This window comes from Scyliorhinus canicula, chromosome 17 (genome assembly GCF_902713615.1).
Source record: "Scyliorhinus canicula chromosome 17, sScyCan1.1, whole genome shotgun sequence".
In the NCBI taxonomy this organism is placed as follows: Eukaryota; Metazoa; Chordata; class Chondrichthyes; order Carcharhiniformes; family Scyliorhinidae; genus Scyliorhinus; species Scyliorhinus canicula.
The window spans coordinates 50,268,930-50,475,640 of NC_052162.1; the positions used below are offsets into that span (position 1 = coordinate 50,268,930).

The 206,711-nt window shown below is 45.4% G+C and overlaps 3 protein-coding genes across 9 annotated transcripts in view; all 3 read right to left on the bottom strand.

Moving 5' to 3' along the window:
* Nucleotides 1-733: 733 nt before the first annotated feature.
* Nucleotides 734-191,892, bottom strand: taf1 (TAF1 RNA polymerase II, TATA box binding protein (TBP)-associated factor). Of its 5 annotated transcripts, none has more exons than XM_038776262.1 (43): nt 190,951-191,892; nt 181,402-181,595; nt 176,289-176,387; nt 175,720-175,859; nt 171,087-171,204; nt 168,836-168,952; nt 167,842-167,958; nt 158,684-159,012; nt 157,516-157,731; nt 155,260-155,496; nt 152,714-152,945; nt 152,280-152,402; nt 149,194-149,361; nt 138,479-138,606; nt 135,554-135,661; nt 124,292-124,465; nt 122,459-122,632; nt 122,120-122,224; nt 118,939-119,139; nt 118,707-118,848; nt 118,299-118,429; nt 113,936-114,016; nt 108,696-108,845; nt 103,998-104,117; nt 103,585-103,760; nt 94,697-94,938; nt 90,532-90,745; nt 73,812-73,977; nt 73,105-73,316; nt 66,015-66,123; nt 65,071-65,169; nt 62,620-62,797; nt 56,394-56,461; nt 55,396-55,518; nt 55,198-55,290; nt 54,993-55,077; nt 34,560-34,627; nt 30,280-30,396; nt 18,288-18,422; nt 17,457-17,588; nt 17,194-17,344; nt 10,917-11,094; nt 734-3,147 (listed from the first exon to the last, which is right to left on the bottom strand). In XM_038776262.1, exons 4-43 carry the CDS (start codon nt 175,831-175,833, stop codon nt 2,925-2,927), a joined length of 6,054 nt encoding a protein of 2,017 aa, XP_038632190.1. In that variant the 5' UTR covers nt 175,834-175,859; nt 176,289-176,387; nt 181,402-181,595; nt 190,951-191,892; the 3' UTR covers nt 734-2,924. The 5 variants fall into 5 exon arrangements, with proteins under 5 accessions (XP_038632190.1, XP_038632191.1, XP_038632193.1 ...); XM_038776263.1 differs by lacking the exon at nt 190,951-191,892 and adding an exon at nt 190,750-190,935; XM_038776265.1 differs by lacking the exon at nt 176,289-176,387.
* Nucleotides 171,807-173,004, bottom strand: LOC119952472 (OTU domain-containing protein 5-like). Its single transcript, XM_038776268.1, is given in 1 exon segment — nt 171,807-173,004. A coding segment is annotated over 1 exon segment (945 nt). The 5' UTR covers nt 172,896-173,004; the 3' UTR covers nt 171,807-171,950.
* Nucleotides 191,893-198,066: 6,174 nt separating the features above from the next.
* LOC119951721 (rho-related GTP-binding protein RhoG-like) overlaps nt 198,067-206,711 on the bottom strand; it is a 9,332-nt gene continuing 687 nt past the window's right edge. For all 3 annotated transcript variants that reach the window (XM_038775013.1, XM_038775012.1, XM_038775014.1), the window contains exon 2: nt 198,067-200,962. In XM_038775013.1, coding sequence (XP_038630941.1) covers nt 200,356-200,931 — 576 coding nt within the window. In that variant the 5' untranslated portion in view covers nt 200,932-200,962 and the 3' untranslated portion in view covers nt 198,067-200,355. The remainder of the gene's footprint in view (nt 200,963-206,711) is intronic.

Genomic DNA, 206,711 nt, shown 5'->3' on the forward strand with positions numbered 1-206,711 from the left:
AGGGTACGTTCATAACGTGGCCAAATACGTTGCATATCAACTTTTAAATACTTCCAATAGCAGGTGATAAGAGTAAAAGTGTTTCCTGGTCAGCCATACTGCAGAAGGCAACAGCAAACCACTTGCAGTATTTTGCCAAGCATGGACCAAACCAGTGGAAGTACATGCATTCCATTGCCCTCTTAGGGCATGGTACTGGAAGGAGATGATGTAGATTCCAGAGCACAATGGAAACCAGCAGAAGTAGATAAGAGCAATGCAACAATTGGGCAGCACGGTAGCATGGTGGTTAGCATCAATGCTTCACAGCTCCAGGGTCCCCGGTTCGATTCCCGGCTGGGTCACTGTCTGTGCGGAGTCTGCATGTCCTCCCCGTGTGTGCGTGGGTTTCCTCCGGGTGCTCCGGTTTCCTCCCACAGTCCAAAGATGTGCGGGTTAGGTGGATTGGCCAGGCTAAATTGCCCGTAGTGTCCTAATAAAAGTAAGGTTAAGGGGGGGGTTGTTGGGTTACTGGTATAGGGTGGATACGTGGGCTTGAGTAGGGTGATCATTGCTCGGCGCAACATTGAGGGCTGAAGGGCCTGTTCTGTGCTGTACTGTTCTAATTCTAACATTTCCACATATTAGCAAAATAATAGTCTGTGGACAAGAACAGGTATGAAAATGGCTAAGAGAATATGATCTTTGCAGAAAGTAACAGCGACAGTGTAAGTCACTACAAGCACCAGAAATCTGTGGTAAAACAGACTTTATTTACAAAAGTGCAACTGTGTTTCAATCCTTGCTTCAGAATTGAAGTGGTCCCAATAAAAGTGACAAATAGCATCCCCCAAATTACTGTGACCATAGTGCAATTTCCCTTAACTTCTTTGCAGTTTTTGACCCAATCCTCCAATACCTCTCCTTTGTTCTCTAACCTCACTTGGTTCCACTCTATCAGTTTGCAGTCAAGCCTTCTTCAGTTTTTCCAAAATTGTGCTACCTATATTCTATCTCACACCAAGTCCCAGGTTACCGGCCACTTCTGTCCTTGGTGAACAGCATCACCCTAAATCCCAAACTCTCCATTCTTTTGACTTGACTTCTTGTGCAGGCATCCAAAAGCTGTTTTTGCAGTCAACTCTTTTATCACCTTTGTACACTATTCCTTTATTATCCTACTGGGAAGTCTCATATCGCCGTAAAACTCTTAATTTGTCCTGAATAGAAATAACCATCTTATGTTTTATTCAGCCACAAATCTTATCCTCACTAACTTTAATAGGTTCTTCATCTCATGTATTGGATTTCCTTATCTTATTCGGTCTCTGTTTCCTTTTCTAACAATGCCCATCTTTTAAGTCTTATGATTCGGGTTTTGCTCTTTGCCATTTTATTAAAATTTAAGATTCAATTAGATATTTATTAACTGAAGAATCCCAAAATCCGTGAGGAACAGCTTCAAAAGTAGAAAAATCTACTTGATATAAAACATATTTTAGGCATCAAGTATGTCACTTGCTTCTGCAAAGCAGAAATAAAAACTAAAAGCAATGAACACTGAACAGGTAGTATCTTTACCTGAGATTTACAACAATTTTCACAAAATATAGGTTTTCCAGCAATTTAGGTGTAAAATTTTGGTTTTCAAAACCCTGACATTTTAAACAAAACAGTATTTCAAACAGTAGCTTTAGTCATTTAGAACTGACATAAGATGTTACAAAATTGCAACATACACATCACAAAATACAACAGTCAAATTTTTGTCTGATCATAATCGTCAAAACACTATTCATGATTTTGTTTTGCCAAATTATCCCCTACAACCCAATGTCACTGATCAATTATATAATTTTATGGGTACCAACAATATTTAACCAGGATTTAACCAAGTGGCAGTTCTTGTTACCCACAAACCATTGGGGTGTAATCATGATACAGAAACAGAAATCAAATTATGGACATATTTTTACAAGAAAGATTTAAGACAAATAACAAAGTTCAAAACTCAAATAGGAGTTATCTTTCCAAGACTAGTACAAATAGTAGCCAAAATATTTTGTTGTTTATGATGGTATGTTTCCAGAGTGTGTACTCATTTCTTGAAATTACTTATGGTCTTAAATATATTTTTCTTTCGTCTTCCAACACGATATTTTGAATCTGGGACCGGCCTTTTGTTTCCTCATCCTGCTTTCATTTTCATTCACTTCCCACTTTCTTGTTGTTCATATCCTTAAATTAATATAAATTGGGCAGACAACAATCCATCCTTCCCATTAATAAATGTGAATATAAATTCATCCACTGGTTCATCACTCAGAAATCAGCAAAATTTTCTTCAGTCGTCAAGTCTTTCCGCAAGATGTTGCGACAATTAAATTTAAAAATTAGATGATCAATTATAAAACATAAGCTGCAATTATGCAGAAAGCAACAGATAATGAATCAAAAAGGAGCAGGATCACCATTTGGTGTCCATGTCTCATCAAAAATAAACATTTCCAGGAAAAGTAACAGGATTAATATTTGTTTTTGTACCTGTTATGGCCAGCTTTGAAAAACTGTGATATTAAAGTCTATAATCTACCGCTGCTGATAGTGAGCACTCTTCATGACTACCTTATGAACAAAAAAGTACAAATTCTCAAACTCCTTTTACACACAATCTTTGTCCAGCTTCCAGGCACAGTCTTATATACAAAATCTAAAGTATTTGAACATGAAGCACAGTTTGTTACTGGGCTTGGCATTTGCTCTCAATATTTGTACAGGATTATCCATCTACACAACCATAAAAGTGTAAATGGATATAGCAAATATAAATGAAATCTACCACCAACTCTGTGATTATCTACACTAGTGTTGGTTCCTCTCTGTCTTTCTCCCACAGCAGATTGTTTATGGTCATCTATGTATCCAATGTCTGTATTGTAATGTGTTCACGTTTCTATATCTGAGTCTATATCACTGTCCCCTTCAATGGAGTGGAATTCCTCGCTGTCTTCCTCATCTTCACTCAGTTGAACCTCATTAAGAACACTTGGTCCAAGCCTCTGCTCCTCATCTTCTTCTTCCTCTGACAGCTCATAGTCACATCCTCCACTGCTGAAGGTTGTATCACGTGTATTTGATTTGAGCCCAGTTTCTTCATAGCTCTCATAGCTGAGGGAAAAAGGTTGCATTACTATTTAGTAAACTTATGATTTAATTGAGCCGTGAAACAACCAGAGTAACACTGGATCCAATTAAACTATATAATACTTACACTAATATAGCACCTTTCAAGGCGAAACATGAGTGCTTTATAAAAAGCATTTGTTTCGAAGTGCCTTGAAGTGCTGTAATCTATTACATATCACAATCGAGTCAAGAGGCATAGTCACTGCATCTCCTACTGTGCCTTCTGACATACCCCAAAAGTCCCATCAAAAAACAGTACAGCACAGGAACAGTCCCTTCAGTCCTCCAAGCCTGTACCGGTCATGATACCACCCTTAGCCAAAACCCTAAAGAAAAAAGAACAATACAGCATAGGAAGGCCCTCCAAGTCTGTACAGGTCATGATACCACCCTTGGCCAAAGCCCTAAAGAACAATGCAGCACAAGGTCCTGTTCAATCGCTAAAAGTTACCCCTCAGCAACTTCATTTGAAAGTAAATTAGCTTCGACATGGCTACAATAACATAAACGTTTACTTTTTCACCACCATGGTGGACTTCAGGCATGTTGTTTTACCAGCTGATTTCATACCTAACAAGTTATGTTGAAACCGATGATAGCTCATGGAATTGACACCAGGTCTAAAATAAATTATATTTCTTTATTATGATGGCTACTTTTGTATTTTGTTTAACATAGGAACATATTCAGCCCTCTGAACTTGGCCCGCCATTCAATAGGTCTGGAATTGTCTCAGCTCCACTTTGCCATCTGCCTCCCATAACCCTTGCCGCCATCGTCTATCAAAAATCTGTCTCACTCTGTCTTGAATAAATCAATTAACCTGCTTTCAAGTGTTTTTTTTTATTCTTTCCTAGGATGTGGGCAGCATTTGTCCCAAATTGCACTTGAACGGAGTGGCTTGCTACGCCATTTCAGCGAGCATTTAAGAGTCAACCACATTGCTGTGGGTCTGGAGTCACATGTAGGCCAACGAATTTCCATCCCTAAGAAGGGCATTTGTGAACCAGATGGGTTTTTATGACAATTGATTACAGTTTTCTTAGACTTTTAATTCCTTTTTATTATTCCTTTAAAGTTTTTTATTGAATTCAAATTCTATTATCTACCATAGTGGGATTTGAACCTTGTTTCCCAGACCATTATCCTGGGTCTCTGGATTACTAGTTCAGCAACAATATCACTATGCCACCACCTCCCACGTATGTACTTATATCTGCAGTACCATACTGAAAAATAAAAGTATATTTTAATTGATGTCATTACTCCAATCCTTTTCAACTACAATGTTTTCATATATGTTAGATACAATTTTAAAATTTTTTTATAAATCAGAGTATCCAATTCATTTTTTCCAAGGGGCAATTTAGGATGGCCAATCCACCTACACTGCACATAGAATCATAGAATTTACAGTGCAGAAGGAGGCCCTTTGGCCCATCGAGTCTGCACCGACCCCTGGAAAGAGCACCCCACTTAAGCCTATCCCATCCCCGTAACCCAGTAACCCCACCTAACCTTCTTTGGACACCACGGACAATTTATCATGGCCAATCCACCTAAACTGCACATCTTTGGACTGTGGGGGGAAACGGAGCACCCGGAGGAAACCCACACAGACACTGGGAGAACGTACAGACTCCTCAGAGACAGTGACCCAAGCCGGGAATGGAACCAGGGACCCTGGAGCTTTGAAGCAACTGTGCTAACCACTGTGCTACCATGCTGCCCCATCTTTGGGTTGTGGGGGCGAACCCAAGCAACACGGGGAGAATGTGCAAACTCCACACGGACAGTGACCCAGAGCCGGGGTCGAACCTGGAACCTCGGCACCATGAGGCAGCAGTGCTGTCCAATGCATCACCGTGCTGCCCTTATGTTAGATATCATATGTGGAAAGTGCAACTGGTGTTTTATTGAAGACTTTTATGGGATCTTTGACAATGGCAAATGCATTGAACCTTCCTCGGTGCCAATTTGTCAAAAAGGAGTTTTCAGTGTGAAGGATATCACATGCTCATCTGGCCTTCTGTCCCACAGATCAGCAGCAAAACACTGCCAGTTATTGTTAGCATTGCCTTTCCCCCTCAAACCTTGGTTGCATTTTCATATCTTTTTAAGTTTTAACATTGAATCATTTAGATATCCAAGTGATGCTTTTTTGTTATAATAATAATCTTTATTATTATCACAAGTAGGCTTACAATTAACACTGCAATGATGTTAGGGCAGCATGGTGGCTCAGTGGATAGCACTGCTGCCTGAGGTGCCAAGGTCCCAGATTCGATCCCGGCTCTGGGTCACTGTCCGTGTGGAGTTTGCACATTCTCCCAAAGTCTGCGTGGGTTTCGCCCCCACAATACGAAAGATGTGCAGGGTAGGTGGATTGGCCACGTTAAATTGCTGCTTAATTGGAAAAAATGAATTATGTACTCTAAATTTATAATTTTAAAAAACCACTGCAATGAAGTTACTATGAAAATCCCCTAGTCGCCACACTCCGGGCCCTGTCCGTGTACACAGAGGGAGAATTCAGAATGTCCAATTTATCGAACAAGCACATCTTTCGGGACTTGTGGGAGAAAACCAGAGCGCCCGGACGAAACCCACGCAGGCACGGGGAGAATGTGCAGACCTCGCACAGACAGTGAATCGAACCTGTGACCCTGGCACTGTGAAGTAATAATGCTAACCACTGTGCTACCATGACTGTTGTACATGATTTGTACATGAGATATGAGCTTTGTTGACAATGCTAGCATTTAGTGCCCATTCCTAATTGTTGTCGAGAAGGTAATGGTGAGCCACCTTCTTGAACCACTTCAGTACATGCAGTGTAGGTACACCAGTACTATAACAAAGCAAATTCCAGGATATTGACCCAGTGACAATGAAGGAAGAACAATCTAGTTCTAAGTCAGGATAGTGTGGGGTTTGGAGGGGAACGTTGATATTACCATGCGTCTTGCTTTCCTTGTTCTGTTGGGTAGTAGAGTTTGGAAGGTGCTGTCAAAGGATCTTTAACAAGTTTCTGCAGTTTATATGGTACATTGGAAACGATGCTGCCACTATGAGTCAGTGAGGGAGGGGCTGAAAGTTTAATGTGGTGAATAGTGCGGCAATCAAACAGCTGTGCTTTCACCTAAATGGTGTCAAGCTTCTTGAGTGCTGATGGAGCCGCACCCATCCAGCTGAGTGGAGAATATTCCATCACACTCCTGATTTGAGCCTTGTAGATCAGTGTTTTTCAAACTTTTTTTCCGGGGACCCACTTTTACCAACCAGCCAAACTTTGGGGCCCAACCTGGCCGACCTTCACGACCCACGCCGGCCGACCTTTGCAGCCCACGCCGACCGACCTGTGCGACCCACCGTTTTCTCTTACCTTGTTTGTTACTGACAAAAATGGAGGAAATGGTTTTGGGTCCTTTTGGCCCCCCGAACTTGAAAAAAAAAGGCTGCGACCATATTAATAAAATGTGGCCGCACTGTGCATGCGTGCCCTATCATCGGTGTACATGCGCATAGTTTTGTGCATGCGCACCGATGATCGGACACGCATGCGCAGTGCAGCTAAATTTATTTTATCTGTTCCTGGCCATTTTGATGGCCGCTCGCAGTTGGCATTATTAAAAGCCGACTGTTGCGCGCGGATTTGCGCGATCGGGAGCGCCGTCACGTACGGCTCCGCAACCCTCCCGACACCAGCCCGCGGGTCACGCCGCCGAATTTGGCAATGCCTGTTGTAAATAATGAATAGGCTTTAGGGAAATCAGGAGTCAAGTTAATCGCTGTAGAATTACTAGCATCTGACCTGGAATTGTAGCCCCAGTACTTTTGTGGCTGGTCCAGTTAAGAATGTTAATAGTGGAGGATTCAGCGATGGTTATGTAATTGAATGTCATGGGGAGATAATTAGATTCTGGCTTGTTGGAGATAGCCATTTCCTGGCATTTGTGTGATCCAAATGTTACTTGACACTTTATCAGCCCAAGCTTGAATATTATCCAGTTCTTGATGCTTACAGACACCGACTCCTTCAGTATCTGGGGAGCACTGAATGATACTGATCACTGGGAAACGTCAGCGCATAATCCTCACTTCTGATCTTAGATTGGAGGGAAGATCATTGAAGAAGCAGCCGAAAATAATTGGGCCTTGGACACCACCCAAGTGAAATAGAATTACTTTGTCACAGATTTGCTATTGCTTTTAGGTAATGATATGTAGCTGCTATTTAATGGTAAAGATTAATTATTTTACCTAAGCCTAACCAAAAAGGTAAAAAGAACAAACAATACAGTACCTTTCATGACTTAGGTGCCCCACAGAACTTTACAACCAGTGAATTATTTTTTTGAAGTATTGTCGCTATTGTAATGCAGGAAACACAGCAGCAAATCTCTACACAAGGTACCACAAACAGCAATGTGACACAGCTATATTATCCAAAGTCCGGCTGTCGAAAAACGGACATTTTTCCCTTGCGAGATTGGGACACTCCCAGGACAAAGTAGGAAATAAAGTGTGGAAATCAAGACATTCTTGGGCTTATCCAGATGATAGAATCAGCGAGATTTGTGCACACAGAGGATCTGCAGCACTTTTAAGATCTGCTCCCCGGCCTTCCCTATTCTCCGGTCACAAAGCTACCTGCCCAATTGCAGGATAGAGCTGGGGATTTTCTCCAAAATGGTCTGTAATCCCAGGGAACTCGAGGTTAGAGACAGAACTAAGTTACATGCCTTGTGTACCGATTTTCTATGTTTGTAAATAGCTCTATTGTAAAGTGAGGCAAATCCACTAATTCCTTCCAACCAAACTGGGATCAGTTTATTGCCACCAACTCCCAGTGAACGGATCATATTGGCGGAGGATAAGATTACTTCCGGGAATGATGCTTCATGAATTCTAGATCAGGTCTCAGTCCTGCACTCCTTCAGATAGCTATCTGACAACAGAAAACTTGGGCAGGATTTCCCATGCTGTGTTTCGCACAATGCCGGTGTCAGGATCTTCTGGTACCATCACTAAAAAGGGGGTTTCATTTCTATGAGATGCCCCCCCCCCCTCACTTCCAAACTAATGGTGGATAATTCAAAACCTTGGAGAATCTGAAATCCAGCACAGTCTCATTCCAAAGGTTGCCAGATTTTAGATATCGGACCTATAATGACCAGAATTTATTTTAAGAGGTATCGGTCATGGTAATAAATAAAATATAATTATTCAGGTGTTGAGCACCCGCAGTCAAACATCTTCAATAATCATCAGTTAAACTTATGATTTGGACCCTGCAAGTAAGTGATGCCTCAAAAAAGACATAAATATCTGTTTCCAGCCTATATGTTTCTCATCCTGACACTGAAAACTGTTGATTAGACTAGCAAAGTGCATTGTAAAATAGCTTGATTAGCCCCTGAGCATCGTTAATTTACAGGTCAACAGTCTTAACTAAATGAAGATGATAAAAGGGTCACTTAATATCAAAAACTTTGCAAGCATTGTAACCACTTCCACCTGCCTGCCTCTTTCAGCCTTTTCCCATGGAGGCCTCTTAGCAAGGAAGCTCAATCACCCGATCGTGATACCCATTCATTGTAGCCAACCCTGAGAAATCAAACTACACTATTTCCCAGTAACCAACCAACCTATTCGCCACCCCGTATGACCTCCACTCTTCTAGCCCATCAAGGCTGGATCATATGAATATATAAAATATATAATAATCTTTATTGTCACAAGTAGGCTTACATTAAGACTGCAATGATGTTACTGCTCTTCTGCATATTTTTGCTGGCAAAATAAGTCACCCTGTTCTTTGGCGAGTAGGATTTCTACCATTACAAACACCTTCCAACTTGTAGAACCTCTGCCCCCAACTACAAATTACACGACTGAGCAATATAACTCCTCCACCACAAACAAAGTATAATTTTGACTCTAGATTTCCCCCATTGCGCATATCATGGTGGCCCCTGTAAACCCCACTGACCAGGACTTTAGTCCTAATGTCCCAGTAAGAGAATCATCTTTATCCATGTCGCTTTGCTTCCACTCCCCACACCACTTCCACTGAGCAGCATCTTGACTTCTGTGGTACTGCAACCAAACAGCATCTTCAGCAGCAATTTCACTGATACCCCCCATCACCCCTTCTCTGCACAGTACTTCAGCATGAACCCTCCACCATTAATTAGAGCCCCTAATTGAGCAACATTTTGCCTTCCCAATCCACAAGTAGCATTTTTGTCTTTGTCTAACACTAGTGATGAGCAGAGGAGATTGAAACTTTCCTATTTTATTCCTTCCCATTGAGATGATGAAGGCAGTCAAATGTAAATTAGTTCATTAACAATGGGGAGATCTGCCAACATACATTTATCTACAGAAAACCTTGAAGTCTGATAGATGTTCATTAAATTGTCAATAGTGAGGGCAACACGCTGGCGCAGTGGTTAGCACTGCTGTCTCATGGCACCGAGGCTCCAGGTTTAATCCTGGCTCTGGGTCACTTTCCTGGTGGAGTTTGCACATTCTCCCCGTGTTTGCATGGGTTTCGCCCCCACGATCCAAAGATGTGTAGGCTAGGTGGATTGGCCACATTAAATTGCCCCTTAATTGGAAAAAATGAATTGGGTATTCTAAATTTATTTTTAAAAATAAATAAATAAATTGTCAATAGTTTAACAGAAGAAAAAGACAGTCAAATCCAGGTGGTTTTAACCTGGCCTGGTCAGAAATTTACAGGCACCTTCCAATTTGCAAACTTTCTTCAAGAAACAGCTTGAATGAGTAATAATTACCTCAGAAAAAGTCAAGTTATACAAGATCAGTAAGCCATTACTCTATACGTGAATCTAGTTAAATCATAATACCTTCACATGGTTTGGGAGCTGTCCCAACCAAACCTGAATAATCAGATTGGTCATATGTTTACCGGCAGTTTGCAATGTTATGGAAAGCAACAGAAAAAAGATCTCACAATCATCCCTGATGAATGAACACACAAATTTAGAGGAGTAGGCCCCTCGAGCCTGCTCTGCCATTCAATAAGATCATGACTGACATGCTTGTAATTTCAACCCCAAGTTCCTGCTCACCCCCTTTTAATCAGGAACTATCTAGATCTGCCTTTAAAATATTGAAAGATTCTGCTTCCACTGCCTTTTATGGAAAAGACTTGCAAAATCCTATGATCCTCAGAAAAAGAACTGTCTCCTCATCATTGTATTAAAGGAGCGACCCCATATTTTTTAAGGGATTTGTGGAAAAAAGACAATGAACAAGTCAAATGTTAAAATAGATAACTTACCTTTGAGTAAACAAGAGAATGGAACAACTTATGTCCAATAAAGTTGATGCAAGAAGCATTAAGTGCCTAATGGTACTATCAAGATTGCCTGCACCTTTTTTGTATATCTTTTTTTTTTTAAATTTAGATTACCCAATTATTTTTTCCAATTAAGGGGCAATTTAGCGTGGCCAATCCACCTACTCTGCACATCTTTGGGTTGTGGGGGCGAAACCCACGCAGACACGGGGAGAATGTGCAAACTCCACACGGACAGTGACCCAGAGCCGGGATCGAACCTGGGACCTCAGCGCCGTGAGGCGGTTGTGCTAACCACTAGGCCACCGTGCTGCCCTCTTTTTTGTATATCTAATAAAACTTGAAGTTTGGGTCCTGCTGGTTTGAAGCAAAATGCGATTTAGAGAAATGATAACCCACTCTGTTCAAATAATTTTACCTTACATTACTGTCCTCCATGATCTGAGAGGTCTCACCACCATCTCCCTCATAGGACATCATGCTCTCCTCATTCTCCATTCCCATGCGTGTATTCTCAGGTGTCAGATGAGGTTTTTTTGGTCGGATGGCAGTTGTTTCAACATCAGAGTCACTGCCACTCTCACTGAGCTGAATAGCTTTTTGAAACAAAGAAGAGTTTGAATTAACAGGCAATGTTAGTGGTCAGTCAACCAACAGTTAGTCACAATATTGTGTCTGTATAATAGAGTCAAGCCCTTGGTACCAGGAAGCAATTTTCCTGCACAATGGTGGAAATACCCATTTCAGTTTCTTTCACATAAGGCAGTTGATAAGTTTCAGATTTTGAAAGAGAAGTGGTGGGTAAAGAATTCCTTTTTAATGTTGAGACCCTAGTCAGTTATTAACTGAGAGCCGACTCCAAATAAAAAGATGACCCTGCTGTAGCTGATCTGGAATACCACATTAAAAACATGCCAAAAGCCCATGAGCCTGTCAGCATTATGGTGCAGCATCTCCTCGGGAGTATCCAGTGCCAAAGAAAACACACATTATATTGCTATTGCCCTTCACAACAACATACATGTGCGAGGATTTTCCCTTTTCATAAAGTTGAAGACAGCACAAATGATCTGGCTGAACTTTGCACCTTATATGCACATTTCCCTCTCTTCCTGTAAACCTGACTGGAGTGAGATTGGGAGGACCAAGTGGTTCGCATTAAAGGTAATAAAGGCAGTGTATGTTGTGAAGGTTGGTCGGCGTGGGCCGCGAACGTCAGTTAGCACAGTTCACGAAAGTTGGCCAGAGTGGGTCACGAAGATTGGCCCGTTGGCAAAAGTGTGTCCCAGGAAAAGAAGGATACACTGGGATAGAGGAACATAGGAATCTCAGAGTACAAATAAACCAATCACGGTTGTGCCACAGGTTAGCAAGGCCATAAAAAAGGTAAACCATACACTAGGCTTTGCTTCTAAAGAGTTAGAATTGAAAAGTAGGGAAGTTTTACTAAATCTAAACCAGTGTTTTTTAAACCTTTTTTCCCGGGACACTTTTTTCAAATGTAAAGTACCCGATTATGTTTTTCCAATTAAGAAGCAATTTAGCGTGGCCAATCCACCTTGCCTGCACATCTTTTGGGTTGTGGGGATGAGACGCACGCAAACAGGGGGAGAATGTGCAAACTTCACAGGGACAGTGACCTGGGGCCGGGATTAAATACGGGTTGTCAGCGCCGTGAGGCAGCAGTGCTAACCACTGCACCTTTGTGCCGCCGTCCCGGGCCCCATTTTTGCCAGCCAGCCGACCTTTGCGACCCACGTCGGCTTCGCAACAGATACAGGCCGACGTTCACAAGCGACGGCACATTCGCTTATCATTAATGCGAAAGGGGAGGCTGCTTTGTCCTCACAATCTCACTCCAATCAGCTTCACAGGAGGAGAGAGGGAGAAATGCACATATCAGGTGCAGACTTCAGCCAGTTTCTTTGTGCCGCCTCAATCTTTATGCAAATGGAAAATCCAACCGAGCAGATGTGGGAAATTTCTTCTTTATAGGCTGTGAGCCAGAAGCCCTGGAACTCTGTTCAGAGCTAACACTAGCACTGTTCTGTCCTGCCTTGTACTCTCCTGAGCAGTGTCTCCAGCAGATTCTGTTGTGAGTTCCTGTCCAATTGATACACTGCCTATTTGAGTCTCTTGCTGTGTCTTCATTTTAAGAAAATGATCCACCTTCGCAGTCCTCTTCCCAGCAACTAGAAAATGGAAGCAGCTCAGCTCCGTTATTTGGCTCCAAAAGTACGTACATGGAGAGTGCTTGATGTCAAGATTATGTGCAGGGTGCGTGACCTGTTTTCTGCTGCCATTTTGTGTCAGAATATGCAAATAATTTAATTTATTTTCATGTAAAAGGCAGCCGTGGCTGCCATTCTCAATTTAAAATCTGGTTGCGGCAGTTGGGTACTTCTCCCATGATCTGGACCACCATAGGAACAGCGTGACTGATTACTATGCAACCCTCCTGACACCTGCCCGCTGCCTGGTTTAAATTTCAAACAATGACAGTAAGTGTCAGTTACCATCAATTGGTGCATTTTCCATGGCAATACCTCAACCAATCAGAGCCCACTTGCCAACCAACCAGCACTCTTTTCCCAGACAGAATAAATTATTCTTGTAAAGTTCCTGATGAAGACGAAAAGCTTCGACATGTCTCTTTTTGCAGCGACCATCATATTAATAGCTTTGACAAAGGGTCATCTGGACTCAAAACATTAGCTCTTTTCTCTCCCTACAGATGCTGCCAGACCCCCTGAGATTTTCAAGCATTTTCTCTTTGGTTATATTAACAGCAGACTCTGTTATGCATAATATGCAAATTATTTTTCCAGTTTATAGAAATGAAACAATTGTTCCAGTTTAGTGCTGAGCAGCTGTGTTTCAATCTTATCTTTTACTTCAATCCATTCCTGTGTCATGTGTTTTTGTGATCAACATCTTAGTTTCAATTAATGATTTGCACTGAGTTAACTGATCTCAGACTCGACATGATAATTGCTTTCAATATCCTTGAGGTACAACAAAGAAAATTAGCCAGTTTTCATGTTCCAAGTCATTTTCCAGTGACTTCTGCTGCAAAGAGCATACATGTAGATAACAGGTGAGCATTGGATTTTTTTTTGTGATGTCACTAGAGGGTAGCTACCTTGCCGGCGTTTAGGCCACTTAAATGATATACTGGAAATGGGTGTCAACATCAGTGCTTAAAATAGAACATAAGAACTAGGAGCAGGTGTAGGCAATTCAGCCCCTCGAGCCGGCTCCGCCACTCAATACGATCAAGGGTGAGTTCCTCTTGGCCTCAAATCCACTTTCCTGTCCATTCCCCATAACCTTTCACCCCATTACTAATTAAAAAGCTGTCTATCACCTCCTTAAATTTACTCAATGTCCCGGCATCCACCAGACTCTGGGGTAGTGAATTCCACAGATGCACGACTCTGAGAAAAGTAATTTCTTCTCACCTCGGTTTTAAATCTGCTACCCCTTATCTAAAAATTATGGCCCCTCGTTCTAGATTGCCCCTCAAGAGGAAACATCCGCCTACGTCTACTTTGTCAATACCTTTCCTTTTATGATCTTATATACCTCAATTAGATCTCCTCCTATTCTTCTAAATTCGAGAGAGTAGGCCTAAACTGCTCAATCTATCTTCATAATACAAACCTTTCATCTCTGGAATCAATCTCATGAACCTTTCTAAACCACCTCTCATGAAACTACATCCCTCCTCAAATAAGGGGACCAAAACTGTACACAGTGCTCCAGATAAAGTCTCACCAATGCCTTGTACAATTGCAGAAACTTTTATACCCTTCCTTCAGCTATAAAGGTAAAAATTCAATTTGTTTTCCTTATTACCCTCTGTACCTGCATACTAGTTTTCTGAGATCCATGCACGAGGACATCCATATCCCTCTGCAACAAAGCACTGAAATTTCTCTCTATTTAGATAATAAGTTGCCTTTCCATTATTCTGACCAAAATGGATAACCTCACACTTATCCGCGTTAAACTCCATCTGCCAACTTTTGGTCCACTCACCTAACCTATTCATATCCATTTGTAAATTTCTTATTTCCTCAATGCAACTTACTATCACACCTATTTTAGTGTCATCTGCAAATTTGGCTATAGAACCATCTATCCCTGCATCCAAATTATTAATATAGATTGTAAATAGTTGGGGCCGCGAGGACCGAACCCTGTGGCACTCAACTAGTTACATATTGACAAGCAGAAAAAGATCTATTTTTCCCGACTGTCTGCCTTCTGTCGGTTAGCCAGTCCCCTCTATCCAAGCTACCCCTAACCCCTTGTGATCTTACCTTGTGTATTAACCTTTTGTGCAGCACCTTATTAAATGCCTTCTGGAAGTCCAGATCTACTACATCTACAGCTACAATCCACTTGGCTTGGTGCATCTTCAAAGAACTCTAGCAAATTAATCAAACACTATTTGCCCTTCATAAAACTATCCTGATTCCGATGGAATGCAATTTGACTTTCTAAATGCCCTGTTATTACTTCCTTAACAATGGATTCTGACAATTTCCCAATGACAGATGTTAAATTAAGTAGTCTATAGTTTACTACTTTCTGCATCCCGTTTTGAGTAAGGACATCACATTTTCATTTTTCCAATCCACTGGAACGTTTCTCGCATCCAGAGAATGGATCCACTATCTTTGCTGCCACTTCCTTTCAGACCCTACGATGTAGACTATCAGGCCCTGGGAACTTGCCTGCCTTTAATCCCAGTAATTTGTTTCGTACTTTTTCCCTATTGACGATGATTGTTCTAAGTTCCTCACTTTTTATTACCTCTGCATTATCTGTTACTACTGGGATGGTACGAGTGTTCTCCACCATGAAAACTGAGGTAAATTATTGATTTAGAGTTTCCGCCATTCCCATGTTCCCCACTATTAACTCCCCACTTTCATCCGCCAAGGAACCAACATTCACTTTAGTTCCTCTTTTATATACTTATAGAAGCTGATTATGTTAGTATGAGGACAAATTTGGCCCCAGTGAACTGTGCAGGAGGAGTAAAAGGTTCGACAGCTTTTGCTACCTTTTTCAATATTTTGCATTATTTTTCTTTCATAATTTATCTTTGCTCTTTTTATTTCTTTTTTAGTAACCCTTTGTTGATCTTTAAAAGTTTCCCAATTTGTCACTGGTCTTTGCAATATGACATGCCTTTGTTTTTGTCTTTATGTTATCTTTAACTTCCTTGCATAGCCATGGATGTTTTTCCCCTCTCTTACAATCTTTCTTCCTCTTTGCAATATATTTTGTTATGAGGAATTGAATATTTCCTTAAACAACTGCCACTGCTCAACTGTCGTACCTTTTACTCTTCCTGCACAGTTCACTGGGGCCAAATTTGTCTTCATACTAACATAATCACCTTTAACTCCTGAACGCGAGTATGAAACTCCAGTTTCTCACCCTCAAACTGAACTTGAAATTCTATCGTGTCATGATCACTCTTCCCTGGATGATCCTTAACTATGAGGTAATTAATTAATCCCTCTTAAGTGCACAGATCAAATCCAGAATAGCCAACTCCCTGGTTGGTTCCACAACATATTGCTCCAAGAAACAATTGTTAATACATTCAATGAACTCTCCCTTGAGGCTACCCTTGCCAATTTGATTAATCTAGTCTATGCACACATTAAAATCACCCATGATTATCGTCATACCTTTCTTACAAGCCTCTAATAATTCCTGGTTTATACTGTGCCCCACTGCAGAACTACTGTTTGGGGATTTATAGATTACTCTGACCATGGACTTCTTTCCTTTGCTATTTCTTATTTCTACCCAGACTAATTCCACGTGTTGATCGTCACTGCCAATATAATTTCTCACTACAGCACTGATATCTTCCTTTACCAGTAAAGCCACACCACCTCCTTTCTGTCTATCTTCTAAAATGCTGAGTACCCTTGGATATTCAACTCCCAGACTTGGTCTCCTTGTAACCATGCCTCAGTAATCACCACCAAATCATACCCCTTTGTCTCTATTCACGCCGTTAGCTCATTAATTTTGTTCCTAATGCTTTGTGCATTGAAATATAAGGTTTAAAGTTTCTTCTATTACCAAATTTCTATACTCTTGTCCGATTCCTTATACAGCCATAATATGACAAGGGGACAGCTGTAAGAAATGTAAGTGTATTTCTTGTAATGTATTTGGTCGTCTTTGATTCGTGTCATACCTCATTAACTGACCTCTTGACAGAATAGGGCTCAAACTACATTTAAAGGAATAGTCAACATTTATTTAAACATGAACACTGGACCTACTTAATGATAGTAACCACTATTTGATATTTCAGAACATGTACAGAAATAGCCTTCAGCCATCATGTTTAAGGTTGCTGGATCTCCTAAACTCATATGCCTCCCCATCTTCAAACGCCTCCTGAAAACCTACATTTTTGATCGTGCAATTGGTATCCTACTCAATGCTCTCTAATCTCTTTCACATCTTTCTTTTTTATATACACAGAAAAGGGATTCTATATACAATACATTTCTATACTGTTGTTAGAATTCCACTCAGGGGACTTTGTTGATTCCATTTAACTATGTTGCAAACTTATTTTCATACATCTTCTTGCTTTTAAAACTCATCAAATTCACAATACAATCTGGAATAGCAACAAGAATTCTCCTTACACGAAAATGGATTATCCCCTTCTTCCTCTTCACTGTGTTCCTCATCCTCCCCATCTGACATTAGCAAGTCTTCATACAAGATGCTCGCCTGACGCTGCGGTATATTTATCTCATCCTCATCTTCCATTTCACACTCTCCCTCAGTTGCTTCCTGTCAAAAGATAATATTGCAAAATATTTGATGGTGTGTTTCACAAATGAAAACAGAACAGAAATGCATGAAAATGTCAAATGAAACATTCAAGGTTGCAATGAATTATTACATGCAGAGCAAGGTAAAAGTCACTTGCTGGGGCAGGTGTCTTCGGTTTACCATCATCATCTTCCTCAAAACCCTCCACATCCACATCAGATTCCTCCTCACCTGTCCTGATACGCCCCTCACGGCAATGGCCCTAAGAAATAAATATACCGCATGAGAATTTGAAAGTAATGCAATCCTAAAAGAGGGACACACATTCTTTCAAAGGAATATCAAAGCCAGCGAAGTCCTGGAATCAATCTCTGGTCTACATTGATTCAGCTGACCTCGGCTGTAGTAACAAGGGGAGCATCACATTTGACGTCAGTCAATGGATTGAGGAGAGAACATAAAAAAAAGTCCTCTTCTGATTGCTATTCAGTGACCACTGCAAGACAGTATACATGTACAAATCTATGGTGAGGACAGGATTGTGCGTATGGTCAAATAGCCTACTAATATTCCATGACTATGTTTAAAATTGAATACCGAATTGCACAAAAGTTTGGGATCAGTTTCGGCATCCAATAGGTAAATGTTATTGTTGAACTTCTAATGGTTCAATTTCATACAAACATATGTTGTGATCAATGTAACTGTGCACCAGAATGTGTCAGTAGTTTCAAAGAAGGGAGGGAAACAGAAATCACACCAGTTTAAGAGGGGCTGTCCATTGGTACCTCCATTGTCACATATAGGAAATGAAGACTAATAAAACATAAATTAGCTGTACGCAACTTTTTACAATGTTGGTTTAAGGAGTAGAAATGGGACTTTCAGAACCCCGAACAGATACATGAAAAAAAGACCTGTCAGCTGAACCATTTGTTAGATTCTCTGTCTTTCTTCTCACCTGCATCAACCTGTGGTGCATTTTCTCTGGTGTTGTTGTTGGGGTGGCACTGGCAGACATACTGCCTTCCTCATGAAACAAAGAAAGTTCCTGAGACATAATAAGTGACATATTTCCATCTTCGAATTCTGGTGGCTGAAACATCCACAAAAATAGAAGAGGTAATTGTTTTTTAAATTTCTAAAAGCATTTGATTTTCCTTTATCAAGTCTGTGTGTAATTGTAAAAACGTATATCATCCTAAGTAAATTGCTGAATTTTCTCCAATAGCCATGTGATCTGATAAGCACACAAGGTATATCAACTCTCAGAGTATGTCAGCAGATATACCACAATAGATTACATTTATGCAAGGTAAACAAACATACAAGTGATGAACCGCCCTGTGCTCAAGACATAAGAGGATTTGGGAGTGATCGTGGGATCTGCAGGCGAAAATCAGGAAGAGCAAGTGATTCTTCCTCAGGTTTAAATTTTCCACATTCAAATGAAGGGTTCTAGTTTCATTGCCATGGAATACACTGCAGAAATTTCCCTCAAGTAATCAGATGTGCTCCAGCACCCCCTTTAGAATTGTACTCTCTATTTTATAATCTCTCTCCATGTTCTTCTTTCCAAAATCACTTCACATTTCTCTACATTAAATTTCATCTGCCAATTGTCAACCCATTCCACCAATCTGTCTATATCCTTTTGAAGTTCTAGACCAGTGATTTTCAAAGTGGAGGTCGCAACGCGCAGATGGGTCGCCAAAAGGCCACCAAAATGATCCCCAAATGTCGCCTGACCATGTTTACTGTTTTCTCTCGGAGTAAATTCTCACTGCATTACAGTGCATAATCGAGTGAGGCTGGTGTAGAAGCCAGTGTCATGGACTTCCTTGTCTCGCTGGGCCAGACTGTAGTTGGGCAGCTTGCAGTCAGAGAACTGGAAAATTCTCTTTGGGTGACATATCTTGCTACTGTGTTCAGCGCAGGATCTGTATTATTTCTTCAGTTCAGTGTGGTATTATTTCTGGAGTTCAGTGTGTCTGCACGGTAGCACAATGGGCAGCACAGTAGCACAGTGGTTAGCATTGTTGCTTCACAGCACCAGGGTCCCAGGTTCGATTCCCAGCTTGGGTCACTGGCTGTTTGGAGTCTGCACGTTCTCCGCGTGTCTGTGTGGTTTTCCTCCGGGTGCTCAGGTTGTTCCCACAAGTCCCGAAAGACGTGCTTGTTATGTGAATTAGACATTCTGAATTCTTCCTCAATGTACCAGAACAGGCGTCGGAGTGTTGGGGCTAGGGGATTTTCACAGTAACTTTGTTGCAGTGTTAATGTGAGCCTAACAATAATAAAGATTATTATATAGATTATTATTTTATCATTCTCTCGGTTAAGCTGGACATACAGCCTCCTCCAACCTTACAAACCCCTATATCCACGCCTTCCATTTCCAAATTGTCTCTCCACACCGGGGCTCTTGTCCTTCAAGGACCCTTCTTTTTTTCATGGAGTCCCCCGCCGCTATCCACCCCCTCTTCCCAGATACTCGTCCCCAAGTATCCGTCTCTGCTATGTGGCTGCGTGGACTCCATCAGCTGAATTGGTTCCTCTACAGCAAGGACCTTTGCATCTATCTTTTTTTTTTATAAATTTAGATTAGCCAATTATTTTTTCCAATTAAGGGGCAATTTAGCGCGGCCAATCCACCTACTCTGCACATTTTTGGGTTGTGGGGGCGAAACCCACGCAGACACGGGGAGAACGTGCAAACTCCACACGGACAGTGACCCAGAGCCGGGATCGAACCTGGGACCTCAGCGCCGTGAGGCGGTTATGCTAACCACTAGGCCACCGTGCTGCCCTCCTTTGCATCTATCTTTATCGGGGCTTGTATTGTTCGCCAACGATGGCATTAGCTGGCGACTAAACTACACTCATGTATACAGGAGCCGGTAAAATGTTACAGGTGTGTGGAATGGAATGTGTCTGCACGTTTTGTATATTGGTCAGCTGAACTGTGCCCAGCATAGTTTTTTTTTAAGAATGCTTTCAGTTTGTTAAATAATTACCTGGGAAACGGTACTGACAGGCGTCCAGTGACATTCTGTCTGACCGTGTTTTTAGTTCAACCGTTCATTTTTTACAATTAAGGGGCAATTTAGCATGGCCAATCCATCTAACCAGCACATCGTTCGGGTTGTGGGGGTGAAACCCACGCAAACACGGGGAGAATGTGCAAACTCCACATGGACAGTGACCCAGAGCCGGGATCGAACCTGGGACCTCGGCGCCGTGAGGCAAGAGGGCTAACCCACCTGTTTCTGAAGTTGAAGTTTTGAATTTAATTTCCTATCCGAGGTCGTGTTAGGTTTTGAACGTGTGAACACGACATTGTTAAAACTGTGCAATATTGAGTCTGTTAATCTTTCCAGCGCTACATGCAATTTTCCAAATGCTAACAATGTGTGTGAAGAAATAAAATAACCAAATAATCCTAAATTACACCCTTTAGCAAGGTGTCAGGGTGGAGCTGTCATTGAAGGTGAAACACCAGCTCAATTTTAAAAATGACATTCAATAATACAGAAGTGGCAACAATGAGTGTGACTTTTTAAAAGTAACTATGGAGAATCTTTTGTGAATGTGGCGTGGGTCGCAACAGTTGGTCATTCTGTAAACGTGGGTCACTCGAAAAAAAGTATGAAAAATATTGTTCTCGACTATCCTCATCCAAGTTCTCGATGTTTGTTTCCTCAACAAACATCCATTAACTATTGTTCTCAGACTGGATTCAATGGCAATCATCTTCTAATCTCCAGTAATATGAAGTTTATTGTTAATTCTTTACAATGGGTCAATAATTCCAATGTACGTCAGCTTCATAATCAGATTTTGAGTCAATTTGGCAGTTGAAATATGCAACATGTGAATTGCATGGAGTAACAGTTTGCAACAGTAAACACATTTGGGACTGCAACATTCAACACCATCGAATTCAGTTGAAATGTCCTTATTTGTTACCTTTTCAAAAAGGTTTGATTCTCTACCAAGCCACATTTCAGATATGTAAAGTGCTTGATCTTTGTCATGATATGCAAACATGCAGCTAATGAACACATAGAATAGGACACGACCAATGAGCAGTCAGGACACTCAGGGGTGGTATCTCACTATAAAAGGGATGAGGCACTCACACCCCGCCTCTTTCCACAGACCAACATCTACAGAGTGAGACAGGGTGTATCCTCAGCATCACACCCCAGCACGTGGCTCAGAGCAAGGCTGGTTCAGTTCGACTGAGTTACTACATTTAGATTATCAGAGAGTCGAACTCATTGAGAACTGTGCTCATAGGTCAATAAAACACATTGAACTCACTTCAAAGTCTGGAGCATCTTTTACTCAAAACTGCATCGAGTGGCAGCTTGTGTTATTCCAAATTACAAAACACAACAATCTTCAAAATCATATCTATGTTTTGCCCATTTAAAGTTACGACAACGCCTCATGCCAGGAAACCGGTGTTGAATGTTGAACATATGTCTGTTTCTCGCTGGCATTGCAAACATAGTAGGGGATAGTACTTTAATTTTAAATGCAGTTCAATAGCATTTATAGGGTCATAACATCCAATTAGCATTGGAAAGTGATGGCATTTACCTCCTCTTGAAAACTTTGTTGAACCCTTTTTTAAAAAATGTACTTTATTCCAAACGTGTAAAACAGCAACAAATAACAAACACTCCACAAAATCACAGTCCACAGTTTGTACAATTTCTCTCTTTTTATCCCCTTCCACAACAAACTATTCCTCAAACAGCTTCATGAACAACCCTCACCACATCTCGAAGCCCTTCGCTGACCCCCTCAACTCAAACTTAATCTTCTCCAACCAGAGAAAGTCCTAGCCAGGCCGCCATCCCACGGGTGTATCCGACCTCCAATTCAACAACTTTCCCAGCCAATTAGAGAGGCGAAGGCCACAACATTGGCCCCCATCCCCTCCAGAAGCCCTGGCACTTCCAATACCCCAGAAACTGTCACCATTAGATAGCGTCCCAAACTCTCCAAGTATCTCTCCAACTTCTCGCAACCCCAGAACATGTGCGCATGATTTGGTGGCCTCCGTTCACACTTCACGCACTCATCGGCCACTCCCTGGAAGAACCCACTCATCCTCGCCCAAGACATATGTACCCTATGCACCACTTTGAACTGAATCAAGCTCATCCTCGCACAGAAGGAGGTTGAGTTCACCCTCCGCATTGTCACGCGCCACAATCGCCAGTTTATTCCCCCCACCCCCGAACTCTTCTGCCCATTTGTTCTTGATCCTTACCATTTGCTTCCCCTTGCTCCCCCAATCACCCTCTATCTCTCCAATCCTATCCTCCCCCAACTCATTCGGGTGCAGCAGTTGCTCCACTAATGTGTACTCCAGCAACCTGGGAAAAGCCCTCCAATCTTTTTGCGCAACGCCCCGCACCTGCATATATCAAAACTCACTACTCTTCGGTAACTCAAACCTCTCCCGCAACTCAAGACCCTCAAACCTCCCTTCCAAGTACAAGTCCTTAACACTCGCCTGTCCCACCTCCTTCCACTTCCCATACATCCCATCTATCTCACCTGGCTTGAACCTGTTGTTCCCGCACAATGGCGTGAACACCGACATCCCCTCCAACTTAAAATGTCTCCTCAACTGATTCCACACCCTGACTGTAGACCGCATCACTGGGCTCCGTAATAGCTACGGAGCCGTCAACCTAGTCCTCAGAATGGATCCCTTACAGGACTCCTCCTCCATCTTGACCCATGGCGTCCCCACCATCGCCTCACGTTCTCCACATTCGCTGTCCAATAATAGTGCAGAATGTTTGGTAGTGCCAACCCACCTTCAGAACATAGAACAGTACAGCACAGTACAGGCCCTTTGGCCCACGATGTTGTGCCGATTATCTATCCTAATCTAAGATCAACCTAACCTGCACCCCTTCAATTTACTGCTGTCCATGTGCCTGTCTAAGAGTGGCTTAAATGTCCCTAATGACTCTGACTCTACCACCTCTGCTGGCAGTGCATTCCACGCACAAACCACTCTCTTTGTAAAGAACCTACCTCTGACATCTCCCCTGTACCTTCCTCCAATCACCTTTAAATTATGTCCCTTCGTGACAGCCATTTCCACCCTGGGGAAAAATCTCTGGTTCTCCACTCTATCCATGCCTCTCATCACCTTGTACACCTCTATCAAGTCACCTCTCTGCCTTCTTCGTTCCAGTGAGAAAAGCCCTAGCTCCCTCAACCTTTCTTCATAAGACATGCCCTCCAGTCCAGGCAGCATCCTGGTAAATCTCCTCTGTACCCTCTCCAAAGCATCCACATCTTCCTATAATGAGGCGACCAGAAATAGACACAATATTCCAAGTGTGGTCTAACTAGAGTTTTATAAAGCTGCAGCAAAACCTTGCGGCTCTTTAAACTCAATCCCCCTGTTAATGAAAGCCAACACACCATACGCCTTCTTAACAACCCTATCAACCTGGGTGGCAACTTTGAGGGATCTATGTAAGTGGACCCCAAGATTCGTCTGTTCCTCCACACTTCCAAGAATCCTGCCTTTAACCCTGTATTCAGCATTCAAATTCGACCTTCCAAAATGAATCACTTCATATTTATCAAGGTTGAACTTCATCTGCCACTTCTCAGCCCAGCTCTGCATCCTGTCAATGTCCTGTTGTGACCTGCAACAACCCTTCAACACTATCTACAACTCCACCAACCTTCGTGTCATCGTCAAACTTACTAACTCACCTTTCCACTTCCTCATCCAAGTCATTTATAAAAACCACAAAGAGCAGAGGTCCCAGAACAGATCCTTGCAGGACACCACTGGTCACCGACCTCCAGGCGGAATACTTTCCATCCACTACCACTCGCTGTCTTCTTTCGGCCAGCCAATTCTGTATCCAGACAGCCAAATTTCCCTGTATCCCATGCCCCCTAACTTTCTGAATGAGCCTACCATGGGGAACCTTCTCAAATGCCTTACTGAAATCCATATACACCATATACACCATATCCACTGCCCGACCTTCATCAATGTGTCTCGTCACATCCTCAAAGAAGTCAATGAGGCATTTGAGGGGGAACGGCCACGAGGGATCCCTGCACTGTCTGCCCGTTTGTTTTCTTTCCCCTGACTGTAACCCAGCTACTCTTGTCCTGTACTTTGGGTGTGGCTACCTCCCTGCAACTCTTCTCTATTACCCCCTCTGCCTCCCGGATGATCTGAAGTTTATCCAGCAGTGCAGTCTTTCCCTGTGCAGTCTAAAACTTTGTGATCTTATCACATTTGTGCATACACTTGCCACTGGGGATACATACAAAAGCACACCCACACCACAAACGTCAGGCCAAACCCAAACCTACCCAAAATTTAAAACAAGTACCACCACTCCAACCGATCGAAGGCCTTCTCCGCATCCATAAAAATTATAACCTCCGGCACCTGTGCCCCTGACTGAGTCGTAACCACATTTAACAGCCTCCTGATTTTGCTAGAGAGAGCTAAGGGTCCTTTACAAAACCCGTTTGATCCTCAAGAGACCACTCCTGGCACACATCCTTCCCTTCCATTCCACCAACAATTTAGCCAGTACTTTCAAATCCGTATTCAACAACGAAATGGGCCTGTACAACCTACACTCCATCAAATCTTTCTCTTTCTTCGTGATTAGTGTAATCGCCGCCTGTGTCAGCAGCTCTGACAACTCCCCCTTCGCCAACATCCCCAATAAATGTGGTGCGAACTCTACCAAAAAAGCCTACGAAAACTCCACCGGGAGGCCGTCTGGTCCCGGGGCCTCCCTGACTGCATTACTCTGATACCATCAATCACCTCCCTGAGCCTCAGTCGTTTCCTCCAACGGCTGTCTCTTCTCTTCCTCCAACATTGGGAACACCAACCAGTTCAAAAAATGACTCATATTCCCTTCCTCGCCACCCAGCCCGCCCCCATACAGCTTTGCATAATATCCCCTGAACACCTCATTTACCCCCTGCCTCTGACACCACCCCCCCTTCTCCGTCCGCACCCATAGAATTTCCCTAAACGTCACCTGCCTCCACAGCTGGTGGGCCAGCAAATGTCTCGCCTTCTCGCCGTACTTGTACCGTGCCCCCTTGTCCTCCATAACTGCCGCACATCCTTTCCCATCGTCAACCTATCAAACAGCCCCTGCAACCTCTTCCTCTCTGCCAACAACTCCTTAGTGGAAGCCCCCAAGTATCTCCTGTCCACCTCAACTATCTCATCCAGCAACAGTCCATGCGCCTCCCTTCTCCTATCCCTGTGCGCCTTGAATGAGATAATGTCCTGTCGAACTCCGCCTTCAACCCCTCCCGAAACGTGGCAGCTCACGTCCATCCGTTCTGATTAATATCCACATAATCCCAAATCGCGAGCCTCACCTTTTCACAAAACCCCTTACCTGCCAAAAGACCCAAATCTAGCCTCCAGCTCAGCCTCTGTACTTGCCTTGAGCTAAGCCTCACCTCCAGCTAATGCGGCGCATGATCCAAAATCACAATTCCCACATAAACCGCTCCCCCCCCCACCTCCACGGATCAACCATCCCATACGTTCCATAAACCGTCCCAACTCCTTCACCATCCTCGAACTTCCCATTAACTTGGGGCTTGACCTGTCCACCTTCGGCTCCATCACACAATAAAAATCTCCACCCACAATCAGTTGGTACATATCCAAGTACGGAATCGCTCCCACTAACCCCTTTACGAACCCTGCATCGTCCCAATTGGATGCATTTATGTTTTTTTTCTTTTTTTAAAATAAATTTAGAGTACCCAATTATTACTTTCCAATTAAGGCGCAATTTAGTATGGACAATCCACCTACCTTGTACATCTTTGGGTTGTGGGGGTGAAACCCACGCAGACATTGGGAGAATGTGCAAACTCCACACGGACAGTGATCCAGGGCCAGGATTCGAACGCCTCAGCGCCATGGGCAGCAATGCTAACCACTGTGCCGCCCCCGGGCGCAGATATGTTGACTAGCACCACTGGCGTCCCCTCCAGCACACCACTCATTCTTACATATCTTCCCCCCGGATCCCACACATTGCAGGCACTCACAAACCCCGTCCTTTTGTTCAACAAAATGGCCACTCCCCGCGGTTTGATTCAAACACCAATTGAAATACTTGTCCCACCCATCCCTTCCACAACCTAACATGATCCTTCACCCGGAGGTGCGACTCTTGTTGAAAAATGACCTTCACTTTCAAACTCCTCAGGTGTGCCAAAAACCCGGGACCTCTGAACCGGGTCATTTAATCGATGTCACAATTCTTACCAGAGGCTTACGCTTCCATTCCCCTCTACCATCTGCCATCATCCCCCAACAGTTCCACCTCACTCAATACTATAAGACCATAAGACATAGGAGTGGAAGTAAGGCCATTCGGCCCATCGAGTCCACTCCGCCATTCAATCATGGCTGATGGGCATTTCAACTCCACCTACCAGCATTCTCCCCGTAGCCCTTAATTCCTCGCGACATCAAGAATTTATCTATCTCTGCCTTGAAGCCATTTAGCGTCCCGGCCTCCACTGCACTCCGCGGCAATGAATTCCACAGGCCCACCACTCTCTGGCTGAAGAAATGTCTCCGCATTTCTGTTCTGAATTTACCCCCTCTAATTCTAAGGCTGTGCCCACGGGTCCTCGTCTCCTCGCCTAACGGAAACAGTTTCTTTGCGTCCACCCTTTCTAAGCCATGTATTATCTTGTAAGTTTCTATTAGATCTCCCCTTAACCTTCTAAACTCCAATGAATACAATCCCAGGATCCTCAGCCGTTCATCATATGTTAGACCCGCCATTCCAGGGATCATCCGTGTGAATCTCCGCTGGACACGCTCCAGTGCCAGTATGTCCTTCCTGAGATGTGGGGTCCAAAACTGGACACAGTACTCCAAATGGGGCCTAACCAGAGCCTTATAAAGGCTCAGTAGCACATCGCTGCTTTTATATTCCAACCCTCTTGAGATAAATGACAACATTGCATTCGCTTTCTTAATCACAGATTCAACCTGCATGTTTACCTTTAGGGAATCCTCGACTAGCACTCCCAGATCCCTTTGTACTTTGGCATTATGAATTTTCTCACCGTTTAGAAAGTAGTCTATGCTTGGATTCTTTTTTCCAAAGTGCAAGACCTCACATTTTCTCACGTTGAATTGCATCAGCCATTTCCTGCACCACTCTCCCAAACTGTCTAGATCCTTCTGCAGCCTCCCCACTTCCTCAGCACTACCTGGCTGACCACCTAACTTCGTATCATCGGCAAACTTCGCTAGAATGCCCCCAGTCCCTTCATCCAGATCATTAATATATATGGTGAACAGCTGCGGCCCCAACACTGAACCCTGTGGGACACCGCTGGTCACCGGCTGCCATTCCGAAAAAGAACCTTTTATCCCAACTCTCTGCCTTCTGTCAGACAGCCAATCCTCAACCCATGCCAGTAGCTCACCTCGAACACCATGGGCCCTCACCTTACTCAGCAGCCTCCTGTGTGGCACCTTATCAAAGGCCTTTTGGAAATCCAGATAGACCACATCCACTGGGTTTCCCTGGTCTAACCTACTTGTCACCTCCTCAAAGAATTCTAACAGGTTCGTCAGGCACGACCTCCCCTTACTAAATCCATGTTGACTTGTTCTAATCCGACCCTGCTCTTCCAAGAATTTAGAAATCTCATCCTTAACGATCGATTCTAGAATTTTACCAACAACCGAGGTTAGACTAATTGGCCTATAATTTTCCATCTTTTGTCTTGATCCTTTCTTGAACAAGGGGGTTACAACAGCGATCTTCCAATCGTCCGGGACTTTCCCTGACTCCAGTGATTTTTGAAAGATCTCAACCAACGCTTCCGCTATTTCTTCAGCCACCTCTCTCAGAACTCTAGGGTGTAGCCCATCGGGGCCAGGAGATTTGTCAATTTTAAGACCTTTTAGCTTTTTTCGCACCATCTCTTTTGTAATGGCAACCATACTCAACTCAGCCCCCTGACCCTCTATAATTTTTGGGATATTACTCATGTCTTCCACTGTGAAGACAGACGCAAAGTACTTATTAAGTTCTCCAGCCATTTCCTCGTCTCCCATCACTAGCCTTCCGGAATCAGTTTGAATTGGCCCAATGTCTACTTTGGCCTGTCGTTTGTTTCTTATGTATTGAAAGAAACTTTTACTATCATTTCTTATATTACTGGCTAGCCTGCCTTCATATTTGATCCTCTCCTTCCTTATTTGTCTCTTTGTTAACTTCTGTTTGTTTTTGTAGCCTTCCCAATCTTCTGATTTCCCAGTGCTTTTGGCCACTTTATAGGATCTCTCTTTTTCTTTGATACATTTCCTGACCTCCTTTGTCAGCCATGGCTGTCTAATCCCTCCCCGGATAATCTTTCTTTTCTTGGGGATGAACCTCTGTACAGTGTCCTCAATTATGCATACAAACTCCTGCCATTTTTGCTCTACTGTCTTCCCCACTAGGGTCTGCTTCCAGTCGATTTTCGCCAGTTCCTCTCTCATGCCCTCGTAATTACCTTTATTTAACTGTAACACCATTACATCCGATTTTGCCTTCTCTCTTTCAAACTGCAGACTGAACTCAACCATATTATGATCGCTGCTTCCTAAGTGTTCCCTTACTTTAAGATCTTTTATAAAGTCTGGTTCATTACATAGCACTAGGTCCAGAATAGCCTGCTCCCTTGTGGGCTCCATGACAAGCTGTTCCAAAAAGCCATCTTGTAAGCATTCCATGAATTCCTTTTCTTTGGATCCACTGGCTACGTTATTTACCCAATCCACCTGCATATTGAAGTCCCCCATGATCACCGTGACCTTGCCTTTCTGACATGCCTTTTCTATTTCCCGGTACATGTTGCGCCCCTGGTCCTGACCACTGTTAGGAGGTCTGTACATAACTCCCATTATGGTTTTTTTGCCTTTGTGGTTCCTCAATTCTACCCACACAGACTCCACATCATCCGACCCTATGTCGTTTAGTGCCATAGATTTAATTTTGTTCTTAACTAACAAGGCAACCCCACCCCCTCGGCCCACCTCCCTGTCTTTTCGATAGGTTGTATATCCTTGGATGTTTAACTGCCAGTCCTGAACCCCCTGCAGCCATGTCTCTGTGATGCCTACCACATCATAATACTGCCCTGAACCAGGCCCATCCAAGATGGCCTCCTCTCCGCCCATGACCACGCTCAGTCTCCAACTCTGCCATGTCGCAAACTCCTTTTTCCCCTTCTATCCATCCCTCCATCCCCCACCCCAAAAAAAATCTGGCCACCTCTCGCGGCCTCCTCCACCACCTCACCTCCATTCACCAGCATTACTTGCGGGCGTAGCAACACCCACTCTATGATGAATGCCTTTTATTTTGGCAAACAGCTGAACAGCACAGCAAAAAAAGAGGACGGGCACAGTCAACTCTGTTCAACAGTTTATCCTGCCTATTTTTTCATTAAGAATAATCAGTTCCATTTGATGAAAGGGAAAAGGTGAAACATGAACTCTGTTCTCCCTGCACAAATGCAACCTAACCTAAAGATTTCCAACATTTTCACAGTTTTATCCCAGTTTAGTACTGATTAAAGTACTGTGGTACTTTAAAAATTATAAGAATCTCAATGAAGGAATCCACAGTTTCATGCTTGATGTGATAATGATTTCACTGAAATTCATAATTACAAAATGAGATAAACTGACAAGTGTAAGGCCCTAGAGGAACACTGAAGAATCAGAATATTCACAATTTTTGCTTTGCAGTGAAGACGACAATAATAAAACTAAAATAATGTAGAGAAACATTTTGACCGATGAGATGACTATAGAAAGGGTAAGAATTAGTCTTGGAAAGCGAGTACATGCAAGACTAACTTGCTATAGAACCAACCTGAGGAGTATGAGGCCCTGGAGTCAGGGGATCAAGACTGTCAAACTCTGCAGCATCAAGAGCAGCCTCCTTGGCAGATGCAATATCTTTTTCCAGTTGAGTCAAATGCTCATCATACTATTTCAAAAAAAAAGGGAAAATCAAATCAAATTTTTTTAAATATCAAAAACAAGCTGGACGAACTTAACACTAGACCTACCTCTCAGTTGGAAGTAAGGGACTGCTGTGTGCTCTGTTACACAGAAACATGGCTCACTACTCCTGCCTCACCGGACTGTGCCATACAATCTGACGGCTTCTCAATACACCGGATGGACTGCACGCCGTCATCAAGCAAAGAGTGGAGGGGTTTGCCTCATCAATTCCTTGTGGTGCTCGGATGTGGTGACCCTGGCGCCCTACTCTTCCCCAGACTTGGAATACCTGACCGTGAAGTGCTGCCCGTACTACCTTCCACGTGAGTTCACTACAGCCATTATCACATCAGTCTACATCCCACCCCAGGGAAGGCAGCGCTAGACGAATTGTACACAGTTATCAATAACAATGAAACAGAACGCCTTGTTCATCATGGCTGGAGACTTCAACAAGGCCAACCTCAAGAGTGTACTGCCAAAATTTTACCAACACATCTCCTGTCCCACCAGGGGCAACAACACTCTCGACCACTCCTACACAAAAATCAGTGCAGTGCTGGTCCGAGGCAACAAGGAGCTCCTACGCGACTGCTTGGAGTCAATAAACTGGTCCATATTTAAGAACTCAGCGACCAACCTAAACGAGTATGCCACTTTCGTCATTTTATCAGCAAATGTGTAGATGACTGCGTGCCAAAGAAAGTCGTACGTACATTCCCAACTGGAAACCATGGCTTAATCAGGAGATTGACTCCTGACTGAAGGCCAGGTCTGAGGGGTTCAAGTCAGGCGACCCTGACCTATACAGGAAATCAAGGTACGACCTCAGGGATGCCAAGAGACAATATCAGACCAAGCTAGAGTCACAGACTAGCATTACTGACTCTCGTTGGTTGTGGCAAGGCTTAAACAACATAACGGGTTACAAAGCAAAGCCGAGCAGAATCTCTTGCAGCAGCGCACTCTTCCCCAATGAACTCAATGCATTCTATGCTTGATTTGAGCAGAAAACCATCAAACCGCAGTCAACTGCCCCAGCAGCCCAGGACACACCCATACCCACCGTCACAGTTTCCGAAGTCAGAACGGGCTTCTTGAAAGTGAACCCTAGGAAGGCAATGGCTCCAGACGGGGTCGCTGGCCATGCACTTAGATCCTACGCGGACTAGCTGGCAGATGTGTTCGCGGACATCTTCAACCTCTCCCTACTCTGTTCCGAGGTCCCCACCTGCTTTAAGGAGACCACCATCATACCAGTGCCAAAGGTGAACCAGGCAACGTACCTCAATGACTATCGTTTGGTGGCCTTGACATCGATCGTAATGAAGTGCTTCGAGAGGTTGGTCATGAGACACATCAAATTCATACTCCCAGAATGCCTAGATCCACTGCAATTAGCATACTGCCCCAACAGGTCCACAGCAGACGCCATCTCCCTGGCCCTACACGTATCCCTGGGGCATCTCAACAACAAGGACTCCTACATCAGACACTATAATCCCAGCCAAGCTCATATCAAAGCTCCAAAACCTAGGAGTTGGCTCCTCACTCTGCAACTGGAGCCTTGACTTCTTGACCCACAGACCACAATCAGTAAGAATAAGCAACAACACCTCCTCCACGATAGTCCTCAATACCGGGGCCCCGCAAGGCTGCATAATTAGCCCCCTACTATGTGCCCTATACACACACGACTGCGAGGCAAAATTTGGCTCCAACTCCATCTGCAAGTTTGCTGATGACACGACTGTAGTGGATCGGATCTCGAACAACGATGAGTCAGAATACATGAGCAAGATAACCTGGTGGAGTGGTGTAACAACACAATCTCTCCCTCAATGTCAGTAAAACTATTGAGCTGGTAATTGATTTCAGGAAGCAAAGTATTGTGCACACCCATGTGTGCATCAACAGAGCCGAGGTGGAGATGGTTGACAGCTTCAAATGCCAAGGTGTGTACATCACCAAGAATCTGTCCTGGTCCACCCACGTCGACGCTGCGACCAAGAAAGCACCACAGCACCTATACTTCCTCAGGAAACTAAGGAAATTCTGCATGTCCACATTGACTCTGACCAATTTTTTAAAAATATAAATTTAGAGTACCCAATTAATTTTTTCCAGTTAAGGGGCAATTTAGCGTGGCCAATCCACCTAGCCTGCACATCTTTGGGTTGTGGGGGCGAAACCCACACAAACACGGGGAGAATGTGCAAACTCCACACAGACAGTGGCCCAGAGCCGGGATTGAACCTGGGACATCGGCGCCGTGAGGCTGCAGGGCTAACCCACTGCGCCACCGTGCTGCCCTGACTCTGACCAACTTTTACAGGTGCACCATAGACAGCAACCTATCTGGCTGCATCATAGCTTGGTATGGCAACTGCTGGGCCCAAGGCCGGAAGAAACTACAAAGATATATGAACACCGTCCAGTCCATTACACAAACGTGTCCCCCATCCATTGACTCTGTCTACACCTGCCACTGCCTTGGGAAAGCGGTCAGCATAATCAAAGATCCCTCCCACCCAGCTTATTCACTCTTCCATCAGGCACCAACAGATTCAAAAACACTTCTTCCCTGCTGTTACCAGACTCCTAAACAACCATCTTACGGACTGACCTGATCTCTTCACACATCTTCTCTACCATGTAGTACTACACTACTGTAGCTTCACCCAATGCCTGTGTCTATGTATTTACATTGTGTATTTTATGTTTGCCCTATTATGTATTTTCTTTTCATGTATGGAATGATCTGTCTGAGCTGCAAGCAGAACAATACTTTTCACTGTACCCTGGTACACGTGACAAACAAATCTAACATCCAACTAATAGAGTACCGAATCATTTTGTTTCCAATTAAGGGGAAACTTAGCCTGGTCAATCCGCCTACATTGCACATCTTTTGGGTTGTGGGGGTGACACCCACGCAGACACGGGAGGGGGGATGTGCAAACTCCACACGGACAGTGACCTGGGGCTGGGATCAAACCCGGGCCCTCAGCGATGAGGCAACAGTGCTAACCACTGCGCCAACATGTCGCCTAAAATCAAATCAACTTACGAAGAATTTATATTTAGCAACAGCAAACACTCCACTTTGCTCAAGAAGACTGGATTCATACATGTAGTTACGCCCATAGTCTTAATCTAAAACATTATTTTAAAATTAGTACTATTTGAGAGTAAAATACTTCATGACTAGCTGCACACATGCATGACAGTCTGCAGGGAAACACTACATCATCACATCACCAGGAAAGAGTTCCCAAGAATTGTCTGAAGCTGAGAGCTCCAATTGCACAGCAGGATTGGAAATTTGAGTGTTGGATAAACTTTGCATGGTCTTCCATGGTGCTTTAGTGAACAGAAAGTATATTTATTTCACATATTTCATATCATACTGTAAATTTAAATAACTTTAACTTTTGAAATTATATAACCCATGAAATCTGAATCAGTTGAGGTTGAATATTTCTGAACACTAAAATAAAAATGAAGACTTAAATATCAACAGACTAAGATTAGGAGATATCAACATGTAGACTTCACATTTGAACCAAAACTTTATCTCTGACCTCGGTCCGATCTATATAGCTGGATCGGCTAGATTTATTTAACATATCAGGATTAATCATAAAAATTTATTTTAAGTATCCAGCCTCTTGCACTCATGGAGAACCTATTTAATGAACAATTTACCTCAGCAAATTCCTTAGTACCTGGTGCAGTACCAACATTACAGGCCAGGAAAATTGATTTGTGTAGATATTCAGTGCAAAAAAAAAACTGTCTCAGTTAATATGCCCCTTACTGTTGAATAGTCTGACATTAATTGCCGCAACTCAAATATCAGGAATTTCATTCTGGATGAAGTACAAAGGGCAGTAAAAACCAACAGAGTTGTTCTCTGGCTGCTAATAGTGCACTTATGGAAAAATAGAAAAGGAAAGAACGGTCCAGGGCACAATGAGAATCACAGAGAAGGAGGAAAACAGAGTCAACAAACAAGATTTGGATTTCTAATAAAATCCAGCAGAGGACTAACCTGACATATTTTACAATTGTATGTATATAATAAAACAAGGACACACGAACACAAGCTTGGACTTAATACAAAGCCCACAAAAATATTTTTACCTCAGCCAGAGTTTGGTGACAGACATTCACGATCTCCTGACCAGTTTTTGTGTACAGACTATCTGTACCTGCAAGTGAAAGAAACAAAGACATGTCAACAATAGGATCTCAAATAAACAAACACATTCCATTATCTCCTGGAAGCCCAAGAGGAACTAAATTCGTACTTTGCTTCTGGCTTCACAAAGGAAGATATGAATAATGTACCAGAAGTTCAGAGACACACACATTTTAGTGAGGGCCTGAAGGAAATCAGTAGAGAAATGGTTTTGGGGGAATTATTGGGATTGAAGGCGGATAAATCTCCATGACCTGATAATCTTCATCCAAGAGTCCTTAAGGAAGTGGCCCTAGAAATAGTAGTTCCATTGGTGCTGATTTTCAAAAGTTCTTTGGATTCTGGAATGGTTCCTCCAGATTAGAGGGTAGTTAATATATGCCTGTTATTCAAAAAGGGAGGTAGAGTTAAAACAGGGAACTATAGACCACTTAGCCTAACATCAGTAGTAGGGGAGTTTCTCAAGTCCATTAGCAAGCATTTCATAGCATAGCATTTGGAAAGCAGTGGTATAATCAGAAAAAGTCAACATGGATTTGCAAAAGGGAAATCATGCTGGACAAAACTACTGGAATTCTTTGAAGATATAACTAGTAGAGCTGACGAGGGAGAACCGATGGATATGGTTTATTTAGACTTTCAGAAGGCTTTCGGCAAGGTCTCAAACAGCAGATTGCTATGTAAAGTTAAAGATCATGGGATTGCCGATAGTGTCTTGAGATGGATAGAAAGCTGGTTAGCAGACAGGAAGCAAAGGCTTTGAATAAATGGGTCTTTTGGCAGGCAGTGACTAGTAGAGTACCACAGGGATCTGTGCTCGGGCCACAACTGTTCACATTATATATTAATGATTTGGACGAGGGAACTAAATGTATTGGGCAGGATTCTCCGACCCCCTGCTGGGTCGGAGAATCGCCGAGGGTCGGCATGAATCCCACCCCCACCGTCCTCCGACCCCCCCCCAGAGTCGGCGAGACGTGAATCGCGTCGCCTGCCTCGGAGAATGGTGGGGATTGACGCGATGCTATGGACCCCGGGGCCGGGGGGGGGGGGGGGGGGGGGGGGGGGAGTGCCGGGGAGGGGGAGAGCGCGAGTGGCCGAGAGGGCGAGTTCCCGGGGGGGGGGGGGGGGGGGGTGAGGATGAGGGAGGTCATCCGCCTGGCCAGGTGTCAGCTTCCAACAGTCGCGCCCATGCAGCCCATGGTGGCTGGGGGGGGGGGTATGGGCAATGATGACGTCGCTTCCACACCCCCTGCAGGCCATTATGTTTGCTGATCATCCAGCGATGTTGGCCTCCATGGCGGCTGCCGCACTTCTACATGTTGCCTTGGGGGAGGAGGAGGAGGAGGAACGTGCCAGGGAGGATGCGCAGGCTGCCATAGAGGAGCATGTCGCAGAGTGGCAGGTGGCAGCTGGCCTAGCTGGATGGCCGCCCGCCCGACAGGATGAGGAGGAGGAGGTGGTTGCGCCATGGCGACGGCGAAGCCCAATTAGGCCCCGTGTGTACCGGCCCCGTTCGTCGTACCAGGACCTCACGGACCGGGAATGCAGGAGACGACTCCGGATGAGCCGGGAAACCGTGGCACACATCTGCCACCTGATGGCACACCTGGCACCGCTTGGCACTGGGGGAGGACACCCTCTCCCCATGTCCGTCAAGGTTACGGTGGCCCTGAAGATTTATGCCACGGGGTCATTCCAGGCGCCGAGTGGGGACCTGTCCGGCATCTTGCAGGCATCGGTGCACCGGTGTATCCGGGCAGTGACCGGGCCCTATATGCCATTGCAGACCACTACATCCGGTTCCCTATGGACCGGGCCAGCCAGGAATCCCGGGCAGCGGGTTTCGCTGCCGTGGCCAGTTTCCCCATGGCCCAGGGCGCGATTGATGGGATGCACGTCGCCATGTGGCCACCTGCAGATAACAGGGTCATGTTCACCAATAGGAGGGGGACCTATTCCATGAACATTCAGGTGGTCTGCGAACACCGCATGATGATCCTAAACGTCTGCGCCCGGTACACAGGAAGTGTACATGACTCATACATATTCTTCAGGGCACCTTCGAGGGACGCCAACCCTGGCTGAGTGGCTGGTTGCTGGGCAACAGGGGTTACCCATTATGGTCGTGGCTGATGACGCCTATACGGAGGCCACAGACTGAAGCGGAGAACAGCTACAACGATGCCCATGCAGCGACCAGCGGTGTGACAGAGAGGTGCTTTGGCCTGCTAAAAATGCGTCAGGTGCCTGGACTACTCTGGAGAGCCCTCCAGTACCCGCCAGATAGGGTCGGCCGCATCATTGTGGTGTGCTGCGTTCTGCACAACATAGCCCAGCAGAGGGGCGATGTGCCGCAGGCAAAGGAGGGGGGAGTGGAGGAGCAGCAGGACGAGGCGCAGTCCTCCTCAGATGAGGAGCTTGGGAGCAATGGTCAGGACAGACGGGCTGGACATGGGTGGGAGGCTGGCCACCGTTACCGGCTGGGCCAGCGGTCACGGGACAGGCTGATAGCCTCCTGGTTTGCTGACTGGGAGGGGCGTGAGATTCGCCGAGTATGGGCACAGACCGCACACCATGGCACCAGTCGACCACCCTCACCCCCCCCACCCACCACCAATACCTTCACCCCCCCATCCACCCACCACCAACACCCTCACCCCCCCACCCACCACCAACACCCTCACACCCCCACCCACCCCAACACCCTCCCCCCACCCCACCCACCCACCACCAACACCCTCACCCCCCACCACCCACCCACCACCAACCACCCCCACCCCACCCACATGCACACCACCCCTCCATTGCACATCCACCTGCGGCACAACGGACTGGGCTCACACTGTCGCCGGTGGAAGCGTGTCTATTGCAGACTATGGAGGATGATGACAACCCGCTCTGCGATGAGCTCCTGGCTCTACAATGTTGGACAATGTCTGACCCATGGCCACGGTACCACCCTCCACCTAGACCATCCCTGCATGCGGCCGTGACACCGCAGCGCACGGTCCCGTCCTCTGCCCAGGGGGATGGCGAGGACAACCCGGGGGGAGGCACACTCACCTGGGGCCGACGTAATACCACCCCTCACACACACTGGCACTCACCTCATACCACACCCCCACACGCTTCGGACAGAGCACAATGACAGATTAGTAGGTGTGAAAGTAATTTTAATGACAAACAGTCCATACACGTGCCCTAGCCCCATAACCCGTCTGTGCCCTGCACCCGTGCCAACTTACTCAGTGTCTAATTGTTTGGCCTTATGGGTCCTTTGACTAGGTCTAGGTGGTTCCCCAGACGGGACAGCAGAACTGGAGGTGGACTCCTATGATTCCTGCCCTGTGACTCGGGATCCCTTTGCTGTTTCCTGGAGCGGCCCGACCTAGATGGGCCAGGCTGCGGCTCGGGCAACTGGGATGGCGGGCTGCCAGCCTGTCCTGCCAGTTGGCCACCAGATGTACCTGGGACGGGCCCCAGCACCTCCTCCCTCGGGGTGCCCGATGGCCCCCGGGCCTCTACGTGGGTCGGGGGTGCGAACGGACCGGCCACCCAATGCCCCCCTGCCACCTGGCGCCACCAGTCTGGAGGCCTTCCCTGGTATCGACAAGGGTCTGCAGCTTTGCAGCCATGGAGCTCGGAGTTGGCCATCCCTGTCTGTGTCTGGGCGACGCCGGATAGCCCATGGGCAATGGTGCCGATGCCCTCAGCGATGGCCTGCAGAGACTGGGCCATTGCTTGCAGACTGGGCCATGGTCTACTGAGACAGGGCTACGGCGTTGAGCGCCTCTGCCATCTGCCGGTGGCTCTGGCTCATGGCTTCCTGTGAGGGGGCAACCATGTCCTGGGCCACAGACGCCGCCTGCACGGAAAGACCCAGGCCTTGCATATTGCTCCCCATGTCTGACACCGTCGCACCCATTGCCTCCACCGCGGACGCCACCCATGCAGTTTTGGCCTGGGTGGCATGCATGACCGGCACCACTCCCAGCTCCTGGACGCGGGTGCACTCCTCCACCTGCGTCTGCAGCCGTCACAAGCCGGGCGTCACCCCCTTCGATCGTCCCTGGTTCGGTGAATGCATCATGTCTATGGGTGGGTGTGGTAACTCCAGGAACCCGGGACCCGTCTGGGCAGCAGATGTTTGCTTGTGCCAGGATGCCCTCCGACCTCCTGACCCCTCTGCTGCTCCTACCTCCACCTGCTGTACTGGTACGGCTGTGTTGTGCGCACCAGTGAGTGTACCAAAAACCTCATCACTGAAGTGCCCAACCGAGGTGAGTGTCTCTGCAATGGTGGAGGGTGTTGGAGATAGCAGTGGCGTTGTATCGTGAGCATCATCCGACCCAGAATCCATGGTCCCCTGGGGTGGAAGTTCGTGTCCACCCGTCCGCTGTATGTCACTGTTCTGTCTTTCGGTGTCATGTATGCTGGTGTCCCAGGTAGGGTTGTCCTGGGTGGTGGTGTCCTGGGTGGTGGTGTCCTGGGTAGTGGTGTCTTGGGTAGTGGTGTCCTGGGTAGTGGTGTCCTGGGTAGTGGTGGCCTGGGTAGTGGTGGCCTGGGTAGTGGTGGCCTGGGTAGTGGTGGCCTGGGTAGTGGTGGCCTGGGTAGGGCTGTCCTGGGTAGGGCTGTCCTGGGTAGGGCTGTCCTGGGTAGGGCTGTCCTGGGTAGGGCTGTCCTGGGTAGGGCTGTCCTGGGTAGGGCTGTCCTGGGTAGTGGTGTCCTGGCTCGGCTGCGACGGGAGCCTGTGGCTGCCTCCCTCATCGCTGGGTGTCACATGCCTGCATCGCAGCACTCGCATGAGACGGGGGCGTCGTCTCAGTGTTGCTCCGGGCCTGTCCCTGTCTCGTGGCCGCACTGGGGCGTCGTGTGGGCATTGCATGCCGGAGGGGCTGGGCCAGTCCCTGTCTCGTGTCCGCCCTGGGGCGTCCTGCGGGCGTCGCATGCCGAAGGGGCCGGGCCTGTCCCTGTCTCATGGCCGGCCCGGTCCTGCAATACACAATACAGCATATATGGTTGGACACGCAGGCGGTGATGGGGGGGAAATGGGGGAGGGTGGATATGGGGATGGGAGATATGGGGGAGGGGGCATATGGTTTAGCTCACCAGGCTAAATCGCTGGCTTTTCAAGCAGACCAAGCAGGCCAGCAGCACGGTTCGTTTCCCGTACCAGCCTCCCCGGACAGGCGCCGGAATGTGGCGACTAGGGGCTTTTCACAGTAACTTCATTGAAGCCTACTCGTGACAATAAGCATTTTGGGGGGGTATTGGGGGAGGGGGGATATGGGGGAGGGGGGATATGGGGGAGGGGGGATATGGGGAGGGGGGATATGGGGGAGGGGGGATATGGGGGTATGGGGACGGGCTGAGGGGGGTCTCACTTGGTGGTGCGCCCCCGACCTCTGCAGCGGCAACTTCCCGGTCCTCAAGTCCGACTGGCAGTTCCAGTGCCCTCTCCTCATAAACAGTGAGCGGTCTCTCATCAGCTGGGCCCCCTCCGGTTCTCTCATGCTCCCTGTTGTTGTGCGCACGCTTCTCCTGTGGGGTGGCGGGCGGGTGGGTGGCAGGGATAAAGGGCAACAGTGTTAGGCAGAGATATACATGCAGGCCAGGATTGTGCGTATATTGGCATAGGTACGCAGCACATTAGGGTTAGGGTTGATTGCACCTGGGAGTGTGCTGCACATCGGGGGAGGGTACTCACCCTGGCTGCCCTGACGAGGTCATTCACTTTCTTGTGGCATTGTGCGCCTGTCCTTGGTGTTCCAGCCACAGCGCTGACAGCCTCTGCCACCTCCCTCCACAGGCGCCGGCTGAGGCGTGGGGCAACCCTGCGGCCGTGTCCGGTTGCGCCATTTGGGGGGCCGGCGCCAGAGTGATCCGCACCGTTTTTGGCGCCGGATCCCGGCCATCGCGCCGATTATCGGAGAATCCCGCCCATTATCTCCAAATTTGCAGAAGATACAAGTTGGTTGGGAGTATGAGCTGTGAGGAGGATGCCGATGCTTCAGCGGGATTTGGGCAGGCTTAGTGAGTTGTTATATGCATGGCAGATGCAGCATATTGTGGATGACATGTGAGGTTATCCACTTTGGTCGTAAAAATAGGAAGGCAGATTATTATTTGAATGGGTGTAAATTGACAGAGGTGGATAAGCAGCGAGCCCTTAGTGTTCGCGTGCATCAGTCGCTGAATGTAAGCGCACAGGTACAGCAGACAGTAAATAAGGCAAATGGTATGTTGGCTTTCACAGCGAGAGGATTTGAGTATAGGAATAGGGATGTTTTATTGCAATTGTATAGAGCATTGGTGAGGCCACACCTGGAGTATTATGTGCAGTTCTGGTGTCCTTATCTGAGGAAGGATGTTCTTGCAATGGAGGGAGTGCAGCGAAGGTTTACCAGGCTGATTCCTGGGATGGCGGGATTGTTATATGAGAGCAGCCAAGCAGGTTAGGATTATAATAATTGGGGTTTAGAAGAGTGAGAAGGGATCTCATAGAAACTTATAAAATTCTGACAGGACTAGACAGGGTAGCTTCAGAAAGAATGTTCCCAATGGTGGGGGAGTCCAGAACTAGGGGTCATAGTCTGAGGATAAGAGGTAACCCTTTTAGGACTGAGGTGAGGAGAAATTTATTCACCCGGACAGTGGTGAATCTGCAGTATTCACGACCACAGAAAGTAGTTGAGGCCGAAACATTGTGTAATTTCAAGAAGGAATTAGCTCTTGGGGTAAAAGGGATCAGGGTATTGAACTTGATGATCATAGTGAATGGCAGGAATGCTCAAAGGGCTGAATGGCCTACTTCTCCTTCCATTTTCTATGATCTCTCTTCATTAAATGAAGAAAATCATTAGGGCATTGGCTCTTTGAAAGTCTGACTCCAATGGTGGAGTCATGTGACTAGGTAATAACCTCTGTCTGACATAATATTAGAGAGAAATCTAAGTATTTTTGAAGGTGGTAGAGATTTTGAGTTTTTAAAAATTGATTTTATGGGCTGTGGGTGTCGCTGGCTCGGTCAGCATTTATTGCCCACCCCTAACTGTCCTTCAGAAGGCAATGGTGAGCTGCTTTCTTGAACCACTGCAGTTCCAGTTGATATAAAAGCTTTGGGTATGATCCCAGCACTGTTCTGAATTCCATATTGTATTACATTTTCGTGACTATGATGTGGAGATGCCGGCGTTGGACTGGGGTGAGCACAGTAAGAAGTCTTACAACACCAGGTTAAAGTCCAACAGGTTTTTTCAAATCACTAGCTTTCGGAGCACTGCTCCTTCCTCACCAGGTTGGACTTTAACCTGGTGTTGTAAGACTTCTTACGATTTTCGTGACTCTCTGTGAACAATGAATGCAATATTAAATTTGATGAGATGGGTGGGAGAACTAGCGATGAATAATAAATCTTTTTGTATAATTCCATCATTCATTAAACCAAAAATGGTATGGAAGGTTGAATGCACAAGGTCCATAAAATATAAGAGCATGGTTAGGCCATTCGGCCCAAAGGGTCTGCTCCACCATTCAATCATGGCAGATATATTTCTTATTCCCTTTCTCCTGCCTTCTCTCCATAACCCCTCATCCCCTTATTAATCAAGACCTGCCTTGAAGACACTCAGTGACTTGGCCTCCACAGCAATCTGAGGCAATAAGTTCCACTGGCTGGAAAAATTCTTCCTCATCTGTTTTAAAGAATTGGCCCTTCAGTCTGAGACAGTGCCCTTGGGTTCTAATTTCTCCGACTAGTGGAAACATCCTCTCCACGAGTCTAGGTCATAGAAAGGCTTGACCAAGTAGGACATATACATAGAACATACAGTGCAGAAGGAGGCCATTTGGCCCATCGAGTCTGCACCGACCCATTTAAGCCCTCACTCCCACCATATCCCTGTAACCCAATAACCCCTCCTAACCTTTTTTGGTCACTAAGGGCAATTTATCATGGCCAATCCACCTAATCGGCACGTCTTTGGACTATGGGAGGAAACTGGAGCACCCGGAGGAATCTCACGTGCACACGGGGAGAATGTACAGATTCCGCACAGATAGTGAGCCAGCAGTGAATCGAACCTGCGACCCTGGCGCTGTGAAGCCACAGTGCTAATTACTTGTGCAAACCTTTTTCACTAAAGGACAATGGTCACTAAAGGCACTAAAGCGAGCACTTTTCCAGGAGACTCATCCGGAGTGAGACTCATACAGAGTGGGAGATTGAAACTTGGTAATTTGGTGCAGTGAGGTAAATCAGCAAAGGTAAGTGGAAAATCTAATTCTGCTGTTTTTCAGTTAAAAGTGCAGTGTGGAGCTTAGTGTCTGATTGGTTGAAGCTGTCGGAGTGAGACTCATACAGAGTGGGAGATTGAAACTTGGTAATTTGTGGCAGTGAGGTAAATCAGCAAAGGTAAGTGAAAATCTAATTCTGCTGTTTTTCAGTTAAAAGTGCAGTGTGGAGCTTAGTGTCTGATTGGTTGAAGCTGCCCCCACCCTAATTGCTGAGAGGCAGTTATCTGTCAATCACCTGAGGGCCTGTTAGGGGCACATTGTATTATCTTTGAAGTTAAGGTATTTTTGAGTCATCGGTTAGCTGAGGTCTGTATAAAAGACAGACAGACAGCGCACACAGTAAGCTAGCACTTTTCCAGAAGACACATCCGGAGTGAGACTCATCCAGAGTGGGGGATTGAAACTTGGTAATTTGGTGCAGTGAGGTAATTTAGTGCAGAGTGTGAGGAGGTGCTTTTTAACCCTGGTAAGTGACTGGTAAGTAGTCTCTCTTTTTCTTTTCATTGTCTAATTTATTTATTTTTATTTTGAAATTCTAGTTGTTTATGTTTACCAAGGGTTTAAGACATGGCAGGAGATCCCAGACCCATGTCATGCTCCTCGTGTGCGATGTGGGAGCTCAGGGACACGTCCACTGTCCCTGACTCCTTCACGTGCAAGAAGTGTGTACAGTTGCAGCTCTTGTTAGACCGCTTGACGGCTCTGGAGCTGCGGATGGACTCACTTTGGAGCATCCGCGATGCTGAGGAGGTCGTGGATAGCACGTTTAGCGAGTTGGTCACACCGCAGGTGAAGGTTACTGAGGGAGATAGAAAATGGGTGACCAAAAGAAAGAGCAAGAGTAGGAAGGCAGTGCAGGTGTCCCCTGCGGTCATCTCCCTGCAAAACAGATATACCGCTTTGGATACTGTTGAGGAAGATGGCTCACCAGGGGAAGGCAGCAGCAGCCAGGTTCATGGCACCATGGCTGGCTCTGCTGCACAGCAGGGCAGGAAGAAAAATGGCAGGGTTATAGTGATAGGGGACTCGATCGTAAGGGGAATAGACAGGCGGTTCTGTGGACGCAATCGAGACTCCAGGATGGTATATTGCCTCCCTGGTGCAAGGGTCAAAGATGTCTCGGAGCGGCTGCAGGACATTCTGGGGGGGGGGGGGGGGGGGGTGAACAGCCAGCTGTCGTGGTGCACATAGGCACCAACGATATAGGTAAAAAACGGGATGAGGTCCTACAAGCAGAATTCAGGGAGTTAGGAGTTAAACTAAAAAGTAGGACCTCAAAGGTAGTAATCTCAGGATTGCTACCAGTGCCACGAGCTAGTCAAAGTAGGAATGTCAGGATAGATAGGATGAATGCGTGGCTCGAGAGATGGTGCAAGAGGGAGGGATTCAAATTCCTGGGGCATTGGGACCGGTTCTGGGGGAGGTGGGACCAGTACAAACCGGACGGTCTGCACTTGGGCAGGACTGGAACCGATGTCCTGGGGGGGGTGTTTTCTAGAGCTGTTGGGGAGGGTTTAAACTAATGTGGCAGGGGGATGGGAACCAATGCTGGAAGTTGGAAGGTAGTAAAACAGGGACAGAAACAAAAGGAAGTAAGGGGAAAAGTGCAAGGCAGAGAAGACATAGTCAGAAATCCATAAGGGCGACAGTACAAGGTACAGTGACTGAGGGGAGCACAGTGAATAGGCCCAGTAATAACAAAAGGAATAAAACTGGAGATGTTAAGATTCAAAACAGAGGTAAAAAAACCAACATAAGTGTACTTTACCTGAATGCTTGTAGTATTCGGAATAAAGTAAATGAGTTGGTGGCACAAATCATCGTAAATGACTATGATTTAGTGGCCATTACTGAAACATGGTTAAAGGATGGTCACGACTGGGAGTTAAATATCCGAGGGTATCAAACTATTCGGAAGGACAGAGTGGATGGTAAGGGAGGTGGTGTTGCTCTGTTATTTAAGGATGACATCCGGGCAATAGTAAGGGATGACATCGGTGCTATGGAGGATAAGGTTGAATCCATTTGGGTGGAAATCAGGAATAGTAAGGCGAAAAAGTCACTGATAGGAGTAGTCTATCGGCCACCAAATAGTAACGAGATGGTGGGGCAGGCAATAAACAAAGAAATAACTGATGCATGTAGAAATGGTACAGCAGTTATCATGGGGGATTTTAATCTACATGTCGATTGGTTTAACCAGGTCGGTCAAGGCAACCGTGAGGAGGAGTTTATAGAATGTATCCGCGATAGTTTCCTAGAACAGTATGTAATGGAACCTACGAGGGAACAAGCGGTCCTAGATCTTGTCCTGTGTAATGAGACAGGATTGATTCATGATCTCATAGTTAGGGATCCTCTCGGAAGGAGCGATCACAATATGGTGGAATTTAAAATACAGATGGAGGGTGAGAAAGTAAAATCAAATACTAGTGTTTTGTGTTTAAACAAAGGAGATTACAAGGGGATGAGAGAAGAACTAGCTAAGGTAGACTGGGAGCTAAGACTTTATGGTGGAACAGTTGAGGAACAGTGGAGAACCTTCCAAGCGATTTTTCACAGTGCTCAGCAAAGGTTTATACCAACAAAAAGGAAGGACGGAAGAAAGAGGGAAAATCGACCGTGGATCTAAGGAAATAAGGGAGAGTATCAAATTGAAGGAAAAAGCATATAAAGTGGCAAAGATTGCTGGGAGATTAGAGGACTGGGAAATCTTTAGGGGGCAACAGAAAGCTACTAAAAAAGCTATGAAGAAGAGTAAGATAGAGTATGAGAGTAAACTTGCTCAGAATATAAAAACAGACAGTAAAAGTTTTTACAAATATATAAGACAAAAAAGAGTGGCTAAGGTAAATATTGGTCCTTTAGATGATGAGAAGGGAGTTTTAATAATGGGAAATGAGGAAATGGCTGAGGAACTGAACAGGTTTTTTGGGTCGGTCTTCACAGTGGAAGACACAAATAACATGCCAGCGACTGATAGAAATGAGGCTATGACAGGTGAGGACCTCGAGAGGATTGTTATCACTAAGGAGGGAGTAATGGGCAAGCTAATGGGGCTAAAGGTAGACAAGTCTCCTGGCCCTGATGGAATGCATCCCAGAGTGCTAAAAGAGATGGCTAGGGAAATTGCAGATGCACTAGTGATAATTTACCGAAATTCACTAGACTCTGGGGTGGTCCCGGTGGATTGGAAATTAGCAAACGTGACGCCACTGTTTAAAAAAGGAGGTAGGCAGAAAGCAGGAAATTATAGGCCAGTGAGTTTAACTTCGGTAATAGGGAAGATGTTCTCTGGTTGGCAATCAGTAGCTAGTGGTGTCCCTCAGGGATCCGTGTTGGGCCCACAATTGTTCACAATTTACATTGATGATTTGGAGTTGGGGACCAAGGGCAATGTGTCCAAGTTTGCAGATGACACTAAGATGAGTGGTAAAGCGAAAAGTGCAGAGGATACTGGAAGTCTGCAGAGGGATTTGGATAGGTTAAGTGAATGGGCTCGGGCTCATACTCGGGCTCATGGGGTGATACTGTGCTCACCCCAGTCCAACGCCGGCATCTCCACATCATGACAAATGTGAGGTTATCCATTTTGGTAGGAATAACAGCAAACGGGATTATTATTTAAACGATAAAATATTAAAGCATGCCGCTGTTCAGAGAGACTTGGGTGTGCTAGTGCATGAGTCACAGAAGGTTGGTTTACAAGTGCAACAGGTGATTAAGAAGGCAAATGGAATTTTGTCCTTCATTGCTAGAGGGATGGAGTTTAAGACTAGGGAGGTTATGTTGCAATTGTATAAGGTGTTAGTGCGGCCACACCTGGAGTATTGTGTTCAGTTTTGGTCTCCTTACTTGAGAAAGGACGTACTGGCGCTGGAGGGTGTGCAGAGGAGATTCACTAGGTTAATCCCAGAGCTGAAGGGGTTGGATTATGAGGAGAGGTTGAGTAGACTGGGACTGTACTCGTTGGAATTTAGAAGGATGAGGGGGGATCTTATAGAAACATTTAAAATTATGAAGGGAATAGATAGGATAGATGCGGGCAGGTTGTTTCCACTGGCGGGTGACAGCAGAACTAGGGGACATAGCCTCAAAATAAGGGGAAGTAGATTTAGGACTGAGTTTAGGAGGAACTTCTTCACCCAAAGGGTTGTGAATCTATGGAATTCCTTGCCCAGTGAAGCAGTTGAGGCTCCTTCATTACATGTTTTTAAGGTAAAGATAGATAGTTTTTTGAAGAATAAAGGGATTAAGGGTTATGGTGTTCGGGCCGGAAAGTGGAGCTGAGTCCACAAAAGATCAGCCATGATCTCATTGAATGGCGGAGCAGGCTCGAGGGGCCAGATGGCCTACTCCTGCTCCTAGTTCTTATGTTCTTATGAACCAGATGGGTTTTGTGACCATCCACTAAGTATCATGGTCATGATTACTGATATGAACCATTTATTGCCAGATTTATTTAATTAATTTAATTAACGTTCCTCAATCGTTGTGATGCTATTTGAATTCATGGGTCTTCTGCTCTCTCCAGTGGCAAACTTCGAGGTGGGAAGGGCACATAATTCGGTGGGATGATGGCATACCTGTATCCCACTCCCATCCTGCCTCCACCAGAATTAAATTCTGGGACTGAAAGCCCACAGTTGACCTTTCTGCCCCTTTTCCAATTAATGACCACTTAAAGGCCTCATCACGCTTCCATTGGTATCAACTAAGTTGCATGTGAGCCCGTCACCATGCAGCGTACACAGCAGCAAAAACCATGCAGTCAGCTTATCACCTCTAGGGGTGCTTCTCGATCAAAGGCACTCAGTGCCTAATCGAGGAACCGGACGTACAAACATGAAATAGAATAAGTAGGTAATTCAGCCCCTCAAGCCTGTTCTGCCATTCAATACTGATCTGTCTGTGTTTTGAGTTCCACATTCTCATCTACCCCCTGATAACATCTGATTCCAATGCCTAAAAAGAACCTGTCGACCTCTACCTTAAAAATATTCAATTCCGCTGCTTCTACCGTCGTCTGAGGCAGAGTTCCAAAGTCACACAACCCTCAAAGAAATACATTTTCCTCATCTCTGTCCTATAAGAGCGACCCCTAATTTTAAAACAGTAACCCCACCCCACACCTTTCAACGTCCAGCTTGCCAAGATCATTCAGGATCTTATATGAATCAATCAAGTCACTACTCAATCTTTCCAACTCCAGGGGGAACAAGCGCAGTCTGTCCAACCTTTCCTCATGAGACAACCCGCTCATTCCAAATATCAATCTAGTCAACCTCCTATGAACTGCCTCCAACGCTTTTACACCTTTCCTTAAATAAGGAGAAAACTGCACATAGTAGTCAAGATGTGGCCTCACCAATGCTCTAAATAACTAAAGCATAACAGCTTTATTTTTATGTTCAATTCCCCTTGTAACAAAGGATAGCATTCCATTAGCCTTCTGGATTACCTCCCTCCTAACTTTTTGTGACTCATGCACGAGAACACCTAGATCCCTCTACATCTCGAAAATCTGCATTTGTTCTCCATTTAAGTAATACTCTGCCTTTTTCTTTTCTCTGCCAAAGTGTACCACACTTCGGGACATCCTTTCCTGCAGCGTACGAGGTAGACAACGTTGGCCGAGTCGCACGAGTATGTACCGCATTCCTGATGGGTGGTGTTCTCACGTGTTATGGTGGCACCAATGTCGATGATTTGGCACGTCTTGCCGAGATTGCCATGGCAGGGTTGTGCGGTGTCATGGTTGCTGTTCTGAAGGCTGGGTAGTTTGCTGCAAACAATGGTTTGTTTGAGGTTGCGCGGTTGTTTGAAGGCAAATATTGGGGGTGACCGTGGCAAGATATTCAGCTTCATCGATGACGTGTTGAAGGCTGCAAAGAAGATGTCATAGTTTCTACACTCCAGGGAAGTACTGGACGATGAAGGGTACTCTTTCGGTTGTGTCCCGTGTTTGTCTTCTGAGGAGGTCGGTGCATCATCTTCTTGGACTTTAAGCTGGTGTTGTAAGACTTCTTACTGTGCTCACCCCAGTCCAACGCCGACATCTCCACATCTTTTAAGACCCTAGGATGAAGTCCACCTGGACCTGCAAACCTGTCAGCCTGCAGCTAAATCAATTTGCTCAATATCATTTCCCTCATGGTTGCAATTTCATCAATTTTCTCTTTCCTTGATTTACAGCTAGTACTGGAATGGGTTTTTGCATCTTCTACAGTGAAGACAGAAGCAAAATATTGTTAATTTCTTCTGCCATTTCCTTATTATCTACAATTAACTCCTCATTCTCACTCTCTAGAGAACACTCAGTTATTCTGTTCTTTTCTACATACTGTTGAAACTTTTGCGATCCATTTTTACATTTCTAGCTACCATCACGACAACAGGAAGGTAGTGTTGTGCCTGTGAGATCCACTCCCCTGCACCCCTCTTCCCACCCGACCTTACTTACCTGCGGCCTTCGCCACTCCACAATCCTGGTGCCCATCATTCTAAAGCAGTTCGAGCCTCTCCAATGGCACTGTTCAGCACAACAATTGGCAGCCTCAGATTGGCTGGCAGTCCTTAGTAGGTGAAACATCCAACCAGTTGATCTTTATTCCAGGGCAAGGCCACTGCCTGATTGACGTGATTTGGCAGCCTTTCCCGAAAGAGGCGGTGCAAGACTCACATCGGCTCTCCAACCAACAGACATGACCTCCAATGCATCAACAAGATTCCACCCCATGTCTCTGGATCATTAGTGTCTGCCTCTGCATTACTAATCCAGTGATTTAACTATTATGCTATTATATCCCAAAAAATATGACCATTGGCTCTCAAGCATTTATCCACTTCCAGATTACAGAGCAGTTTTAATGCAATGTTAATTCTTTGTGCATTGACTCTTCCTTTCTGGTTGTTCCTGCTCTGGCTAAATCATTCTGTGGCACAGAAATTCTCAATGACTTTCAAATTACAATTTCCTGCAGCATTTAGGTTAGTTTTTATGTTGAGTCAAGTGTTGTGCCAGGACCTCTAGGTGCTGGGGATAACATCAAACTAAACCAGTTAGAATCTCTGGGCTGGAATTTGAGGAAACATAATAAGAACAGCTCCAAAGACTTAGCAAATCTGGCATGCTTGTACTGGGTTTGCCATCAGCTGCAAGACTACCAAGCCAGGAGTCAGTGGTTGCAACCACATTAAATGCATATTTCCCGAATATCTTGAGCAAGTAGCTGATCGTAACAATCTACTGTTATTTTACCGCCCCCATTATTTCTGCAATCCGCTCTCTTTAATTTTTATCCTCGTTCTCAATAGTTATGAAATTCTCTTTTAACGATATCACCACCTGCCTGGTCTATACATGCAAAACAAACCTCATCTAGATATTCTTGTCAACGGTGTGCTAAAGCTTTTCACCTTCCTTAAAACCTTCAATTGCATTACTTAGCAGGTTCGCAACCAACTTTTTTCATGAGGTGATGGAAGTCAATCCCACACAAGGACAGCAAAAAAAGCATCCTGTTAAACTCTAGTCTGATTAAGCTTGACTGCTTTGGATTACTCACTACTTAACATCAGTATCATTCTGTCCTTTCATCATCTTTAAAGTCTGAATTAAGTTGCTTCTCAATCTTCATTTATCCAGTGGAAGCAAATTAAGTTTCTAAAGCATCCTTTTAATTTGAATTTTTAACTCAACTTCCTCATCACTCTTCTCCACATCCTCTTCAACGTATTTCATACCTTTTTGAAGGCAATTGAGATTGGCAGCTGTTCAAATATGGCATCACCATTCAGATACATGGTGCGAATTTTGATTTGTATCTGTCAACCTTCTCTCAATGGCAGAAATTTTGCTGTGAGAACGAAATTGTGCATTCAGACAACATTCACAATCAGGACTGTAGTAAATGTAGTAATGAGGGAGTGCTGTACTCTTGAAGGCGCGTCTTTGGATGAAACGTTGAAGCAATGTCCTATGTGCCTTCTCAGGTGGATATAAAAGAGCCCATGCTCATTATCTTGTAGGACCTTGCAATTACAATATAGGAGCTACATTTCCCTAAGTTACCAACAGTGACTACAATTCAAAAGTGCTTAAATGGCGTTGGGATATCCCAAAATTATGACAGGTACTTTCCATTCATGGAAATGTTATGCATTTCATCACATATACATAGTCTTTATATTTCCCTTATCTTACTGCACATGAAGTACAGCTTTTATTTTTTGGCAGGTATATTTAGATGCTTTCTATCTCTTTTATCTTGGACAAAAGGTTTTCAACAAATTTTATAACATTACTAGTAGCACCCATTTCCAGATCATGCATGACTAGATTAAACAAAGAGAACTTGCGACAAATTAATACAAGAAACAAAAAATGATAGACCAGGAGCTAGGAGAGGGGGAGTTGCCTTTTTGATTAGGGACAACATCACAGCAGTACAGAAAGAGGATATATCCAAGAGTTCACCCACTGAGTCTCTATGGGTCGAACCAAAAAATAAGAAGGGCGAGATCACTTCGATAGGACTGTATTATAGGCCCCCAAATAGTCAGTGGGAAATCGAGAAGCAAATATGTAAGGAGATTATAGATAGCCACCAGGAAAATGGGTTTTAATAGTAGGGGACTTTAACTTTCCCAACATTAACCGGGACAGCCATTGCACTAGGAGTTTAGATGGAGAGAAATTTGTCGAGTGTGTTCAGGAAGATTTCCTCATTCAATATGTGGATGGCCTATGTGGAGAGGGGGCAAAACTTGACCTCTTCTTGGAGAATAAGGAAGGGCAGGTGACAGACATATTAGTGAGGGATCACTTCGGGACCAGTGACCATAATTCCATTAGTTTTACGATAGCTATGGAGAATGAGTGTTCTGGCCCAAAAATTAAAATTCTAAATTGGGGCAAGGCCAATTTCGATGGTATTAGGTGGGAACTTTCAAAAGTTGATTGGGGGAGCCTGTTTACAGGCAAGGGGACAGCTAGTAAGTAGGAGTCTTTCAAAAGTGTGTTAAAGTGTTCAGGGTAGGCACATTCCTCTTAAGAGTGATGGGTAAGGCTGGTAGAAGTAGGGAACCCTGGACGACTTGGGGATATTGAGGCCATGGTCAAAAGGAAGGAGGAGGCATATGACATGCATTGGCAGCTGGGATCAAGTGGATCCATTGAATAGTATAGGGCTTATCGGAGTAGAGTTAAGAGAGAAATCAGGAGGGCAAAAATGGGGACATGAGATTGTCTTGGCAGACAAGGCAAAGGAAAATCCAAAGAGCGTTTACAGATATATAAAGGGCAAAAAGAGTGACTAAGGGGAGGATAAACAAGGTCATCTATGTGAGGATCCACAAGGGATGGGAGAGATCCTAAATTAATATTTCTTGGCAGTATTTGCTGTTGAGCAAGGCACAAATGTTAGGGAAATTGGGGAAATAAAAAGTGATGGCTTGAGGAATGTACATATTACAGAGAAGGAGGCGCTGGAGGTACGAAAGTGCATCAAGATAGATAGATCCCCGGGACCTGATGAAATGTATCCCAGGACGTTGTGGGAGGCTAGGGAGGAAATTGTCGGCCCCTTTGCTGACATATTTAACTCATCAACAGCCTCAGGAGAGGTGCCTGAAGATTGGAGGATGCCCTTGATTAAGAAGGGCATTAAGATAAGCCCCAGAACTACCAACCGTTTAGTCGTACTTCTGCAGTGGGTAAGTTGTTAGAAGGTTTTCTGAGGAACAGGATCTACAGGCACTTAGACAGGTAAGGGCTAATTAGGGAAAGTCAGCATGGCTTTGTAAGGGAAAGTCATGTCTCACAAATTTGATTGAGTTTTTTGAAGGGGTATCTAAGAAGGTAGATGAGGGTAGTGCTGCGATGTTGTCTACATGGACTTCAGCAAGGCCTTTGACAAGGTACTGCATGGTAGGTTGTTGTAAAAGGTTAAATCTCATGGAATCCAAGGCAAGGTAGCTAATTGGATACAAAATTGGCTTGGCCACCGAAGCCAAAGGTGGTTGTGGAGACCTGTGACCAGCGGTGTGCCTCAGGGATCAGTGCTGGGTCCACTGTCATTTGTGATAGATATATATAATATATAAATGATTTGGATGAGAATGTACGAGGCATAGTTAGTAAGTTTGCAGATTACACTAAGATTGGTGGCATAGTGGATAGTGAAGAAGGTTATATAAGATTGCAACAGGATCTTGACAAATTGGGACAGTGGGCCGATGAATGGCAGATGGAGTTTAATTTGGATAATCAGGGCAGACCTATTCAGTTAATGGTAGGGAATTGGGGAGAGTTACAGAACAAAGAGATCTAGGAATACAGTTTTATCGCTCCTTGAAGGTAGAGTCGCAGGTGGACAGGGTGGTAAGAAGGCATTCAGGGTGCTCGGTTTTATTGGTCAGAATATTGAATACAGGAGTTGGGATGTCTTGTTGAAGTTGTACAAGACATTGGTAAGACCACACATGGAATACTGTGTTCAGTTCTGGTCACCCTATATAGGAAGGATATTGTTAAACTACAAAGAGTGCAGAAGAGATTTACGAGGATGCTACCAGGACTTGATGGTCTGAGTTATAAGGAGAGGCTGGAGAGGCTGGGACCTTTTCCCTGGAGCATAGGAGGCTTAGGGGTGATCTTATAGAGGTTTATAAAATAATGAGGTGCATCGATAAGGTAGATAGTCAACATCTTTTCACAAAGGTACAGGAGTCTAGAACTAGAGGGCAAAGGTTTAAGGTGAGAGGAGAGAGATACAAAAGAGACCAGAGGGAAAATTTCTTCACACAGAGGGTGGTGAGCATCTGGAAAGGGCTGCCAGAGGCAGTGGTAGAGGCGAGTACAATTTTGTCCTTTGAAAAGCAGTTAGTTACATGGGCATGGTGGGTATAGAGGGATATGGGTCAAATGCAGGCAAGTGGGACTAGCTTAGTGATAGAAACTGGGCAGCATGGACCAGCTGGGCCATGTGCCAGTTTCCATGCTGTAAACATCTCTGACTCTTTAATTCTATTGATCTGTTACTGGAATATTTTAGCTTAGATTACTATAATATTTTACCTTGATTTAGTTGTGCTACTTAAATATACGAGCCTCTCAAATCAAGGTGATCTTTTGTGTGAGTACAAAATTCTCCTTTTTGCTGATAAACCGGAAGAAGGCTCCCTCTGCAGTGAGCTGGCTACAGTGGACTGGCCTTCCTTTCTGAAGTGGTTTGGTTTTAATCCATCTATGGATCCCAAATAATAATAATAGTCTTTATTATTGTCACAAGTAGGCTTACATTAACACTGCAATGAAGCCACTGTGAAAATCTCCGAGTCGCCACACCCCAGTGCCTGCTCGGGTACACCGAGGGAGAATTCAGAACGCCCAAATTACGTAACAGCACGACTTTTGGGACCTGTGGGAGGAAACCGAAGCACCCGGAGGAAACCCACAGGGAGAACATGCAGACTCCGCACAGGCAGTGACCCAAGCCAGGAATCGAATCTTGGACCCTGGCACTGTGAAGCAACAGTATGGGAGAAAGGCTTTGAGAGCATTTGGTGCAAACTATCCAAAAGGTTTGAGAAAAATTCCACTGTATCGTCTCTTTCTCCATTTCATGCCCACTTTCACCACGTTTCGTACATGCCAACAATGCCAACATTTTTCCTGGTTGGTGCACTTTTAATTTCTTTGTTAGAACAGAACTTCTTTGTTGAAGTTTATGATTGAACTCTTTTTTATTGTAACTCACATTTGTTTTAAACTCCTGTTTATATTTCTCCCCTGAACAGCAGAAACCACATTCCTTTCGATTCAGCACAGCCTGTAGCTTATTCTCTCTCTCTCTCTCCTCTTCCTCCCCCCCAATCTCTCTCACCTCTTCCCCCCCCCCTCTCTCCTCTCCTTCCCCTTCCCCCCCCCCCCCCCCCCCCCCCCCCCCCCCCAAGGCCAACCACATTCACTTATACAGGTGAGTACAAGGACTGTTCATTAAATTAAAAAAATATTGAGACATAATTACAAATGCAGTGATCGAACTGGTAAGAAGGCATGTTATGGGTTTTACCATTATACTTGATACTGTTGGAGAGAATAAGTTCCACATCCTGCAGGAATACCTCACGATTATGGTACTTGTGCTTGGAAATATTCTGCAACACCAGAAACATTCAGAGATTTTAATAACTACATCACAGAATTGACAAGTGAGTACACAATTTCCATGCAACCACTCAGAAGCTTCCAAAATGTTATTAAGTTAATTTTCATACCTTTCGCACTGTTTCAAGGTCCATGGGATTTGTGATCACTTTGTAATAATCAGGAACAAACTTCTTGTTAACAGGATGATGGAAGGGCCAGGACTGACAGGAAGGAGGAAAAGTGTTAACAATACAGATCCTTACAGGGCTCTCAATTTAATTTGCATCAGTCCTTTGGAAGAGACGGACACATCGAGTCCAACTTACATCTGGCACAGCCATCATCTTTTGAGTAACGATATTATCCAGTATGAAGGAGAAGGCAACTTGATCGTCATCGTCCAGGAGAGGATTAATGGCTTTCTCCAGGCGGACCAGTTTATCTTCTTTCTAATAAAAGCAAATAAAATCTTGAAAATAATCAGCAAAAATTAATCCATTGAGGTTATCACTTTACAAATCCTCCAAAAAAAAATCTTAAGCTATAAAGATGGCATTGTGAATTTTCCCCATTGACAGAGTCTACATGTTAGTTGAGAGGAAAATAGAGAAGGTCAGGGAACAGGATTAGTGAATGCTCAGTGAGTGACAGGTGCCAGTCTCGGAAACCAGCACAAAAACCTAGATTGACAGTGCAGTATTGAGCGAGTGCTATCTGAGGTTCTATCATTCGAATGGGAAGTTTGGTCAAGGGCCAGCTTGCTTCTTCAGATAGATATAAAAATCATCACGGCATTGTTTCAAAGAGTAGTAGAGTTTCTCCAAATATTCAGGTCAGTATTTATCCCTGAACCAAGATGTGAACAACAGATAATATGGAAATAACTGATTGTTGTTTGTGAGACCCTGCTGAGCACAAATTGATAATCATGTTCTCACATTACAACAATGACTGCACTTCACAGGGTCTTTCAGGGAATGAATGACGGAGTATTTCCTTCACTCAGTGCCGGGTCGGTTCAATCTCACCCATTGCAAAGGGCACAATTTTTACGTCTTCCATGTGTGCACAAAATGTCTCATGAACAGTACATCAAAAATGTGTTAAAGTTTCAATTGCACTATAATAGCCGTAAACATGCCCTTCAGAAAATGAACTTAACAAGGAACAACCTTTTATTTTGTAAACATTTAATTCAAATTTTACTGTATATTCTTAGAATTATTTTCGGATTTTTAAGCACAGTAATGTAAAAAAAGCAGAGATTATAGGTTGCAATGGGAAGCACACAGCAAGCTGATACAGAATGAGTCTTACTATTCACCTCTTTGAACTTCATGTCACAGAGTTCCACCATACTTTGGGCAATTTGGGTCAGAGGATGCTTCGTACCTGGAGAGAGGCAAATAGGTACTCAGTGCAGCCACTCACATTTTACTTCTGTGACCATGCACCTACCTGCATACAACCTATCATTCTACTCACCTCACACAAATCATCACTTATCCATCCAAATATATGCACAATTACCACTTCATAACTGCCAGCTTCCAAATTATTCCACACCCACTTATTCAACCACATGGAGTTCCAGCTCACTCACAGTATGTTGCTGTACAGAAACAGGCCATTTGCACTATCATGTCTGCATCCATTTTTTTCTCCACACAAGATAGGTTTTTAAAAATTAATTTACTGGAGATAGACGTCACTGGCTAGGCCAGCATTTATTGCCCATCCCTACAGAAGGTAGTGGTGAGCTGCCTTCTTGAACCATTGGAGTCCCTGAGCTGTAGGTACACACACAGTGCTGTTAAGGAGGGAGTTCCATGATTTTGACGCAGCAACAATGAAGGAACGCCAAATATTTTTCCAAGTCAGGATGATGAGTGACTCGGAGGGGAACCTTCAGGAGGTGGTGTTCTATGATTCTGCTGCCCTCGTTCTTCTAGATCAGTGTTCTTCAAAGTCGGGGGCGCGACCCACAAGTGGGTCGTGGGCGGGTGTCGGGAGGGTCGCGGAGCTGTTGTCCGCGGCACTCCCGATTGCGCAAATCCCCGCGCAGCAGCCGGGTTTTCAGAACGGCGGCTGCAAGCGGCCGCGAACATGTTAAAAAAGAAAATTTGCCCCCATTGCGCATGTGCATACGATGATGGGCACACATGCGCAGTGCGGCCGCTATTTTTTTTTAAACGGTTGCAGCTTTTTGTTTTACAAGTTCTGTAGTGGTTTTTATTCATTTATTTTATTTATTTAATTTTTTTTTTCCATTTATTTTATTCATTTATTTTTACAATTTTGGGGGGGGGGAAAGGGCTTTTCACAGTAACTTCACTGAAGCCTACTCGTGACAATAAGCAATTTTCATTTTCATTATTAATTTTTTTCATTTATTTTATTCATTTTTTTTACAAGTTCGAGGGTTTTTTATTAATTTTTTTCATTTATTTTACACATTTTTTTTTACAAGTTCGGGGGGGGTCTATTTGATAAAATTTTACAGGAAAAATATTCAGAACTTTAGACAGGTGGAGGCGCCATACTTTCTGACACCAGAATGCTTCACCTTCATCCAACAGGTTCCATTGGAGGAGCGTGTACGAGGGCCAAAGGGACCCAAAACCATTTCCTCCATTTTTGTCAGCAGCAAACAAGGTAAGAGAAAATAGTGGGTCGCGCAGGTCGGCCGGGTTGGGTCGCGAAGGTTGGCCGGTTGGTAAAAATGTTTCCCCGGAAAAAAAGTTTGAAGAACACTGTCCTAGATGGTGGTAGGTAGTGAGTTTGGACGGTGCTGCCAAGGGAGCTTTGGTGCATCTTGTAGACGGTGCACACTGCTGCCACTGCTCATTAGTGGTGGAGGGGATTAATGTTTATGGAAGAGGTGCCAAGCAAGCAAGCTGCTTTGTCCTGGATTATGTCATGTTTCTTGAGTGTTGTTGGAGCTGCACTCATCCAGGCAAGGGGAGAGTATTCCATTTCAAGCCTGACTTGTGCCTTGTAGATGGTGGACAGGCTTTAGGGGTTGATTTACAGGTGCAGAATTCCTAGCCTCTGATCTTCCCGTCTAGCCGCAGTATTTGTGTGGCTAGCCCAGTTCAAGTTTTAGTCAATGATAACCTCCAGGATATTGATAGTGGGGCATTCAGTGATGGTAATGCCACTGAATGTCGTACGGCGACAGTTAAATTCTCTCTTATTGGAGATGATCAATGCCTGCCACTTGTGTGGCATGAATGCTACTTGCCACCTGTAAGCCCAAGTCAGGGTATTGTCCAGGTCTTGCATTTGGACATGGACTGCTTTAGTATTTGAGGAGTTGCGAATGGTGCTAAACATTATGCAATCATCAATAAACACCCCCACCTCTGACCTTATGATCAAAGGAAGTTCATTGATGAAGCAACTGAAGATAGTCAGGCCTAGGACCTGTGAGTAGTTGCACTCCCCTGAGGAACTCCTGCAGTAATGTCCTGGAGCAGAAATGACTGAGCTGCAACCACCACAACCATCTTCTTTTATGCCAGGTATAACTCCAATCAGCAGAGTTTTCTCCCTGATTCCCATTGACTCAAGATTTGCTAGGGCTCCTAAAGCCAGACCCAGTCAAATATATCTTGATGTCAAGAGCAGCCACTCTCACCTCAATGCTGGAATTCAGTTATTTTGCCCACATTTGACCAAAGGCTCTAATGAGGTCAGGAGCTGAGTGCCCCTGACTGAATCCAAGCTGAGCATCTGTGAGCAAGTTATTTTTTAAGTGTCACTTTGTAGCACTGTTGATGACCCCTTCCATCACTTTACTGATGATCAAGAGTCAACTGATGGGGCAGTAATTGACCGGTTGGATCTGTACAGGACATGCCTGGGCAATTTTCCACATTGCTGGGTAGATGCCAATGTTAAATGAAATGAAATGAAAAATGAAAAGAAAATCGCTTGTCATGAGTAGGCTTCAATGAAGTTACTGTGAAAAGCCCCTAGTCGCCACATTCCGGCGCCTGTCCGGGGAGGCTGATACGGGAATCGAACCGTGCTGCTGGCCTGCTTGAAAAGCCAGTGATTTAGCCCAGTGAGCTAAATCAGCCCCTATGTTGTAGCTGAACTGCTTGCCCAGGGGCGAGGAAAGCTCTGGAGCATAAGTCTTCAGTACTATTTCTGGAACAATGTCAGGGCCCATAGCCTTTCCAGTACCTACAGCAATTTCTTGATATCATAGAATCCATAGATCCATGGGTTCTATATCATGTGGAGTCAATTGAATTGGCTGAATATCTGAAACACTAGGTACCTTCGGAGGAAGCCGAGATGGATCATCTACTCTGCACTTCTGGCTGAATACTGCAGCCTAATCTTTTGCACTGATGTACTGGGCTCCTCCATCATTGAGGATTGGATGCTTATGAGGCCTCCTCGCCATTCACAATTGGAGATGGCAAGACTGCAGAGCTCAGATCTGATCCATTGGTTGTGGACTTACTGCTACTTCTATTGGCACGCAAGTCATCCTGTGTTGTAGCTTCACCAGGTTGACACCTCATTTTTAGGTATGTTTGGTATTGCTCCTGGCATGCCCTCCAGCACTCTTCACTGAACCAGGATTGATCTCTTGGCTTGGTGGTAATGGCAGAGTGAGGGATATACCGTGCCATGAGGTTACAGATTGTGGTCGAGTCCAATTCTGCTGCTGCTGATGGCCTACAGTACCTCTTGGATGCCCAGTCTGGAGTTGCTAGACCTGTTCAAAATCTCTCCCATTTAGTGATAGTGCCACACAACACAGTGGAGGGTATCCTGAATATGAAGGTGGGACTTTGTCTCCACAAGGACTGTGCAGTGGTCACTCCTACTGTCATGGACAGGTCGGTTGATGAAGATGAGGTCAATTATGTTTTTCCCTCTTGTTGGTCCTGTCACCACCTGCTGCAGACCCAGTCTCGCATCTACATCCTTTAGGATCCAGCCAGCTTGGTCAGTAGTGGTGCAAGAGTGCCGATGGGCATTGAAGTCCCCCACTCAGAGTACATTCGGTGTCCTTGTCATCCCCAGTTCTTTCTCCTAGTGTTCAACACAGTGCATGGCAATCAGCAGGATTTTCCTGCAAATGTTTGACCTGGTGCTAGAGTCAATGTTGAGGACTCCCAAGGCAACTCCCTCCCAGCTGTACACCATTGTACTGCCACATTTGCTGGGTCTGTCCTGCTGGTGGGATAGGACATGCCCAGGAATGGTGATTGTGGCATCTGGGACATTATCTGGAAGGTGCGATTCCATGATTATGACTGTTACATGACTTTTCTAGACAGCTCTCCCAATTTTGACAAAAGCCCCCAGATGTTAGTAAGGAGAACTTTGCAGGGTCAACAGACCTGGGTTTGCTGTTGTTGTTTCTGGGACAATGCTGGGTGGTCTGCCGGTTTCATTTTGTTGTCATTGTAATGGTTGGCTCGGACATTTCAGAGGGCACTTAACAGTCAGAATCACAAAATCACAGAAAATTCAGTGCAGAAGAGGCCCTTCAGCCCATCGAGTCTGCACCAACACATGAAAAGCACCTGACCTACCTACCTAATCCCAATTGCCAGCACTTGGTCCATAGCCTTGAATGTTATGACGTGCCAAGTGTTCATCCGATACTTTTTAAAGGTTGCGAGGCTATCTGCCTCTAGCACCCTCTTGGCAAAAAGTTATTCTTCACACTCCCCCAAATCTCCTGCCCCTCATCCTGAACGTGTGCCCTCTCGTGACTGATCTTTCAACGAAGGGGAACAGCTGTTCCCTGTGCATCCTGTCCATGCTCCTCATAATCTTGTACAGCTCAATCAGGTAGTTCCTCAGTCTTCTCTGCTCCAGCAAAAACAACCCAATCCTATCCAACTTCCCTTCATAACTTAAATGTCCCAACCTAGCAACATCTTGGTGAATCCCCTCTGCACCCCTCCAGTTCAATCACATCCTTCATATAATATGGCAACCAGAAATGCACTCAGCACTCCAGCTGTGGCCTCACCAGAGTTCGATACAACTCCAACATGACCCCCCCTGCTTTTGTAATCTATGCCTCGACTGATAAAGGCACGTGCCCCATATGTCCTTTTCACCACCTTATTAACCCGCCCTTCCACCTTCAGAGATCTATGGACAAACATGCCAAGGTCCCTTTGTTCCTCGGAACTTCCCAGTGTCATGCCATTCATTGAATACTTCCTTGTCAAATTTGATCTGCCACTTATCTGCCCATTTTGACCATCCCGTCCATATCTTCCTGTAACCCAAGACACTCAACCTCACTGTTAACCACCTGGCCAATCTTTGCGTTATCCGCAAACTTTCTGATCCTAACATAGTCATTTATGTTGTTTATATAAATGACGAATAATAGGGGACCGAGTACAGATCCCTGTAGTACACTACTAGACACTGGCTTCCAGTCACTAAAGCAGCCACCTGTCATCATACCTCTGTCTCCTACAACTAAATCAATTTTGAATCCACCTTATCAAATTGCTCTGTATCCCCTGTGCCTTTGCTTCTTTATAAGTCTCTCCTATGGGACCTTGTCAAAGGTTTTGCTGAAATCCATGTAAACTACATTGCGGTGCATATGGAGTCACATGTAGGCCAGACCAGAAAATAATTGAACATTTCCTTCCCTGAAGGGCATTAGTGAACCAGATGGGCTCTGGTGACAATCAATAATGGTTTCATTCAACTTTAATTCCAGACTTTTGTCTAATTCAAATTCCACCATCCCCACCCTAGGTCTCTGGATTATTAGTCCACTGACAATACCACCACCTCCCAGTAGCTCCTGTTACATTCTGCTTCACACGTCTCATTTCATTTAAACTTCCTCTTTTTTTGATCAACTGTCTAATTCCCTTTCAGAATACGTTATGGGCACTATTTCAGCAATTCCATATTCCAAATACCTTGCTCAAGAGGTATGTGCCATCACATTGCTGTCGCAATCAGTGGAAACAATCATTTTTAAACCTATATAATTTTTAAGATTTGGCATCTGATTTCCCTAAACATTTCATTCTAATGAACAACGCCTTAAATTCACAACCCTTTCCCAATAACATATTCCTTAACACATGCAACATCCTGGAAATCTAATTGCACTTTTTTTCCATAGCTTTTCAATCCTCCGAAAGAGAGTTGCTTGAAAATGTGCAAATTATTCCAACAGTGGCCTAATGTCTTGCACAAATTCAAGATTACTTCATTTTTCCTTTCTATAACTTTAGACACAAAACAAAGAATTCCTTTTGCCTTTTTATGGTTTTATCTATTTGTATTGATACCTTTAATGACTTGTGCATCTGCATGCCATTTTCCACTCCTCTATTCTACTTATGCTATCCTTCAAGGTTATTTTCCTTTTCTCATCCTTACCTCAAATCTTTCAACATTGACTTGGTTCGGTTATCCGATTTACTCAACACTTTATTTAAGAAATATAACCATAATACATTATGACTCAGAGCTCCTTCATAAACTGAAAAATAAATATAAATGATTTTGTAGCAATAACCTGAAACTCTTACCATTGTACGTGGCACAGTTTTTTACAATAAGTTCCACTTGCTCTCGGAATTCTTCACGTGAATGGCACATCCGTTTGCGCACATTCTCTCTCAAGGTCTGCAAGTCCATTGGTTTCATGATAATTTTATAATAATCCTTCACAACCTTTGCGTTAACTGGAGTGTGGAATGGATAAGTCTGTGGAGAGCAAGACAACTTACTACAGGTCAAATGAAATGGAAACGCCCCTCTTGTTGAACCAACATATTATCCTCTCACATGCTTACTTTCAAGTTTAGTGTAAAAATAGAACTGAATGATATTATAGAGCATGTTAGCATGAATAGTGCAAAGGGATACCTTTCCAGCACATTCCCCAAATGAATATAATCCCAACAGGTATCAAAATATTTAATTTTCTAAACAAAAGTATCCCAAGCCCTTTTGATATCCCAAGAGTACTGAAGAACCCGAAAGATCATTCTTATTATGTTAAACAGGTGATCCACAAAAAAATGATTGTTTTTGTGCAATAGATACACACAGACAAAAACAGTTAAAACATTGACATTTAGTTGATGTATACATTTATAAAATTAAAAACGTATCTTATTCAACATGTACTTAGGTGTTAATTTTTATAATTAACAATGGGAGAAGTGATGCTTCTTCTTTTGCGCACAAACTTGTTTAATACTAGGTGTTGCTGAAGACCTGAATTCTGATATCATACAAACTCAGACGTAAAAGTGGCACAAACACTCGCACCTCTCTTGCATGCACACAGCTTTCCGCCTCTCTCTCACTTGCATGTAGACTGTCGCCTCTCTCTCTCACACACACGTAGACTCACGCGCCTCTCGTTCACACGTAGACTACCGCCTCTCTCCCACTCACATACATAGACGTCCACCTTTCTCTCACACGTAGGCGCCCACCTCTCTCTCACACACGTAGACTCCCACCTCTCTCACACGTAGACGCCCACCTTTCTTGCACACGTAGACTCCTGCCTTTCTCTCTCTCACACACATGGCCACCCGGCTCCCGCCTCTCTCTCTCTCACACTAGACGCCCACCTTTCTCTCACATGTAGACATCCACCTCGCTCTCTCACATGTAGACGCCCGCGCCACTCCCACTCAGACGTAGACTCCCGCCTCTATCTCTGTCACACGTAGACTCCCACCTCTCTCTCTAACTCACTCGTAGACTCCGACCTCTCTCTCACTCACTCGCAGACTCCCGCCTCTCTCTCACTCACTCGTAGACTCCCACCTCTCTCTCACTCACTCGTAGACTCCCGCCTCTCTCTCTCACTCGTAGACTCCCGCCTCTCACTCACTCGTAGACTCGTACCTCTCACTCATTCGCAGACTCCTACCTCTCTTTCTCTCACTCACACGGACTCTCCCTCCTCTCTCTCAATCACACAGGGGGACTCCCGCCTCCCTCTCTCTCTCACTCAAGGAGGCTTCCTCCTCTCTTACATAGAGACACCACCCCTCTCTCTAATAGGGTCTCCCTCCTCTCTCGCTCACAGGGAGACCCCCGCCTCTCTTTTTCCTTTTGTTGCATCTCCATCTCTTTTTGTTGCATTTCCATTTATTTTTATTTTTGCTGCATCTCTAATTAATTAGTGGCTGGATTTTAGCTAATTCTACTGATGGTTTCAACGACCCAGGCTGTGATTCTGGCATCTCTTTCAAATTTAAGTGTTGAGTAATCACTTCAGTTTCTCAACATTCCTAGTTTCAGCTGATACCGCTATTTTTAATTCACCTGCCAATTCAACTAACTTGTCTTTTCGAAGCCCTTTTTAAATAAAAAGATATATCTTCCACCTGAAAAAAAACCTTAGCAGCTTCCAGAGCCACCCTGCTACAAACCTGGTGTCTCTTTTTAAGTAATACTGTAACCCAAACAAAGAGTCATCCAGACTTGAAACGTTAGCTCCCTTTTCTCTCCACGGATGCTGTCAGACCTGTTGAGATTGTCCAGTATTTGCTGTTTTTGTTTCAGAAGCCAGCATCCGCAGTAATTTGTTTTCATCTTTGTCCAACCCGAGGTTGACTTTTCAGTGCATTGGCTGCTGACAGACTGACTACTGTGACAACAAACTGAAAAACCGTCTTTGATTGGACAAGCTGGAAATACAGCTTTTCTCAAATTTAAAACCACCAGACCCCGGATGAGTTCCATTTTGAGAAATGCTGTTCTAAACCATTTGTCTGAAGTGAGTGTCCACTGATACCAATTTATGGGCAGTTTAGTGTTATGAGCCCATGATAACTGGATTGAGATTCCCAAAACTTCTTTTTAATTACCCATACAGCCAGGAAAGATTATAATCCCATCACTGTTGGCCAAGTTTTAATGCAGGTCCAAGAGGTGAAAATTCAGTTTTTAAATTGTTGCCATTCCTCCTCCTGAGCTTCAAATAAAATAAAATAAAATCTGTGAACTCTCACATTTACTAGGTCTCGCATGTCATTGATGATTCCTTCCAAAATGGATGATAGGGTGACCATCGGGTCTGTCCGTCGCCTATGAATAGACTTGTGAGGTCTCTATTAAGGGGGAAAGAAAACAGAAGTGAACAGCTTTGCAGCATCAAGAGCTCTGATTACCAGAATAATCTTATTCATCTCTTATTCGACACAATTATCTGATCTTGACTCCAGTCTGTCAAAACAGCTTCCCAAAAATCTGATATAATGAATGTGCGGGAACTTCCTCAAACTGATCTTGCATGCTTCAAAATCTTTATCTTATTGCCAAAATCACCTATTCCCATCTCGGCAAAATTGCCTGCCTCAGTCTAGGTCTTATTACCACCGCCACACTTTTACCAGCTCTGGATTCAAAACTTTCCAACCATCACTGATGTCCTCTGCAGAAAGTAATCTCCAAACTCATTACTGCTTGACCTCCATTCTCTATGAGGTCTCTTGCTCCTTTGTCATTAACTATTTTAAAGATGCGACACAATTGCAATTTTATGTTCTAAACGATAACACGTTAACTCTGTGTACCAAGCCTCTTTCTGGGTACATTCACATTTAGTAATCTAGCGTTTCCTGCACTTCTTTTAAGATTTCTACAAATAAAGTGTGAGGAATAGCAGGATATTGCTGAAATTATACTGTAGAGTTTCTTGAACTGAAATTATACCAGTAAAACTGTTCTAAGTCTGTTGCAAGCCTTTAGTAAATTGTTCTACAGTTGGCTCAGAAATCAATAACCAGTACTTCAGGAAATAGTACATATAAAAATAATTCACATTTCTACCATCCTTCAGTCCTGAACTAATTTTCAGCTTGAAACTTTTACTGTTTCTCTCTCCACAGGTGCTTCCAGACCTTCTGAATATTTTCAGCACTTTGTTTTTATTTTAAATAAAAAGAGAGCTTACATTTAGGTAATCACAATGCACCGTTGTTCCCACTCGTCTACGGCGTTTCGGAGGAAGCTGCTGTTTGGGGAATTTGAGGACCAAGGATTTCCTGCGCACTTCATCTGCACTGAAATATCAAATGTTAGAATATTTAGAATAAGTGAATTTAAAAGTTAGGGAAAAGCTACAGATAGCGAGAGGATGCTTCAGAAACTCAGATGCACAAGTCAGAAGTGGCAATGCACAATGGCACTGTGAAAATGATAGATTCATGGATATTTAACAATGAATCCCCGGCGGCATCTATAAACGGCTTCCAGCCTTGGCAAACCCATCCACTGATGCTCTCAAGGCAAACTTCATTTTTTCCAGCCTAAGGAACTCCACCAGGTCGCTCACCCACACTCCCGGCTTCAGTGAGCCCGAATTCCTCCACTCCAACAAAATCCGTCTTTAGGCTACCAGGGAGGCAAAGGTCAAAACGTCGGCCTCTCTCGTCCCCTGGACTCCCAGGTCTTCTGACACACCAAATATTGCCACTTCTGGACTCGGGGCCACCTTCACCTTGAGCACTTCAGACATTACGTCTGCGTACCCCTGCCTGAACTTCTTCAGCTTCCAACATGTCCAAAACATGTGAACATGGTTCGCAGGCTCCCCATGCACCGTCCACACCTATCCTCCACCCCCTCAATGAACCTGCTCATCCTGGCGACCGTCTTATGTGCCTTATGTACTATCTTGAAATGAATAAGGCTAAGCCTGGCACATGAGGAAGATGCTTTTACCCTCTTCATAGCCTCCGCCCAAAACCCACCCCCCATTTTCCCCCCCCAACAACTCCTTCCACTTCTAACTTCTCCTACCCAGGCTCCATCCCATTCCATTAATTCCTTGTAAATCTCAGATACCTTACCCTCACCCATTCCTGCTTTCGATACCACCTTGTCCTGTAGCCCCAGGAGTGATAGGTCAGGAAAGGACGGCACCTGCTTCCTCACATAACCTGCCCACCGCACAAAAAGTCCCCAAACCGAGCGGTTTCGAGGCTGCCAGCCTCGAAATTCCACGTCCAAGCCCCCGCGGTGCACACCTATAATTCCCGCAGCTTGGTGCCCACACCAGGCACCCTCCAACCTCCGATGCTGCCCCCACTGCCCCCCCACCCTCAGAGCCGCCACCGCCACAGGGCTCGTGGAGTGCTTGGCAGGCGAGAACGGTGCTGTCCCTAAGCTTGAGCCCTTACACTAGGTTGCCTCCATCCGCTCATACCACCGCCGACCACTCCCCCACCACCCACTTCCTTACCATGGCGATATTCGCTGCCAGTAATAGTTTATTACATTTCGCAAATCCAGCCCGTCCCGTGTCCTCCCTGCAACAGCACCTTGTTTATGCATGGAGATTTCCCCGCCCACACAAAACCCGAAATCAGAGCATTAAGTTTCCTGAAGAAAGACTTTGGAATGAAGATTGGGAGGTTCTGGAAAACAAGTAAGAGCCTCGGGAGTACCGTCATTTTCACTGTCTGCACCCGCCCATCCAGTGACAACCGGAGCACGTCCCAACTCTTAGAGTCCCTCCCTCATATGTTCCATCAATCGCACCAAATTCAATTTATGTAGTTTTACCCATCCCCATGTCACCTGGATGCCCAAATACCTAAAGCTCGCCCCCACCAGTTTAAGTGGCAGCTCGCCCAACTTCCTCACCTGCCCCCTTGCCTGGATCGGGAAGACCTCACGCATCCCCATGTTTAACTTATATCCGGAAACCCAGCCAAATTCTCTAAAATATTCTTGATTCCCCCAATACCGCCCAGTGAATCCGCTATGTAAAGCAGCAGATCGTCCGCATATAGCGAGACCATGTGCTCCACACCCCACCCTGCACTAACCCTGCAATAGGCAATGCCCACATCAGGCACCAGGCATTGCCAGTGGCTCTATCGCCAAGGCAAAAAACAATGGGGAGAGTTGGCATCCCTGCCCTGTCCCACGGTGTAGTTCAAAATATCCCAAATGCACCCGATTCATTCTTGCACTCGCTACCGGTGTCCGATATGGCAACCGGACCCAGTCCACAAACCCCTGTCCGAACCCGAACCGCCCCAGCACTTCCCACAGATACTCCCATTCCACTGGCTCAAATGCCTTCTACTCACCCATCGCGACCGCCACCTCTCTGTCCTGTCCTTTCGGGCACATCATCATCACGTTTAATAACTGCCTAATATTAGTCGATGATGCCTCCCCTTTACAAACCCCACCTGATCCTCCCCAATCACCCCCGGCACACGGTCCTCAATCCGCGAGGCCAAGATCTTTGCCAGCAGTTTGGCATCGATATCGGGCGGTAGGACCCACACTGCTCCGATCCTTATCCTTCTTCAAAATCTTTGTTTCTTTTTTAAAAATAAATTTAGAGTACCCAATAATTTTTTTTTCCAATAAGGGGCAATTTAGCATGGCGAATCCACCTCCCTGGCACATCTTTTTGGGTTGTGGGGGTGAAACCCACACAGACATGGGGAGAATGTGCAAACTCCACACGGACAATGACCCAGGGCCGGGAATCGAACCCAGGTCCACAGCGCCACAGTGTCAGTGCTAACCACTGCGCCACACGCCACCCTCTCCTTCAAAATGAAGGATATCGAAGCCTATTATAATGTCAGGGGAAGTTCCCTCTTATCCCTCGCCTCATTGTATGTGCTTACCAGCAGGGGCCCCAGATCCCCAGAAAGCTTTTCCTAAATTTCCACCGGGAACCCATTCGGGCCCGGGGCCTTCCCTGCTTGCATTGCATCCATACCCTCCATTATCTCCATCAATCCAATGGGGCCCCCCTTCTACCTTGGGGAACTCCAACCCATCTTAGAATTGCCACATTCCCTCACCTGGCCGGAGGCTCCGATTCATAGAGCCTCTTATAAAATTCTTCACAAACCCTATTCACCCCCACCGGGTCCAGGTCCAGACCACCCCCCAACCCGGTCTACCTGCAAGCCCATCCAGCTTGGCATGTGGTCCGAGACCACAATCGGCGAGTATCCCAGTCGACCAACCCCGCCAGCAGGGTCTTATCCCCCACAAAGTAATTGATCTGCGAATACACCCTGTGCACATGGGAGAAGTACGCAAATTCCTTTGCCCTTGGCTTTCCAAACCTCCACTGGTCTGTCCAACCCCCTACCTCCCAACGTGCTCCTTGAACCCCTTCAACCCCTTCAACTCCTTCGCCACCGCCGATAATCTCCCCGACCATGGACTCGACCTGTCCACCCCCCCCCCCCCTCCCCCCAATGCTGCTGCATGCTCAATCCTCTTCTTCACATTATCACTTTTGTTCCTCTCATTTCTAGCTTTACTATTTCTATCTCCCCAACCATGCACCCACAATTTCATAGCATCTACTGCCACCCCCCACCCCATCTCCACTTCCACATGCATTTTAGCACTTTGTCACAACCAATTTATATTTTAGTGGCTTTATATATTCTGCTCTAGCACTATACATAAACTGTCAACTCCACGATATGCGTGCTCTCTTATCCACAGACTATAGCACATTATTCAGCTGCAGCACTATGCCAGAAAGGAGCTCTTTTTCCAAAGGTCTACTGGCAATTTCCGATCCGTCGTAACATTAAAAAAATTCCTCCATTTTTAATTTTCTGTCCCCTCTCACACAAGTTCAATTGCTGGCTGCATTGTTTGATTACAAAATAGCTTCAATGAGGGAGGCCATTTGACCCATCATATTTCATTCATCCAGAATTTAAAAAAGCAATATTCTCCCCGATTCATATAAAATGAGTTGAAGCATTTGGCCCTGTTACCTTAACTGGCAGACCTTCCATGTGGTGGTCACCTTTGCATTAAGATGTAGTTCCTGACATGTGTCCTGAATTTTCCTTGCACTAGTTTTAAACTAATCATAAAGTCCCTACTGTGCAGGAGGCCATTCTGCCCATCAAGTCTGCAACGCCCCTTCTAAATACCATCCAATCCCTGCCCTATTTCTTCAACTCCACCCTAAGAGGCCATTTATCATGGCCAATCCACCTAACAAGCACATCTTTGGACTCAACCTTTGGTCCAGCCAATAAGTATAAACTTATCTAAATTCTTTCACAGGATTCGGACATTATTCACTAGGCCAGCAGCTGTTGCCCATCTCTACAAGCCCTTGAGAAGATGGTGGCAAGCCAACATCTTGAACTGCTGCAGTCTATGTGGTGTAGGTATACACAATGTTATTACGATATGTCGCTGTCTGTTGTCTCCTTTCAAGGCTAACGTACACTATTCTCTCCTTATAACTCAATTCTTTGACATCAGGGATCTCGCTAGACTCTCCTTACCACTCGCTTTCCATGACTTGAATGTTCTCATTACACCTTAACAACCAAAAATGAATCGGGGTATGGTTGGACTTGGGAACTTTATAGTTCCAGCAGAGCATCGTTTGATATTCAACTACTCTTGTTTATTGAGCAACTTGACATGTTAATTTCTGAGTCCACTGTCAGAGTTTATATTTCTGTTGCACTTTCAGCTATTCATATCAATAATTGTAACATACATTTTTTCTTCTAAGGCCATCGTTTTAGGCCAAGGAGTGGCAAATGTAAAACAGAATGTGGAGGAATTACTTCACCCAGGGGGCTGTGAATCTGTGGAATTCTCTACCCTAGAGTGCAGATACCAGAACACTAAACAAATTTGAGGAGGTAAGATAGATTTTTAATTAGTAGCAGAATGAAGGGTTAGGGGAGCAGGCAGGAAGGTGGAGATGAGGTCACAGTGAGATCAGCCATGATTGTATTATGGCACGGTGACACAGTGGTTAGCACTGCTGCCTCAGCGTCAGAGACCTGGGCTCAATTCCAGCCTCGGGTGACTGTCTGCGTGGAGTTTGCACATTCTCCCCATGTCTGCATGGGTTTCCTTTCAGTGCTCTGGTTTCCTCCCAAAATCTAAAGATGTGGTGATAGGTGGATTGGCCATGTTAATTGCCCCTCAGTGTCAAAAGGTTAGGAGTTACTGAGATATGGGAATAGGGTGGGTATGTGGTCTAGTTAGGGTGCTTTTTCTAAGGGCTGGTGCAGACTCAATAGGCTGAATGACCTCCTTCTGCATTGAGGAGATTCTATGAAATGGCTGAGCAGGCTCGAGGGGCTGTATTGCCGACAACTGTTCATAGTTATTATGTTCTTGGGGCAGCACGGTGGCATAGTCGTTAGTGCTGCTGCTTCACTGCACCGAGATCCCATGTCCGATCCCGGCTCTGGGTCACTGTCTATGTGGAATTGGCACAGTTTGCATCGGTTTCACCCCTACAAACCAAAGATGTGCAGAGTAGGTGGATTGGCCACACTAAATTGGCCCTTAATGGAAAACATGAATTGGGTACTCTAATTTTTTTTTAAAAATAGTTATTATGTTCTTATGTTACGATATTTTGCATTGGCCTATGCTGAATTTGTTTGTCTCTTATTGGCGCTGTCTGTCTCAAAGGTGCCCCCACCCCACCCCTTCTCTCCAGTTTCACAATTTTTATTAGAGCACACAAAGTTTCTGTATCTAATCATCAATGTAGGTTCGGAATAGGTGGAAATCCAGCACTCAGCATTTTCTCTGCCTCACCTCACATTAACATAAATTACCTAAAAAGTCAGCTCCACTTTCTTATCTTTGGCAATTCTTTACTTGCACCTAAATTTTACTTACAATTCCTATGTTTTCAGCTTTTAAAATTCTTTCATGGGACTTGAGCATCACTGGCAAAAACAGTATTTGTTGTCATCCTTAACTGCCTTGGAGAAGGCGGTGAAACAGTTTCTTGAACCTTTGCAGTCCAAGTGGTGTAGTTACAGTCCTGTTAGGAAGGTTGTTCATGGATTTTGAAGGAATAGCGACAATGTTCCAATGCAGGATGGTGTGTGGCTTGGAAGAGAATTTGCAGATGGCGATGTCCCATGTATCTACTACCCTTGCCCTTCTAGGTGGTAGAGGTTTTGGGTTTGGAGTGCTGTCGAAGGAGGCTTGGCAAGCAGCTGTAGTGCATCTTGTCGAAGGTATATTATGCTGCCACTGTGCATCAGAGGTGGAGGGAATTAATGTTTCAGGTGGTGGATAGAGTGTTAATTGAGCAAATTTTGTCCTGGATAGTGTCAAACTTCTGGAATGTTGTTAGAGCAATAGAATTGGCTGCATATTCTTCAGCCTTGCTTTAAGCACTGATGTGCTGGGCTCCCCCATCATGGACAATGGAAATATTTATTTGTCCACCACCAATCACAACTGGTTGTAGCAGAACTGTAGGGCTTGATCTGATCTACTGGCTGTAGGATCGCTAGGATAATAACTGGCTGCTTCCGATATTTATCATTTTTGTAGCCCTATGTTCAGCAATAGCCTTATCTGAGGAATTATAACAGGTTTTTTTTGGGAAAATCTAAGTGTGCCAGACAGAGACAGGGTCAGACCGAGACAGTCAGACAGTCTGACGGACAGAGGCAGTCAGTCGGGCAGAACAGTAAAGAATTATCCAGAAGCCACAGTGTCCTCTTTGAAGCTGCTCGCTCAAAAAAATCAACTTCTATAAGCATTTTCTCCTGCAATACTTCATAATATCAACAACTTGTATTTCTATAGCGCTTTGAAAATAGCCAAATGGTGCCCGCCAGCCTCAGAAACCTGATCATCGTGTAATTTTTGCACGCCCAACCAAGTAATGCAGGCTGTCAGCAATACTGCCACTTTCTATTTCCTGAAGATCACCTCAGAATATCATAGGCTGTTATATCAAACCTTTACAATGTAGTACTCACAATACTCATCTGAAAATTTGGACTGGCCTGATCATTTGTATAGTTTAAACAAAAGGCACACACAATAGACACAGATTATTTGTGACAATGTGCCTACAAAATAACTAAAAACATTCAATTTCCTACTTCCATGTTCACAACACCGTTGATCAGATTTTGCTCCAATTTTTCAATATAGCTCCCCATTGTTCTTATTACTAACTCCTTGGAAAGGTTAACTGTGCAGAATCCCTTTTTTGCCTGCATGACTAACCACAATTTCTTACTTACCTCTCAATCAGCTGTTTGCCCAACACAATTTTGGTTCCTTCCACTTTGATAAGTTCTTCGTTGTCATTGGGTATAACAGTCTTTTCAAGTTCCTCTTCCTGTTCCTCTGTCATCGCAACTGGGTTACTTGGTGGAGCATTTGTTTGGTAATACAGAGGACAAAACTTATTGGTTCTCATGTGGCCAATGGCACCACAAGCACCACATTTTAGCTGTAGGTAGAGAAAAGAAAGGAGGCTTTGAGTTCTTCCCAGAAGTTACAGTTTCAAGACACTCTTTTTTTAACTCCACTGACTAGCTAAAGACAAACCACCCAGTACAGATTAACAATAAATCCCAAAAATCCTGAATAAGTGGGACTACGCCATGATATCATTATTCCATCCTTTCACATTGCTAGCCCCCCCCCCCCCCCCCCCAAAACCTTCCCCCCTACACACATTGCTCAGACGATTTTTGGGGCCCCTTCTACTTGGATGTAAAGGTAATTTTCTCACTGAAAGTAAACAAGTCTAGCAGTTGCAATAAAACTTTGAATAGCTTTCATCTGAAGTTAGTCTGATAAACTAGATCATCAATTAATAACTCCGGTCGCATGGCAAAAAAACTTAAACAAGAGACAAGGGTACAATAAATAAATAAATAATTGTAATTTGAGTTTTGAAGTTACAAATGAAACTGAATAAATCAATGCTTGCTCAGATTACCTTCAGGTCTGGCCTTTCTTTGACCTTTTTGGGTTTTTTCTCTGGTGGTCCTTTCAATTTCTCCTTTTCCTGATTCCGTTTGAGTCGCCGAAGTTGCTCCTGAATTCTTCGTCGTTCTCGTCGCATTTCCTCACGATGTTGCTCATCAAATAGAGCAAATTTGCGACTATGAAAGACAGACACAGAATGTAAGGGCGAGGTATAAGAACAATCCCCCCCCCCCCCCAGCTTCCAGCTTATTTTGGTCTTTACCAACACCGACTCGATCATCATTTGATGGTTATTCATTCTTCAATCAAATAATGAATGTGATTATACATCTTTGAAAACTTCACCCAATTTTGAATTTCCCAAGCAAGACAGGTAACTGTCTATTCCTTATACCGTGCATTTATCTGTACTAAATTTTGTCTGCCACAGATTTACTGAGATTTTGCTAAAGTCCTTTTGTCAGTCAAATACTTCTACCATTGGCATTTTGTTCATGTCAAGAACAACTTGCATTTATATGAGGGTAAACTGGCAAGAAACATAAACATAGACTAAAAGACAAAGATTAGGAAAAGTAAATGTGGGTCCATTATAAGCAGAGTCAGAAAAATTTATGATAAGAAAATGGCAGATAAACTAAAAAAGATATTGTGTCTGTCTGCAGGATATTAATGTTAGTAAAATAAAAAGAGAAATGAATGAACTAATGTAGATAAACCTCATGGACCAAATCTACATCCCAGAGTGTTGGAAGAAGTGGCTGCGAAGATAGTAGATGCATTGGTGATCACTGTTCAAAATTTTATAGGCTCTGGAATGGTTCCTGCAGATTGCACGGTTCCACTATTATTCCTCTATTTAAGAAAGGAGAGGGAACAGGAAGCAGTTAGCCTAACATCAGTCATAGGGAAGATGCTGGGATTTATAATAAAGGGTGTGATAACAGGATACTATGGAAATAAAGGTAGGGTTCAGCAGAGTTGACATGAATTTATGAAAGGGAAATTATGTTCAACAAATCTGGAGTTTTTCTAGAAGAGATTAGGGGGAACGTATATTTAGATTTTCAGAAACATTAGATAAGGTCCCACACAAATGATCAGTAAACAAAATCTGAGCACATGGGATTGGGGGCGGGAATATGCTGGCATGGATTGAGAACTAGCTAATAGAAAGGAAACAGAGTAGGAATAAATAGGCAATGTTCAGGGTAGCGGGCTTTGACTTGTATACCACAAGGATCAGAGCTTAGGCCCCAGCTATTCACAATCTATGCCAATGTATGTGGGGTTTAATGTATTATTTCCAAGTTTGCATATGACACAAAACTTGGTGGAAGTGCAAGTTGAGAAGACTATGCATAGACATTTCAAGAGTATTTGGAGAGGTGGCACAAAATTGGCAGATGGAATACAATGTGGAGAAATGCGAGGTTATCCACTTTGGCAGAATAAACAAAAATAGAGTATTTCTTAAATGGCGAGAGGCTGGCAAGTGTTGAACTTCAAAAGGGCATTAGGTGTCCTTGTTCATGAGTCATTGAAACTTCCAGCAATTAGCTTTAGTATGTCCAGTCAAACATGCAGGTACAATAAGCAATTACGGAGGCAAATGGTAGGGTGACCTTTATTACAAGAAGATTTGAGTATAGGAATAAAGATGTCTTTTTTGAAAATTTAGAGTACCCAATTCTTTTCATTCCAATTAAGGGGCAATTTAGCGTGACCAATTCACCTACCCTGCACATCTTTTTAAGTTGTGGGGGTGAGGCCAACACAGACATGGGAGGAATGTGCAAACTCCACACGGACAATGACCTGGGGCCGGGACTGAACCCGGGTCCTTGGCGCCATGGGTCAGCAGTGCTAAACAGTGCGCCGCCGTGCTGCCCCAGGAGTAAAGATGTCTAACTGCAATTATACAGAACCTAGGTGAGACTATAGCTGGAATAGTGCAAGCAGTTTTAGTCTCCTTACCTAATGAAAGATAGACTTGCCATGGAGTAAGTGCAACAAACTAATTGTTCATATGACAAGTTCTTCATTCCCAGGATCTATCTTCTTAACCTCCTCTGGACCCTCTCCAAGGCCACCACATTCTTCTTTCAATATGGGGCCCAAAACCACTCACAATATCCCGAATGGGGTCTGAACAGAGCCGTATACAGCCACAGAAGTATATCCCTGCTCTTGTATTCTAGCCCTCTCGATATGAATGCTAACACTGCATTTGTCTTCCTAATTAACTGCCAATTGAACCTGTATGTTAAGCTAAAGAGAATCGTGAACAAGGACTTTGTGCTTCTGATTTCCCAAGCCTTTTCCTATTTAGAAAATAGTCTATGCCTCCATTCTTCCTATCAAAATGCATAATCTCACACTTTTTTTACATTGTATTCCACCTGCCACTTCTTTGCCCACTCTCCTAGCTTGTCCAAGTCCTTCTGTAGCCTCTCTGCTTCTTCAACGCTACCCGTCCCTCTACATCTATTTGTATCATCTGCAAACTTAGCAACATTGCCCTCAGTTCCTTCTTCCACATCGTTAATGTATATCATGAATAGTTGTGATCCCAACTATTGTGGAACACCACTGGTGTTCATCACTGGCTGCCATCCTGAAGAAGACCCCTTTATCCCCAATCTCTACGTTCTGCCAGTCAGCCAAACCTCTTTCTACTCCAGCACCTTGCACCTAACACCATGGGCAGCCTTTTATCAGCCTCCTGTACGGCATCTTGTGAAAGGCCTTCTGAAATCCAAATAGATCACGTGCACTCAGGCTGGAAGGTAAAAGAGGTGGGGGAGATGCAATACGGGTTAGAGAAGATATTACAGCTATACATAGTACAGAGGAAGGACACCTTGGAAGAATCGAGTAATGAGGCACTGTAAGGAGAACTCCGAAAGAAGGGAGCAGTCACTATGATGGGGTGTACCTCAAGCCTCCCAACAGCCCACGGGAAGTTGAAGAACAGATACGTAAGCAGATTCTGGATAGATGTAGAAATAATAGGGTTGTTGTTGTGGGAGACTTTAATTTTCCTCATATTGACCCCTTAGGTCTAGGGGTCTGGATGGTGAGGAATTTGTTAAGTGTGTCCAAGAATAGGACCTGTGAGAGTGGGAGGCGGTATTTGCACTATGTTAATATTTTCTTTGTTATGCACATGGTTGATTTTGTTGCTGTTACAATGCCAAAGAAATACCTCAATAAAATGTTTATTAAAAATAGTGTGTCCAAGAAGGTTTTTTGGAACAATATGTGGATAGCCCGACTAAGAGGGGGGGCTATATTGGACCTCGTACTAGGGAACAAACCCGGCCAGGTCATCAAAGTTGCAGTGGGAGAACATGTGGCGAACAGTGACGACAATTCCATAAGCTTTTGGATACTTATGGAATAGGAAAGTGTTGTCCTAGGGTTAAGGTGCTAAATTGGGGAAAGCTAACTACAACCAGATTAGGCAGGATTTGGAAGCTGTTGTTTGGGAGAGACAGTTTGAGGGTAAATCCCAATTTGGCATGCAGGTGTCTTTCAAGGAGCAGTTGATGGGAGTGCAGGACAGGCATGTGCCAGTAAAAAGGAAGGAGAGGAAAGGCAAGATTCAGGAACCATGGATGACCAGGGAAATTGAGAATCTTGTCAAAAAGAAAAAAGATGCATTTGTAAGGTACAGGCAACTTAAAACAGATGAAGCACTTGAGGAATACAAGAAAAGTAGAAAAGAGCTCAAGCAGGGAGTTACGGAGGCAAAAATGGATCACGAAATGTCCTTGTCAGACAGGAATATGGAGAATCCAAGACATTTTATATGTATATTAGGAACAAGAGCGTCGCTAGAGAAAGAGTTGGTCCACTTAAGACAAAGGAGGGAAACTATGTGTAGAACCAGAGGAAGTAGGTGAGGTCGTTAATGAGTATTTTGCATCGGTATTCACAAAAGAGGGGGAAATGTTGATTAATGGTGTCTCAGAGGGATGTGTAAACACTTTAGAACAGAGGGAGGAAGTGTTGGGTCTATTAAGGTAGACAAATCCCCAGAGCCAGATGTCATCTATCCCAGATTACTGAGGGAGACAAGAAATGAAATCGCTGGGCCTCTGACAGAAATCTTTGTGTCCCCAATGGCCACAGGTGAGATCCTAGAGGATTGGAGGATAGCCAATGTTGTACCATTATTTAAGAAGTGTTGCAAGGATAATCCGGGTAATTATAGGCCAGTGAGCTTGACGTCAGTGATAGTGAAATTGTTGGAAAAGATTCTCAAGAGATAGGATCAATGCACATTTGGAAGTGAATGGTCTTATTAACGACAGACAGCATGGTTTTGTACAAGGGAGACCATGTCTCACAAATTTAATTTAATTTTTTTTAGGCGGTGACAAAAATGATTGTCAAGGGAACGGCTGTGGATGTTGTCTACATGGACTTTAGTAAAGCATTTGATAAGGTCCCTTATGGCAGGCTAGTGCAAAAGATTAAATCACATGGGGTCAGGGTGAATTAGTGGGGTGAATTCAGAACTGGCTTGGCCATAGAAGACAGAGGGTAGCATTGGAAGGGTGTTTTTCCGAATGGAGGTCTATAACTAGTGGTGTTCTGCAGGGATCTGCTCTGAGGTCTCTGCTCTTTCTAATATATATAAATGACTTGGAAGAAAAAGTTGCGGGTCTGATTAGCAAGTTTGTGTATGATTCTAAGATTGCAGGAGTTGCGGATAGTGATGAAGATTGTCAGAGAATATAACAGGATATAGATAGGTTGCAAAATTGGGCAGAGAAATGGCAGATGGAATTTAACCTGGACAAATGCGAGGTGATGCATTTTGGTAGATCCAATTCAGCTGGGAGCTATAAAATAAATCAGAGCATCGAGACACAGAGAGATCTGTGCAAGTCCACAGATCCTTAAAAGTGGCAGCACAGGTGGAAATAGTGGTAAAGAAAGCATATGGCATGCTTGCCTTCATAGGACGGGATGTAGAATATAAAAACTCGAAAATTATTTTAGTTACATAGAATATTGGTTAGGCCACATTTGGAATACTGTATCCAAATCTGGTCACCGCACTACCAGAAGGATGTGGAGGCTTTGGAGTGCGTACAGGAAAGGTTTACCAGGATGTTGCCTAATATGGAGGGTGTTTGCTATGAGGACAGATTGAATAAACTAGGATTGTTCTCCCTAGAGAGACAGTGGCTGAGAGGCAACCTGATAGAAGTTCAGAAAATTTTTTTTTTTTTTTTAAATAATTTTTATTGAAAGAGTTTTTCCATACAAACATTTACCCCTACTAATTTTTAAATTATTTACAACACAATCCCTCTAGGCAAATATCCCTCCCTCGCCCGCCCTCTCGCGCGCACCAGTCCTCTTCCCCCCACCCCCCCCCCAAGCACCAACTTAACCAACAAGGCAGCCTACAGTTTCAGACATGAGCAGCGAGCAGACTTGCCCGCGTTACAGTCGTGCATGTCCCCCCACGACCCTTGCTGCCCCCCCCTCCCCCCCCCCCCCCCCCCCCCCCCCCCTGGGCTGCCGCTGCCACGACCCCGAACGTCTATCTCTGATCTAAAAAGTCAAGGAAAGGTTGCCACCGCCTGGAGAATCCCTGTACCGACCCTCTCAGGGCAAATTTGATCCTTTCTAGCTGAATATAGCTAGCCATATCATTAATCCAAGTTTCAACGCTTGGAGGCCTCGCGTCCTTCCATTGAATTAATATCCTTCGTCGAGCCACTAGGGACGCAAAGGCCAGTATTCCGGCCTCCCTAGCCTCCTGTACCCCCGGTTCTACCCCGACCCCAAAGATCGCAAGCCCCCATCCTGGTTTGACCCTGGACCCCACCACCTTCGACACCGTCCTTGCCACCCCCTTCCAGAACCCTTCCAGCACCGGACATGCCCAGAACATGTGCACATGGTTCGCTGGGCTTCCCAGACATCTGACACACCTGTCCTCACCCCCAAAGAACCGGCTCATCCTTGTCCCCGTCATGTGAGCTCTATGCAGCACCTTAAATTGAATGAGGCTCAGCCTCGCACACGAGGAGGAAGAATTGACCTTCTCCAGTGCATCCGCCCACGTCCCGTCTTCTATCTGCTCTCCCAGCTCACCTTCCCACTTGGCTTTCAGCTCCTCCCCTGATGCTTCTTCCGCCTCCTGCATTATCTTGTAGATGTCTGATATCTTCCCCCCTCCGACCCAGACCCCCGAGAGCACCCTATCACTCGCCCCCTTACTGGGGAGCAGGGGGAACCCCTCCACCTGCCGCCTAGCAAATGCCTTCACTTGTAAATATCTGAACATGTTTCCCGGGGGGAGCTCAAACTTCTCCTCCAGCCCTCCCAGGCTCGCAAACCTCCCCTCTATAAACAGGTCCTTCAGCTGCCGTATGCCCACCCTGTACCAGCTCTGAAATCCCCCGTCGATGTTCCCCGGGATGAATCTATGGTTCCCTCTTATTGGCGCCGCCAACAGACCTCCCATTTCCCCCCTGTGTCGCCTCCACTGTCCCCATATCTTGAGGGTGGCCGCCACCACCGGGCTCGTGGTGTACCTCGTGGGGGGGAGCGGCCATGGTGCCGTTACTAGGGCCCCCAGGCTTGTGTTGCCACAGGACGCCCTCTCCATTCGTTTCCAAGCTGCCCCCTCCCCTTCCATCATCCACTTGCGCACCATTGACACATTTGCCGCCCAGTAATACCCCGAGAGATTGGGTAGTGCCAGCCCTCCACTGTCCCTACTCCGCTCCAAAAAGACCCTCCTCACCCTTGGGGTGCCGTGCGCCCACACGTAGCTCATGATGCTACTCGTCACCTTTTTGAAGAAGGCCCTAGGGAGGAAGATGGGCAAGCACTGAAATAAAAACAAGAACCTTGGGAGGACCGTCATTTTGATTGACTGCACCCTCCCCGCCAGCGACAACGGTACCATGTCCCACCTCTTAAATTCCTCCTCCATCTGTTCCACCAGCCTGGAAAAGTTCAACTTGTGGAGGGTCCCCCAGTTCCTTGCCACCTGCACCCCTAAGTACCTAAAGCTCTTTCCTGCTCGCTTGAAGGGGAGTCTCCCAATACCCTCTCCCTGGTCCCCCGGGTGTATCACAAAAACCTCGCTTTTGCCCAAATTTAGTTTGTACCCCGAAAAGTCCCCAAACTCTGCTAATAGTTCCATTATCTCCGGCATTCCCCCTTCTGGGTCTGCCACGTACAGCAGTAGATCATCCGCATACAGCGATACTCGATGTTCCTCCCCTCCCCTAGTCAGTCCTCTCCACCCCCCTGAACCCCTCAGTGCCATCGCCAACGGTTCAATCGCCAGTGCGAAAAGTAGGGGGGATAGGGGACATCCCTGCCTGGTCCCTCGGTGGAGCCCGAAATACTCCGACCTCCTCCCGTTTGTCACTACACTCGCCGTCGGGGCCGAGTAGAGCAACTTCACCCACTTAATAAACCCTTCCCCAAACCCAAACCGTTCCAACGTCTCCCACAGGTACTCCCACTCCACCCTATCGAATGCCTTCTCCGCGTCCAGCGCTACCACTATCTCAGCCTCCCCCTCCACTGCCGGCATCATAATTACATTCAGCAATCTCCGCACGTTCGTGTTGAGCTGCCGCCCCTTCACGAACCCCGTCTGGTCCTCATGGATTACCCCTGGCACACAATCCTCTATTCTAGCTGCCAGGATCTTTGCCAGCAACTTGGCATCCACGTTCAGAAGCGAGATAGGCCTGTAGGACCCGCACTGCACGGGGTCTTTATCCCGCTTCAATATCAGGGAGATCAGAGCCTGCGACATTGTCGGGGGCAAAACCCCCCCCTCTCGCGCCTCATTAAAGGCTCGTACCAGTACCGGTCCCACCAAGTCCACATTTTTCTTGTAGAATTCCACCGGGAACCCATCTGGCCCCGGCGCCTTCCCCGCTTGCATCTGACCTATTCCCTTGACTAGCTCCTCTAGCCCTATTGGCGCCCCCAGCCCTTCTACCAGCCCCTCCTGGACCCTTGGGAACCTCAATTTGTTTAGGAAGTCCTCCATTCCCCCTCTCCTCGTCGGCGGCTCAGACCGATACAACTCCTTGTAAAAATCCCTGAAGACCCCATTCACTTCTTGCCCCTTCTGCACTACCTTCCCGCCCCTCTCCTTCACTCCCCCAATCTCCCTAGCCGCATCTCGTTTGCGAAGCTGGTGTGCCAGCATCCTGCTCGCCTTTTCCCCATACTCATAGACCGCGCCCTGTGCCCTTCTCCACTGCGTCTCTGCCTTCCTGGTGGTCAGCAGGTCGAACTTGACCTGCAGGCTGCGCCGTTCTCCCAGCAGCCCCTCCTCTGGTGCCTCCGCATATCTCCTATCCACTTCCAATAGCTCCCCCACCAGCCTCTCCCTCTCCTGCCTCTCCTTTCTTTCTCTGTGTGCCCTTATGGAGATCAGCTCTCCCCTGATCACTGCCTTCAGGGCCTCCCAGACCATCCCCACCTGCACCTCACCCGTGTCATTCAAGTCCAGATAGCTCTCAATGCTCTTCCGGACCCTTTTACACACCTCGTCGTCCGCTAACAGCCCCACATCCAGCCGCCACAGCGGGCGCTGGTCCCGCGCCTCCCCCATTTCCACATCCACCCAATGTGGTGCATGATCAGAGATCGCAATGGCCGAGTACTCAGCTTCCCGTACCCTCGGGATCAGCCCCCTGCTCAACACGAAGAAATCGATTCTGGAGTACACTCTATGGACGTGGGAGAAAAAGGAATACTCCCTCGCCCTCGGCCTACCAAACCTCCATGGGTCTACTCCTCCCATCTGCTCCATGTACCCCCTCAGCACTTCTGCCGCTGCCGGCCTCCTATTGGTCCTTGAGCTCGATCTGTCTAGCCCGGGGTCCAGCACTGTGTTAAAGTCCCCCCCCATGATCAAGCCCCCTGCCTCCAGTCCCGGAATGAGGCCCAATAGGCGCCTCATAAAACCCGCGTCATCCCAGTTCGGGGCATATACGTTGACCATCACCACTTTCTCCCCCTGCAGCTTACCCTTCACCATCACATACCTACCCTCCTTATCCGCCACCACCTCCTCCGCCACGAACGACACCCTCTTTCCCACCAGAATCACCACCCCCCGGTTCTTTGCGTCCAATCCAGAGTGGAACACCTGTCCCACCCACCCCCTTCTCAGGCGAACCTGGTCCACTACCTTCAAATGGGTCTCCTGTAACATTGCTACATCAGCCTTCAGTCCCTTCAGGTGTGAGAATACCCTTGATCTCTTGACCGGCCCATTCAGCCCCCTCACGTTCCAAGTGATCAGCCGGGTCGCGGGACGACCCGCCCCCTTCCCCTGCCGATTAGCCATGTCCTGTTCCCTGCCCGCCCCGGGTCGACCCTCCCCTCCCCTTCTGACCCGCTCCCCATGGCGATGGCCCCCTCCCCCCACCTCTCCAGTCCTCCACTTCCCGTTTCTGGTCTTTCCAGCAGCAACCCCCCCCCCCCCCCCCCCCCCCCCCCGGCAGCATCCCGGTAAATCTCCTCTGAACCCTCTCCAAAGCATCCACATCTGCCTATAATGAGGCGACCAGAAATGGACACAATATTCCAAGTGTGGTCTAACTAGAGTTTTATAAAGCTGCAGCAAAACCTTGCGGCTCTTTAAACTCAATCCCCCTGTTAATGAAAGCCAACACACCATACGCCTTCTTAACAACCCTATCAACCTGGGTGGCAACTTTGAGGGATCTATGTACGTGGACCCCCCTCCTCCCTCCCTCTCCCTCCCCCCCCTCCCTCCCTCCCCCCCCCCCTTCCCCCCCTCCTCCCCCCCCTCCCTCCCCCCCCCCTCCTCCCCCCCCCCCCCTCCCCCCCTCCCTCCCCCCTCCCCCTCCCCCCCCCTTCCCCCCCTCCCCCCCTCCCTCCCCCCTCCCCCTCCCCCCCCTTCCCCCCCTCCTCCTCCCCCCCTTCCCCCCTCCTCCTCCCCCCCTCCCTCCCCCTCCCCCCCTCCTCCCTCCCCCCCCCTTCCCCCCCCCCCTCCTCCCTCCCCCCCCCCTTCCCCCCCCCCCTCCTCCCTCCCCCCCCTTCCTCCCCCCCTCCTCCCCCCCCCCTTCCCCCCCCCCCTCCCCCCCCTTCCCCCTCTCCCCCCCTCCTCTCCCCCCCTCCCCCCCCCCTCCCCCCCCCCTCCTCTCCCTCCCCCCCAGGCTAGGACCCCTCCTAGCCGCGATGTACCCTCCATCGTACTCCCGTAAGTCAGCTGGTTTACGCTGACCCGGCTGCTCCTGCCACACTCCGACTCCCCCGGCTCGGGGGGGGGGGGCCTCCCCCCCCTTGCCACTCCTCCCTGGCCCCGCTCCAACGCGGGAAAGGTCGCCATTGCTAGCCACGCCCCGCACTCCTCCCCTCCCCCCTCCTCTGCCCCGCGCGCGGGAAAACAGAGGAAAGCCCGCGCTTTCGCCCTGCCACACCCCACCCCGCCATCTTCAGTTCCACCACCGTCCCCGTCCATGCCTGTAAAGAACCCCCCCTAGGAGCCCATATCCCCGATCTGCTCTCCCCCCCGTCCCGTCTCCCCAACTTAACATTATAAATAACAGATAGATAACAAATAACAATGTACTTAACAGTCGCCCTCTACCAAACAGTATAAATAACCATAAATAACCATGAATAACCACAATAACAATAACTAAGGGAAGTTGGCAAAGGGGGGAAAAAACATCAGAAGAAAAACCCAAAGCAAGAGTTCAAGATCCAAACAAGGAAAGAAGAAAAAAAAAGGAAACCGTTCCAATAAGAGTTACCCAGTACCGACCCAGCCGAAAAAAAAACTGCTTGTTCAGCTGAAAGTACCCGAGCGGCTACGGCCGCCAAGTATCCCCTGGGTCTAATTCGAGTCCAGTTTCTCTTCCTGTACAAAGGCCCACGCCTCCTCTGGGGACTCAAAATAGTGGTGTTGGTTTCTGTAGGTGACCCACAAGCGCGCTGGCTGCAGCATTCCGAACCTGATCCGTTTTGCATGTAGCACCGCCTTCGTCCGGTTGTACCGGGCCCGCCGCTTAGCCACCTCCGCACTCCAGTCCTGGTAGACCCTCACCGTCGAATTCTCCCACTTGCTGCTCCTTTCCCTCTTGGCCCACTCCAGCACTCTCTCACGATCGCTGAGTCGCTGGAACCGCACCAGCACCACCCTCGGGGGCTCATTTACTCTTGGCTTCCTAGCCATGACCCTGTAGGCCTCTTCCAGCTCCAGGGGCGAAGGGATGGCCCCTGCCCCCATCAGGGAGCTCAGCATTTCTGCTACGTATCCCGGGAGGTCTGACCCCTCCAGGCCTTCTGCCAGGCCCAAGATCCTCAGGTTCTTCCGCCTCATTCGGGTATCCAGCTCCTCAAAACGGCTCTGCCATTTCAGGTGGAGTGCCTCGTGCACCTCTACCTTTCCCACGAGGACCGTGGCCTCCTCCTCCCTCACAGTCATCTCCTGCTGCAGCTCCCGAATCGACGCCTCTTGGGTCGCCTGGGCTCCCATCAGCCTGGTGGTCGTCGCATTCATTGACTCCAAGAGCTCCATTTTCAGCTCCGTAAAGAAGCGCAGGAGAGCGGCCTGCTGCTCCTCCGCCCATTTCCTCCATTCCTCGGGTGCGCCACCGGCCGCCATTTTGGTCTTCTTCCCCCGCTTTTTTTGGGGAGCTGCTGTTGCTTTCTTTACCACCCCACTCCGGGTACCGACCATAAAGTTGGTCTGGTTCTCCTCAGGGAGCCTTCCCCCACCGGGGTTTGTCCTTACAGCGCCGTTGGGGCCCTCCAATCGGCCCGAAAACACCTTTGTAGCAGGAGCCGCCAAACGTGCGACTTAGCTGGTCATAGCCGCAACCGGAAGTGAGTTCAGAAAATTATTAAGGTATAGATAGGGTGAACAATTTGTTGTAAAATATTTTTATTCTCCATTTTTCTTCAGAATTTACACCCCACCAAAAAGCAGTAAACGGTAACAAAAACCAAGTCAATCCCCTTATCAACAACAACGATCCCATCCTCCCACCACCCCAAGCAACGGCCCACCTGACAATATAAGCATCAAATAAAACAAAACCTCCCACGGTGGGAAAAACAAAGGAAAAAAGAAAAAGGAATCAGGAATCGCCTATGGTCACCATTGACCTATAGAGTCCACCCCTCCCCCTTAACATTCAATGCCATCCAATCCCCGAAAGAGCACCGTAAATGACACTCATGAATTGTAAACACCCCCCTCCCCGACTCCTCCCTTCCATTTCCTCATATAAAACTTCTCCCACCAACCTCTGTTCCTTCCCCCCAACTTTCCACCCCGCTAGACTCATTGGAGCATGTTCTGCCTGGTTCCGATGGCCGCAGCCCCGTCCCCCATCTCACTCCCGTTCACTGGCCGGCTTAAACCGGCCAGCGAGGAGGCCCCTGGCCGGGTCTCTTTCCCCCTTGCCTGGTCCCAGGAAAACCAAGAAATCCCCTTCAGCACACAAACCCCGCATACACACCCAAGCCCCAAAGCCCCATCATTGCAAATGAAAGCCCCATCTCTTCCCTTGTCCAAATATATACGTTGGCTCATTTAGCACATACACCAGCATGCAGTGAAAAAATACAGTTACACGAGGCTACATCGGTACATGACCATTTCTCAATTCTGCCACAATCAGATAGGGTGAACAGTTGGAGGCTTTTTCCCAGGGCAAAAATGACAATTACCAGGAGGCACAAGTTCAAGGTGAGGAAGGAAAGGTTCAGCGGAGATGTGCGGGGAAAGTTTTTTTTTTTTTACACAGAGGTGGTGGCGGCCTGGAATGCACTGCCAAGTGAGGTGGTTGAAATAAATACATTAGCGACCTTTAAGACTTATCTGGATAGGCACATGAACAGAAGGATGCAGGCAGTTGGTCTAGATATGACACGTGATCAGCGCAGCCATGGAGGGCTGAAGGGCCTATTCCTGTGCTGTATTGTTCTTTGTTCTTTATCTCATTCATGTGAAAAATGAAATGAAATGAAAATTGCTTATTGTCACGAGGAGGCCTCAATGAAGTTACTTTGAAAAGCCCCTAGTCACCACATTCCGGTGCCTGTTCGGGGAGGCTAGTACGGGAATTGAACCGTGCTGCTGGCCTGCCTTGGTCTGCTTTAAAAGCCAGCGATTTAGCCCAGTGTGCTAAACCAGCCCCTTCCTTCAACAATGCAGCACTCACTCAATACTACAGTAGTCCCCCGTTATACCGCGCTCCGCAATACCGCGGTTCGCGATATACCGCGGGGGGGTTTATGGACCCCAACTGTCAGTTGTGTCAATTTCAGCGGCCGGCTGATTGCTTCAGTGAGAGAGCAGCTTCCCTCTCTGGATCAAAGTGAGCCGGCCGCTGAAATTGACACTGCCGGCTGCTCTCTCCCTCCAATCAGAAACATTAAAACTTAAAAGTTGGATTGGAGGGAGAGAGCAGCGGGCAGTGTCAATTTCAGCGGCCGCCTCACTTTGATCCGGAGAGGGAAGCTGCTCTCACTGAAACAATCAGCCGGCCGCTGAATTTGACACTGCCGAGGGGGGGCGGGTGTTGGGGGGGGGGGGGGGGGAGAGAAGAGGGGGGGCGGGTGTTGGGGGAGGGGGAGAAGAGGGGGGGCGGGTGTTGGGGGGGGGGGAGAAGGGGGGGGGCGGGTGTTGGGGGGGGGGAGAAGAGGGGGGGGCGGGTGTTGGGGGGGGGAGAGGAGGGGGGAGGGTGTGGGGGAGACCCCCCTGTGGGTGTGGGGGAGACCCCCCTGGGGGTGTGGGGGAGAGAGGGTGGACCTGCGGGTGTTGGGGGAGAGAGGAGGGCCCTGCGGGTGTTGGGGGAGAGAGGGGGGCCCTGCGGGTGTTGGGGGAGAGAGGGGGGCCCTGCGGGTGTTGGGGGACAGGGGAGGAGAGGGGGGGGGGAGGGAGCGAGCAGGAGGGTGTGGGGAGGGGGCGGGCCGGAGGGTGTGGGGGGACAGGGGGCGAGCTGGACGCTGTGGGGGAGAGCAGGAGGGTGTGGGGGAGAGGGAGCGAGCCGGAGGGTGTGGGGGAGAGGGGTCTTGTTGGAGGATGTGGGGGGAGAGGGGGCGAGCCGGAGGGTGTGGGGGAGAGGGGGCGAGCCGGAGGGTGTTGGGAGGGAGAGGGGGCGAGCCGGAGGTGTGGGGGGAGAGCCGGAGGGTGTGGGGGGGAGAGGGGTCTAGTTGGAGGATGTGGGGGGAGAGGGGGTGAGCCGGAGGGTGTGGGGAGGGGGCGAGCCGGAGGATGTGGGGGGAGAGGGGGCGAACCGGAGGGTGTGGGGGGAGAGGGGGCGAGCCGGAGGGTGTGGGGGGAGAGGGGGCGAGCCGGAGGGTGTGGGGGGGAGAGGGGGCGAGCCGGAGGGTGTGGGGGGAGAGGGGGCGAGCCGGAGGGTGTGGGGGGAGAGGGGGCGAGCCGGAGGGTGTTGGGGGGGAGAGGGGGCGAGTCGGAGGGTATGGGGGGGGAGAGGGGTCTAGTTGGAGGATGTGGGGGGAGAGGGGGCAAGCCGGATGAAAAAAAAAGAAATTGACACTGCCGGCTGCTCTCTCCCTCCAATCAGAAACATTAAAACTTAAAAGTTGGATTGGAGGGAGAGAGCAGTGTCAATTTCAGTGGCCGGCTGATTTCAGTGAGAGTAGCTTCCTTCTCCGGATCAAAGTGAGCCGGCCGCTGAAATTTTAATTGGATCCACGATGGGGGTTTTAAATTTATTTAAAAATCTATGCTAGCGCTTCCCATTGTGAGTCTACGGGGGTCTGACCTCTCCCCCCCGCCCCCCCATAGACTCACAATGGGAAGCGCATGCATAGATTTTTAAATAAATTTAAAACCCCCATCATGGATATCCGCGGCTCGGATACAACGCGGGTGGCTGTCTTGGACCCCAACACCCGCGTTATAAAGGGGGACTACTGTATACTTGGGTTTCAGCCAGGATTATAATATAATATAATAATCTTTATTGTCACAAGTAGGGTTACATTAATACAGCAATTAAGTTGTGAAAAGACCGTAGTCTCCGGTCCTATTCCCACAGAACAGAGAGGGAGAATTTAGTAATATCCAATTCACTTACAGCACATCTTTCAGAACTTGTGGGAGGAAACCGGAGCACCCAGAAGAAACCCACGCAGACACAGAGAGAATGTGCAGATTCCGCACAGACAGTGACCCAAGCCAGGAATCGAACCTGGAACTATGAAGCTACAGTGCTACCCACTGTGCTACCGCTGAGTGCTCAAGTCTTCATGGTGTGACTTGAAACCACAACATTTTGGGCTCAAAGGTTTTAACACTACCACTGAGCCCTGGCTGATGAAGCGTTTTCAAGATTATCTCATTGCTCACCCTGAATACCCATTTGTCCTTTTGTATACTGCTTGCCATGAACACATCCAATTAATTAATTTCCTTTTAATGTCCTGTTTAAAAGCAACCTTTTACATGTCAGGTGAAATTCAGTCTCAAATGTAAATTCCAGCATTGATGGCGGATTTCTGGGCTGGCACAGGGTAGGGGTTAGGAGGTTGAGGGACCTGTTTGTGGAGGGGCGGTTCGCGAGCTTGGGGGAGTTAGAGGGTAAGTTTGGGATCCCCCCGGGGAGCATGTTTCGGAACATGCAGGTTAGGGCGTTTGCCAGGCAGCAGGTGGAGGGGTTCCCCTTGTTGCCCCCACGTGGGGTACGGGACAGGGTGCTCTCGGGGGTGTGGGTTAGAGGAGGGAGGATTTCGGACATATACCAGGTAATGCAGGAGGTAGATGAGGCCTCGGTGGAGGAACTGAAGGGTAAATGGGAAGAGGAGCTGGGTGAGGAGATTGAGGAGGGGACGTGGGCGGACGCCCTGGAGAGAGTGAATTCCTCCTTTTCCTGTGCGAGGTTTAGCCTCATACAGTTCAAGGTGCTGCATAGGGCCCACATGACTGGGACGAGGATGAGTAGGTTTTTCGGGGGAGAAGACAGGTGTGCTAGTTGCTCGGGGAGCCCAGCGAACCACGCCCACATGTTTTGGGCATGCCCAGCGCTGGAGGAGTTTTGCAAGGGGGTAGCAAGGACGGTGTCGAGGGTGGTGGGATCCAGGGTCAAGCCAGGCTGGGGACTCACAATATTTGGGGTTGCAGTGGAGCCGGGAGTGCAGGAGGCGAAAGAGGCCGGTGTCCTGGCCTTTGCGTCCCTAGTAGCCCGGCGGAGGATTCTTCTTCAGTGGAAGGATGCGAGGCCCCCAAGCGTTGAGGCCTGCATCAATGATATGGCGGGGTTCATCAAATTGGAGAAGGTGAAATTTGCCCTGAGGGGATCAGTACAAGGGTTCTTTAGGCGGTGGCAGCCTTTCCTGGACTTCCTGGCAGAACGGTAGGGAAATAGGCCGGCGGCAGCAGCAGCAACCCGGGGGCGGGGGGGGGGGGGGGGGGGGGGGGGGGTTTGGTTTGGTGGGAGGGAGAACTGTGTACATGGGTTTGTGGGAGGTGGCGGGTGTTATCTCAAGTTCCCTTTTGTTGTTTGCTTTTTTTTTTTTGCAGTTGCTTTTGTAGTTGGGTGGGTGTTGTTCTTGGGTTTTTACCATGGTTGTTTTGTTAATTTTGTTTTGTTGTTTATATTTTGTGAAAATCTTAATAAAAATTATTTTATTTTTTTTAAATGTAAATTCCAGCACTCGAAAGGAACAATAAAACCAGTTTACAGTGCAACTGAAAAATTGAGAATTCCACTTACATGAAGTCTTCATCTTTTGTTGTTCGTATTCTAACATATGCATCGATTACTGCAGCTTTCCGGACAGTCTCACATCTCACATACTCCTTTCCATCTTCATCTCGGAACGTGCGATAAATTTTAAGTCGTCGTCCTGTTGCTGAGGAGTTAAGGCTGGTAACAGAGGCTGTGTCATCATCTTTGTGAAATATTCCAGGCGTAGGAGTGCTGCAAGCTAAAAGAACAACAATGTTACCATGTTATTTCATCTCAAATCAAACGGTCATGTCATATTTAATCTAGAAATGAGAAAAGCAGAATCTGAGTGCACACTGATCTTTCAACTCAGAGCTGAGTCCCAATCCAATTTAGACTAATAAAATGAAAGTCTGCTGGCTATGTGAAATAGGTTTGGGCAATTTCAAATCAGTTCCTAATGGGCACTGCCCATAGCAGAAAACTGTACGTATTTTAACATTAAATGATGTCTCATATGAGGGGCCACTGGATGGTTGGTGCAGTAAAGAGTACTCATCTGAGGTACACTGTTAGAGCAGAGTTTAGATAGTTTTACTCTGCAGTTATTTATAAATGTCCTTAAAAGCTTTGTGCAAACACTAGGGGTCTGAAGTGGAAATAGATACATGCTCTAGTACTCACATCCAGTACACAGATAAACACAAGAGTTTAAAAAGACAAAAACAATTGTATTGAAATACAGCTTTATATAAATGAGGGGCAGCATAACAAATCAGGTATGATGATGGTTTAAGATTCTATATGTTCTGGAGAATCCAGTTGATGTTCACTCCTGCCATAGGCAGGGATACAGTTCCATGGCACGTGACCTTTAGCAGCTAATTTTTAACTGTGATTCGAGATATAGCATGTTGACTATTTAATCATGTAATTGTTGTTGAGCCCAATCCTGTCCTCATCTTATGTTCCGTCATGGGTGTCCCTTTAAGAGAGGTTTTTGTCTTATCACATGGTTTCAGTGATGTCATTGTATGGGTTGAGCTGGGCTGTGGCTCTGTGAGCTGTTTTTACTTTTGCTGTCACATTTGACTGCTGTGGACTCAGGGAGAAAGAAGTATTTTCTTCCTGTTTTTCTATTTTCATTTTAAATATCTGTTCCATAAAATATCCTTTGATTATAGCTACCTGCTATTTTGGTAACTTTAGATATAGTTTGCTTTCCGGAAGGGTTTAAACCTGTTGGTGAGATGGGGTCAGAATCTCAGGGAAAGCCAGTCTTATTCAAGTGAGAATGCAGAGTGCTAGGCCACACCCTTGAAAAGAGTGTTTTGGTGTATGGGATTTTGTTTTTGAATTGGAACAGTTAAGGGGGAATTCATTAAGTGTTATACATAGATTACTATAGTTGTGGGGTATCTTTATGTTTGTAAATGATAAAAACTCTTGCTGTGTGTGTTTATATAAATGTTAACTAATTTCTTAGAATTCTTAGTTCTTTGATTAAAGTGTATCGGAAGACTGTTGAATCACACCTCATGTGAAGGCTCTTGTGCTCATCCTAGCAAAATTCAACAAAAAGTTATAGTCAGATGAACTCCATAATATACTTTGGAATTCCTAAACCCTGGCCCATAACAGTTTACAGATGCAGCTCCAGCAGCAGTCATTCACTGGGATTCTAGTGCATTGGTAACTAATAACTAATGGTCTGTAACTTCCTCAGAGTGGCATACATCGGTGGATTGCCAGTCTCAACGGACTTACCTTCGCTGGGGTGCCAAAGCCCCCGTCTCATCCAACCTTTCTCACTCAGGCTGGGTGAAACCGGAGCAGCAAAGTGCGCCCTGGCAACATCGGCATGGAATAACTGGTGCGCTGAGAGGTAAGTCACTGCCCTTTTTTACAGCAGTACCTGCCCTGAAGGGAAGGTTTAAAGGGCCAATTAAAAGGCAAGTGGTTGGTCCAGGCTACCCGGGGGGGAGGGGGGGGGGGGGGGGGGCGGCGCGGGCGCAGTAGGCCCCCCCTGGGGGAATCGCATTATGTGTGCGCGCACACGTATATGTGTGTGTGTGTGTGTGTGTGTGTGTGTGTGGGGGGGGGGGGGGGGGGGGTCTTTCCCTCTGAACTCTTTCAGAATAATTATCAGGGCAGAACTGGTAGAACCATCCAAAGTTAGCAATTTAAATCGCTGGTTTCCAGCCCAGCGCAAATGTCCAGAGTAAGGAGTAAGTTCGCACTTCTGGACGATTGCAGGTACACCCCTACTGGGGATTTCTTAGAGGGATTTCCCAGTGCATCATTGGGCTACCTCCTAAATGCGACACTGGGGAACCAGGAAGTTATGGGTCAATGTGTTAAAGCAAGATAATCCATCTGGCCTGAATAATTCAAGATTTGAATGTACACATGATCCTCAGTGCTTTTAACTGGAGAAATGCTTTGTAATTAAGGTATGGCAGCCAATCATTTAATATTTTTTATTCCCTGAGAAAATAAAGCCAAACTAAAGTTGCGGTAAAATAAATCTCCCATGTGCCCCAGTTGATTAATGTGTCGCAATTCAGCCACATAGATCAGAACTCTTCAAACTCAATCAAGGCTTCTGCTGAATTAGCTGGTCTCAGTTATCATAGCAATAAGTTTCTCATGTTATCCTTGAGGACTGGGACAGCAGAGTTTTGCTTTATGATCATCAATTAGTGACATCAGACATGTGGATGCCAGGTGCAGAAAGTATTGATCTCAGCTATGATGCGTTCCACTTAATTTCTGGGCCAAATCATGAAGAATTGCCAAGTACCAGAGGCCTGCTGAAACCTATGGAAGTGTATCACATTGAGAGAGAAAACTGATGGGTGACATCACAGAACATCACTGATTGAGAGCATTCAGGATCACAAAGATTTCATCAGCGGAGGTGGTGGAGTCAGAGTCATTAGGGACATTTAAGCGACTCAGACAGGCACATGGACAGCAGTAAATTGAAGGGGTGTAGGTTAGGTTGATCTTAGATTAGGATAAATGGTCGGCACAACATCGTGGGCTGAAGGGCCTGTACTGTGCTGTACTGTTTTGTCTCTGGGACAGCAGATGTTCCACCTAATGATCATCACCTAGTGACTTCAGCCATGTGGATGCCAGGTGCAAAAGTGTTGATCTCAGCCTTTTAAAAAAAAATTTATTTTTCTATTCTCATGTTGCATCTTCAGTCAACCAGATGATTGTCAACAGTACAGTTCTTCCTCGTTTAATCAATTCCTTGGTGTAAAAATGCTATTTTGCTCAACAGCATGCAGTTCTGTTCAATACATATTGGAAAGGGTGCAGAGGAGATTTACCAGGACATTGCTTGGTATGGAGGGAAGATCTTATGAGGAAAGGCTGAGGGACTTGGGGCTGTTTTCGTTAGAGAGAAGAACGTTAAGAGGTGACTTAATAGAGGCATACAAGATGATCAGAGGATTAGATAGGGTGGACAGTGAGCCTTCTTCCTCGGATGGTGATGGCTAGCACAAGGGGACATAGCTTTAAATTGAGGGGAGATAGATATAGGACAGATGTCAGAGGTAGGTTCTTTACTCAGAGTAGTAAGGGCGTGGAATGCCCTGCCTGCAACAGTAGTGGACTCGCCAACATTAAGGGCATTTAAATGGTCATTGGATAAACATATGGACGATAAGGGAATAGTGTAGATGGGCTTTAGAGGGGTTTTACAGGTCGGCGCAACATCGAGGGCAGAAGAGCCTGTACTGCGCTGTAATGTTCTATGTTCTATGAATGTTAAAACAAAATCCCGTAAATTTATCATTTGTATTCTACAGCAAAAAGAGACTTAGCTAAAGCGACATCGCAATTCTGCTCAACTGCCTCTAATGTTTAATAGATTCAGCAAATATTGGATGATCGTTTTTATTAGCGCAGTTACTGACATTGTTGCATATTTGCAGTCAAGAAACTTCTCACAAACTACCCATACTCAATTAACATTTTCACCCTGTGCGGTAAAATTTTAATTTGCCATTCTAAGCTTCATCACTTACCCTCCAACTGACATCCTGCAACACCCACCTTTAGTCCCACTTCCTGCAGCACTCGGTTTCAGACCCTCTTCCTGCAACACCTGCCCACACATAGCTGCAGCTAAATCTTACTGAGCAGTCAGTAAATAATGCCTCTCCTGCAGAAATACCAAGCAAATGCCACTCACATGAACCTTTCCTGTCCTTCTTCTCCTTTTTGTCGCGATCCTTATCATTCCCAATTTCCTCTCCCATCAACATCCTCTGAAGTTCTTTCCGCTCCTGCTCCTCACGCTCGCGTGAAAGCTGCGAGCTTGTTTTCTTATTCTGTAACATGTTTTCAATATTTTTTCCCATTTCCTCAAAATCACTGTCTTCTGCTGAGCTGCTGTCTGTGTCTGTCGAGAGAACTTCTGTTGATGATAGCACCCTGAAAGTAGACAAAGAAATGTGACATTCTCTGGGATTACACTTGGCAATTTTGTGAAAAATAACTTTATCAGTTTCAAATGCACCAACATGATTTCAAACAATGCTATCACCAACCCGATTGGAATTCAGCCCAAACACGATACTAACACTGAAGTTCAGCCCATATCCCTCTTTTGGCATAAGTATGAAGGTGTACTGTAATACTGTTAGAAACTAAACTGACTAATCAGTTATCCTGGGGAAAAAAAGTTGATAGACAGCATTGGCGACATATTTGAGAGGCATACTTTGATGTTAGATAGTAATATTCTACTCAGCACAAGTCTATTTCCAGGCTACACAAAATATTCTGCCATGCAATTGAGCTACAGTTCTTTTCAACTTTTTGCATATAATGGACAAGCAAAAGGGAGAGTTGTCTTTGAAGTTCTGTAAGTGCCAAGATGGGAGCATACTTCCAATTTGAAAAATTGAATGATACCTAGAATCATTCTCCTTCATCCAGAATGTTCCACACTTAGGAGTTAGAAGGCTAATGGATGAAAAAACTACAAAATTAAGTCAGGTTTAAAATGCAAGCAGCAGTGTTGATAAAAGTATGGGTATTTCTGGTATTATTTTACATGCATATCAATGGTCACCTATCACATGGTTCCGCAGAAGCAACCATTAAATGCATGGAATTACTTTTCACTGCAAGATACAACAGTAAAGTCTCCAAACCATTCACTATTTGGAAACTAGGTGCATTTGGACCTCGTTTAATTTAAGAGAATGCACCAAACTGCTTTGCCAGCAACGTCAGGTATTTATAATGTACACTAACACAATTATTTTAGCATTCTTACTAGTGGCACTAAAGTTTTAGTTGTGATTTTGAGGTCCAATTTCAAATGAAATCACCTCTGGCAGGAAACTTGAAAGTCCCGGGAACTCTTTTATTTATTCCAACACTAAGTTATAGAATCACCACAGCACAGAAGATGGCCATTTGGACCATTTGCCCATGCTGGCTCTCCCAAGGAGTAATTCATGGACTGCCACTCCCCCGCCCTCTCCCCACATCCTTGTACATTCCTTCTTTTTCAATAGTTAAAAAATGTGGAAAAAGTTACGGCACAGAAAGAGACCACTCTGTCCATCGTGTCTGCGCCGGCTGAGCAATGAGCTAACCAGCCAACTTCCTTTTTCCAACAACTGGTTCATAGGCCTGTGGGTTACGGAACATTAGGGACATATCCAGAAGCCTTTTAAATGAGGGTTCCTGTCTCGGCTACCCACTCAGGCAGTGAGTTCCATACCCCTATCGCCCCCTGGATTTTTTTTTATCTCCCCTCTAATCCTTCTAGAAATCACCTCAAATCCGTTAGCCACTGATTTAGGTCCCTCCCGTTCACTCTATCCAGAGATGTCATTTGCAAACTCTGATCATGCTCCATATCTTTAAGTCCAAGACATTAATATACAGTGCGAAAAGCAGGGACCTAGTACTCAACCCCAGGAACCCGATTAAAAACAGCCTTCTAGTCGCAAAACACACAACAAACATGATTTTTTTTTTCCCTCCCACTGAGCCAGTTTTGATCCAGCTTGCTATATTCCCTTGGATCTCATGGTCTTTAATTTTTTTAAATCAGTCTGCCATGCAAAACCTTCTCAAGCACTTTGCTCAAAACCGAGCAGGCCACATCAACTGTACTATCCTCATCAATCCTCCTTAGTAACACTCTGGTTACACCTCACTTATTAATACACGAGTCAGACTTTGTAGCACTCTAAATCATAGAATTTACAGTGCAGGAGGCCATTCGGCCCATAGAGCCTGCACCAGCCCTTGGAAAGAATACCCTACCTAAGCCCTATCACAATACCGCCACCCTATCCCCGTAACCCCACCTACCCTTTTTTGGAAACTGAAGATATAATTAGGAGAGTTGATCAGGGAAAATCAGATGTGTTTATTTAGGCTTTAAGAATGCTCTCAACAGGGTATCTTATAACAGATTACCATGTGATTGCAGATGTATCGCAAGCTGATTAGCAGACAGGAAGCAAAGACTTTGAATAAATGGGTCTTTTTCCTATTGGTAAGCAGTGACGAGTGGGGTACAGCAGGGATCTGTGCTAGGACCACAACTGTTCACATTATATATTATTGATTTGGGCTTTCAAACTAAATGTATTATCTCCAAATCTGCAAATGATACAAAGTTGGGTGGGATGGGAGGGTGAGCTGTGAGGAGGATGCAAATGCTTCAGCGGGATTTGGACAGGCCGAGTGAATGGGCACATGCATGGTAGGTGCAATATAATGTGGATAAATGTGAGGTTATCCTCTTCGGTAGCAAAAATAGGAAGGCAGATTATTATTTGAACGAGTGTAAATTGAGAGAGGTGACTCAGCGAGACCGTGATGTCCTCGGGCATCAATCGCTGAAAGTAAACGTACAGGTACAACAGGCAGTAAAGGCGGCAAATGGTATGTTGGCCTTCATAGTGACAGGATTTGAGTATATTAACTGGGATGTTTTCTTGAAATTGTATAGGGCATTGGTGAGGAGGCCACACCTGGAGTATTGTGTACAGTTTTGGTGTCCTTATCTGAGGAAGGATGTTCTTGCTATGGAGGGAGTGCAGAGAAGATTTACCAGGCTGATTCCTGGGATGGTGGGACTGTCATACGAGGAGAGACCAAGTTGGTTAGGATTATATTCATTAGAGTTTAGAAGAGTGAGAGGGGATCTCATAGAAACGGATAAAATTCTAACAGGATTGGACAGGGTAGATTCAGAAAGAATGGTCCTGATGGTGGGGAGTCCAGAACTAGGGGTCATAATTTGATAAGGGGCAAACATTTTAGGACTGAGGCGAGGAGAAATTTCTTCACCCAGAGTGGGAAATCCGTGGAATCACTACCACAGAAAGTAGTTGAGACCAAAATGTTACATGGTTTCAAAAAGGAATTAGATATAGCTCTTGGGGCTAATGGGATCAAGGGATATAGGGGGTGATGTGTTATCTGTGTTGGTCTAACATCGACTGCAACTGGATGCAGTAAAACGAGAAACAGGCTTCTGACACAGGAGATGGTCCAACACTGTTTTATTGAACCTGATGTTTGCTGTACATAATCTGCTGTGGGTTGACACTCTATTAACCTAACTGATAACCTCCTATTGGCTTGACCAGACTAGCTCTCTATCACATGGTGATGATGTTCACTGGCCTGTGCACTGCGACTATCTCCCTAGCCGTGTCCTGTGAGAGAGGGAGAGCCTTAATGGCCTGTGGGCTTTATAGTGGTGGTGTCCTGTCTGGTGATTGGTTGTTCTGTGTCGTGTGTATTCATTGGTTATCCTGTGTGTCAATCACTGCCTGTCTGCATCTCATGATATACATGAGTGGATATTATGACAGGGGGGAAAGGCAGGCTCAGGGTACTGAATTTGATGATGTGCCAAGGTCATAATGAATGGCGGAGCAGGCTCGAAGGGCCGAATTGCTTCTATTTTCCATGTATATTTCGAAGTAAGAATTGGTGATATGGTCAGGATGGTGTGCGACTTGAGGGAAAACTTGCAGGTCGTGTTCCCATGCACGTGCTGCCCTTGTCCTTCTAGGTAGTGATCACAGGTTTGGAAGTGCTGTTGAAGTTGCCGCTGTGAACCTTTTATATGGTAAACACTGCTATCACCATGTGCATTGGTGATGGAGAGTAGATGTTTGATATAATAAATGAGTTACTGACGAAACACTTTGTTTTGCCCGGAGTGTCAGGCCTCCAGATTTTTTGGAGTTGCCTTCATTGAGGCAAGTGAGTTTTCTAATACGCTCCTGACTTGTACGTTGTACATGGTGGACGGGCTTTGGGGAGTCAGGAAATGAGTTACTCACCATAGAATATTGAGTCTCTTGATTTTGTCTTGTAGTTACAGCATTTAAGTGGCAGCTTCAGTGAGATTTAGGATGTTTAAATTGGGAGATCTAGCAGTAGTAATTTATTTGTGCTTAGATTGCCTCTTGTTGGAGAGGGTCATTGTTACTTGCCATGTAATAACCCAAGCTTGAATGTTGTCCAGGGCTAGCTGCATCCGGACAGGGACTCCTTCACTATCTGAAGAATTGTGAATTTTATAGGGCTCCTTGATGTCAGATTTAGTCCAATATTTCATTGATGTCAAAGGCAGTCACTTTCACCTCATACATGGAATTCAGCTCCTTTGTCTATGTTTAGATCAAGGTTGTAGTGAGGTTTGGATTTGAGTGGCCCTGGTGGAACCCAACTGAGCATCGGTAAGCAGATTATTGGTGATTTATGATCGAGCATAGACTGAAGAGACAGTAATTGGGCGGATTGGATTTGCCCTGCTTTTTGGGGACAGGGCACACCTGGAAAATTTTCCACCCTTTCAGGTACATCCCAGTGTTATGGGCTGCACTGAAATAGCTTGGCTAGAAGCACGGGTAATTGGGAGCACAAATCTTCAGTGCCACAGATAGGATTATGTTCGGGCTCATAGCCTTTGCTGAATTCATTGCACTCAGATGCTCATCTGATGAAGTGAACTGAATTAACTGAAGATTGCTATCTATGATGGTGCAGACCTCAGGAGCAGTCCGAGATGGATCATAGACTCAGCACTTCTGACTGAAGATATTTGCAAATACTTCTGCCTTGTCTTTTGCAATCATCATCAATGTGGATGAAGATATTCATACAGCCTCCGTGTTCAATTGTTCACCGCGATTCATGATTGGATGAGGCAAGAATACAAAGCTTGGATCTGATCCATTGGCTGTGGGATCACTTGGCTCAACTTCATGTTAATTCCACTTTTTGGCTTGTGTGCAATAGCTTCACCATGTTGCCACTTTATTTCTGGATAAATCGGGTGATGTTCCTGGCATCTTCTTTTGCACTTCTCATGGAAACAGTTGATCCCCTGACTTGATGGTAATGGTAAAGTGAGAGATATGCCGAACCATGAGGTTATTTTGAGTAATACAGCTGATAACCCACAGCACTTCTTGGATACCTAGTTTTAAGTTGCTAGAAATGTTCTGAATCTACCATTTTGCATGATGTTAGATTTATACAATAAAATAGAGGGGCAGCCTCAGTAAGAAGACGGGAGTTCAACTCCACATGGTCAGTGTTAAAATGTCAATAGGGATGGGATACTGACCAGAACAACTATAACTAGCCAGTACTTAACACTAGCATTACCAGACACTGATATTGATTGAATCAATGAACAACGTTGTTAAAATATATTTTATTACTTTAGTTAGAATTCAATTGTATATTACTATTACCAGTGTGGTATTCTGAGAGAGCATACCACTCATATGGCTTAAGAGTGAGGTAAATTTCTACAAGTATGGAATTTAAACATACAAGATCCTGGGGGGGTCTTGACAGGGTGGATGTGGAGAGGTTGATTTGGGGAGAGAATCTAAAACTCGGGTTCACTGTTTAAAAATAAGGTACCGAGCTGGTCGACTCCATACTGGAGGTAGACCGTAAATACTCCGAGGCCCCGACCGTAGAGCTCCTGGTGGAGAGGAAAGAACTACAAAGGAACTTTGACCTGCTCTCCACCAGGAAAGCAGTGCACCAACTCCGCCTGTACAAACACGGAGACAAAGCCTGCCGCCTATTGGCACACCAGCTGAGAAAGCAGGCAGCCACCAGAGAAATTGCGCAAATCAGGGGTACCGGAGGCACGTTGGAAACAGAACCAGAGAGGATTAACAAAACCTTCAAGGCCTTCTACCAAGAGCTGTACACCTCAGAGCCCCCAACGGGGAAGGCTAGGATGAACCAGTTCCTTGATGGACTGGACTTGCCAGTCGTGGGAGAGGGCAGAAAACGGGACCTGGAAGCACCACTAGCACTGGGAGAGATCATGGACAGCATTAGCTCCATGCAGACGGGGAAGGCGCCGGGACCGGACGGATTCCCGGCGGACTTCTACAAAATATTTGCGACCGCGCTGGCCCCGCACCTGCGGGAGATGTTCACAGACTCGCTAGCTAGGGGCACACTGCGACCCACGTTAGCACAGGCCTCAATCCCGCTGATACCTAAGAAAGACAAAGACCCAATGGAATGTGGGTCATACAGACCCATCTCATTGCTGAACGCAGACGCCAAAATACTGGCCAAAATCCTAGAGGACTGTGTACCCGAGGTGGTCACAGAGGACCAGACGGGCTTAGTCAAAGGTAGACAGCTTACCTCGAACATCAGGCGCCTGCTGAACGTGATGAAGACCCCCTCCGGGGAGAGAACACAAGAGGTGATCGTCTCTCTGGACGCAGAAAAGGCCTTCGACAGATTCGAATGGAAATACCTCTATAAAACAAAATCCGGGGGGGGGCTAGCCCTCCCAAACCTACAATTCTACCACTGGGCGGCAACAGCCGAGCGAGTAAGGGGATGGATCCAGGAGCCAGAGGCTGAGTGGGTGCGCGCGGAGGAGGCCTCCTGCGTGGGGACCTCACTCCGGGCCCTCGCCACGGCAGCACTCCCATCCCCATCCAAAAAACACTCCAGTAGCCCAGTGGTGACAGCCACCCTCCAATCCTGGAACCAACTGCGGCAGCAATTTGGCCTGACCAAAATGTTGGACAAGGCTCCCATCTGCAACAACCACAGGTTCACACCAGCACTGACTGACGCTACCTTCAAAAGGTGGAGGCAGGACGGAGGGACATTGACAGTCAGGGACCTATACACGGACGGCAGGATCGCTACACTGGACAAACTGACAGAGAAATTTCGGCTAGCCAGGGGGAACGAGCTACGGTATCTGCAGCTCAAAAACTTCTTACGAAAGGAGACAAGGACGTACCCACAATCGCCACGACAGACACTACTGGAAGACCTACTGGGCACAAGTATCCTAGATAAAGGGAACTGTAGCGACATGTATGACCGACTGGTAGAAAGGGCCGACACCGTACTGGACGCAACAAGAAAGAAATGGGAGGAGGATCTGGGGATTGAGATAGGGTGGGGACTCTGGAGCGAGGCACTGCATAGGGTCAACTCCACCGCCACGTGCGCAAGGCTCAGCCTGACGCAACTAAAAGTGGTACATAGAGCCCACTTAACAAGAACCCGTATGAGTAGGTTCTTCCCGGAGGTGGAGGACAGATGTGAACGGTGCCAAAGAGGCACAGCCAACCACGCCCACATGTTCTGGTCTTGCCCAGACTTGTGGAGTACTAGACAACCTTCTTCGAGGCTATGTCCAAAGTGGTGAGGGTGAGGGTGGAGCCATGCTCAATAGTGGCGGTCTTCGGGGTTTCAGACCAGCCAGATCTATTCCTGGGGATGAGGGCGGACGCCCTTGCCTTTGCCTCCCTGATCGCCCGCCGTAGAATCCTGTTTGGCTGGCGGTCAACAGCACCACCCAGAGCTGCAGAGTGGCTGTCCGACCTCTCGGAATCTCTCCAAATGGAGAAAATCAAATTCGCCATCCGAGGGTTAGACGACGGCTTCCACAGAACGTAGGAGCCAATCATGCAACTGTTCCGGGACCTGTTTGTGGCCAACGAACAAGAGGAAGAATAGCCGGGTGGCCAAGAATCAGGGGAAAATGGTCGGGAGTCGGGGGAAGGTAGCCGGGGCATGGAGGGGAGAGATGGACGGGGGACGACGACGGCTAACCTTGAGGCGGGAGGGGCAAATCAGCGGGGGGGGGGGGGGGGTGACAACAGCTAAACCTGAGGAGAAGGCAGCGAACCGTGGAGGGGTAGGTAGGGGGGGAGAGGGGGGCCGGCGGGGGGCAGGGAAGCGGGAGCCGGAGGAAGTACACGGGATGCCAAAACGTGCATGACTTCTCCAGGAGTGGGGAACGAGGAAACTGGAGATGGAGGACGGGAGGAGCGGCAGAAGCGGGGGCGAGCGTGGGACGGCAGCGAGACCCGTCCGGGAAGGGCGGGCGAGAACAACACACAGCACAGCCAAATATCGCACACTGTGATTTTCTCCCCGGCACCCAAAGGTGTGCTTACACCCCCAGTCCCTGCCCCCCCCCCCACCCCGCAGGCAGTCGCCTACTTATGTGGTGTGGGTAATTTTGCCAGATGTACAAAGATGCCGCTGTCGAGCTGGTGCACAATACCCCACCAGTTATTCCATTTCATATGTTATTGTATTATTTTTAATGTTGGGGTGTGCCCTTCTCCTCTAAATGTGTGTCTTATTCTGTGTACATAACGGTAATTATACCTTGTTCAAAAAAAAAACAATAAAAACATTTATAAAAAAAAAAAAATAAGGTACCGCCTGTTTAAAACAGAGGTGAACTTTCCTTCTCACTGCGGGTCATGGGTCTTTGGCACTCTCTTCCTGAAAAGTTGTTGGAAGCACAGTCTTTGAATATTTTTAAAGCAGAGGTTGACAGACTCTAAGTAAGCATTAATAAGTTATGGGGGGGGGGGCAGGATGGAGATTTGAGGTTCCTATGAGTTCAGCCATGATTTTAATAAATAGCAGAGCAGGCTTGAGAGGCTGAATGGCCTATTCCTTCTTTATATGTTTAAGAGAGCAGCTTTGGTAGCCTACAATACTGATATGTTCCCACCATTTGATGGGAGGTCATACTGAAGTTATTAACAGTAACAGCCTTACTTATTCTGAAGGTCAAAGATTCGCTGACACTCTTCCTTATATCTCTCCTGATGTTCAGCAACTGAAAAACGTGAACCACGGGCAAATTTGCTCATGGGAGTATCTCCAGATCTGGCCTGCTCTGTCGACATTGTTCGCACAACATCAATCACTTCCCATCGAGAAAGCTTCTTAATCTGTTGTAAAAGGAATTGAAAAATCAACTGAATGTGTTAACTTTGTGAAATTTTCTTTCATAAGCCTGTACAGCATTTTACATCACGGCAATGATTTATATGTGAATCAAATAGAACTTAACAAACAAATCAAAATCCAAAAGGATTCTGAAAATCAAAGTTAACCCCACATTTTGCTTCAGAACAGACAAGAAAAAAGATTTATTGCTGGTAAAATTGGACAGTTCAATAACTTACCTCTTCCTCCGGTACTCCAAACTTCCGAAGGAGTTGTTTGGCATTTTTCAGAGATAGGCGCCGCAGGTCAGCATCTGTTCCTGTTACTGTCTTCTTCACAGGTTGAGGCTGGTTGTCATCCTAGAAATTAAATTGAAAATTGGTTCACTAAGTTTTTCCTTTACTGAGACAACATGTAGCGATTTTCAAGGACAGAGATGGATGGAAAGAGTCAACATTCATCTTCACAGCAAGGTTTATGAAATTTCACGGGAAATTTTATGAAATTTGCAGCACATTTGTGTTAAACGTCTCAAACATTAAAATGGGAAAAAAGCACCAGCAGGTCCATCAGCAATTAAAATAGAAAAAATAGATTTATATCAATGGTGGGATCAAATAATTAGACCTTGTCACTACTCCAATGCGCACAGCAATATTCAGCACCGTTTCTAAGATGAAAGTCAAATCTGCCAAGCATTGTGCTTGTTTGCTCATATAATATGCTATAGTAACAATGTGCTGAGACCTTCTCTGGTGGCCTTTATCCAAGACAGCTTACATGCCAAGCAGATGTTAACTCAAGACGGACACATTATTTCTCAAATTCTCTGGAGTTAAGTAGTCCATTCCATCAAGTGCGAATGTGGATTAAGTCCTATATAATCCCATTTTCAAGATGACTGTTTTTGGAACAAAAGCAAAGTGCTGGAAAAACACAGTGGGCGGTATTTTCCTCAGCTTTGCGGCAGCAGATTACCATTGCTCAGTTTGTGTTTTATGCACCCCCTATCCACTGAGAAATCCATGGCGGGGATTCGCCGTCAGTGGGTCCGGAAGGTCCTGCTGGCGAGAACAGCCAGAAAATTCCGGCCAGCAGGTCTGGCAGCATCTGCACAGAGTGAGAGTTAAGGTTTTGAGTCCAATATGACCCTTCTTCTTCAGTTCCTAAAGAGTCATATTAGACTCAAAAAGTTAATTTTGTTCTCTCCCCAAATATTGTCAGACCTGCTGAGCTTTTCCCAGCACATTTTATTTTAGATCTTCAGCACCAGTAGCATGACCTCTTCAATAATGATAATAATCTTTATTGTCACAAGTAGGCTCACAAGTTACTGTGAAAATCCCCTAGTTGCCACACTCAGGCGCCTGTTCGGGTACACTGAGGGAGATTTCAGGTTGTCCAATTCACCTAACAGCACGTCTTTCAGGACTTGTGGGAGGAAACCGGAGCACCCGGAGGAAACCCACACTGACACCGGGAGAACATGCAGACTCCATTCAGTGACCCAAGCCGGGAATCGAACCTGGGACCCTGGCGCTGTGAAGCAACTGTGCTACCATGTCTTTGGGAATATCATGCAAGCTTTTATTGCTGCGATGGTACCAAGAATAGTAAATCACTAACCATGCTTCATTTGAAACTATTACTAGTTGACCTCTAGATCACAGATCAATTGCTTCATGTGCATTCTTGGGTACAGACAATGTAGATGGTTCCCACTTTCAACTACAAGCTCAGCTCAATTCATGTAGCCAAAATGCTGGTACAGAATATTGCCAACTCTTTTTTAAAATTAAAACATTTGTGGGATGTGGGTGTCGATGGATAGGCCAACATTTACTGACCATCCCGAAGTGCCCTTGAGAAGGCGGTGCTGAGCCGCCCTCTTTAAACACTGCAGTCCATGTGGTGTAGGTAAACCCACAATATGGTTAGGAAGGGAATTCCAGGATTCTGAACCAGTGACAGTGAAGAAGTAGGTGATATAGTTCCAAGTCAGAATAGTGTGCCACCTGGAAGGCAACTTGCAGGTCATGGTATTCCCATGCATCTGCTGCCCTTGTCCTTCTAGCTGGTGGAGATCAGAGGTTTGGAATGTGCTGTCGAAGAAGCCTTAGTAATGTTGTGCATGTTGTAGATGGTACACACTGCTGCCACTATGCATCAGTGGTGGTAGGACTGAATGATGGAGATGGTAATGATGTGCCAATCAAGTGGGCATCCTGCCTTGTCTCAAGCTTCTTGAGTGTTGTTGAAGCTGCACTCATCCAGATAAGTGGAGAATATTCCATCATACTCTTGGCTTTGCCGTGGAGACAGGCTTTGGGGAGTTAGGAGATGAGTTACTCTTTGCAGAATTTCCAGCCTTTGGTCTGCTCTTATAGAAACATATGGCTGCTCCATTTCAGTTTCTGGTCAATAGTTAGGCCCAATATATTGATGGCGGGGGGATTTGGTGATGGTAATGCCATTGAATGTCAAAGGGAATTGGTTAGATTCTGTGTTGTTGGTGACGTTTGGCAACTGTGTAGCACAATAGGAGGGAGAGAGAAAGCAGGAAACTACATGCCAGTTAGCGGGCATTATGGTAGCACAATGCTTCGCACTGTGGCTTCACAGCCCCAGGGTCCCAGTTTCGATTCCCGGCTGGGTCACTGTCTGTGCACAGTCTACATGTTCTCCCCGTGTCTCCGTGGGTTTCCTCTGGGTGAAACGGTTTCCTCCCACAAGTCCCGAAAGACATGCTGTTAGGTGAATTGGACATTCTGAATTCTCCCTGTGTGTACCCAAACAGGTGCTGGAATGTGGCGACTAGGGACTTTTCACAGTAACTTCATTGCAATTGCAAACAGGTGCTGGAATGTGGCGACTAGGGGCTTTTCATAATAACTTCATTGCATTGCAACAACAAAGATTATTAAAGTCTGTCAGACAACATTTTGGAATCTATTATTAAGGAAGTTACAGCAGGGCACTCAATTACATCAGATCAAGCAGAGTCAATATAAAGTCGGGCAGCACGGTGGCACAATGGTTAGCACTGCTGCCTCACAGATCCAGGGACCGGGTTCAATTCCGGCCTTGGCTGACTATGTCTGCGTGGGCTTTCTCTGGTTTTCATCCACAGTCCAAAAAGTGCCGGTTAAGTGGTTCAGTCATGCTATCAAAAAAATTGACCCTTCGTGTTCAAAAGATGTGGCGGTTAAGGGGGTTATAAGGTTAGGACATGGGTATGGGCCTAGGAAGAGGGCTCTTTCAGAGGATCAATGCAGACTCAATAGGCCGAATGACATCCTTCTGCACTGGATGTATTCTATGGTCTTTTTCAGCAAGTTATGAAAGGAAAATCATGTTTGAGTAATTTACGAGAGTTCTTTGAGGAAGTGACAAGCAAAGTGGATAAAGGGAACTCTTGTGTAGAGGTAACATGTTAGTGTGAATAAAGGATTGGTTAGCTAATAGGAAACAGCAAGTAGACATAAATGGCAATTTTCCAGTAGGCAATATGCGACTAGTAGAATACCACAGGGATCAGTGCTGGGACCTCAACTTTTACAATTTTTATAAATGATTTGTGTGAAGGGGCCAAATGCATGATTGATAAATTTGCTGATGATACAAATATAGGTAAGGAAGTAAATTGTGAAGAGGATGCAAGTGATTTGCAAAGGGATATAGATAGGTTAAGTGAATGGGTAAAAAATTGGCAGGTGGAGTATCATGTGGATTATCATGTGGGAAAAGTGAAATTATCCACTTTGACAGGAAGAATAGAAAAGCAGCTTCGTATTTAAATAGAGTTATGACAGAACTCTGAGGTACAGTGTGATCTGGTTATCCTGGTAACTCTCTCTTAAAATTAGTATGCAGGGACAGCAAGTGATTAAGGTGGCAAATGGAATGTTGTCACTTATTGCAGAAAGAATGGAATATAAAACTAGGAATGTTTTGCTGAAGTATAGGCCGTTGATGAGACTACATGTGTACAAGTCTGGTCGCCTTATTTAAAAAAGGATATAAATGTGTTAGAAGCAGTTCAGAGAAAATTGACTCGACTGATACCTGTCACAGGGGGATTATGCTTTGAGGAACAATTGGACAAGTTGGGCTTGTATTAATTGGAGAAGAATGAGAGGTGATCTTGTTGAAACACATCAGATCCTGAGGGGACTTGACAGGACAGATGCTGAAACGATGTTTCTCCTTATGGAAGAGACTAGAACTAGGGGACAAAGTTTAAAAATAAGGAGTCTCCCATTTAATACAGAGATGAGTTTTATTTTTCTCTGAGAGGATCGTGGGTCTTTAGAACTTCCTTAACGAGAGAGCAGTGTAGGCAGGGTCATTGAATATTTTCAAGGCAGAGAGGGATAGATTCTTGACTAACAAGGGAGTCAAAGGTTTTCTCAGGGGCAGCACGGTGGCACAGTGGGTTTGCCCTGTTGCCTCACGGCGCCGAGGTCCCAGGTTCGATCCCGGCTCTGGGTCACTGTCCGTGTGGAGTTTGCACATTCTCCCCGTGTTTGCGTGGGTTTCGCCCCCACAACCCAAAAATGTGCAGGGTCGGTGAATTGGCCACACTAAATTGCCCCTTAATTGGAAAAAAAATGAATTGGGTACTCTTAAATTTATTTTTAAAAAGGTTGCTGATCATGATTGGGCCTCGGTCGCCACCCTGAGGAATCCCTCAGAGCATAACTACAAACAGTATTCTGGACTCGCCCAAAGTCTGAGCTGTTCGTCTTAACCGATAATTTATTTTGGTACCTAAGTGAAGTTTGTGAGTGAGGAGACAAGCATTATTTATTCAGATAAATTACTTATGCTGGTTATCAGTATGAAGACTCGGGTTAAATTGGTAATAGTTGACAGTTTCCAATGTTGTGAACAGATAGCAAAAATACAAGGTAACGATTCAGACTCTAATGTGTTACCTTTTGCTGCTGTGGCTTGTTGGGAACCTTGACATAGGAAAACCCTTCACCACAGCCAGTAGGATCAGCAACTCCAGTAACTTCTAGTAGACATTTACCCTTCATTGCAGCTATAAACGCTCGCGTGGTATTCCAGGGTGCTGTTCTGACCTAAAAAGGAAAGATAAAAGCAGATGTGTTAGAATATAGAACTGGTCAAGTGTTGAGTGAGAACCATCCCATGGTTGACAGTCACACATCCTTCTAACATGTACAACAATCCATGTATAATCCAGTTTTACCAACATTTCAGTGACAACCAGATTAAACCTGCAGCACTAAAACAGCTAAATTCAATGTCCTAAAATTGCTTTCACACTTCTGGCTAATCTTCATTATAGTGTTAGGAAAATAAAGGTAGTTTTAAGGAATTTACATTTGTATTGGTAAACATTAGAAATGAGGTATAGTTTTAAGTGTTTAATTTAATGTTTCTGTGCCTGGAAGGATAAAACCTATAGTTAGATTCATGTCAGACAAAGGTGTTTGCATGTGTAGGGGTTGGTTAAGTTCCAACTGGGTTTCTATTATGATTAGAGAGGGCTGTGGAATGGATAGTAGTAGCAGGGGCATTGCTTAGAACAGGAGGCTACATTCCTTTGTTCTTAATTTTAACTGGAAGCCAGAGCAGTTGGGGATATGTAGAGAGTGAGAAGGTAGCACTCACAGCTCTGCTAGAAGCAGTTGGTTTGGAAAACTAGAGAGAGAACATCTCTCTCAGCTTTGCTGAAAGAAAAACCATACCATGTATTAATGAGCAATTTGATCTCAGAGTTTGTGTAGAAGCCTGTTAGACAAAGAAATTCTAAAAGGGTTGGTGTAAAAACCTGGACTGGATTCACTGCTAAAAATAGATTGGAAGCTTTGTTTGAAAGTGTCATTTGTAAAACCTGGACTGGATTTTGGATTGCAAACAGCCATGGGAAAGCATTATTCTGAGAGAAGAATTTAAAAATGTGTTTCTGAGAGTGGAGTTTGGAAGCTCATGTGACAATTATCTGTGAAGATTCAAAGAGAAAGCTACAGACACTAACCTGGGTTCAGTGCGGAGTGAGTATATTTGCCACAGTCACATTGAATGTCTGTGTGGGTTTCCTCCGGATGCTCCGATTTCCCCCCACAAGTCCCAAAATACATGCTGTTAGGTGATTTGGCCATTCTGAATTCTCCCTCTGTGTACCCAAACAGGTGCCGTAGTGTAGCAAATGAAGATTAGCTATAAGTGTGAATGCAATTTTAGAACATTGAATTTAGCTGTTCTAGTGCCGCACAGTAACTGCATTGCAGTGGTAATGTAAGCCTACTGATGACACTAATAAAGATTATTATTATTGTGTGCTTAAAAGGGACTTTTTCTGTTAATGAGATCATTGTTGCTTAAGACTTACTTTGTAGGGGGGTGTTCTGCCCCCGACGATGTCTCGGGCACTAATCTCCCTGATCCTGAAGCGTGATAAGGACCCCCTGCAGTGCGGTTCATACAGGCCGATTTCACTGCTGAATGTAGACGCCAAGTTGCTGGCGAAGAGCTTGGCCACTCGAATAGAGGACTGTGTGCCGGGGGTGATACATGAAGATCATACGATTTTGTGAAGGGGAGGCAGCTGAACACGAACGTGCGAAGGCTGCTAAATGTGATAATGATGCCGGCAGCAGAAGAAGAGGTGGAGATTGTGGTGGCATTGGATGCAGAGAAGGCCTTTGACAGGGTTGAGTGGGGGTACTTGTGGGAGGTGTTGGAGAGATTCGGGTTTGGGGTGGGGTTTATTAAATGGGTGAGGTTGCTCTATGAGGCCCCGATGGCGAGTGTAGCGACAAATGGGAGGAGGTCCGAGTACTTCAGGCTCCACCGTGGAACGAGGCAGGGGTGCCCCAGTCCCCCTTGCTTTTTGCGCTGGCAATAGAGCCTCTTGCCATGTCTCTCAGGGAGTCGAGGAGGTGGAGGGGTTTGGTGCGAGGTGGGGAGGAGCACCGAGTGTCGCTGTATGCGGACGACTTGCTGTTGTATGTAGCAGACCTCATGGGGGGAATGCCGGAGGTGATGGAGATTCTTGCTGAGTTCGGGAGTTTCTCAGGATATAAAGTGAACCTGGGCAAGAGTGAGCTGTTTGTCGTACACCCGGGAGATCAGGAGGAGGGGATTGGTAGGCTCCCGCTAAAGAGGGCAGTGAGGAGTTTTAGGTACCTAGGGGTTCAGGTGGCTAGGAGCTGGGGGACTCTGCACAAGCTCAATTTTACTAGGTTGGTGGAGCAGATGGAGGAGGAATTTAAAAGATGGGACATTCTGCCGTTGTCGGGTAGAGTACAGTCCGTTAAAATGACGGTGCTCCCGAGGTTTTTGTTTTTGTTTCAGTGCCTCCCCATTTTCGTTCCGAGGGCCTTTTTTAGGAGGATGAACAGCAGCATTCTGGGATTTGTTTGGGCGCAAGGGACTCCGAGGGTAAGGAGGGTCTTTTTGGAGCGGCGCAGGGATAGAGGGGGGCTGGCGCTGCCCAACCTCTCTGGGTACTATTGGGCGGCTAATGTCTCGATGGTACGCAAGTGGGTAATGGAGGGGGAGGGGGCAGCATGGAAAAGGATGGAAATGCCGTCCTGCGGAGGCACGAGCCTGAAGGCACTGGTAACGGCTCCATTGCCGCTCCCTCCAATGAGGTACACCACGAGCCCGGTGGTGGCGGCCACCCTCAAAGTTTGGGAGCAGTGGAGGCGACACAGGGGCTCAGTGGAGGCCCCGCTGCGGGGGAACCACTGGTTTGTCCCAGGGAACATGGATGGCGGGTTTCTGGGGTGGCACAGGGCGGGCATTAGGAAGTTGGGAGACCTGTTTATTGACGGGAGGTTCGCGAGCCTTGGTGAACTGGAGGAGAAGTTTGAGCTCCCCCCCGGGGAATATGTTCAGGTACCTTCAGGTCAAGGCGTTTGCTAGGCGACAGGTGGGGGGGTTCCCTTTGCTGCCCCCGCGGGGGGTACGGGATAGGGTGCTTTCGGGGGTGTGGGTCAGGGATGGGAAGGTGTCTGACATCTACCAGGTAATGCAGGTGGTGGGGGAGGCGTCGGTAGAGGAGCTGAAGGCTAAGTGGGAGGTGGAGCTGGGGGAGCAGATTGAGGAGGGGACATGGGCGGACGCCCTGGAGAGGGTGAACTCCTCCTCTTCATGTGCGAGGCTTAGTCTCATCCAGTTCAAGGTGCTGCACCGGGCCCACATGTCCGGATCTAGGATGAGTAGGTTCTTTGGGGGCGAAGACAGGTGCGTCAGGTGTTCGGGGAGTCCAGCGAACCATGCCCATATGTTCTGGGCATGCCCGGCACTGGAGGAGTTCTGGAAGGGGGTGGCGGGGACGGTGTCGAGGGTGGTGGGATCCAGGGTCAAGCCAGGTTGGGGACTCGCGATATTTGGGGTTGGGGTGGAACCGGGAGTGCAGGAGGCGAAAGAGGCCGATGTCTTGGCCTTTGCGTCCCTAGTAGCCCGGCGGAGGATATTGCTGCAGTGGAAAGATGCGAGACCTCCGAGTGTGGAGACCTGGATTAATGACATGGCGGGATTCATTAAGTTGGAGAGGGTTAAGTTCGCCCTGAGGGGGTCGGTACAAGGGTTCTTTAGGAGGTGGCAGCCTTTCCTCGACTTTCTGGCTCAACGATAAGGTACTTGGTCAGCAGCAGCAGCAACCCAGGGTGAAGGGTGAGGGGGGTTTGCTATATGCGTTGTTACGGGTGCCGGGGGGGTGTTTATTATTATTGTTATTATTGTTTTGTTGATATATATGTTTCAAAAAATTCCAATAAAATTATTTTTTTTTTTGAAAAAGACTTACTTTGTAATCCATGTTAATCTTTAAATTTGTATGTATTTGGCAAGCTAAGGGAGGAGTAAAGGTGTATTGGATCATAATCCAATGTTTTCATGTTTACTAAATGTTTCTTATTTAGTTATTAAAACTAATCAGCATTCTTTTAAAAATAAAGATATTTTATTCCAAACATTCACAGTCCATCAAATCATAGTTAACAGTTTGTACAGTTTTTCCCCTTTTAAACCACCCCTGCCCCCGTGACAAGCAGATCCTCAAATAAAGTAATGAACAGCTTCCACCGCACTTCAAAGCCCTTTTCTGACACCCTCAGAGCGAATTTAATCTTCTCCAGCTGGAGAAAGTCAAACAAGTCCCCCAGCCATGCTGCCACCCCCGACGGCATATCAGATCTCCAATTCAAAAGGATCCTTTGCCGGGCAATCAGAGAAGGCCACAACATCAGCCACCTTCCCCTCCAGCAGCCCCGGCTGCTCCAAACCACAAAGATTGCCACCCTCGGGTCCAACCTGCAGCCCGCACTCCTGGATAATGTTCCAAACACCGCCTCCCAAAAAACTCTCCAGCTTCTCGCAGCCCCAGAACAACTAATCAGCAGTCCTGTGACTGTTCCTCAACGTTTTATTTTTTTAAAAACCTAAAAGTTACAGTCTTTTAGCCAGTGTTCCATTCTGGAAACTTTCCGTCCAGTTATCACACCAAGTGGGATTGTAACAATAGACATGCAAATAGTTATCCACGTGAACAGTAGAACAAGATGAATTGATAGGTAGGTAGAAACATTATTCTTGTTAACAGGATTCGGTATTCTTTGAATTACCCCAGGATCTTTGGCTATTAAAAATAAATTTACTGTTATCTCATATTGCTGGACTTGGGTGTGGCAGGTGTTAAAAGAGTATCTTTGATTTTTGAAAATATGTTATACGTAACATGAACATAAATCTAGTGAAGTGAAAACACAACAGAAACTGAATCAAGGGTCTAATAGTGTAAAATAGTGCTTAATGCTCGAGAGAAATTAACCCAGTTCAGCAGACATTTTTTCAGAATAAGGGATGTCCATTTAAGATGGAGATGAGGAGAAATTTCTTCTCTGAGAGTGTTGAATTTTTAGAATGATATAGCCCAGACAGCTGTGGAAACAGAGTCATCAAATATATTAAAGGCTGAGAGAGACAGATTCTTGAATTATCAGGGGAGTCAAGGGCTATAGGGAACAGGCAGAAGAGTGGAGTTGAAGCCAAGATCATATCAAACAAGATCTTACTAAATGGCAGGCTCAAGGGGCCCTATGGCCTGCTCCTGCTCCTGTTTCTTTTGTTCTCATGTACACTGACATGATTGGAGTAAGAGCTGGGGTTTTTACAAAGGAGTAAAGAAAAATGTTACCTCATCATCAATCTTCATCTGAAATTCTTCTTCATTCTCCTCCTCAGGTGCAAAGAATGATTTTTCACCATACCCAGCATCCTGAAAGTAGTGAAAATAAGTTATGTTGCATTGTTTAAAGAATCAACTCTGATTGACAATAAGCTTTGTGGATACAACCTAATGATTACTTTTAAACAAAACTTTATGCTAAAAGTAACAGCACCTACCTAGGATCCTTTCATTAGAACAAAGTGCTTTACCTGGGTGATCTGACTGATTTATAAAAGGGAAATCATGCTTGACAAATCTACGGGAATTATTTGAAGATGCAACCAATAGAGTTGATCAGAGATAACCGGTGGATGTGGTTTATTTAGATTTACAGAAGGCTTTTGACAAGGTCTCACATAGCAGATTACTATGTAAAGTTAAAGCGCATAGGATTGCGGGTAGTGTCTTGAGATGGATAGAAAGTTAGCTAGCAGACAGAAAGCAAGAAGTTGGAATAAATGGGTCTTTTTCCAATTGGCAGGCAGTGACTAGTGGGGTATCGCAGGGATCTGAGCTAGGACCCAACTGTTCACATTATATATAAATGAGTTGGACGAGGGAAACAAATGTACTATCTTCAAATTTGCAGATAATACAATGTTGGGTGGGAGGGTGAGCTGTGAGGAGGATGCAGAGATGCTTCAGCGGAATTTGGACAGGCTGAGTGAGTGGGCATATGCAGTATAATGTGGATAAATGTGAGGTTATCCTCTTTGGTAGCAAAAATAGGAATGCAGATTATTATTTGAATGCGTGTAAATTGAGAGAGGTGGATACTCAGCGAGATCTTGGTGTCCTTGTGCATCATTCGCTGAAATTAAGCTCGCAGTACCAAGCAATAAAGAAGGCAAATGATATGTTGGCCTTCATAGCGAGAGGATTTGAGTATAGAAATAGGGATGTTTTACTGCAATAGTGTAGAACACTAGTGAGCAGGCCACACCTGGCGTAATGTGTGCAGCTTTGGTGTCCTTATCTGAGGACGGATGTTTTTGCTATAGAGGGAGTGCAGCGAAGGTTTACCAAGCTGATTCCTGGGTTGGCTGGACTGTAATATGAGGAGAGACTAAATCAATCAGGAATATATTCATTGGAGTTTAGAAGAGTAAGAGGGGATCTCATAGAAATTTCTAAAATTCTAACAGGGTATATTCAGAAAGAATGTTCCCGATGGTGGAGAGTCCAGAATTAGGGATCATACTTCGGTAAGGGGTATACCTTTTAGGACCGAGGTGAGGATAAAATTCTTCACCCAGAGTGGTGAATCTGTGGCATTTACTACCATAAAAAGTACTCGAGGCCAAAACGTTGTGGTTTCCAGAAGGAATTAGATATAGCTCTTGGCGCTAAAGGGATCAACAGATATGGGGGAGAAGGCGGGATCAACGATGAATCAAACTACAGAAGGGAGATAGATCCCTTGGCTGCATGGTGTACCAAAAACAGCCTCTCTATAAATGTCGTTAGGACCAAGGAACTGATCATCGACTTCAGGAAGCGTAGCATGACACACACCCCTGTCTGCACCAATGGCTCCAAAGTGGAGATAGTCGATAGCTTTACGTTCCTGGGGGTCACCATCACCAACAGTCTATCCTGGTCCACTCACATTGATGCAACATCAACTTTCTTGATGTCAAGAAAGCCCAACAACGTCTCTACTTCTTACGGAAGCTAAAGAAATTGGGCATGTGTGCATCAACTCTCACAAACCTCTACAGATGTGCCATAGAGAACATCCTATACGGTTGCATCACAGCTTGGTACGGCAATTCCTCAGCCCAAGATCATAAGAAACTGCAGAGTGTGGTGAACTCAGCCCAACGCATCACAGAAGCTTGCCACCCTCACATTGATTGTATATACCTCCCACTTCCTCAGGAAGGCAGGCAGCATTAACACAGACCCCTCCCACCCAGGGAGGTATATACAATCAATGTGAGATTCTTCCAGACCCTTCCATTATGCAGAAGGCACAGAAGTCTGAAGACCCGCACATCCAGACATAGGAACAGCTTCTTCCCCATAGCTACTAGACTCCTCAACGACTCTCCCTCGGAGTGATATGTTCCCTTTAAGAACACTATTCACGACGGCCCGTGCTGCTCTTGCTCATGTATTTGCTTTGTTTGGTCCCTTGTTCCGACCTGTAACCAATCACTGTTTGTCAATGTACCATTTGTCAATGTATTCTGTCGATTATTCTTTTTTGTCTACTATGTACGTACTCTGTACATTCCCTTGGCCGTAGAAAAATACTTTTCACTGTACTTCGGTACATGTGGTAATAAATCAAATCAAATCACGGTATTGAACTTAATGATGAACCATGATCATAATAAATGGCAGAGTAGGTTCGAAGGGCCGAATGGCCTCCTCCTGCTTCTATTTTCTAGGTATGTTTCTGTGTATACAGCTCAGAGTTTAAATTCCAGTTCACTGAAATTAATTTATGTAAATACCATCAACATTTCTCAAAATAATTCTCACCTCACTCTGAAATTAGAGGCAATTAGGTGTACCAACATTACTAGTTGCATTATGCACATATTAAGTTAGCAGAATCTTCAGTCTATTTGAATCATAAAAAATGATACAGAACCATCATTGGGACTAGTAGGTAGAAGGCAGAGTTCTTGGACCTCTTTTCAACTTTTTTTTAATGTAAATAAATTGGAAACAACCATTTTTATATAAATAGTAGGGTGCACAAACCATATAGTCTGAACGATGTCAACTTTGACCAGTTGTAATTCGTGAATCTGTTGCATAGGTAGTGCCAGACAATAAGCATAGCTAACTGGAGAGAATTTAATCATCTCTCCTTGACATTTCATGGTATTACCATCACTTATTCCCCCACTATCAACATCATGGTGGTTCACCATTGAACAGAAACTGAACTCGACCAGTCATTTAAGTACTATGACTACAAAAGTAGGTCTGAGCTTGCACATCGAGGCTGGTAACATATTTCCTGATTCCAAAGAGCCTGTCTATCACCAACACTCAGGAGTATGAATGAATACTCTCCACTTGCCCGGAAGAGCGCAGCTCCTGCAACACTCAAGAAGCTTGAAAGCATTCAGGACAAAGCAGTCTGCTTGATCAACATCCCATCCACCAACCAACAATGGCAGCAGTGTTCACCAGATGCAAATTACACTTCAGCAATTCACTAAAGCTCCTTTGACTGCACCTTCTAACCCAACCTCTCCACCTAGAAGCACATGGCAACAGATGCACGGGAACATCATCACCTGCAAGTTTCCCTCCCAAGCCACACACCACCCTGACCTGGAACTGTAATCACAGTGCCTTCACTATCACTAGTTTAAAATCCTGGATCTCCCTTTCTAACAGGTATACCTACATCACATGGATTGCAAGGGTTCATGGCAGCGGTTCATCACCACCTGTTTAAGCGTCATTAAGGATATGAAACAAATGCTGACCTTGCCAGCAATGCCCACATCCACTGAAAGGGAATATTAACAAAAAACCTTTGAATGAAAAGAGTTTTCTTGTTACACTGTCTTGGGAGATGGACAAATATAAATTCTGGCTCTAAGACTAGAAAACAAAATTACAATAGATTTTGGCCAAATGAACTAAACTGCCTCTCTAATTTAAGCATTGCATTGACAACACCATGACTGATTCAAAGATTTCTGTCCTGACATAACCACAATCAAACACTCAAGTGCAGTACAGGACTGGCATAGCCAGCTCGTCTGAAGTCCCTGAGACTGCGATGTTTAGCACCAGTGCAGTTCAATTAAAATGGTTAGATTTAGACACTAATCACAATATCAAACTGAAGGACTAGTTTTCCATCAATCCAGAAAACCACCCATATCACCATTCCCAATAGCGAAACCAAATATCTTCCTAAAATGCAATCCTCATAGCAGCTGCTCCTTAAATCATAATTAATGTTTTTGAAATATATCTGGAGAGTCCATTGTATTGATTCAACACAGTAACTGGAGTACACAAGAAGCAAGGTTCTAATATGTTTAAATGTGCAACAGTATGACTCAGATTTTCCCTATAAATATGAATTTTAGTGTAATGTTAAGAGGACAAAGCCAGTGTAAACTTTAATCACAATACAAATGGACTCTTGATACAAGTCAGTGTAAGTAATAAACAAAGCACTGTTCAATCTGCATTGGAATGCTATTTTTTAAGCTTATTGTGCAAACTGCACAAAACATTGCTCACTGTTTCCTAGGATTATTAGAATTCCCAGTGTAATCTGGTTAATGCTATTATTTTAAAGATACATTCAGTGGGACTTCATCAAGAATATAATGTTCCACTTCACCTTTAAACGTTGCTCTGCTGCTAACATACTGTAATATGCACAGCACTGCTCTGGAGAAACCATGGCTCGAATCTCTTCCTCTGTGGGTAATCGGAAGTCTGGTTTCAGCACCCACCAGTTTGAATCCATTCCTTTAGAAACAGGTGAAAGAAATATAAATAGCGTGTGCAAGGAAGTTGGGTATTTTATGTTTTTGTGATAATGCAACAGCAAAATTTTATGCCACAGAAGTTACATGTCACTGCAGTAACATTTATAAAACTAACATGCTAATAGTGTTTTCCATTTCTGCAGAATCACAACAGCCAGCCTTGCATTACTGTAATAGACAACAGTACTGCAATGACACAAGTGCATTCACTTACTCTTCACTGTCCAGCCAATCTGTGTATATTCAAGACCTTATACCTGTTCGTTTGAAATCTGCACACAGTTTTAATCGTTTCCTGATGCTGCTCTCAGAGTGGGAAGGAAATGCCTTCTTTATGTCCTCCATGCGGATTCGACGTGGGCGATCTTTACTTTTCCAGAAAAGGCGATAAATAAACACCTTCAGAAAAATAAGTAACTATTATATACACATCAAATCCTATAAAGGGCGCAAATTTACAATTAATTCAGCTCTATGCAACACACGTACCTGAAGGAAGTCTCGTACATGTGTGTTTGCACGCTTTGAGTTTGGACCAGGCACTTCGTAGAGTGGGCATTGTTGGCCTACAACAAAAATATCAACCAATTCTCTAACATGGTATCCCTGGCGAGTTCGGATAACCAGAAAATCCGTTTCTGGCATCTTGTGCAGGTATATCGGACAGCGAAAGAGATTGTTTTCAAATGCCTATTAATGAAAAAGAATCCTATAATTAAAGCTGTTCAATTCTTTTCTCAATTAATGCTCCAGAGTTTTTTGCTTAGCTTGTTTTATCTGATGTTTATTGGTCAAGGCAGAGTGAGGTTCTGAGATCGAATGACATTTGATTTTAAAAAGTGAGACTTTTGTAACCCAAGAATCTAAAGGCCCCAAGTGCAGCATATTACCAAGGTTAAGATAAGGACTGAGGTATGTCAAGTAGTAGTGATTCAAAGTTGGAGATTTTAAAATCCTACTGCTGCAAAACAACTTGCAATGATGATGCATTGAAATTTGACTGCAAACCACATTGCCTACCCACACCCTGCTCAGTTGTTCATCTGAATTCTGCTTTCATTGTAAAGACTGTTTTCATTTGGACTTATGGGTTCCTCTACTGCAGGAATTCTGTTAGAAAAACATGAGACTTCGCTGTTGGGGAGTTTCTGTTCTGCAACTGGACTATGCCGCGATCTCCGCCTACCATCAAAAGATAATCCACTTTTACTAGAAATTAATTTTAAGGTTGAAAACTACTAATTTCTTGATTAAACGCCATTGGCTCTTCATTTGCTGGGCTGCTCCATGGGCCCTCAGCCTGTTCTTTACAGTTCCCCTGTTTTTCAAGGCATTAAAGTGCTCCTCTGCTGCTTCTCTTGTCCAACAATCATTCCTCAGGTAGTTTATTAAACCCAATTCTTTTATCCTGAATCAATTACCACTCCTCCACTGGATTAATAGATTCAAAGATGTTTACAGCACAGAAGGAGGCCATTTGGCTTATTGTGCCCATGCCAGTCAACAAAGATTTGTCCACACCAATGCCATTTTCCAGCGCTTGACCCATAGCCTTGGAGGTTATGACAGTGCAAGTGAATATCTAAATACTTCTTAAATGTTATGAGTGTAATTCCTACCATCCTCTGGGTGAAATGGTTTCTCCTCTTGGCCTTTTAGCTCTTACCTTAAATCTATGCACCCCAGTTATTGGCCCTCTACTAATGGTAAAATGTCTTCCTATCCACTCTATCTATGCCTCTCAATCTTGTATACCTCTATCAGGTTCCCTCTCAACCGGTGCTTTTCCAAGGGAAACAGCCCTAGCCTATTCAGTCTTTCCTCATAGCTCAGACCCTCCAGCCCAACTAGAATCCTCTGCACCCTCTCCCTTGCAATCACATCCTTCCTATAATGTGGTGACCAGAACTTCACACAGTATTCCAGTTGTGGCCTCATCAGCGTTTTATAAAGTTCCAGCATAATCACCCTGCCCTTCTGTTCCATGCTTCTTCGACTAATAAAAGCAAGTATCCCATATGCCTTCTTAACCACCTTATCTACCTCCCCTGCACACCAAGGATAGTACACCAAGATCCCTCTGATCATCAGTACTTCCCAGGCCTACCATTCATGGTGTAATCCTTTGCCTTGTTAGTCCTCCCCAAAAGCTAACACTTCTCTGAGATGAATTCCATTTGCCACTGTTCTTCAATCTGGCCAGTCCATTGATATCCTTCTGCAGCCTACGACCATCTTCCTCACTATTGACCTCCATACCAATTTTTGTGTCATCTAAAAATTTCTTCATCATGCCTCCTACATTACCTTCATCAATACTCCTGGTTACCTCTTCAAAAAATTCTCTTTAAATCTGTCAAACACAACCACCTCTTAACAAATTCATGCTGACTATCCTCGATTAATCAGTGTCTATCCAAGATACATTCTGTCCCCCATAATTTTTTCGACTAACTTCCTTACCACTGTTGTTAGGCTGACTGGCCCGGAAATTCCTGGTATGTCTTTACTTCCCTTTTTAATAATGGGATTCTGCAGGTTCCTTCCAAATAGAATATGGACCAGGAGGAAGCCAATTTCAGTCCAAGGCTTTAGTGGAGAAATGGTGGTTAATCAGGAAAGTAACAGAGTCTGATTCGGTAGATGCTCTTTCACCTACAAGATAAATTCTCAGTCCTTTGACTATTCTCCACTGAAAGATCAATCTTCTATTGTCAGCCTTAACTCAAAGTACAGTCTTGCTTCTAAGTCAAAGTCAAAATGTTGTGCCTTCAAGTCCTCAGGGCTCAAGTCCTTAATCTAGGTTGACACTTGACTGCAGAACTAAGAGAGCTCTAAATTGTCACTGTGTCTTCTTTCTGATGAGATACTAAATCTAGATTCTGGCATCTTGTTCAGATGTTAATGGTTCCAGTGCATTACTGAAAATAGAGCAGAGGTATCCTCGAGAAATAGGCCTCATGTAAAACTAAAAGCCTGGGGACATCTGATTATTCACGTGGCCACAGAAAGCAAGGTGTGGAGGGATAATTTTTCATCACTGCCCATTTCTGGCATCCTATTCATTTGTCTATCGAGGATGAACAGATGAGGAAAACATAGACACAATAAAGATAATACAATTAAAATAAAACAAAATGGAAATATTATTTAAAAATAAAGCCAGCATGCAAAATAAACCTGAATCGTTTCCCTTCAACTGATCATTTTACTGTACATATCAACATCTGCTGTATCATTTCAAACTCCATGCCTATCTCACCATTAACCATTTTTTCTAATGCAGGTTTCATCTATTAATTGCTCTTCCTTGTTTTCAAAAACTTTACTGAAGCCCTAAAAAAATTAATTAATTTAGAGAAACCACGCAATTTACCAACTTGAGAGAATAAGCCAACTACTTCCTACTACGTCCAACTGTAGCACAGACCTTTTATCCTAAACCCCTTAATTTAATTCCTCAGAATGATATACATGGATTTCAAGATTAGCAAGTACATACTGTGAAAATAAATTAATGGAAAAGGCCATCAGCAATAAGCTGCCCAAAGCAAAGGTGGCAAACCTATAAACTTGAACAAAAGTGACAATAAAGGAAAAACAAAACAAAAAGCACAGGAAATGTTTTTGATACTCAACACTTAGTGTCCCACCCTAAACCAGTTCCTACCTGCAATAATTGGCCTGGGTGTAAGGATCCAAGGAATGGAGATGTGTGACAATAAACTGTCTCACCATATTTACAGTCCGGTGCACCTGGATCCTTGCCTGGTTTCTATAATGAAAGAGTTACAATTTAACAATGTGGCACATGCAGGAGACGCAAGATTTCAAACATACAAACATTTGAAAATAAATGTAAATGTCACATTTAGTCAAAGATCAGTTTGTTTGTACAACAGGGTGGACCACGGATATTTGTCAATTGTAGGGTTGATGCGGTCAATACTTGTTTGTAGTTTTAAAATTATTTTCTATAAAAATATTTATTTAGCAAATTTCAACTCACCCGCTTGTAATAGTTTTTGATTTTGGTTGCCATGCCAACTTGCATCATAAGTGGTGGATATTCTTCACTGTACTCAGCAAGAATGAGGTCACCATCTTTACCTGTCAGATCCTGAGGAGTTCGCATGAAGAACATTTCTCCACCACCAGAGGCTTGACGCTCTTGTTCACGCATCTAAGAGCAAAAACATACATCACCCAAGTCAACTCTGCAGTGCACGGGAACATAGTAATATGTACAATGAAGAACAATTCAAAACAATTATACCAATGAATTGGTGTGACAAGCTCTTTCCACCATCCATTGCTGATGACTAATTCACCTTCCATCAAAAACTCAGACCAATTCTATTTTTCACTTGATCTATGTTTCATCAACACATCTTGAAATAAAATTCTATCCACTTCCATTTTGAGAAAACCCAAATTTACTCATTATGAAATAGGCAGGTGATCCCATGAGGTAATACAGTGAATTTGTCTACATTATCAACATCAAACTTCATCCTTATCTTATTCATTTAATTTGACATAATCCTTTTGATCAGTCTAATTTTCCCGTATTTTGCTCACGGGTTTTGGTGCTATCAGCAGTTGTAAAATATTACAAGTGCTTTCCTCTATTATTTATTAACAAGATTTCCATTTATATGAAACCTTTAACATACTAAAGTACCTCAACATGCTTCACAAAGATGGGGGAAAAAAATCAAGAAGAATAAATATCAGTCATTGGGAAGAGTGTTCGGGGAAGTGACTTTATGGGCATTTAAAACTGGGGAAAGGTGCAGCAAGACGGGTAGATTTATGACGAGAGTTCCAATGTGGACAAAATAATGACGGAGGAGAAGGGGAATGCACAAAATCTCGAATTGGAGTTGACACGGGTATACACAAGGATATCGGGCAAAAGAAGGTTGCACAAGTGGGACTTCTCATTGAATAACAGATCAGGCTCGAGGGACCAAATGTCGACCTCTGCGCCTATTTTTTATGTTCATTTGAATTTCAGTGCAGCTGTGATGCCAGGTATGTGGGCTGTACATGTCAGATCATATCAAACAGCATGTCCCTTCAGTTGTTCGCAAGAGGTAAAGTACTGACCATATTAAACCAGCTCATGCAACTATTCAGAATCCTGCAAAACATATCAAATCAATAAACCTCTTTTTCTGACAGATATATATGCAATATAAATAAGAATTTGAAACCTTTAAATGATGAATATACCTAAATGGCTGTGTGGCAGATCCTCCTCAATGTATACATTCTGAACTTAACATGCAAGAGTTTATCAAATCTTTGCATAAAGTTTATATTATTTGGAAGTAAACACCAATGAAAAATAAAGTTAGCTGTCAGAGCTAATGTTGCTGGAGATCTTGGTGCCTGGCATGAGCAATGTTACTGAACTATCACTACATATTGCTAATATTCTGTTCCTGAATCACAGATTACTCTTTTATGGAGATGCATAGGTGTTTGTGCCAAAATCATGTACCTGCTCTTCATAAATGGATTCATGATATTGTAACATGAAGTACTGACAGTATTTTTCCTAAGAGAATGGTTTGAAGGATAATACCATCTGTATTCAGACTGTACAGAAATGTTGGATCACCTTCCATAGAATCATAAGCACAGGAAGAGGTCAACTGGCCCAGCATATTTGCAGCAGTATTTTGTTAAATTGTCCAACTATTTTTCACACAGAAAATATACTTCTGGTATATCACAGGGAGTCCATGCAATTGTTTTAACATGGGGGATGATTGAGAATGCCCCTGATTTAAAGGAACAAAACATGGTATTCATGACTAAAAGAGATATTTACCTTGGCTTTTTTCTTGATATGTTTGAGCAGTGGGTACACAGAATGAGGTCCTGGTTGTGACAAGGCTCCAAAAGAATATTTCTTCAGTGTTGGCCGGTGGGATTGTCTGAGTTTCATTGGGCCCATATGAGTTGGAAAAAATGGCTGCCGAAGTTCCACGGCAGGAATAGAGTGCTGCAACAGAAACCAGAATTCAGACCAAGTTACTAGAAATAAACACAATCTGATATTACACACCATGCTCAAGTAATAAGAGCTTGACTTAAAATAAAACAGGTTGAAAGAAATCAATCATCAATGCCTATCTATTCTTTCTGAAAGGTTAATACCATACTAGACATATTTCAGTCCTTAGGTACTTACCATTCAAACCACTCCCTCCTTTACTTGCACTATCACAAGATGACTTTTGGAAATAAAGAATGAAATGAGGATGGCCTCCCTCAATTTCTATGCAAAGCACCTTCTCATCCTTGGTATTTCAATCTTCATCTCGGTGTCCTTAACCCCTCCTGACATTATTGTTCCCTCAAAATCTCCGACCATGCAAACTCTCCCACCCTTATTCACAGCCACATCCTCAACCTTGCCGTTTCATATGGCATTTCCACTCCGTGTCTTGAACACACACGGCCATTTCTCCCACCTCCTTATATCTCTTACTACTCAAATTACCCTGCTCACTTCCAAGACCATCACCTTCTGCATGCAGCCTGGAAAAACTTGCTTAATTTACTTAAATCTGCCCCTTTTCAATGTCCCAATTGCTTAAACTTCGGCATATCATTGGTTAAAGAACTTTTGAAAGCATTGATCTATGTAACCACATGTTTATCTCCATCTAAGTGCCATGTCTAAAGCAAGATTTTCCTCCCACCTTGACCTCCATGTTTGTCCCCTCAAATGTATCTGGTGCACACAACTGGTTTAACCATCCATCACCAGATTTAACTGGACCACTCTCTTCTACTAGAACTCTCCAGTACTCCATGATCATCTGGAATAAAGATGTCATCCAACTTTTTTCGACATTAACACCTTTTCCTTATCCCTTCTTCCCTGTCCTCTCCACCCACATCACTCTCACGTGCAAAGCAATCATGGTGTTCTTTGTCACAAAGATTAAGCTCGTCCACTTGGCTGTCTTCATTACCCTCTGGACTGATATCTCATCTCTTATGTTTATTTTCTTCTTCAAAGACCTTAAAAGTTGTGGTAAACTCCGACATATGTGCATATCATTCCCACAATTTATTATTTGAATCTCTGCAATCAGATTTCTACCTGTCACAGCATCATTAACTCGACAGACCCCCTAAGTTTGCATCCTTGACCTCCACCTCTTCTTCATCTACAGCTGTACCTTGGGAACATCATCCTCAGACATTGGGTCAGCTTCTAACTGTAAGTAAATGATGTCCACCTTAATTACTTTTTCCAACTTTATGTACACAAATTCCTCCCTATTGCAGTAATCTTCTCCATCCCAACAGCCAAACCCCCATCCTGGAACTCCCCCTTCCTACAACTCGGTAGTCTTTTGTTCAGTACCTTACTATCGGCAGTCACGCCATCAGTTGCCTAGGTTCCCTGCTCTGGAACTCCCTGCCAAAACCCCTCTGCCTATTCAGTTCCCTGCCCCCCTTGAAGACTCTCCTTAAAACTAACCTCTTTGACCAAGCTTTAGTCACCACTTATAGCATCTCCTTCTTTGGCTCAGCATTCATTTCTTTTTGATTACACCTCTGAGAAATAGCTTGGGACATTTTTCTATGTTATAAGTGCTATATAAACGCACAGTATTATTCTTGTTGGGTGTAAACTGACCTGTCCCAGTGACTTATCAGCTTTCTCCCTGTCTTCAACTGTTTTACTTCTCCACATAGTCCCACACTATTACCCAGATATCTTGTTTGTTGGATAAACAATAATCCCACTTTCTTCCTTTGTGACGAGTGGTGAACTCATTTGAAGATTCTCCTTAAGCTGATCTTCTACAAAATCTTGATCTTGGGGGGGAAAATAGAAATCATAGAAATTACAGCACAAAAGGAGACTATTCAGTCCATAAAACCTATAATGCTATTTCTTCAACTGAAACTATCTACTCTCATCTCATTTTCCTGCTCTTCTTTTGCATCACTCCATATTCTTCCTTTTCAAATTCTTAGCAATTTGTTTTAGAAAGACCTTCATGTGTCACAATTTAATTGTTGATCACTCTCTTGAACATGTTGCATATTTAGGATCTCTTCCCACACAAAAAAATAATTCCTGTGCCCATGACACATTGCCCATGGTGAACTGCTACAGCCAGGATGTAACACAACAGATGGTTCTCACTCTCAACTTATTTTTCTGCCATATGTTCCTCCTGAAACACCACCTCTCCCATTCATCCTACCTCCCATTCACAATCGTCGGTGATTCCTATTACTGAGATTCCTTCTTGCCTCCCTTTGTCTCTGCACAGATCAACCCTTGTTGATTTCATTTTTCTCCATTGCAGCCTCTTTACGTCCTCCTAAGGATTATTTTCTCATCTAACTTCAATGCATTACACTTGATCCCCCACCTAAGACATGACAAGATGGTGAGTAGTTGAGGCCCCAACATGGATTGCTTACAACATCCCACTAGTAACAGCCCCAAACCTGAAAATGACCTATTTATTCCTACTCTGTCTTCAGATCTTTGACCATAAAATAGTCATATAGAAGGAGGCCAATTTTCCCTCGTGTCTTTGCCCACCTTCTGCAAAAGCAACTCAGCCAGCCCCACTCCATGGTTTTTTCCCCATAATGTTTCGAAGTTTCTCTTCAAATTTATTTTTTTCATTCTTCTTTCATAGCATGCAGTATCACTAGCAAGTCCAACATCTTTTGCCCATCCCTAATTTTCCCTCAACTGAGTCACAGTGGCTTCAAAGGCCATTTCAAAGGACAGTTCTGAGTCAGTTTCTGTGGGTCTGGAGTCATGTAAAGGCCAGACTTGCCTTTCGATTCTCTCTGGTTCGCGATCCTTCTGTCAATTAGAACAGTTTCTCCTGATCATGATTTTGAACACCTCTATCTCAACCTTCCCCTTTCTAAAATCAACAGTCCCAACTTCTCCAAACTAGTACTCCAGTTGAGGCCAAACCAGTGCTTATTATAGTTTTCTTGCATTTGTATTCTTATGTCTTTATTATGAAGCCCAACATTCAATGTTTTATTAACCACTGTCTCAAATTGCCCTGCAACCTTCAATGAGTTGTGCACTGACATCCCCAGTTATAGCAGTTGGCATCCACCTATCTCAGGAAACAATGGGCTCCACCCTGGGCGCAACTCACTTCTGGAATGAACATTGCTTGTTGTGGCAATAGAGTGGCAGTTCTTATAAACAGGAGTCACAGGTAAATAGTGATGCCCCGAGGTCAACTGATGTGTTTGCCCTCCATCAGGCAGGCTCCTTTTTCTGCCGCCTGGTTTTTTTTTTTGTCCTCTGCTTTTCCCACACCCTTCCTGATTCCTTGTCTCTCGGCAAGGACTTCCCAAACATCAATTCCAAAAACAGTCAACATTAACATGTCCCGATGTTTTATCCGTGGTGATGTGTTACCCTACGAGTCCTTATCTTCTGCAATCTTTCAGGTGGCATCTTATCGAATGAATTTTGAAGATCAAATATGCAAAACAACTTAAGAAATAGGAGAAGTAGAACAAATGGCCCCTCAAACTTTCTGTCATTCAATACAGTAACCAGTTGATCATCTGCCTCAACCTCACCTTTCCCACCACTCTCTCACCTTGAAGTCTCTTTGCATCTTCCTCAGCTTACATTCCTACTTTTGTATCATCAGCAAATTTTGACATATTACTTTTGGTCTCTATGCCGAAGATTATAAATACCTGATGTTGCAGCACTGACCCTAGCTACACTCCACTGGTACGTCTGCCAACTTGAAAATGCCCCAACTTACCTACTATTCTCGACTTCCTGCTCATTAACAATCCTCCATGCATGCTACTCCACCAAAGCTATGAACTCTTCTCTTGCTAACTAACCTTTTGTGTGGCAACGTGTTGAATGTTTTTTTGGAAAGAAAAGCATACTACATCTCTTGGTTTCCTTTTCTCTAATCCTACTAGTTACATCGTCAAAAACTGCAATAGATTTGTCAAACTTGATTTTATTTATCTCAAAAACATGTAGACTTTGTCTGATCATACCGTGCTTTTCGAAGTGCCCTGTTACCACTTCCTTAATAATATATTCTAGCATTGTCTGAACAACTGGTTTAAGGCTAACTAGCCTGGCATTCCCTTCTATTTCTGTGTTTCTTTGGATCGTGGTGTTACATGCGCAACCTTCAAACACATTTGGACTATTCCTAAATCCAAAGAATTTTGGAAGATCACAATAAATGTATTCTGGTAACACTGTAACTATCTCGGCACACTTTTTTTTATAAACCTGGTACATGCCATCAGTGTCTGAGGATTTGTCAGCTTCCATGCTCATCAGTTTCTCAAGTATTTTTTATTTGCTAATATAGATTAGCATAAATCCCTCACTCTTAACACCCTTTAGTTACCCTCTATGTCTGGAACGCAATCTGTGCCTTCAACTGTGAAAACATACAAAATATTTGTTTATTGTTTCTACCATTTCCTTACGCTCCATTATAATTTCTGACTCGGCCTCTAGGTGATGCACATTTACTTTCTCTATTGTCTCCTTTTTTAGACTTAGCGGGCATGATTCTCCGCAACGGCCGAGTGAAACCCGGAGTGTTTCACTCCGGCGTCCGAGGCCGCTCCTCGCCCCCTATTCTCCCCCCCCCACCCAGGGGGCTAGGAGCGGCATTACGCCGAGAATGACGCACGGCGCCTAAGTGACGTCAGCCGCGCATGCGCAAGTTGGCCGGCTCCAACCCGCGCATGCGCGGTTGCCGTCTTCCCCTCCGCTGCCCCACAAGACGTGGCGGCTTGATCTTGCGGGGGGCGGAGGGGAAAGAGTGCGCCTCTTAGAGACGCCGGGCCGACGATCGGTGGGCACCGATCACGGGCCAGTCCCCTCACGAGCACGCCTGTGGTGCTCGATCTTCTCTCCGCGCCCCACAGGCCCCACACTTACCTGTCGCGCGCTGTTCACGCCGGCAGCGACCAGGTGTGGTTGACGCCGGCGTGAACAGGTCGGGATCGTCAGGCCGTTCGGCCCATCCAGGCCGGAGAATCGCGGGGCGGGTGCCAGAGCGGCCCTCCCGCGATTCTCCCACCCGGCCTGGGGAGCGGAGAATCGCGCCCAGTATTCCTACTATTTATTTTCATATTTCTTGTTAGTTTACTCCCATATTCCATTTTCCCCTCTTGAGCAATTTTTTGGCCACCCTTTGCTGGTATCTGAAATTCTACCACTTGCTAGGGTACGGTTTGTCTTCGCAATGGTATAATCTTCGAATAGAATACTATATCCTTCACCTTTTTTAGTCACAGTTGGATTACTTTTCCTTTGGCGTTCTATTTTTCAACGGAATCTAGACTCATTCAGAATTATGAAATATTTCTTCAAATGGTTGCTGATGCTCATCTATTGTCACAACTTTGAATCTAATTTCCCAATTTATCCCTCAAGCCTTTGCAATTGGTTTTAAGTTCCAGTTTCAGATAAATGTAGGTCACTTTCAAATTCAATTAAAAATTATTTCATATTAAGACCATGCCTTCCCAAAGGATCCCTTACTATGAGCTTACTAATTAGCCTTGCCTCATTACACAAAATAAAGTCTAAAATAATCTCTTCTCTGGTTGGTTCCATGACATATTGTTCGAGGAAACAATCCCAAATGTATTCAATAAACTCATCCTGCAAATTACTTTTTCAGGCTTAATATGCCTGGTCTATATGAAGAATAAAGTGCTTCCACGCTGCTTTTGTTACATGCACCTCTTCTTTCTTAATTACTGTGGCCAACTGTATAGCTACTGTTAAGGGTACTAAAAACTTCCACATTTTTATCCTTGTTATTTCTTATCTCCACCCATACTTCTTGCTCTTCCTTCTTCACTACTGTGCTTACATGACACTTTGCTATAAGGGCAACTCCCTTCCTTTTCCCATTTTATCTATTTTTTCAAGTACCCTTGATTATTTAGTTCCCAACCTTGGTCAGCATATAACCAAGTCTTGGGCCAGTTTAGCTCAGTTGGCTGGATGGCTGGTTCATGGTGCAGAGTGAGGCCAACAGCATGAGTTCAATTTCCATACTGGTTATTCATGAGGAGTTGCCTTCTCACCCTTGCCCCTCGCCTGAAGTTCTCAGATTCAATCACCACTAGTCAGCTCTGGCCCTCATCGGATAAAGTAGCCATCTGAGATTATAGTGACTTTACTTTACTAATGGCGTTAAAGGTTTACATGAAACATATTTATCTCAATTCGTATCATTCATTTATATATCTGGTTATGAATGCTCTCTGCATTCAGATAAAGTGCTATCGTCCATTGTGACTATTGAGGCCGATTTGGGAGTGGCAATCCCTTCCACAGCTAGCAGAGATGAATAGCGTCGGTCCAAGTTTAACTGATGGTTTTCAATCTACTGGGCACTCTTTTCTGCCATCTGGTCACTTCTTTTGCCATATGATTTTTCGATGACCTTCCTGACTGCTCGTCTCCAGGCACTTTGGTCTGCAGCAAGGACTTCCCATCAGACAACTTGAGGTCCCACATGCAGGCATCCTTGTATTGTAGACATGGGGAATTGATTGGTCATGCTGATGGCAAACTCACTGTGGGCCGAATGGCCTCCTTCTGCACTGTAAATTCTCTGATTCTCTGGCTATGAAGCATGTCTTTGGGAATTAGGCCAACATCCATATGTCACACATGACACAGCCAACTGTGGGTAAATATGCTGGGGATCGCTGCACACTGATGTACTTTCCTATTTGGCACTCAGTGCTGCCTGGAGATGTGCAATATTTGTCTGAGGCAGCAGAGGTAGAAGCTGTTCTGCCACTTTTCTTGGCTTGCACATGTTGCCCACACTCCATTACTGCAAAGGAGGGCAGTGAGAACGTAAGCCTTGTCGTATATGCAGAGCTATGTATTTTCAGTTAAACATATTGTTTACCAGTAGCTATAACAAACTCGCAATGAGTCAAATTTGGACAGCATGTTAAGTCAAATTGGTCAAGCATTCCCGCCGACAGAAGAGCAAATCCCACTCTACAATGTCCATGATGAGCCGAAATTCTGCACTTCACCAAACCTGTCTACAACTGTCATATGATCATGCTGACCACTCAGAGCACAGTTAGGCCACACAAGTGTGCACAATTATGGAAGTGACAATGTTTTACTCACCCATGTTTTGAAGGACAGATCTTTCCTTCCAACAGAGGCACAGAAGTTCATAGGGATGTTGCAGGAATGCCAATTTTCCATTTTTTATGATTTCAGGTTGAATGCCATAATTTGCCTGGCTTTTACGACAGGCAAGACAGTCAATGGCTTTGTTGAGCCTTACTATGGTGGGCTTGCTGTTCAGTACTGCCATAACACAGAAGTCTGGAATGGCACTGAGAACTTCTTCAGTGACAACATTCTCAGTTGCGTAATGTTCACGGTAATGTGCCACTCATCTGTTTGCTAGGTTCAATGTTCATCATCCCTGTCTTGGTCGCCAAAGGAGCTGATTTGGTTTCTCTGGCCTCATTGCTTTCTAAATTCCTTCATGCATCCCTCTAGTACAGGGGTGGGCAAACTACGGCCCGCGGGCCGCATGCGGCCCGCCAAAGGTATTTCTGCGGCCCACCAAGTCATTAAAAAAAAAAAAAAAAAAATTTTTTTCTAAAAAAAAAAAAATTTTTTTTTTTTTTTAATTTTTTTTTTAAAGGTTAATGGGTGGGGGGGGGCTGTTGGATTACTTTCTGGCATAGGGTGGATACGTTGACTTGAGTAGGGTGATCATTGCTTGGCACAACGTCGAGGGCCGAAGGGCCTGTTCTGTGCTGTACTGTTCTATGTTCTATATGAGGCGCCCAGAATCATAACCGGGTGAAGTAATTATTTTACTTAATATACTATGCGGCCCTTTGTGAATTGTGAATTTCTGAATGCGGCCCTTGCACGGAAAAGTTTGCCCACCCCTGCTCTAGTACCTTTGGATTCAACAGCAGATTGTCTGCCATTGCAGAGTTGCAACCAGTATTGTTTGGCACAGTGCTGAGCAGTGTGCGGAGGCTTGTTTTTGGCTGCTCTGAGAGCATCTAGGTTTTGTTCGCTGGGGAGTTGGTTTACTTTTAGTTTAAAGCCCCATCTTCAAATCCGGCTATCTAATTCGGCAGAATAGTAATCTTAACCCGATTTAAGTGGAGTTCAGCCCATCGGAGCAACTCCCTGTTTCCTCAGTTATGGTGTTAGTGTCAATGAATCAAAACCTGTCTCCCACACCACTCTGAGTCAGTGAACTGTTTGATCCTATGGCTGAGTTAGTAATCCAGAGATTATTGCCTTTGGGATTCTGCTATTTACTTTGATGTATGCTCTTCAAACTCACTCAGCAGAACCATATTTCTTATTCTACTCATGTCATTAGTTCTTACTTGCACTAGCATTGTGGACAGCACAAATGCTTCACAGCTCCAGGGTCCCAGGTTCGAATCCCGGCTTGGGTCACTGTCTGTGTGGAGTCTGCACGTTCTCCCCGTGTGTGCGTGGGTTTCCTCCGGGTGCTCCGGTTTCCTCCCACAGTCCAAAGATGTGCAGGTTAGGTGGATTGGCCGTGATAAATTGCCCTTAGGGTCCAAATTGCCCCTAGTGTTAGGTGGGGTTACTGGGTTATGGGGATAGGGTGGAGGTATGGGCTTGGGTAGGGTGCTCTTTCCAAGAGCCGGTGCAGACTCGATGGGCTGAATGGCCTCCTTCTGCACTGTAAATTTTATGACAACTGGATCCTCCTGCTCCCACTGTATTCTTCTCCAGCCGCAAGAGAAGCCTTAAATCCCAGCCCCAGGCAGGCAACACACCCTTCAGAACTTCTGGTCAAGGTTGCAGTTAACGGTATCTCTCCCTGAGACTATCCCGTCCCCTCACACTACTTCTCACTCTACCCATTTGAAGAGCCTTCTGTACCAGTGCCATGGCAGTTTGATCATCCATCCTGCAAATTTTGCTCTCCTCCACAAAGACAGTAAAAACCTCCTTGCTTAGCTGTTGTCCAAGTTTACGGCCAGGTTTGCTCAGCAATGCAATTAGAGTTCCCTGACCTGCCTGACTCTCAGTCACATCCTCCTGTTCATGACCCATAACTAACCTAAGAGGCGTGACTGTCCCCCAGACCAAGTTTCAGGGTAACTTTTCCCCACCCAGATACCCTACTACGTCAGCAGCTCAGACTCCAGTTAAACAACTGTGAGCTGAAGTTCCTCAAGTTGCAAACACTTACTGCGGATGTAGTTGTCTAGGATTGCAAGACTCTCTACAAACTTCCACCTTTTGCAGTTGTAGGATCATCTTGTGAATCCTGTTGGCAAGCATATCTCCATTCTGACAACATTAATAGATATTTTACCTCAGGCACAGTCTCTTTCAAAATACCATAACTTCAAAAAGCCCATCTTTACCCACCCATTGTGCCAACCTATTATTCCATCTTTAAATTTTTTTCTATAATGTTCCTGAACAGGCCATTGCTTTCCAACACCATGCCCACAGTCCCCAAAATTCCTTAAATCTCTGTTTCTAGCAACAATACCAGCGACACAAATAACAGAGGTTGCGTCTACAGGTACAGTACACGATTGATCCTGTCCACCTCAACCCTTTCTCAACATTCAGAACAGTTGACTGTGCCATCCACTAGAATTGTCACACTTCCATGTCCAACTCTGCGCAACTGCCCTGTGTGATTACAGTCTGTGTGTTACCAAAGGTAGCTTCTTTGACATTACTCAACCACCTCTGTGCTGTCAGACTGCCCAAAATATTATTATAATTATCTCTGACACTGAAATCACGAATGAGTAAAAACCTTTCACAAGTGAATTTGGGAGGACCAAAGGTATCATTTTTAGCATCTGCATAGACTCTACTTTCTTACCAGTGACTGATATCCATTTTCCTCACCACTCTTCCAGGTTTAATGAACCCAGATGTAATCTTACATAATAAAAGCAAAATACTCCAGATGCTAGAAATTTAAAACACAATCAGAAAGCGCTGGAAATGCTCAGGTCAGCAATCATTCATAAAGAGAAAACATGTGCAATCCTGTTGTTCCATTGAACCTCATATCCTAACCACCAATAAGATCATTCATTTTCACCTTTGGAACATCTGCCAACTGTACTCCTGCATGATTTACATTTCCACAAAATGCCCTTATTTAAATATGGTCACTTCTTGACTTGATTTCTCCAGGTTTTCCTTGCTGATCTTCCATTCTCTTTTGTAAACTAAATCAAATACTGGTGCAGTCAGACGTGGTGTTGCACAATGTCATTCTGGATGAAATACCTAAAAGTGAAAAGCAAAACTACTGATGATGCTGGAAATCAGAAACAAAACAGAAAATACTAGAAATACTACTCAGCAGGTCCCACAGCATCTGTGGAGAGAGAAATAGAGTTAAGTTTCAGGTCTGTGACTTTGTGCCAGAACTGATGGAAGGTTATGGTGAACACCAGTTTCTCAAGGTTACGGTGAACAGCAGCTTCTCTAAGAGGTCACAGACCTGAAACGTTAACTCTGTTTCGCTCCCGTAAGATTTTAAGACGACTTCAGTAGTTCCAACATTTTCTGTTTTTATTGCAGAATTCCACCATCCATAGTATTTTGCCTTTACAAAATCTTAAAATGTTGCAAATATACATCATGTAAATCAGTATTTGTGAAGAGATTGTAATCTTATGATAGAACTAATCTGTTGTGTATTTCCAGCATTTTCAGTTTTTGATTTAAGCCCATGTACTGACCAAATGGACAGTGCTCCCCTCTAATTAAGACAGTTAAGTATATGAGCCGTACAGATTTTAAACGGTCAATGGTTCAAACCTCAAGACAGATGGCAGGAAGGCCACTGCTAGAATTAATCTCAGTAAAGAAATGATGAGGAATTCTGTTCCTGATTGTTGTTCAACAATCGTTTTTGTGAAGCCGCCAACTTGTATTCCTCCCCTTCTGTACTGCAGATATAATTTAGTGACTGTACAGCACTGGAGTGTGACTAAATGAAACCCATGCCGAGGAAGAATACAGGTGAGCTCTACTCACCTGGATAATGTTGCCTCCAAACGTCCCTCGTAGTCCTTGCTGTTTGGGGTAGTAGAACTCATCATTGGAAAGGTTCCAGGGATCCTTGACCTCCGGTTGTGACATGTTCTAACAAAGACAGAGAAGACATTGAGCATTTTGGTCCAGAGCCACTATGGTTATGAAAAAGATCATAGAATTATACATAACAGAAGAGGCCCTTTGGCCGATCAAGCCGCACCAACAAAAAAAAACTACTCTAATCTACACTAATTCCAACTCCCAGTACTTAGCCCATAGCCTTGAATGTTGTGACACTTCCCCCATATTTTCTTCTATATCGTTTATATATATCACGGTGGCACAATGGTTAGCACTGCAACCTCACAGTGCTAGGAATCTGGGTTCAATTCCAGCCTTGGGTGACCGTGTCTATGTGGGTTTCCTCCAGGTGCTCCAGTTTCTTCCCACAGTCCAAAGATGTGCAGGTTAGGTGGATTGGCCATGCTAAATTGCCCCTTAATACCCAAAAGGTTAGGTGGGGTTACAGGGAGAGGGTGGGAGCTTGGGGCAAGGTAGGATGCTCTTTCAGAGGGCCGGTGCAGACTCAATGGGTGGAATGGCCTCCATCTGCACCGCAGGGATTCAAACATCACAAACAATAAGGGACCCAGCACTGAACCCTGGCCACTGGCCTCCATTCACACAAAAAGCCTCCGACCACCACCCTCTGTCTCCTATCACTAAGCCAATTTTGGATCCAACTTCCCACGTTACCTTAGATCTCATGTGCTTTTACTTTCTTCATCAGCCTCTCATGTGGCACCTTGTCAAAGGCTCTGCTGAAATCCAAATAAACTACATGAACTGCACTGCCCTCAGCTCCACACCTAGTCACCCCCTCAAAAAAGTCAATCAAATTTATTAGGCATTCCAAACTAACACCACCAACTCTGAATACTTCCAGCTACAGAGAGGAACAAGACAGGGCTGCTCCCTGTCCCCACTCTTGTTCGTGCTAGCGATCGAACACCCAGCGATAGCCCTGCGGGACGCAAAAAGCTGGAAGGGAATCCAGAGAGGAGACAGAGAGCACAGAGTCTCACTCTCTGCAAATGACCTGCTCCTCTATGTCTCGAAGCCACAGGAGGGACTGAAGGCAAATACTGAAAGAGTTTGGAACCTTCTTGGGCTACAAACTTAACCTGGGTAAAAGCGATTCAGTTCCAGTGAACCCAAAAGGGAGAGGGACAGAGCTGAAGGGGTTCCTGTGCAAAACAGCCCAGAACAGATTCCGTTACCTGGGGATCAAAATAGCCAGAGACTGGAAACAGATCCACAAGTGGAGCCTGACCAGCCTGTTGGAGGAAGTAAGAAAAGACCTTCAATGGTGGGATTCATTCCCACTTCCCCAGGCAGGATGAGTGCAGACGATCAAGATGAACGTACTGCCAAGGTTCCTCTTCCTGTTTACATCCATCCCGATCTTCATCCCCAAGGCCTTTTTCCAAAACATAAACAGACTAATCATGGCATTTGTGTGGGGGGGGCAAGAACCCGAGAATTCCCAAGCCGACACTGCAAAGAGGGAAAGTCAGAGGAGGCTGGCTCCACAGAACCTACAATACTACCACTGGGCAGCAACGGCAGAAAAAGTGAGGGGATGGGTACAAGAACCCTACACAGATTGGGTAGAAATGGAGGAGGCATCCAGTAAAGGAACAACCCCCAGGGCCCTGGCCACAGCCGCACTCCCATCCTCCTCAACAAGGTACACAACGAGCCCAGTGGTAGTGGCCACGCTGAGAACGTGGACCCAGTTGAGACAGCACTTCGGGATAACCAAAGTGTCCCTTATGGCCCCCATTTGCGGCAATCACAGATTCCCCCCCAGCCATGAGGAGGATGGTGGAGCTCACCCTGAGGAAGGAGCAGTGCTCTGAAAGCTAGTGTTTGAAACAAACATGTTGGACTTTAACCTCGTGTTGTGACTTTTTACAGTGCTCACCCCAGTCCAACGCCGGCATCTCCACATCATGAGTCACAGTTGTCAGGATTCTGAATCTTTGGCAATCTCGGACTGTGGATATATACACTTATTGAGGGTGTTCAGGATAGCGATCACTAGATTTTTAACTAATAAGGGAATCAAGAGAGCAATGGGCAATGCAGGATGGTGCAGCTGAGGTAGAACATCAGCCATGAACTTACTGAATGGCGGAGGAGGATTAAGTGGACAAATGGCCAATTCTGCTCCTATTTCTTGTGCTTTTAAGAAGTCTGACAACACCAGGTTAAAGTCCAACAGGTTTGTTTCGAAACAAAGCTGTTACACTTTAACCTGATGCTGACAGACTTCTTACTGTGCCCACCCCAGTCCAACACCGGCATCCCCACATTATGCTCTTAAGGGAAGAGGAAAAAGTAAAGATAAGAAAAATAAATATATTTAATATAGTCTGAAAAGCCACAGCAATCTTCCTTTGTGCTAGGTATGACTCCAACCAATGGAATGTTTTCTCTCTGATTCCTGTTGACTTCAGTTTAATTGAACTAGCCTCCTGTAGAGGCATCTACCAGGTGGCTGCCTGCTGTCAGGTAAGAAAGAGAAGATAGAGGTTGTAATGATATACCCTCATAGCACAATCCTGAACAAATAACCAGCTGCATAAGTTACAGAATGCCTTCACCTCTTCTGATAAATAGATCTGACGGGGAATTTTGCATTTATAGCTGAAACTACAATGATCTCCCAAATGGATCTACAATACTGATGCAATGAGCCCTAAATCTGTGTTTTCTGCTGGCTCTCAGTCTGATATTGCAAAGAGGTAGTGCTACACACTAACAGACTTTGAAAGGCAGCAGCAACAGAAATCATTCAATTGACTCTCATTTGTAAAGAAACCATGACCTCAATCCTAATGACCTCTCCATCATACTGACCTGCTGTGGCTCATCCTTGATGACACCGGTTTTTCCCAACAGGATGCGACTCTTACGAGCTGATGATTCTTTTTTGTTCTCTTTGGAAGGCGAGTTAGATGTCATCTCCTCTTTCTCATCAGGAATTTCTGGAATAAAGCACAGCAGCTATAAGTGTTCACCTAACAGTACACTGCAATGCCAATCTGATTGAACAATGCAAAATAATATCACATAGTGGAACTGAACACATTATGCTGTTCAATGCTGATCCCTGACTTTGTATAAAATGGAAAGCTATTACCACAATTATTCAAAGACAAATACAATTCTTAAATCAACTATAAAGTTGAAGTGCAAAATAAATATACTTTTACATGCGACTTCTGTAATTCAGAAATAACAAACTTGCACTTATATGGACCCCTTCAGGATGTCCCAAAGTACTTCACAACCAATGAAATATATTTGAAGTGCAGACAATGTTGTATGTCAGGGATACAAGGCAGTCAATTTTCACTTAATAAGGTTCCCAAATAGCTCAGAGACAAATTACCAATTAAACTATTGGAGTAATGCTCGCTAAAGGACGAATGTTAGCAACACACTATTCTCTTTAAAATAGTGTAACAAGATTGTTTACATCCAACCGAGATTCAGTCAACTATATTAAGCTGCTGATAATAATCATGATTTGTAAGAATCCAGGCAATCTCTGATCTGTTCTAATCGATTCCCAAATTTATCAAAATTACTTGTGCCTGTAAAACCTTTTTTACAGGTTTGTCTTTCAAGAATCATTTCCTCTGTATTCATCAATCCATGTACTACAGCTAATTTTTGGGACATTTTCAGGTCAAGTTTGACAAAATCAGAACTGTAGTTAGAAGCCTAATACCAATGTTTAACTAGATGGAATAGATTTTTTTCCTCCAATTTTCTCCATTGCTGATGTTTAAAGTGTTGCCAGAAGCCTTAAGCTATTGTACCCCAGTGCCCAATTTCTCATCTAGTGATTTAAATAGTAAATTACAACAAGTTATTTGACTGTGAGGGTATCACTCCTGAGCCAACTCGAACCTGCAATGAAACGGTGCCTTTCACAACCTCAGGACTCAAAACCAATTCAGTATCTTTTCTGAAGTATAGTCACTGTTGTCATGGCCTTTTGAATATTGGTGGTGGCAATTTGTCTACACCAATTAAAGTTAGAAGCAGGAATCAGTTGGGCTTTCTTTTGCTGGAGCTGGTCATGAAAGCAGAGCGAGCAAAAGTGAACTGACAAATTAGGTTAAGGAATAGGTCCACAGAGATGCTGTGACAGACATTTAAAGCAATATTTCAGAATAGAGAATAAAGACACTCCAACAAAAAAGAAAAATTCCAAGGGAAGAACCTACCTATCCATGGTTACATATAAAAACACAAGAATGGGTGGGAGGCCAGAATGCTGAACAGAATCTCAAAAAAAAAGAGAATTACTAAAAGACCAGGAAGGCGGGAAAAATTAAAGTGTGAGCGAAAGCTATCAAGAAATGTAAAAATAGATAGTAAGAGTTTCTATAAGTTTTAAAAAATGAAAAGTGACTGGTTCGTTGGTCTCGGAATAAAATTCTCGCTTCGGGGGTTGTGCTCTGCGAATTTGTGAGAGGTCCCTAGTTCAAATCCCGGTTGAGCCCTTTGATGTTGTTTCTTATTGGGTGCGGCACAGTGGTTAGCACTGCTGCCTCACAGCTCCAGGGTCCCAGGCTTAATTCCGGCCTCGGGTGATTGTGTGGAGTTTGCACTTTGTCACCTAGTCTGCGTAGGTTTCCTCCGGGTGCTTTGGAATCCTCCCACAGTCCAAAGATGTGCAAGTTAGGTGGATTAGCTATGCTAAATTGCCCCTTAGTGTCCAACGGTTAGGCAGGGTTGCAGGGTTACAGGGATAGGGTAGAGGCGTGGGCTTAAGTAAGGTGCTCTTTCCAAAGGCCGGTGCAGACCCGATGAGCCAAATGGCCTCCTTCTGCACGGTAAATTCCAGGGTAGCTTCTGGGAGTGATAATAGTATAAAAAGTGGGTATAATGAACTACTAATGGAAAATAAAGATACGCCAGATGAATTGAGCAGGAATTTTACATCAGCCTTCGCTTTAGAGGATACAAGTAACAACCCAGAAATAGCTGTAAATCAGGAAATGGAAAGTAGGGAGAAACTCAAGAAAATAACAATCACCAGGGGAGTGGTGCTGAGAAACTTGCTGGAGCTGCGGACTGATAAGTCCCAATGTCCTGATGGACTTCACCAAGGATGTTAAAAAAGTGCATAAAAGCATATTCTTTAAGTGGCGAGAAACTGGAGAGCTCCAGATGCAGAGGGATTTACATGTCCAAGTGCATGAATTGCAAAAGATCAGTATACAGGTACAGCAAGTAATTAGGACAGCTAATAGAATGTTATAATTTATTGCGGGGGGACTTGAATGCAAAAGTAGAGAGGTTATGCTTCAGATATACAAGGCTTTGGTGTGACCACATCTGGAGTATTGTGTACAGTACTGATGTCCTTACTTAAGAATGTAAATGCATTAGAAGCAGTTCAGAGAAGGTTTACTAGGCTAATAGCTAGAATGGGAGGGTTGTCTTTTGAGGCTATGCTTCTTTCTGCTGGAGTTTAGAAGAGCAAGAGGCGATTGAAACACAAAATATTGGGGGTCTTGATGGGGTGGTCATGGAAAGGATGTTTCCTCTTGTGGGAAAATCCAGGACTAGGGAGCAATGTTTAAAAAGGATAGAAACATGCATTGAAAATAAGAGGAGGCCATCCAGCCCTTTGGGTCTGCTCCGCCATTCATTATGATCATAACTCATCATCAAGTTCAATATCCTGATTATGCCTTTCCCCCATATCCCTTGATCTCTTTAGCTCCAGCAGTTATATCTAACTCCTTCTTGAAATTAAACACAACATTTTGCCCTCAACTTTTCTGTGGTGGTGAATTTCACAGATTCACCACTGTCTGACTAAAGACATTTCACCTCACCTCAGTCCTTAAAAGTCCTTATCCTCAAACTATGACCCCTAGTTCTGGACTCCCTACCATAGGGAACATTCTTTCTGAATCTACTCTGTCCAATTCTGTTAGAATTTCATGAGTTTCTATGAGATCCCCTCTCACTCTTCTAAACTCCAATGAATATAATCCTAACAGTCTCTCTTCATACGTCAGTCCCACCATCCCAAGAATCAGCCTGGTAAACCTTCGCTGCACTTCCTACACAGCAAGAACATCCTTCCTCAGATAAGGACACCAAAACTGCACACCTCCATTGATGAGGTCACATCTTCAGATGTGACCTCATCAATGCCCTCTACAATTGCAGTAAAACATCCCTATTCCTATACTTAAATTATCTCACTATGAAGGCCAACATACCATTTGCCTTCTTTACTGCCTGCTGTACCTGCATGACTGACTCACCAGGACACCAAGGTCTTGCTGGGTATCCACCACTTTCAATTTACACCCATTCAAATAATAACTTGCCTTCCTACTTTTGCTATCGAAGCGGATAACCTTACATTTATCGACATTATACTGCATCTATAATGCATATATCCACTCAATCAGCCTGGCCAAATCCCATTGATGCATTTCTACATCCTCCTCACAGCTCACCCTTCCGCCCAACTTTGACCATCTGCAAATTTGGAGATAATAAATTTAGTTCCCTCATCCAAATCATTAATATATAATGTGAACAGTTGGGATCCTAGCACAGATCACTGCGATACCCCACTAGTCACTGCCTGCCAATCGGAAAAAGAACCATTTATTCCAACCTTTTGCTTCCTATTTGTTAATCACCTTTCTATCCATCTCAAGACACTACCCACAATCCCATGCGCTTTAACTTTACATTGTGATCTGCTTTGTGAAACCTTGTCAAAAGCCTTCTGAAAGTTTAAATAAACCACATCCACCGATTCTCCCTGATCAATTCTACTGTTACATCTCCAAAGAATTCTAGTCGATTGTCAAACATGATTTCCCTTTTGAAAATCCATGCTGATTTAGTTTGATTATACCACTGCTTTCTAAATGCTGTGCTATGAAATCCTTGATAATGGACTGCAGCAACATCCCTACCATGAGATGTTTGGCTCACTGGTCTATAGTTCCCTGCTTTACACCTCCCTTTTTAAATAGCGGGTTTATATTAGCTACCCTCTAATCTGTAGGAACCATTCCAGAGTCCGAAGAATTTTGCAAAATGACCACCAATTGATCTACTATTTCTAGGGCGACTTTCTTAAGGACTTGGATATTTATCCTCCTTCAATCCCAATAATTTCCCACTAATACTAATTTCCTTCAGCTTCTCACTAACTTGTGTTTCTCTGAACTTCCAGTACGTTATGTGAAGACAGAAGCAAAGTACGAATTTAGTTCCTCAGCCATTCCTTTGTTCTCCGTTATGAATTCTCCTGTTTCTGACTGTAAGAGAGCTACATTTGTTTTTATCAATCTTTTTCTCTTTACATCCCTATAGAAACTTTTACAGTCAGTTTCTATGTTCCCTGCTAGCTTACTTTCATATTGCATTTCCCCCTACCTAATCAATCCCTTTATCTGCCTTCGCTGAATTATAAACAGTTCTCAATCCTGAGGTCTATTGTGTTTTCTTGCTAATTTGCATGCCTCGTCTATAAATCCAATACCTGGGGCTGGTTTAGCACACTGGGCTAAGTCGCTGGCTTTTAAAGCAGTCCAGCAGCACGGTTCAATTCCCATACCAGCCTCCCCGAACAGGTGCCGGAATTTCACCTCACCTCAGTCCTTAAAAGTCCTTATCCTCAAACTATGACCCCTAGTTCTGGACTCCCTACCATAGGGAACATTCTTTCTGAATCTACTCTGTCCAATTCTGTTAGAATTTCATGAGTTATGGCGACTAGGGGCTTTTCACAGTAACTTCATTTGAAGCCTACTTGTGACAATAAGCAATTTTCATTTTCATTTCCTTTGTAAGCCATGGTTTGGCAACAGTTCCCTTTCTACTCTTACGCCAAATCAGAATAAACAAGTTTTGGAGTTTACCTATTCGTACCTTGAATACCTGCCATTGCCTGTCCACTGTCCTTCCTTTTAGTAATGTTTCCCAGTCCATCATAGCCAACTCATGTCTAATACCATAATTCTTACCTTTATCGAGATTTCAAGACCCTGGTCTCAGAATCAACTACTTTATTATCAACCTTGATAAGTAATTCTATCGTATTATGGTTACTCATCCCCAAGGGTTCTCTCACAACTAGATTGCCAACTAATCCTTTCTCATTGCACAACACTCAGTCTAAGATGGCCTGTTCCCTTGTTGGTTCCTCAACCATCCCATATACACTCCGGAAATGTCTCCTCTATTGCACGGATACTAACTTGACTCACCTAATCTTTAGGGAAAATGCTGGAAAACCTCAGCAAGTCTGGCAGCATCTGCAGGGAGAGAAAAGAGCTAATGTTTCGAGTCCGATGACTCTTTGTCAAAAAAAAAGAGTCATCTGACTCGAAACGTTAGCTCTTTTCTCTCCCTACAGATGCTGCCAGACTTGCTGAGATTTTCCAGGAATTTCCCTTTCGTTTCAGATTCCAGCATCCGCAGTAATTTGCTTTTCACCTAATCTTTATGCAGATTAAAGTCATCCATGTTCACAGATGTTCTTTTATCACATGCATCTTTGATTTCTTGTCTAATACTATTCCCAACAATACCACTGCAGTTTGGTGATCTGTATACCACCCCTACACATGTTTTTTTGCCCCTTGGTGTTTCTTAACTCAACCCATAGAAACTCCACACTGTCCTCAATATTGTATCTTCTTTAATCAACAATGCAACTCCAGCACCTTTTCCTCTTTGCCTGTCTGTCCTTCACAAATCTGACAGAAAGCAGAGGATTGGTTTAAATGGGTTGTTCTCTGGTTGGCGAACTGTAAATAGTTGGGTGCCGCAGGTTCAGTCCTCGGACCTCAACTGTTTACAATCTACACAAATGATCTGCAACAGGGACAGAATGTAACATAGCAAAATTTGTGGATGACATTAAAATAGGTGGGAAAGCAGACAATGAAGACGAGATATAGATTTTACAGACGGATATAGCTAGGCTAGGAGATTGGGCCAAAATTGGCCCAATTTGGCAGATAGAATTTAATGTGGAAACGTGTACAGTTATTCATTTTGGCTGAAAAAATAGTCAGGCAAATTATTATCTAAATGGAAAGCAGATTCAAAATGCGTCTGGGCAGAGGGATCTGGATATCTTTCGTCGTGAATCACAGAAAGTCTGTGTGCAGGTACAAAATGTAATAAGAAAGGGAAATGGAATGTTAGTGTCTATTGCAAAAGGACTAAAGTATTTCAGTACAGAAGTATTGTTGCAATTGTTTGGGGTGTTGGTCAGACCACAAGAATCGTGTCCAGCTTTAGTCTCCTTATTTGAGGAAGGATGTGGTGGCATTGGAAGGAGGAGGTTCACCAGATTGATTCCTGGGATGATGGGGTTGACGGACGAGAAGAGATTAAATAGTTTTGACTTATGCTCGCTGGAGTTTAGAAGGATGAGAGGGGTATATAAAATACTAAAAGGGATTAACAAAGTAAACATAGACCAAATGTTCCCCCTTGTGGGGCAATCTAAAACAAGAGGTCACAGATATAGGTTGAGAGGCGGTAGATTAAAAACTGAGATGTGGAGTGCTACTTTTCGCAGAGGGTGGTGAATTCGTTGAACTCACTGCCCCATAGTGCGGTGGAGTCCGAATCATTAAATGGTTTCAAGAGGGAGATAGATATATTTCCGATTTTAAAAACAGGTTAAAGGGATATGTGGAACAGGTAGGGAGGTGGCTTTGTGAATATGAAGAGATCAGCCATGATCTGATGCCTGCCTTGTATGAGGTTCTTAGTATTAGCAGGGATGTAGCGGTTATCAAAGACTCTCATCCTTGGGTATAAGAAGACAGCATTCGCAGATTGGACACAATGTTGGATCTCCGAGTCAGTCAGCGTTTAATGAGAGGTGGCTCCCCAAGTAGGGGAAATGTTCAAGGTTTGGGAGGGTTTCTCCATTGATCATGCTGGAAGGAGAAACTGGATCTTGCCATGGGGTGGGTAGGTCAAGAACTTAAGTCTTCATGAGATTGAGACTGATTCTTCGGCTAGCTTCCGCGAAGGCGTCAAGCATGGCTTGGAGATTCGTTTCCGAGTGAGTGGAGATGGCGAAGTTATCTGCAAACAGAATTTCCACGAGTGACGTCTATGTTGTTTTCTTCTTGGATTTCAACTGGTTGAGGTTGAAATGTTTTCTGTCCATCCTGTAGACGAGGTCCACTCGACTGGGAAGCTTGTTCTTGACAAGGTGAAAGATGGCCTTTGGAGAAAAGAGCGGGGGTGATAACACATTCCTGCATTACTTCTATCTTGACCTTGAAGGTTTCTATCATATTTCCGTCGGTGAGAACGGTCATTGACATCTTGTCGTAGAGTCGAAGGAGGACGTTCATGAATTTCTCTGGACAGCCGGTCTTTGACAGGGTTTCCACAGTGCATTCCAACTGACTGAGTCAAAAGCCTTGGTCAGATCGATGAAGATTGTGTAGACGGGTTGATGTTGCCCCTGGCATTTCTCTTAAATTTGTTGAGCAGTGAAAATGATTTTCATTGTCTCACGGTTTGGTCAGATGCCACACTGGCTTTCTGAAAAGATTCAGACACTTGGAGAAGGCAGCTAGCGAGGATTCCCAGCGATGGAGTAGGGAGATTCCTCGATAATTTCAACAATCAACTTTGTCTCCTTTCTTAAAGATGGTGACAATGACGGCATCCCTGAGGTTGGCAGGGATTTATTCTCTGTCCCAGATTTTCAGAAGCAGCTGATGGAGATGATGGGTGACCTCTTCTTCTCCAAATTTAAAAATCTGCGTTGGAATCCCATCCACTCTTGCGGCTTTTTCATTCTTCATGTGTTTAATTGCTGCTTCTACTTCATCCGCGCTTGGTGGGAGTCCAAGCTCATCTTTGATGGGAGAGTTGGGGGATTTCCACGAACACTACCTCATCTATGATTGTATAACAGTTTAGGAGCACGGTGAAGTGTTATCTCCTTCAAAGGCTAACATTTTCTGTCTCTCAAAAAAGTTCCTTCCTTACTCCACACCGGTTTGTAGCCTAGGGTGTTGGGTCCATATATTGCCTTGGTGGCACTGAAACAGCCCTGTGTATCCTGCATATCAGTGAGGAGTTTTGGTTCCTTCATTTTCTCGGTCCACCATTGGTTTTGGATTTCCTTAGTTCTTCTTTGTACCTCCGCCTCAGCTAATTGATGAGCTCTCCTCTTTGCTTTGTTGGTGATGTTGTTTTGCGGAGGCGGAAAACTTTCCTCTTCTTGTCGATGAGGTCTTGGTCGTTCTCATCAAACTACTCTTGGTGTTTCCGGGTCTTGTAGCCAATGGTTTTGTCACAGCTTGAGATGATAGCTGCCTTCAGCTCTTTCCAGTTTTTCTCCACTCCATTAGAATTAAAGCTTTAGCAATTTTGGTGAAGACATTGTTTGAAGTTCGCTTGTATGCCTGTTCGTCTCTTGAAGCCGCTCAATGTTGATCTTTTTTCTGAGTTGTTTCTTCATCTTCCACTGCTTCTGGCACAGAGGAGCACATGAGCCACTGGTCTGTCCAGCAGGCGTCTGCACTGGTTAGTGTTTTCATGATGAGGATATCCATTTGGTCTCGGGATCAAGCAATGACACAGTTGATCACTGCCAGTGCTTAGATCGTGAATGTCTCCAGCGCGTCTTGAACTTGTCTTTCCGGCAGAACAACATGTTGGTGGGGGCAGCACGGTGGCGCAATGGTTAGCATTGCTGCCTACGGCACTGAGGACCCGGGTTCAAATCCCGGCCCTGGGTCACAGTCTGTATGGTGTTTGCACATTCTCTGTGTCTGCATGGGTTTCTCCCACACAACCCAAAGATGTGCAGGGTAGGTGAATTGGCCACGCTAAATTGCCCCTTAACTGGAAAAAAATAAGTGGGTACTCTAAATTTATTTTTTAAAAACATGTTGGTAAGACAAGCTGGTGTTCCACGCATTTGGTGAGGAGAACCCCATAGAACAGTACAGCACAGAACAGGCCCTTCAGCCCTCGATGTTGTGCCGAGCAATGATCACACTACTCAAACCCACGTATCCACCCTATACCCGTAACCCAACAACCCCCCCCTTAACCTTACTTTTTAGGACACTACGGGCAATTTAGCATGGCCAATCCACCTAACCCACACATCTTTGGACTGTGAGTGGAAACCGGAGCACCCGGAGGAAACCCACGCACACACGGGGAGGATGTGCAGACTCCGCACAGACAGTGACCCAGCCGGGAACCGAACCTGGGACCCTGGAGCTGTGAAGCATTTATGCTAACCACCATGCTGCCCCTAAACCCCATGGTATTGCTGTTCCCAACTCCTTCCTTTCCGATGATTCCTTTCCAGAGTTATGGGTCCTTTCGACCCCTGGCATTGAAGTGGGGAATGTTGGAGAGTATGGTGTCCAGGCTGGAGCAGAAGCCTTCTTTGGACTCATCATCGGCATCCAAGGGTTGGGGCATAGACACTCACGACCGCTGTTTGCTGGTTCTTGGCAAGTTGTAGACAAGAGTCATGAGGCATTCATTGATGTCAAGAAGGAGCTCAGAGAGTCAGTTATGGAGTTGTTCTTAATGGCGCATCCTGGGCTGATCTTTGGTTTTTCCATTCCAGAAGATGTAACCACTTTCCTCTTCCCTCAAGCAAGGGAACCTCGAAGACTTGGCAGCTCTTATACCGCTGCAGCCTTCATCCGCCATCGCAGGCATTCATATCGCACAAGTATCTTTTGCCTGATACGCTGTCGAGAACTTGTTTTGGATTGTGCTTTGTCTGGTTCCTCCCTTCTGACCTCATCGTCATGGGTGAACCTCCCAGGAGTTTAAGATACTGACAGCATCACTCTCGGGATCAACAGAAAGCTCAAGTCTCCACATCGCGGCAAGGTGGCAATCCACAGAAGTATGTGACACTGGTAAATGTTAGGTCATCTTCTCAGAAGCATCTGCGCTCATCAGAGCTTCTCAGAATGTTATGACTCAGACAAGGAAATTTGCACATGAAATCATGGATGTGGTGAGTTATAATAATCCATGGTACTATTCAGCAGCACCCCATCAATTACTTAAAAATATAACAAAGAGGTAGGTGACACAAACACAGCATATAAAGACAAAGCCAATGATACAGGTAATACTTTGATTGTGAGTCTTTGCAAGTAATTAAGTCTTTTACGATCCAGACGGTGTAACCTACCTCTTCACTCACCTGACGAAGGAGCTACGCTCCGAAAGCTAGTGATTCCAAATAAACCTGTTGGACTTTAACCTGGTGTTGTAAGGCGTCTTATTATATTCTAATATAATCATATTCTAACTAATCATATTCTTTTCTCCCATACAGAATCATCAGCAGCCATGACTAACTATTGTCTCTGACAGACATTGAAAAAAATCATTCACATCATGGCTTTCCTACATTTCAGAGCTGCAATAAGTTAATACTCTAGGTTCTGTCTGCATTAACATTATCCTGAATATTAAAATTTGGAGAGATTTAACTGGCTTTAGGCTTTAATGTTCTGCTGTAAAGTGCCTCGAAAAAGACATACCAAGAATTATGTTTTCATCATTCGGGTCCAAGGTCAACACAGGTGGTTCCAAAATTTTGTCCATGGCTTGGTCATCCCAAATTATATTATCCTCCCACCTTCCATACACCAGCTCTTCATTATCAATAGGGAAAATGGAATACCAAGTTTTGTCATCTTCTTGGGAGGCTAATGAGGGAAAGCGATGGTAAACATGAGAAATGTTATTAAATCACCTTTGTGGGTTTATCCACTATTAAGAATGTATCATAAAAGATTAATCATTTGCTTTTATAGACCACCTTTATTGTAATAAAATGTTCAAAACGCTTCACAGGAGCATTATCAAACAAAATCAGACCATGGCCACAAAAGAAGGTATGAGAACAGGTTGCCGAAAACTTGTTCAAAGAGTCAGATTTTAAGGAGCATCTTACCAAGCTGAAGAGGCGGAAGGGTTTTGGCAAGAAATTCTAGAGCATGGGACCAAGATACTTCCAGACTGGGAGCCAATAAAGGTCAGAGAGCACAGATGTGAGGGTAATCCAGGACTCAGTGCATGTCAGGACATGGGCATCTCAGTTTTCAATGTGCTCAGATTTTCAACTCAGCCCATGTTTTCATCTGGTTTTCCATCCCATCTAGGAGATTGGGTGAGGTAACACAAGGTATCGCATAGATGTGCGACAGGTTAAATGAACCAAAGGGTCTTTTCTGACCTTCATTGTTCATGTTTGTAATTTTACCAAGTATGTAACATTGGAGATGAACCATGAAAGCACTGGAATGTTTGAGTCTAGAGATAAAAAAGGCTTGAATGATGATTTCAATGGCAGACATGCCAGGGGGATTGAACATGTGGAGTCAGAGTCAGGGAACAGAAATTTTGATGGGGACCAAAGGCTTTATTATTCAATGGGAGGAAATATCTGTTTATCCAGGATTGAATGTTGCCAAGCAATACGGGACCAAGGATAGACCAAAATAAAGTTGTGATTTACTAAGCACCAATTGAGCACACTACTTTTTTTCATGCTTAAAATGTTTAAATATTTCTTACAAAGTAAATCATACACACACAACACTGTTCCATAACTTTTTTTTTTTAAATACAGCAACTCTTATTTCTAACTTCAATGAAGGAATTCATAATGATTTGCTTTTCATTAAGCCACAAAGTATTTTATCAAGCAATTATGCTTGCTGAACTTTGTCTTTCTTTGCTCTGGTGACACTGTTAAGATCGACTTTTACTACCCAATTCTACCCACCCCAAGGAGGTTGTAATGAGCTGCCTTTTTGAACCGATCTTTGCGGTTGAAGTGCTCTCTCATTGTTGCTGGGTCGGGAATTCCAGAATTTGAGCCAGCAACAATCAAGGAATGATGGTAAACATTCATAAATGTAGACGGTGTGCAAACCTGGAGGGGTTCTTGGAGGCGGTGGTGTTCCAATGCACCAGCAGCCCTTGCCCCTGTGGGTGATGGAGGATGCAAGTTTGGGATACGCTGCCACAGTAGATAGGGCACACATGACAGCCACAGTATGCAGTGATGGTCGATCAAGTAGGCTACTTGGCCCTGGATTGCGACGCACTCAAGTGTTGTTGCAGCTAGCTCATATCCAAGCAAATGTTCCATCATTATACGTTGCACATGTGGCGAAGTTTTAGAAAGTCATTCTGCTGCCACAGAATATCCAACCTTTGACCTGTTCTATCAGAACTGGCATTTATGTGGTTGGTCCAGTTGAGCTTCTAGAAATCTCAATATGTTGATGGTGGAGCATGTGGCAATGGTATTGCCATTAATGCCAGGTGGTGATGGTTTGGACCTTTCTTGTTGGAGATGGTCATTGCCTGGCGCTTATATACAGTGAATGTTGTCACTTATCAGCCCAGGCCTGGATATTTCCAGGTATTGCTAAAGGTGGGTATGGACTGCTTCATGATCCAAGTAAATATGATTGGAGTTGAGCACTGGTTAAACTTCAAGAAGGGCAAGAGGAATTGGCAATAAATGTTGGCCTGGTCAGCAATACTAACATACTACAAAATACCAAACAGCCCAATTTCTGAACCACAAAACCATTAGTGCAGAAGGAGGGCATTTAGCCCCGTGTCAGTACCAGCTCTCTGAATTAGCAATTCCTCTGACTTCTCCTGCTGACCCCACGATGGAGTGAGTCATTGATCAAGCAGTTTAAGATAGCTGGACTGAGGAAGCTACCCTGAGGAACTCTTGTAATTTCATTAGAAGTGGATTATCTTTTATTAACTAAACAAAGTAAAAGATTTTCTGTCACCCCTCACCAAACCCCACTTCCTTTAATAAACACCCTTTCTTAGACATGCTTCCACCTTCCTCTGCCTTTGGGGCAGCAGGGTAGCATGGTGGTTAGCATAAATGCTTCACAGCTCCAGGGTCCCAGGTTCGATTCCCGGCTGGGTCACTGTCTGTGTGGAGTCTGCACGTCCTCCCCCTGTGTGCGTGGGTTTCCTCCGGGTGCTCCGGTTTCCTCCCACAGTCCAAAGATGTGCGGGTTAGGTGGATTGGCCATGCTAAATTGCCCGTAGTGTCCTAATAAAAGTAAGGTTAAGGGGGGGGTTGTTGGGTTACAGGTATAGGGTGGATACGTGGGTTTGAGTAGGGTGATCATGGCTCGGCACAACATTGAGGGCCGAAGGGCCTGTTCTGTGCTGTACTGTACTGTTCTATGTTCTATGCCTGCTCCTAGCTTGGTCTGCAGTGCAACATATATTCTTGCCCATTTGCTTCAAACTTCATTATTCTGGCCCTCCATTCCACAAGTTGCACTTACCAGACTTTGCCTGCTATGACTCTTCTACATCCTGTACAACATGCATGTGCTTCCTCACCCCGCTCCCAGAATACCTATGCCTTCCCTGTCTACAGGTATCTACCCTTCGCTGTAGAACAAACAGTTCTTTTCCTATAACTTTTCTCTCTAACGGAAATTAGTTTCTAGTTTCAGTGATGAAATTCAACATGATTTTTTTTCATTAAGCCATAATTAAATAACCCAGCCTGTCATTTATTCCTTAACCCAAAAAGAAAACACATGCACTATTTGCTGGGGTACTATACCATGCTGTTCTGGTGTATGTTTGTCCTTCCCTTTGACGAGGATTGGAGGACATGGCATTGTAGCTTTCTGTATTGGTGTGGGAGGCACAGGATTCGACAACCAAGAAGTACCACGGTTGAGCCCTTAACAGAAAAGAAATGAAAGTGCTTGAAATTATGTTGGAAAGTAAACTATTATTAGAGTTGGAGGTAGTGTCAATGAGGAGAAATATACAATTAACCAAGAATAATAATTACTACATGAATGCTGTGACCTTTCTATTATTAACTGACTGATGAGTAATGATTTTGGCTTCTGTCCATTACATGTACAGAACATGATAGCTGTGAAATATAAAGAAAACAAAAATGCTGCTTTCTACCAATCCAGCCTATGCCTCCTGATAAAAAGTTCTAATCCTCAAGAATAAACAGAATGGGGCAAAGTTTTATACCTTGTTGAGCATTGTATGCTGTGGCGTTTCGGGTCATGCTGGATGGCAACCACCCAGCTAGGCTGGCTCGCTGGGATTTTGTGGTCTTATGTTTGACATCCTCTCCATTCCAAATAATGTCCTCTTCCCAGGGCAGCTGAGTAACCATGAGAAAGTGCTCATCTAGAAGAGCCTCCATTTCACTCTGCAACTCCTTCTCATCAGTTGATTTTTCTATCTCCTCACAAGGCTCCTAAAATCATGAACATAGATATTTACAATTAATGACACCACTAATAAAGACATCAAACTAGAGTGCTGGATGGAGTGATGCTATAATTAAATATAACAAGAAGAAATAAGTTCTCTCAGGACATCCCAATGAATTGTGTGGCACATTTCTTCCCCATTCTACCTCAACTCGCACAACCCTCACATTTACAGTTAGCTCCTTTCCATACACAAGGGCTCTTAGGAGAAAAGAGGAAATGTGAAAGGAGCATCAACAATGCACACAACATGAATGACTAGATTTATATCATAAACAACCTTAAATGTCTATCCATCTCATCAAACAGTGAAGTTAAACTCACAATTAATTATCAAACTTTCTGAATAAGAGAATGCTGCAAATAAAATTACAAATTAAATGCAACATGTTTCCTCATATAGAACATTCTTGAAATAAACAAACAAAATTTAACCCTCCTGTCCTTTTCATTTTGATGCACAAGTCATCGAACAAAAGCAAATGAAGAGGAAATAATAAAATTTTAAAAATGACAACTGACAGAATATGACTTGGGGAAACTTTGAGAAAAATTGCACTTGAAATTGAAACTGGCTTTCATGCCTCCAAATCCAGGATCAAATCCAACTTAAAAGTTGTCCTGCAATCCAAGACCCAGGCTCAAATAGAAGTCTGATAACATGCAAGCTTGCTACTGGGAACAAAATTCCTCAGCAGAAAGGAATTCACTTCCAGAGGAGAAAACAGGTCGTTCATAACACCTTCCTAGTCAGCACCATAGTCATAACACAGTAGTCAGCGCTTGCAACGAGACGTTCAGGTTCTCGATCAGGAAGCACCAAGACTGTTTCAATGATAACAATCAGGAGATCCAGGATCTCAACAGCAGACGCAAGGCATTCCTGAACTGGCAGCTCCATCAAAACTCGAGTGAGAGGAAACAAGCCTACAGGCAACTAAGGGGTGAAACAAAGAACCAATCACCTAAAGAACAGATGGTGGGTGGAAATACATCAATTTGCCAACAACCACAATGTGCACGGCTTTTTCAGCACAATCAAAACATACGGTCCAAGTACCCAGGGGCCCACCCCATTGAAACCTAAAAACGGAGCGGCACTTATCAAAGGCAGACAGGCACTCAACGCCTGCTGGACAGAGCACTTCTCAACTAAGACACAGCCTTCAACACAAACATCCTTGACACCATCCCACAACATGCCACCCGCCACCATCTCAGCGCAATGTCAGCTCGCCATGAATACAAAAAAGCACAAAACTCATGGTCTACAGAGCAGCCATGGTCCCCGCCCTCCTGTATGCATCAGAAACAAGGACAATGTACAGCAAACACCTCAAATCCTTGGGAGAGATATCACCAACTCTGCCTCTGCAAAATCCTGCAAGCCCACTGGCAGGATAGGCGTACCAACATGAGCATCCTCTCCCAAGCCATTATACTCAGTATCGAGTCATAGGTCAGGCTCAACCAGCTGCGATGGGCGGGCCACATTGTCCGTATGCTCGACACAAGACTCCCAAAACAAGTGCTCTACTCCGAGTTACTGGAGGGCACAGGAAATACAAGGCCACTCTGAAAGCCTCCTAAATGAATGCAACATCCCCACCGACTCATGGGAATCACTTGCCTGAGAACGCACAAGCTGGAGAAAAAGCATCTGCGAAGGTGCCAATCACCTCACGCATCATAGGGTGGAGGCCAAGTGTAAACAGAGGAAGGAGAGCGCAGAATCCAGAGTCCCACCCACACATCTCATCAAGCACCACCTGCCAAATCTGTGGCAGAGTCTGCGGATTCAGGCTCAGACTTTTCTGCCACCGCAGAACCCACCTCCCCGGAGTGGAAGCAAGTCATACTCAATACTGAGGGACTGCCCAAGAGTATGATGATCATTCAAGCCATGTTTCAGCTTGAATTTATACAGCATTCATGGAAAATTCTAACTAATTTGAGATAACCCCCTAAGGGAGAAGGGAGTCACACATCTCATGGATGCTCAGTAGTCTCTGACTTCAACTGCTATTTTTACAGTAATGGGCAGAGTCGTATAGGATGGATCACAGTCATTATGCAGCGACAATCATTCTTTGCCTGCTGATAATTACAGGACTAAGCAAACATTTTCAAAGAGTTTAAGAACTAGATTATCAGTCATTGACAAAATAGATGGAAACTCGAACTCTAATTTCAAGTAAAGAATAGAAAGCACAGTTTAGCAAAGAAAAGACAAACAAGGGCACTCAATCCATTTTAGCTAGTCCATCGAACCTTTCCCCATACGTTTGCTTTGCTCACCTGTACCTCTACCAGACAGGTCACTTCTTCCTCCAGCATCTGTTCTTCTTCCATTGCTTCCTTGAGTTTGAAACCATAATCAAACCCCTCACCATCCTCTGGCACCCCTAACATATCGTACCAAAGCTGTGCAGGTCCATAGCGCCATTCTGCAACTTTTGGTCTCATATCCATTATATTATCTGCATCACCAGTGGATTGAGAGAACTTGGACTCCACAGGAGCCATCATCGTTATCTGCAGGTAGTAAGGATAGAAAATAGCAGTATAGCTTATTCTGGTTACTAAGTAACAGATTTTTATTTACGTATTCATTCATTCCTGTGTGCTCTATCCAAAGACAGGCCCTTAGCTCATTTCCAATGCTTCACTGTGTTCTGTTTTCTTGGCAATTTTTATTAGTGGTGGTTTGCCATTGTCTCAACTCTCAGGGGCAGGGCTAGGAGGCAGGTCCCAAGATCCTTCAAGCATGCGTCTTACCTGGTTCTACCTCTCTCCTTAAAAATTCACTTTGTCTTCTGTCTCACATCAAGTGCTCAGCACTGCTGCCTCACAGCGCCAGGGACCCGGGTTCAATTCCAGTCTCAGGTCTGTGTGGAGTTTCCACTTTCTCCTCGGGTCTTCACGTGTTTCCTCCGGTTGCTCCAGTTTCTTCCCAGAGTTCAAAGATGTGCAGGTCTGGTAGTGGACTGGTAGTGCTAAATTGTCCCTTAGTTTCCAAAACGTTGGCTGGGTTTAACTGGGTTGCAGGGATAGGGTGGGGTTGTGGACTTAAGTAGGGTGCTATTTCCAAGGGTTGGTGCAGACTCGATGGGCCAAATGGCCTCCTTCTGTACTGTAGGGATACTATGATTCCAAGTTTATCACTACAATATCCTCCTTCCTTTTTTTTTTCTCAGCCGTATGAATTTAAACACAACTCATTGCACGTTTCCACATCTGCAACAGCGTATCTGCTGCTGGAACCCAAATCTATTCCTTCGTAGCATGTGGACTCAATAGTTTCAATGCTCTTCTAGCTAGTCTCCCATCCTGTTGTCCCAGCTCATAGTAAACTCTGATACTCCTACCCTATCCTGCACTATGTCTGCTCAAAAGATATCCTGTTCTCACTGATCTACACTATCAAACTATGGTGATAACTGTATTTTATACTTCACATCACCTGAAGTACTTGTTTAATTACATAAAGCTAGTTAGAAACTGCTAGAACGCAAATGTAATAAATGTAACAATAAGAACAAATGTACTTTGTACTTTATGATTTATAACATGATGACATTTTCTCATGCAGTAAAAACATATCAATGCCTTTGCACCATCAGACAAGGACCCATAAATTGGTAGTCCTTAGATTCTGGAGTCACTGGAACCTATAGTTTTACTTAGTGCTTTTGCTTTTTCTTTAGATACTGGGACAATCCAACTGGTCTTGCACTCTCACAGGAGAGTGAGAAAAGGAAAGGTAAAAAAAATAAAACCTGGACAGTTTGGACAAGTGTTTTGATGCCGATTTAATCACCTTGACAGTTTAAATCTAGCAGACACAACATGAGAATAAGTGGATTCAGGCTCTACTCCAAAGCAAAAAATATGGGCTGACACCTCAGTGCAATACGGAGTGAATTATCCAAAATTACCTCTTTCAAATGGGCTTTCCCATCCAGGTGGGTGCCAGGGATACCAAGGAAAGGAACAAGGAGATCTCTTGGAGTCCTGGCCAGCATTGGTGGCTCAACCAACACCAGTGAAGTATATTATATTATCAGTATATTATTTTGTCAATTATCTCACATTTGTCTGGCACATCGGCTGCCGCATTTCCCTAGATTACAACACTTTTTTAAAAATCAAATAATTGTCTGTGAAGTGTTTAGGTCAACTTCGTGATAAATATATAAATTTCAGTTTATTAGTTGTTGTTGTTTTGATTCCTCTTGTGGGTATTGCCATGTGTGCACCACTGTGATAGTCACATAGACAGGCAACTCAGAGAAATGTGGTCCAGAGAGATGTTGTGGAACCGGGACCTCTTTGCTTCCATCATGGTGCTGTGTGTGACTTTCTGCAACTAAATGCAAGTCTAATTCAGGTTTATACCGATTATGTGACTTTATTTGAGATCAGACAAAAATACAGTATATGCTTTAAACCTCCTGTCCCTCAGTCATTCATCTAATCCTCCACGCTTTGCACATTGCATACTCATTATCAGAGAGATACCGTTCAGGTGGTGGAGGTGTACGCATTACATACCTCATCATCAGAAAGGCACTGTTCAGGTGGTGGGGGTGCAGCATAATGATACTCCCAGCCAGACTTTTGTTCCTTTGCTGTTTCTTCTCCCTCTCCTTCTTGTATGGGAGCTTCAGGTTGTGGTTCCCGGTGCTTCTTTTTTCTTTTCCTTCTTGCACTTCGCCAAACCGATGGGATATTTTTTCCGGGTCCAAAGAGGCGCAAAAAACGTAACACCTGCAAGATAAAGGAATTAAATGAATGAATCATACTTGTGGCCTTCCCTAACAATCATAACAAAAATTCCAAGGAATTGGAGATCAGAAGATATCCTCTGAACATGTGACAACTTGTCAAAAGAACTCTATCTATTAAAGCTATGCAACATAATCCAGTAAGGAAATGCCATACTACCTTGCGCTCCCCAACAATGATCTAAGAGTTGCCAGAAAACTATTTGATAAAATTGTTGATCCACATCATCTAACACTGGGTTTTTAGTTTTGACTTACTGCAGAAAAAAGTACAAAGCAAAGACCTGAGACAAAGGCTGGGCTAAACCTCTGAAAACAAAGCTGCTGCACAGCCACTGGCCGCGGTAATCCACAAACATTGATATCCAAAATGGCTTTTTTGCCTACTGCTATGGTGGCACATTCAAAATAAAAATCAGACATTTAAAGCACAACCTGTAGATGTAACGCATACTGCCAATGCATGGTAGTTACATAATGGTTGGCTCCATTGACAGAGCCTGATATAAGAAGTTTCGATTAACTTTAAAATAGAATGTTGTAATTCAGTCAGCATTTTTTTCTATTGAAAAGTAAAAGCAGATCTCCATGCCATTGGTTACAGGCCACATGTTGTTTTATAAGTAACATACAAAATATAATCAGGATCACTGATTTATGGTGGACAAGCGAAACTCCATTTCTATTGCAAAGTATTATGGGACATTTGGTGATATTTTTACTTTCGTGATTGTGGTTATGTTCATGACTTTCAGAAATTGTAAATGCGACCTCCACCATTATGTATTTGCTGAGCTACATACTTAATTTTATGTTTTAGTTGGTTATATATCATGTGACTCTTTTCTCAGAGTACAATGTTTATGTGGTATATATATTTATATTCCCCTATTTAATTCACTGCATAAGGAATCCAAATACACACAGTTTCTCACCTGCCCTGGCCGAAATTCTGGGAAAAGTTCTGTAACATTGGGTAATTGCTTGGTTGAATCTCGCTGCATGATACCTGCCAGCGGCAATGTAAGTTTATCCTCCTTCTGAGATTCATTCTGCCTTGATCGTGGAATGTGTCGGTCTGTTTCAGACTCTGAATCAGAGGAACTGCTAAATTCAACCTTCTCTGATGAGGATGAAGGAGCAATTATGGAAGGTAAAATGATTCCATCATTCTCATCAGCGACTGAACGAGGGAAAAGGGCATCAGCAGCACGGGTTCCTACAGTAGCGCTGGAATTAAGCGCTGCTGAATTTACTCCATTTGCTGTGGGAAGAAACAAAATAACATTTTGCATTCAATCCATCACAACCTTATAGTCAAGTGCACATAGTATGAAATTCCCATTGAGACTGCTCACACTACAACTTTCTCCCGCTCATTGCAGGAATTTCTATCATGCCCTTGTATGATGACTATTCTAAAATTATGCTCATACGAAGGAAGGTTATCCCCATAATTGGAACGAAAACAAATTAATAATTATTAAACTGATGATAATCCTGCCTACTCTGTTTGTAATTTATGGTTCCGTAGGATAACATCACAGTAACAGGCCATTTACCTGTCCATGCAAGCTTTTATGCTCTGTCAGGATTCCTCCCATCTTTCCTCATGTAAATCCATTAGCCATGCCCTCTATTCTCTTTTCCCTCATATGTTTGACAGAATTCCCTTAACTCATCTTCAATATTCATTTCAGACATTCCCCATGACACCACTCTGGGTGAGACATTTTTTCTGAATTCTTTATTTGAATTCTTGCTTATTATCTTGTATCGATGGCTTCTCATTTTGGTTTTCCCCACAAGTGGAAATATTCTCTCTGTATCCACATGATCAAAATCTTGCATAATTTAAGAGAACACTATTAGGTCATCCCTCCTTATTTTTTTCCAAGAGAAAAGAAACCCAACTTTTTTTCCTTTTCCTCCTATGTAAACACTCACATTTCTGATATTTTCCTTGGAACTATTCTTCGCAGCCTCTCCAGTCCCTCTATGTCCTTTTCATAATATGACAACCAGAACTATACGCAGCATTCCAAGAGGGATCAAATCAAGTTTCAATTACAGACTCAGCATAATTTTGCTACTTTTCAATTCTATCCTCTAGAAATAGTGCTTAGTTTGCCTTTTCTTTAATGACCTGTGGCGCACCGTTTCGTGAGTGGTGCATTTGTTTTCTGAGATCCTTTTGTTCCTCTACTTCCACCTTGACTCGCAATTTCCAAGTAATAAGTGACCAAATTATTCTTCATAGCAAAACGTACTACCTTCAATTTATCTCTGTTGAACGTAATTTGCTATTTGCTTATTCTGCAAGTTTATTAACGTCCTGCAGTTTGATGCAGTCCCCCTCATTATTGACCATCTACCTCATCAACACCCAACCCCCAATCACTCCACTACCAATTTGGTGCTTTCTCTCGAGTTGAACGGTAGGTTTACATCTGATGGGCTCAATATTATTGAAATAATAAATATTCTACTTTCTTGAAATCTGCCTGTCATAAATTCTTACGTTATTATTTCTTATGCTCTCTTTTCCTGTTCTGTTTACATTTAGGCTGCTTAAGCTTCCTGTAGATCCATCCGACCATGTTACTAGTTTCTTCAACCTCCCTATTTACCTTTTCCACTTGGACACAGGTCCCAGCCCAGTTCAGATGGACAGCTTCCCATCAGCTCCCTCCTGTCCCAGAAATTGTACCAGTGTCCCATGATGAAAAACCCTTCCTTCCCACACGAGCCCTTTAGCCACATGTCAATTCTCTTGATTTTTCTGCTCCTATGCAATTTCCATGTGGCTTAAGCAGTAAACCAGAGATAATTACACCCAAGGTTCAGCTTTTATATTTACAACCTAACTCCAAATACTCTTTCAGCAGGACCTCCTCCCTGATCCTACCTGCGTTGTTTGTTCCAATATGGACCATGACCAGTGGATCTAACCACTACCATTCCAAGATCCCCTTTTTTTTTAAAGTAATTTTTATTGAAATTTTTTACAGAAAATATAACAAACAATAATAAGCAACAATAAAACACCATAATAAATATAACACCCCAAGACCGTAGCAACGCATGTATCACCCCCCCCCCACCCCCCCAAACCCAGTAAACAACAGAACTTAAAAATAAATTAAAATTAAATAAACATAGTCAACGCCCCCCTCCCCCCTCCCTTCCCCCCTCCCTCTCCCTTTCCTGCCCCTCCCTTTCCCCCCTCCTTTTCCCCCCTTCCCCCCCCTCCCCTCCCCCCCGCCTCCTTCCCCCCCCTCCCCCTCCCCCTCTCCTCCCCTCCTCCCTCCCCTCCCCCCTTCCACTTAGCCTTTAGCTCCTCTACTGATGCCTCCTCCACCTCCTGCATTACCTTGTAGATATCAGATATCTTCCCATCTCCGACCCAGACCCCCGAAAGCACCCTGTCACTCACACCCCTCGCGGGAAGCAAAGGGAATCCCTCCACCTGCCGCCCAGCAAACGCCTTTACCTGCAGGTACCTGAACATGTTCCCGGAGGGGAGCAAACCTCCCATCAATAAACAGGTCCCTCAGGTGTCTGATGCCCGCTCTCTGCCAACCCTGGAACCCCCCCATCAATGTTCCCCGGGACGAACCGATGGTTCCCCCTTAGCGGAGCCTCCATCGAGCCCCCCACTTCCCCCCTATGTCGCCTCCACTGCCCCCAAATCTTGAGGGTAGCCGCCACCACCGGACTCGTGGTATACCTCGTAGGAGGGAGCGGCAACGGCGCCGTTACCAGGGCCCCCAGGCTTGTGCCTCCAGAAGACGCCATCTCCAACCGTTTCCATGCTAGGGCCCCCTCCACCACCCACTTGCGCACCATCGACACATTGGCCGCCCAATAATACCCCGAGAGATTGGGTAGCGCCAGCCCCCCACCATGTCTACCCCGCTCCAAGAAGACCCTCTTCACCCTCGGGATCCCATGCGCCCAAACAAAGCTCATGATGCTGCTAGTCACCCTCCTAAAAATGGCCCTACGGATAAAGATGGGCAAACACTGAAAAAGGAACAAGAACCTCGGGAGTACCGTCATTTTGACGGACTGCACTCTACCCGCCAACGATAGCGGCACCATGTCCCACCTTTTGAATTCCTCCTCCATCTGCTCTACAAGCCTGGTAAAATTAAGCTTGTGGAGAGTCCCCCAACTCCTGGCCACCTGCACCCCCAGGTACCTAAAACTCTTCACTGCCCTCTTAAACGGGAGCCTCCCAATCCCTCCTCCCGATCACCCGGGTGCACTACAAATACCTCGCTCTTGCCCAGATTCAGCTTATAGCCCGAGAAGCTCCCAAACTCAGCCAACAGCTCCATCACCCCCGGCATCCCCCCTCTGGGTCCACCACATACAGCAGCAGGTCGTCCGCTTACAGCGATACCCGATGTTCCTCCCCACCCCGCACCAGACCTCTCCACCTCCCCGACTCCCTCAGCGCCAAAGCCAGAGGTTCTATCGCCAGTGCAAAAAGCAAGGGGGACAGGGGGCACCCCTGCCTGGTCCCACGGTAGAGCCTGAAGTGCTCTGATCTCCTTCCATTAGTAACTACACTCGCCATCAGGGCCTCATAAAGCAACCTCACCCATTTGATGAACCCCTCCCCAAATCCAAACCGCTCCAGCATCTCCCACAGGTACCCCCACTCAACTCTATCAAACGCCTTCTCTGCATCTAGCGCCACCACTATCTCCGCCTCCCCCTCCACCGCCGGCATTATAATAACATTTAACAATCTCCGCACATTCGTGTTAAGCTGTTTTCCCTTGACAAATCCTGTCTGATCCTCGTGTATCACCCCTGGCACACAGTCCTCGATCCTGGTGGCCAGGATCTTCGCCAGCAACTTAGCATCCACATTGAGGAGCGAGATTGGCCTGTATGATCCACACTGCAAGGGGTCCTTATCCCGGTTCAGGATCAAAGAGATCAGCGCCCGTGACATCGTGGGGGGCAAAGCCCCCCCTCCATGCCTCATTGAAGGCTCGCACCAACAGGGGGCCCACCAGATCCGCATACTTTTTATAGAATTCCACCGGGAACCCATCCGGCCCCGGCGCCTTACCTGACTGCATTTGACCAATCCCCCTGACTAGCTCCTCCAACTCTATCGGCATCCCCAGCCCCTCCACCAGCTCCTCCTGCACCTTTGGGATACGTAGCCTGTTCATTAAGCTCTCCATCCCCCCCCCCCCCCCCCCCCCCGGTGGCTCCGACTGGTACAGTTCCTCGTAGAAGTCCCTAAAGACCCGATTTACCTCTGCCCCCTTCCGCACCACGTTCCCACCCTTATCCATCACTCCACCAATTTCCCTAGCCGCATCTCGCCTGCGGAGCTGATGCGCCAGCATCCTGCCCGCCTTCTCCCCATACTCATATACTGCGCCTTGCTACCTCCTCCACTGTGTCTCCGCCTTTCTGGTGGTCAGCAAGTCGAACTTGGTCTGCAAGCTACGCCGTTCCCCCAGTAACCCCTCCTCCGGGGCCTCCGCGTACCTCCTATCCACATCCAGGAGCTCCCCCACCAGTCTCTCCCTCCTCTCCCTCCTTTCCCTATGGGCCCGGATGGAAATCAGCTCCCCCCGGATCACTGCCTTCAGAGCCTCCCAAACCATCCCCACCCGGACCTCCCCCGTGTCGTTGGTTTCAAGATACCTCTCAATACTTCCCCGGACCCTCCTACACACTTCCTCATCAGCCAGCAACCCCACATCCATATGCCACAGCGGGCGCTGGTCCCGCGCCTCCCCCATCTCCAGATCGACCCAGTGCGGAGCATGGTCTGAAATTACTATGGCCGAATACTCGGCATCCTGCACCTTCGGGATCAATCCCCTGCTCAGGACGAAAAAATCTATTCGGGAGTAAACCCTATGCACATGGGAGAAAAAGGAGTACTCCCGCACCCTAGGCCTACCAAACCTCCAGGGATCCACCCCTCCCATCTGGTCCATAAACCCCCTCAGCACCTTGGCCGGCGGCGGCCTCCTACCCGTCCTTGAACTGGACCGGTCTAGTGTGGGATCCAGCACCGTGTTAAAGTCTCCTCCCATGATCAGGCCCCCTGCCTCCAGGTCTGGAATGCGGCCCAACATACGCCTCATAAAGCCAGCATCATCCAAATTCGGGGCATACACATTTACCAGCACCATCTTCTCTCCCTGCAGCCCACCCTTCACCATAACAAATCTGCCCTCCTTGTCCGCCACCACCTCAGACGCCTCGAACGCCACCCTCTTCCCCACCAAAATCGCCACCCCCCGGTTCTTCGCGTCTAATCCTGAGTGGGAAAACCTGCCCCACCCACCCCTTCCTCAGACGAACCTGGTCCGCCACCTTCAGGTGGGTCACCTGGAGCATAGCCACGTCCGCCTTCAGCCCTTTCAAATGAGAAAATACCCGGGCCCGCTTAACTCTGGGAAGCCAGGGAGGAGATTGCAGAACCTTTGTCCTTGATCTTTATGTCGTCTTTGTCGACAGGAATACTGCCGGAAGACTGGAGGATAGCAAATGTTGTCCCCTTGTTCAAGAAGGGGAGTAGAGACAACCCTGGTAATTATAGACCTGTGAGCCTTACTTCGGTTGTGGGTAAAATGTTGGAAAAGGTTATAAGAGATAGGGTTTATAATCATCTTGAAAAGAACAAGTTGATTAGGGATAGTCAACACAGTTTTGTGAAGGGTAGGTCATGCCTCACAAACCTTATTGAGTTTCTTGAGAAGGTGACCAAAGAGGTGGATGAGGGTAAAGCGGTTGATGTGGTGTATATGGATTTCAGTAAGGCGTTTGATAAGGTTCCCCACGGTAGGCTATTGCAGAAAATAAGGAAGTATGGGATTGAAGGTGATTTAGCGGTTTGGATCTGTAATTGGCTAGCTGAAAGAAGACAGAGGGTGGTGGTTGATGGCAAATGTTCATCCTGGAGTTCAGTTACTAGTGGTGTACCGCAAGGATCTGTTTTGGGGCCACTGCTGTTTGTCATTTTTATAAATGACCTGGAAGAGGGTGTAGAAGGATGTGTTAGTAAATTTACAGATGACACCAAGGTCGGTGGAGTTGTGGATAGTGCTGAAGGATGTTATAGGATATAGAGGGATATAGGTAAGCTGCAGAGCTGGGCTGAGAGGTGGCAGATGGAGTTTAATGCGGAAAAGTGTGAGGTGGTTCACTTTGGAAGGAGTAACAGGAATGCAGAGTACTGGGCTAATGGCAAGATTCTTGGTAGTGTAGATGAACAGAGAGATCTCGGCATCCAGATACATAAATCCCTGAAAGTTGCCACCCAGGTTAATAGGGCTGTTAAGAAGGCATATGGTGTGCTAGCCTTTATCAGTAGGGGGATTGAGTTTCGGAGCCACAAGGCCATGCTGCAGCTGTACATAACTCTGGTGCGGCCGCTCCTGGAGTACCGCGTGCAGTCCTGGTCACCACATTATAGGAAGGATGTGGAAGCTTTGGAAAGGGTTCAGAGGAGATTTACTAGGATGTTGCCTGGTATGGAGGGAAGGTCTTACGAGGAAGGGCTCAGGGACTTGAGGTTGTTTTCGTTAGAGAGGAGAAGGCTGAGAGGTGACTTAATAGAGACATATAAGATAGTCAGAGGGTTAGATAGGGTGGACAGTGAGAGTCTCTTTCCTCGGATGGTGATGACCAACACGAGGGGACATAGCTTTAAATTGAGGGGTGGTAGATATAGGACAGATGTCAGAGGCAGTTTCTTTACTCAGAGAGTAGTAGGGGTGTGGAACGCCCTGCCTGCAACAGTAGTAGACTCGCCAACTTTAAGGGCATTTAAGTGGTCACTGGATAGACATATGGATGAAAATGGAATAGTGTAGGTCAGATAGGCTTCAGATGGTTTCACAGGTCGGCGCTATATCGAGGGCCGAAGGGCCCATACTGCGCTGTAATGTTCTATGTTCTATTCAGCCCCCTCACATTCCAGGTGATCAGCCGGATCAGAGGGCACCCCGCTCCCCTCCCCCGCCGACTAGCCATAGCTCATCGACTGCTCGCCCCAGGCCAGCACACCCCGCCCAACCCGTTCCTCATGATGATACCGCCTCTCCTCTACCCCCCCGGCCCACACCAGCTCCTTCCTGGCCATTGCAGCAGCAACCCGGTATCCCCCCCAGGCTAGGACCCCTCCTAGCCGCGACGCACCCTCCATGGTACTTCCGTGAGTCAGCTGACTTCTGCTGACCCCGGCAACTCCCGCCAAAACCCGGCCCCTCCCGGCATGAGGTCATCCCCCCTCCTGCCACACCTCCTTGGCACCGCTTCAACACGGGAAAAAACAGTAGAGGCCATGCCCCCACTGCCAGCTCCACCCCTCCTGCCCCGCAGCGCGGGAAGCCAGAGGAAAGCCCGTGCTTTCACGCTGCCCCACCCCACCTTTCTGACGCAGCTCCCAAATTCCAGCTCCACCCCATCCCCGTACAGAAGAAAAAACAAACCCCCAACATTCCCCACATAACACAAAACCATATCCAACAGAACCACCCGGAAACAGAGCAAATACCAGCATAAACAACACATGTCAAAATTACAAAAACAGCAACAGCAAAAACAGCAACGACCGTAGTACACAGCGCCCCGCAGCCCCCAGACCCTAGTTCGAGTCAAGCTTCTCCGCCTGTACAAAGGCCCACACCTCCTCCAGGGACTCGAAGTAGTAGTGCCGGTCCTTATATGTTACCCAGAGACGCGCAGGCTGCAGCATTCCAAATTTGACCTGCTTGGCATGCAGCACCGTCTTCGTCCGGTTAAACCCGGCCCGCCACTTAGCCACCTCCGCACTCCAGTCCTGGTAGATTTGCACTACCGAATTCTCCCACCTGCTGCTCCTCTCTTTCTTGGCCCAGCGCAGCACACACTCCCAATCGCTGAACTGATGGAACCGCACCAGCACCGCCCGCGGGGGTTCATTCGTCTTGGGCCTCCTGGCCAGCACTCTGTGGGCTCCCTCAGGCTCCAGGGGCAAATGGAAGGACCCCGCCCCCATCAACGAGTTCAGCATCGTGGCCACATAAGACGGAAGATCCAACCCCTCCAGCCCCTCTGCCAGGCCCAGGATCCTCAAATTCTTTCACCTCGTGCGAAAGTCCAGCTCCTCCAAGCGGTCTTGCCACTTTTTGTGAAGTGCCTCGTGCATCTCCACCTTCCCTACGAGGACCACGGCCTCCTCCTCCCGATCAGCGGCCTGCCGCTGCAACTCCTGAATGGCCGCCCCCTGCGCTGTCTGGGTCTCAAGTAACTTGTTGGTAGTCGCATTCAGGGAGTCCAGCAACTCAGCCTTCAGCTCCGCAAAACAGCGCAGAAGAGCAGCTTGCTGCTCCTGCGCCCACTTCCACCAGTCCTCGGGTGCTCCGCCGGCCGCCATTTTGTCCTCCTTCCCCCGCTTTTTCTGGGGAGCTGCTGCAGCCTTTTCCTTTGCCCCACTCCAGGTGCGCACCATAAATTTCGGGGAATGTTCCTCACAACAACGTCCCCCACTGGGAATCGTCGAAACAGCGCCGTTTGGGGCACTAAAACAGGCCCGAAAGTCCTTTGATAGCGGGAGCTGCCGAACGTGCGGCTTAGCTCCGCATCACCACAACCGGAAGTTCCTCCAAGATCCCCTTTAACCACCTTGAGATATCCCTTACCTTGGCACCGACTGGGTAGGCAACATACCCTTCAGGAATCTACTTCTTGGTTGCAGAGAATGCCAACTAGCCCCTAAATACAAAGTCCCCTCTTTTTAACATTTCTATTCTGCTCTACTCTCCTCCCCCCACCCCACCCACCCCTCACCCTGTACTGAGGGTATGATTATCAAGGTTGAATAGCTGGCAACCTTTTGAACTATGATGCCTTTGTCTGGCCTGTTGGAAGCTGCATCAATTGGATTAAATTGCTGTGTCTACGATATCTAGATTATATCAACGTATCTCACCAATACTACAAATACTCATGAACACTGATGCAATATTGCTTTAGAGTTGAAGACAGTTATTGTACAACACAAAAGAGTATTCCTCAAGCTTTTCTTTCTCTCTTCGCTCTTTTTAACTAAACTTGAACTCACCAATTAATTCCTGTGAAGCTGCCTCTTCCTTATTTAGTGGTGGAGGTGGTGGTGGGGGAGGCATGAGCTTTGAGTCCACATCTTCACTGTCTGCATCATAGTCATCATCATCATCTTCTGCAGCCAGCAAGATAAATCCTTTAGTGTACAGTTTCCATGACATGGGAGGAGGTCTTATTTATCAAAAGGGTTATTATATGCTTTAAATTAAGTCAGTCAACTCGCTATAAATATCAGCATTTTCAGAAACTGTAGAAATTGGGAATCCTATACTAAATGTTTTCCACTCTCCTGCAATAGTAAAGCCCAACTAGTTAGAGATCTGGTTCCAAAAGTCACAATGTGGAAATATCTGTAATCAGCTGAAAAATGCAAAATAATTGAAATATTAGACATCACAGATCTCTGCATTCTCACCTCAAATCATTAGGTTATTTATTCTTTACAAAGCCCATTGGTTAGCACTGCTGCCTCACAGCTCCAGGAACCCGGGTTTAATTCCGGCCTTGGGTGACTGCCTGTCTGGAGTTTGCACTTCCCATGTCTGTGTGGGTTTCCACCGGGTGTTCTGGTTTCCTCCCACAGTCCAAAAACGTGCAGATTAGGTGGATTGGCCAAACTAAATTGGCCCTTAGTGTCCAAAAGGTGGGGTTACTGGGTTATGGGGATAGGGTGGAGGCGTAGGCTTAAGCAGGGCGCTCTTTCAGTGGGTCGATGCAGACTCAATGGGCTAAATGGCCTCCTTCTGCACTGTAAATTCTATGATTCTATGAACTCATACAATCATGCTTGAAATTATAACACAGGCTTTTCATTCTATTTTCTGCGTATTGAATTTATTACTCATCACAGTTCTGATGAGGCAATTAGGAACATGCTTACTGTCATAACTTTTTAGCTTTATTGCCAATCATTAAAATGTCAGACTTCACTATTCATCCGTGCATTAATTAGACAGTTAACTGATTAATATATACAGAGTAATGCTACTTACCTAGTTTCCTCACTGGTTGAAGATTTCCCATCACCTGACGATACCTGCGAGTCTCATCTTCTGCTACCTCATTGATATCTGAGTAATCAATGGCATCATCTTTACTCTGAATCCAACCTATATACAGAAAAATAATCATCAGATCGGGTAAATGCTGCCCACGGTTGAGGTACAACACAGAGCAGTTCTGGGCTTGTTTTCAGAGCTTCGTCAGAAAAATGAGGCAAAGTCGTGCATTTGTATAGAGCCAAAATATTTCACTGAGATGTAAAATGAAAATGGATGTCAAGCCAAAGGAAGAGAGATTATGAGGTTTGGTCAAAAAAGCTGGGTTTTAAGGAGAGTTTTAAAAGAGATATGATATAAAAAGGGGGGCATAGCTAAAGGCTAAGATGTTACTGACATGGCAATGGGGGATGTGCACAACAGATCAGAGTCAAAGGATCAACCAGGACTGCATTTAGTAAATGAACTGACAGGTTACAAAAGAACACACGAGCGTTTCAGCAGTGTGAGCTGAGGGTGCAGTAAAGGCAGGTAATGTTCGCTACAGAGATAGAAATAAGAATGACAATTGTGTGAAGAAGTGTGGAACATCCTTATCTACAGGGGTAGAATGGGAGATGAGACTGAACTATGCATCCACAAAACTTAGTACAAATGGCTATTGCTGATTTGTTTGAACAATTGTTTGAAATTATATGGCGACTTTTATGTAGAAAACAATGTTCCAAGTGGTTAGCATATTGCCTCACAGGGTCAGGGACCTGGGTTCAATTCCAGCCTTGGGTGACTGTCTCTTTGAAGTTTGTACGTTCTCCCCATGTCTGCATGGGTTTTCTCCGGATGCTCCAGTTTCCTCCCACAGTCCAAAGATGTGCAGGTTAGGTGGATTGGCCATGCTAAATTGCCCCTTAGCATCCAAAAGGATAGGTGTGGTTACCAGGATAGGGTAGGGTCCTCTTTCAGAGGGTCAGCACAGGCCCGATAGCTTGAATGGCCGCCTTCTGCACTGTAGGGATTCCATGATCTCTACATTTGCTGAACCAGAAGTTATGAATGTTGATCAAAAACTTTGTCAACGATAGGATTTTTAGGGAGGATCTTTCAAGTGTGAGGAGAAGGGGAAGAGACAAGAGATTTTGGAAGGGAATGCCATGAAAGTCAGGCCTGCGACTAAAGGTGTAGCCATCAACATTGAAGTGAAGGAGGAGCACAAGAGCCAAAATAAAAGGACTTGCACAAGGTGGACAGGGGAAAAGCCATGACAAAAATGGGGTTTAAAGACAGGATGAGAATAAAAATTGAAAGGTACCTCACTGAGTTTGTGAAGGATAGGCAAGGTAGGCTTGGTGGATGACAGGACACAAGAAACAGCTTGGATTTGTGGAAGGAGGTGTCATGAAAGGCTGGCAAGGGAAGTATCTCAGCCGTCAGGTTTGAGATTGTTCTTAGAATACTGTCAAGGTTTGAAAGTCCGCATTTATTGGCCATTCCTAGTTTCCCCTGAGAATATGACTGCTACAGTGTGTGGTGATGGTGCCCCCACCTGGTGTAAGGTAGAGTTGCAGAATATTAATTCAGTGACAATGCAGAATAGCAATATAGTCAAAGTCAGAATGGTGAGTCAATGAGGGTTTCAACAGCAGATAGGCTGAAGTGTAATATATTACAGACGTGGGCATGGATTGCTGTTATGATGGAGAGGACATTGGAGCAGAAACACAAGTTTGCTGTTAAACAGGACCATAAGATTGCAAGGAATCAAAAGAAGGCTAAGTTTATAGCTCAAGAGGAAGGGACATTAAACACATAGGACTGTAATTATGTGTAAGAATTTAACACAAAGTAAATGGTCGACAGTAACTGATAATCACCGAAGATAATTTTGGAGGTCGGAAAAAGATGTCATAGTGGGCAGGTTTAAGGAGGAGGTCCACGATGCAGAGGTGTGATGTCTGAAGACTCATCCATCAGTGGTGGAACAGAGGAAAGGAGGTAACAAGTTCAACCAGAGTTGGAGAATGGAAAGTACATATTAGATCGAAAGACTGGAAACAACTTCAACAGAAGAGCGGAGCAAAGCCCAAGAGGAATTTGAGGATGAAAGCTGTCAAGTTGATTCAAGCCAGACAAGATATGGACTATGGAGTTCTGGAATTTATGTAGCAGGCCAGGAAGGAATACAACCTTGAATAGAAACTTTCTCTTTCAAACTAAATTACATTTTTGAAGGAAAGCCATTGTTTACCCTCTGCATTGCTGTTCCTTTCATCAGATTCCACTGCATCATCCTCATTGGCTGTGATTTCTTTGATGAGGGTCCCAAGACCTAGTGTCCCCAAGCCATCCAGGTGTTTTTTTGACTCCTGCGAACAGACAGTGACCATGTTACACCTCACTGAAAGTGATATGGAAACACACACAAGACATAGAAATGAAATATCATTCTTTTTGATCAGCGAGAAAATAACATCACAATAGCAGGAGCGGTGACATAAACAGCAAATGAATTTAACTTGTTCTCGCCCTTTCATGTTCACCTCTTTAGTTTCAGAAAGAAGCCTGGTCGTAATATTGGTCCCAACTGACTTTGAAAAAAATAGGTAGTGTGCAGGGTCAGTCAAGAATGTGACTTCCGGCTTGGGGAGGTCGGTGTGGGGAGAATAGTTTTAAAAATACTATAACTGTGGAATGAAATACAAGCTTGTATTGTTCTGAGTCAAGGTCAGATTATACATTTGCAGTTCGGTGGTGATAAAAATGAAATGCTACACCAGCCTTTCAGGTTCCAGACTGCAAATGTGTAGAGCCAGTAAGTTAGATACCAGTGTGAGTGATGGTATGGAACACCATTCAGAAGCCACAATTCAAAACTTGTAAGCCAATTAGGGTAAGAGAGGGGAGCGGTACCAGAATGTGCAGGTAAAAAGCTCTTGGTGCACGTGGCGCTCTCACTTTTTAAAAAAAATGTTATTTAAGTTCCATACATGCATGTAATTCGAAAGGAGGAGTCCGTGTTTGAGCGTGTCTAGCACTGGACGAGGGAAGGAAGGAGCTTTGTCAATGTCGGCAGCAGCAGAGCCAGGGGAGTGAGGGGTGTGGAAGCCGTCTATCAGCTCTTGTCTGGGGAAGGCTCTCTGTATGAGTCTCTGCCCATCTTCATACTGTCCAGGTATTCCTGCTGTGACACAGCCAGCACCGAGGCGAGGATCTCATCATCTTCCCAATCAGCCAGGCTTGGAGCACATGGCGATGGCGGCTTTCCTTGGACGTGCGCCACGGCACTGCCGGGCGCCGAGGACTTCACGACACCTTCTGGGTGGAGGTCGGGATGTTCCGGCGATGCAGCCAGGCTCCGCTGCCTGGGCGAGCGTCCGCTCCATTCTTCCAATCCGCTGGTCGCTGCAGCTGTTGCGGAGCTACATGTTGCTGAAGCTTTCCGGGGCTGTCGGGCCTGTTTCTCCTGTCCGCGCAGCCACTGCAGGTACGACTCACATGCCACCTGCTCTTCGATGGCCTCGTTCGCGGCCTCCCAGTCCGTGGCCCGCATTTTGTCTTCCAGCATCTGCTGCTCGATCTACGACTCCTCCGAGGTTTTGATGGCGTTCTTCATCAGCGACTGGTCTGCGGAGCCAGGTTTGAAGGCTGGCAGGCCGAGGCCCACCCCGATTGTGGCCTTGTTGGGGCTCACCACGGAGTTGTAGTGGATGTTGCGGTGGTAGCTCACCCTGATGAGCTCATCCTCCGTCTGGTGAATGCCGTGAAACGTGTTGATTGGTTCGAGATTCTCCTCCCCGGCCATGCTGTACTGGTACACCTCGACGGGCCGGTTGTACATCTCCGCCATGGCCTGCATCTCTATGTGATTGCCGTGGCAGCTGCTCATCCGCTTGCGGTTGACGTAGGTGGTAAAGTCTTCCGTCACGTAGTTGGAGAAGTAGTCAGCGTTCTTCACCAGGTAATCCATGCAGTGCTTCCTGACCACATCGTGCATGTCTTGATCACCATAAACCTGGTCAGCGACCGCTCGGAAAAGGCAGGCTCCATCCTCCTTCATTTTCTTGATGACAAAACTTTTTTTCTCACTGAGGGCCTTCTCGAACCAGTGCTCCTGCTGCTCGAACTTGACCAGGTCCTGGAGCTGCTCCCTGGCCGCTGTCTCGTACTCGTCTTCGCTATTGTAGCCGGCTCCTTCCTCCTGGGAAGCCCCCGGGGCTGCCGGAGGGCGGCAGGGTGATGCCACCGCCTCCCCCACCACCTCCTGCGCCCCCTAACCCCCCCTCCCCGACGGCCGGGTTGCCCAGGCCGAACCCGGCGGCCCCGCTCTGCGGAGGCGCCGAGGAGGAGGATGACGACGAGGGCGGGACCGGGGGTCGGGGGTGGCCGGGCGCCCCAGGGGCCAGCAGGCGGTGGTGGTGCCGGTGGTACTGGAGGATGTGGTGGAGGCCGAGGGGCGGATGGGGCGGCGGAGGGGGAGCTTGATGGCGGTGGTGGTGGCTCCGGCGGCCACTGCGGTGGGGCGAGGCCCGGTGCCGCCGCTTGGGAAGGGGTGGCAGCAGCAGCAGCCCCCTCCCCCTGCTGCCTCCCGCCGCCGCCAGCGCCCCCCTGCGGCCCCCCTGGTGCTGCAGCCAGTGCGAGGCCGGCGCCGGCGCCTGGGAGCCGGCCTGCATGGGGCCCGCCAGGGGCAGGGCCGAGCAGCCGGCCACCCCCCCGGGGCAGGAGGAGGAGGACGAGGAGGATGAGTTGGAACAGGAGGAGGATGAGGAGGACGAGGAGCAGCAGGGCCCGGCCGCCACCGGCAGCGGCCTGCCGTCCGCCTCGTCCCCCCCGCTCGGCCTCGTGGCGCTCTCTCTCTCTCTCTCTTCTTTGTTCTTTTTCCAGTGTTCTCTTCCTTATGCCTCAGTTTATTTCTTTTGTTTGTATTTGACCGTGTATTAATCAAGTTTTTACAATAAACTCACTCTCAAACTACCACTGGCCCCCATCTCTAACTGGAAAATAAGAGATCCTGTAGTCGGGTTGACCTGGATTGATATTTCCATTGTGAAAATAGTAGTCCATTATCAGTGTTCCATCCAGCACTCCAGTTACTTACATTTCTGAAGTGGATTTCAGGTGGAGAAAGGCTGTACAAAGGGTGGAAGCTGAACAGCAGGGAAAAAAGAGAAACCATAAGGAGAGATCTGAGGTGCGATGGTTGGGGCAGGTGTGCTCCACTGAAAGCACAACCTGTACAACATTTAGGCATGGACTGATAAGTGGCAAGTAACATTCGTGCCACAGAACTGGTGGGCAATAAACACCTCCAATTATAGAAAAGCTAACCATCTCCTCTTGACATTCAGTGGCATTACCATCGTGGAATCTGCCACTCTGTACATCTTGGTTGTTCCCGTTGACCAGAAACTGAACTGGACCAGTCATATAAATACAGCAACTACAAGGGCAGGTCAGAGGTTGGAAGTTTTGGAGTGAGAAACTCATCTCTTGCTGCTCCAAAGTCTGTCCACCATCTACAGTTGGAGTGTGATGGAATACTCTCCAGGATGAGTACACTCAAGGAGGTCTGCAGTTAGATGAATTGGGCATTCTGAATTCTTCCTCAGTGTACCCGAATAGGTGCTGTAATGTGGCGACGAGGGGATTTTCACAGTACTTCATTGCAGTGTTAATGTAAGCCTTCTTGTGACACAAATAAAGATTATTACTATCCAGAACAAAACAGCCTGCTTGATTGGCTCCTCATCCACCTTAAAATGTTCACTGCCACCACTACCAATGCACAATGGCAATAGCGTGTACCACTTACAAGATGCACCACAGGAACTCATCAAGTCTTCTTTGACAGCACATACCAAACCCCATGATCTCAAAAGACAAGGACAGCAGGTTAAACATGGGACACCGTCCATCTGCAAGTTCCCATCCAAGCCACAAGCAATCCTGACGTCACTTGAACTATATCGCTGCTCCTTAGCCGTCACTGAGACAAAATACCAGAACTTCCTCCCTAGCCACTGTGGTTGCACCTACACCACATGGACTGCAGTGGTTCAAGAAGACGGCTCACCAACACCTTCATAAGGGCAGTTAGGCATGGACAACAAATGTTGACCTTGTCATCATTTATAAAATAGGATAAGTGAGGCCACAGAAGGATTTGAAAGCACAATCTGAGTTCTTCAATCCATTTACTGGGATTTAGAAAGCTCGCAAAGTTTAGTACAGACAGGGTAATGGAAGTGATTAATCAAGCCTTCTGAATGACCTTACTTGTGAAATACCATTTACTGGTTAAACTGCTATCAGAGAAGTTCAGGTCCAAAAACAGAATAATGTAAAACAGTTGTATGCCAGTGACAATTCCAGCTGTCCAATATTATTCAGGCAAAAAGGGCTTTGTCCTCTGCGGTGGGTACTCCATATTGATATAATGAAATTCCAAATAGGGATTTTATGGAATAATATTTAGACGGGAATACAATGTTGTTGGAAGTATTTGTTGTACTAAGGCCATGTGAAAGTTCACTTCAAAAACATATCCAGCAGCTTCCTTTTGTTTTACGGCATTCTACAATTTCTTTCCATGTACAATCCATTCTTTTTCATGCCTCCGAAAGATCATTTTGCACCATCATACAATGAAAACTAAGTCATTAAGCATCAATAGTGTAAGCTATTTACTTATTCCATAAAGTACATGATGCTATTTTAGTCTATGGATCTAAAGATATGAACAAGAGGCTGGCCGACTACAGTGACAGCTTCAACGGGCTGGAAATTAAATCCTGCTCTTCAGGTTCACACATACTATTATGTACTTGCGTACTTTCTATTTTGCTACGGCTCTACAGTGAACTTACACTCAACATACACATTACCTTGTCAAGAACACTGTCATCCTCCAATTGTCCATCCTCATTGATATTTCCAAAGAGAAAGCCAGTGAGAGAGAATGGCTGTTCGTGATCCTCATCACTGTCCGAGTCTGACATCTTCAGAGGGGCCACCAACCCACTCCCTAGAAATAAGAGCAAACATAAGTCCCTCTGACTGAAAAATTTAATCAACTCATGGTCCACACTTCATGAATTAATAATACTGCAGAGGACAATATTTATCAGTCTTAGTATAGTTCTGCTGCTCAGTTGAATGTAATGAACAGTTTATTTTAACTTGCTCAGAGAGGTGCATGGATTGGCAAATGGGTGATGGCTTGGTGGTGAAACTCACCAGGTTGGAGACATAAAGATTGTGCAGGTGGAGTTCTGATTAGTTCTGAAGAACTCAAGATGCACCCAAGATTCTCTATTGTGCACTTCCTCCAAAAGTTCTATCACAAGCAATCTCCTCCACAGAAATCTGAAGCAATTTGCCTCTAAAGAAATGGTGGGTTTCTAAATTGTGTTGTTCAATCAAATTTCTTTAAGGGAAGGAAACCTGTCCTTACCTGATCTGGTCTACACGTGACTCCAGACCCAAAGCAATGTGGTTCAGTCTTAAATGCCCTCTGGAATGGCTTAGCAAGCCACTCAGTTGTATTATCCCGCTACAAAATGAAACAAAAAGGAATGAAACCAGATGGACCACCTGGCATTTACCTGGGCACCGGAAATGACAACAGCAAACACAGCCCTGTCGACCCTGCAAAGTCCTCCTTACTAACATCTGGAGGCTTGTGCCAAAATTGGAAAAGCTACCTCACACAATTCAAGAAACAGCCTGATGTAGTCATACAGACGGAATCATACCTTATAGATAATGTACCAGACACCACCACAGCTGTCACACCAGCAGGCCAAACGCAGCAGAGATGCAGGCATCGTGGTGTTCGGTCGGGAGGGAGTTGCCCTGCGAGTCCTCAACATTGAACCTGGATCCCATGAAGTCACATGGCACCAGGCCAAACATGGACAAGAAAACCTCCTGCTGATTACTATGTGCCATCCTCCCTCAGCTGATGAATAAGTATGGTTCCATGTTGAACACCACTTGGAGTATCTTGTGTTGCCCTATTATATATTTTCTTTTATTTTCTTTTCATGTACTTAATGATCTGTTCACAGAAAAACACTTTTCACTGTACCTCGGTACACATGGCAATAAACAAAATCCAATCCAAAGAGGAAACACTGAGGTTGGCAAGGGTGTAGAAGGTACCCTGGGTGGAGGACTTCAATGTCCATCACCAAGAGTGATTCAGTAATACCACCACAGACCGAGACAACCGGGTCCTAAAAGACAGCTGTTAGACTGAGACTGCAGCAGTTGGTGAGGGAATCTGCCTACCACAGTTCCATCTGTCCATGACAGTGTTGGCAGGAGTGACCACCACACAGTGCTTGTGGTGACGAAGTCTCTACTTCACATTGAGGATACCCTACAACGTGTTGTGTGGTACTACCACTGTGCTAAATAGGATATACATTTCAAACAGAACTAGCAGCTCAAGACTGGGTATTCAGGAGGTGCTTTGGGCCATCAGCAGCAGGAGAATTATACTCAATCACAATCTGCAACCTCATGACCCAACATACCCCCCACTCTACCATCATCACCAAGCCAGGGGATCAACCCTGGTTTAATAAAGAGTGCAGGAGGGCATTCCAGGAGCAACATCAGGCAGACTGAAAAATAAAGGTGTCAACCTGGTAAAGTTACAAGACAGGACTATTTGCATGCCAAACAGCATTAGCAGCAAGTAATAGACAAAGCCACACAATCCCACAACCAAGGGATCAGATCTAAAGCCTGCAGTGCTGCCACATCCAGCTGTGAATGGCAGGTGGACAATTCAAAAACTCACTGGAGGAGGACGCCCCACAAATATCCCCACCCTCAATGTTGGAGGAGCTCAGCACATCAGTGCAAAAGATAAGGTCGAAACATTCGCAACAATATTCAGCCAGAAGTGCCATTTGGATGATCTGTTTGGCCTCCTCCGGAGGTCCTCAGCATCACAGATGTCATTCTTCAGTCACTTTGATTGACTCCACGTGATAACAAGAAACAGGTGAAGGCAGATACTGCAAAGGCTATGGGTCCTGACAATATTCCGGCAATAGTCCTGAAGACCTGTGCTCCAGAACTGACCGTACCCCTAGCCAAGCTGTTCCAGTACAGCTACAACATTGGCATCTACCTGGCAATGTGGAAAATTACCCAGGTATGCCCTGTACACAAGAACAGGCCAAATCCAACTTAGCCAATTTCCACCCCAGTCTACTCTTAATCAACAAATTGATGGAAGGGGTCATCAACAGTGCCATCAAGCAACACTTACTCAGTAATAACCAGGGTCTGGTTTAGCACACTGGGCTAAATCGCTGGCTTTTAAAGCTGACCAAGGCAGGCCAGCAACACGGTTCAATTCCCGTACCAGCCTCCCCGAACAGGCGCCGGAATGTGGCGACTAGGGGCTTTTCACAGTAACTTCATTGAAGCCTACTCGTGAGAATAAGCGATTTTCATTTTCATTTCATCTGTTCATGAATGTTCAGTTTGGGTTTAAGTCAGTCACCATCCTGACTTGGAAATATATTGCCATTCCTTCAGTTGCTGGGTCAAAATTGTGGAACTCCCTCCCTGACAGTACTGTGAGTGCATCTCCACCTCAGAACCACCTTCTCAAGGGCAACTCGGGATTGGCAATAAATGCTGGTAAAGCCAGTGAAGCCCACACCCCACAATAATTTTTTTTTTTTTAATTCAAATTTCCACATGGTCAAAACTAGGGGGAGAAATTACCAACATGTGTATGAACACCTTCCAAATCCTGAAGCTTTACACAGCCAGAGTGGATGAGTTCATTTGGAGCATGCTGGGAAACTGGCGCAGAGTGGAAAGAGGTGCTCTTTTGCATTTTTTTTAAAGAATTCCTACAGTGCAGGAGGCCATTTGACCCACAGAGACTGCACCAACACTCTGAAAGAGCATCCTATCCAGGCCCATGCCCCTGCCCTATCCACGGTAGCACGATAGCATTGTGGAAAGCACAATTGCTTCACAGCTCCAGGGTGCCAGGTTCGATTCCCAGCTTGGGTCACTGTCTGTGTGGAGTCTGCACGTTCTCCCAGTGTCTGCGTGGGTTTCCTCCGGGGGCTCCGGTTTCCTCCCACAGTCCAACGATGTGCAGGTTAGGTGGACTGGCCATGATAAATTGCCCTACGTGTCCAAAACGGTAGGTGGGGTTACTGTGTTACGGGGATAGGTTGAAAGTGTGGGCTTAAGTTGGGTGCTCTTTCCAAGGGCCGGTGCAGACTCGATGGGCCGAATGGCCTCCTTCTGCACTGCAAATTCGATGTAATTTGATGTAAATTGGATCCAGATAATCCAATTGGAGGCAGATAATGGTTGAAGGTTGTGGGTGGAAGCCCGTGTCCAGCGGTGTACCATAGGGATCAACGTTGGGTGCCTTGCTGTTTGTAGTGTGCACTAATGTTCTAGATATAAATGCGAGGGGTATGATCAGAAAGTTCGCAAACTACACAAAAATTGGTGGTGTGGTAAATAGCAAAACGGAAAGCCTTAGATTACAGGGTGAAATAGATGGGTCAATCAAATGAGCAGAACAGTAGCAAATATCCTGGAAAGTGTGAGGTGAAGCATTTTGGGAGGACTAACAAGACAAGGGAATACACAATGAATGATAGGACGTTAGGAAGCACAGAGAACCAGAGGGACCCTGGAGTGCATGTCCAAAGATCCCTAAAGGCAGCAAGAGAGGTAGATAAGGTGATTAAACTCACTACCTGAAAGGGTGGTAGAGGCGGGAACGCTCACAACATTTCAGAAGCATTTGGATGAGCATTTGAAATGCCATAAGTATACAAGGGTACAGACCACGTCTGGAAAAGAGAATTAGAATAGATAGATGTTTGACGGCTAGCACAGAAATTATGGGTCAAAGGTCCTCTTTTCTGTGCTGTAAAAGTCTAAGACTTTACATTAATACTACAGAACATTAATATGCTTTTAAACAAAACAAAAACTGAGGGTCTGGGGGCAATGGAGGTAGCATATGAGACTGGAGGGGGCGTCAGTGTGGTCACCGATCTGTGACAATCACAGGTTTGTCCCGGGGGGGCTGGATGGGGGCTTTAAGGTATGGCAGCAGGCAGGGATTGAGAGGTTTGGGGATCTATTCATTCAGGAAGGCTTCCTGACCTTAAAGACATTAGAGGAGGAGTTTGACTTACCGGGAGGGAACGGGTTTCGGTATCTTCAAGTGCGGGACTTTGTATGGAGACAGGTCCCAAGCTTTCCTCACCGCCCCGAGGGGACTACAAGATAAAGTGCTGTCAAAAACAGGGGTTGGAAGTGGGAAGGTTTTGGACATACACAGGGAACTGTTAGAGTGGGAAGAGGCCCCTATCAGAGAGGTGAAGAGAAAGTGGGAAAAGGAGTTGGGAGGGGAGCTGGAAACTCAACTGTGGGAAAAAGCCTTGAAAAGGGTACATGCATCCTCGTCCTGTGCTAGACTCAGCTTGATTCAGTTCAAGGTAGTCGACGGGGCCCACATAACAGTAGCCCGGATGAGTAGGTTCTTCGAGGAGGTGGAGGACAGATGTGGGCGGTGTAGGGGCAGCCCGGCCAACCATGCTCATATGTTTTGGGCATGTTCGAAACTGAGGGAATTCTGGCAGGGATTTGAGGATGTTATGTCGGAAGTCCTGGAAGGTAGGGTAACTCCGAGTCCAGAATTAGCAATATTTGGGGTGTCAGAAGATCCAGGGGCAAAGGGGGTGAGGGTGGCCGATATCCTGGCCTTCTCCTCCCTGGTGGCCTCGGCAGAGATAGATCTTGCTGAGATGGAGGGACTCGGAGCCCCCAAAATCAGGAGTGTGGGTCAGTGATATGGTAGAGTTTCTCAGTCTGGAGAAAATCAAGTTTGCTTTAAGAGGATCAATACAGGGATTTGCCCGGAGTTGGCAGCGTTCATCGCTTTCTTTAACAAAAACTGAACTTCAGCAGTACATAGAACATAGAACAGTACAGCACAGAACAGGCCCTTCAGCCCTCGATGTTGTGCCGAGCCATGATCACCCTACTCAAACCCACGTATCCACCCTATATCCGTAACCCAACTTCAATAAAATATTTTTTTTAAAAACTCAACCTCGAGGAAGTCATATTACTTATCAATTCAGTGTGCCCCACAGCATATAAACATCTAGTGATGTCAAAATAAATTGAAAATAATTTCTTCAAATGAAAACAGATGCAATACATGAGCAAAACTTGAGAAATCATGATGGATGCCATCTCATTGTTTGGAAGTACTGCTTCTGTCCAAATAATGGACAGAATTGAAAAACCCCAACAATATTCACCCCTTTTGGTCTCTATTACCGTAGATTTCTGAGTCTTGGATATGATAGAAAATGTGGAATCTCACTCCAAAAGATCAACAGAACTCTCCACCCATAAACTTATGAACACAAAGTTATCTTTTATTTGGAAGAAGTTCAAGCTTGTTCCGCCAACGGTGAACTCTATTTTGCCTTTAGCAAAATTACAAAGCTTACAAATGTATTTACATTATTGCTACATTTGTTTCAAACCTGGGAAGTGGCAGCTTTTCAGTCCAGGTTGAGCCCCTGATGTATATTTTTCTCTTCCATTTAGGGTTCCAAAGAAAATCAATTCAAAGTTCCAGTGTAGTTCAGGAAACTAGTTCACACATTAGATGGGGTTTCTTTGCCAGGCTCTACTCAGTTTACATGAGCTTGTTTCATTCCAGAATCACCTCCAGTGTCTGGCAAAACAAAATAAATGGACTCATTAGTACCTTAGAAGAGTCTAAGCTTGTCCCTGCTTATGGAGTCTCATGGGTTTAAATGTTGTTTCTACATTTTATAAATTAGGTAAAAGAAGCATTTATTGATTTATATTGCACATGATGCAATATTGGATTCAATAATTAACACTGCTAAACAAAGTGCAATAATTTAAGAATCCAGTCGAGATACCAATGGACAAAGAGACAAAATTTAACATAGATATGCATGCATTTATGAACAGGTAGAAGAATCAAGAATGCCGCATTCCTATAATAATGTGTAACCTTTCTCTGACTGTTTTGATTGGTCAGTTTAATGGGCTTGGTGAATTTATTTGATGGCGTTCTCTAGACAACATAGAGGCACATGGCCTTGCACAGGACTGGAACGGTGACACATGGGGGTGGGACTCACTGAGAGGAACCAGGATTGGCCCTTTCCTCACTTCCCTCTGCTGATGCTAACATATGGTAGCTGGAAGAGGAGTATGCTTGATCATTACCCAAAATCATTCTGCAACGATTGCCGGCTCAGTCAGCAACCAAAACAGCAGCGTGTGACCAGAGAAGGTACCCACCTGGCCCCCAGAGTTGAGCAGTAAAGTTGAGATCTTTCTGGGTTTTTTTTTATAAATTTAGAGTACCTAATTTTTTTTTCCCAATTAAGGGGCAATTTAGCACGGCCAATCCACCTAGCCTGCACATCTTTTGGGCTGTAGGGGTGAAACCCACGCAGGCACGCGGTGAATGTGCATACTCCACACAGACAGTAACCCAGGGCTGGGATTCGAACCCAGGTCCTCAGCGCCGCAGTCCTACTGCTAACCACTGTGCCACCATGCTGCCCTCGTTGAGATCTTTTGTGAGCCAGTGCTGCCTGATGTTTAGATTGGGCATAATCAGTCCTATTGAAGTTTAATTAGGTTTTTCAAAATACCAGCCAATGACCTTCTGTTGGAAAAGAGTGGATGGAGGGATGGGGGTGCAATGAAGGGTAAATATGGAGATGTTGTGATATGGGGATGACTTGAGATGGGTGACAAGGAATGGAAAGAAGGATGACATGATGGATATGGCATGGGAAGATGGAATAGCATGGGATGAGGATAGCATAGGGTGGGAAATGACATGGAGGGAATGCGAGGTATGGCACGGAAAGGACAGACTGGCTGGGGATAGGAAGAGGAGGCAAGGGAGGAGTGGATGAGATGATGGATGACATAAATCTACACCTCAGTTATCTAGTCTGTACCTACCCTCACTGCCAGTTTTAGCAGTCACACTATTTAAAATTGACTTGCTGTATGCAAAACTCTTTGGGACAATTCTGTGGGATACATTGGGTTTCCATATAAATACAGATGATCAAGGAATATTCAATGATGAGGAAGCAATAAATTGGTATAAAACCGATTAAAAGGGAGGAAGTATTAAGATTTAAGGGCAGTTTCTCAGGGTGGATGAAGATGTTTAGTCAGGTCCCACATGATTCTGGTCTGGGAATACTTCAGTTTAGTGATTTGGATATAGGGCAAGATGGACTGATGACCAAATTTGCAGCGGTTACTAAAAGAGAAGGCACAAACAAAAACATTTCAGTATCAAAGTAAGCTGCAAGAAGATAGTGAGAAGATGAGTGTGGCAAAAACGTGGCCAGTCAAATTCAACGTCAGTAAATATGAGGTAATATGTTTTTATTTTGTGGGGGTAAGCTTGATGATATTGAACAGCAGAGCGGTTTGGGCATTCAGATTCCAGAAGAAAACAAAGCTTTACAGCAAGAGATATAAGACATATGAATATAAAAAACAAGATGCAATTGTTTGTCTTTCTAAGACCACAGTTCGGAGTAGTGCGCAGCTTTGGATTCCACATTACAGGAAGGATGTCAGGTGTTAGGAAATAACACTGGTTAAATAATTAAATAATTGATATTTGGAATTGTCGGTATTAAAATAAGGTACGAGTTTAAATTTAATTTGTGTTACTGTAATTGTGTGCTAAGAAGGAGTTAAAATTTCAGTTAGCTGATATTAACAAAGGTGCCTGCATGTCTGTAGGTTGGTCGCCAATGCATGGGTCCAAAAGGCCGTACTCTGCCTGGTAACAGGTGGTGATTTGATTATATCACGGTGGAATGCTTTTCAGAGTCCCAAAGTGATTCAGTTTTGATCCTGGCAGCATGAAGACAGGTCCTGCTACTCTTTCTCCTCCAAATCGCTTTCCAGAAAGCCTGCGATGTTTGCTATCGCTCTCCAGAAAGCCTGCTATGAGGGCTGTATTCATGAAACTACAGAGACCTGAATATAAACCACAAACTGAAGTTTGAAGAGAAGGTGCCACTCCAGAAAAGATGTGAGTACTGCATTTCGTAACTACAGCGAAACTGAATGAATGAGTCTTTAATCTGCAAGCTTTCTGTGAAGAAAGGTGTGCTAAAAACCATAATCTGAAACAAAAAATATTTTTCCTTTTGATTACTATTTTATCGCTTTCCACCCTGTGTGTTTATCTGTCTTGTGTGTATATGTATAGAGGGTGGGAGGCAGGTTAAAGTGGGGAGTTAAGAATTAGTTAATAGTTAACCAGTTTAATTTGCTGCATAGGTCATTATAGTTCTTGTTACAAATAAACAGTAAATGTGTTTCAACTTACAAACCTTGTGACTGTAATTATTGGGCAGCCACGGGTCAGAGACTGGGGATTTTTGTAAGAATTATTGGTTAATTCACTTTTGTTGTGACTCCAGGACAGGTGGGGCTGGAATTGACCACGCACTTGCCCAGGATGTCATAACAAATCATTGTTTTACTCTTTTGTTAAGTTAATCAGCAGTCCTGCAACTCTATTCATCCATGGCTCAAAAAACAAAAGTTACAATCTATTGAGCCAGGATTCCGCTCTGGAATCTGACTTTCCAGTAGTAACATCAGCTGGGATCGGAACAGAAGCAAAGAGGATACAGCACAAATTCACAATGACCCTGCCTGGTATGAGGCAGTACAAATAAGAACACAAAAATTGGAGCTGTTTACATTAGAGCAGAGGATATGAAAGAGCAATATGACAGAAATGTATAAAATTGTGAAAGAATGGGACAATAGACACAAACCATTTCCAGTGGTTGAGTAAACCAAAACATGGAAACATAGATACAAGGTTAAATGTAAAAGATTCAGGATAAAGAACAGGAGAAACTTTGTTTTTCCCTTTGGAGGGAGTCCAGAGGTTGTGGAATGCAATACCAGAGTTGCTGACTGAAGCAGACTTGCCAATCCAATAGGTTAAATAGATGGAATAAAGGTGTATGGGGACAGAGCAGTCAAATGGAATCAGGATACAGACTGAATGAGTTGAGTAGCATGCTTCCACTCTACAATTTATATGCAATTCTAAGCATCTTTCTTCCACTTAAAGATTTTATTAACCCTGGTGTGTCAAATCCACAATACTGTATCAGTTGACTGCCACCTGGCTCCACATTGTTCAGTTAGCTCATTCTTTACCCAGTTTTCCACTTGATTCCTAGCAGCAACTTAAGGCCACATCCTCACTCACTCCAGGATCTTACACTGTGCTTCAGAAGATACTTATAGAAGGGAAGACTCAAAAACAAATTTCAGGGAAAAGGCCAGTTCCAACAAAAGGTTATTACCCCTGAAACATTAACTCTATTTCACTCCCTACTGATGCTGGCAGACTTGATGAATATTTCCAGCATCTGCAGTATTTTGCTTTTGTACTGTTATATTCAGCCCCTGCTAAACTCCATTTACTCACCACAAATTACATTGCCTTCCATAGCCACTGTGTCAGGCTGAAACTGGTTGCTCACGCCTTTGGTGTCCTTCCTTACTGAGTTGAATTTACTACCCTGCGACTTCTCAATCAGTAAAGACTGCCTATTTCCATCTCCATAATAGTTGCACAGCTCCATCCCTGCCTCAGCCCATCTGCTCCCCAAATCCTTTCATGTGTTTTTGTTAGTTCCATATTTGATTATTCAAATATTTTCCTGGCCAGTCTCCCATCTTCCACTGTCTAAAAACTTGAGCTGTATTAAAACTCTACCAGTCATATTCTCATACACCAATTCCTGTTCAGCCATCACCGCTGTGCTCATTGTCCCAAATTGGATTCTAGTCAATCAATACCTTTTAAAAATTATTCTCCCCATACCCAAATCGATCCACTATTTCTGCAACCACCTTCAGCTCTCAATCCCCCAAATTCTAGCCTCTTATACTAACCCACCACTGGCAATCATCTAGCCAGGGTCTGCTTATTAGGCACTTAAGTGTGGCTTCCAAACTTGATCGAGTGAACACATTTTGATGGTACTTAAATAGCTGGTTTTATTTTTAAAAACTTTTATTAACATGTATTTCATACAATTAACACCGTTTTTGTTTAAAATGCTGTTGAAATACATCTTTTTATTTATTGTTGGTGTTATGACATCATGATAAAATAGGAAAAATAAGAAATCCAATTGGGAATGTGTTCTGGTGACTATATGTTTAAAGGAAAAGTGAGTTATTTTAAAAATAGAAATTGAAAAGAAGACAGATTGGTTGGGTGGATGGAACTAGAGATTTGATATGCTGATTAGCCGAACAACACTAAACAAATGATTACCTAAAGCAAATTGGTAACAATGGGAGATGAAATGTCAAAAGTTAAAGTAGAGATAGTACAAGTTCACAAGAAGTTGGGAGTGAATTTCACATTTATATTCTAAAAGGAGGTGAGTTCATGTAATAAAGTGTTATTATGGGTCAGGGTTTAGAGAACACCAAAGTATATCATGGAGTTCACCTGACCTACAATTATAGATTTTGGTTATGAGGAGCAGAAGGGCCTACTTTTCATGTGTTATGCAACAAAGCCTTAAGGACTTTTAATCAAAAACAAAGTTTATTCTACAAATTCAGTTAACATTTTATAAACACACACAGTAAGCATTTTATCAACTACCCCACACAGCTACAGTGCTCTATAGTTAACCCTTAATAACTTTCCTTTACAGTTTCACTCAAATAACATCCATAAATCAGACAATCCCTTTTACCACAAAACAATAGGTTTGAATTCCTTCCAGAACATAGCTATTACTTTGAAGTTATCAAGTGATCTGGAGACACCTTTTTAACATGCAGAGAGAGAGAAACTCCAAGATCCTTGTAGTCTGAATACAGCTTCCAACTGTATAAAACAGAAGTAAAACTCAGAGCCACAAACAGCTTCCAGCTCAAAATGACATCGCTGCAGCCATTTCAGAAGACAAACATTTCTTAAAGGCACATTCCCATGACAAAAGGTAATTAAGAGGGACTTCTGAGACGGTGAGAAGGTTAGTTCAGATAAGGGAAGATCAAACGGAAAAACAGTGGGCAGAATTTCCAGCCCCGGGTGCCGCCCCACCCCTCCGGGCAGCGGGTTTTAGGGTGCCGGAGGCAGCCCGCCATTGGCTGTCAATTAGGTTTCATGTTGTTTGCAACCTCCGCTGCTTGAAAGTCCCGGCTAGTATATCAGAGGCAAGTTTACCCTTTGCAAGATAGCTGTTTTGAGATCGCAGCCCATACAGCAGGAACCTGTGCCCACTCCCAACAAGCTGTACCTGGAGAAAGCCTGTTTTTAGAAGTCAGTTCTCTCTATTGTAAATTGAAAGCAACCCCAAATTATATCGGTGCCTGGTGTGGCATTGATTGCTGGATATTGCTTTTAGTCTTGAAACCTATGGGATGTTGCTTGGAGAGGTTTAGCTGATAGTAGGAAAATAGAGGGGTTTGGATCTGGGTAAATTTGAAGATATTGTGGATAGCCATGAATGTAGTTAAATATTTTTAGCTGACTTTGTACATTTGACTGTTTAATAAACATCTATTTTGTTTAAAATCATCACAGTCTGGGATCCTTCACCAGTCTTCACACTTTCCTCACAATATACCAAATTGAAAAAACAAGCATTTCAAAGTTCCCTTCTGCGTTTTGGAATACCTTAGCATCTAACATCATCTATACTCTTTTTTTTTTAAAGTGTTTTTATTCAGACCAGGGCATACATAAACATATAATCACTCAAAAACATAACAATCCCCACAATTTGACATTTCTTTTCCCTTTTTCTCCTCTTAACCCACGATCAATGTGGCTAAAGCTACTACGTCAGCCCCCCCCCCCCCTCGCCTCCAACAGCTCATGCAATTCTGACACCCTAAAGATCGCCACCAGTGACATCCCCACCTCCAAAATCTTTCCACAGCATTTCAAATATCTGGACCTGGAATCATAATCGCGGACATGACCAAAACATGTGGACATTATTATGGGTTATTTTGTTGCATTTCATTGTTTGTCGTTATGTTTTATATTTTCTGTAAAAAATTCCAATAAAAATAATTTTTAAAAAAAACATATGGACATAATTTGCCGGCCCACTTCAACATTCCTTGAACTTATCCTCTGCCTCTGCAAAGAACCCACTCATCCGTGCCCACATCAGGTGAGCCTTATGCACCACCTTAAACAGCTCATTCTGGCACAAGGCAATTAGCATTGATCCAGTGCATAATCTCACTTCACAAACCCCATCCCAACTCCATGTCCAGCTCCTCCTCCCACTCCCACTTTACCTCCTCGATTGGCGCTTTCCCTGTGCGCACCAGCTATCCATAGATGTCTGCGATCCTCCTGTCCCCCCCAACTCATCTGGCGATAACAACCTGTCCAACAGATTGTGATCCGGCAACCAAGGGAGCAACGGCACCTCCTTCACCACAAAATCCCGTACCTGTATATATCTGATCTCCTCCCACCCCTCCCTCACAACTCATACTTCTCCTGCAACTCCCCCCAAGCTTGTAAATCTTCCACCAACCAACAAGTCCCCCACCCATTCCCCCCTTCCCTGTGTCACCACCTGCATGTCGTATCCATCCCTGCCGGGACAAACCGGTAATTCCCACAAATAGGAGCCAGCACCGACATACACTTCAGCTATGCTCTCAACATTGATATTTGCATTACAACACTGTGTCTCTTAAAATATTGCACTAAATTTAAAAACTGTCTCCTTTTGTTTTTAAAGTTCCCAACCTGATGTAGGCCATAAGCACAAGAATTTCCACCTTAAATCCCTATACCTATCTCCCCTCCATTAAAATGCTCCTTAAAACACACCTCTTTGACTAAGCTTCTGTTCAACTATCCTAATATTCCCTCCTTCAGCTCAATGTCACAGAATTGTAACAGCACAGGAAGTCATTTGGCTCATTGTGTTTGCAGCAGCTCTCAACAAGCATAATCGTTTAGTGTTATTCCCCGCCTTTTCCCCATATCCTTGCAAAATGTTTCCATTCAAGTAATCATCCAATTCCCTCGAATGCCTTGATTAAACCCAACTCCACCACACGATCAGAAGTGCATTTCTACACAGCACGGTGGCACAGTGGTTAGCATTGCTGCCTCACGATTCCGAGGTCCCAGGTTCGATCCTGGCACTGGGTCACTGTCCCTGTGGGGTTTGCACATTCTCCCAGTGTTTGCATGCGTTTTGTCCCACAAAGATGTGCAGGGGCTGTTTAGCACAGGGCTAAATCGCTGGCTTTGAAAGCAGACCAAACAGGCCAGCAGCATGGTTCGATTCCCGTACCAGCCTCCCCGAACAGGCACCGGAATGTAGCGACTAGGGGCTTTCACAGTAACTTCATTTGAAGCCTACTCGTGACAATAAGCCATTTTCATTTCATTTTTTCATTTCATTAGGTCGATTGGTCGTGCTAAAATTGCCCCTTAATTGGAAAAAAATGAATTGGGTACTCTAAATTTATTTTTTTTAAAGTGCATTCCTGACCTAGACCATTGGTATGAAATGTTTTTTCTCACATCACATTTGGCTCTTTTGTAGTTGGCTAGATTGCTGGTTCGTGATGCAGAACGACACAAAAAACCAGTTCAATTCCCGTACAGGTTGAGGTTACATGAAGGCCCCATCGTCTCAATCTTGCCTCTCGCCAGAAGTGTGGTGACCCTCGAACTATCAGTCAGCTCTCAAGGGGGGACAGCAAGCCGACTCTGGTCCTCTGGTGACACTTATTTTTACCCCTTTTAGAATTCTATCCCGTATTTTATATTGTCTTTCCATGTTCTTTCTACCAAATTATGACCCTCAATATTTATTTAATTACACTATGAAGTATCTTGAGATTTCTTTTAGTACATTGCATGTAAATATTGTTAATCCTATTGAATTACTACCCCAAACCCTTGGGATGAATAACGTAAAGAAAGCAACCAAAAATGGATTAGATTAAAGGCCACTGAATTAGATTGAGTCCACTGAAGAAAGATATTTGACAACCACTAACCAATAGAATAGAATATTACAGCGCAGTACAGGCCCTTCGGCCCTCGAATGTTGCGCCGACCTGTGAAACCACTCTAAAGCCCATCTACACTATTCCATTAACATCCATATGTTTATCCAATGACCATTTAAATGTCCTTAATGTTGGCGAGTCCACTACTGTTGCAGGCAGGGCATTCCATGCCCTTACTATCTGAGTAAAGAACCTACCTCAGATATCTGTCCTACATCTATCTCCCCATAACTTTAAAGCTATGTACCCTCGTGCTAGCCATCACCATCCGAGGAAAAAGGCTCTCACTGTCCATCCTATCTAATCCTCTGATCATCTTGTATGCCTCTATTAAGTCACCTCTTAACCTTCTTCTCTCTAACGAAAACAGCCCCAAGTCCTTCAGCCTTTCCTCACAAGATCTTCCCTCCATACCAGACAACATCCTAGTAAATCTCCTCTGCACCCTTTCCAATGCTTCCACATCCTTCTTATGATGCGGGGACCAAAACTGCACGCAATACAGACTAGCGGGACAACCCCGCTCTCTACACTGGGATGGAAGCACCTCAAGAATCTGCCTGAGTCCCAAATGGAAATGGGGAGAAGCAAACCTCCCTGCAGCAAAATAAAGTCTGTTTTGTAAATAGTAAAGAGATTCTGCAGATTCAGCAAAGTTCAAAGACTCGATTGAGTGACAACCCCAGACCCTCCAGTTCCAACCCAGTGACTGAGACTCTTTCCGGAATATTAACTAAGCTCTGCTGTACCTTTGGAGCTTTTCTTCAGCTTAAATTCCGGCCCATCCAATGCTCCCGCTCCGGGTCCGCCGCCTCAACTCTGTGGACCCACTGAGATATCAATCCTTATTGCGCCCAGGCCAAATTATCAATCAGCCACAGCACAAGACCCGCTCCGAGGATTTCGGTCCACTCTCCCCGATGCCCAGCTACAGCTCCTGACACACTTACCGAACACCCGGTACCGCTCATCCTGCACGACAGGCAAAACTGGGCAACCTCCAGGTACAGCGCCACCCACTGCCCTGGAGGATCACAGCACCACCCACTAACCGGGAGGATCACAGCGCCGCCCACTGACCGGGAGGATCACAGCGTCACCCACTGACCGGGAGGATCACAGCGCCACCCGCTGCCCTGGAGGATCACAGCACCATCCACTGACCGGATCACACCGCCACCCACTGCCCTGGAGGATCACAGCACCACCCACTGACCGAATCACAGCGCCACCCATTGATCGGGAGAATCACAGCTCTACCCACTGACCAGGAAGATCACAGCGCCACCCACTGCCCTGGAGGATCACAGCGCCACCTACTGACCGGATCACAGTGCCACCCATTGATTGGGAGGATCACAGCGCCACCCACTGACCGGGAGGATCACAACGCCGCCAACTGACCAGGAGGATCACAGCGCCACCCACTGCCCTGGAGGATCACAGCGCCACCTACTGACCGGATCACAGCGCCACCCATTGATCGGGAGGATCACAGCGCCACCCACTGATAGGGAGGATCACAGCGCCACCCACTGATCGGGAGGATCACAATGCCGCCGACTGACCGGGAGGATCACAGCGCCACCCACTGACTTGGAGGATAATAGCGCCACCCACTGACTGGAAAAATTACAGCGCCACCCACGGACCGGGAGGATCACAGCGTCACCCGCTGACCGGGAGGAGCACAGCTCCACCCACTGACCGGGAAGAGCAAGGCTCCCAACACTGACCCCGAGGGAACACCACCCACTGACCGGGAGGAGCACAGCGCCACCCACGGACCGGGAGGATCACAGGGCCACCCACTGACCGGGAGGAGCACAGCGCCACCCACTGACCGGAAGGAGCACAGCACCACCCACTGACCGGGTGGAGCACAGCACCACCCACTGACCGGGAGGAGCACAGCGCCGCCCACTGACCGGGAGGAGCACAGCGCCACCCACTGACCGGAAGAAGCAGAGCGTCACCCACTGACCGGAAGGAGCACAGCACCACCCACTGACCGGGTGGAGCACAACGCCACCCACTGACCGGGAAGAGCACAGCGCCACCCACTGACCGGAAGGAGCACAGCGCCGCCCACTGACCGGGAGGAGCACAGCACCACCCACTGACCGGAAGGAGCACAGCGCCGCCCACTGACCGGGAGGAGCACAGCGCCGCCCACTGATCGGGAGGAGCACAGCGCCACCCACTGACCGGAAGGAGCACAGCGCCGCCCACTGACCGGGAGGAGCACAGCACCACCCACTGACCGGAAGGAGCACAGCGCCGCCCACTGACCGGGAGGAGCACAGCACCACCCACTGACCGGGTGGAGCACAGCGCCGCCCACTGACCGGGTGGAGCACAGCGCCGCCCACTGACCGGGAGGAGCACAGCACCACCCATGCTGCAGTGTGTCCGCTTTCAGTGTACACAGCGAAACTGCCTGTGTCATGTTTCTGGACCTTCATGCTCTTGGGGTCCAGGGGCATAGATCTTACTGTTTTGTTTTGAAATAAAACTGTGGTCAGAACAGTTACCCTCCTGACTTGGAAATATATCTTACAACCCCAGGTTAAAGTCCAACAGGTTTGTTTGGCGTCACAAGTTTTCGGAGCACAGCTCCTTCATCAGTGGGAGACTCATTGGTGTTCGGGTTAGAACAGAATCACTATTTTGAACTTGCCGCACCAGGGGCTACAGGATAAGATGGTGAGGAGACCAGGAGTAGGAGAGGGGAAGGTTTCAGAAATCTACAAGGAACTGGTGGAGTGGGAGGGAGCCCCGATAGGGGAGGTGGAGAGAAAGTGGGAAGAGGAGCTGGGTGGGGAGTTGGAGGCTGGTTATGGGAGGAAGCCCTGAGACATGTCAATGCATCCTCATTGTATGCCAGGCTCAGCCTGATACAATCCAAGGTTGTCCACAGGGCACACATGACAGTGACCCAGATGAGCAGGTTCTTTGAGGGGTGGAGCATAGGTGTGGGCATTGTGCAGGGGGTCCTAAGAACCATGATCATATGTTTTGGGCATGTCCAAGGCTGCGGGGTTTCTAGCAGGGGTTTGCTGATGTCATGTCAGAAGTGTTAAAGCTGGGGGTGGTGCTGAATCCGGGGGTGGCGATCTTTGGTGTGTCAGAAGATCCGGGAGCCCATAGGGTGAGAGAGGCCAGGTCCTGGCTTTTGTCTCCCTGGTGGCCCGACGACAGATCTTACTAGGCTGGAGGGACTCGGAACCCACAAAGTTGAGGGTTTGGATAAGTGACATGGCAGGGTTTCTCAGACGCGAGAAAATTAAATTCACCTTAAGAGATTGCTGCAGGGGTTTGCCTGGAGGTGGCAGCCGTTCATCAACTTCATCGAGAAAAATTAGGCTGTCAGCAGGGGTGGGGGGAGTAAGGGTAGGAGAACCAGTGGTAGGGGGGCTTGAGAAGGTGGTACTGTTTGTGTAAGCCATGTTGACTGTGGTTTATCACCGGGGGGGAGGGGGGTGGATGTTGGTTATATTGTTCTGTTCTTGTTGAAACCTGATGTTTAAAATTGTTAACATTATAAATGCCTCAATAAAATATTTTCTAAAATAAAATACAATCACTACGGAGGCCATTCAGCCCATCAAGTCTGTATCGGTTCTCTGAAAAGGTACCCTACCTGGGATCAAGCCCCCACCCTTTCCCCTTAATCCCATCTAACCTAATTTGGACACCAGGGGCAATTTAGCATGGCCACTCCACCTATCCTGCACATCTTTGGACTGTGGGAGGAAATCGGAGCACCCAGAGGAAGCCCATACAGACACAGGGAGAAAGCGCAAACCACACAGTCACCAGAGGCTGGAATCGAACCTGGGTCCAGAATTGAACCTGGGTCCCTGGAACTGTGAGGCAGTAATGCTAATCACTGTGTCACCACGTCACCCTCTACTGATCTCTACCTCAATGGCAAATGCACTTCATATCTGAATTGTCATGCCATCCTCTCTAAGTCACCAATTTTTAGTGCAGGCCCATTGAGTCTGCACTGGTTCTCTGAAATAAATTCTACCTAATCCCACTCCTCTGCCATATCTCTGTAACCTTGCAAGTTCTCTTTCCAGGTTAATCACTTTTATTCCTTTTGCCAATTATTTTGAATGTGTGCCCTTTTTTTCTTTATGCTCGAGTGGAAACAGCTTCACACTATTTACTCTGTCAAGAGCTTGAATACTTCCATCAAGTCTCCTCTTGGCCTTTTTCCCCCAAAGATAACAGACCTAACCTCTCCAATCCATCCAAATAGCTGCAGTTCTCAGTACCCTGGAATCATTCTTGTGAATCTCCACTACTCTCTCCAATGCTGTTAAATATGGTACCCAGAACTGGACGCAATAGTCCAGATGAGACTCAACTATTGCTTTATACAAGTTCAACATGACCTCCTTACACTTGTACTTAATGCCCCTTTTAATGAAGCCTAAAATACTAAATACTTTATTAACTGCTTTCTCAACATGCCTCGCCATCTCTAATGACTTGTGTACATATAGAATCGTAGAATACACAGTGCAGGAGGCCATTCAGCCCATCAAACCTGCACCAACCCTCTGAAAAAGAGCACCCTACCCAGGCCCTCTCCCTCACACCATCCCCGAAACCCCACCTAAACGGACACAAGTCCTTGAGCTGTGAGGCAGCAGTGCTAACCACTGTGCCATCGTGCTGCCCACCATGTTCCCTTGGTTCCTGCACCTCCTTTAAGTTTCTCCACATTCTTCTTGCCAAAACGAATCACCTCTCAGCATTGAACCTTTGCCACATGACTGCAAAATCCACCAAACACCCTTTTGAAGTTTAAGATCATCGTCATAGTTTTTGTTTCTAATCTTTGTATCTGGAAATTTGGAAAATATGCCCCAAGCACCGGTCTACATCATTAATGCAAATCAGGAAGAGCAAGGCTCCCAACACTGACCCCGAGGGAACACCACTCCAAACTTTCCAATCCAAAGAACAGCTGTTCATCACTAAACTAGTTTCCTGCCACTCAGCCAATGTCTCATCCAAGTACCTACGAGCTAGAATTTTGTTCACAAGTGTCTTGGATGACACGGAAGAGCCTTTTGAAAATCAACGTACGGTACGCTACATCAACAGCATTTCCCTCATTAACCTTCTGCGTTATACCTCCTCAAAGAAGGACAGCAAATTATTTAAACATGATATCACCTTTGATGAAGCCATACTGGCTCTCCTTAATTGTCCTAGACTGATTTGATTTTGTCTCAAATTATAGATTCCATAAGTTTCCCTTCCAGTGAAGTCAGACTGACTGGTCTGTAGTTGCCAACTTTATCATTGCACACCTTTTTGAAAAAGGGCATAACATTCACAATTCTCCAGTCCACTGGCACCACAATGTCTAAGGAAGACTGGGTGATTTTCACTAGTGCCTCTGCAATTTCCACACTCACTTTCCCTCCGTTCACTTGAATGAATTTCATCCAAACCTGGCACCTTATCAATTTTAGGTAAAGTAACACCTCCATTGTAAATTCTACTAGCGTATCAGTTATCTCCTCTCAGCCTAGATGCATGTCTTTACAATGTCAGGTGCTAAAGTACCCATTTAATACCTCTCATTTCTCCTGCCTCTACATGCAAGTCCCCCCCCCCCCCCATTTTTATATCCTTAATCGGCCATACTCTTTTTACCAGCCTTCTATTATTTTTATGCTCATTGAAGACCTTGGGATTCCCTTTTACGATCCTGACTAGTAGTTGAAAGGATGGAGACCTACTTCCACTAATGGTGACTTGCCAGTCACTGCAACATTTCACCTCAACACCCATCAAGTGGATGGAGTCTTGAAAGTCTCAATGTGCAGCGCAGAAGTAAATCCCAAAATAAAACCCCTCCTAAGGAGGTAAGTCTTGATCACAGCCTGTCATATTTGACAGCATCTTCAGAAACGTAGGAACAAATCAGCAAGGTCAACCTGGTCCAGAAACTGGCCAGATCCATAAACGGAAGATGCCCAAACCCATACAACAGCAATCAACCCAGTGTACTGCAGTGAGGTACTGCTCTCTGGCAAGGTTATGAAGTCTCCATGTCAAATCTATTGACACAGAACTGAACTTTCAAAATTATCACCAATGTATTTTGTATTGGCACCAATACTCTGGCTGGCTGTGCTTGTAAACATTGCACTGTGACACCAACACCATGAATATACAGTCTCTCCACTGAATAAAACCACTACATCACTGAAGACATGTTGATCCCGACCGAGTTGTCCAACCTACTACCAACCCATCTCAAATCTAGATGGCCATTTTAGGTCACCCTTTCAAGTCCACCAGTAATCTTCCTGCAGCAGTAATGACCAATATCAATGCTTTTGTGACAAATGGAGGATTGTAAGAATATTGGCTCCTAAATATTGGGACAATTTAAGGGTTAAAAGCCTGAGGCTAGTGTGTTTGACTGCAGTGGTCATGTTTTTAAAAAAGTTTTTGCTTTTTTAAAGGCCTGGGAACTTCACAGAATCAGGAGGTGACACTGACTAGAGGAATATGGTTTGACTGGGGAAGTCCCTAGGGACTTGATGTGCTTTGCAGCCTGCAGGGATAATTTGTTTTTCAGCTTGGGGAAAGTTCATTGCTGGGTGGAGCCCAGGAAGGCAGAGGCAGTTTTAGAGAAGCTGAATTCTGATCTGCCTGACCCCGAATCCACAATTCTCTCAGTAGGGCAGTTATACACGAGTAATAACATGTAAAGCATAGAAGTCTTGACCAGAGACCAGGAAGAAGCTGAAACATGGCAGGTGAACCTACTTTATGAAGATATTCAGCCAGAGTCTGAAGGGGTCCTAACAGAAGCCAAATTTGTTTTATAAAGCATGTATCACTCTTTGCCAAGCTAATTTTAAGATATATTGAGAACTGTATGTTTATTTTATTTAGTGTAATTGGAAATTGAATAGTGTTAAGGGATAATTATATGCTGCTATTTTCAGGCCAAATATTAAAAAGCTTAATATATTCATGTTTTGTTTTAGAAATACCAAAGTCCTATTTTTCATGCAATCACTCCTGGAGCGAATCATTCTTTCCAGTCTTACAAATCAATGAAAATATTAGGATTTCAGTCCAGTATCCTAGCCACTATTGGGGTCCGGTCTGGGATTGTAATACTTAGAAGAATTGTAGCTTACCTTATATGGAGGATCCCTCGGTGCAACATGAAAGATGAAGCCTTCTACACAAATGGGACAATCATCAACTGCCTCAGCATGGAACATAATAGATGCTACCACCTCCTCCATAGATGGAAGATTAAAGCAGTCACATCAAGTGACACTGGAGCAGATTAAAATATGTCCTCAGAAGAAATTCACCGGTAACCTCCCAAGAGCCACACAATTACAGACTGGAAGCTTTGGTATGGATACTTGGCATAGATTTTTATCTTTGACTTGTTTTTTGCTACTACCTTATGAAAGAAGACAATCCACCAGCCTTATGAACACTTAATGGGTTTGGACCCTATTTTTAGAAACTCCATTACAGGCATAGTTTGTGATTTTTGTCCGTTAGAAACAAAGACTGTAAGCAACTAATATGCATTCAGTAGAATGCACACAGGATATAAAGCCTCCAGTGTTGCTGAATATTGCAAAGCACCCAGTTATTTAGTATTGATGTGGGTAAGGTTTCATGATGCATCTGTATCAACCTGCAGATTGCAGATAAATGCCTGAGTAAGACTGAAATGAGAATTGATCCACAAGTAACCACATTAGATTGTGGTTTGGTGTAGAACTGAAAAACTGTCAAATTACAACACAGGAACAAAAGCAAAACAGTTGCTTTTTGCTGACCTACATTTTAAATGTAATAACAATCTCAATAAAACAGACCATGACCTAATATTAAAAATGGCATCACAATGTTAAAATTTTCCATTACAAATCCTTCATATGCTTCTGTATTCAACGTTAACTATATTTTTATGTATATAACATCCACAATTAAAGTCTGCCCTATTTGCCACACCAGTCACCCAGAGTTCAAGAACCACATAGACACTTCACTTATAAACAAATGAGACTTAATTTTATTTCAGCAGTACAATTTTCATGAATCATTTCAAAACATTTCAGTCCTAATTTAACAATTGTTTATTCTAAAAACACAATTCTGGTTTCTAGTGCATAGTTTTAGCATTGCCCACCACAGTTATAACAGTGAAAAGCATGATAATGACGAGACAAAACACGAAATGCTTCAGAGTTCTCAGTTTTACCTGTAAAAACCTGCAGCATTTTGCTCTACACAGACCTCAGCTACCACTGTACCAATGCCAATAGGGACACACTGGATCCCAAATGTAAGAGTGATATACAGAACTATGGCCTTACTGAAACATGTACGCAAGATAACATAAGGGTACTAATAACACAAGTTAACTTGTGTAGGATATGGAACAGAGTTTTGGTTTTAAGTATGTAAGTGAAATAATTTCAGCATTAAAAAGTTTAGAGTTTTAAATGCATTAGAAGCAAGCAACCCTTGCTAAGGTTTTATAGTGGTTATACACTATGTGCCATGGCACACAATACCATTTTCCCCTCAATTGTGTTATCTCCCTTTCGGTACATGTCTCTCCCCAAAACCAAACAGCTAATTTGTCCTCAAGACACCAAAAAACTGTTTGTAACCAGTCCAAGTTCGCTCACTCTTGGCTTATTTTGCTTTTTATCAGCAGCTCAGTTGTTTTTCCAGAGAACCAAATTGAACAGATCAGACACAGAAAGATTTCCCTTCAGAACAGTTCAATGAAAGTCATTATTCTCATATCAACACCAAGACAGAGGATCAAGTATCATTGTTTCACAAAAACTCCTACATCAAGAGATTATAGATTTGATGGCTCTGTTCTTAGGAAGGTTTAATGGCAAAGCCCGTGATTACATGGCTTTATTCATGGTCGTTTGCCGGAATATGGATATCATCCAGAGACTGAATGACCTGGTTAAAATATAGTGAGGATGAACCCAACAATCGAGTGTTACAGGCTTCAGTAAAATAAACAGTAGCATCTGGATTAATTTCAAATTGTCCTGTCAAAGAGCATCAACTCCATGAAAATGCTATCTGTACTTGAGGTTTATTTGATATAAACATGCGAGATGATGAAAACAATTCAGACCTTGACTTGATCAATGACAATGCAAACAAGCTAGCTGCTATACATGAGCAAATGTCAGTTTTTTCTTTTACATTTTCCCTTTTATCCTATGTCAGTACCATCTGCAACTTACTTCGAACCTGCAAATGAGTTTAATCACTTAGTCAAATTGACTCCTGAATTCGTACCTTGTCAGAGTTTAGTTGTGCCAAGTAAAAATGATGGCTGGTATGCATGCAAGTGATGGAAAATTTGCCAATAGAGAATCTGTTCAAACATGTGAGATTCATTTTTAGTGATTGGAGCTGTACTCTTAAAAATTGGCCACCAAGTGAACAAAATATCTAATTTATACAAAAATCCAGTTTTCAGCAAACCCCAGTGAACTTTAGGATGGCTGTTCTATGTACCAATTTATATGGGGCTACTGAGAGGCCAGCTTCACCAAATCAATAAAAAAAAAACTTTCATAAATAGGTTGCAAAAGAGCCATCTCACAGTGATCTCTACTTAAACCATTTAAAATTTGACAATTAATTTTAACATGAACACTGTCTTTTTTAGGTTTTCCATAGTGCAAGATATCTATTTTGCCAAAGCAATCTTGCCAGTCCCAATACATATGGCACTAGCAAGACTTGTGTTTCACCATTTAATATGGATTCAAACTATAACTGATGTTAGTTCAGGATTTTACATATGAATAAATGGCTGTACCAATTTATGCTCTCAGAGCTAATGTGTGAAATCTGCACTACTTTGTTAGTCAACAATTAAACATCTGTGAAAGCAAATCTCAACTTGAAACCTGAGGATTGGAAAAAAACAGCAGTGGCCATTCGTTAATAGCAAAGCAGCCAAATCATGGTCTCCAAAAATCACCAAAAGCCAATTGTCAATAAGGCATATGGAAGTTTCTTGTGGCTCCTAAAAGACAAACTTTCAGTCCAGCTCAGGGATTGCTAGCAAGAGTCCAGTGCCATTACTGATTAAATCTCTCAATGAGGGTCTGCATATCTGTAAAAACACCCAGCAAATAAAGCAGCATTTGACAGTTTCCAGTTTCAGTCATACAAACTTATTTTGTGCAAGATCCTTGCGTTACACCACAATGCAATCTGAAGCACAGCTGACGCATGGCTTCAAAGTATGCTTCCAATCTATGTACAACCGAGGTGTTCACATCCTCAAGCTACAAAAGTACACAATTTTTGCTTTTCTTCTTCCGATGAGGGTAGAGGACTGCTCTTACGGCCTCCACGAACACTTCTCGGATTCCATCCTGATTGAGTGCTGAACATTCCAGGTACTTGACCGCTCTGATCTGTTTGGCTAAGGTGACGCCCTGGTGCATCGTTGTTGGGGAAAGGCTTTGCTCCTTGAGCTTTTTTATGGTCTCAGAATCATTCCTTAAATCCTTCTTCGTGCCAACCAAAAGTATAGGAACATTTGGACAGTGGTGCAAAACCTCTGGTTGCCATTTATGACGGACATTAGCATAGGATGAAGGGCTAGCAACAGAAAAACAGATAATGAAGACATTACTCTGTGGGTATGATAGAGTGCGGAGACGGTCATATTCTTCCTGCCCTGCAGTATCCCAAAGGTTGAGGCTGACAGTTCGTCCATCCACAGTCATCTGTGCACTGTAGTTGTCAAATACAGTGGGGACATATTCTCCAGGAAAAGCATTTGTTGTGTAACTAATGAGAAGACAGGTCTTCCCAACTGCACCATCTCCAACAACCACGCATTTTATAGTCTGCATTATTCATACGCCACAAAGGTCACGCTTCTCTCTGTCAATACACAAAAAAAAAATCAAGACAAAACACTCCACAATATATAGTTACCTCATTACGTATAACCACCGTGCTTTCAGGCTCCTATCCAAGCATTAAACAGGTTTCACAATCTGCAGTAAGATAATTAGATAGCAAAAGCTACAGGTAGTTGAACCAGTCGGATTATGCAGCCTTTAATAATATGAAAATTTTGGAAAGTTTCCACAAAACCATTAACAAAGTTCAAACATATAGCTATCAAATGCACCCGAGGTTCTCCTTTGCTGATGTTTAAGGATTAAAAGTGTAGTCCAAAGATGTGTAGGTTAGGTGGGGTTGTGAGGTTAGGTGGGGTTGTGGGGATAGGGTGGAGGAGTGGGCCTAGGTGGGGGTCCCCTTTCAGAGTATTGGTGCAGACTTGATGGGCCGAACGGCCTCCTTCTGCACTGTCGGGATTCTATGAAATAAATTCTATGAAAAACCACTCTACAATTATTCAAGACGACGCCATTATTCAAGGGAAGGGATAAACCAAAACTGCAGGCCAGTCAGTCTAACCTCACGTTGTGGGGGAACTATTGGAAGCAATCCTAAGAGACATTTCTAAGAGATTTAATCTGCATTTGGACAGGCAGGTTAATCAAGAAGTCAGCATGGTTTTGTTAAGGAACGGTCATGTCTGATCAACTTTTCGAACAGGTGATCGGGTGTGTAGATGAGGGAAATACATTTTAACTAGTCCACAGACTTGAACAAGGCTTTTGATAAGGTCCCACATGGGAGACTGACAGCAAAGGAAAATTGGATCCAAAATTGGCTGAGCAACAGGAAGCAGAGGTCGAGTGTCAAGGGGTGTTTTTCTGACTGGGGTCCATTGGAGCCCCCCTGGGATCATAGAAACCCTACAATGCAGGATCAGGCCATTGAGTATGCACCGACCCTCTGAGAGACCACCCCTACTTAGGCCCACTCCCCATCGCACTCTCGCCCTCCCCCCCCCATCCTATCCCAGAAACCGCACCTAACCTACTCACCTTTGGACACTAAAGGACAATTGCACATATTTGGACATCTTTGGGTACCCGGAGGAAATCCACGCAGAGATGTGGAGAATGCACAAACTTCACACAGATTAGTGTTGGGGCCCTTGCTGTTTGTGGTTTATACAAATAGTTTAGTCTTGAACGTAGGAGGGTTGATCAGTATGTTCGCAGATGAGACAAATTAGTGAGGTGGTAAATAGTGAGGAGGATAGCCTTCGGTTACAGGAGAATATAGATGGGCTGATCAGTGGCAAATGGAATCCAATCCGGATATGTGCGAGGTCATGCACTTGGGAAAGACAAACAAGGCAAGGATTACATGATTAACAACAGGACCCTGGGAAACACCAAGGATCAGAGGGATCTGAATGTACACATACCTTAAGGTAGATAAAGTGGTTAAGAAGGCATATGGTACCGGGCGCACATGACAGCGACCCGGATGAGTAGACTTTTTGGGGTGGAAGACAAGTGTGTCAGATGTGCGGGTGGACCAGAGAACCATGTCCACATGTTCTGGGCATGCCCGAAGCTTAGGGGATATTGGCAGGGGTGCGGGGACGTCATGCCCAGGGTGTTGAAGACGGGTGGAAATGAGTCCAGGGGTAGCAATCTTTGGGGTGTTGGAGGACCCAGATGTTTGAGAGGAGGGAGAGGCAGATGTTCTGGCCTTTTCCTCCTTGGTAGCCCGGCGACGGATACTACTGGCTTGGAGGGAGTCTAGGCCTCCAAAGTCAGAGGTCTGGTTAACCGACATGGTGAGCTTACTCGGCCTGGAAAAGATCAAGTTCGCCTTGAGAGGGTCGGTGTCGGGGTTCGCCCAGAGGTGACAACCATTCATTGACTTCTTCGCGGGGAATTAATCTTCAGCTGGGGGGGGGGGCTAGGGTAGTATAGAGCAGGGGTTAAATAGGTGGGCCTTGGAGGGACGGATGTCGGCAGTTTCTTTTTGATTACTGTTCTTTGTACTCTATTGTTTTTTGTACTGTGGTTGTTTGTTATGCCAAAAATACCTTATTAAAAATTGTTTGTTTAAAAAAAAAGGCATATGGTATACTTGCATTTATTAGCCGAGGCACACTCTGTTAAGAACAGGGACGAAGTGGATAAAACGTTGGTTAGGCTAACAGGTAAAGTATTGTGTGTAGTTCCGGAAGCCACATTATAGGAGGGTTATGATAGTACTGGAAAGGGTGCAGAGGGGATTTACCAGGATGGTTCCTGGGCTGGAGTTTTAGTGATGAAGAGAGATTGGATAGACTGCGGTTATTTTCCTTGGTGCAGAGGAGACGGAGGAAGGGGATATAATTGAGATGTATAAAATTCTGAGGGGCATAGATAGAGTAGACAGAAATAAATTTTCCCCTTAGAAGGAACAATAACCAGGGGGTTTATATTAAGGGGCAAGGGGGAATGTGAGGAAAAGCTTTTCATGGATAAGGACCAGGAAGTTTAGAAGGAATCTGAGGAAAAGCCTTTTCACCTAGAATGACACTGGTTGCTCTACCACATCACACCTAAATTATTATAAAGATTGGTCATTCATCTCGTACTGTTTTTGAGATCTTGATGTTTGTAAAATATTTGCCATATTTGAGCACACGAGTCACCGCAAAGTAATTCATTGCATACAAAATAGGAGACAGATGGTAAAGTACCAACGACGTATAAGACTCCCAAACTATCCATCAGAATTTTAAACCACAAATTTCTTGGGTTAAATCCCGATGTGCTGTTTTACCCTTTGGTAAAATAGGGTGCGATCATTCACCTTGACTGAATTCAAGGTGATAATAATTGCCTGCCCAGCCACACTTGACTCCGGCCCCCCTCCTCCATCCCATCTCCTATTCGCCACTCCCCCTCCCGCCCTCCCCTTACTCTGCCTTCCCTGCCTATTCCCATACCCTCCTCCAACTCCCCCTCCCCCTAATCCCCCCCACTCCCCTCCCCTAATCCCCCCCCACTTCCCTCCCCCTAATCCCCCCCCACTTCCCTCCCCCTAATCCCCCCCCACTCCCCTCCCCCTAATCCCCCCCACTCCCCTCCCCCTAATCCCCCCCACTCCCCTCCCCCTAATCCCCCCCACTCCCCTCCCCCTAATCCCCCCCCACTCCCCTCCCCCTAATCCCCCCCCACTCCCCTCCCCTAATCCCCCCCCTCCCCTCCCCCTAATCCCCCCACTCCCTCCCCCTAATCCCCCCCACTCCCCTCCCCCTAATCCCCCCACTCCCCTCCCCCTAATCCCCCCCACTCCCCTCCCCCTAATCCCCCCCACTCCCCTTCCCCTAATCCCCCCCCACTCCCCTTCCCCTAATCCCCCCCACTCCCCAAATCCCCCCCACTCCCTTCCCCCTAATCCCCCCCACTCCCTTCCCCCTAATCCTCCCCACTCCCTTCCCCCTAATCCCCCCCACTCCCTTCCCCCTAATCCCCCCCACTCCCCTCCCCCTAACCCCCCCCACTCCCCTCCCCCTAATCCCCCCACCCCCCTCCCCCTAATCCCCCCACCCCCCTCCCCCTAATCCCCCCTCCCCCTAACCCCCCTCTCCCCTCCCCCTAATCCCCCCCAACTCCCCTCCCCCTAATCCCCCCCACTCCCCTCCCCCTAATCCCCCCACTCCCCTCCCCCTAATCCCCCCCACTCCCCTCCCTCTAATCCCCCCCACTCCCCTCCCTCTAATCCCCCCCACTCCCCTCCCTCTAATCCCCCCCCACTCGCATCCCCCTACTACACCTCCACTCCCCTCACAGTCCCCCTACTATCCCCACTCCCACAATTATCCCCACTCCCTCCCCTAGCCCCCCCAAAGTCCCTCCCCTCCCCTAATCCCCCCCCAAAGTCCCACGCCACACCCTTGTCCCCCCCAATGTCCCTCTCTGCCCCCTAGTCCCCCCAAAGACCCACCCCTCATACCACCCCGCCCCCTTGTTTCTCCTCTCTCCCTCGCCCGGTCCGCCCCCCCCACCATTCCCCTCCCCCTCGCCTACTCCCACCATCTCTCTCCCCCTCGTCCGGTCGTTCCCCCACCCACCATCTCCCTCCCCCTCGCACAGTCCCCCCCCCCCCCATCTCCCTTGCCCTCGCCCGGTCGTCATCGTGTCTCCCCCCCGCCCAACCACCACCTCCCTCTTCCTCGTCTGGTCCCCCCCCGCCTCCCTCTTCCTCACCCGGTCCCCCCCCCTCCCCACCTCCTTCTTCCTCACCCGGTCTCTCTCTCTCTCTCTCTCTCTCTCTCTCTCTCTCTCTCTCCCCCCGCCCCCCCCCCCCCCCCCCCCCCAACACCACCATCTCAATCTTCCTCGCCCAGTCACCCCTCCCCACCATCTCCCTCTTCCGGTCCCTCCCCACCATCTCCCTCTTCCGGTCCCTCCCCACCATCTCCCTCTCCCGACTGAATTCAAGGTGATAATAATTGCCTGCCCAGCCACACTTGACTCCGGCCCCCCTCCTCCATCCCATCTCCTATTCGCCACTCCCCCTCCCGCCCTCCCCTTACTCTGCCTTCCCTGCCTATTCCCCTTACCCTCCTCCAACTCCCCCTCCCCCTAATCACCCCCCACTCCCCTCCCCCTAATCACCCCCACTCCCCTCCCCCTAATCCCCCTCCCCCTAATCCCCCCCACTTCCCTCCCCCTAATCCCCCCCCCCACTTCCCTCCCCCTAATCCCGCCGCACTCCCCTCCCCCTAATCCCCCCCCCCCACTCCCCTCCCCCTAATCCCCCCCCACTCCCCTCCCCCTAATACCCCCCACTCCCCTCCCCCTAATCCTCCCCACTCCCCTCCCCCTAATCCCCCCACTCCCCTCCCCCTAATCCCCCCCACTCCCCTCCCCCTAATCCCCCCACTCCCTCCCCTAATCCCCCCACTCCCTCCCCCTAAACCCCCCACTCCCCTCCCCCTAATCCCCCCACTCCCCTCCCCCTAATCCCCCCCACTCCCCTCCCCCTAATCCCCCCACTCCCCTCCCCCTAATCCCCCCCACTCCCCTCCCCTATCCCCCCACTCCCCTCCCCCTAATCCCCCCCACTCCCCCTCCCCTATATCCCCCCACTCCCCTCCCCCTAATCCCCCCCACTCCCTTCCCCCTAATCCCCCCCCACTCCCCTCCCCCTAATCCCCCCACTCCCCTCCCCCTAATCCCCCCACTCCCCAAAGCCCCCCCACTACCCTTCCCCCTAATCCCCCCCACTTCCCTTCCCCCTAATCCCCCCACTCCCCTCCCCCTAATCCCCCCACCCCCCGCCCCCTAATCCCCCACCCCCCTCCCTCTAATCCCCCCTCCCCCTAACCCCCCCCCTCTCCCATCCCACTAATCCCCCCCAACTCCCCTCCCCCTAATCCCCCCCCACTCCCCTCCCCCTAATCCCCCCACTCCCCTCCCCCTAATCCCCCCCACTCCCCTCCCTCTAATCCCCCCACTCCCCTCCCTCTAATCCCCCCCACTCCCCTCCCTCTAATCCCCCCCACTCGCATCCCCCTACTACACCTCCACTCCCCTCACAGTCCCCCTACTATCCCCACTCCCACAATTATCCCCACTCCCTCCCTAGCCCCCCCAAAGTCCCTCCCCTCCCCTAATCCCCCCCCAAAGTCCCACGCCACACCCTTGTCCCCCCCAATGTCCCTCTCTGCCCCCTAGTCCCCCCAAAGACCCACCCCTCATACCACCCCGCCCCCTTGTTTCTCCTCTCTCCCTCGCCCGGTCCGCCCCCCCCC

Coding starts and splice junctions, on each gene's coding strand:
- taf1 (XM_038776265.1), bottom strand. CDS start 175,833: ATGTCAGACTCGGACAGTGATGAGGATCACGAACAGCCATTCTCTCTC. Junction 152,403..152,713: donor AGCATACAATGCTCAACAAG/GTATAAAACTTT, acceptor TTTTCTGTTAAG/GGCTCAACCGTGGTACTTCT. Junction 55,291..55,395: donor AGATGATGGCTGTGCCAGAT/GTAAGTTGGACT, acceptor CCTTCCTGTCAG/TCCTGGCCCTTCCATCATCC.